The sequence below is a fragment of the Coturnix japonica genome, chromosome 15 (assembly GCF_001577835.2).
Source record: "Coturnix japonica isolate 7356 chromosome 15, Coturnix japonica 2.1, whole genome shotgun sequence".
Lineage (NCBI taxonomy): Eukaryota > Metazoa > Chordata > Aves > Galliformes > Phasianidae > Coturnix > Coturnix japonica.
Genome location: NC_029530.1, coordinates 10,301,741 through 10,590,098, shown reverse-complemented (window position 1 = coordinate 10,590,098; position 288,358 = coordinate 10,301,741). Strand labels below are relative to the sequence as shown.

General features: G+C 41.0%; 1 protein-coding gene and 1 long non-coding RNA gene across 4 annotated transcripts; both read right to left on the bottom strand.

Moving 5' to 3' along the window:
* Window positions 1-87,445: 87,445 nt before the first annotated feature.
* Window positions 87,446-251,708, bottom strand: MED13L (mediator complex subunit 13L). Of its 3 annotated transcripts, none has more exons than XR_001558545.2 (32): window positions 251,535-251,708; window positions 233,975-234,212; window positions 174,050-174,134; window positions 169,869-169,952; window positions 137,154-137,299; window positions 135,681-135,875; window positions 135,111-135,302; window positions 131,422-131,584; window positions 130,474-130,578; window positions 126,648-127,376; window positions 125,423-125,645; window positions 124,529-124,634; window positions 124,049-124,173; window positions 122,929-123,028; window positions 120,125-120,345; window positions 117,006-117,208; window positions 113,947-114,893; window positions 113,304-113,483; window positions 111,670-111,893; window positions 110,593-110,785; window positions 108,297-108,741; window positions 106,504-106,723; window positions 104,479-104,667; window positions 101,786-102,009; window positions 101,162-101,304; window positions 100,377-100,535; window positions 99,147-99,323; window positions 96,773-96,927; window positions 93,837-93,998; window positions 91,596-91,708; window positions 90,069-90,465; window positions 87,446-89,024 (listed from the first exon to the last, which is right to left on the bottom strand). XR_001558545.2 is itself a non-coding variant. In XM_015878156.2 (32 exons), coding segments are annotated over exons 3-32 (6,342 nt in total). In that variant the 5' UTR covers window positions 233,976-234,089; window positions 234,188-234,212; window positions 251,535-251,614; the 3' UTR covers window positions 87,446-90,332. The 3 variants fall into 3 exon arrangements, 2 of the variants coding, with proteins under 2 accessions (XP_015733642.1, XP_015733640.1); XM_015878156.2 differs by having other exon boundaries at window positions 87,446-90,465; window positions 233,975-234,089; window positions 234,188-234,212; window positions 251,535-251,614; XM_015878154.2 differs by having other exon boundaries at window positions 87,446-90,465.
* Window positions 251,709-264,693: 12,985 nt separating this feature from the next.
* Window positions 264,694-271,174, bottom strand: LOC107321207. The gene is made up of 2 exons (XR_001558494.1): window positions 271,092-271,174; window positions 264,694-265,251 (listed from the first exon to the last, which is right to left on the bottom strand). It is a non-coding gene; the product is annotated as an uncharacterized LOC107321207 (long non-coding RNA).
* Window positions 271,175-288,358: the final 17,184 nt, after the last annotated feature.

The following is a 288,358-nucleotide window of genomic DNA, read 5'->3' as shown; positions in this document are numbered from 1 at the left end:
TTATTTTATTGTACACTGACTCAGAACTGGAGCTGGGTTTTTCTGGGTCATAAAGTAGGATACAAAATGTATGATGTGATGTGAGGATGCATCACATATGTCAACATGGAGCTAGGCATCTAGAAACCTTTGAGACTCAGAGCCATTACTAGACCAAGAGAACAGGGTTCCATAATGTCATTTGGAGGCCCATCAGGTATCGTTTACCTGAGAAAATGTTCAAGGTTGAAGGCAAGCTGAAAAGATGCCACAGACTTCCTCAGAGAGGTAACAGAAGGCAGACAAAGTCATATGATTTTCACTCATTAGACATTAGAACTGGAGTTAGACTAGAACATGCTTCATGTGAGAACACTGAAGACTTACCACTCATGTTACTGACAACACTTCCACCACAAACACAACATTCCACCCAGAAATCACCTTATCCTTGTTCTGTGGTGTTTGCCTCAGTCTCCTCATGGGCCACCTCTAGTAATCTTTTCCTGCATTTCTGTTCATTCCTGCACTACACAAATATTTTTGATCATTATTCCACTGCATACAGGCATGTGTTTGATGCATACAGAAATCTTAAGCTATCATAGCAGGACAGTATTCACAAGTACCCAGAATAAGAAGTATCTCTCTGCCTCCTATTTTGGTAAATTCTTTGTAGCAATATCCACAAAAAGATCTCAAAGTACATGAGTAGACTTTCTGTTCCTCATTTAATTCTACCTGAGCTTCACTGAAAGCTTAACATTGAAAATGGTTATTGTTTTCAATAATCTTGTCCCTTCTGAAAGGATAATATGTCACCAGATCCTTGATCTATATTTCACCACTTGCATCATTTGGAATCCTGACTTGTTTTTCCCTACAAGGCATTCATTCCATGTATGACTTGTTTTGATATTTTGAGCTATGCTGTGATTACCCTGCAGGACAGAATTTGCAAGATCTTCCCTAATACATGCAGACATTCTTAGCCCAGGGATATTGCAAGAAGTTACTACCTACAGAGATGTCTGTGAAAAATCTGGTTGGTATATAATATATGGTTAATGCCTAATTAGCTCATTCATGGATAATTCATGATTAGTTATTAACAAAAGCAAGAACAAACAAGAGCTATATGTTAAAGCTCTTAAATCACAGAACTAGACATGTCATACAAAAAGGAGAATGAAGGATTTATTCAGGAAGGCAAATGTGGAGCCAGGCAACCACTGGGCAGCACAAAGCACCTCCACTCTAAGAAACTAAGCTTGTCAGTCACCCAAGATATGCAGTAGTAAATTCCTGATTAACAGAATAGCGTATATGGCAACTTCAGAAGATATAGGTTTGTGGCTTAGTTCTGTCTCTTCTGAATAGGTCTGCATAAAAGAGAACGGGATTCTAATGGGTAAACAAAGTGGCCCCCAGACATTTAACTTAGAAGCTGACACACCAGTACATCTTAATGGATCATTTAGGGACTCTGTTCTCAGAAGTAGTTCCGATATTTACTTTAGCCACCCCTAAAGATCTAGAAAGCTTTCACTAACAAGTTCAGGTAAAAATATTGCAGAACAGTTAACTTTCCTTAAAAAAAAATTAAAGCTTCAGGAAGTTAAAATGGCACAGTTCACACTACCAAACACAAACACACAAAGCCCCCAAGCAAACAACCAGAAAGAAACAAAAGAAATTTGCGCATGAGTCACCCTATAGGCAGAAGTATCTCTATATAAAGTGGCTGCTGAGCAATTTCAAACAATGAATACATTCCTAAAATATGTTTACTTGTGCATAATTCATTAACAGAAACAAGTACTAAATCCACTGGATAAATTGTGGACTATGAATCGTTTGCCCTGCTCTAATTATAACTCCATTTCAGTCTACTAATGGTACCATAAACAATTTGAGTTTCACTCTTGTGGTTTATTGCCTCATTAGCTCTCCTTTGAAGTAATTAATGCTTTGTCAGTTTACCTGAATAGAGCTCCCATGGTGGCTATGGGTCAGATCGAACCAATTTTGTGCACCCAACAGACCTAGAGCTTCTGCTCAAGTGAAGGACTTCAGACTCTTTGGGACAAAGGCTGTTTTCATACAACACCCACCATAACATGTTACATATACCTCACTGGTTACTATTTTTGAATGCTTCAGTAACATTTAAAACTAGATATTAATGACTGAATTTATAGGACAATGACTTCAGGATTAATTACCAAGGGGGCTTTCACAATTCAGCAAGCACTTTGCAATGATATAATTATCTCATTTGTGTAAACATTGGGCACTAGATCCAGGATTGGTTAGTCCAAAGTTAATACAATAAGCTCAACTCTACTGGAAAAAAACCCCAAACTTTCTCCATTCCTCATTTACTCATCTAGCCAGAAAGCTTGAGAGAGGAGAATCTTAGGCTTGGCACAAACTACTCTTTTGAAAACTTAGCAAGCCCCATCATTGGGTTCAAAAAACTGGACCACACATGCGAAATTCAATAAACATCATTTGTCAGAAGCCTTTGTTGGCTCACAGCTGTATTTATTTATAGGCTCCTTTGTTATTTATAGGCCCTTGCGCTCTATATAAAAGCTTTGCAAAGGAAAAGTGGTCGTGATGCAGGGGGAAGGGAAGGCCAACTGTTTTACTGCTTATACCAACACCAGAGTCTCCTTTCTAAGGAGAACAAACAGCTGAACGTCTACTTCATTTCCCATCCCCTTCATGTGGGCAGTGGAGCCAATAATTGTCAAAGCCGAGTCAACTACTTTCAATTGAGTTACAAAAACATTTTATGAACTACGCTTGTTTAAGAGTTTCCAAGCTTGGCATGCTGCAGACCCACGCAAAAGGTAAATAACCTCTGCACATGTTACCTACCATGGGATCTTCTCACTCAATATACAGGAACCTCTTTACTACAGCTATTTCTCCTGACACCTGGCTCCCCAAACCTTCAATCAGGCAATACTGAGAATATAAAGATCAGCTATCAGCTGAGTTTATCTTGTGAAGGATGAAGTAGCACAGTTCTATGATGTCTCCTGATTAACCTTTTTGAATCAGTTCTTTGGATTCAAGTTTTCAAACACACTTTCAACACATGTCCTCTAAATGTTGAGTCTCCATCACTCTTACTTCCAGATTTTGTTTTAAATGGCATCCTTGTGTTTATAACACCTACTAAGGATCAACATTACATGGCAATTCAAATCTATTGAATCTCCTGCATAGAATTGATGCTACTTAAATTAGTGCACTCTGAACTTCCAAATTAGATTACGACCCTACCTCGACTGGAGAATTTTATTCCCCCTGTTAAATCCAGATCCAAATGCTCAACTTTCAAGCCCATAGAATAATTCCAGTTTTAGAAGATGTTTTCATGAAGGACCAGAGTTTGTTTTTGTTGAGGAGGCTTTGTTTGTTTATTTTTTTAGTGGAGAAACTAGAGTAATTGTGACAGTAAACATGAGTGATGTTACACTTCTGTAAAACTACTGATTTCAAACAACACTTCAGGGCTCATAAATTCACAACTGAGAATAACAGCCAGTAAGGATGATAATGCAAAATAAGCGCTTATGCCTCCATAGTTTTGTTAAGCACATTTGCTTTCCTCACTGTCTCATATTAGCTGCAGTGAATCAGATCAACCTTGTACAATTAAAACAATAAACGACTTTCAATCAATTTTTCATATATATATATATATATATATATAAAAAAGTAGACAGTAGTGTTTAAGCAAAGCAGAATCTCAAATAAATAGATCATATTATGCCTGAATTCTTATGAGGACTCTACAGAACAGTCAAATTACACCTCCAAAGTGGACCTATGTTTCCCAATTAGGATTTTTTTGAAGTCCGTATTTATAAATAATAACAAGAATAAAAAGAAATGTTTATGATGTTCAAAGACTTACTAGTTGTCCAAAAAAGGTCCAAAATTCTACTGGAGTTTCAAATTTGCTCCAGTGGTGTTCTCACATTTCCCTGGTCTAGACAGAGATATCCCTGCCTATAGCAGGGGGGTTGGAACTAAGTGATCTTGAAGGTCCCTTCCAACCCAAACTATTCTACAATCCCGTGATTCTGTAAGTTGCAATCTCTTATTAGAACATAAAACAGATTATTATGAAGCAGCATTTTTATGTGTTGAGTTGCTAGCCTAATGAAAAGAATACAGGACAAACCGAAAAACAAGAAGGCAATCAGCCACAAATTCTTATAAAGAATTTCACACTGCTGGTTCTCTGTCAAGCTTTACAATCAGACCTTACTTCAGATCATCAGTAAAAGCTGCCAGCTACTCATGTCTCCTTGCAGGTCTACAGGCATTGCAGGCCAAATTACATCTGGAGATCGAGCAAGAAATTAAAATCTAGACTCACTTACTTAAAACTTCCATAGTGCAAATCAACACAGTCTTATCATAACTCCATCATAGATAACTCCATGATAGGGAACTGAAAATAATATATATACTCCTAATATAATAACTAATACAAACAAAAAATCCATTTAGGATTTCCACTAAAGATTATGAAGTTATTGCAGAAATGAAGATGATAAAATAAAATTACCACATTGTTGCCATACCCAATATTTTAAATTGTGGATGTCCTTGTCTTCCTGTTTGTTTACCAGGCACACTAGTTGTAGCAGAAAGAATACAGCTCTGGTTCAAAATACACTCCACAAGTTGTACCCTGAAGAATCAATGAGAAAGCGGTAACTGTATTGCATGATGACTCTATCGAGACATCTTGTTTGAACAGTGAAGGAAATTCAGTATCATAAGACAAGAAAATCATTTACATTCATATATTATTTCGAATAGGCTGTCAGCTTGCACTGTAACATGTATGCTCCTTGCCTACAAACTGTTCCCATTTGAAAGGTCAATGAGTACTCCTGAAGTGGCTGCTTATAGGGTTGGAAATACTCTAACATCAGAATCTAGCGTTGCTCTCAATGGGTAAAGTCAGATGAGCTACTCCTGTGAGCCAGATTCTGGTGTTAGTCCCACAAGGGTAAATCCACAGCAACTCTACTGAACTAGCCAATGATGCTCCAGGTGTATCCTAGTGGGACAAAAGTCACTGCTCCGCTTTCTTATCAGAAACTCTCTTGCCTTATTTTGTTTGTATTCCACTGAATTAGATTTACTTCTCCCTGCCTTTCCCTTCCCAACTATTTCCATAAAAACAGAATCTTTGTTCCTTAAGGACTGCGGGTCTCTTTGGCCAAAATACATGAAGGCTTGTTCTTCTAGAAACTTAGTGGCACTTCCTGCATTCCCCGTTGTTTGTATCTGTTGGTAGAAGTTGGCAGCAACACACAAACATTCTTTAGTTGGGATGTGGGAGAGTAGAAGCAACGTTTGAAGAAAGGTTGGCTGGTAAGCCTTCATGCTATTTCTGGCAGGTGTGCATTTTGCTGAAACAAAAGGCTTAATCAGGCTTTCCTGTAGCAGCATGGCCTGTGATGTTACATGGCAAGTGAAATATCAGAAGGCCTGGGCGTGTTTGCTCAGTAAGGAGGGACTCATTTTACAGCAGCTGATTCTGGGCTTGCAAACAGCATGACAGAGTTCTGTGTGAGGGGATACAAAGCAAATACATTATCTCAATGAATTATTGAATTCAGGGCATTTGTAACTATGTCCAAAAGAAAGGGAATACCTGTATTGAAGCTGCATTACAAACATGGCTATCCCAACTTCAACATCCTAATCTACATACATTGCTGAAAACACCATGTAAGAGCTCTCCATAGTACAAATTATGTGCCCAGACTGTCTATCTGATAATAACTGTGGCACTTCATCTCACCTTTTCCATCACAGCAGCTTCCCAGCATGATTCTTTATACAAATTTAAGCAGTCAGAGCCTGATTTAGATGGGCATACCTGCAAAACCAATGCATAAATTAACAGTTCTGCAAATTCGAAAGTCAGATTTTAAAGCCAAAGAGACAAACTTCAATCCATAACGAATTCTGGTAAGAATGAAAAGACACAGAATCACAGAATCACACAGAATCACAGAATTACCCGGGTTGGAAGGGACCTCAAGGATCATGTAGTTCCAACCCCCCTGCCTAGCAGGGCCACCAAACATACACATTTACTAGATCAGGTTGCCCAGGGCCCCGTCCAACCTGGTCTTGAACACCTCCAAGGACGGGGCATCCACAACCTCACTGGGCAGCCTGTTCCAGGACCTAACCACCCTTCTAGTAAAGAACTTTCCCCTAACATCCAACCTAAATCTTCCCTCCTTCAACTTAAAACCATTTCCCCTAGTCCTGCTATTATCAGCCCTTTCAAAGAGTTTACTCCCCTCCTGGGAGTAAGTTCCCTTCAGGTACTGAAAGGCTGCAATGAGGTCACCCCGCAACCTTCTCTTCTCCAGGCTGAACAAACCCAACTCCCTCAGCCTGTCCTCATAGGGGAGGTGCTCCAGCCCCCTGATCATCTTTGTGGCCCTCCTCTGGACCCTTAACAGGGGCCATTTCTATTTGTCTTCTGTTTTATCTGCCACTATCACACTCAAGGATCACACTTTCAAGTTATTCTCTAGAATCATGAAGACTAGAAATCTTACTCTTTAGTTTCATAAGGTTTTAATGAAACTCCAGGGTACAACACCCCAAACACTGAATACGTAACAGTGAGGCAGATGCAAATCTAACTTCACCTTCTCTTGTCAAGACAGTAGAGATGATAGGAGTTCATGTGGACTTAATTTTATTTGGTCTGTATACACTGCAGAGTAATCAAGTCATTCCAGATTCACATCTGGCATCAGATGGAAATTATAGACTGAGATCTGAATCTGGAGCATCAGCAGTAGCCTCGTTACCTAACTTTGTCTTCATTTTCTCACTTAAGGGAGAAGAAAGGTAGCAAGTAGAAGGGAGAAAACAAGAGAACAACAATGCAAGGGGAGCTGGAAATAAAGACAGTAAGGTGGATGGTATTAGTGTGCTACAGTTATTATTACTGCACCTACTAGTTCCTACAGCTATTGTCTGTACTCTGCCCCACCAGATGAATTAAACACCTTGTAAGGTGGAATGATACAAAGATGATACAAAGGTTATTTCTAAGGAAAAGCTCACCAATGTGGACACCTTTGCTGGGAAACACTGAAGCAATCTCCACCAGGGAGCAGTCTTCAAGAGATGCTGCCTTAGTGGTGGTCAGCCCTTAAATGAGGTCTAGAGGAGGTGGAGTCAAGCTCCACCCCTTCCTGGAGCTCAGCTAAATTACTTTCACCTGTGCTCCCACAGCTGACCCGACACTTGCCTCAGCTGATTAATCAGAGGTTCAGGCTGTGATTACCAATTTCCCATACACACCTTCATTAAGGAACTGAATTCTCCAGTAGAAGTTACAAGGGCAAAAGGCAGTACAATACTAGAGCAAGATCTTGAGCTGTAAATTTGAACCACTTGCAGCTGCCAATGGATTTTTAGAGACCCCTGAGGAAGTATCCATTGGAGGAGGTCTTCCTTTAATGATAGCAATGCCTAGTCATGTATCTGTCACAAGTTCACTTACTTGCCAAATGAACAACACTATTCTTTTCTCCTCCAGAGCTAGTAGATGGAGACCTGGAGGGTACTTAACATGGTTATTATCTAGAGCATCAGATGATATCAGAAATTACGCTCATGTGAATACTGGTTTCTCAGCCTCCATACCTTGTGCTAATCACATTCGGAATCCTCAACGCTCATTTGCCATCATGTGGCTCAATTTCAAGATTCATTTTTCATTGAAAAGTAACAATAAAAAGTCCATGTAATGAGGTGAAATAACTGAACAGGGAGAAATAATCAAAGAAATTGGGGGCAAGATAATCAGCAAAATCTTTTGTTTGGAAGTAAAACTTTTGTATCAGGAAACAAATTAATGCTGATGCTAAAAAAAAAGTAATGCTTTTTCTATTCAAATTATTTCTCTGAACCACAGGAAACTTGTCCTTTCTAAGCACACATTCTGCCCTTGCTTTTTCCAAATCACTAATTTTTGTGCTTTTCTCAAGCAGCTGGTGTGAAAAATTAGAGAAGCATAGCAACTTTGCAAACTATTGCTTCAACCTACCTTCACAAGAGCTTGCTTGCGATACTACATAGCATAACAAATATCTACCAATGCTACAAACTAAGCTGTATTCAAAGGAAGATGAAGTACACAATCAGATTCATTGCAACTACTTCTAAATTTTGAGATGCACACAAAGCATAAAAAGCCAAACCCAGTGAGAAAAAGGGCAAGCAGAGAAAGACTCACTGATGCTTTAGGGAAGAAGACACACCATAAGAATTTCTCCAACCATTTATGCATTCTCTAGCAGACTGCACAACATATTTTAAGATATTGTTGTGGCAGCCACTATTAGCATTTCTATTAAAAACCTCACACTGTCATTACACGTATTCCTTTTCAGAACGTTACTTCTAAGCTAGCACATGTTGCTGGAAGAGAGCAGATGAAAGAGTTCATTTACCATCATGTCAAGCCAGACTCACATAAGATTTCTGGCAAATGTTCCCTAACAAGAGTGTCCAATGAAGCTGATCCAACAACAAGATGAACTCACAAAGAGTATCATAACACCTCAAGTTGGAGTCAGAGACCTCTTTGTCTAAAAAGATGAAGTTCCTTTTGTTTGAAGAAAAGGCTTGTGCATACATATTCAAAAGTAGCAAAGCAATTACAACGCAAATTCCTTTGAATTAATCAATCCACACGATGCAAGCCATTTCTTCTTCATCTTTTCCCCAAAGCTAGCCACAGTGTTGCTTATTGTTAGCTAAGTGATGTCCTTTTAGACATACATTTGAACCAATCCTCCTCTTCTGGATTTGTTTATAAAGATCAAGCCCTTAGAAGAGAGCAAAGCATTTCTCTTGGAAAACTGAGAGGTGATTCTGTGAGCTGAGAGCTGCTAAAAGAAATGAGGGAGCAACAAGACAAAGAGCAAGTCTCTTGGCAGTCCTTGACTTTAACCTCTACTAGCATTTGCTCTGCCAGAGACAAGGTGGCAATCATACTATTTCCTCACCTTGCAGGGGCGTTGGGCTAGTTACCTAATGTCTTCATTGTACAAAGTAAGTGCTGACTATTATTTTTGGCAGATTATGTACTACCAAGTCCCTCTGCTCAGTAGGATAGGCAATTCTAGGTGGAAAATTGCAAAAGTAACAGCTAAAGTCTTATTCACTTTACAAGTTCCCTCACTGTTTTTGTTTTCAGCTGTCAAACTGCTTTATAAGAAGCAGTTCATCTAAGCAACCATTTACAATTTGGTTTTGTTTGCTTCTTAACCTGGAAACGGGTGTCTTTTGTCTTTATTTCATTTCCAAGTCAAGCCTGAAAAGAAAAATGCTTGCAGAAAATCCTATAATTACCGGATCTGATTTTCATTTGAACTTTGATTCTTTTGTATAGTACCAACAACCTTCCAAATTCAATGAAACTGATGTATTTACAATTTATATAGAAGAACAAGTGGGAAAGTTTTGGAAGGTTATATATGTGATAGACTCTATAAGATGTATGTATTTATAGGATAGCTACTCAGTCATTAGATCTGCAATATTTGAACCAGCTTTTCTGAGGAACCCAGACTCTATTTGGGCATTAAAGTAAGTGGCTAGCTATTCTAAATTCCCTGGCTTCCACCATGCTGAGCAATTTTGATTATCTGGCCATAAAAATGTCTCAGTGAGAACTGCTGGGTGCCAAGCACTTTTGCAAATCTGGGCTCAATTTTGGGCTCCGAGCATTTAGGAAACCACTAGCTCCAAATGTAAACAGCAGTTCTATGAAGCAATGGGTGAAGGTCAAACAAGAAGCATATACAGACTTCCAAGTACGTACATTTTTTCAGTTTCCCTTAAATGCTGTAATCTATACCCTCCTCCTGCACGTTACCATATAAATAGACATAATCATGTTGCAAATCTTTCTATTGAAATGAAAACAAACTTCACAATTAAGTTAAAACATGTTCTAAATATTTTCTACTTCAGTGCATAGTCTCTCAGGAAAAATATGTTGATGCTCCTTAAAAACGTTCCATCTTCTTCAAAATGATGCAGTGTTGGTGCCAGCAGAGGATAAACTGTATGTGACAGGAGGAACCATAAATTCAGTAGGAGTTGGAATGTGATGGACAGAATCCATCACACTTTTGAAAGTGACGCTATCCTTCCGATCCCACTGGAAAAAGAACAACGAACACAACACAAATCCACAGTATAGGAACTGTGTGATTGGAAATAGCGAACACTATTTCTCTAAATCATACCAGTAAGTGCATGTTTACAAGACGACACCAACACCTTCTGCATTTTTAGCAACTGCTTGAATTTGCTCTGCAGATGAAGTTCCAGGTTGGTTTAGGTATCTATTCACAACAACTCAAATTCTCTGAACAGCTCTGGTGATGCCACCTGGTTCAGTATTGACATTTATAGACTCTCTTGGCAACACTCACTCCCTCACTCCCTCCTGTGGGTCTCAGGACATGCGCTGCAAACTCCTGCTTCATGCTGCTGGGGAAGATTGTGTAAAACACTGCTTTTGTGGGGCCTGTTGATACAAGTACTCCAAAACTTCAGTGAGCGTAATCCTAGAATTACGCTTCCCAGTGCTTCTGACAAATATGCTGCACAGTTTGTAAGGCCACTCTGTGCTGCTTGGAGAATGCCAGTATATCCTGATCTCCAAGAAGAAGAAGCCACAAGGGAAGTTCAGCAGTATTTACTACCCTTTGGGAAGCACTCCTTGCAAAGATGTGTGCCAGAAATTCTTTGTAAGGAAAATGTTATAAGGAGTTGTGCTCCAGTACTCTGTACAATTCTATCAGAGTGCGGGTAGCATTGCTGATAAGGTTCTTCTAATGCTTGGAGCTCCTGTAATCAACAAATAGAAAATATATCATGTGACCTACAAACCAACTGGATGCAAAGTCCAGGAGAAACTTCTCAGAAAACCATTTGTAAGCAACCCGCAGGCCAAAATATAGTTCTCTTGTGAATATTTTCCAATGACATGTATAATTGTATAAATGCTTATGGAGCATTTACAGCCAAAGTTTGCCACCACGAGCATTTCATTTTTCTTGCAGATAAGTTTCTTCCACCTCAATTTTGCAGTTGCATTACAATAACATACCCAACTTCATCACCTTTAATCACTTACAAGCAAGTGAACAAATTCCAACCAATTCAGAACGCTGCAAGATAAACAGTCGCTGTGGCTTTCTGAAAAGTGCGGTTTCTGCTAATCCTACATGCCAGTTACTTTCATTTCGTAAAAAGAAAAGGGGTTGGAACTGTTGCACAGTGCCCCAAGGGACTCTGCAGCTTTGTGTAGATGCTGCTAATCTCAATAGTCGGGCCAGAATCACAAAAAGAAATCAAATGCCCCACACAGACATAGCTTCATTAAACATTAAATTAAACTGGCATCAATGAGAAAAAGCATTGGTTAGTAATTTAATGAGAAAGATGGACGCACAGAAAGCAAGGTAAAATAGGAAGACAAAGACATGAGTGGGGAAAGAAAAGAAGAGTGGCATAAAACATTTTCTTCAATTGCTTTCCATGCTCTTCAGAAGGGAATACACAATTCAATGAAGTAACATTTGAACAAAGAGGGTATTTTTGTTCCAATAAACGCTTCATTTCCTTCAAATCTGGATGGCAATGCTTCCTCTTTCAAAAGTGCCTCCTATTGATTCATAATAGTTAATCCCCTCATTTTTAGGTGACTCTTGTCTTTGCAAAGGAAAAAAGAAAAAAAATCAGGAAAAAGGGTTTTGTTTCTTATTTTGTTTCTCTCCCTGTTCTCTGAGAGCTTATGGAAAATGCATTTTTATCTGCAACAGCAACAGGATTCCTACCTACAATTTAAATGTGCTAATGGAAATACTGGGGTTGGTTGGCGGGGTGGGGGGGGGGGAGGTGGCGGAAATCACACAATTTTATACATGTAGAACTGTTCTAAATTAAAACAATGAAACTTCTGTTGTAAAAGCTTTGACTGATGTCTGTTTGCTTCCCTCTTCTCCACCCTCGTGCCTCCTCCCCTGCCTCTCTCTCCTTCTCCTCAGGTGCTTAAGAAATCAAGAGGCTGTTCTGTGCTTCCATGTAGCAGTTTGCAACACAAATGGATCACACAGTGCAGATTACACCCTTTAGGCCTTCACAGCTCAAAACATTTTTTCCCCCTTTTTTACTGTGTAAATCACACATTTCTTCCAAGTGCAACCATCACTAAGATACACCAAACCTGCATCAGTCAAAAAATAATGTTCATATGCAAGAACAGGACTGGAACGCTGCACTCAGCAGCTTTAATTAGGATGAGGAAACTGTCTGAAGTTCAAGTGTGCAAAGCGTTTGGAAGTTTTCTCTTCCTAACGCCATCAGCTGTTCACAGTAATGTCTGTCAGATAGAAAGGGCTCCTGGACAGCAATATGCAGAGAGACTCTGCAATGAATCCGAATGTGCTCTGTGATCAATTGCAAGCACACTCAGACAGATCGGGATGCAGGGAATGCATTTGGATCAACCACACGGCACAGTACAGCCTGCAGAACAGCACAGAGTGTCTGAGGTACCTGTGGGCATTCAGGAAAGACAGCAAATCTGGAACTGTTGAATGTCAGGAAATCCTGGGCAAACAGGCAAAAGCACGGAGTTCCTTTCTATTATAAACAAAATTTCTAGGCAAGTCACATTTGTAGGCCACACTTGCCTAGCAACAAGTCATAAATGATCACCACTTGTCAGAAGGAGCACTTTGTAAACCAGGACTTAATAGCCCTTGTGTACAACACTTTCTTTTGGGTCAAATACACTTGCATTTTGTACAAAGGGGTAGCTTTTCAGACATGGATAGCTGGTATTTAGGCTACAGAATTACAAGACACATTTTATGAATGAGCTAAACTCTTCCTGGGCGCAGAAAATGCATTGAATCCATCATTTATGTACTAAGGTGAGATGTGAACATCTGCTTTCCTAATGCTGGATTGCAGTCAGAAAGGTATTTTGGTTTGGTCTAAAGGAAAACAAATTATTTTGAAATAGGCCTGGCTAGAATGAGTTCATTTTCCAACTTCTCCTGGACCAAAATTTTTGAGATACATCATCAACATGAACTGATTTTATGAGCTCATTATTAGCAGAGATTATCTTTTCCCACTTCATTGTGTTACATCGCACTGCAAGTCCCATAAAAGTTAATAACTGGGAAATAGCTCTTCAAACTGCTGTGTATTCTTTCAGTGCAGCATGAACATCTTGGCTTTGCCATAGAAGAAGCTGAGTTTTAGAAGCAATTACTAGAAGGCACCCTATATAATCCCAGCCTATGCAGAGTGGCTGTGGTGCCTTCTTTCTATCACATGTCATATGCATATATGTACAGAATCTTTTTGCTTTTAAAACTTGGGAACACTAGCTGTTTGATTTCATTTAATTTTGTTTGATTATTACTCCAAGAGAACAAGAAATGCAATTTTCCTCCCTATGCACATTTTCATTCAAGATACACTAGGCCAGAGTCATAATCTTGAGAATGGTTCTAGATTTTTAAAATCTAGATTGTTATAAATGAATGATAATAACATAATGTAATAATTATAAATTATATTAAGACTCATTAATAATAAATGCTATGGAATTATAGGCAGTATTAATTAGAGGCTCATTGTGAGCACAAAAGAAACACATCCCATAAAGGATGTGCTATATTTATGTATGGACACTTCTGATGGGCAAAGCTGAAGGACAAGGCTATTTCAGCACCTACAGAAGATAAAGATGTTCATACATGAGCGTATGCGCCTGCATAAGACATATGGAAGCAATTAGTGCCGTTTGGGTGCCCATCAGCACAACTATTAAGAGACCTTTGAGGGCATCGTTTGAGCCCTTTACAGCAAAGGTTTCACTGTGGAAAAATATAGGCTATCCCAAACCACCAGTGGCCTTTCAGAAAATGCATTCATAAGGTTTCAGTGTGTGAGACTCCATTTCGCTTTTAATTTCAGTCCTGCAACATGGAGTACATTAGTCTGCTTATTTTTCATTAATCACGCAGTGTTAAATAGAGTTTAATCTCACCAACAAGAATTAAAATGTAAACAAATGCACCAAGATTGTAATTGCAGGAGAAAAAATAAATAGCATTTCTCAAACAGTTGCGCTTCTTTTGCAGTTCTTGTTGTTGTGAGAGGCTTCACTGCCTTTTATCATGCAGCGCTTCGAAACTTTGCAGAGCATTTGAAACGAAAGGGAAGACGAAGTGGGAGTTTGTTTTAAATGGGCCACGAGATATTTCAATATATCGCTGAAGCGTTTTGTTCCCTCACTCGCCCCAAAAGAGAGAAAAGCAGTTTAAACCTGCCCTAAATACCCATGAATATATGAGTATTCTTATGCACATCAGATCCTATTTGGTCTCGACTGCTTTTCAAAGGGAGCAACTTCATCTGCACTGAGTAATTAGCTGCCAGCAAACAACCACGATGGATTTGTAGTGTATATTTATTTCTGTCTCCTTTTGGACGCCACAAACATTGGAGGTACTTTTGCATTCGATTTCCTCTGTCACTTGCTTTTAACCTGAGAAAGGAATACGAGCCCTTCTCTGCTGCATACTTTGGTGATCTGAGATAGACAGACGGAGAGGGTCTGTTTAATAGGAAATTATTTCCCAGTATTTTCTGCCCTGCTTGGATTTCCTTTCATTCTAGTATTCTTAGATGCTGGCATTAAAAAAAAAAAAAAAAAAAAAAGTGAGAGAGAGAAAGAGAGAAAGAAAGAGGAAAAGAAAGGGAGAAAGAGAGAGAAAGAGAGAAAGAGAGAGAGAAAGAGAGAAAGAGAGAAAGAGAGAAAAAGAAGAAAAAGCGAGAAATAAGAAGAAAGAAAAGAAAGAAAGAAAGAAAGAAAGAAAGAAAAGAAACGAAAGAAAGAAAGAAAAGAAAGAAAGAAAGAAAGAAAGAAAGAAAATCCAGATCCCTTCCTGGGTACATCCTACCCCTGTTGAACTCACCATCTCTATATCCCCTCTTATGAAAATGAAAGCAAAGAACAAGAAAGAAAGATAAAGAAAAGAAAGATAAGGAAAGAAGAAAAATAAAGCACAAAAACAAAACATCATCACACAGTCTTGGTTTATTTGTATTGTAAGAACAATCCACCTAAATAAAGCACGATCACTGGGCAGGACTTCTCCCTTCAATGAAATCCATTGAACCTGGTTTCACTTTTAATTTTAATGATGGCTTCTTTCCCTCAGACAAGGGGAAAGCCACAGACATTTACAAAGACACAAAAGCCAACCCTGGGCTGTTTTATGTTAGTTTCTTTTCTTAAAACATTTGTTTTTAACTTGAAATGTTCTAGGCAGGACTTGCAGATACAAATCCTTCCCCTTATAGAAACAAAAGTGTTTATATAGCCCCATGGTAAACATAAACTCTAATAATTAAATGTATCCATCAACCCTAGTTCTTTTATTTCACTTATTACTTGTATTCAGAATCTAAGATGATGGTTGATGGAGACTGAAAATTAAAGTCTTTATCTCATGATTGTAGTACTTTCACATTATTTGACTATCATTACGAACCTACTAACACACCTATATCTTCTTTAGGAAGACACCGTCCTCCATTTATTGTGCAGACTTCTTTACGCACAACTCCAGGACAATTTTCTGCACACCTGTCTGTGGAAGTATTTTGGACGAGAAACATATTACTTCAATGTCCATCATTTTGCTGCCTGCCAGTTCAAGCCCAACTAAGTAATTAACTAGTATTGCTTCATCATAAGTATTATGTTCGCTCCCCTTTTCTTCCTCCCTCGACAAGAAAATGCAAACAGCATAACAAAAAACAAAACGAAAAAACAAAGTTGTGTGGGGGGGGGGGGGGGGGGGGGGGGGGGGGGGGGGGGGGGGGGGGAGGAGGAGAAGAAACAAGAAACACGCCATCTAATATAGAGCAGAATCCTTTTTATTGTTTTTACAGAGGTTTACAGGGAAAAGAAGAGGGGGGAAAAATCATATTTTGTTTTTCTCTGCGTGTCTTTGTAGTGGTTTGTGCTTGTTGTAGAAATAAAGTATTACAAATAGAAACCAGAGAGAGGTCGGGGGGAGGAGGAAGGGGGAGAAGAAAGCTCGTTTAGTTTCCCTTTTTCATTTCCTTTGCTGGAATAGTGAACATCTGAATAGAACATCTGAAGACAAAAAGGATTTTCAACTTGGGTTTGCTCGCGGCTCCACGAGCGCTCCACGCCGCACCGGGAGTCGGTGGGGTCACAGCGCCCCCTGGCGGCCTATGTGCGTCCCTGCATGCGGATCGCCGCTGCTCCGAGCAGGGACGGGGGAGTGCAGAACGAGCTGATTCCATAGGAAAAACACTCCTCTTCCCCTCAAACCCACGTCCGTCGGGCTCTGATTTTGCTCCTGCGGGTCTTGGCTGCTCTGAATGTCCTCGGAGTCGCTCAACATCTTCACGAACCGGTTCGTTCTCCTGATAGTTTCACCATTACTGCTAAAGGCTGCTCAAAAACTTTTAAACTCTTTCCTTCAGCGGCATCAATAAACTCAAGCAGGGAGAGAGTTCACCAAATACACAAACGTCTGTCATACGCCTATACAGTCATTCTAAAACTTGTGCTGGGTACAGAACTGATTGTCGTGCACTGATCTCACTCTATTAGTTTTTTCTATTAGTTCTATTAGTTTTGATTTGAAAGTGGTGAAATGTAGTTCCTTTTGTACAATGCAAACATCCAAAGTCTGGAAGACTGTAAAGATCCCATCTTTGCTTCATTAGGACATAATTCGCTACGTACGATATCTCAGGGGATGCAAGACAAAGCTGGTCATGGTACTCGGAGACATGAAGGTCCTTTGGTACAGTTTTTTGTTTATTTGATAGAAATTGAGATATAATGAAGAAAGACTTCATTATGTCTTTCATTAAACAACATTATCAATGTTTTAAGATTTTAAGATGTACCACCAGTCACAAATGAAGCCCAACATAATCTTCACTTATTGTTAGATAATTTCAGTGTTATTGTTTCCAGCGTTCTTAATACTGTGTAAACTCTTCCATTCCACATCACATTTTATTTCTCTAGTAATTATACAGTAGAAGATCACTGCAGCAGGAATTAGGACAACGTTAAGTGTTTTAGTATTATATTAACCACTGGCGCATACACAGAAATGCATTGTCAGTGGTAAAGAGAATACCAGGTTCAGCCCTAGAGTTGCACAGTCAGATATTTCCTGTGATTCTGATAATCCTGGCAGTTATTTGTTTGCTTTTTTTCCCTCTCTAACACATAATTGTGGTGGGTTTTGTTTGCTTGTTTGTTTTGTAGGTCTGATATTTTAAAGTTTGATATTTCAAAATGCCTGTGTAAAATTTAGCAGTGTAATAAGAATGAAGTCTCTGAATAGGAATATCAAGTATTGTACACCCTTAGTAGTGACAACCTACATAGTACAAGTCAGTGCAAAACATCCATCTGCACTTACAGTAATGCTCTTTCAGTAGCATGTAGGACTCTAAACAAGGTTTAATATATAATCAATGAATGTGTCTGCCTTGCGAGCAATTAGTTAAGTTCAAAATGTAGAAATACGAGCACATATGAAAGTGCTTCAAATTCTGCAGACAAAATTATGAAGTAGAAAGAAACCACTATACCAGATCAAAGCCAGTACAACCTGATGGTCGTTTAAGTACACACATACACAAATATTAACCACCCTGAGAATACTACCTGAATTCTTCCATGCTAAGCAAGAAACAAGCACTCTGTCTTCAGCTCTTGCACAACTGAAAACTCAATTTCTTGCATATATTTTCCAACTTACTGCAACAGCATCTGGCTCTGACTTAATCAGTGCACTGCGAAGGAGACATCAGATCTTGTTCTGATCAGATTCCTTCACTCCTACCATCTGAGTGCTCAGCTTTCAAGCAAGTTCCCCTGCTTCCTAAATCTGCTGTGAGGCAAAAAACTGACCCAGTGACACTAAATTGAGTAGAAGCAGAATGAAACACAGAACCGTAGGAATTGTTTGTACAAAAGGACTGAATGAAAAGACGGTGCTCCACCAGGAGGAGGAATTCTTAGACAATTTTTGGGAGATTAAAGACAATTTTTTTAAGATTATGACCCAAACAAATAAAAGCCAGGAAGTGCAGCCTTAGTTCTAATACCATGTTCTTACCTCTCTCCTCATCGTGCTTCTTCCCACAAAATCACCCTATGGTTGTGTGAGGCAAGTAGGAAATATCAGCCTTAACTTACATGTCTGGGACTCTTTCAGCTGTGTCTAAAACCTTATTGTTACCCAGGCACAGCTGAATCCTTTTCTATCTTGGGTCTGTGCTGTGCATGCATAAACACAATATACAACTAATTATGGAAGTAATGAAAAGACCCAACAAGTGACTTTTGTGCATGGTTTTAAGAAAGGAGAAATCATTCTTATTGCTGTGATAAGAACATGGAATGATAAGAACAGCAATAGCTAGCAAAGACAAACAGGTGATTTTCTGTCATTAATACTGCACAGTGCCTTGTACTATTTAACGTCAGTAGCATTTTGTATTGCATTATATACCAAGGGTCCCAGTTCCCTAAAGATTTTTGCATAGGAGTACAGTTCACAAAACATCCAGGTACTTCTGAAGCATTTTGTCCAGAAGAATAAATCAACCAAAACAAAAGAATAAGGGGAAAAAGATGAAAAACAAAGAGAAAATAAAAGAAAAAAAGGAACCGATAGCTTAAATCTACCGCTATGAGTTTAGTGCTTAATACTTCAATAACACTACGTGATGAAAGACTGAACACACAGTTTTTCTCTGTGTTGATTCTCTGCAAGTTCTTTTGCATATTTTCTCCAGCAAAATGTTTAAACTTTAACAGTATTTCAGCATTCAAAGCATGATATATGTGCATGTAAAACTTTGGAGCGTGTACATAGTTATTCATTAAAACAAGCTTAATGGCACTTGCAGTTTATTTCTCTATTTTTAAGGTGCATGAAAGAAAAAAAAAATAAATTAAAAAAAAATAAAAAAAGAAAGGATTTCAGTTGGATTTCATTGAATGTGTTGTATACCTTGACATTTTATGTACTTTAATGGGGTTTTTTTAGCTACAAAAAGAAGTTCTTGAAAGAGGTTTGCTGGGGGGGTGGTGGGTGGGGGGAACCCTTTTAGAAGAAGGCTTGGGGCCAGGGGGGTGCAATGGGTGAAAAGACTTTATTTTCTTCAGCTCAAATTCCAAAGGAGGAAGACGGGGAGAAATAGGAACTGAAACTAATTTACCTGCATTCCTTTGTCACTGCTTGGCCCTTGACTAGTAAATGATTCCTTTCACTAGCCAATAAAACCAAATCAAAAGCAGGCTTAGGGAGCAGAGGGGTAAAGGGGGGTGGTATGGGGGGGAATAAAGTAGAAGGGAGAATCAAACTCTGACACACACAAAAAAAGAAGAAAAAAAGGAAGAAAGCAAACTCACTGCTCGTACTTTCCAAAAGCTCTGAGGAGCCTGACTGTGTGCCTGACTCCTCCTGCCAACTTCTCAGCATCAGCACAGCACAAAGACGTCCTCTACCTGCTGTCTTGCAGCATTACCTAAGGTTATTCTATTGTTACGCAGGAAGGATTGAGTTGCTTTTGTCTCCTTGTAAAGCTGGCCTCGTAAGCCCAGACAATTTAGATCCAGTGGAAGGATTATACAACTCCTTCAGAGATGAAGTGTATCCAAGAATAGGTCTGCTCTGCACAAATGTGGTGCTCAGACAGTGTGCCCCTGAGATCTGGGGAACGTTCCATTCAGAAAAGTGCTGCGTACCACCATGTCAGAGGCATGGAAGAACCTGAAAAGATGTATGTCTGCTACTGATGGACAGTACAAAAACATATCCAGCAGTAGCTTCTGCTCCTTTACATTCTGGAGAAGACAAACATTCAGAGAGTGATGCAGGATGTGTTGACATAGTCAATATGCCCACACATTACAGGCACATAGAAGTCAACTAAAATATACTTAAATTTTTGAACTTAATTTTTGCCCTATTAATCACTTCTGACAAATCCAGAATCATAGCATGGTTTGGGTTGGAAGGGACAGATGAGCTGACTCCATCAAAAACAGACAAATGATGTCTTTCATTCTTGAAACAACTGTATCATCTTTTTAGCTTCAAAAAGGTTTTCTCAGTGCTGAATAGATTGTACTTTTCCAACTGGACTCTAGATTTTTCTTCTTCCATCCCTCCTCTAACTAGGAAGAATAACTGGGTAGCAGTCAGACAGACAAGCAGATCAGTAAAAACTATAATGGAGATTAAAAAAATCCAAATGCTGGTCTTTCAGCTGTGAATAAGTATCTGTAAGTGTTACTAACAAAGTCCAATAAAGGTCATGATATACAATCATAAGTGGAAATACAGATGATGTACTAGGATGGGTTATGGTTAGGCTTTCCATAAGCTTTCTCAAGGTCAGCTTATGCAAAAATGCACATTTTCATTTTCAAGTATTGTCTGTTTACAGAGAAAAAGGCCAGAGGGTATGACCTACTGTTGTCAGGCAGAAACAGAGAACATCACCAAAAGCTCTAGAACCCTACATGTACTCTACATAGCAGCAAAGCCCAAATCAGTGGCAGCATGAACCACATAAAGCCACGCAGTCAGGAGCAGAAGTGAAATTAGATCTAATTTTATTGATACAAGCCTTACACACTCTGCATTCAACCGAAATCTTTCTATAGCACAAAGAAAAGGACAGGAGCACAAACATTTATGCCTTTTTCCTCCTCTCTTTGAGAACTGTGAAAGAACACACCAGTCAGCCTCTTTTATCTGAATGTATTATTGAGCTGAACAAGAAGGACATGTTGCCATCTTCAACATAGGGCAATCAAGATTGATGTCAGCATAATTCTTTTATGGTATTATTTATTATTATTGTCAAATACAGAGTCCTGTGTCAGGGAATTGATGAACTTCCCTTCTACACAAGAGAGCTGCCTTAGGACAGCATGACACTTTTTCCAGCTCTAGTAACTTTCCTCCTTCGGGAAATGGTGGCTCAAGAAGTGGGTTCCGCATTCAAATAACAGGTTAAAAAAATGTTTCTTCCTTTTCTATTTTCAGTCCCAGGGAAAAGTCAAGATTCCCATCAAGCAGCTGTTGGGGTTTCACACTGAATACAGTAAATACATTTCAATTTAGTAGAGTAAGCAAGACAGAATTCCAAGTCTTCAAAACTTCCCTTTTTCTACTATGCATTCATGTATCTGTGTGTACATAAACACATATGAGCACCAGTTTTACAGCCTTTGTCTCCCAAATGCTTAAGCAGTACTATCACAAATATCACAGGTATGGTCTAGGTTGCCTTGCTGTGATTCTTAACAGGGGAAGAAGAGAACAGTTAGTACCACAGAAGATTTCAGGGGCTCCAAATAAAGTAAATCAAGAACACTGTATTGGTAAGGACCAATGATGTGTAAATATGGGGGTTGTTTATAGTTAAGAAATAAAACCAAAATAAATTAAATGTCCTGGTGCAGATGGCCTCTGTGCCCTTATAGCCCCATCCTGTTCCAAGAGGAATGTACCATTGAATGCTTCAGCTGGGGACCAAGAACTCAAATAGAAGATTATTACTTACACTTCAGAGCTTTCCAAACACCAGTAATATTCTACAATAAAATCTACTGTAAAATCCACTGTAAAAGTTTCCTTGTCTTTCAAAAAAGAATATTGGGAATTTAAACTTACAGGAATCTAACACACGAGATATCTATTGTTTCCTTTGGTATCTTACTTCAGAAGTATGTCATTCCCAGGCCTGAAGAGTGGAAAGTAGAAAGTGAAGCAAAAGGATTTGTCATTGCCATATGCAGAGCTAGAGGTTAGCCACTGTTCAATACTACAGCTCCTGAATCTCAAACATGCGCTCATTCCTTCAGATAAAGTTCCTCACTATTAGAAAAGGTTCTGTCAAAGAACTCTTGTCTCCAAGAGCCTCAAGGTCTGCAGAGTCTCAGCCACGCTCTTCATAGACAGAACTGAAATACTAGAATAAGGACTGAATGTCTATTTCACATGTAAATAATATTCAGAAAATGAGACTGAAATAATTTGCACAATAGATACAAGTGGATGATTAAACTGAACCTTTTAACATTCAACAGTCAGTGCAATAACATTCAATGAGCATCTCTCCTTCTTTATCTATCACTTTTTTCCTCCACTTACAGCTCCTAGAGCTAAAGCTAATCTAATCTACAGAGGGGAAGGAACTTCATAAAACAACTCTAATTTGAGGTATCACTCTTCCATCAGAGCTAGCAAGCTCTGATGACACAACTAGTCAAATATTAGTCAGGAGAAGTGAAGCGTTAGTCAAATAGATCATAATTACCCAAAGATGTAAGATCTAACAGTCACAAAATATCAGATATCAGTGATGTTTGTGTGCAGATTTATTTTGACAGTGGCTTCTACCAGATTTCACCTCTGCATTCAATAAGATTTCAAAACTCAGAAGTAGAAGCAGTGACATGGTGATAGCCTTGGTCGAACTGCAATGAAGAAAGGCTGCATTTCAGAAGTGCCATGTTGAGAATGGACTTAGTTTAGAGGGGGCATTTCAGTGGCTTTATTCCCTAGCCCTACCATCAACCTCAATCTTTTATCCAAACACTGCAGGTTGTATGAGGGTACTTAAAAGAGAACAACAAAACAGCAAAAGAAAGTTAAAGCAGAAGAAAACATGTAGAAGATAAATAGACCTCTTTCTGGTGGTGAAAAGATATGCATCACAGAAATCTGAGCTTTGTCAGTGTGGATGCTAATAAACTAACAAAGATTCTTCCTTTTGTCAGAAAACCCACATCAGACTTAACACACCACACATTCAGACACATCTGAAGAAATGAACAATGAGAAGCAACTTAAAAAATAAGTTTCATCAGTAGGAACATATGAAATATGTTGGTCTGCTGGAAAGGAGATGGTAGAAGCTGGGTATAAAGGAAAGGCACTAACCTTGTAGCACAGTCGTATATTGTGAGGGACTGGAAGCCATGCATGAAAATCCAGTGGAGACACTGGGAACATCTGAGACACTCCAGAAAAATAAATGGCAAGAGATGGATTACACAAGGAATGGGCAAAGCAGCCAAAAAACCTTCATGAGAAATAACCAGTTGCTGAATGCATAGAAACACATTGCCCAGGCAACAAATTCAGACCAGACTGAAATGCCACCATATGGAGTGTGGTAGGAACATACATTAGTCACTCTGAAAGTAATGCCTCCTATTTATGTCAATGGAAACTACGATACAAAGAATGTAATAACACATAGAACACATTCTCAGCTATAAAACATTTCATTTCAACACAGTCATCACTATTAGCTCTGCTTTTTCACCAACAATGAACAAGAGCTGTGTGCTGCACTTGGAACTATAATCTGCACCAGAGGAGGTGTATCCTTTGTACAAGAAGTCAAGGCCCCTGTCTTGAAGTATCTGTATTTACTGATATTAGGTATTCATGTACATTGAATCTGTAGGATTGTTCAATACTCTATTTTTTGTTGCTGTTTCTTTTTTTGTTTGTATTCCTGTATCTCTCAAACTGATCATTTATGAGTGTTTTTAATCCTATGGCTGTATAAAGATATACTGCTTTCTGTATCCTTGTTTACAAACTGGTAAGGCGGAGTCAAGTATACATCAGTTCTAGCAGTAGGAACTTCAGCATATTTAAGGTATACCATTTTTCCTCACTTAATTCTGCAAAGTCTGTAAGACTAGCAAATTACAATGATAAATTGTTGCATGGAATAATCTTCCTTGCTCTCCCTAATCTCTTTGTCTCCACAGAGTCTATAATTTAATGGAGCAGGATGCTTCAAGATGTTGCCAAAGCCATTATCTTTAGTTGTATTAATAAACTTGCCCTCAGGACACACCCATATTAACACTACCACATGCACAGAGTATAAGACCTGCTTGACACAGAAGGTACACAAAATGCTTTAGCCCCCACAGGCAACATCTCAAAGTACTGTGCAACAGAACTAGGCAGGGCATCACAAACACAGACATACACGCATGCAAAAAAACCTCTTTCTGATGCACAAGAAAGCAGGTTGTGCAACTTATTTGCCAAGCTGTAAGTTTCCTCAAGCAAACAAGTCAGCAGGAAACTCCTCAAACAAGCCAGAGCTGGCCACACAGAATATGTCTACTGCAAAGTAACCCCTCCCTTTGGTTGTTAACTTCCATAATGGGGCAAACCCTGGCCAGAGGGCTTGAGGAATAGGAAGGCAGTAACAGAAGATTTCAAGATCCAGCCCATGAAATATCATAGGGAAGACTGCCTACCAGAGCACAGAAACAAAACAAACAACAACAAAACAACAAAAAACAAGTATGTAACCAGTAGCAAACTCCTGCAGTAGATACTTGGATCTAAAAGCATAAAACAGTGCAGTGAGATGGTCTTCCCCCAAAAATATAGAACTTCTTTGTCAACTGTGACTTCTCTCAGGAATATGTAAATACAATGCAGATTGTCATACATACAATCATCTTAAAAGGGAACTGAAGTAAACACCATTTCTGGTACCTTGTATCCAGCCTGCTTGTCACCAACATACTTTCTGGGTACCATAGAAGGAAGAGATTATGTTGGTCGACTGTACCCAAACCTACAAGGGGAAAACACAGTTGATTTCTGCCATGCATTTTTGACCCATGTTGCAGTTTAAATTTTTATTCTCTGAAAACACTACAAAAACCATATTCTAACATCACAGTACCTTATCCTGCTAACTAAAGCAGGCTGATTTGCAAACACTCAACATCTTCTGGCTTCTTTCCTTGTCTTTCTGATGGTCATGTTGGTTCTCCTTGATGGCTATTAAACATACCTGCTAATTCACGTCAGGACACCTTACCTCTTTTTGATGCCTTACACAGTGCGTGGTCTGCTGAACCAGTGGAGGAGACAACTTCAACATGCTCCCTTCACGGAGCATCTTTTGCCACCTGAGTAGATTACAGTAACCCACTGCAATGGAAGCAAAAGTAAATAGCAGGCAGTTTTTAACATGCACACTACTGACTTAAGCAACGACAGTGACCTCTCTGCCATTTTATATTGCTGTGCTTCTTTCCTTTTGTCTCTGGCCATTTGGTCTCTGTATTCTTCAGCATCCAATCATCCATTCTACCCTTCGTTTCCAAGATGCGGTCCACTTAAGATCACCTACTAGCAATGATAGAAGAAATAGTGTCGTGAATCTCAAGTTAGACAAACAGAAAGACGTGCTTATGTCACCCTATCTCCTTGAGCTGTAAGACCTAGCCCGGTTAGGATTAATACATAGGTCCCATACGCATCATATGTCCCCCACTGCCTTCACTTTATCCTATAAGACAGAACTGCACATACATTCTTTTCCTCTCAGAAATCCATCACACTAGACACCAAAGAGTTGGGGCAAGGAAATGTATTAAAATAAATGAGTTTTGCTCTTTGTTTCTATCTGGCAAAGGAAGTACTCACCATACCATACCATACCATACCATACCATACCATACCATACCATACCATACCATACCATACCATACCAAGGCCTTTCTTTGAAAATCCTTCCTCTTCTTTAAATAACAAGGGGTAGCAGTCAAGGGAAAGCACGGGCTACTTGATCCATTGTTTGGCCCCCAGCCAGGTACTGCTGGTCCCGCTTTCCCTCTCTGCCACCCATTTTTCTATCGTTCCTGTAATTTGGGGAGATTAAGATGTATAGCCTGTAAATTGGCTAAACTTTTCCAGGCTGCTTTAATGAGACTTCATATAATAGAGTTGGCTTTTTTTCCTTTTTTTTTTTTTTTTTTTTTTTTTAATATTTTCCTTAACGTGACCCATATGGAAATAAAAAGATATATTTTTTAATGTATGCTAGATTATGGCCGACATTTTCCCCAAATTAAAATCCATGCTTCAGCAGCAGCATACATTTTCAATGATGTCAAATATATTTTTTCAGCCAACTGGCTGGGGTCACTGTTATAACTCAAAGTTTAAGTTTGCTGGATAATCAGTAGAACATGTGAGCCTCTGTGGGGCACTGTGGTTGCCTCGGCACAGCAGCACTCGCCTGCTAAGGAGCACACTGGGCCTATTCTACTCTCAGGCAATCTGAGAGGAAGCACAGGATAGTGCAAAGCTCTGCCTCCAATGGGCTGACAACCACATGGCTCACAACAGGAGCTCACAACATGGTGCACCATGTGGCACCAGACTATGTCAACATCAAGATCCCCCAAGCAGAGATCACCAGAATGCGAGCATCATGCTCAACAACAGACTAAGCTAATAATGCCAGGCATCTCCCTCTTGACAGATGAGATGCCCTTCACTTGGGGATGACATTCAAAGCCTTGTCAGCCAGTGGTGTTACCATCCAGTTGGGAATAATTCCCCATGGAAGCAGCCAGCAACTGTTCTTAGTGCTGTTACAGCATGCACAGTTCTAAGTACTGACTTCCCTGATGTTTCTTACCTTAAAAGTACAAATAAAGTTGGAAAACTGGTTACAGATAAGCAAATGCTTGGTCCCAACTAATAATGTTCTTTAAAAGAACTAGCGCAGCTTTCAATTATGCAAGAATCAGTATAAGTAAAATTCTTTTAGCATATCTAGGTAGTGTAAATTCAAACAAATTGGAAAAATATTTATCAAATATAAGAGCAAAAAAGGAAACTGTAATGATTTTGTTATGGATATTGATTTTTCTATTTAAACTGCCCTTTTCATTAAAAAAAGCATTTAATAACAATGTCTCGTTGATTTGGGAGCACAGATTAAACATCAGGCTTTCAGCGATTTTGCTTAAATATTTTCACATTACAGCTTGCCATCAAAGATTGCATTATCATCCTATCCAGTCAAAAATTCTGATTTCCAACAAAAGGACATTCATTCAGCTTTCCAAAACAATGTGTTCTGACTAATTTCAGAGCTCACACAAAAACACAGTGATGTTTTAGGATAGAAAACAAAGACCTTGTCCATACCAAAGAGTGCTGATGATGTTTCTATTGGCCAGGTGTAGAGACAGCTGCCGCAGTAACCCCAGAATGGATGCATTTCAAATAGGAAAAAAAACACCAATTTGCTTACAGTGTTTATTTTGAAGAGTGGAAAATTCTTATCAACTGTGGCAACAAATGCTTCTCTCATAATGGAAGTGACCCCACTCAGAAGATTAAGCCCATCAGCTCTGTTGGGTTATTTACAGTCACAAGCCCTCTGCAGTTAATGCATAAATACCCACCAAAACTTGTCCGACAGTTGAAGTGGCAGATAATTTAGGCATGAGGGATGATGTTACCTCAACCCGGATTTGAAGAGGTTATGTGATATGTGCTATAGGCTTTTCCTGACAATATATTTGTTGTCACACCTGCCTTGCCCAACCCCTCCAACTTCCCATCAGTGCTGTGTTTCTCTCACCCGACATCTGCTGAGTAACGTTTCATCATGTGAAATATTCATTTCTCACCTGTGTCTCACAGACAAGGAGCCCTCTGGAGCCCTGCTCTACTGTTGCACAGCCCCACCAAAAGTGAGCTACCACCAGGCAGCAGGAGGGTGCTGACAGAGCTGCGCATTCAATGGGGCTCAGCTAGGTATGGCACCTGCCAACTCTGCAGGCAGGGAGGTGCCATCAAGAGCTGTAGCCTGTTGATACAAGTGGGGGGAAGAAAAGATAGAGTAAGGAAGAGGACTTGGGGGTATTGGTGGATGGCAGCTGGACACAAGCCAGCACTGTACCCTCACAGCCAAGAGGGCCAACTGTATCCTGGGGCTGCATCCAAAGCAGCACAGCCAGCAGGGTGAGGGAGGGGATCTACCCCTCTGCTCTGTGCTGTGAGACCTCACCTAGAGTGCTGCATCCAGATGGGGAGTGCTCAGTGCAGGAGAGACATGGAGCTGTTGGAGCACAGCCAGAGAGGGGCCACAAAAACAAAACAAAACAAAAAAAAAAATAAAAAAAATGGAACCCCTCCCTATGAAGATAGTTTGAGAGCTGTGGCTGGAGAAGAGACCTGAGAGGGGCCTTCACTATCTAAAGGGGCTGTAGGAAGGAAGGGAACAGGTTTGCATTTGTTGTGAAATGACGGGGGGAAGTGGTTTCAGAGTAAAAGAAGGAAGATTTAGACTAGACAGAATGAAGAGGTATTTTTGTGGTATAGGTGGTGTGGCACAGGCATAGGCTACCCAGAGAGGTGATGGGTGTCCATCACTGCAGACACCCAAGGGCTGGCTCAATGGGGTTCTGAGCACCTGACCAGCTGCAGGTGCCCCCATTTGTTGCAGGCAGTTGGTTTAGATTAGCCTTTAAGGGTTCCTTCCAGCTTAAACAATCCTATGATTGCATGATTCTATGATTCCATGATTCTGAAGCAGTTCTGTACCACAACAATGAACACATGAAGGGAAACTAAGGAGCAAAACATTATCTCATGGGTGTCCAACCTCTTGGCATGCCTGGGCCGCACTGAGCGAAGAGGAATTTTCTTGGGCTGCATGGCTACTCGAAAAGTAATGCCTTCTATTTGTTTCCATGGAAACTACAACCACCAAAAGTAAACAATAACATATTTTGATAGGGCATGTTCTCAGCTACAAAACACTATTTTTCAACATATTCACCACCTTTACCTATGCATCTTTACCTATGCAATAAAAGCCTGAATACCATGCTTCCATGTCAGATGCCATTTTATCAGACTGCCCTTCTGCTGCCATCTGCCACATGGCAACAAAATACAGTGGGACTGGTAGAAAGGCTCAGCCTCTACTGACGTACCATCAATATTCACCTCTGATATCGTGAGCCAACATAATAACATAGGAGGCACTGCTTTCAGAGCAACCCTTGTAAAATATATAATATAGTTAATGCGTATAAGTAACAAAACTTATTTTAATAGTTAATATTTTTATAAAGAATAAAAAAAGAGAAAACAAAAACATAAAACCAGACAGATATTTCACCTTGCTTTTGTAAAATAACACTTCAGTGAGGTTCAGTAGAAGAGGCTGTGATTTTTGGTGAGTTCTCTAGGTGCTCATCACAGATTTCTGATGGAATTTCATTCGTCCTGTGTTTCATCCTTGACAATAATTGTTCATAAATGGATATATGCCAAAAAGCAATGACATGAATAAGACATGATTTTGCAGCGAATGATATTTTCTCTGGTAAGACAGATCTTATTAAAGTCTGGTAGAGAGACTATCAGATTTTTGAGTTGGATACCTGAATGCCAAGCTGCAGTGTTCCAACCACTTGCCTGGATAAGGTGATGTAGAAGAGTGAGAATGGCTGATATGAATAATGATACAAAAACATTGTTCTCAACATTATCAAACAAAAATACTTTGAAAGGCCCAGAATATTGCTGCTACTCAGCAGAATCACAATGCTACCTATCAGATGAAATATGTTTTTGCTATCCTAGCTATACAAGAGTAACCCTAGAACTCAATCTCCAGAAGACACAACTGCAAAGAACAAAATCCATTTTCAGATTTTGCAAAGAACACAATCCTTTTTTGTATTATAAAATCAAATTGTTGAACTTTGTTAAATGAAATCTACTATGCTACCACAAAGCAGAGAAGCAGATTTCTGAGACTTCTTCAGTTGTGAGTGGTTCTCTTATGGGCTGGACAGAGTTCTCTAACACATCCAACCACTGGATTTCAACTTATTTCACTATGTGTGATAATTGGAAGTGAGCTTCCTGAAGCAACATGGAGAAAGAGATGCTGTAAGTATGAGAATAGAGTACAGTTTTGTCAACACATCTGATTTTTGAGTTAACCATTCCTCTGCAGAAATATGTAACTCTTGCAGATATTCAGAGTCAACTGAAAATAATATTTGTATGGAAGAATTACCACTCCCAGTAGATAATTTCTTTCAGTGTATACAGTACTGCCTTCGTCACCACTGGGTATGTTACTCTGCACTGTTACAGATTGTTGCTGAATATTGAAATTGAACAGTTTTCAGTGATAGAGAATGGCTAATTCTGCAGAATTGGGTCCATAATGGCATTTAGCAATGGGCAGGATCAGCATTTATTCACAATTCAAATAGATTATTGATATGTATGTTATCCTGGTCATCAAAATGTTTTGCACTGTGTAATAGTAACAAAGACACTAATTTTTCAGCTAAATCCCCTCATTACATAAATAAAACAATAAATGCCTTCTGAACTTTATAAAAAGATTTCATACTGTTTTTCTCAAATCATATATAGCTGTTATCTCCAGGCTGCAACTCCCAGCTTTAATTGGGAAACGAAGGATGGAATAGAACTAAAAGCCAAAGAATGGTACTTCTGAATTGACAGAGACTGAGGTATACCAGAAATCTCATGAAAACAATGTGAGTTATGTGAGTTCCAGAGAGCGCTCTCAACCAAAGATGTCCAGAGAAATACCCAAAGTCATCCAAGTGGGATAGAGAAAACGTGAAGAGGAGTTAAGGGTTTTTTTTAAGAGGTTTGGAGATGTTGAGCAAGATTAAACTCCAATGGGTAATGGGGAAAAAAAAGAGAGAGAGATCAAAGTTACTGTTTTTGCCTTCAGCAATAGATATAACTCTGGTTTGGCTAAAGAAAAAGGTACAGAGGACTTCTGAATACTCAGACACGAGGACTGAGTCTCTGCTCTCTTTTAAGGATGCCCAGACAATAGAGTGAATCAAAATCTTATCTACTGCCTGACATAGTCGTATTCAGCAATACAGCCATGTTTAAGAAACATTCATCTAGTTGCCAGGGCATCCGTAGTGTGAAAGCAAGTAGCAAAGGCTCATGCCACCTACGAGCCCCATACTGGTGTAGAACAAGCGCTGCAGGGCCATTGCAGCACAATGTGCTCTTGTTTCCCATTTAGATGCTCTGCAGTGTTCCTGTAAAACTATTGCAAATGGTCATCCAACACTTGCTAGTGTTTTGTTTTTCAAAAAATTGATCTAACGTTCATTATGATACTTCAGAAATGAAAACAGCTGAAGCCAAGCTAGAAAAAAGGCTACATTAAGTGAACAAACATCAATTCTACTGAACAACTGTAATAACTTCTAGTTACAGGGTTGTGGAGAAACTGACAGCGTCATTTCTTTCAGATATGATGATGTCACAGGGCACAATTCCGGTCTGTTGACTGAAGGAGATTTTGTATTCCCATGTATCTTATCGTCAGCACTTTCCAATCAATTTTATCCTTTCGAGGAAGGGAAGTGAGAGTTGGAGGTTGAGTTTTTTATTAGATACAGCTGGTTGGAGGGACGTCATTTGTTCCTAAAGCAAGGGCTGTCTTTCATATGAAACCGTTAGCAATGGGTGCAGACGGTGGGCAGGGGGAATCACTAGAAGTAGTTTCAACAGCTGGGGGTCAAAGTATAGAAAAAAGTGTAGAGAAGTGAAATTTATAATCTATAATTTGAAACCAAAATAAGAATGAGACAAGCTTATTTGAAGGACTGAAAGGAAAAGGATGTGATATATGGCCTGATACTGCCAAGCAAAATGAACGCTGCCATTGCACTATTACTTTGCAGACAATCCAAAAAACCAAAAGGACCAATTAAGGCCGTCCCTGTGGAAATCTAATTAGGTCATACAAACAATTCCTGTTGTAATATGACCCTTAAACTGTACATGGACGCCTTAAGAAGTCTGTAGCAGATATACAAAAGATTTCGATCCATGAAGGGAAAAATAATTGAATTAGAGAGGAGTAACAGATTAGGAACTGCCTATAAAGAAAGGAACTAAAGAATTGGGAGTGGAACATGAGAGCCAAATTATTCCCCAGATATTACGTTTTCCTGTTACGGAAGGACTCTGAATCTTCTTTGCTTGCTTTAACTTAAGGGAGTGGAGAAGAGCAACTGTTAGGAAACAACACATGTTGAGGACAAAATGAAAGCAATTCCAGATATAACAATTTGGGAAATACCTTGTTAAAACTATGTGCTTGCCCGGACAGAGTACTGACATCAGTGATTGTACACAACATCCTAATGAAGGAGCTGTAAAGGAATGGGACCTGTCCATCCTCATACTGAAATCATAGTCCATCTTCACTCTCATTTGCTTCTTTTTATTCCAGATATCTTTCAAACCTAGTCTTCCTATTAAGTCATAAAAATGTTGTGGCTTCCTCCATGACAGAGAACTCCACACCTGCACTTACAAAAACTAAATGTTGAGCAAATCTTCTTTGAAACGTTCAAATAATTGTGGACTTAAACATAATGAGATACTGCCTAAGCCATCGATGTTCAAGTTACAAATCACTGTATCTACAGAAGGGGAATTTAATATAGGAGTAATTTCAGAAAGCATACACTGAATCATAGAATTGCTCTGGTTGGAAAAGACCTTGAAGATCATCAATGGTACAGTTTGTAACATATTTGGAATGCAATGCTTCATAACTAGTGAGGGTACAGTATTCATAATACCTGAGCCACGTAACTAACGCACTTTGGGTAAATTTACAGCTAGGATATTCACAAAAGGAGAGTTGTGAGCCATTCGTAATGAAGAATAATGCACCCCAACATTCACGAGAAATAATGCAGAATGTAATATTTCAGAATGGCACAATCACTTACAAATAGCTCACTACTATAAAGGACCTAATTCAGTACTTAAAGTCATACAGAGTCTTCCTATAGACTTCAAGTCTCTCTGATACAGATCCCCAAAGCGTCAAAACTTGAGAAATAAATACTTCAGGAACTTCAGTAGGCATATGGATTCTAATCGAGCAATGCAGAGGTACTACTGTCTTTATTGACAGTATTTGAACTATTTAATACTCATATGAGAGAGAGAGGAAATTTGTTTATGTGTTGAATAACATCTGGATGATTATGTATGAGAAACCTATAGTTCAGCCCACATAAAAACAGCATCACTCTCTGCCCAATTCCTTCACTCACCACCAATGATCACTCTAAGTCCAACTGTCCTTTGGAAGGAGGTGGATTAGAAGAACTGTTGGGATTATTTTCTACCTTGCTGTCTGTGATTCTCTCAACTTGTTACCTTGTATAGATTTCACCAATACCTGATGTCTTAGAACCAAAAGCCAAGCTTGAATGCTGCCATTCTCAGGAGGGGGCCGTGAATTTTAGAAGCAGCTCTGAAAACAGTCTCAGTAATTGTAGGTAAGTGAGGCAGAATTCCTTTAAACTTAAGTACTTCTGGGCAAGGTTTTATAGAAGAATGTCTTAATTATGGCGTATTTTCTTTATTCACAAATCTGTTATTTGTATATACAAAGGAAGGAAAGAGTTTTATGGGAGTTCAACTTGAGATAACTGAACTGCATTTCATTTTGGGTTGAGAAGGAACTTGTTTACAATAGATTTTTGCCTAGAAATTGCAAAAGTTTACTAGCAGGGGTTTATGGAAGGTCAACATCATAAGGACAAAAATTATTTTAAAGCATTTATTAAAATGAAGCAATTTATATGCCAATTATATCCAGACACTCTGTATATCAACAGGTGCCATCACACATAGGAAACTGTAGGCAATGATTTGGTAGCACACTAAATGAATTGATATGGTACTTTGCTGCCCCTATGACATCACCATTGCTGGATGGCTCTTTAGAATAAATAACCTCTTCCACATGTCCCTAAGCACATGGCTCCTGAAATAAATTTCAGTTGCTGTAAGGCTCAAGGACGTCCTAAATCACCTTGGGTTAATAAGTAGCAGAAACAGAGGAGGAAGGGATCCCGGTTTTGTTTTTGTTATTCCATCAGAAGTATTTCAGATGAAGTCATTGGTAAATGCACCAGATAGGACAATCTAGAAATAAAAAAATGAGGATGGGAGTGCTGCTCATATCAGATGTACACATGAAAAGCTCTTGGACACAGTGAGGCAATTCATGTATTCCAAAGCCTTTCTTGGAATTGTGGCAGCTTTCAAGACAGGCTGAGGTTCAATAACTGTTTAAAGTGCATCTCTGTTTGTCAGGCATCTCTGTGACATCTGTGCTAAGAGAAATTCTTCAAATTAGAGAGATAGTTGAATTATGTTGTTTGGACCTAATCCACAACTGTGGAATGTAAATGGTACTTCAATCTCATGCTATCTCTCTAAACAGATAAAACTGAGAAGGTCTGAATAGATGTGTTATGGTTAAATAATAAGAGCTGCCAATTTAATTAGAAGTATCAAGATTAGTTACTTGCTCTTCCAGAAACTAGCATGCAGATAAGTCCTTACTGAGTCTATGCTGATCTCATCTAAGAGAGTTCCACTGATCTACTCCAGAGCTGTCTTTGCTTACCAGCCTGTACAACAAAGGAAGCTGTCTCTTGAGATAACTCATGGAACACTTCCATATAGCATGATCTATCGTAGCAACAAAAGGCAGGCATTATCCAAGATACTCAGCTTGCTTTTCACCAAATTTCTGGAAGTTCTGGATGTGGTTTATAGCCATACACATGATGCACTATACAGAATAATAAGGTTGGATTCCTTAAAATTTTGTGAAGTTTGAATTTGAACGTAACTACTGATTGAAATTTTTTACTACTCCTCATAGCAGCACAAAATAGATCTCCCCTCACTTTTGGATGTTAAAAAGAATGGAAAACTCTTTGGTAGAGTTTTCAGAAACCTGCTGTTCTCTAGAAATTCGAGCAACTTATTGCTTATAGCATCATGTTCAGTTTAGGTATTGACTCTGAATTACTGAGCTCTATATGTTGGTTAGATTCTAGAAAGCTAAAAATCTCATTCTCTTCCCTTACTGCAGCACTCTTAGGTCCAGTCGAACTCTTCTATAATGCACAGATAGATGTACCTTCAGGCTGGAGGAACAGTCTCCTGAAATTGGCTTCATGCTTGGCCAGGGAACCCAAACATGTTAGGACAGAAGAGTGGGTAAATCCTTTTTAACCTGGAAAGAGTTGTTTTGATGATGATGGACCTCATTTTGCTAATAAGATTGATTTGGTGAAGTTCAAGGGTGATGAACACATCGTCAGGAGTCACTATTTATAACTGCGTAACCTGCTGCCACAATTGATCAAATTGACAGTGAACATTATGGCATTCATGTCAAAAGAGATGTACTGTTTTCCCAAAATTAGTTAAAACCCTGATGTACAAGGAGGGATGAAAATGCATTTATTTATATCCAGGCATGTACATCCTGACTGCATTTTAAATGTTATTTCATGCTACTGCAATGAAAGATATAGAATTAAAACTGTTGGATGGTACATGGCTGGATATTTACATTTAATTTGTTTGCTTCTATACCATATTTTCTCTGTCCCCCATATATAGTAGTTCTGGAAGTTTAACAGGACTCGCCAGAAGAGTAGGGGGATCTGCAGTAGCATTCATTTGTTTTGTGTATCTTTCTGCTGCCTTTCTAAAAAGTGATGATTTTCCTCACACAGGCAGTTGACCTCACACAGACATTCCACTTGATTCTGTGTCATAAGCTTCCTGAATGTCACCTCACCACCTGCAGAAGAGGTAACTTTACATAAAGACGGTGTTGGCTTTTCAACCCTTGCCCCACTGTCATTGAACGCCTATAGTGGAATACTACCATGTGACTTCAGTCTGTCCCGGAAAGCAGGTAGTTGCACAGGAGCAAAGACTCACAAACTGGTCAGTAGGCAAGAAGAAAGGGGTGAGTACAAGCACAGAGGTGTTGGTAAATCGTAGGTACACACAGAATGTACAAAGACAAAGGATTCTCTGAGTGTGTGGGAGGTAGAGGTTGGGACAGAGTAACGATGTTTTCCAAATGCAAGGTTTCCCTTGTCCTCCCATCCCACACTATGATTTTTTCCTCCTTAGACCAGATAACAAGTCATATAAACATAAGAACTTGACCTGAGTAGTATTTTCCTTTCAAGAGCTGCAAGAGGTCCATTTACAAGGAACTGCTACCTTCGTTTAACAGAATAAAAACAAGATAAGAAAAGCTGAAATGGAAACAGAGTATCTGCTTTCTATGAGAAAAAAAATAATCAGTTGAGCTTGCAGATACAGTGGAAGAAATGCCCAGCATCCAGAAACACCTTTTCCCTTGTGTGTTGTACAAAGCAATCCTTACACTGAGCTGAAACCAAGCTCCCCCTGAAAGTAATACATGCAATACTGCAATCCTCAGAACAGTTTGGAGAGTGAAGTTCCAAGTCCTTTCTCTGGCTCCAGTTAATATGCTGTTGAGCACAATGTCATTTTTTGTTCATTGTAGAAGATAAATAAAAAAAAACAAAACAAACCACTAAATATCAGTCAGTTCTTTGGTGTCAGTTGGCAGGTCAAGTGCTGTACAACTGAACTTCGAAGCTGTGACAAGCAATCTTTTAGTGAAGGAAATATAAAAGTCCAATTGGATTCATTTCTGTACATCCCTGCCATAGCAGACTGGTTCCCCACAGTACAATATTTTCTCTTGACCTACGTTCAGCACTGTCTTAAATGATCCAAACAGTGTGGTTTCACAAATTCTGTGCAATGTCCACTCATCATCTGACATTTCACCCCACCACACTTACTAAATTGTTCCAGAGGAGCTGAGGCAATGCCTTCCATGACTTGTTGGTTGGATGCTGGTGTGTTTCACTTACTCACCACAGCCAGGGCAGCTGTCAAAAGTGGGGGCAGTTGGAAAGCAGTGAAGGAGAAACTGGAGAAGAGCACCTGGCATGATGAGATCACACTAGTAAGAGCTGGTTTAAAATTTCTGTCAGTGATGGGCAGTTGAGAGACACTTGACAGTTTTATCACAGGATAGCAGAGCACATGGCAATTTCACTGTTAAATACTTGGTGGCATGTGCTTGCATTTTACTGGTGTTTTTCTATCTATTTGAGCACTTATCTGCCACATTTCCTTGAATGCAATGACTTGGTTCATGAAATTGTCTCTCAGCCTTAATACCACATTACAATAGTAATTCAGTAGGAAGGAATTCCATTTATATATCCCATCTCTAAGAATGTACCCTCAGAGACTGGATGTTTTAAAATATGTGAACAATATAGGAATTTGAGGAACAGCCAACTGAGTTGCCAACTCAGAGAAAAAATATATATATATATATTAGGTACTTAGGGCTTAGGTGAGCATTTCATCAACTATTTGCTATGTGGAAATGGTTCTCCCTGATCCTGAATCTAAATCCTCCCTCATACTCTGCTTCAACTCATTTAAAGGGCACCCTCGTATTCACGGAGCACAAAGTCACACTGTGCTGTTACTATGCCCGTCACAAAGTAGATATGCCTTACTGCAGCCTTTCAAGTTCATGTAGGAACAGCACCGCCTGAGAAAACTATGGTTGCCACTGCTTCTATCCGCATATATTCACAGTGTATACCTCACAGGCTATGTGATGGGACAACTACCAGTGACACAGCAGTGCTTTGGTTGCCCTCATCAGAGCAAGGCAGAGGTTTCTCCTTCGTATTTTAAAAGCTCCCAGCTTGGCTGGATCTGTATTATAAAGACTCCAAGCTTCATTCTACTGTCATAGTATGCTTGAAATGACACATGCAACACATGTAACATTGACATTAAACCTCATGAGGCAGAGGGACCTTAACAATCATTTCTCAGAAATGATGTTATGCATCATGTTATGCATAGTGCAATGCATTAACAATGCAAACAATAACAATGGAAATGTTATGATGCATGCATCAAGCCAGATTTTGGTAAGTCTTAACTTGTTCCACAACTAGTAAGGGTCTCATGCAGTAAATGTAAAGTATGCCCTTCAAGATTATTCTCAAGATTATTAGCATGTGAGAAAGCCCGCATGCATTTCCATGAATACTGCCTGACACACTGAAGCAACCAAGTTAACGAATGACCAGTATGTGCTCTCTGACCTCCCAAGAAGAGAACCCAAGTGAGTCTCTGACAAGCCATGTCCTTCACACCCTTGAGACCTTGCTATAAGCACTGTTCTGCAGAGCAGTCAGGGCAGCAAGAGGAAGGCTAGGACAGAGGACAGCAAGTCCAGGGAAGTTTAGTTTAGCAGGCTATAAATTCCCCCTCCCCTCCTCCCCTCTTTATTGCCTGTCTTTGGAAAACACAATCCGATATAAACCAGAGAGAGTGGAAGCAGGGCAATAAAACCGTACGGCAGGAGCACCGAGTGTCGCAGGGGTGTTATATTACTAGCATTCCAAGTGGCTGATGTCAGGCTGTGAGCACTAGGGCCCACAAGCCACCAAGGCAAAGAGATTTCCCCACCGTCCATTGCAGCCTTCTGACATCCCTTCTCATCTGATCTGTTTATGGCTGTTATGCCATTCATCTTTCCTGTCCTTTGCTACTTCTGTGTCCTTGAATTATGGCTTGAAGGGCTGGGCTCCAGTGTTTTGAGTCAAGATGATCTTGAAGCACATAGCATGATGTCTGGCCCATTTGCCACATGATCAGCAATGACAAACAGGCAAAGATTATTTCTTAAAACTCACAAGGCTGGCTTAAAGTATATTTACATATTTGATTTTTATTTGAAGAAAATAATTTGCATGAATCTAACTCCTTTTATATAGGGTCAAGGGTTTAAAAAACAATTTGCTGTTCTGAGTGCATTACAGAAGCTCTTTAAAGAGTGATAACTTTCACAGGACAGGCTACTTTCAGCTATCTTTAAGGTAGAAAAATTGGGCACTTAAAGAAGACGATGTTTCCAATTGTCTTTGTCAAAGTTTGCTGTGAAAAATTGAAGAAAGATGTTTAACCACAAGACATGAGGTACAAACATTGCTCAGAAACTCAGACCTATTTATATTCATAAGAACTTGCACCAGTCTGGTTTCTTGGGGTTAGGATTTCCTTTTCAATTGTCTGACAGTTAGGTCTTCGCTATAAACTAACAGGCAAAGCTCCCCGTATAACTGCTAGAATGTAAGAAATATCTCTAAAAAACAATTCATCCTGCCTTTTTTAAGAATACGGTTGCACAATTAAAATAAAGCCTTCCTAAGTCAGATGCAGAGATTCTTCTGTAACTAATCTTTTTCCATTACTTCTTGTTGTTATTGTTCAGATTTGGTTTTGGTTGGGCTGGTTTCTTGACACAATTTGTTACGGGGCTGTATGAATGCCTGCTGGCACAAGGGAGATGGCAAAGCACGCAGCTAGGGACAAGGGAATATGAGGTGAACTTCGTTGAGGACAGCTTGCTCTTGAGTTGACGTAAATCAATCATATAATGGCAGACTCAAAGATGCATACCAGAGTGGTTTTGTTACGATAGAGTCAGTAAAGTTGGAAAAGACTTCTAAGAGCATCTAGTCCAACCATCAACTCATCTTCTAGTGCTGCGTGTCTCTTTCCACTGACTAGGTCTAGTCTGCAAAGTTCAGCTAGAAACCTAACATTAGACAGCAGAGGGTAGTTGAAGTAAATCCCACAATTATTCATCATTTAAAGTATATCCCAGTTCAGAGGAGTGCTCAGCAGCACTAGTACTCCCATGAAAGCAGAAAACTTCAAATATATGTCCAGATCCCTTTTCTTTGCTCTAGGTTCTGAGCCATCTTATAAATATGGCCCACGCACTCTGGTAATTTATGAACATGTCAGGAAAATATTAAGCAAATTAACCTTTGAAGTGGACTAATTAAAATCCCTATGTAGACACTATTCCCTAGTATTGAAAAGGACTTAATTCAGGCCAGCCTAATTTATTGTGAATTGAAGTAAAACAAATCAAATAAAGGTTGTTTTAATCCTAAACGAGAGTGCCTGAGCAGGTGAGTGGAGGGGGCTTAACACTATTCAGAATTTAATAGTATTTGATAGCAATTACTTATAACAGAATAATCTATTTTATGAGTTTTTTGGACCCTCCTCTAGCATTCAGTCTTATTGTACAACTGTTTGTTAAATTACAGTGAATAAAGATTACACTGAGAATTAAGATCTAGATGGCTTTGTGTACACAAGATGTAGAGGCTCTACAATGGCCAAGGCAGCAGGAAAACAACGTTTTACTATCTCACCATTGTTGAATCTGTATTGGATTTTACATCATTTATTCCTATGCATTTCTGCAAGTCTGTGTGACACTAGTTATTTGTTCTGAGCATTTTGGTACAAATGAACACACCACTTTTCATTAAAAGCTTTTAGACTAATGACTGAGTTTCCCCAATATACAGATGAGGGGAAGTCCTCTTCCGTTCATTTCTCCACATCTATGTATATTTAATGAAGTGAATATAATCCTATTTTGTACTAATACATAACACTTAATCCTGTCATCTTCAAATGCCTTTTGAATGTCAATGAACAAAGCTTCACCACTGGTCCTGGGAAAATTAGGTAAGTGCCACTGTCCTGATTTTATGGATAGGAAATACAGGATCCTAAGAAGTGAACTGTGTTGCCTGTAGTCACACACAGGGAGAGAATGGCTGCATGGAATAAAACAAATGCATCTAAATCACTGCCTTGTGACTCAGTCACAAGACTGTCCTTTTCTATTGTTTTATAATAAGCTTGTATTCCTCTATCTCCCTTTCCAGAAATTCTGCTGTCAATAAAGACCTTCTTGTGGTGGCCACATTGTCTGGCGCTATGTGGTACGAAAGATGGAGAAGTTACTGGTCATATGGTTCAGGGCTGCCCTGGCCCTTCAGCGTGGTGGGCTCTTTCTGCTCCTAATCCATTGTATTAGCTTCTGGCAATTCAAGCACCGTCTACTGAATTGCTGGGGGTGAAAGGTCAATGCATTAAGCATAGCAGATTAATACACTGCAGTAAATCCCAGAACCAGCACTTTAAGGAGCCAGTAATATTTCACACGTGATTGTTCTACCAATTGATTGCACCATCTTGTGAGTGTGTGTGTGTGTGCATTTCTTTTACTCCGTTTACGAGCTTTCCCAAGCTCCCCTGTTTAGTGGAGATTGCTGTGTCCCACACTGGTTGCACTTTGATCAGGGAAATTCAATACCTGAGGTCTGGGCTTTATAGGAAAGCAAGGTCCAGATTAAGGGAATTAGCCACAGTATATCACAACTAATAAAAGAGTGATTGAGCCCCACCACAGTGCTGCCCCAGGGGACAGGAGGAAAAAAAGGGAGGGGAGTACAGTTAGCAGAGAAGGGGGAGGAAGCCTTGCAGATAAAACCATGTCTGTAATTAGAAATGAATAAACCTGCTATCGGATCACGCCTCTTACAGTTCTAGTAACCAAAGCAAAAATATGCAATAAAATCTTTCAGCTACAGCCATTGCTTTCCTTTTTTTTGTCCCTTTTCCTGATACTTGTACAAGTCTTTCATTTTTCTTCTGTTAACATTCTTCATTCCCAGTTTTACTGTACAGTGAAGTACTTTTTAGGAAATGCATAGAGAAATCACACATCGATTCCACATGTTTTTTGTCCACCTGACATGCTGATTAAATAACTTTTAGCTTCAAGAGATGCTGTTTCAGGACTAGGAGCTACCAACACTGAATGTTAGGGTTTCTCTCTAGAGGAACCTGAATGTATGTTTATGAAGACCTACTTGTTTTCATGATGAATTAGATGAGAATCATTAATCTTCTTCGTTATACTTGAAAAGTCAAATCAGATCTGTGTAGATAGTTTGCCCTATAGCTTTGGCTGGGCTAATTTTTTCTGAATGCTTTCCCAGTGATATGCCTAGACAGCCTAACATCTACATAACAAATACTATTATCTCTTGATTTAGCCATTTTATAGACAGTGATTGAGGAAAGGGATGAGCCTGCTATCATAGAGAATCAGATGGCTGTATTATCACCATTACACAGTAGCAAAATATTTTGTGTGAACTGTCTTTGCTAAGGACATGCGTATATTTTCTTCAGATGGGCATAAAATCCTATTTCCTTGCCCGTTTGTTTGTTTTTTCCTGAGTTCTTAATCCAAACGGATCTTCACTTTTCTTTTTTTTTTTTTTTTAATCATTTTTACACTCCTTACTCAAACAAGTCAGTAGAAAAACAACAACATATAATTACTGTGTCTGGCACGTCTGTTGTTCTAAATGTCTGTGACTTGGTATGCTGTTGTTGGTGTAGTGATACACTGGCAATCTCGATTCTTTTCCAAAGTCTGGGTACCTTTATCGATGATGCTTATTTTTCTATATTTGCTCTTAAAATAACTGATTTTATGGTATCAGTTTGCATTTAGACACCTGTTTTCAAAGTAGATATTTATATTTATTAATTTAAGTTTATTCCTGTGGAGCAAAAACATGTAAGCACATGCTTAATTGGATCGTAGCGTGCTTTAGGATCTTTCTTAAGAGTCAAATACAGGGTTAAGTTATTTGGAGAATTAGAACAACAGTAACAAACTATTGGCATTATGAAAGAAGTACTAATTATTCTTAATGTTTTACAGTGTTTTATGATTTCTGAGAATTGAATAAATATCAGTACCCTGTCCAGTGACAAATTCCTCTCTAGTAAAGCCCTTAATTTCTAAACTCTTTACCATTACAATATGAACAGTAGCAAATACTGAAGTCAACATAAGAGTGAGTTGAACTCTGTATTAGTTAGATTATTGTACAGAGCTTGATAAGCAATATATGAATAGCATAAAGGAAGAAGGTGTATGTGTAAATACATATTCTGTATAATTGGACTAGTTTGCCTGAAATCCCTATTCGTTTTCCAGATAATGCATTTTTCAGTCATATGGACAACAGTTTTGATTAAAGAAATTTTTGCTTTAATTAAAGAAAAGCACTGAATTATTATTATTTGAGAACTTCTGACCATGTACAGTACTTGAAAAGCATAATAAAATATTTTTTACCTCAAAGATGATCTAGTCTAAGCAGCAATACTTTACCACCATGGTCACATCATTCAGTGTTACCTCTACCCTTTTCTTGAAATCCTCTGGGGACAGTGATACTTCCCTGTGCAGTCTGCCCCAAACTTGTAGCAATGAAGGAGGTTGATGTGACTGAAGGGCAGAATGTTACACTTAATCTTGTTGAAGCTTATACAATTGGTCTTTGTTTTTCACAAACCCATGATGGATGGGCCTGCTCCCCCAGTTGTCCCACATATGCCATATGATCGTACCCAAGATGATCTCTCTGCTTCATAGCCTTCCCTGATACTGAAGTCAGGCTGACAGTCATGTAGTTCCCCTGATCCTCACTCCAACCCTTCCTGTAGGTTGGCACCACACTGACAAGTCTCCAGTCATCCAGAACCTACCCATTCATCAAGCTGCTTTCCAGCATTTCTCAGCAGTCCTGGTCATCTTTGTCAATACCCACATGTGGATCCCATTTGACCCAATGAACTTGTGACAGACCAGGTGGAGCAGCAGGTTACTACCTGTTTTCTCCTGTATTGAGGAGCTTTTATTCTGCTCCCCATTTCCATCTTCCAGCCCAATGAGCTATCTTGAAGATAACTCATCTAACTAATTAAGAGAGAAGTAAATAAGGCATTGAGTACCTTAGTCTTCTCCTCATTCTTGGTGGTAATGTTCCCCACTGCACCCAATAAAGGATAGAGATTCTCCTTGGCCCTTCCCAATCTGTTAACAGATTTGTAAAAACATTTTAAATTATCTTTAGCAAGTGGCTAAATTAAGCTCTTTCTGGGCTTTTGCCTTACTAATTTTCTCTCTGCAATCCTAGCAACTTTGTACTCTTCGCAATGTACTCTTTCCATGCTCCTGACCAAAGACTGTTCCAAAGACAGTAAAAATCTTCTTTTCCCAGAATGCCAGCACAATTCTCTTTTTAACCAAGCCAGCCTTCTCCCAGACCACCTCAGTCTTACTGCACAAGGAGACAGCTTGTTTCTGAACCTTTAGGATTTCCTTCCTTGAGGAACGTCCAGCCTTTCTGGACCCTTTCACCTTTCAGGGCTGGCTCACAAGGAATTCTCCCTACCAGCATCCTAAATAACAAAGTCCACCCTGCTGAAATTACAATTTTGCTAAGCCCCCTCCTGACTTCACCAAGAATAGAGAACTCTACCATTCTGTGGTCACTCTGCCCAAGACAGCTTCTGACCACCACATCTCCCACCAGTCCTCTGTTTGTAAAAAGCACATCTAATGGGGTGCTTTTCCTTGTAGGTTCTCTTACCAGCTGCGTGAGGAAGTTATTTTCTACATGCTCCTAGACCGCTTCCTCTCTGCAGGACTGTATTTCCAGCAATTGTCAGGTAAGCTGAAGTGCCCTATAAGCACAATTGCTAAAGATTGTGTGACTTCTGCCAGCTGGTCACAGAATGTTTTGTCTGCCTCTTCATCCTGGTTGGATGGTCTTTAACAGACTCCCACCAGGATGTCAGACTTGTTGGCCTTCCTTTTGATCCCACAAAGATTCAACTCTATCCTCTCTACAACATTAAAATACTCCCTGATAGAGAGAGCTACCCCATCACCCCTCCTTCCTTGCCCAACCCTTCTGAAGAGCTTGTAGCCATCCATTGCAGCATTCCAGTCACATGAGCAATCCCACCATGCTTTGGTGATGGCAAAAGAATCCAGAGTGATTCTATGATCATCAGGCCTGGTGCAGAATGAACTGTCCCATGATCAGATAAAAATAAAACTCCTCCATTGGTACCAGCCTCCTTGCCACATTTGTTGACCAAGTGGGTTTTCCTGTTCTCTCCATATTTTTCCCTGCTACTGCAGGGATACACCACCTGAGCTCCCTCTCTTTCCAGCTACTGCCTTAATGTCCCCTCTTTATGGTCCTTGGGCTTCTCCCCACAACTCCATTGCTGCCAAAAGCAACAACCAGAACTGGGTAATTATTGTCCCTAACCTGGGCCCCAGGGAGGCAGCAGACCTCCCTGTGAGTGGAATCCAGCTGGAATCCAACTGGAATCCAACCTCCTTTCTGTTCCCTTCAGAAAGGAGTCATCTATGACAACTACCATACTTTTATTCCTGGCAGAGGCAGCATTGAGGTGTGAAATTAAGTGGCCTATTCTACCTTTGCTTTCTATCACAGGAATCTTCATGACAAATATGATATCAGTGCTTATCATGCTTTCTTTCAGGCACAAATATGCTCTCAGCTTTGATATAACTTCAAGTGGTGATACAAAAAACAAAAGCAAGAGAAAGTAATGTTAAATTCAAATTTGTGTATGTTGTGAAAACTTGACAGTGATTCATGGACAAATGGTTGGTTGATGAAATAACCATATTTTGGTTAAATACCTGTTCCTAGAAGCATGATTTCCTGACACAGTTAAGCTACCTCCTTGAAGTGTCTGTACAAAGTAGACTAAAATTAAGTAAAAAAATTAGATATACCAGTTAAGAGAGAGAGTCAGACATAGCAGGCTTGCCTAGGTACAAGTGAACCTATATTAGTTTCAGACAGAAGTTAAAAAACTCACAAGAACAAAATTACTTTTAAATGACATTGGAAACAACAATGCAGATAAATTCACAGTTTCGCAGTCATCTGCTTTTGAGATTTTTAACCTAAATTTCATATGAGGAAATAACTTCTTAGGTGATTTTCTTACATAGACTGTCAGCTCCCAGTAGCTAGAGACCAATTCCAGTGACAGAAAGTCTATGGAAACATAGCTCCAGCCCTATTTCACAGAAGATGACCATTTTGGCAGTAATGATAAGCAGCTTTCTCTGTGCTAATCCTTACAATTCTGTTGTTAGCTAGTACATGCTGGTTTTGACTATCCACATTAATTTATTTACTATTTGCCAAGGAAAAAGAAAGAAAGAAAGAAAAAGAAAAAAAGAAACTGTAACACTATAACGGGATGATAATAGCAGGATGGCAGTCTTCAACTACAGCAAATGAGAATGCACCCAAATGCAGCAGCCACAGATATAGAAATAAATGAAAAGAACTGCTTACCTTTGTAAGGTCTCAGGCAGGCAGGGATTACCAACAATAAATGCCTTTACCTTCACTGCCAACCCTTAAATGAGGTCTGGGAAGAGGTGGATCCTGACTCCACCCCTTCTGGTCACTCAGGTGCATTGCATTGCATGCACCTGAGCTCCCCTGGGGTTGGTCCTGCCTTCCCACCACGTGCTCAATCACTGCTTCAGGCCATTACTTAGCATGGCCACTATAGAAACAAAAAAAAGAAATGCTGGAGTGCCACGTCTGTCTTGTCAGATGATACCTTTAAACACCTTGACCCACATGGGAACAGATCAAAAAACTGGATATCGATACAGAGTTGTCAAGGGAAATCATGTCAATAAACATATAGGGAAACTTGTTTAAGAAACTCATTTAAAGTTTTAGAAACCGGAGCAACTTAATGCATTTGTTTACTTACTTTCTTTCCATCTCTAGAGAAGTTTCTGATAATTCCTCAAGTTACTTCACAGTCCTGAGAGACTGAAAGCTGAATTAGGCAAAATTTTGTCCCAGCAAAGCTAAACTGTAGGACATCAGAGACGTATAGCTAAGAGACAAATACTGAAGAGCTTTATGTACCCATTAAGCCTTTTTTCACACAGTGCTAGCACAGAACTCATAAGTAGGTCTCTTTCAGAATGAAACAAGAAAGATTACACTCACTAGTTCCTAGTTAAATATTAAATGAAATAACTTAAATAGAATTATTTTTGTTTTAAATTCATTCTGACTGAATTCCTACTTCACTATTATTTTTTCCTTCTTGCTCCTATTCAAGTCAATGGTAAGATTTGGGTAGATTTGAACACTGTATGATCAAGGTATGAAGAGCTGATATAAACTCTGCTGAAGATTCTCATCAATATTATCAGTCTTTGAAGCAGGATCCCAGCTGAGTGTAAACGTGAAGCAGTTCAGTGGGATTATTTAGAATAACCCCAAACAAGTTTTTGACTGTGACTTAACCCCATTTTATAAAGCGGCAGGAAATGAAGACACCGTTGATGGTCAGAGCTCAGGAAATTGATTAAAGCACTCAATCTCTGCTTTTGAGATCCATCCCCAAAAGCACTACAATTGATGATAAAATACCAGTGAGCAAGGCCAGCCCACACCAACTGCCTGATAATGTTTTGCCAGATGAGCAGATTGGTTATCAGAGAAGCAGGATATAAATGATTTGCCAATAACCATATGTTAAAATGCTGGTAAGGCCAGTTCATTCCTCACATCCTAACACAGGAATTTTGACTTGTGATCCCTGCTGAGAATATGATACAATGCATATGAAATATAACTAATTGTAAGTAGTTCCATTGGTTAGTTGCTAGACAGTAAAATAGCTCTGTAAAGATAACCTGAGCTGTACATTGCTGTAGAAGAGCCATCCATACAAGACATTAAAATTATTCTTCTTTCATCTCTGTGTAGTCATGAAAGATACTTTAATGAGACTTATACATCCACTCAGCAGATATTCCCACTTCCACCTAGACTTTACATTCTAGCACACTAAGTCCATTCTCAATTATCCAATAAAACGCATCTTTCATTTGAACACTTTTTATCCATTTATGCCAACACCTCTTACAAAGGAAGCTCATTTGTCCTTATCACTGCTTAGAAAGGGAAGAAAGGGACAGTGATTTACTCATGGTCTCAAAACAGTTTATTGTCAGAGCCAGCAATAAATGCAGTCAGTTTCCTGACTCACTACACTGAACTACACTGCTAGTCTAATGTTCTGTAGCACCTACAATTGTGGACAACAGTCTAGTTGTCAAAACTGTAGTTATGTAGTATTTTGCATACCAGTAATGTAGTGTTTACAAAGCGTTCAGCTTTCCTAAGCAACTCTAACAGATATTAGGTATAATACCTACTGTACCCCAACTATAGAATATTGTAGTTGTCATACTGCCCTCCTTACTAATCATTCATTAAGACATTTTACTGAAGTACAGCTTAACTTTAATAGGGGAGAAAGGGAGATATTGCCCTCTTCAGTGCTAATGTTATTCTTCAATTTTATTTTCTTCAAAGTGCTTTATTAAAGTAGGAACACCACCAGTCTTTTTCCTTATATCAAGTTGTCGGTCTGAGCTACTCATTCCCCTTACAAGCACACTAAGCATAGTTCTTTTCTGTATTCACAGAAAACTGTGAACAGTTGTCACTGCTTCAACTCAGTGGAGTCCTTTTATGTGTATAATATGGAGTTCTTTTCATTCTGTACTTGAGCTGGCATCATTTTATCCTCCTACAGTTAACATCTACCACATCACAGGGGATACTAATCACAAGCCTGTTCTATATTAACAAATTAACAACCAAGCCATTAGGCCTCCTGTTTTTTTGAACTGAAAAAGAATAGAACATCCAGAACTGGGAATGACAGGAGGTGAACAAAATGCTTTCCTGGTCAGCTTGGAACAAGGGGTATTTTTGTATTCTTTTTTTCTGAGAACATCTCAGAAGATATTCAAAATTTTTTTCAACATTTCCTTACATAATAACAACAGTGTGCAAGGAGGTTCCTTGGCAATCACTGTGAAGTAATCTTTGGTTTGGATTCTACCATAGAGATGACTATCATTTTATCCTGGCAGCTTCTTGTTCTAGGCTGCCACATTTGGCATGGCTTCTGATTATGATTATGCACTAACAGACACTATGCATAACATTTTCTAGCCAGGTTGCTGTGATGAAAAGCCTTCTACATACATATTCTGGCTAATCTCCTTTTGCCCCAGGGTAATCCTAACAAATGAAGTGCTACAGTCAGGAGCAGATGTTGGTGTACACACATTCAGAAAGAGTAGGTGTATTACTAAAGATAACATGGAAATAATACAGTAAAGTGTGTATCTAAGCATCCCAGTGCCTTCAGTACTTATTCATTCTGCAACTGAGAAGCTATGTACATAAAACCTCTTCTAACCCTGTATTAATTAACTATTCTGTATTCTTCCTTTATTCTACTGTCCCAGTAAGAATGCATGTGAATATCCACAGTTTGCTTTAGGATCTCCTGGTTTTCCTATGCCCTTGAGGACAGATAGGATAGCAGATTTTAAGAGAGGACAGAAGACTCATCACAAAGGGATAAGAGTTACTTGTCCTAAGTACTTCTGGTCTCATGGAAGGAAGGATGGTTTAGACTGGAGGTTGAGGTGCCAGTGACTACAGTAGTATTAGTAGAGGGTGGGGTGGGGAATATCTGTCACGTGTGTTCTATGTACCTAAATTTGCTATGATATCAGCTGGAGAAATACAGGCTTCTGTTGCATTGTATAAATAAAGAGAATAATTATAGGGAAATCTGGCTTAGCTGTAGGCATGGAATGCCCTGAATCAGCAGTAGAAGTACAATAGGAAAGTACAGAGAAGACTGAAGGAGATGCCAAGCACCAGGTGTGGAACATCAGAGGATCTGAGCAAGCCTCAAAATTTGGTAAATTTGGGACAACTAGAACCTTACCTTTTTTTCCTCAGAAGGGGCTGTGAGGTCCATGCTTACTTTGCCACTGAGCTGGGCAGTTCCACAGTTCACACACCAAGGTCATTGCCAACAAGGAAGTTCTTTTCAATGAGTCCTCGAGGTCTAGCTGAGATAAAATGAGCGCTTATCCCTTTCTTATGATTCTCCTGTCTAATTCTCCAGTAGGCACTTAGGCACTCTAAAAAATATTCTCACCACCCTAGAGGCAAGTTCCTAATTTGCTTCCTGTTCTGCACCATGTCTCACTCTTTTTTTCTTTTTTTTTCTTTTTTTTTTGTATTTTTCACTTATTTTGAAGGTAGGGGACTGGGTTTTTATAGTGGCCATGTTAATCGTATCCCTGGTGGCCACAAAGGATTTTAATAAAAGGGGTGGGTGGCTGGTTGGTTTAATTATTTTTTCCATCTGCATTAGATGCAGAGTGTTTTAAAAAAATACAGCTTCTTGGAGCAGAGGGGTTGTGAGGGTAACGCGATTTCCCTTCTTTTTTTCACCTATCACCCTCCTTCCCCACCCCCTGGTTTATTTCCTGTTGTGGAGACAAGTGACTAACAAATAAATAAGGGTTTATTAAAAGATGTCTCTTCCCAGCGCTTTCTTTCTTGTGGGGGAGATGACTGTCAATAAAATATTTCCAAAGGTACCTACTTGACAGTTTAGTGAGTTTCCTCATAGCCTGCTGCAACAACTTTGAGCCTAAGTCTTTTCTGTACAGCACAAGCACGCTTCAAGCCAGCACTGAGGCTTATTTTGTTTAACAAGGCTCTGGTTTAGCTCAGGTTTCTACCACACAAATTTGCTAAGCAGGACTGAGACCTTAATTTTAAACAACTTCGTGGAACAGCTGCTGGGCAGGGAGGCTCACGGGTTAAGCACTGGGCTTGAAGGCCCTAGGCAACAGATCTTAATATCATATGGGCCAACCAAGAATTTTTAATATTTCAAGGCAAGAGTGGTTATTATTATTATTATTATCATTATCATTACTACTACTACATTAGTATCTCTGGAGGAGACTTTAAAAGAAATCAGGTTCTTGCTGCTCTGAATGGACTTTTTCCACCATTGATACATTCATTCCTTTTTATAAGAACTGGCATTAATTTCCCTTTCACGCTCAAAATGCTGAGTGCCAGTACAAGTTAGAAATTACTACTGTGCAACCTTCATTAAGGGAAGTTTACAATTCCACTTTAGGAACAATTAATTTAGCATCATGCCATTGGCTTTTTATAATATCACACTATCCCATCAATCTTAAAACCACAGATGAAACCCCAGCCTTTGGGTTCTATTCTTCCTTGGGAGAAATCATCAAGGTTGACAGATTAGAAGTGGAGGTTGAGAAGAACCAGAATTTGGTGTTTGCATGGAAGCTTCCTTCCAGAGTAATGCACACGGTCATAGGTTTATCAGACCTCCAGGGATCAGGCCCATCCAGTTCTACAGGACAACACGGTGCAACTATTAGACGAGAACTGCTACACCTGTAGCAGGTTTCAGAGCAAATTCTGTTTTTTCAACACTGTTGTTGAACCTGGCACAGTTGTTAAGCCTGAATCCTGTTTTTGCATATTTTGCATCTGACTTCCTGCTATTCCCATCTGAAGCAGAAGAGTACTCTGATACCCTTCCAAAAGGAAGAGCGCTTTGTGGTTCTCTGCTTCCCCCAGGTGGAGGCAGGTGGAGATATCTGTGCTAGCAATTGGATTTTAAGACTGGCACACCATTTGTGGTCAAGAGGGCACATAGGGTTAAGAGAAAAGCTCTTAGGGAGGGAGCAGTTTTACAGAAACAGGATAGGTACAACGTTGCTGATGATTTTCCTGGCCCAAACAAGGGAATAAAGCACTACAGGGAGTCACTGAGACAACATAAGGAAAATAAATTAGCCCCTGAGCAGAAGACAGGAGTAGACAGTACAGTAGAAGCAAGTATGTGGGAATTCTTAAGTTGTGTAAGAGGTAGAATAAGATTGGAATGACCAAGATATAGGATTGACACTATCTGTCTGCTGCCCTGTAAGAGCTGGAGACAGCCTGATCTCCATGGTCCAAAAATGCTACCATCTCATCACAGGATGAGTTTAGCATTACCTCAGTAAAGGTACATGTTATTTCTGAAAGAGTTTTAAGAATGTGTACACCACTTAGATGAACTCAGAGAGAGAGAAAAACTAATAGGACTGGTGGGAAGACCTGGAACATCACAGAAAGAGGCAGCAAAAGACCTTAGGTGATTGGCTTCTTTTCAATCTTTAAAGTTGGCTTATTTGTTTAAGCCTGAATTTACAGTGGCTCATACAACAAGTAGTGACGCTTTTCATCTCACACTGTAGAACAAGCCAGTTAGAGTACTTTGGCGCACAGACTTTCATGTCTGTAGTAGGGAGGTCACTCTATGTAGCTCGCCTTGCAGACTAGTTCATTCAACTTGTGAGAAGCGTTGAATCTCCACTGGACAAAAAATGAAAGAAAAAGCCTGGAAGAAGGTGAAAGATATTTCAGAAGTGTAACTGCTGAGAAGTGGCAGCAGTATCTGCTGGAGATGTGTAGAGAACAGTGCCACATAAAGACTGACCTTGTGATGAATTGAAAGAATGCAGAAAAGACTTGGGAAATATTCCTTTTTTTTTTTTTTTTTTTTTGCCAACTCAGTTGTCTAATCACAGGAAGTCACCAAACAGAGATGAATCGATGCATGATAAAAATCAAGAGAGCGGATGGTGGAGCTTGATTGTTTGCCAGCAGCAACAGGCAAATGTGTAAAACTTGGAGATAGATAATTGTAATTGAGATTCAGTCCCACAGCAACAGTTATGTGGATGCAAATTAGAGAACAGAGTTTGCTAACTTGAAAAACTAGAAAAATATATGAAGATACTTCCCATGAACTGTGAATGAAATAGTATATTACATAAAACTTTCAAGTTACACTGTTCAGTGTTATAGGTATGGGAGCTAATTGGGACCAAAGGATGATCCCAGTTTTGTCAGTCTGCTTTAAGAAAGCTGAATCACATGAGCATGACTGACTTCAGAAAAGAGAACTTGAACAGCAGTCCAAGAAACTATTAGCTCTTACTCATCCACAGCATTCCTCAAAATAAATCTAGCTGACACGTTTTGTTCAGCATGACAGCAGTGTTGAAGCTATGCCATGATCGAATTTGAGATACTGAAGAAATCATCTCAAGGCTTATGATAAAACTAAGTGGGAACTGGCGTATTCAAAGTAGCTGAAACGGTTCCAGTCCTTGCTTCCCTGTAGCTAAGGTGTGATACGGTTGGTTTAGGACACCAGCTTAGTGATAAATAGTAAATAGTGCTGCATGCTGGGACTTGGAAATCTAGGTATGTCTTTGATAAATATCTTGAGCATAGAGGTTGCCTATAGAGCTGGGAAGTGGTTAGCACTCAGATAGAAAATTACGCAGTCCAGTTCTGACTGTTATTTGTCATAGAAGCTAGATGGTGAGAAAAAACGGACACATTGCCCACTATATCCTAAGTTCAGACCATTTAAAAAGGCCTCAGCTGCAAAAAGAACTGCAAGGCTTTGTCTTCCAGCATCTTCTCAGGCAGCCTTTTCTACAGCGGCACCTTACAGTTTCTAGCTTCATCACTGACCCACATTGGGGGATTTTTGCTTACATAGATCTGTGAAAATAAAATCCTGGATCATAGATTCACCAGTGTGACATGGGTTATTCTGAAAATCCATCAGAATGGAATCTGAATTCAGCATCATCCCATACCATTAATGGCACCTTTCTTTCTCAGTGAAGCCTTCACTGGTTTCAAGGGCAGTCTTGACTGTAAAATAAGCACTTCGAGCTTTGGCCTATAGCAGTAGTCATAAATTTTTATTGCTCATTTTTGAAGAGACCGATCCTTCATCCACTGGTGTTAATAGAGAAATTCTTATTTGATGTCATTTGGGAGGAGCAGATCCCAAGGTGCTTGTTCTCAGAAATATCAAAGCAACTATTTTGTATTGAAAGTGAATTAAAATGTATTATCCTTATGTTTGCCAGGACTGTAAATCTCAGCATTGCAGATCAAATCCTATTTGCATTAAATATTCCAAGTGAGACCTGGGACAGTCAGACAAGAAGAACTGATCTCTTCAAACTTTTCAGAAGCAAGACTGCTCAAATTACCTAAAATTAATTTTTAGAGGCTGAAACACAAAGTGATTTAGATTTAAGCCTTAGTTACAACAGAGTTTCAGTTTGGAGTTTCTCTGTATTTTCTCAAGGATGCCTGAAGACAGAATGCCCCCTGAATGAGCTACTCCCTACACTATCCAGAAGGTGATGGGACAACTGACATGAGCATTCTTCTGCAGGGTAAAACTAGTGAATATTTTTAGTTAGAGATTCTTGCAGCAATGTTGTCATGGAAGGAAACAAACTCTTTATGAAGAATAAAGGAGAGAGAAGAGGAAACAAAAAATTAGAGGTTATTTCAGTTTTCAGTGGCAAAAATGCAAAATAATATTAAATTATCTCTCTTCACCACGGAATTTCAGAAAAAAAAAAAGCTAGGATATTCAGAATAATTTTTAATGCAATACTTTTAGAACATTTTCTTTCCATCCTAGCAGCACATATTCCCCTTTAATTTTGTTCAGTTAAAGGCTAGAACATTTCTGACCTTATACATTCAATAGAGTGTCTTATATCCTTATTTTAAGATGGGATGGTTTGTTGTTTTTTTGTTGTTGGTTTTTTTTTTTTTCCCCACTTGTCATACCATGTGTGATTTGGCTGTCTTGAGCAGCTTACATTATTTACTTGTTGTAGAAATCTTAGGGCATATGTATGTGCCATGTGTACACACATACATATTATAAGAGAAACAAATGATTTTTTTTTCTGTTTTTCTCCAAATTTTCTTTCCAGGGAAGGTAACTATTTCTAGGTTTTTATAAGCTGATGGAAGAGGCTTGTCAAATAGTCTTTATGAGAGAAGAAACAGGAAGATGGCTTGGTTTGCAGACAGAGGGTTATTGGGCAATTATGTTTTTTATAGAGCTGTTGTAGGACAAATCACGGGCCTGCTTTTGCCTTTGATGCTACAAGGCAGACGGCCCAATAAAGATCAGAACTAAGGAGGGCAAAGGGGGTCAGGGACAGAGCCTTCCCTTGGGGTCCCGCTTCTGCCTCTTAGCTCAGAAACCAGACACCTCTTCCAGATGCACTATGGCTGCTCATCATGAGGCTTCATTGTGACCCTGCTGATGGGCTGTGCTGTGAAAACCAGGGACTCCTTCAGAAAGTTTTCACCCTGTACAATCTCACATTCATGAGACCACAGCTCTCCACTGTGTTCTCTCAGATCCAAGTATATGGTTTGTTACTGTGTCAAAAAAGCCATTGCATAAACTCTGAGGAAACCTATTCCAACTGTACGAAAAACAACCACCTTACAAGTAGTTGTATGACTGGGATGATCTCTCCCTGCATACGCTTTTTTTTCTTTAATCAATTTCCTCTTGTGCTGCCTGAACTCATTTCCCAGCCATTCTTTAACTTTCTGCAGTCAGGAAGAATTTTCATCAGGGCTAGCTGGCCTCAGTTTTTAGTTTTGAGTTTATTTCCCCTTCATCTTCACATCTGGTACTAGTCCTCTCAGATAAAGAATCTTGGCTTAGGTAAACTAGAAATTAACTTCTCTGTGCCAATTCTTTTATATAAGAGCAGCATTTATTTTCACCTTGGGGATATATCATGTGCCCAAATGGAACACACAGGGAAAACAACATCTCTGAAGATGGTATTTCCCACTGCGCCCACTCACACAAACAACTATCATTTATAGGTATTCCAATAGGGCAGTTTGATAGACAACAGAGAATAAACTTGAGAAGAAGGAAGCAATTTTACATCTACTATCATACTCTCCTCATTATTTTTAGCAGTGCATGATATAAGCCTGAGACACTTCTGTTATGATTTAGTTTTCTCTGAGACACTTTGATGACATCAGTAACACAGAGGTTGTGTTCACATGAAGTCATGACTAGAGTTGTCACTGAGAATATTCTGCCCTTCTCTCAGACAAATAACTGGGAGTTGTCAGGTGCAAAGAAGGGATGCCTAAATCTTTGCTGTTTGACTGACCAAAGCAATACATATACAGAAAACACCTAGGAAATGCTTTGAGTAATAAATATGTTCAAATAAAATTGTTTCATAATGACTGTGGCTTAATTAAAAGACAGTTTCTGAACTGATGTTTGCTGCAGGTTCCTAAATGTTTTTTGACCCATTCCACCATTTTTTAAACTCATGAGGAAAATATGCTTAAGTACTGAGGATTGGTAGGGGTAGGACAGTGAGAGTTGTGTGACTATACACTGTATACATGACATTTAGGGAAAATGAAAATACTCAAAGTAGGGCATTTTGACCCCTGATTTTCTCCGCAGAGAATATTGATCTCACCACTCATGCTATCACTAAATGGTCAGTTCATTATGAACTGAACTCAGCCCTCACACACTGTCAGGCAGCTTTGTGTTAATAAATCATTTCAGCCACCCTCCCCCCACTATAGAATATAATTTGCCACTGTGTTAGTTGGGTACCAGTGGGAAGGGGAGAAAAATGCATCATCTACGCTGCTATCTGCTATGTAGTTTATTTGCTGATTGCTTGTACTCTTGAAGAGAAAATAAAATCATCATCATAGTTTTGAGATATCAGGCAGATTATTTAGGTAACACATAAATGGTGTATAAATCAATCAGATCATGATTAGTTTTCCTGCATGATAAACCTGTAATCTATCAATCTCCTTTCTCTGCCATCAGTCATGCTTAGGCTTTTCCTTACTAGTCTGTTGCTTCTCTGTGAGGTGTCCTTCAAATGATAGTTTGTCTATGGTCAATTCCACACTTAAACTACATAAAATTTACAAGACTGTCTGGTGTTTACTACTATTATTCAAAGCTCAGCATCAGAAACAAAATCTCATTCTGTGTCCTGACTATTTAAGAAAGCTTTGATTTGCAGCACTGACCTTACCTTCAGGTTCAGACAAAACCCTGTAGAGCACCGGGGCCCTACAGGATGCACAGGACTTATGTGTCCATAATCCTTCAAAGTGTGAGATGTGAAGAAAAAAAAAAAAAATAAGTTTCACATATGAGAAAGCAAAGAGTTTGGGCCCAGAATACCCTTCTTAATGTGACTATTGGAAGTCTGAAAGATGAATGAATATAGAGCTTAAATCTTTACTTCCTAGAGCTGAGAAATACCCATGTAACCTATTGCCTGAGTAGCAGTTCCCTGACAACCTGAAGAATTCCAGGAACTGTCCCTTAGGCCTCTTGCAACACAATCATGGGTGAGAGCCAGACAGAAGCACCAAGCACCATGTCTGAGACATCTTGAAGACATCAAGGAATTATAACTGCGTACTCCCTACCCTCAAAATCTGACTCTGCCCCCAAGTCACATTTGACTCTGTAATTCACCTGCCTTTGGAAATCTGCAAAATCTCACCTGTGACAGCTCTGCTGACAAACAGGGGAGATCAGAGTCTTTCATCTGGATGATGAACTGCCAGCCTGTCAGAACGGTGGAGGATCTGTACTGTGCTGAGACAGGTCAGAGCTGCCGTAGGGGGTCTCCGCATTATGACCTTGGAAGGGTTTGAGGAGGACTTTCAGCTATTCCTGTTCTCAACTCTCAGGGTCTACAGGACATTGAGTATGTGAGTTCTTGTGTGAGACAAGCACATACTGATAAGCAAAAAAGCTATATCTTCCAGTACACACTTGGGTTGGGGAATCTTAGATTGGGATGATCAACCTCCATTTCTCAAACAAGGGCCTCCCACAGTGGACAGTTAATTGGCAAATAAATTCTAGAAACTGAAAATGAGGTAATTACATGCAAAATTAGGTCTTTTAAGTGGCTAAGTATGAAGCCTAGAGCATGGTATTATTTACCTACAGTTCTTACTCATCCTAATTTGATCAATTTGTAGTTGTTTGCTTTAGAAAGATCAACAGTGGCATCTTGGATTCTTCAGCCTGGTTCTGCTTCCCTACGTGCAATAGTGATTCTAAAAGAAAATTTTCTGCTAGGTAGTGACCCATGATGAGGGGAAGTAACAGAAAGTTTTTGTATACTGTATCCTTGATTATCTAAGGCCAAGAATTAAAATTAAGAAATTGTTCTTGTTATACATGGCTGCAACTCAGTACCTTCTAAATAAGGAAGAAAAAAAAACACTCAAAACACTCACACTAAATGTTTTTAGTTGAAACAGAATGAAACAATTAGCTCCAGCAGATGCAGCCACAGAGAACAGTCATATACTTTTAATTGAGCTACTTCCAAGAGGTCTCTGGAATATGAGCTCTGAGACACCATACATATAAAAGCAGCGCATGGATACTTTAGGATATTCTCAGCATGTCCTCTTCCAGCTTCAGTAGCCTTTGGAAAAGGAAGAATCTCACCTGAACATTTTGCCTGTGAGGATGCACTCAGACTTGGGCTCTCTCTATGGTTATTATTGCTGGGATCAGATCACTGAATAAGCTCATTGCTGAGTATTAGGACAGAGACACAGTCAACCATCGAGTACTTCTTGGCTGGAAATGGTTAAACTACCAATTGAGAGGAGATTTTTGCACAGGATCTCCCACAATTACGCCCTTCAATAATTAATTTTATTTTTTTTTTTTTGGTCTGACAGCCAAACCCAAACAAACAAAAAAAAAAAAAAAAAAGCAGGTTTGGATTACACTGAGTAAATTATTCATTTTGCTACTTGTTTTAGTTCTACACAGTATTAAGAAACATTCGAACTCAAAATCAGATCTCTCAATTTCTTGAAGGAGAAAAAGTAGACATTTATAGGAGAAGCAAAGAAACCAGAGGTTGCATGCATAAAAATACTTGCTATTACTCCTTTATGTGTTTGCCTCTTACAGAAAACATCCATTAAGGATTTAGAAGGCCCACTTTCATTATGCCTTTCTATCTAGAGTAATCCGAACCCACATCTGATATCACCCAACTGAATGGTTTGAATGGTGGGCTAAGCAAGCCTTTCTTGTGCTTAGGTAGAATTTACATATATTTATGTGTATACACATACTATATTTAAAGAACAGAACTAGAATGATCAACTGCATCTCTATCCCCAACCATTCAATAGCTTTGTCTTGGTGCTTTCATAAGGAAGATAGAAAATACAGGCTCAAGAAGTGAATGAATGCCTTTAAGCCACATTACTGTCGTAAGGATGAAGTCTTCATAAAGTAGCCAACTCTATTTCAAACCCTCCCTTCAGCTGATGTTATCATCTCAATTACCTTTTGTCAACACATAGGAACTTTCTAGTGAAAGTAACCCAATTTTAATCCATTACAGATATGTTTTTCTGCACACATCTTGAATGTAATACTCTGGTATCAATCTAGAGACATGGTAAGTGGGAAAGGTGGCTTTCATTCAGCTAAAAGCCTGTGATAGGAGCTTTTGTCATCTATTTGTAATATCTGCAGTTCCCGAAGGGTCTGAACTGCGATGATATTCTTTTATGCTTGTCCTATTTCTTATAACTGTTCAATTTGTCATTATTTAAAAGGGTGTAAGCTACATTACACTTAAGGATGTTGCTGAGTGGTAGACTAGGCAGTGCTCGGCTAACAGTTGTACCCGATGATTTTAGAGGTCTTTTCCAACCTAAATGAGTCTATGGTTCTATCATAACCTGAGCTACGATTCTGTGATTAGCACCCTCTAATGACCATTGTAACAGACAGGTTGTTGAAACAGATGCAACTGTGACCTAGCTTGCTTGCTTCCATTTGTGTCCAAACCCCCATATCTCCAGTTAGAGGGTTTAAAATATTTAACAAATTTAAATAGCTTTTATCATTTTATCTGGTCTGGGTTGCATGAAAGCTCTCCACAGAAAGACAGTGAGTTTGTTCAACTACAGTGGAATCAGGAGGCCTCTCTCCCAACAAAACGTGAGTGCTACAGTTCTTTTTCTCTCTCACTCCCTAAATTCAAGACACTGAACTGTTAAGATCAGTTGCCTCAGGTTAGAATGTTTCTCAGTGATATAACAGGATACTCTTCTCCTGGGGAAAGTACCGTGTCTAACTAGTTAGTACCTCCTTGCTTTTGGTGATTTATTTATAATGGCAGATGCCGGAATTCCCCTTTCAAGCTTTCCACAGTAGGAAAGGAAAACGTCCCCCCCCCCCCTCCCCCCACTACTGTTAAACACTTTCTAAGTGTACATTTGCTTACTTGTAGCAATCTAGTATTAATAGCTATTTACATTTTCTCCCTTACCATTTCCACAAGCGTACAAAGAAGTTTCACAAGCTGTAACTTACTATGTGTATGTCAAGTTAGCTGGATCAACAGTAAAACTCCAAATACCGGACACAGCAAGATGCTTTGGCCAAGTGTTGATTGCAGAGATTTGTTATGATGGCAGAAGATAAGCCTGAAAAGGAGAAAAATCCCAGAGCTGCTTTTTTTGGGCAATGGACTAGGCTGCCATCTCTGGAGGTGTTCAAAAAGCATGGAGATAGGGCACTAAGGAATCTGATTTAGTGGTCATGGTGGTATTTGGACTTTGAGATCTTAGAAGTCCTTTCCAACCTTAATGGTTCCATGATTCTACAATTTTATACACGGTCCATGCCAGATGCCATTCTGTCAGAATACCTCTCTGCTGCCATCTGTCACACAACAAAAAAATGTAGCGGAATACTGGTGGGAAGGTTTAAACTCCAATGCCATACCACCAAAATATGCCTCTGAGGTCATGGGCCAATATAATAAAATGAGAGACATCACTTTTGGAGTAACCCTCGTAGAATCTCTGTTGCATTTTAAGCCATCTCTGCTGCTTTTCTGGTACTTGCAAAACTGACAGAAAGAGCCTAGAGAGAAAATGCTGCTTGAGAGGTCTTTTTCCTTATCATCCAGTCCCTAAACTTGAAATATAAGAGAGATGGAACATTAGCACAACATTAGAAAGGGCAATGTGAAAGTGCTGGGCTTGTTCTACACTGGTGCTGCAAAGCGGGCTTTAACAAGGGGGTATAGTTAAAATGGAATAATGTGAACGTTAGCATCAAGATCAGTATCTAGGGCAATGTGTAGTATTCCATATTCATCCCCTCCATTAGCAAAAGACCAAAAGTTTACCTAAGCTAATCTTAAAACTTTCCCTGTTATTTTCCTTTCTAATTGTCTCTTTAATTCAGATCTTGCAGATAACTCCCACAAATTCTGCAGAAAAGTGAAATTTTATACCTGCGGTGTTGTAGACTCAAGAGAAAAGTCAGAAGGGAACATACAGTTTAAACTGTTCAGTCTGCTGCTTTTCCTCTTATCTCCCTCACTCTACCTCTAGGAGGTATATACATTACACCACATTATACTCCCTGTTGCTCTGGGAGTAAAACTAAAGTGCACAAGGCAGAAAGTGGGAAGGAAGAAGGAAGGCAAAGAATATGATATTCTTGTCATTAAAAAGGAAGCAGGTTCAAAGCACTGCAGGTTTTACAAGCAAAGCACAATGTTCTGAGTCACTCATATCCTGCTAGCTGTGTACATGATACACAGCAATCTCCATGAATGCACTTTGTGGTCATTGTGTTGTGACTGAGCTCACTTATCTTATTTAAGTCAATCCAGCTCCTACATACTTTATTTCCTATCTCAAAGGCTTTTTAACAAGCATCCTTCCGTATGATTTGCAAATACCTTCCCCAGCCATACTCAGCTGCCAAACAAGTGGTGCTTGCTCAGGTTTGCTCCAGAAAACAGGAAGATCTGCTTTGCTGCCCTGTCATTTAGGGCTCTGTCACTAGAGCCAGGAGTTGATGGAAGTACAACCAACTAAGTCTGAAACTACAGCTTGTCTCACAAAAATTAAAATACATAGGTGGAAAAAATAAATAAATAAAAATGTCAGGAGGGCAGCCAGCCTTCCTTCCCACAAAGAAAAACATCAGAGAGGGGCTTTCCTGTTCTCTTTGTAGAAATAAAGAACTGAAATCCCATTTCACCCTCCTGATCAGGACTGCCTGCCTGTACCTGCTCCTCCTGTCTCTGCTGGTCTGGAGTGTGTGTGTTTGGAATGAAAGATTTTCCCTGCAAGCCACCCTGAACTTCTTCTCTGGCCTGTCTGTCAGACTCTCTTTTATCAGCACGGGTTTCTCAGTGGGCCACAGTGATTTACTGTCCAAATAGTTCTGTTCTTTGTCAAACACTGTGATTGAAAAGCCTTACTTTGCAGCTAATAAGAACCTCTTTCCCTTTCCCTCATTTTGCCTTTCTTCAAACATTGTTTTACGAGCCTGTTGCTTGCTACCTTCTTGACACAGAAGATGCACCTCAGGGCATCATTTTCTCTCTACCAAGCCAAAGGGTTGCTTCTTTGACGCTTGGTTTGAAAAGCTTGGAAAGACTCCACATAGGGTATTCTACCCTATAGCCCCTGGGCAATCTTCTCCTTTGAGGAAAGTGTCCTACCTGGCACTTTTGGCTGTTTTATTATTTTTTTGCAACTGAAACAATAGGACACACATCTTTCATTTTGGAACCAATCTATATGAAGACTCTGGACCTACCCAAAGCAAGGAAAGCAATGTTTCTGGAATGAACAGGAAAAACGCAGATTATCTAAGTCCCAAATGAATGCAGTTGAGAATTCACACAACCTGTTAAATTAAAAGAAGTTGTCCCCAAAGGGATGGTATGTCAAGTCTCAATTCTGTACTTAAAGTAAAACTAGAAGCTAAAGTCATAATCAGAATTCCCACCAACTTAAAGTAACTCCCAGGATTTCTGCTTCTGAGCTGTAAATTCAGGGTCTAGGTCCAGACTTGGATTGCAGTCTCTAAACTCAGCTGGAAGCATGTCAGTCTAGGTCTGGTTTAGATCTATTAACACAGATAGATGCTATTTGTAACAGTGGGACCTGTTTCTAAACTTCATTTCATTCCAAATCTAGAAAGCTGGAGAATTAGAGTAACCTTAAATAAATAAAACCATTATTTCTGAATCATCTGTTCAAGAGTTTATGTTAAAGTCTAGCACACACTTGAATTACGGCTCCAAAGACTTGTTTCATTTTTGCTCTAATTGAGTACTATCAGTACAGATAAATCCTTAACCTGGTTTGACACTTACTTTCACTGGTGGATGCAGTAGCTCTTTGCAGCATGAACACCACTAGGCTCTATTATTCTTCTCATAGAAACTTGGTTAACTGAAGGATTCTATGGGAAATACTTTTAGATTACCAAGTTAACTAAGAAAACATGGAAAACAATCAGGAATTTTCACTGGGTTTTTCAATCCATCTGTAAGTCTCAAAGTTCATTCTTTTATCTACCTCCTTAAGAGAGGCTGATGCTCCATACATGGGTGCATTCACAGTGCATTTGAATAATGCCCTTAATCACGTGCTTAACTTCTGGTTAGTCCTGAAGTGGTCAGGGCTAAATCCTGCTAACTAAAGTTCTCTATCCAGTATGTGGACTTCCATGCCATTTAGGGAACTGTATTGAATACCTTTTTTGTTTTGGAGCATACAGGCACACAACAAAGATTAAAGACTGAATTAAGAACTGAAGCAAATATCAAAACATTTTGTAAAGGGAGAGGACTTAACATTTATCAAATGCTAGGAAATGGCAACATCAATGGGAATAGGGAAATGCCTATAGCTCACTGCATGTATCTGAGGTTAAACTTCAAATAGTTGGGCACTTTGTTCTTCAGAGGTCAATACAGCAATCAGGGAAGGGGATTCTGGACTGCGGTATACTTAGAAAAAAAATAGAAAAAGACAGCGATCCTCTTACTAGCCCACAACTTGAATTACTACCTGTCAAAGTCCCACATGAATAAGAAAGGTGATGTTTTGACATTGATCACAAGGAAACCAGAAGGCTTAATAGTTTGTTTTCATTAAGCTTCTCACTCACTACACTGTTTGTAAAAAGATCCCCTTCTGTTTCTACCTAGAAAAATCACATACTGAAAATACAACCAAAACCCTTAAACAATATCTTGTCCTAAAATTCCTTCAGCTTTGTAGAAAGGTCTTTGTAACAACTGATAAATGGAAACTGTAAAGGCTTTACATCTTTAATTCATGCAGATCTGACACTTTCAGCTGATAGTTCAAGCACAAGGCAATGGAGATGTCTAGGCTACTCACAATTCCACTCTAAATGGATTCTTCCCTTTCCCCCTCCCCCTTATTCTACATTGGGGAATGCAAGTGTGCATTTCACCATTTATCTTCATACTGTAAAAATGTGTATTCTAACTTATCATTTTTCTCAAATGCATGTTATTATCTTGGTGTACACCTGAACAGCCATTTGACAGCCTATTATTTTCACATGTTAGAACCCATTTTAAAATGTCTATTAAAAGAGCCTGTTCTTAACACCAACTCCATTCACCCTTCAACAGGGCTGCTTATTAATCATCATTCACGTAAAAAGCTGTTTCCTTTGACTGTGCAACAACACACACACACAAAGCAAAGGGCAAAAGAGAAAAGTACATGGGTCCTTTGAAATTTAGTTAAGTGCAACAGTAGATTGCTTGCTATCTCAAGGTGCGATTTTGTCAAATTCCAAACACTTAAGCAGAATTATAGTGCATACAATGATATGAGTTTTAAGTAAATGTAGCAATGCAGTTAGTGACATAGATCACGCAATTCACTGTATGACAGGGCTACTAAACATCCTGTGGCACTCTTCACAAGGGTAGAGGTGCTAATCCTGACATTATGTCTAAATTCCTGCTGTAATTACATTCTCTTCCTTAATACGTCATTGAAATTTCAGCGAATACTAAACCATTGTGCAGCACCAGTCCATCACATTGAATGGCTGCCAATTTCTGCCCTGAAGGTGGCTTTATTTAAGTGGTGGATTAGTGACACTCCTTGTTTGACCAAAACCAAGCTTAGGTCCTTGCTGAAACAAACATGTTTCAAATATTCTATTGCACTGCTTAGTTCTTAGAAGGAAAACTAAACTTGGACTTCCCCAACTGGTTACAGTGGTATGGTACCAAGAAAATCAAGAGTATCTGTCTGTAGTATTTGCTCTTTGACTTAAAGACCATCATGCAATTTGAAATGGGCAAGAGCACGTTACTAAGGTGATGTAAAAACTTAACAAAACACATGAATAGCTCTTGATTTGTTTTCTCCCTAAAGTCAAAAAGCCTAAACTTGAAGTAATAATAAAAAAACCCTTAGACTGAACAAAAATTCTTTCAGTTACATTTAAGCCCTTAAAATTCTCTCCAGTTGATTTCAGTGACCTTTGTATCCCTTGCTTCCAGTACAAATTTGGTCTCATTCAGTTGTAACAACCTAGTTTACAGCTGATGTAAGAATGAGCACTCACCATTGTTGCATATAAGATCAACAAATGTCTAGCAGTACAAAGGAATACTATGCAATATGCTTATACCTAAAATGCTTTGACATGGATGACTGACTTAGTTTCCCAAGATACAAGGCCAGAAATGAAGACACTCTTTGTGAAATGATGTGCAGGGGAACAGTGTAAAATCAATGTTACTACTAGCCAAGCACAATGAAGGCTGTTGTAGCAGTTGAACAGATCACTACAATGGAAAAGGCATTATAGCAGAGGTGTGACAACAGAAGTACCAGTGTGATAGAAAGATTTTACAAAGAAAGGGAAGAAGATTGCTCACCTGTATCAGAAGTATCCAGGTTCAAAGGGAAAAGATCCTTCCCCAGTGGCAGTCAGCCCTAAAATGAGGTCTGAGAGGTGCAGCCAGGCTCCACCCCTTCCTATCACACAGCTGAACTGCCTTCACCTGTGCTCCCAGGGCTGACTGGGTCCTTTCCCCAGGTGCTCAATCAGTGGTTCAGGCCCTGACTCCACAGTTGCCATACACCTGTGTAACAAACTCACATTCAAACAAAAAGATTTAAACTTCCACAGCAAGACTACTGATATTCAAAAGAATGATCAAAGACTAGACTGACAGGGATTTTTTTGGTATGGCATTTGGATAGTGTGCTGATATTTATTATGAAGAGTTTTAATAAATTCTACTGTAAATCAAAAATACAGTTCTTTATTTGGTACTTGTAGTAAGGGAGGAAGAAATAAATAAAAAACAACCCTTAAATAAAACCAGAAGACAACAGTTTGCCAACTACTCAAATCTAATAGCTGTAGAGTTGAAAAGTCCTCAATCACGGACAGCCAGATTCAGGATGCAGCTGAGCTTCAGAAGTTGTCCCACTGTACTGTACGCTGCACAAAGAGATGGAGACATCATTTTTATGAGCAGTGTGACTTGTCATTTCTCTCAGTCAGAGAGTGATCACTGCATTCTGGCACTGAAGAGCCTGCTACTTTCCTTCTCAAAATCTGCACATCTATTTTGGAGAACGGACATTTCAAAACTGCACTGGAAGGACAATTATTATATGAAGAACTGACTCTTAAGTTCTTCATTTTGCTTCTCATTTGAGTAGGCAAGAACATTTATGGTATGTGCAGTTTCTGTCCTCCAAGCTAAATTTAAATTTGTTCTGTAAATGCTAAATATTTGTAGTCTACCTGGAAGTGTTCAGCATTAGTGACTGTGTTTGAGCGTACTGCTCTCAGATGCGATATTTCTCACCCTTTCCTAAATCTGAGCAGCATTTGTGAATGAAGCCATAATTAACAATGGCATCTCTCAGCCATGGTGGCTGGTGACTGCCATCTTGGTTCAAAACCAGCATCTCTGGTCCTGTGTGACAGCAGGGGAGAAGGAAAGAGAGAAGGCCCATGTTTACAAAACTGAAAACCCATGTTCCATTTTAAAACCTCTTTTATCTGTTAGAACTGAACTGTTTAAGCTTTAGGGCTGCTTAATTTTTTAGCCTCTTAATTGTTGAACCAGCACTTCAGCATTTTAGTCTCCTCTGCAGCTTTCACGTTGCCCATGTCAGAAATGATGTTGCTCACCAGCCAAGTGCCCACAGGCACAGGCACTAAAGTGTCCAGAATGCCAGCTGCAATTAGGCATTTCTGTTATGAAGTCCCACAGTTTGTGCGTGGTGAGAGCAACCTCCCTCAGTGCAATAGCCTTCCCTTCCCAGCAGTAAGAAAAACAGCAGTCTTTCCCTCCTTTTCCAAGGAGAGTTTTGCTTTCAGGTACTCATACTCTCTACAAACTTAAGTATGAAATACGGAGTTTTCACATGTAGATTTAAACAATGTATGACCCTGTTATGCAACCATTCACTGATTACTGGGAGCAGAGGTACAACTAATCTCATTTCTGTTCTCAGATTTCTCTCTAAAATAGTAATCCACTATGTCAGAGGAGTTTACTTCAGCACTGCTTCCCCTTTACCAGTCATAATCAGCTTCATAGACAAGGAGTCTGTTTTTACTGTGATCACCCAGCAGAGATAGTGTAGTCAAGAAACTGAACTGGATCTGAGTGCTTTCTGCTCACATCACAGAGCTGACATTAGCTTAGTTTTGTCCATTGCTACTGCATGTAGAGCAAATGCAACTGATGTAGATTGCCACAAGGTTTAGCCAATGAACTGCCTGAGCTGATAAGGAGCTGAAGGAACAGACCCTCCCATTTCAGTATAAACCACTGCTCAAACACTTTTTCCAACTTTGCAGAGCCAGCAGTGAAAAGTGAGATAATTGTACGTGCTCGATTGGATGTATTTTCTACATGATACAAGACAATATTTCCTTCAGTTTCTTCGAATATAGAACTGCCTTAGAGGTCCTTGTTCAAGTCCTCAGGTTTTATATGGAACTCGGTGTTACCACCTTGGGTGGCTTAATTTATCTGGTTGTAACATTCAGGTAATGCAATACTTCACCCTACACAAATGGGTTTTTCTTCTTGTTGAAGAGCAAGCAGGTTTAGATAATGTAGGTTTGCTTCCTTCAGGGTTGGAGGAAAAGGAATACTGGGGCTAAACAATCCATTATACCTGTATTTTTATATCTCCTTGTCATGAACTTCTAAGAAAAAGAAATAAGAGGATCACTACTGAGAAGAGCACTGTAATTGTAGCTCCTGAGCGCTGCATGTAGAAATTGCCAAGGCAACCGCTCATTCCACAGCAAGGGCAGAGGTAGTTGAGTTAAGATGAGGTTGTTACAAACCCCTGTTGTGCATAATCATATAGTAACCAATGTTTTTAAAAGGCTCTTGAATAAAATAGGACATGGGGAAAAGGAATGAGAGAAATTAATTTCCTCTATTTTTCTGCTTGCTCACTGATTGCAAGAGCAAATTATATGCATGTCCTGCACCTGAGGATATTGAGGGTTGGCAGGGAAATGCTAGATGCTTTCTTCACAAATATAATGCAGATGTTATGACAGGAAAGGCAATGGGCTAGTCTTGCGAAATGAGGAAATTTTGTTTGTAACGTTTTAAAATGCAAGGCCTGAAGAGAGGCATGCTCTGATGCTGAAGCTTAATTCTTTCCTATTTTTGTTATAAATTGCATTCCCAGAGGGATGTTTGAAGTCAAGAAGATCTTTTTGTACATAGGATTTACAATATGAAATTTGCAGATCAGAATCCTAAAGACAGGAAAGGACAGGTCTTTCCCTATCTCCCTCTGCTCCTAGTTGCTTATCTGAGCTGCTGGAAATGGTCTGTCAATGCAGTACGATGATTCACTGGGCTGGGTGATCAGCTGAAGCAGACAATTTTTTCTGGTCGAAAATAACCTTTACGGGGGGATGTTTCAGTGATGCAGTCTCTTCTGCTGCCCCAGAAACAGTTAATCAGCATAACTGCAAGGGGTGTCCACCCATGGCGTAGAATGCTGCTAAATCAGATTCACCACCAAAGACTGCACTGTGTTATTTCACTGAACAGAACATGCAACTCATCACCTTCCAGACCATTGGCTTTTTTTTTCTTCTTTAAAATAAAGAAATAATAGAGAATAATAATAAGGAATAATTACTGCTTCACAGATACCTGTTTCCTTTGGTCTCACCTCTTTCCTGTTTGGAGCCATGTTCAGTTTGTTGGCTGCTTAACTAAATTCTTTGCAAACCAAACTGGCAGCATTCTAGAAATGCTTTATGATGATTCCAATTTCTACAAGTTTAAATGACCCATATTTTCTGTAGCTAGATCCGCATCCATCAGATTTTCATTCTCACCATGAAAGAAAACACCCAAATAAATTTCAGCTCCTACTGATACAACACAAGTTACTCACTGTTACTTTTTGCCAATTTCCACTATGTAGGACATTGAACATCATCTGCACAGCCTAACGTAAAAAGACATTGCATTTTGGGGCACCAAGGAGAAAAGGATCAAAACGGAATTATGTTTCTTATCCTGTTGGTGAGTTGTGATCTCTTCTCCAGTCATCTGCTATTGAATCAGGGCTGGCAGTGATCACTAACCAATAACTGCACTGAGGTTAATTGTATATAATTAAGACCTGCAAGCCCCACAGGAACACTCCTATATTGAGGGGTTTGACATGCACGGAAAAATCCTTTGCTGTGTGTGTTCTTTACCAATAGCCAACTGTATTTTGCACAGAAGACCCATTTCCTTGGTGTACAGCCCTCGCCTGTTAATGTCAAGACAAAAATTATCCCCATGAAACCAAACACATGAGCATGGCAGATATCAGAAGTGAGATTGTCCTGCAGTGACACTGTGCTGACTACTAGTCTCAGTAGGGACTGATTTAAACAGAAACCAAAAACTGTTTCCAGGAATGGCATTTTCAGGCTGTGCCATCATACATGGACAGCAAGTCTACTTTTGGCATTTCATCAAGTGTTGCTCCCTATCACCTGAAGCGTGTCTCTTAGTATTATTTTATGGAATCTTGGAGTGTACTAGAACTGTAAGGACAAATAGGGCCTGCAAACTATTCTGTGTGTTTATGCTACTGTTGCCCAAAGAACACATTAATACATGAAGCACATCTGTATCAAGCATTGCTCACCCTGCCTCCATCAACACCTATGGCATAGTATTTGACAGATACTTTAGTAAAAGCCAGTAATTTGGTTCTCTGTGATTTTTATCCCAATTAGACATAATGGAGAAATTTTGTACTTTCTCCAAAGAAGCTTTAACAGATCTACCGCGTAAGATCCATCTTGGAGACATGATGGTTCTCTTTCCTCTTTACACTGTTTGCAGTTAAGGACACAGGTGAACGATATTTACCAGTATATTTTCCCTGAACAGAAATAATATTAGCTGATAGCATTTGTATAACAGCTTATTTTCACCATATGGAAGCCATATAAATAGAATTGCATGGGAATTGGTGCTGCTTGGACTCCCCTTAAACCATGCTGTGACTCAACTGGCTGTTTCCATCACACTTTTGCCTTAAAAGAGGCTGGGCCACCTCTATCCTACTCACTCAAATTCCAACCAAAAATGGTGCCTAAATAAGCAGAAGTGGGAAGTGCCTTGAACGAAGCTCTAAAAGTCTTGCCTCAATTTACAGGCTTTACAATCTCAACCATAGATACTTGTAAGCCTGGAAAGTGCCTATTAGTGGCTTAGGCTAAAAGGGCAAGACACTTCTGGTATTACGGCTTTGCTATTGCTCAGAAATCAGGAGCACTCCTCCTCTGAAGGAGAAACGCGGCATTTCCAACACAGGGAGCATGGAGTGAAAAGCAAACCAAGGTGTTCTGCACATCAGCACAATGTTCTTTAGCTAGCCTGCTGTGTGGGGGGTCTTGTTTATGACAGAGACATTTCCTGATGAAATGAGAACCTGTTTGCCTTCCCATCATTTTGAAAAAATACAGAAAGGGCTTCAGCTTATTGGGCCGAAGATATTACAGACTTGTCTCTCATGTCTCACCTGGAAACTACGTTCTGATGTCCCTCAAGTCAGTTTTTATCTCCCCAAATATGCTGTAGGAGGAAAAAAGTTATTAAACTCCAGGGAGAAACTGGTTTCTTTTCGGAGAGATTTTGTTCCCTTTCTCATTCCCCATGAATGTCACTGTATCTGCTGTTTGCTGAGCAGGAAATGCATTATTAAAGCAGTTTCTCCTCCATAAACTGCTTTGCATCTGACTGTTTCATTTTAAATCCATCACCACAAAGTCAGGCCACCTTGGGATAACCCAACATGAAACCTGACCTGATGAAAATGGCTCATGCCTCCCAGCCTGCATCGCAACCTGTGAGAAGGGTTTTTATTATTTATTCAAAACCTGTTTAAATCCTCCCCCTCCCCCTTTTATTTTTTTCCTGAAACAACCATTTTAAAAATATTAAAACGCCACAGTTAAGCTGGGAGATTAAACAAGTTTAAACCTTATCATCGCAGGTGGGATATTAGTTCCAATAAAATGAGGGGAGATGGCAGGCGGCATGGTAACTGGAGCCCCTTCTACTCAGTAACTAATCACTGAGAAAGCATTTGGTGAAGGAGGGGGAGAGTGGATGAGGGAGTGAGACAAACAATGCACCCAAGCTCCTGGCAACCCTAACTGTTTACCATGGTGATGCACAAAAGGAAGAACACCGTGTGGAGCAGCAGACCTGGAGCTGTCCCCACAGCGCTCGCCCTGGATTCAAGTGCTCTGAAAAGCTGAAAATGTGACCTTCAGAGAGTTCTGGTGTTGCAGGGTGAGGCTGCACCTGGTCAACCCTGGACCAAAGTGGACGGAACAGTGCAGAATATGTACCTGTATGTCTTCTTGTTACACATTTTTCACTTTTTCCACTTATGTTTCTCAAGTGGAACCAGAGTCTGCGGGTCATTTTAACACAGAACTATCGTTTCACTGCTAGTGAAGAAACTTTGGGTTCCAAAATATGCAAAGAGAGGGATGACTTTTTAGAAGATTTCTACCCCCATGGGAGTAATAAGATGTACTAATGGGCCTGTTGGAGGATGGCACAGCCTCAGCTTCCCAGCCAGGAGCAGCCTACCACAACAGCTCCAGCATCCCACAGCTGGGTCATTCTTCCCTTCTTTCTCCAGGGTTCCTCTGCAGATACAAGCTTGTATCCAGCCCTGTGGTGCAGAAGGACCATGAGTGGAAGCACAGGAGGTAGCATCAGTCCTAGCAGGCAGCTCTGTGAGGACACCTGTCCGAAGGAGAAGCAGAGCTCAGACAGCCTGGAGCTGGTTAATGTAGGCTGGATAGCTACCTTTGTGGAAAATACCTGGTGTCCATTAGTCTGTTTTAAACATAAACCTTCTCCTATCAGGAAAAAATAAATAAATAAAGTAAATCTGTGTTTTTACCATGTATAAAAGGTACTTAGCTCCTTAGGCAGACAGTGTGATTTGTATAAATTAAATAGCCCTTGGCCACTGCTTACAGTGAGGCAAGTACCTGCCTGAACTATGTACTTAAATTCTTAAGTGAGGAAACAAATGGGGGAGAGTTAATAGAATCCTCAGAGAGCTGAAATGCAAGAAAAACACCTAGAAGAACTTCTGAACGTTGCATCCAGAAAGAATTAGGAGAAAGGATCTAAAAATAGCATACAAGGATCTTTGCTGTCTCAGCAGGACTGCTGAGATACCAAGGCCTGAAGTGCACTGCTATATATTGGTGGGTAAATCATTTGTATTCTTGCAGGATTGCTCGAGACAAGAACAAGGAGTGACAATACAACAGTGCTGCACACCAGCAGCAGGTGTGGTGCAGGACCAGCCCCCCACCTGCATACAAGTACGGCTGCTTGTGCAGTTGCTGCTCATGTTGCCAATGGCTCAGCGATGCTGCAGTACCCCCCTTTCATTGGCATGTGTTTCCGCAGGAATTAAAGAGCTCTCCACCAAGGAGCAGGACAGGGTTTATTTCATTGGATTAAAGATTGCCATGAGATTCTCAAAGCACTTAAGAAGTAAACACACAGGGAAGACCCATGTGGAGCACCAAGCATCCCCATCTGCTCTCTGTTGGAGGACAGACTTTCTATTCAAGATGTGATAGTTTGCTACTGGCAGCTTCATAGGATTAGACTGATTACCACCCCCACTACCAACCCCCCCTTTTTTTGTTGTTTGCTTTGTTGCTTTTTCTACTTAATCTCCTTTCCTCCAAGTGCACCCTTTGCAGTCTAGGATGTTTCCTTTTTCTGAAAGTGACACAGTTCCTCCATATTCAGTATTTCTATACACAGTTTAACTTTAGGCAGGGGATAATCATCATTTCCCATCTCAGCTATATTTATCTTTTCCTATATATTTGTCTCTTCCTGTATGCCAGCAACCTATGATTACTCTTTGAGATTTAAAGCGTATTTAAGACTTGATGTTTAAATAATCATTGTCTGCTTTACCATTGTGATGCCAGCATCAAAGAGCTGTAAGGAAAACCTCTCACTATTATGTGCATGATTTTAAATCACCTCCACCCTTGGTTATTTGCTGTTGCCCAGATTGCACATGGAAAATGCCACCCAGCTCCAGGTGCTGCATTTCAAGTACAACAAAAGGAAGGCTCTGGTAGCAATTTGCTATTAAAGTGCAATGTCGCTCCCTACAACTCCCTGAAAGGAGGCTGTGGGAAGATGGGGGTTTAGATCTGCTCATAGGTAACAGCAATAGGATGAAAGGTGATGTCCTCAAGGTGTGCTGGGGAGGTTCAGGTTGGATATTATGAAGATTTCTTCTCCCAACGAGTGGAAATGCATTGGCAGAGGCTGCCCAGGGTGTAGTGGAGTCACTGTCCCTGGAGGTGTTTAAGGAAAGGGTAGATGTAGTACATAAAGACATGGTTTAGTGGGCAATATTGATGGCTGGACTAGATGATCTTAGAGGTCTTTTCCAACCCTAATGATTCTAAGATTCATTAAAATCCAGGAATTACAGAGATGGTCCACAAGATAAACGAGCGCCTTCCACTGTTATGGCGTGGTCCCATGATTCTAAGCCAGATGCGTTCTCAGTGAAAGAGTCCTTTAATTTTCTGTCTGATTCAATATAAATACCACAGACCTTTCTCAGATCTCATCCGTGCGCAAAATTATAATCCCTGTCAGAACGAATGCCCCGTCCATCCTTATCTGAAAGCTGGTTAGGCTTTAACGCAAGGGTTCCGCAGCAGCGTTCCCACCTCCAGCGCTGCGTATCCGCGGTCTGCGGTGCCACCTCCCGGCGGTGCGCGCTCTGTGCCGCCCCTCTGCTGCCACTGCCGCTCCTCCAGCCGCTTCTGATGATAACGTAGAGCACGAGAGCTTCGTTCCTGGTTAAAATTTGATTCATTCGGTTTTTAGAGAAGCAGAGTAGGCGAGATTTTGTTTCCCTAGCAGAACAGAAGAGCAGAGAATGATAGACTCGTAGGGGGTGGAGATCATCGAGTCCATCCCTACTGCTAAAGCAGGTTCTGTACTGCAGGTTGAACAGGAAAGCATCCGGATGGGTCTTGGATACCTCCAGAGGAGGAAAATCTGCCACCTCTGGGAAGCTTGTTCCAGGGCTGTGTCACCCTCAAAGTCTAGAAGCTCTTTGTCATATTCAAATGGAACTTCCTGTGTTCCAGTTTGTGTCCATTGCCCCTTGTCCTGTCACGTGGCACAACCAAAAAGAGCCCCGACTGTTTGGGGATCCTTTGAACATCCTCTGCCCATTCCCCCTCCCAGTTGCACTGTAACGGGGGGGGGGGGAGAGGGAGGGAACATTAGAGGCCCCTATCAAAGATGGATCCTTCCAAAGTCTGAGCAGCAAAGAAGAGCAGGAAGCATCCTTATCCTCTTTAGCAATTGTTTGGGCCTCACTTCATGAAAGTTAGTGCCTTCCGTAGCACTGAGTCACACTGGAATAAGTATTTTCTGTTCGGAGTCCACCAAGTGGAGCAGCCTGGTGACTACAGCAGCTCAGAGACCTCATGGTCTGTGTATCCTTCAGTCCATACTGACGCTGTGATATAGAATAATACCTAGTTATAGAGTAATATCTATACCCCCCCCCCCCCAAATTAAGTACTGCTAGATGCTTGTTTTTCAGTCTTACTCTTCTCTATAACATTCCTTCCTCCACCCCTCTTCCCCCCCACCCTTAATAGGACAGAACATGTGACTTAACAGAACAGCTTCTAAGGCCTCTTTGCAGTTCTACAGGCTTTTGACACATTCCTCAGGAAGCACAAGGCCTCATCTAGCAAATGATTCAGATAACTATCAGCCTGGCAGCTACAGATGGAGCAAGAGATGAATATAGAACTGGCTTGAGCTTTCTGGAACCTCTTCACAGTCTTCAGCCTCCTCCCCTGGTTCCCATCTTTGGAAAATAAACAGCTCTGATTGTTGCACACTTGAGATTATGAAAACATCAAGTCCATTAGTATTTGGCAAAGTGCTCTCTCATTTCCTTCTGATGTAATAATTGAGAGCGGGAGCAGAGACTGCAAAGATAGCACAAGGCACAAGTTAATGACCTTCTCGCATGTATGTGTGGGCTCTTTTATAGGGAGCCTTTTCCAATCCTCATCTCGCCTCCACTCACAGCGTTTCAGCTGAAACACTGCTTCAATGTGGCTTTTATTATTTGATCTGATGTCCCTTGGCCGGCCTTCAGAGGCAGCTAAAAGGCAGGCAGGTGTGGGGGTCTAAGAGACAGAAAGCAAATGGAGCTAGTGCTTCATCATGCCGCACAGTCATTGGAGCTTCACTCCAAACAGGAAAACATCACTGCAGCCAAATAATTCTTGCCTTCTTTGGTTTCTGTGATACATTTAAGTTAAGGTGCACTGAGGAGTCCTGTTTCCCTTTGTGAGAGGTTCTTTGAAAGACTGCAGGCTCAATAAGACCAGAACATAGATGGAATGACCAAGTGTAGAAAGGAATCAGCTGATGAGAGAAAATTAACAGAAGTCAGTCGTCGTCACTATGAAGCATTGGACTGGCCCTCTCTCTTATTTGGTTGCCAGAATTAGAGTTTTTCTGTAGGTACTTAGAGACAAATTAAGGTCAGATAAATTCCAAGGAAGGGTATAGTATTCCCTACTTGCTTTCAAAAGGCTTACTTTCATCTTTTGAATTGCCTCTAGAAGCTTCTACAGACGCACAGCTTTCTACTGTACTTTTACTGGAACCTATGCCAAAAATGCTATCTTGTTTTTACAAAATAAATCCTAAAACTTGAGCTGTCAAATTAAGAAAGTGAAGATTACCTCTGTCAGAAATGATCTTAAGTTTGAGTGTTCCACTTGGGAGTGGTAAGTTACAGGCCTTCCTGAGCCAAATAGTGGTAATGTAGCTATTCATTCCTAATCACACAAGTCCACAAACCAACTATATAGTTCCCTATTACAGTGGGCACTTTGGAAAGAGAAATCATTTGCAAGATCGCAATAAACTTCTGTGAAGCACTTGCTCCCATAGGTAGGAGATCCCTCAAAATCAGTAGTGCCAAAAAGGCAAGTTACATATTTCCTCAGTGCCTGGGGAAGCACTTCTTCCTCCTTCCTCAAAATAAGGGTGTGCACACACCTGCTCCATTTGTATCCAGGAATGTTTTAGTTATAGAAATAAGATGGTTTGTTTGATGTCTCAGCAGCTTTTGGACTGTCGGGTTTAATGGGTTTGTTTTTTATTTATTTTATTTTATTTTATAATTTTATTTTATTTTGCCAAAGGACTTACACATTCCTGGGAAGAGCACAGCACTTTTGCACAGCAGCATTAGAAGACATGGCAGGGGCTGAGTTATCACTTCTACTCTTCACCTCCAGTTCCTAAAAGAAACTGACAAATAGACTGTAGGATTGATCAGTCCCGAGAGATGCATGATTTTTGAAAAGCCTTTCAGAAAGGTCCCCTTCTAATTTCAGGACCACGTAATACAAATTCCTTGCCAGTATAAGATACCCTGAGTAGTCAATCCAGAAAGATTTTGTGTCATAGAAAAAATGGCCTTTTCACAAACCTAACTGCATGCAGTTATTTCCTTCTTCCCTGTAGATTTTCTCCCCCCATATTTTATACGCGCAGAGACATTCCTACCCCTTTCTGCCATAGTTATGTAGCTTCAGTTCTGATTTCATCGATTACACACACCCAACGTCTGCAAAGCTGCCTTAAGTAAGTTGACTCAGTTGGGAATTCAAGGTGATTACATTTTTCTCCTTCAGATACATTGTTTTAGTTAAAAGCCACTCTGGCTGCTCCATAACAAAACCAGACACAGTGGGCCCCATTGTCCAATTCTTGGCCAAGGTAGTGTGTATGGATTAAGTGATGAATTGCAAAAAGAGCCTAAAAGCCAAGCTGTAACTTCACAAAAAGGCCATTAAAGGTGAGCGCTGTCGGTAAAGTGCCCATTTAGAATTGCTTTTATGACCCTCGGTCTTCCCAAGATGTACACGAGCCACAAATTGTTCAGTCTCCCAGACTCTTGCTGCTGCAAAGTGACAGATTCTCATTTGAACTTGGCTGACAGACCTGCTTGCGGCTGGGATTGTGGTTCTCTGACTCTGATGTTCCACTCCCAGCTGGTGAGAAAATGCAAAACCTTGGTCCTGGTCAGAGACAAGTAGCAAGTTTAACGATGGTGAGAATTCAAGAAGGGAAAATTAAATATTAAGAAAATAAAACACCTATTTTCTGGCTTCTCTTCTCTTCTCCTTCCATCCCTCTTCAGTTCTACACGAGAACCATCACTCCTTTTATACATCCTGCTGTAGGTTTTTCAGTAAATCTCAGTAAATCCTCAGTCTTTTGTAGCTTCCCGGTGGTCAGAAAATCCATACTTAGCACTTGAAGGCAAAGTAGGACTACAGAAAAGGTGTCAAGAAGGAAAGAAAGCATCTTTTCATGGAATTTACAGCTGGTCTTCCTCAGTTCTGCGCCATTAAGAACATCCACAATTCCTTAGCAAGTAATTCTTCACAGCAAGCTTTTGGATTCTTTTTACTAGACTGAAGTATCAGTCTGTGGAAGACATAAAATAAATACTTACCCCTACATTGGTTTTGATATAGAGGAAGGTGAGAAAGGAGGCATAAGCCCTCTGTGATTCAGAAAGTTTAGACTGTCACCACTCATAGGTCTTCCAGAGTTCCTTAAGTGTAATGCTGTAATGGGATGGAAATGACCTTGATAGTAGCAGAGTGGCAAAGTACCTCTGATTTGGTTTTACATCGGAAGAATTGTAGGCAGGCTAAGATGTACGCAGTAGTTGCCCCAACTAAAACAGGCTCTTAACAAGGAAAACAACAAGCTATTAGCAATCTGATACAGTTTTACAATCCCCGTACAGGTCCCTGTGAGAGAGCAAGCCTGGTGCATCTTTGGCATATGGCCCACTGAGTAATGCCTCACTGCAGAACAGCAAAAAAGAATGCCAAGAGGACAGAAAAGTTTATCAGCATAGGAGAATTCCTCTTCCTTTACAGGCTATTGTGGCTGAAAATGAACTCCAAGGATCACAGTTCCTTACACAAGGGCTACTTAGAGACCCCAAACAGATTTTTTGCTTTATTTTTACATAAAACAACACCAACACACCCAACCACAACAGCCTCAACAAGAAGGTCTCATAGAAGGAATGTATAGATGATGTAGGTGTGTGCATGTATCTTGTTGTTCCAAAAAGTTTTATCAGTTGTTAGTTCAAAGGCACTTCATCTCTATCTGCTGGGTCCGCCTGGCTGAGAGTAATGGCTCTTTCTACAGCTGTTATCAATAATAAAAGCATTCTAGATGTAGCTTCCATAACAGTTTATCTTCTATTTGCTAAAAGGGAAACTGTTTTCACTTCACTTTTTGTTTTGGAATTGTCCTGAATTGTATGAATCTTATTTAGAGTTTAATCATGAAATTTTTTGTAATATCATATATATATATATATATATAAAATTATATGGCTTTTCCAGCTTAGGATTATTCTCTGAAATGTTTGTTCTGTAAGAAAAAATGGGATTATGTGAAGGCAGCAACAAAAATAATATGATTACAGCTTTTCCTGTTCAGCATAAATAAAGAACTGCTTGGTTTGGTTTCATTTTTTAAAGCTTGCATTGAATAAGGCATTGCAAATGCCCCCAGACAGTGTGCACAATGAGTGCTGAAAGTTTCCAGATAGGTCAGAGAAGGACACAAGTTTGTTGCCATTCCAAACAAACCTGAATTGCAACGCTCCTAATGTAACAGGGCTTCTGTCCCTTATATGGCTTTGTACAGAGCCCGCTTTATATGAGGTAAAGTATAGCTCCAAGTTGTGTCAAAACAACACCCTTCTTTTCAGCACCACCTTGAGCACTCACATTTGATTGTCCATTCTTCATCTGGAGAAGGATAAGGTGCAATACTGCACTGTACCACCAAACCAAACCCTTCGCCCAGCCCTTCTTGTATTCTGTGGAAAACTAAAGATATTGGTTTCAATAATCAGAGCACCTTCCAATTGTACATATTTCACTGGTAGCAATTGGAACTTGTGGGCTTGTTTTGTCACACCACTCTGTGCTATGGTCCATGTTTGGTTGTTTCATAGATCTACTGTAGATCTGAGGTAGATCTATGAGGCACCTTCAACCACATAGCACAGAATCTGAAAGCTGTCCTGGCAGTGTTTCAGGCCATAAATACAGGTGTTTGCCTGTAAACCAGCCTGTGCAGTGCACTCAAGAGGCTGAACTAGCAACATGCAATTACCTGGTGCATGTGCTCCTGAGCTGTAAGCTCACCTATGGATTGCAAAGTACATGTGCGTTGTATGGCAGACTGATACTCTCTATAAGCTGAAATGTGTGCCTGAGTTTCTTTACATATTGGATTAAGAACTGTGGAAGGTGAAGGAGATGGGAGCAAACCTAACCCCGACTGTTGCCATCACAATGCAGTGGGCACATAAAGCTTTAACAAATACAGTTTGCAGAGCAGCAGATGTACTATATGTATTTCAATTACTCCCTGAAAGAAGATTGTGCTTCTCTCCTCTTGTGTGAACTGAAAGGGAATGTTCACTGACTTCCATGTGATGCTTTGAGACCTATAATTTGGTGGGCTTGTGAAATGTTAGATGAAGGATTTGAAAAGAGGTCAGAAAAAGAGGGTTCTGCAGCCTCATTGCAGTGTGTCTACTGAGAAACCAGAACCCAGATAGTGGAAACAGTTCAAGGAAACAGTCACTCTCACTCTGGGATCAGCAGCTGGCAGCGCTGCTGAACATCTGCAATTTAACCTGAATTGTATTCTGTGCTTTCTCCAGCCATTAGCTGAATTCATTACTATAGTCATCAAGGAAGACAGCACTTCTGAAGGCATTTCTCCCTCCACAGCACCACATCCCTCAGTAGCACTGCCCTTCCACCCCAGCTGGATTTGCCACCATCCTTTAGCTTAGGCTGCGCTGGCACTTCTAACTGGGATTCCTGTTTCAGTCAGGGTGCAGTTTGTAGCCCTTGCCTGCACATCAGCTGAGAAGAAAAGCCAAATCCATGTGCTGAAACCAGCCAGAAGTCTTGTGAATTTGATTGCAGTCATTTGCTCTGATGCAATAATTTCTTCAGCAGCAAGTGCCTGCCCACCACCTCCCCGGACATCCATGCTCTGCTCAGCCCTAACAAAGCCTGCTCTTTTGGCACAGGGCCCGTGTTTGGGGCTTTGCTTTGACATGTCATAGCCTCACACATTGCTGCAAAGGTGTTGGAAAGGCACTGCAGCCTCTCTCAGAGCGGTGCTCTTTAAACTTTCCACTGATTAGGGGCCTTTTAGCACTCAGCTAGCTTTTCCTAATGGATTTTTCCTTTTCATTGTGACTTTTTTTTTTTTTTTTTCTTCTTCTTTTTTTTTTTTTTTTTTTTTTTTTTCCTTTATTTTATTGCAGGCATCGCCAAAGTAAGCAGTCCTGGAAGGCTGTTTGGAAGGCAGGGGAGAGAAGAAAGAGGCAGAGAACCAGAAGTGGTCCAAATGTATCCAGACAACTGCTATGCATCCATTGATATGTGTTGAGGGCCAAGAGCTGCCACAGCGAAAATCTGTGGGAAAAGGAGGCTTTTTGTCAAGACACAGCATGAGAGACAACTGCAAGGCCTTCCTTTGGACCAGAAATGCTTCACCTTTAGGCCTGCAGTGGGAGTGGGTGTGAGACTAGCATTAACCAGCCCCCCTCTGATTTATTTGCAAAGTCTTGAAGTCAGAGAGAGAGAGTGAGCAATTCTAACCCCAGAGGTTTCAGGCACATCATTCTTTCACTGCTCTGAAGTAGACAGTTTAAACTTCAGCCAGCTCGCTGTGTGGGAGCCCGTGAGGCACTTATCTTCAAAGAGACTCCCTTCCTTCTGTGCTGCCTGGGCAGAGGAAACCCCACGTCTCTTTTGGGAGAAGTTTAGAATTTGGTTCAGGCTGATAAGGAAAACTGTGCACAGCAGCTCTGATGTTCCCAGCTGGATAAGTCTGGATAGTCACTTTTGTGTAGGCCCTGAATGCACTGCAGATGTTCTATGGATGTAATATGGTCGTGGCCTGTGTTTTTTTTCAATCACTCAAGCAGGGCTTGGGGCTGCAAGGAAAATACCTTAGGTTTTACAGTTCCTATTCGGGTTCCTTGCTACAAAGGTAAGGGAAGAACACATCACACCTTTTGTGTATGAAAGCCTTCCTTCCCTACCCCATGTCTGTATGGCTTCTGTCTGGCCAGCTCCTGAATGCCCATTCTGCTTCCTCTTCAGATTAGCTGCCAGGGCTCAGATTTCCCCTCTCCAGCTCATACTTGCTCATTGTTGGAAGCTTCAGCTCTGAGCCATCATGCTATGCAATGAGGGTTTACCACTTTTGTTCTGGTCAGTGATGAGTAAGCTCCCATTGCAGTGGGGTTGTTCTGCTCCAAGTTCCTTCCGTCATCCAGCGCATGGCCTATGGGATGAGTTGGGCTACAGAGCACAAGACCTGGGTTATGGTTATGGTGATAGTTATGGTTAGGATTTGGTTACATCTCACAAGACCTGCCTGGAGTTCTCTGATGCTCATCATTAGCCCAGGACTGCTCTCCTCACAGCACAGCCTCCTGAATGGTTGGGTGACATTGATCCATGCCAGGGCTGGATTCCAGATGGACACCTCCCCACTGTTGGCCTACAGGCATGTTTCACACAGGATTGATGGGGTGTTAATGATGGTAAAATTTCAGCCAAGCTTCTTAGTCTGAATGGGGAATGTGGAGAGCTCATTTTTTAATCAGAACCCGATGTACAATAGACACTTCTACCTGCAGCACAGCCAGAGGAACGGCGGATCCACCTGAAAGGGGGAAGTGAAGGAGGACCACCTGCCCACTGTCACCCTATAAGCACAGCAGCAGCTCTCTGTATTTTACAAGACCTTTGCTTGGATTGCTCAAGATGAAGCTGTTTGGGCAGGAAGGCCTTCACCACCATGAATAGAAGAGGTTCTCATTTGGCACACTGTCCTGTGCTGCAGAGGAACCATGTAGCACCAGACCATGGCCTGCTCAGCTCCACAAGAAGCTGAATCTCACACCCCTATGGCCACTCCTCCTGTCCAAAGGCTGTGCATACCATCCCACCAGCCGAGCCCCCTGTCCTAATAGCCATGCTTCACATCCCATCCTACCAGCTGTGCCTGTGCAGGTCTCATAGGCACTGTGCTGCTTTATTCCCCCCATCAAATACCTGAGAACATTTGAATGTTTCCTCCCATTTTGTGTTATACGTTTGGTTACAGTGTAGTTTAGAGCATGCATTTGGCATTATTTCTGCTATTTTATTGACTGCTTGCTCAGCATTCTGGGATCTTTTAGTATGTCTCTTCAGGATGCTTTAGATTTCACTGTCCTGAATAATTTTGTATCAATTTACTATATGGACTGAAGCTTGCAGGCTAACACTCTGCATTCTTCTGCCTCAGAGTCCCTCACTTAAAATGAATCTGGGATGCAGACAGCTGTATCAATAGCAGTGTGACTTACGCAGACAAAGCGTAACTAAGCCAACAATTTGCCCGGTACCATGCGTCTGTTTTGGCAGGCTTGGAAATAGAGTTTAGATCTTTCCTCTCTGCCTTGCTTATTTGCTTATTAAGTCTAGAGCTGTCCTTCAGTCTCGCTGTGGACTTAATAACTGGAAACACATTGTTTAGGGGGCTGAAATGGTGGATCACAGTTGCACAGAAACTTGGAACAGCAGTTCCATTCCACAGTTGCTTGCCTCAGCCACACTGGGATTAAGCATTAATGCTTCATGCCCCTCATGTCCATCAATAGTGTGGTGCCTCATGCTTGTGCCTCACTGGCTGTGCTGATGGTAGCGCCCATGGAACTGAGATAGATAGCATCGTTTGCCCTGCCGCTTGCTAAATGTCAAAGAGAGAGGCAGGAGAGGGCAGAGATCTGCCTGGGACAGCAGGACAGAAGCAGGATGTGTTCTGCACAACATGAAAGAAAGATGGACATGTGGCCCAGTGCTCTGTTCAGGGCTTTACCTGATAACTGCAGTGAACAAGATGAAGATGTACTACTTGGTACAGCATCTTGACAGTCGAGCATTCATGTGCTGATCCACCATGTTCTCAATACATATAAAGAAGGGGGGAAAAAAAAAGTTTCTGAGCTTCTCAGTTGCACCAAAATCTTTCTTTCAGGTTTTCCTTTGCAAAGACATTGCCTAGAAATAGCGTATGTTCTTTATCTGGGCCTTCTACTTACACTGTGGTATTTAGAAAGAACGGTAATAATGCTGCATGTTTAGGTGAGAGTGCCAGAGGAAGAATGATTCTTTCAAGCAGAAGCAACCTCTCACAGCCTAAAATGTCCCACCATCAAAACACAAACCAAGGCAAAGTACCAGCAGAAGAGTGAAACCAGGCTGGATGGGGCTGTGAGCAACCTGGTGTGCTGGGACGTGTCCCTTCCTACAGCAGGGGGTTGGAAGCAGATGATCTCCAACCCAAACAATTCGGTGGTTCTAAGTGATGGGGAAACCTCCATTTCCACTGCTAGCAGTAGGAGAGATGTCCTGCCTGCCTCTGCCATAGCTCTGTGCTAGAGAATAACACCAGCCCTGGTGAGACAAGTCCACACCAAACTATGCATTGTTTTCCACCTGGGCTCCCTGTTACTTATGTCTAAAGTCAGCCTGCGAGCAGACCTAGCCCTGCTGCACCAGTGCTCCCCTGCATGTTCTTTTTCTGCCCACCACCCATTGCTGGACAATCCAGCTGTGCACCATTGTGTGTTGTTGCAGCAGAATGTCTTCTCCATGCACTCCCTGCTTTTGTAGCAGGAAAGAAACACAAGGGCAATTACTTCTGACTCCAAAGTGCTGCTTAACCCAGCAGCCAGGAGTGCCGCGCACTGCACCTTTCTTTTAGCACTTCCATGGGTCATTACCCCGCTGGGATTAACAGCCTCTCTCCCCACCAGATGTACCTCACCCCATCACCTGCTTCTCTCGCGCTTGTCTTTTCCCCGGGCACTAATGAAATTACCACTGAAACTGATTACAAGGAGGGGTGGAACGCTCTGACCACTGAACCTGTACCTGTTCGCGTGGTTGACCTTTAATGAGCAGCTCAGTAAGCGCCCGGCTTCATTTAGGATTGTTTGAGCCAGCTCTGTTAGCAATCTGGAGTTTCATTTGCCATCAAAACGTGACCCCTGCTGGAAGAAAGAGGACATGACTTTCGCTTTTTCATGCTGAGGACAACACTGCCTGGCGCAGAGAACATAACAGATGTGATGAATGGGACAGCCCAGGAAACCACAGGGAATAACCCCACATGACTGGCTTCCCAAGGCTGTGTAAAGTATTGCCCCAGCTATAAAGTTTATAAATACACGTTCTTTTTCTCGTTCTTCTTGAGTGTGTGTGTTGCTTTATAATTCTGGGGTCAGGAGGCTGGAACTCAATGGTGGGGAGTTCTCCAAAGGTGACTGCAGTGCATTTCCCAACAGTACTGGTGCTCAGAGCTGTACCACCATTTGACGTTGCCTTGATTGATTTATATTCAAATAAAAACAATGAGTAGGTAGGACTTGTAGGTTGGTAAGAGCTGGTAGGACTTCAATGCATGTCTTATCTGCTTTGTAAGGAAAATAGATTTCATTTGTGAAGGGTCTGGGCCTGCTATCACTGCCATGTTGGTTGGAGCAGCTTTCTGCTGGGGCACATTGTTTAAAAGGAGCCAGCTGGAATGAGCTTGCCAGGGTAGATGATGTGTAGTTGACAAATATCTCACAGAAGCAGGTATTTCTGAAACAAAGTGTCTGCTGAACTTGTATGTGTGCACAGAACAGCAGGGCTGTGTGCCCCCACTTCTGTGCTGGAGCCCAGCTGTGACAATCCTGGATGTAAGCCAGCCTCTGTGGTGCAAGCAAAAGTATCCTGTGAGTTAAAGCAGATATTTCCCCAGATTCTTGGTTACAGGACAGCGAGAAAGAAATTCTTGTTCAGTCTATGCAGTGAGCAGATAGTGCCATTCAGTTCTGAAGGGTCTGAACAACCAAAAAAAAAAAAAAGGCTAATACTTATACAGACATAAGAACATAATTTGTGTGCTTATCAAAGTGATACGATATGCTCTTACAGCTTGGTTAGCCCACACGTTGGTTGACTAGTGCCCATCCAGAAACACAGCTAAAGCCACGACCCCCAGTCAGTGAGGTACAGTGGAGGGCACTGATCTGCCTTCAGAGCCGCCCTGCCATGGAAGTGGATGTCTTCTTGCTTGTCTTTTCCCCAGGCACTAATGAAATTACCACTGAAACTGATTACAAGGAGGGGTGGAACGCTCTGACCACTGACCACACCATGGTTTGCGCCATGGTGTTGCAGGTTTTGTTAAACTAGCACTGAGGTTTATATGTCCTCTGGAAAACCCAATGGGGATTGCAGCTTTGATACCAGGTAGATAAGCACTAAAATGGGGTCTGCCCACATAAACATTTCTTACCATGTTAAGGTTCAGTTTCAAAACAGGGAAGTGGAAGCAGCATCATTTTATAAACACAGCTTTGTTGCTAAAGACCAAAGATTTCCTGTTTGGGCTGTTTCCATTTCCACTATAAATGCTGAGAGACGGAACACAAACCCAGTGTTTACTTCCATGACTTCTGATGCTTTCTACACGTGCTGAAAGCTGTCGTCAGGTGGCCACGATACTCACTAAAAATAGAAATGGAAAGAAAAACAAAAGGATTTCAGCCTTGTGTTTAGAAAGCTCTCCTTCATTGGTATCACAGAGTCTGTACCCACAGTAACATACCCATTTGTCAGTGCTTTTTATTCAGTTCTTCCCACAGTCCCCGTGGAACAGCACAGTGGGCTGATAGTTCTTTGTCATGGTACTTTTTATTTGTTAAAACCAATGACTTGGTCACAAAGCAGTCTCCATTCTAAAGGCCCTCACCTATTCACAGCAGTCCATGGAAGGTAGAAGCAGAGAGATTCCCATGTGAGTTCACTCCATGCAAATTTTCAATAGTGAACCAACACCAAAGTGACCTAAAGGAAACAAACTTCCAGAAGTTATAACTGAAAGTTATAAATCTGAAAAGTTATAAATCTGAAGAACTATCTTTGCACAGGACTTTAAATTTAGAAATGAGGTGCATCGACAATTAACGTAGACTGGAGATTAGAACTACTTACAAAATCCCAGTTGGTCACTACAACAGCTGTGAAACTCGGTGGTAATTCCTCAATACGGTCACAGAACTGTGAGCATGGCATCAATTTTCCCCGTGGAAAATGAACTTCTGAAGTATATTCACAAGAAAGAGCCACCAGGCCAGTTTTAAAGGCATTCTGGTCCTGCAGAAAATGGTCTCACCCGATTCTGACAATCATCGTACCCACCTGTGGTACAGGCTGCCCATGGGCAGTGGTGCAGGTAGAACTGGTGATGAGGTATGGGGCGGGTAGTAGACTGCTTTTGTTCTTTCATAAGAGCAAAGCAACGGCCATGGCACCTCAGAGGTACCTAAGAAGGTCACAGATTTGTAAAGTATGAAAAGTTATGGACTAACTGAAAATTCAAGTTTTTCCAGACATGCTCCTACAGGAAATGATGCAAAACAGACCTCTCCTTTTATATAAAGACTTGTTGAGGTGTAGCACAAGAGGGCTTGGGTTCTAGTTCTAAGCTGGTTAGATTTTGCACTTCTGAACCTGCTAAATACAGAATGTCTTGGGCTGGAAGGGACCTCCTGAAGGCTGTCCAACCACGTCCTGGGTATAACACAACCAGGCTGCCATATCCAGTGGAGACCTCAGCACCTCCAGGATGGAGATTCTCCCACTTCTCCGCACAGCCTGAAGTGGCAGATATGATCTGGTTTTGTATTCGCTCATCTGGGGCTGCCTGCTCGTCACTTACCTTATTTGCAATCCTATGACAGGGGGAGGAGGTTACACGACTGTGATGTGCCACTGCATTCTCCTATTTTGTCTGTAATTCCATCTAATTCCAAAGGCAACCCATTCCAGCTGGATGGACTTACATCTCTTCATCTCAACACTGACATCAGTGGCACCAGTTTTCTTTTACAACAGGCAAGATTTTCAACAGAAGCACCATTCTATTTGGCACGATATCAGTCTAAAAGCACTGTTGCACTGTGAATCTTTTACACCTCAGTGCACTGAAAGGGCAACTGATGAAGCCATGGCTGCATGGACACGCAGCCAACCTAGAAGGCATTGTACTGACCGATGCTCAAAAATAAACCAACACTAAGGAGTCTTTAAACGCATTTCAGTTCCATCGGTACCACGCAGAACCCACACCTGGTAACGCAAATCCTTCTGCACCAGCAATGCTTAAACTACAGAAAATACACATAGAAATGAAACTCCACAAGTAGTTTCAGTAATTCAATAATTTATTCATCTAAAAAAGTGTGTAAAAGTATATAGCTCTCATCCACAAGGTATATATGAATGACATTTAAAATGGAGGTCTTTATTATTATTGTTTCTTTTTATCAAAGTCTTTTTTTTCTTTTTTTTTTCTTTTTTTTTTTTTTTTTAGTGTATTGTACCAGCGATATACTGTAGATTTAAAATGAACTTCACTTGGTTTGTTTTGTTTTTTTTTTGTTGTTGTCATCGTTTGCTTTCAAATAGTCGGCTAGATAGAAAAGAAGCTCACTGCAAAATGCTCAGAGGAAAAAAAAAAAAAACCCAAGAAAAAAAAAAAACAAGAAAAAAAACAAAAAAAACCAAAACCCCCAAAGAAATTCAGAACTCCCCAGAAATGTACAGCTTTGACATTTAAAAAAAGTTCTGAAATATACATACAAGCATGCTGGACATTCCCCGCCCGTCCCTCCCCCCCTCCCTCTCCCTTTAGCTCAAACAACTGTAATAATAATTCTGATTTAGCCATGAATTTCCAAAGTTAGAAATAAAAAGAAAAAATAAAATAACTTTCTTCACTCTGTAGGAAAGCCAGGGCTTGGTACATTTCAGATTAATTCAGTAAAAAACTCACAAGTAAAATAATGCATATTTAAGGAAAATATTATACAGAACTTTTCACACTGAAGTACATAAGATTTTTCTTTAAAATCTATTGCCATTCATTTATTTTGCACAAAAACGTATAAATATGTCACCAGATTCTCTTAACTTAAAAAAATTAAATAAAAGACACCAGATGAAAACTAACTCCTCGCTGCCCTTTTGGATTTTCCATGTCTGCACAGAACCAGGTTTCTGGGGAAGAAATGCCCCTAGATAAAAAATGACCCATTTAAAAAGAACAAACTCAATCATAATCCAAAGTCCCGATGAATCTTGGGAACAAATAACCCCCAAATGGTAAAAGATTACAAATGGCTACTTTACATTTTTCCTCCCCAAGTTAATTTTTTTTTTTTATACAAGTTTACAATCTTCATCTTTGATGCTCTTCAAAAGGCCTTGAGAATTTTCTCTTCTGATTAAGAAAAAATAGTACTGCAATATTTTAAAGTCAATTTTACACTGTACACACATTAGATACAAATGGTTTGATATCAGATTTTTTTTTTTTTTAACCTATACATTGCAAAGAGGATAACCCACACGGGAGGTTCGGTGCAGAGAACGACATCATCCATTTACAGGTTACTTCTCTGACTTCACCCTTCCATGACACAAGCGATTCTTATATCATTTGCTTTAAATGTTTACATTATCTCAAGAAAAATACTTTTTAAAATCATAGAATTTCATTTTTTTTAATTATTATTATTATTATTATTATTTTTTCCCACCAGAACATGAAAGTCTTTTGGAAGAACTTTTACAACGTGTTGGTTTTTCCCCCGCCGATAGACAGCTATAGGTCACAGCGCCTGATCAAAGTGCCCGACCCCTCGCACACAGCAGCCCGTGCCTGCTGCACACTGCAACAGCAAACATCAGAAAAAAGGAGCTTAAATATAAACCCCTCGGAGCCTGGAATGAAGGAGTCATAAAAATACTTCAATTAGCCATTGACCTTTCAAATGGCGATCATTTTACTCAACAAAGTAACTTTTCCACCGCAGCGGCAGAACTTCAAGTACTAATTTAATGATATAATTTTCTTTTTAAAATTATTTCTTTGAAATAATATTCCTATAAGTCAGAAAAAATACACCAGATTTGTAACTGATTTCGTGTAAACAAAAAGCACATTTTTGGATATGTACACGGACGAGTCTGCCCAGAATTACAGGGCGACCTGGGTTTCAGTAAATAGTTTTCTAGTATCACTAAATTTACTGGAAATATATTTCAATCATAGCTCTACAATAGATTAATTTACCACTTTCCTTTCGCCCTTTAAAGAACTTTAAAGTATTTTTCCTCCCTACCTCTCAGTTACTCTTCTTCCATTAGGTAGTGTTATCCTTCATTAAACACTGGTCTTTCCTTACTTTAACCAGGCTAAATGCAGGTGAGAATTCCTTAAAACACAAGTGTATCCTTATCAGGACATGCTCCCCTTCCCACGTGGGACTCTGATTGTTATTAGCTTTTCGATTTCTAGGTCAGAAGAGCGAGAGGTATGTAGATAAATAACCCTAAGGTGGAACGGAGCTGGGTTTTTAAGATATCCTACTGTTCCTGGTCCTTTATAATTTAATCCCTCCCCTCCCCAAACCTAAAAATAAAATAAATATCTCCAGACCATTCATATCTACATGGACAGGTAACAAATGCATGCATTCATCCCAATCCACTCTGACAGGAACTCCAGGTAGACAGAAAATTGCAATATTCATACGAGACTATGATGGTGTGTAGGTTTTTTTCCTGCCAAGTCCCAGTTAATGATGACCAAAGAACAAAGAACTTCTGGACAGCCCAAAGCGGTCACTGCACGATGGTTTCATTTGTGGGGCTGAAACTGCTTACGGTTGTTCAGCAGAGTTCCTAATCCAAAAAGATACTGTAGTCTTCCTTAAAAAAATAAAATAATATTAAAAAATAAAAATAAAAATAAATCAGACTGACCAGTAGTTACTGGGCCACCAAACTAACGCCGACTTGAGGTTACTCTGTGTTCATTGTTCTCGGATGTTCCCAGAATTGGATTGAAGCTGCCAGAGATGTTAATGGGTGTTTTCAACACTGCAGAATTCACATGTGCTTTTGGAGGAACAGAAGCACAGCACAGGACTGGTCTGAAGAGAAGCAAAACTGTGATCTTTGCAGACTGTGGCACGTTTCTCACGTTGAGGGGAGAATAAGCCAGAAGAACAAGTGCTTTTCTATCTATTAAAGTATATTCATGATGGCATTGTACAATTGAGTGAGCACCACAAAGTGGACAGGAAGGCAGGAGCTGCGATCCTGAGTGGCAGGGTTACACGTAAGCCAAGACAGTGCATTATACTGCTCCAAAACGAACCTGTGAAAGAGAAATGCAAGGAAAATGAAACTGGAGTTTTTACTTCTCATTTTTTCTAGATTTACTTAAATTTATCTCCTTTTTTTCCCCTGATGATGCGATGTGGAAGGGACTATATTAATGCTGGTGGTGCACGCAAAGTAGGAAAGTGAGGACAAAGTGCGTGCAGGTAGAGGTGGGGGGAAATTTTTGTTCTTAGCTTATTTGTACTTGACATACAGTTTGAGTGTAGGCCTCTCCTGTTAAATAGCAAGGATTACATATTGGACTGAACCTCTGGAGGTTTAGTCTACTACTGTATTAAAAAACTTGATTCTTGGACATCTCTGAGGACAACTTAGAAAAAAAAGAAATTATTTTTCCTTATGCCTGACTAGAATTCTTTATGTTCTAATCTGAGTTTGTTGCACCTCATTCTTTCCTTGTGCACCTCCAAAAGCATCACCTTTTTATTCAAGAGGATGCAAATTCAGATCTAGAATACTGCATAGTATCATCTACTTGAGTTAAGTAGTAGTTCATATTTCCTATTGATATTCTCTGTGTGGTAGCAATGTACACATTTGTGCACTGGTGTGTTTGACCTCATATGCTGTCCCATAAAAGTTTTTTTTCAGTGCCCAACAGGTGACATGGAGGCAAATAGTCTTCTACTAATCTTCTGCACTGGGACAGATAACAGTGCTGTGTTGATTCAGGAAGTGTCTCATTTATACTACATCTCCTAAGATAGAGGGTATCAGGAGAGAACTTCTACCTCCTTTGATAACTCAGTTTGATTTGGTGACTAAAAATAATTATTTACACAGGCCAGCTCAGACTTTCAGCTAAAACAAATCATCTTTGGGAGGCAAACCAAGGCACTCTCTTTGTAAGGCACAAATTATTCCTCTTCATTGCTTTGCAGAGTAGGATAGAAAAGTGAAGAAGTAACCCTCAAAGCTCTGTTCTTTTGTTGTGATCATAGGATCTGTGGTATATGTAATATGTAATTTTGTTTATTAAAAAACACGTGTAGGATATAATAGAGGTGTAAACTGTTGATAAGCATAAAAAAAGGTCCCTCTGAAATTTCATTCCTGAGTCCCCATAAGTCAAGAGATGAAATGCAAAAAGTGAGAAGGCATTACCTCAAGACATCTGATGTAGTTTTAGAGTCAAGGGGGTGAGGAACTCGCTGAGAACTTCTGGCAGGTAGTAGTTCATCTGTCTGTGCTATGGAGATGTGATGATGCAACGAGGCCTGTGAAAGTAAAATCAAACGAAACAAAAAAGAACCATTTAACTCTTTGCATAGCAAGTATGAAGATTCACAGTGAACAAATACGCCCTGAATTGTCTCAGGACAGCTGGCAGTTCTCTGTGGAACCCACCAGGACCAAGTGCATTTTGAAGTTCCATAACGATTACACTTTTGAATAAAATGACTGCTTTTTCTGATTGGAATTAAGGACCTTTAAAAAGCATCCTGAATTCCACTCTTAATTTCAGTCAGGGAAGAAGTGATGAGGGAAAACACTTGGAGTATGTCAGTGTTTCTTTTTGCATTTCAGCAATATAGGATTTTAATTCTTCAAACTCTCCCATTTAGTAGACCCACCACGGAGAACCAGACCCACCACGGACTGAGATATCCAACCAGAACACAGCACAGCCTTCCTCTTGCTCTCTGCTACCGTGCCTTCTGAATAGCAATCAGTCTTTGTTTCTGGAGTGAGGTTTGTGCCTTGGTTTACACAGGAACAGAAAAGCGATTTCATATTGATCATGTGCCAGGGGTAGAGGCAACCATGTAAGCCTTTCAAGTGGGTAACTCAATAGACCACATGGCCTGCTGGGGCAAGACCTTGAGTTTGTGCTCTGCCAGTTGCAGCATGCACCTCAGAGGTGGAATGCTTCAGCTCAAAAAGACTTAATCCAAATCAGACAGAGATGACTTAAATCTTTACGTCTCACGTGTTGTGCAGGTTTCCTAACTGCAGCGCCATGCAGCACAAAGGAGACAGCACCAGCTGCTCTCTGAGCACTTACAAGTTACTGCACGAATTCAGCCCCTTGCTTTTATTAAAAATTGTCCAAACCGTAACAGTACATTCCAAGTCAAATTAAACATTTAATTCAGCTTGGATCTGAGAAAGCAATTGCGTTGGGTTAAGGGGGAAGGGTGGTGGCTCCTTCTCTCCAGTATAAATCTAGCATAGGCTTACAGAAGGAATTCATGGAGTTGCCTAGAGCTCTGCTGTGTTTTTAAAGCTGGAACTGAAACACAGCTTTTGTATTATTACTCATTCACAAAGAAAGGTAGTTTTAAGTTTAGGATAAAACTTCATCTCTAGGTCCAAAAATACAGTGCCTTATTTTTCACATTAGTTTGAGATCTCTATTCCACAGGTTTGGAGTGAAGCACATAATTCTGGGAAGCCTCTATGAAAACGTGGGGAACTTGGTAGGTGATCTCATTTAACTGAGTACTGCAGTACTTTGCCAACAGATGCTGAAATGAACATAAAGCCTGCCACACCAACTGCAACAATCATTCTCAAATTATCAGTCCTAAAATGGCTTTCTGGCATAAGAATTGAGAAATATTATACACCTTTACTCTGATGACTGCCTGATATACATGTTTGAGAGAATTTAGCTAAGAGACTTCACGAAATGCTTTGTATGTGTCAATTAAGCTGAGAATGGATAAATAAAATGTTACTATCTTAATTACTTTCTATTTTGCTTGCTCGAGTATCCACATGACTCTATCCAAGGCAGATTTTTCACCTTTTTTCCACGCTCACTAGCTGACAACATCCCAGTAAAAAACAGCATGTCACTCTACAGTGGTGAATGAATCTGTAGTATTTGATCCAGTTCAGCTATTGCAAGCAATATACCAGTACCTCTTGCAAGAAACAGCAGTCTTCTGCATTGGCAAATACCAGATAAACTCTGATACTACAGACAACGCCATGCAACTTTTTACATCTACAGGAATAGGAACACATAGCAAAAGCTCTGTGTGGGAGTGCTGCTCTCTAACCTTTTCATCTCTGTATTATGATATGATATGGCAGAATAGGAGGTAATGCGTCTCCTGTCGTGGGCTAACTGAAATTTAGGAAATTAAAATTGGGGAAGACTGGATACAGCATTGATGATTTTGTATTTAGAAGCTGCCAAACTATTCAATTTTCAGGTAATAGAGAGTAAATGCTAATAGCCAGCTGTCTTCAGTGAATTTATATCTGGAAATGTATTTCTTCATTATTTCCAACTGTCAGAAGAAGCAACACAAAGCTGTCATTTTCAAAGGAATTGTGTAGGATCTAAATACAATTCTTCCCCCCTTTCCACTGAGAAAGATCAGCAAGACAGACCTTCAGGAAGAGAGGACACTGGTTTTGTGCCTGAGGACAGGATGACCAGAACCACTGCGGAAGATTCTCAGCTTTGGCAGTCGACACGAAGTATCCGAGAGCAAGAGGCTGCTGCTTCAATTCTTCAGGGGCTTCTCTGGAAAGGAGACGTTCCCCTTGGCTCTGAAATAAGAATTGAAGGCACATTTGTCACTTTACGTCATTACATCTCCCTCCAATAACTTATGTTTTGCTTACTAATCAGTCTTGGATACAGTTCTGTCTTGCTATTAATGAGCTATCCTCCAGTCATCTGTGAATCTTTGTGCTTTCCTTTTTCCCTTACGCTTGGGCAACCAAACGGCAAGTTAAGATCCTACGCTGTGTTGAGCTTATGGGGAGGTGGCTGCTACAGGGTCTCTTAGAGGTAATGGACTCTGGCTATGAATCTGAACAGCTTCTGGTGGGCACACAGAGGAGAGCAGTACTGACTGTGGCGATACAGCCTCACCAAGTTTACATAGCCTGACAGAATTTTCCCATTCCTGGGAATACCAGTTTGAACTGACAAACATCCTGAAGGGAATGTTTGGGGAAGGATGTGTTATGCACCCAAGTATATAAGATACCCTTGGGTGCATATCCTTGATATAAGAATAACCTGGACAGAAGAAACTATGTTTTATATTTATACTACCAAGCAGATGAAGTATAGGAAAAAAAGAAACAGATGTCCCGCTTTCCTATTTGTATCATTTATTTATATACTGTATTTTGTAGTATTAGTTACTCATGTTCTTGCATAGTGACAAAACAGTTACTAAGAGACAGGAGTTAAGCAACTTTAAAAGGCTTTACTAGCAATTTCGTCAAACTTTGGGCTGCAGCCTGTCAGGATATACATCTGTGACTGTATTTCTGCAATCTAAATCCAAGTGAATCTTCCATACCTGAGGCTGATGGATAGGAACACCTGAGCGTGATCTTATTTACCATTATAGAAAAAGAGATAGATAAAGCCTTATGTATAATGAACTCCATTACCATATCTACAAGGGGTTCCTTGGGCATCAGAATAGGTGACTGCCATTACACACTAGAGTACATTCCTAAAATCAACCTTTATTGTTTTGCTTTCATTTTAATTTCAGAGTGGGGAAAACAAACAAACAAACAAACAAATCTGTTAAGTATTTTAGCTAGAAACTTATCCCAGAAGAACTGAGATGGCAGTCCATTTAATCCATACAGATTTTTTAAGCCAATAGATAAAGAAGATTTCACTGAACAGAAACTGGTTTAATCACAAAGCCTTCAATGGTAGCCCTTCAAGCAGGTCCTTCTCCACCAGCAGTATCTTGCTCAGTAATCAGAGGAAGTTAAACAGTCCATAAAGCCCAGAGAAGGTTGCAGCTCACCTGGCTGTGGGCGGCTGGAAAGCCTAAGTGCAGACCTTGAAACTGGCTGCTGAGCAGTCAGGACTTACACTGTTAAAGTGCAGCAATCAATTATGGTTTACATGGACGAAGGCTCGACCTTCCCTGCCCCACGAGGTAATGATCACACACTGCTGCTTTTTTAAAACCAAAAATTACACGTCAATTACTAGGCACTCGTTAATGGTTAAACTGAATTACTATGACGGGTTCATCTAGAAACGGCTCGTCCAGGTTTCTAAGCTCTTTGGTCATTAACCTTTCAGTGCTTTTCTTAAGGCACTTGGATGGAGTTCCACTGAGAATAAGTTTTTTAAATGCATTTTTTCTCCATGTGGCAGAGAATAGAGATTACTGAACAAGCTAAATAATGTAACGAGTGCTGAGTTGTGATTAACGGTTGGAGGGTTTGGTACTGGAATTTAAAACTTTTAATTTGCCCACATACCAGGTTGGAGTAACCAGAGACAGAAATTATTTAGCCTTTGATAAGTGGATTGGTGCATTAACAGAAACACGGTGGTTGCGTACAGTGATCACAAAATACAGCATTAGCATTTTTGTGGCTGATGCAAAAATGATCTTTCACTCACAGACCTCTATTAGGTGACCACTGAAGCACTCTGTCAGGGATCACAGGGAAAGCACAGGAAGGACTTTTCTCCTTCCAGGCAGTGAAAAACTGACATTTTGTAATCTTGAAAATCAGGCATCTTATTTACAACAAAAGTAACACACTGCTGTGAATGCATTGCTTCTAGAGTAAAACTGCTCTGCAGGAAATTATGAAGCACCTTACATTTCTCCATATTTTTAATGGAAAACTGAAGGACAACTAAGGCTCTTACACAACTAAATGGCATGAGTAAGAGCTCCATCGAACTAAGGCTGATTCAAAAAGTACCTTGATTTACCAAAAATGATTTGCATTTTAAGTAACCACTTATGTTGGAACCAACTTTATAAAAGCCACTTCAAACAAAAATAACTTACAAACACTTTGTGCTCTGGGCTAATTTTTACTAAGAAAACAACATTTGCATAAACATGCAGCACCTGTGAAGTTTAAATGGATAGGGTTTTATTAATAGGACAATTATCTCCCTTGTCCCTCCCCTGGAAATTCATGCGATCAGAGCCGTCATGTCATCTCTTTTCTCACAGACTTGTCACTTTGTGTCAGGGATATCCCATTCTCCAGAGAAAAATGGATGATTAGAGATTAATTTTATACAAGGTGACTAAATACAGCTCTGTCACAAGAAAGCAAAGCCTCCTCTCTTTCTCTCAGTTGTCTTGTATGTAACAATTAACTTTAAAGTTGGAGATGTAAATGGTCACGGCAGAGGCATCTTTTACAATAGTACTTAGCTAATATCTCCAATTCTAACATTAATTTCAGCTTGCTGTTGATCAAACAACATCTAAAAATCAACAGTGCAAATAAAAGGCTTTGTTGGAGAGTTTGGGTTTTTCTGTTTAATTTTAAGTAGCAAATCCACAGAAGTGCCTCGGCCTTACCCTACTGTGTTGGTAGTGAGATCCTACTCCAATGCCAGATGGGGATCCAGGGGAAGGAACAGGGGAAGAATTTGGTGAAGAGTGAAGGTTCCCTGTTATTAAAATTCGGATGTCATTGTCCATGTCATCTGGGAACGGGAGGTCAAACATATCATCTGGAAAGGAAAGAAAGAAAAAATCAATTTCAATCTGCTGTGTCCATTCCTATCACAATACTGTTGTAATTTATGGTCATTTTTTAATAGACACTTCAGACAGATGAAAGCAGTGATAAACATTTTACTATTTTACTGTTGAATCCTTCCTAGTACCTTTGATTGCAACCGCACAGACTTGGAAGCAGAGGCTGGCTTGCACCTATTAAAATCATGTATTTTACCAACAGTCAGAGAGCGAACAAAGCTCCCATTATGCCGATGCAACAACAATCCAAACTGAGCTTTGTAACAGACAAAATCACACCTCTTTGCAGTTGCTCAAAGAAATCCCATTAAAATATGTATTTGGAATAGGTTGAACAAACCTATGTGAGTTACCTTCAGCAGGTACTGCTCTTCAGACCTGTGCTACACAGCAGTGCCTCAGCATATTTGCCCCATATTTGCTGGGAGCAGTCTCAGCAATTTCAAGGAAGCTGCTCACATCATCAGGTAGCGCTCAGCAGAATAAGGCAGCAAGGCCTGCTCCATGCTCACATGCAATGTACTTTCATGATCATTTCAAATTTCCTACAATTCAGCTTTCAACATTTTACTTTCATCTCAGAAATTAAACGCAGTTTTATTATCATAGCTTGCTATTTTAATTTGCCTTATGTTAATTTGTGGGAAGGCAGTAAAGATACACATAAAATGTGTTTGCATTCTATGAGAAGTACATTCCTTCGCTCAGTCATTTGGAACACAATATTATGGTAATATGGGTGATTTACATGACGGAAAGCCAAGACATGTGGAACACACAGCAGAGAACTACAAACATCACAATACAGTTCAAACGTTTTTTACTCGTCCAGATTTTTCAGCAAAGATGTTTAAACAGTAATAATGACATCAGAAGTACCTTCTGGGGGAATAAAAAGGGACACTGGGAGCTGTCTGACTTAAGTGGATTAATTAGAATTGCAGCCAGATTTATAGTAAAATGCACATACCATAAGTACAAGTAGTACAATTCTACATAGTTTAAGAAGTGCTGTACAATAAATGTTTTCTCTTGAAAAACAATTTGCTTCATATGAAAATGGAAAGGAATGCGTGTCTTGAATTAATTTATTTCAACCTGAAGCCCTAGTGCTGGAATAGGCAGGTGATTGTTTTTCTTCATCTTCTGAATAGAAAGACTGGATTGCAAAAAGCAATGAATTAACTCAGTTTATTAACTTCTGTCCTACAGCCTCACTGAAGAAAACAGAACTAATGTCATGCTCTGCTTAGCCTCCAAAACATAAATGAGATGGCTAATAGCATAGGAAGCAGTTTAATCATTAAGTAGAACAGAGTTAAGAAAATTAAATTTAACACCATTTTGGAAAACGCCAGTTCTTGTACCTGATTCTAATTAGCATCTGAAGCACTAAAGGGCAGGTTAATGCAGGTTAAATATTCCTCAGCACAGCATTCAGTCAGGATTCTGGGGCCTTGAGAGGATAGCTGCTTAAGTATTAAGGGGGTAACTTCCCTTCTGTGAGGCCCACTGAAATTCCAGGAGGAAAAGATCAAAGCAGACTCTCATTAAAAATAGTGTGCCCTTCCACCTCCCTATACTGTAACTTACCTCAATGGAACGTTTCTATTCAAAATGACTACGTAGTTTAAATTATTTTACAACTATTTTAAAAAATTTATGGCAAAACAGTTAGAAAAATACTTATTATGAAGTATTAAACCTTGGAAATACAAAAGATAGAGGTAAATATGCTTAAAAACCCACACTGCTAATAATAGAGCTCTCACAGCTTGGTTGGTCTATTTTGCATACTTTTACAGGAAGATAAAAACTCTAAAACAAATGCCTTTCCTCCTCACAAGCCTTCCATGCTACAGACCATGAAGCACACACCCCTGCCATAGATCAGCTTGGCCTGACTGAGTCATGAGTTAATCACAATGACAAGAGGAAGCATTTTGTAGCCTGTGTCATTTTGTGTACTGATTAACCAATATCTCTTTTTAGAGTGGATCAGTAGGATTCTCTGAACACAAAGCTCATAAAAACATAGTGCACTATTCTTTATAAAGCAGGTATTGTTTGTTCTCTTTACATCAGAGTGGAATGGGGTCCATTGGAGAAGAAAGGTCCATTCAGTTCTTACTGCTAACAGGAACACCTCTGCTTGTGTTCCGAACAGGACACCAGACACATGCTGACTTACCATTAGTTGGACTGAACCCATCCTCATTGGGGTAATTTGCTGGTGCTACCTGGATAGTAGCAGAGGTTGGGAAAACAAGGATGTGTGTACAGGAGGCATCCTGCGGGGTATTCAGCTGAGATGACTGGAGGTTCAGTGCAGTACTTCGTCCAAACACTGATCCCATAGTGACAGCATCTTCCAGAAAGAAGCAAAGGCAGAGGCACTAATTTGCATCATCTTCAAAATATGCTTTCAATGTCCAATTAAATTTCTAAACATCTAATCTTGATTTGCATGCTAATAAAAATGTTTAAAGGTTCTTATCTTAAAAAGAATAAATTACCAGAAAAGCCTGAAATTAAGATCACAAGTCATACAGATAACATTTAACTATGTGAATTCCCATGCACTACCCCACCTTTCAATTGTGCTGCCCCTTAATCAAAGATTTGTTTGTTAAACGATCAAGGCAAATTCATTTTGGACACACACATCTGTAGAACTCCAAATTACGCAATACACCCCACTTTGGTTGGCAGTGAAAGAGAAACAACTTGCCACCTACTTTCTCACGTTACAGAACTTCTGTTTTGAAAGTTATTCAACTTGGTAATTTTCAAGCTCATTTACTTCCTGTTCCATGTAGTAAACTTTTCTATATAAACTAAAAACCGGGGTAGTTTGTAAGGATACCTCAACATATACACAAAAAGTATGTGCTTAAGGAGTACAAAAAACATGGAAAGGGGAAAAATGCAGCATGGAAAGGCCTCAAACTTCAAAACATTTCAATTGAAGCCTATAGACCAATGCTTACAAAAGAATTATCTAAAAACATTCTTAAGTATATGAAATGTCCAGCAGATTTACCCTTACCCTCACTTCCCTGGCCTCCAACTCTTTCATATGATAGACTGTAACAGCGTCTGCATTCCTCCCTGCATAATGGTTTCTACAACACCACATTTCAGCTGATGAGAACTGGGTGATTTGGAAACATGACCTCCTCAAAGAAAAGGTCATCAGATTGTCAGGGGCACAAAGTAATCTCTTCTCCTAGGAGTTGAGGCACCTGACAATGCAACCCTCCCTGAAATTGTTGGGAACTCTGCTGGCTCAGCTTATTTTCTACCACATTCAGCTGTGCTGGGCAAAGTCTTGGTTGGGATCAAAAGACTCCCAAAATCAACATGCTTCTTACATGCTAAGACCAAAGAAGAGAAGTTAAATCAGCTGGATAATATTCACCTGGCATGACAACAAATGACCCCTGTGGCTCCATGGCAACTAAGCAGGCACTGAGGATTGAAGGAGAGTCTGCTGATGAGATGCCGCACATGCGGCACACCTCCTTCAGCTGTTTGCTGATTGTCTGCAGGGAACATTCCCCAAGGAGGATACTCCAGTCTGAAACAAAGCAAATTTAGACAGAACAGATAATGAGGAGAATATGAGGGATAACAAATTCCCTTAACAGGGCAGGCAACATCCCTTCTTCCTTGCACATACTGCATGGGCATTTAATTGGTGCTTCTTGCCCCAGAGTAATTCTTTATGCTTTCAGACTGAACTGTTACTTACTGTGCACTGTTCTTCTAGTTTTTTACCACCTTATGAAATACAGAATCTCTTACGATAAGCTAACTAGAGGAATTCACATCACATTAATTTCTTATGATAAAAGGACATTCACTCATGAAATGTCTATGTACTCTTATCTAATTTCTCCTAACGTTTGAGCTAAGGAGATGAGTGAAGATGCAGAGCACCTTCTCAGAATCCCATTTTTTGGCCAATCAGCCAAGAGCTGACTAGTGGCCACAGCCATTAGAGAAGGAAGAGGAGTTGCCAAATGCATAAACTAGTAAGAAAAATCACTGCTGAAATGAAGCAAGGCAGTTCCTCCCCTTGCAGTGTTAAGGGATTATTAATCTAAATTTCTCAGCTTTAAAGGTTCCCGATCAACTCTGTAAATCATCCTGCTCTGCAAAACAACCAAAACCACTGACAGTGACAGTGCTGGCATCACACACCTTTTAATTCCCCATGGCCAAGGCGACCAAGCCGCCCTATGACAACTCTCCAAGGCAGTGATGTCATTTGTACAATACCAATACACCATTCCCACAGCTTCTGCAGACCGATTTTACGTGCAGACAACTTGCTCCTCCTGGACCTGTAGATTAACAGAGAAAAAAAAAACACAAGTTACAGAGAATCCAGGATAATACTCATATTTCTACTCTACACAATTATGTAATTGCTTAAGATCTATAGAAGCTCTTACAGTTCTTTAGAGTGCCTAGCTTACCTTCCTCATATGAAGCAGACAAGTATCTGTCTGCTTTCAGTACTGGCATTGCAATGGTAGTGAGAGGTGTCAATACACTGAATAACATCCAAGTTGTTCTCAAAGGTAAGATTTGTAGGTAGCATTTGTGAAACAAGTGTAATACAAGAATGTTTTTTGCCCTCTCTGGTTTTTAAGTTTACGACTATAAAATGCCAATTTAAACATTATCACTGCTAACATTATCATGATAACAACATGAAATAACACCAGAATGGGATGTGCAAGTAACAAATGCAGTGAGGGATGAGAGTGAGGTCTGACAACTACAGACCTAGATTTAGTGCAAAAAAATCAAGGTTTCTACCTGTTTGGTAAATCAATATTAACTATGCAGGTTTCCAGCAATTCACCATGAAGATCCGTGCAGGATGCCAGAAGCCAGCGCTGGTCATGAGACAAACAGTAGCCAACAAAAAGCACGTTGTATTTCTGACTGGCCTCTCCAAACGTTTCTCCCAGCTCTGTCTGTTTGTCCTTGATGGGTGCCAGTATGAAAGGAGGTGAGTATAGCTGAATCGGGCTGGGCCTCTGCAATAAAGTCAACATAATAATCAGCAGATATATCTATAACTATTTCACGCAAGAAACATACAACACAGATTGGCAGCAAGTACAGAAAAATATGAGTTTGAAACAATGGACAGATTGAAGACATTCACAGTCAAAAGAGATTCTGGAAAATGGGGTGATGTAGACAAATAATTCCTGCTAGTTAAAACTGGTGTAACTCAAAACTTATCTGAGGATTCCTTTATATATATAGGGAAACTAAGGAATGAAACAGTCTTTGCACAAGCTGCTATCCATCTCCAAGACAAGGAGGACCTGAAACCTGTACTTCTATATATTATTTGCTCAAATCAATGACATCTTCTCACTTTCATCCATTCACATACTAACTGCATGGATGAGGTCTGACGTAAAGTATCGGGAACTTAAAAACATTAAATTCAGAGCTCAAATTACTTCATTCTATCTGGGCATTAGGTATATCATACTTTCAGGAACGGTAGGCATGATGTCTGAAATTCACTAAGCCTTTTTTATCTCAGTTTCCTTTCAGAAATACTTTGGCCTTTGATACAGCTGAACTAATTAATCAGATCCTCTGTATGCATTATACTGCTTATCTTTAAGAAATAAGCTACCACTAGCCCCTCAGAAATCTAACATGTAGGAGTCTGTAAGAAATCAAGGCCATTTAATAATGTTTAATGATAAGAGGAGGCAAATCAGCATTGTAAGTAACTTCATGTACAGTTCTCCTACTGAGTCTGATAGAAGTAAATCATTAAATCTTTCCTTTTTTTCATCAAACACAGAAGGCTTAGACTAGAAGGGACCTCCTCCTCAAAGTAGGGACAATTAGATAATGTTACCCAGGACTTTGGCCAGGCAAACTGCCAGGGCAGCCTTTTCCAGTGTTGGATCACCAATGGCTGAGAGTTTTTATTTAAACTGAATTTCCTGTATTTCAGTACGTGCTGCCACTTCAGCTCTCTAGGCCTCTTTTCAGATGTCAGATGCTCCAGTCCTTTCATCATCTCTGTGGCCCTTTGCTGGATTCGCTTCAGACGCAGCACTACAGGTGTGGTCTCAGCAGTGCCGAGGAGTGGGGAATAACCACCTCCCTGGCTCAGCTGCCAGCACCCTTGCTAATGCAGCACAGGGTGCTGCTGGCTCACTTTGCTGTGAGGGCACATTGCTGGCTTACATTCAACTTAAACAACAGGGCCCCAGGTCATCTTCTGCACAGTTGCTTTCCAGATGCCAGGCCCCAAACCTGTCTTTGCTTTATAATGCCTCTCTGACAAGACATAATTAACAATTTAGAAATAAGGTATTTTCCTAAATTTTCAGGCAAAGTTTGGGAGTTTGCAGTGCAGACGGAGAGCAAGCGTATGGAGAGGAGGCATCTCACTAATGATGCTGAATGCAAACAGATGCTCATGAAAACATTTATCCTCCTATTCTTCTAACTTCTGTCTCTTCAGAAATGCAAAATACAAGTTAACAAACTCATAAAAACAAAGGTTGCAGTGTTTTCCTTGACACACTGTGAAGAACCATATTTCTGCTTATGTCATTTTCTAGAAGTATACCACCTTGGCAACAGTACAGTTACATTCATTAGATGGAGGAAGATACTTGCAGGGGTCTTGCAAGTTTATTGCTCTTCCCCTTACACCCAGCTATGCTGATGTCTGACTATTGCAACTTGCTGCTAAATACATTGTGTGGAACAGGCATCCTTTTGATGGAAGAATGAGGTCAGAGTGCAAAGAGGATATGCCTGGGGTGCTACTGCTTTCAGCCATCTCCATTGATTGCTTCTGGTTTCATATCAGTAATGAAACACACTCATATTTTGTTTTTCTGATTATTTTGAAACTAGGTTTTTAAACCCTAACAAGCACATCTTGACCCCAAGGTAAGTGTTTAAGTGTTGTGCTGGCTCATTAAATCAGATGGATTCGTCATTGTTATCTTTCGAAGAATGAGAAATATTCACAGAAAGCAGGATGGGTTATTATCCTTCTGAAATCCCGGATATTTCAGAATCAGCGCTTGAATATTTACAGTTTAAAAAAGCAGATGAAAGATAAGCCCACTGAAGTAGGGGGATTTCTCCATTACCTCAGAGAATTAGTGTAATACACATAATCATGCACAGCAAATTATTTCATATATATGCATACATATACAAATGACAGACATAAATACTTTCTTGTAGGTCTTAACACATACAAAAGCTACAAAACATCTCTGAATCCCAAAGAACATATATTTCTTCTTTCTTCATTCAAAGTGTAAAATCAACCTTTTACTTTAATTCAAAACCTTAAACTTGACATTTTTTAAAAGCAAGTAGCCTGGAATATTTCTTATTAGTTTCTATTTATTATCTTACCTTTTCCCTTTGAAAGAATATTTTCTTATTGAGACAAGTAGTTACAATTTATTAGCAAGCTTTTATTTCTTGACACTAATACTGACCTCTGGATTTTTGAGGGTCATCTCGATGCTGGCAGCTGGCCCAAAGCCTGTGAGAGACTTGATGTGAATCTGTGTGGGCAATGGCCTCCTGCATTGGCAGTACACTGAAAATGCCAAAGACTTCAAGTGCTGAATGTAGAAAACCTGTTCATCCTTCATTGTCTGCAGCATGTACTGGCAAGGCACAATCTATGTAATTCATATAAACAATAAAACATGATTAAACGTCTTCAAAGAGCTGTTCATTAATACCGACCCCACCCAGACTCACGCATCCATCAGCCCATGGCCTGTTGTATTCAATTATTTTCATTATTGTGCCTGTTGTTTCCCACCAGGGATGCCATATTTTGCATGAATGATGGCACCAGTTACTATCTATATTCCACTATACAGAAGTGCTGATTCCATTATGGTGATATATTTTAAGGTTGTGAAATTTTAGCTAAAACCCAAGATTCATTTGCTGTTCATATGTGAATTGGCACTACAGTATCATTCTTACTACTGTAGAGAGCAGAACTTAAATTACAAGGTTTTCTGTGGTTTGAGAGCCTTTCAGTAGCTGGGCTTTTCCAACACTGTGAATTGTAATACATATGTACAAGTAATTTGTTTTGGTATATTTTGAAAGAGCATTCAGCTTTTGTTCACTGCAGGTGAAAATGCAGAACTAGAGGCATTAACTGTGTTGAAAAAGAGTGTTCTGTAGCTGAGAATGTGCTCTATCAAATAGTATTATTGTGCTCTTTGCATCTTCCATAGTTTCCATGGAAATAAGTAGGAGGCATCACTTGTGGAGCGATCCAAGTATGTAGCACATACAGCTGTGAGAATATTGGGCTGAGATTACGTCCCTCAGTGAAAATTGCCTGTTTTGACACTGTTTTGACTTCAGATTTGTAAAACGCCACATGTTCTGAGAAACAAGTAGTAAGTGCCCAGGCAACAAACAGCACGTCTCAGAAGTCTGTAAGCACATTCATCAGTTGTCCTACACAGACTAAAATACAACTTCAGAACGCAGTTTATATGTTTTTGCTTTTTCAGATATCGCAGTGTCAAAAATTAGCAGTATTTTTAGCATCTTCATCTCTGTATCCATTAAATTGCCAAAAGACTGCCACAATTTGCAATTGGGACTGATATTCAGTTCATCCTCTACACACAAAGTGTTTTGGTGACAGTTTTCCATCAATCATAAAAAAATGACACATATTTGCTCAATATTATGCTCAACCTGAGATGCTACAATAGCTCCTGATTCATCCTTTAGTTAAAATGAAATATTTTTAAGGTAAGTTGAGCATAAGTGAATAAGGCACTCAAAAATTCTTCACGTGCTGCTTCTTGCATGTGCTGCACACATGCATGCACAGCTCATAATTTCTGGCTTTTCATTCTCCTCTGCAGTTATTTAGGCTGAACTGCCAGCCGTGAAAGAAGAGGCATGGCAAAATGTAGCCAGTCTGGGCAATAGGCCAAGCTCTGTTTCTGACTACACAAATTCAATTCTTCAGTAATTCCATAGTAAGTAATTATTATTATACGCCAAGTTACACGGTAAATTATTTTTAAGAAGCAGATAATAACAATACTACAGTTAAATTATGCATTAAATGTCTGGTTGCACATACCTCTTTTGGATTAAACAGTATAATTCAGAGAGAATATAAAGAGCAAACAATTTAACATGCAAAGAAATTGAAGGAGAAAATGAACTTTTTTCCCTTGGTGATGGCTACTCAAGTTGCAAGTTAAATGACAGACATCCCTCTTCAAAAAGCATCTAATGTGTTTGATTGCTAGAACCATGCAACACACTTGTTGAAGGATATGGTGTCTGCTCTAAATTAATCTCATCATCAAAACAAGTGCAAGTTTTGTGCTTCTAACTATGTAATTTGAAACTATTTCTGAGATTTGATATATTATCTTGCATTTTGTCTCTTTCAGTACAACAATAAAAATATGCTGTGATATAATGGCTCCCACATACAAAGGTGCAGAACGAGGTAGAATTACCTGGAGAATGAAAGAATTCCTCATATTCTCAGGCAAGTTATCCAGCATTTCTGTGTAGCATCTCATCAAACTCAACAGCCAAAAGTTGGTTGAGGCTGATTCCTCATCTGCAGTGTAGGTAAAAGGATCCACCATGTAGATGACAACTGCTGGAGGATAGGCATTGCTGTCCGCAGACTCTGGTTCAGTGGGAATCCCTATTCTCTCCCTCTCTGTAACACTAGAGATATGCATGTTGTTAAATTCAAATGTAAATTAGAGTTGTTAAGTATGGCTTTTGGAGTAAAAGAATATGAGGTCAAAGCAGGGGTGTAGTAAATGAGTCTTGTGTTCAGAAGCAAAACTAAAAACAATGGTAACTGAGGAAGGATGACTTTTACCCCCAGACACTTCATTCAAAGCACTCATTAGAAATTATGCACTCAAGACACCATGAATTCTAATACAAAAATCATTTAACGCAATTAGTATAGTTTAGGCCTGAGGAATATGGAAAAGGTGACTAAATATTAAGTCCACGAATTTTCTTATGTTTGTGCTTGCTCAGTTTTGGAGTTGCTTGGGGTTTTCTTTTGCAAGAGAAGGAATTGAGAACCAAAGTAATATTCATGGAGACTGAAGTGACTCTGATTAGTTACAGAAAAGGTTCCCTTGGTAATGGAGGGAGCAACTGAATGTTTTTAACTTTGTAAAATACTCCTCCATGCCTCAACCGTGACGGGGAGGCTCAACATCTGTAAGTGATAAAAGCAGCTCAGACTCACTTTGTCAGAAACCCCACTGCAATTGATAGAGGTATTTTGCATAGATGCAGCGAACAGATGTCTTAAGAATAACCCAAACCAGTACAGGATGTGGGCTTTTCACTTAAGATACAGGAACTCCACAACATACATCATAACTATTAGTAATATGCATTATTACAGGAGTAATGAAAAACATGTTCGTTCAGGAAGTCACTTACATAAGACATTTAAAACATTTTCCTAATTTTATGTTTGATGGATGACTACAATAAGGTCTTTATTTTCAAGTAACAGTAATACAACCCTTCTTTCATACCTCACAATGTATCTGCACAAAAAGCACTTGCAATACAAGATATTTAGGAAAAAAAACCAACACCATGGATCTTATTTTGTTTCTGTTAATATTATAGGCACAATAGAGTTGCCCACCTAAGAGGTGTAAGGTGCCATATGAGATACCCTGCAGAACCAGACAGTAGTGAGATGGAGCCAGTAGATATGGGCACTGAACTTAAGACACCTTGTGTTTTTCTTGAAGTGCAAACTCAGTCCAGGTGGCCATCTCAAACAGAACCATGTTCATGTAGTTGACTCAAGCTTAATTTCTTATAATGAAATAGGGAAGTTATTTTTTCCAACTTCTCTCATCAGCAATGAAGGTAGATTTAGGTTGGGTATAAGGAAAGAGCCTTTTGCAGCGAGTGTGGTAAGACACTGGCACAGGCTGCCCAGAGAGATGGGGGATGCCCTGTTCCTGCAAACACCCAAGGTCAGGCTGGACAGGGCTCCGAGCACTGGATCGATCTGTAGGTGTCACTGTTCAGTTCAGGGGAGCTGGACTAGAAGTCCCTTCCAACCTTAAAGATTCTATGATGCTATGACTAGAAATGAATTAAAAAAGACCCTGTTTCATTTACATCTGGACAGTGGTACTGCACACATCCAAGGCTCTTTCCATTTCAATGACTTAGAAAAAGATGATGAGCTGTATGAAAGCAGGAAAAGATTGGTTTTATTTGTATTTTGAGTAATTTGAGCACTTACCCTTCCTGTCCTTCTTGTTGCTGTTGTGATAGGTTTTGACCTGCATCTGTGTCTCCTCCAGGACCTGTGCTTCCTTGTGAGCGATCTGCCGCATTTCCCCCAGTGCTGGTGTTCTGCCCTGAACCAATGTTTCCACTAAACCCTGGAGTAGGGGTAGTGCTCATCTGGTTAACGCCGGGTGTTGCAGAAGATGCTGACAGCTGTGGCACAGAGGATCCAGAGGATGAACTACCTCCTGCAGGAAGGCTAGTGGTCCCACCGTTGGGTGTGGAGTTAAAAGAACTGCCTGTTGGTGGTGCCCCAGAAGTGGAAAGACATGATGAGTTTGAGGGTACAGGTCCAGTGCTCCCAGGTATTGTCTGCGTCTGGCTTGCTGGCGCTGGGGTTTGGTACTTCGGTGGTAGCAACAGGCTGCTGTCAAGCTGCAGAGTGGCTAAATAAGGTGCTGAAATGACATATAAAAAGGAAAGGAGATTAATGACAGTCTTAGATAAAAGTGAGCTGGATTAACCATAAAGTCATACATTTTTTTTCTATGCCTTTAGAGTATTCAAAGAATGTACAAAAGCTAAGTGAATATAATCTCCATTATAAATATTAAGCTTGGAGTCCACTCTTCAGTGTTTCAGTTCAACTGATGTGAATCAGATGGCTGTAGAAACAGGACTGACTCTGCAGAGCTTTGTGGATCAAAGTCAGTACTGACATGTTATTACCTCTGGTTTGACTATGTTAGGATAACACCCCTACTTGGTGTTTGGCTCTGCCATCTACTATAGGTTATCTTTGTCGGACTGAAAATCTAAAAGGCCTTTGTACTTGAGCTACAATAGCATCAAATCCTAATGTAGTTATTTCTGCTCCTGAGCATCAGAAAAAGATATCACAGCAATCACTTTCAAATGCCATGCATGTGCTATATATTTCTACATGTAAACCTAGAGTCCTTATGTTAAGGAATAACTTCTCCCTCTCAGTTTTGTGGTAAAATAAAACTAAAAGCAGAATGGATGTAAAAACTTGGTTATTCATATATATTTATCATTCAATAATAATATTTATAATATTATATTTATATAATATATTGATAATATTTATCATTCAAAATAAACAAGCACTATTATGCTCTGCCAAACTTTCCTCAAAGGATGGGATGAGGCATTCAGCAGTCTGTGGAACTGAGCAAATAATTCTCATCTCTGTATGCTTTCACAAACTTCCTTTCCCCAACAATAGGTCACCAGTGTTCTCAGTAAGCAGACTTAATCATAGCCAGTCCTTTCCCAGAATGAAGGGAGTAAGAGCTGTTCAAGAAACCATTCACAATTCCTCGTTTTTTTAAAACAAAAGTGGTTTGTGCACCTCAGTTCAAGTTTAGATGTATGTGACTGGTTCTCTGTGATCACTGCCTATCTTGCTAACCAGCACTGTCTCAGCAGAAGTATTGCCAGTGACACTTCAGATGGGTCCCTGTCTCAGGCTCAGATCTTATTTCTCAGTCAGGTATGCCATACATGTTACACTCCTTCTGGAATGAAACGAGACAAAACCTGGGAGCAATGCAGATCTCAGATGAGGCCAGAGACTTCTCAACCAGGACCTGTTTTTTGATAGCCCAGCAAACTTCTACACTCTTTCACTCTACAATCCATCATCCAACAAGCACATCTGATATTGTTACGAAACACAACCAGAGCAGGTAGCCAGAAAACACCTCCTTTTCTAGTCTTTTAGAATGTACCAGTATGTTTTGGGACGGAAATAAGCCCACATGAGGAGACAATGCCTTCCCACAAACTTTTTCAAATTATCTCACTCATCAAAGATACTGTTGCTCTTTTTTTTTCTTTTTTTTACCCCACCAGCATTAAATTCTTCTTCTTTCGCAGTTTTAGTGAACTCATCTTTAATTAAATAAATCTTATGTTTGAAGACACCATGCACATGCCTCTACGGTGATATATCCCATATGAATAGCATATAACTGAGATCAATGCAGTCGTGTGTGGAACGTATTTGACACATGATGTCTTACACCAAACTGACTTCTAGAAAAGGTAATAATTTGCTTTTGAATCTTTGGCATGGCTACCAGACTGATAAGAAAGAGCAAACTTTCTGAACAGGCGAATTTAACCAGGAAGCGGTTAAGAAAAGATATAACATGATCATACGCTATTTCTAAGCAGATCTTAATCCATATCTTAAGAGAAATTCCCCTACTTCCAACCGTTGCAAATACCCTCTCCTACCTACAGCCAACCAGAAGAGCCTTGCTAGCACCTGGCACACTTACCTAGGTGATGCCGGCAAACTTGCGCATAAAGTTTGAGTCTGGAATGATTGTCGCACTCCTCAGTGCCCCAGGGCTGGTTAAACCATTCGCTCACCAGCTCATCCGTCAGCTTTTGTGCCACAGTCTTTCCCACCCGCATAATCCCATCGCGTAGCACTTTGCAGATCGGTTTGTGCTGGCCAAGCCTACACATCTGGTGGAAAGAAGAAACACTTGTAAGTAGATGCTGAGCACCCAAAGGAGTTACGCAGAGTGGTTTGTAGCCTATGCTCTATATGAGCAGCACACTTATGGTGACTTCCTATTAAGCATAAAACCCAAAGATAATTCAACATAAGGTTGAACTGAAGGTTACAAAGCAATCCTGTAATTTAAAAGTACACAATGACCATGATTAAACAAAGAAAAAGAACACAACTTCTTTTATCTACCCCTTACTCTCTAGGTTTGGTTGGGTCTCAGTGTGCTAGGTTGCAACGGTATTAGTACTGGTACTGCACCCTCTGAAAATTTCAATCAAAGAAGGCATCTTCCCAAGCCATGCTCCCCATCCCATTCACTGCAATGGTACAGAGGCCAGTAAAGCACATGAGATTAATTCAGTGCACACTTCTACATTAAATAAAAAATATTTTTCTGCTGATTATAACAAGCTATTAGAATTGTGCTATTGCTGAACTGATATTCCAGCATCCTGTATTAAACAGTGGTTTTAGCTCTTTATAGTTTGTTCATCTCAATGATGTTTGATGAACGTCTTATGCAGCTTTTGCTTATCCAGACAAGCTATGAAAAAATATTCTGTTGATACTACTGAAACACCAACTATTACTGCATATGGCTGTATTACAGGATTAAATTTGCTTCTCATAACGAAATCAAAACCCTAACAGTATAACTCAATTAGGCACTCTTCTTGACGCTGGAAGTGCAGAAAGTCCTCAAAGAAAATAAATCTGTATACAAATAACTGTTTGAATAATAACAAATAAACTGTGGATATTTTGCAAAGAACATTCAGAAAAGCAGAAATGATGCATAAATAAGAAATAACAGAGCAATGTTTTAATTCCCAACCTCATATACAGCACTCAAGTCCCTGAAGAAAGTTTTGGCTCCATCGAGCAAGGCCTCATTTTCTGGACACACCACAATGTAGGCGACATCCCGATGGCCCCCGTATGGATCTAGCAACAGCCTCTCCCAGAATGGCAAGGAGAATGGAGAGATTGTCAGGAAGTCCTTGTCATATCCCACCAGTAAAGTTGGGATTGGAAGAGGCTCAGGAGATTCCTCGGAGCCTTAGGAACAAAAAGAGAGAAAGAGAAGATGGTGTTAAAATAACTAGCTTAACTACAGTGGGTTCTATGATGTAATAGGAGGTTGGCTCTTTTACTGAAATACTAGAAATCACTAAATCCTTGCTATATTTTATACCATACTGTAAAAATACATACTGCCCCTCCTGAGTCAATCTTGCTCACTTAGAAGAGTTTTCACTTTGTCATAACCATAACCACACCTCACCAGCACCTATTCAACCAGAAGCAGTAACATGAACACAATAAAATCTGATTTTATGGAGCAGCCTCCAGCTGGTGGTGCAAAATTACTGAATAAAATGGTTAGCAAAAAAATTATTCCCAGGGCAGACAGTAGTGAGCAAAGTTATCCTAATTCAAACAATTGTTTTCTGCTCCTCTCCATACTGAGGCACTTGCTGTCACAGCTCAGAGGACTACCACCAAGTTCAGCATGGTATCTTCCAGTCACTGCTCATTAGAAAAAACACTACTGAAAAAATCCAAACAAAAATAAGCTGATAGTTTCTGCAGAGTATAATCCAACTTTATTAGAAAATCGACATTCAATAAAAATTGCTGAATCTGCATCAAAGGCTCTGCTACTTACATAGCAATTCTAGTTTCATACTCTGGTAACAGCTGGCAGATCCAAACTAACTCTTAAATTTACAAATGCTGGATAAAACATTAGATTAGAAATTACTAATTAGAAATACTTCTCATGAAACAAAACAGCTTTAAGACAGGAACTGCAGTTACACAAGATTGTCCTAGCCTCGAAGGGAAGTTGCAATAAATCAAACACCAGCAGAGGGAACATAAGGTACTACGGAACAGTGAGAAAACAAACCACCTAAGCAAGACTGCATCAGTTAAAACTGAAATAAGCCTCAAGCAAGAAATAACCATCTAAAGGTCAGTCGTCATCATCTGAACGTGCACATACAAAACCCATTTTGTAAAACGTATTTTTGAGAAGAAAGAATTGCAACTTGGAAACACTTTAACTGAATTATCTTAGTAAATAGGAAACCTCAGAATGAGGATAACTCCGTGCAGTTTTAGTTAGGAGGGTTTGAGCATTGGCTCAGGAACCTCCCCTTCCTTTATTATTTGGTACAATTTTAACAGCTTCCTCTCTCTGTGTTATGTATATACAGTGCAAGCCAAAACACAGACTCAGCTTGATCTTTACCCAGCAGCCTGCATGATGTAAATATTTATTGTCTTGAAGGATAAAACCTCCATTGCAGTATTCAAGTAGCGTATTGCAGATGTCATTTAAGACCATGAAAATCTATCCAAATAGCCTGATTATCACGTTTTTTTCCAGAACAAAGAGTGCATACATTTCTAGAAAACTATACTTTCATTTTAACTGTTAAGCATATCACACAATATACATACCATAGGTTCCTCGCCCTGCCATCTTATGGAACTGCTGCCATGTGAGTGGTCCCTGCACATGCTGGATGTTTTCCCAGGTCCTTCCTGTTCGCTTCTTCTGGATGGCATCCTGGAGAAAGGGCTGCAGTGACAGCAGCATACGCACCACATCCTGGGAGGAGAGCATGCTGATGTCCAATACTGCAAAAGACAATGGAGCTCCCATCATTTCCAGCAAGGAAAAGGAATTTATTAATATATATATATATTGTTCTGTTGTACTGCTCCTCATAGTGCCCATAAAAGCTGAATAACTCTAATTAGCTTAACCGAATTCAGTGCGGTGCTTTATGAAGCCTTCACTGAAATAAACCTGTCGTATTAGACCTTTCACATACCTTTCAATGTTAATTACCACTGCCTGTCTCTGCTTTAGCTTTGTGAACCAACACAAATTCTGAGACAATTGATATCACTATGTCTAAATGCTAAGGACAACTGAACCACCATGGTTTTCTAAGTCATTTATAAAGCTTTCAAAAACCTACTTCAATTCTAGAATGTTTTAATACATTTCATTTCTCACATAAAGACTAAATTAAATCGCTATTGTCAAGTTTCAAAGATACTTCTATAGGTAAAAGAAACCTGTTTGGATCCATACCATTACTGTGAGGCCAAGAATGTACAGTGGCACTTCTCACTAGGGCTTCATCCACTTTCCCACCAGTGGGGTTATCAACATACTGCCTGCCTTGCTCAAGGGCATTGAAGCATTCTATCCAGGAATCGTTACTGTCTGCCTGCAGTCTGTCATAACTCCAGTTCATACATGGGAGCGTCTGACGGTTATTGGAGGACATGTAATCCAAGCAGCTCAGAGATGTGAAAGGCTGCGTGTGCTGATTCTGGAGGAGGAGGAGGAGGCTCATTGGAGGTTCCTGGGTCCTTCTAGCTCCTTCTCCCATCTGAGAGATCAAGTTACTTTGACATATCATCAGTCGTCTTTCTGCAGCTTGGCCAATGTCTGAGGTCTTGCCAAAAATATCCAACTCATCCTCAATGAAGAGCCCAGAGTTGTAACCTAGTTTACGGTTCATAATAGCACTAAAGCCACAGGTGCAACGGTACTGATCCTCATTAGATGAATCCGGGATGTATAATCCAACATCTGCACCTTTAATGTTCATATTACAGGCGCATATACAACAACTATCAAAGTTACGATCTTTGAAGATGTTCAGCACAGAGTCTGAAAGAATCAACGTAACGTAGAGGCTGTGGGCTTCTGGGATTGGCTGAACAGTGGCTGGTTCCACAGAATTAAGCGGTCGTGTTGTAGAAGGGGTAGAAGCAGGTGAACCTTGATCTGTGCTGTCATATTTTACAGATCCTTGCCCACTCGCAGTCCCCCCACCTCTGGGAGTCCTTGGGGTCCTGGGAGTGCGTGGGGTAGGGACAGAGAAGCGGGGAGTTGCTGGTGATGGCAGAACTCCTGCTCCACTGTTGCTGGCCGGAGCAGTGCTATTCAGTGTCACTGGTGTGTTCATCTGAGGAGTGTTCATCTGAAGATAGTCTTGGTCAGCCAAACTCCCAACACTAGGCACATTGCTACAAGAAATATATGAAAACCAGAGTCAGATGCAACAGTCTGGTTGGTTGTGAAGACTGATTTCATCAAAACTTATTTTTACATACAGAGAGTCTGTGAAAACCCAAAGGACTCACTGTAACTGCAGTAAAGGAACACCGTCAGACACCGTGCTCATAACCTTTTATATGTGCGTCTCTTTCAACTGAAACTGTAATCCTCGCATGAACACAGCTGTTTCTTATCAGTATGATAAAATGGGATCACCTCAGGCACTTAACCCTCTTAAAGATTATTCCCATGGGATAAAACTCAAATGCTCTTTAAAAGAATCTGCAGATAAATTGTTAAGCTTTGAGGATATCCCTTAACTCTTCTAGGGAAAAACAGAAAGAATATTACTTTTTGTTATTGTTTTAAGCACAATCATCTGTAAAAACATGTACATCAGTGGAAATTAAGAAAACACTTCAGAGTCATGGAGATGCTACCTTATTTTAGAAATTATGACTCGAAACAGCTTTCAGAAGTAATACAGCACGTGGCATTTATATAAGGTATTGCTTAGTATCAGTATGCAACTGATAATAACATCTCAGGTACTACAAATGCAAATACCCATTCAAAACTACACAGTTTACAGCACAAAATGACACATTCCATTACAAACCTTCAATGAAGTAAAGCTAAGAATCGTATTTTTGGGATACCTCTTGTCATCAATGATTTTTATTACTCTTGTCATTTGCTGCCAAACTTAAGTGACCAAAGCACAGTTTGTATATTCCCCTAACAGCCACCTTCTCTCTGCAGTGACTCTTTATATCAAGTAACAGGTAATGTGAAGCCAAGCAGAACAAAAATCTTTACTTAACTCTTCCCAAGTTCATTTTTCTTGTAATGCCTTCATTACATATTAGGGCAAGGAAAAATTCTGAAGATGCACTATGTCTCTTTATAAAAGAACGAAAACAGATCTTTTTTACATGTCTATTTCTACATGTGTATTTATGGGTTATTTAAAAGGAGTACCACTGTAATGTTCTCATGTCATTAGCAACTTGAAAAGGAAAACAGTAAAAACCAGATTTCTTATAATCATTTTATTACCTTGAACTGATGTATGTCCAACTCCAAGCAAGAGAAAAAAAGGAAGAACAAAGGTCTGAAAGAGCTCTGAATCTGAAGCATACTGATTGCCTCAGACTAACAAGAAAAGATGACCTAGAAACTTTGATTGGCAATCACCACTCTGTTGGAAGCCTGCAGTGAAAACTTTTGCTCTAATTGGATTATATTGAAAACGAAAGGTTTTTTTCCCTCAACAAATACCTGAAATTAATAACCAGCTCAGGCCTGGTGAATCAGTTACTATTACGAAAGAAAACCTGAGAATTGGATTGCTCCCCAGGCACTATCAAGGCTTTACAATTTCTTTTTTGCAATTCTTCTGAGAACACTGAAGGATCCTTTGGAGCTGGAAAAGGACTGATTTAAAGGGTTTATAGACTGATTTAAAGATACAGGCTACTTTCACCAGAAAGCAGCACAGCGCAAGCAAGGAGACCTTTGTACTACACCATGCCTTTTATAAGATTTTATAAACTTAATGGTGGAAATTCTCGATAGCTTTGAAGATCCCCAGCAAATAATTTCTTCCATAAACATTATTAATTTCTGAGAACTGAGTAAGGAACACATAATTTTATGTTAAATAACAGCGATTGCTTATAGGTCACAGCACCCTGGAAAGAGATGTGACATCTTTTCTTTTGGTATTTAGAAAGAGGAAGATAAACTGCATCTCATCATTTTATTTCCCAGTTTTGCATTGGATTACAGTATCTTCCTGTACCAGAATTGCAGTTAGTTCTTCTTCTTTTATAAGAGTGCAACAGATATATACTGCCCTAACAATTTCCAGAAGATGTTCTTAATACAAATGTTCATAAAATCGCAATTTTTTACCTGACATAATTGCAGATTTGAAAGGTTTAAAACATGGCTGCAGGCCATTTTATGGTTCTTGTGCTTAGCTAAAGACTCATTGGGATTCTCAAGAGATTTAATTACCAAACTATTTGAAACATGGGAATGACAAACACTGTAATTCCCTACAACACTCTACTTACTTGTAGCCATCTCTAATGAAAGTGGCCGGTGGCAAAGGAAGTTGTTCAATTTTAGGAGGAACAGCCCAAGAAGGCCTGAAAACACAGGCATCTGGTATCTTCAGAGGTAAGAGGCACTGGCTTGGCAGTATCTTCAGTGGAGCAAATACCGAGGAGCCCACAAAAGGTTGAAATGATGGAACTTTGTGCACGTACGAAAAATCCTGTAATATCCAAGTGACATTGTTTACAACACCACAGTAAGGCTGAACTTCACGTTTACACAACTATTTTTCATTAAAACTTGTTGTACTGTTTGAACCCTCTATAATTGTATTTTTTCCCATAATTAAGCACATTCATTCATTCTACAAAATGTTCAAGAGCTGATCCTTCAAGGAAATTCAGCTGAGGCTCCTTGGTACACTAAGATACTGTACAGCTTTAACTAATGCCAGCACATAGACTACACTCATTAAGGACAAGGTACATTTGAAAAGCAAATGGTGCACTGAAATATTCCCACTATCTAACTTAAAGTGTCTACTTTATGCACTTAAGAGGTTGATCTTTTCAAGACTTCCACACTCATAATGGAGAGGTTAAGTCATATCGTGAAGAAAATTTATTTGCCTTTAAGTCATCCTTTTAGAACAACCCCCACATTGGGAATTAATATAATCCGACAAGTAACAGTGCACACTTTACACTAGCACCACTCCTAGCACTGGACAGAAATAATCAACTAAACATAATATTAAATGTGAATATAAATGAAGTTCAGTCAAACTGGACTTCCAATGACTGTTATGTTCGCTTGCAGACAATGATGACAAGAACTTGAGCCAGACTTTCTAAAGCTATGCCATGTTTCTTACTGAAGAAAAGAACTAGTCCTTTTGACGCACTACTGCAAAGTAAAAATAATTATTAAAGTAACAACAGTCTCTCAGAATTCCAGCATTTAACAGCTCATTAGATATTTCCATTTTTCCCTTACGCCTTGTACAGCATTGAGAGATGAGAAATGTGTGAATTACTATCTCCAGCTGCTGAATACTCAGCACAGGAAATCTACTTACATGTTCTCAAAATGATCAGCAATGGGTTTAGGTGCTTGTCTGCCCCACTGGTGTATATGAGCAGGTGTGACACACTTAAAAGCAGAGTAAACTGTGCTTGTTGGAGATGTTATCAGGCAGAAATAAAAAGTATAGTTCAATACTCCTAAAAGTGTTGTGAGAGAGACGGAAGTACTTCCAACAGCAATGACACCCTAAAATCTGTTCCCACTTAAAAGCTTTCTGCTGACCAAATCACAATACAGATTTTATTTCCATGGGCAAATTATTCTAGTTCACTTGGAAAACAGAATAAAACAAAGCAAGGTCTATTACAAACCTTGTTATAAACTTCAAACATCTATACTTGTATACAAATCCATAGACACACAAACTATACAAAGAGAGTGGACAACAGTAAACTCTTAAGGAACAAGGTTTTTCTCATCGTGCCTTCAAGTTATCAAGTCAGGACAGAAGGAAGAAAAGGTCCTGCAAAAACAAAGCCAACTTTCCAGGTGGCTGCCCGTCTTCAGGAGGGGGACACTACACCTCACTTCCTCACACTTCTGACTAGTCAGAGTTTGTTTCTATGCAGGGACACAATCCTCAAACACAGCAATCTTACTTCCTCCCACAGACATACCTGAATGCAGAAAGTCACCCTGTGGTTCACCTGTGCTTTACTTTCAGTCTGCCTAAGATATTCCAGAGGTGCCATGCAATTTCTCATTCACAGCTGACTAAATCATATACACTTAGGCAAAATTACGTTTCGGTATTCTTATATTGAGTTATAGCCACTTCTAGTCCATGCAACTACAAGCTCTTTGTGTGTATACCTCACTCAACAATGCCAACAACTAAAGCAAGATCTCAGCTACTTCCAGCACTCGCAGGGGTGGGGGGACTGCTGTTGAGGGAAGAAATGGCTGCAGAAACAGAAGGAGATTTGGGACAGGGTGGGCCTGAAGGAATTAGGTTATAAAATCAAGGTTAGGGAATACCAGGAAGACAGTTCTTGTGTGTATCTCCCTACTGGATATGTGTGAACAAACAAGCTTGCACTGCTGCAGACCAAGGAAAAACACACTTCTAAATTAAAAAACTCTCATCTATATGCATGGAAATATGATAATTTCTGATAAAAAAATTGGTCAAAGAAGTTAAGAAATGCAGAATGCACACAATCAGGCAGAATGATTCTAACCTACCTGTTGACCTGTGCTAAGGATGGAACAATGAAATACATATCAATGTAGACCGGGTGCTTATGTTTAGTCTTTTTATGTGATGCTATGGAAAAATGGATACATCTGGATATGTAAAGCAGGGGAGGTGAGTACTAGTACCCCACAGCAGAGTCCCCATTTAAAAATACTTCTTTACTCAGTTATACTATAGGACTCAATAGAGGAGTAACTATGTGACATTACCTGACCTGTGTTATACAGAAAGTCAGATAAGAATGGTCCCATCTGGCCTTAAAACTTGTGAAGTAACATCAGCTGAAGAAGAAACAGAGCAAGTTCAACCCCTGGGCTTTCTCAGTGATTTTCAGCCCTAACCAAAAAAGGCAACATTTCAGAGAGAAAAAGGCAGCCTTTCTACATGCATGATTTTATCCTAGCTGCATCCCCAGAGACTGGCAGCAAGGAGTGGCTATACATAAAAGATACAGAAAAATTATTTGAAGAAACAAACCATTTAAAAGCTACGTAGTCACAAGTACCATGTTTTTCAAATACGTTCACTCTTTCTGTTAGGCATAGGGCTTGTTTCATATACAATACTGTTTGTTTCCTGACTGCACTCAAAAACATTACAAACATAAAATTACACCTATTACATGAGAAGAAAAGTACCTATAGTTAAAATCAGAGAAACAATTATAAGCTCTTTTAGTAGAGAAGTTTTTGGTTGTTTTTTTTTTCCCAACTAAAGACCAATACAAACTTTTACAAATGGGAATTAGAGCCATATAAATTAGCCTGCTAGACACACTACAGGTGACTTCTTTATAAAAATCCAAACATATGAAGGTGAGATTATGAAAACACCCCATGTGTGGTATGTTACCTTAATTTCTTCAGGTTTAGGGCTACCTAATCCATCTTCCACTTCCATTTTGAACTCAGCAAGCTGTGTTGGAACCATGCTGACCATGGGACTTTCCATCATACCCAAGGTGGTTACCGTCTCTGAACTTATTCCATCTTTATAACTCATTACTGGGGAGAAGGCAGGGTGTTGTTCTAAAGAAGGTGGTGTTGGGAACATCCTTTGGAGATCTGCCACAGCTAAATATAATGAAATAATGCACCGTTAATCTTTACAATATGGATTCTCAAGAAAACCCAATAAAACAGAAGGGGTTACTCATTACTAGCTCTTATTTTGTAGGTTAAAACCTTGTAAAGATTCTATAGACTTATTACAGCTCTGACACCTGTATAACCCAAGGCTTAGAAGTTCATTCCAAGGGATACATTCCAAAAATTCCATGGGATGCTTCGCAAACTTGATGCTCAGCAGAAACAGCAAATTGGTAGACACACAACTTTAAACATATAAGCCTTTTTTAACATAAATAAGTAAATAAATATGTATATAATCTTAAAAGAAAAGATTAAGTGACACGAATGGAAAGTACACCCCGTGAACTGCCAAGGAGACAGAATAGTTTCTTCTCCCTTTAGGCTTTTGGAATTAGCATGCACTTAGCTGTGTTTTTCCACTGAAATACAATCACTCAAGTCTAATTTTGTCCATAGCAACATGACTCCTGACAAAAAAAGATAGTTACTAGCACAAACATTTCTGACTGGAAAATACTACAATACAATATTGTATACAATATAATACAATACAATATTGTGGAAATCGAAACCAATGAAACATAGTCTCAAAAACTAACTGGAAATAATAAATTAAGTGATGGAATTAAAATTAGATAGAGAATATGAGTACACACACAAAGAGCTAACAGTGTGTTTTTGTAGGATGCGACAACCACGAGTCCTGTCTCCACTTCAACTTAACAGTGCAAAGAGATGAGACAGCCAAGCTCCTGTTTAATTCTTCAGACAAAGAGAAACAGTTGGAATGGGTGAAGTGCCCCCAGAAATAGACTTCTGGTGGAAACAGCACTGAATGCTGAACCTGGAGAAGCAGAGTAAATTAGTTGGCAATGGCTTATTCCTACTTGTTTTCTTCTTTCTTTCTCAGTTTTATTGTGAATTTAGACTTGAAAACAACTTAGTGTTGTCCTGATAAAGGATTAGTAAATGTTGAAAACAACTTCAATGAAATGGAAAAAAACATTTTCCATTTGGTGCTAGTATGAAGTATAATCTTAAAGATGCCACTTGGATTAAGTGTTGCCTCTGTTTCTCAAAGAGAAGTGTGCTTCAGGAGGCAGAGAAATGGGACAGGAAAAAAGGGTTAAAACACAGTGTATTCAGTAGGACTTTACTATGGTGTATAACGCATTTCATTTCCCTGCAGATACTGCTGTGACTGGACAGTTGGTATCAAGGGAAGAGAGCTACAGAACAGAAGTGGAGTGTATCTATTGAACTTATTTCACGCAGTTCTATAGTATATATTTCGCTCATATTCGAGCCCCAGTTAGCAAAATTCTGCAGTGCAGAGTCATAAAAGAAGTTTAATTACAAAAAATCCCCAAACCCTACAGCAACAGGCGAACTATCATCATTCACTTTCATATGTGTCATGCTTGAAAAAGCTTTGCATATTTTAAAAAGCTATGGATCAACTAAACCTGTCAAAATCCAATCTCTGTATACTCCAGACTTGTACATTTGAGTAAATCAGCACAGCTTTTATGGGTGCATAAAACTCTGACTCATCTCCTTCACACTGTTGTTTTTTTTTTTCCCTCAAAGATTAAGTTAATGAGAAAGCATTAAAGAATGATTTGCAGAGAGATTTGATTTCTGCTTGTAGAGGCCACAATAATCAAGCATTCTTCTTTCTGGCTGCTAAGTAATTCATAATTCATTATCTGACCAGCTAGTATCACACCAGAAATTCTCATCTTCCTCTTCCTGCCTATGCAAATACTTTATATATAGAAATCTCAGGAGAAATGCTATCTATGTAAATAATGCAAGAAAACCCAAACACCTCAAGAGAGTAAAATCTATAATTTTAAAAAGGCTTTGGCACAGTCCTCCCAGAAGAGCCCTATTGTTTTAATTTGTATAATACTTTTTAGTATACAGTCCTATTTCAGCATCCCCTGCACTCACCCTGGTTTGCTACATGTGCAGCACCTGCACAAGAATCATTTCTACCATAAACGTCCCCAAGAGGTTCACAATGTGCCATCAGTTAGGAGCCAGAACTTGTACTGTACTCTAGGTTCCTCCATACCTAAATTAAATCCTGAAGGTGATTTTAGTCTGAATTCATTCTACATCAAATGCATACCATATGCAAGTCACACCTTTACATTCTGAATAACTGTAAAAGGAATGATTTATGCTAAAAGGTGAGGTACTGCCGTAAACAAATAAATGTGATTAAACATTGGTTTGATAATAGAAGGGTAGTTTTTAAATGTAGATTTTTAACAGCTCCCTTCTGTGTCTGTATTATAAGACAACAGTGTTGGAAGCAGAGCGCCTGAAATCTTTGTAGGCACATTAAAAACGTATGTCTATAGTACAATCCAGAGTTCCCATTAGAATACTCTTACCCTATTTTACTATTAGCATCCAGCAATCACAGAACAAAAATAAGCACAATTGCTCTGAGTTCGGATTAAGTGACACATCAAACCTCCTACAAAAAAGGTAACGTAGCTAATCAGAAGATTTTAACTAGCAACAAAGTGGTAATCAGTTGCTGCTACTTACTTGGTGGGTAAGGTACTGCTGTTCTACCATCCTTCCCCACTGGGCGCTCCTCAGACCCCACTGCAGGCATTTTTGATGACCGAAGAGCTGGTGATACAGCCTAAAAGCAGAATAATTACATACCACACTAAGAAAACATACGAAATAGTAGAAATCAAAAGCTATTTAAAACTGAAAACTCTCTGAATGAGATTTAATAAAAAACATCTTAAGTGCAGTTTCTGTGAAACGACAGAGCAGGAAGAAGTGGTAAATAAGCTGATGTACTCAGAAAGTAATGCCAAGAACCAGACGTTGTAGACTTAAGCCTTGTTATCTATTATCTACTACCAGTCAATTTAGGATCCCGCTTTGTAACATTATGCCCGTATTAGATTAAGCTTATAAAGCATCCTTATTACTTTTTCTTCTGGTAATTGATTTAAACCTGCTTTTCCCTATATATTTCCTGATCTTCCTTTTGTATCTCCTTATTTCCTTCCTCTTTGCAAAGCATAAGCTGCTTACAGGCATAGAAAGGAACATGCTTCCAAGAGTTACTTCCATAAAGTTGAATTTATTTTGATTTGGGCAGATTCTCAAACAAGGTAAAGAACAAATCATCAGATAATGAAACTAGGATCTTTTCCACAGCTCTAAAAAACACAAAATACTGACAAAAATTGAAGATACTAAACTAGATTTAATGCAGTTAAGAGGCAACCACATGGCATTACCTCAGGAAGCAATCTTATAGCTTGTCTCTGCATGCCTATGACAGTAAGTTAGCTGTGTTTTCCTCAGAGTATACTGGTTACCCACTGGTTTCCAGTGACTGGAAAACCATAATATGAGACAAGCTTTGATATTACCTAAGAGATCTTCCAATACTTCCAAACTGTATACAACCATTTATCTTCTTTATAGAATCTCCTTAAAGGATTCCTCTGCTTGCTTTCAATTCTTCCTGGTTAAAAAAACAAGAAGCTTGCCTGCCTGGAAACAGTCTCTCCTATAATAGATATTACCTCTAATAGAGAGGTAACTGCTCCACACTAGGATTGCAGCATCCTTCTGCCTTTTTATTTTTCCTTTTGTCAGGATTTAAGTCTACAGAACACTCAATCAAACAAAGACTTACACCAAGCTCATCTTCATCTGAATTATCAAAGATATTATCTAGATCATGCAGTGATGGTGCGAGATCTGTCACCTGTGTGAGGCTACCAGAGCCTACTCGGCCTGCAGCATTGTCTTGTCGGGTATCTATCAGGAAGAAAGGAAATAATCAGTGAAAAACAAGAGCAAATTTTAAATCTCACTCTAAATAGAGAAGAACCAAGAACCACTGATGACCCTTTTCTATAACATAGCCTACAAATTGCTTTGCAGCGAGTTTTAAGCAATGACAAAGAATCAACTGGGAAGAGCTACAAGTGTAGCTACTGTTGAGCCTTATTGTTCAAAAAAATATTATATAACAATATAAAAAGGACAAGTAGAATCAAACTCCACATCAGAAACTGCTGGTAACTCTCATGTTACAGTGTATCATTTTTTCCTTTGAGATTTTACGGTGTACCTTTGAGTATTTTTTGCTTTACAGAGTGCTTTTACTTACCAGCCTTAGGAGCAGAACTGAAAATAGACATGGCATCTTTTCCATCAGGAACTGGTGTAGAATGACCTGTTGCGGGGATTTCCTTGGTTCCAATTCCATCTTCTGACTATACAAAAATGCCAAGATTTTTTTAATGGATGTTAATTTCATCTATGTAAGAGCAAATGTCCTACTGTTTTTCCTATATCAAGCTAAACTCAGAGCTCTCAGTTCAGTATTTTATGAAGCACAGGACATTTTAAGAAGGGAAAGGAACACACTGATCTGCTGTTTATATGCATATCAAGAAAAACATAATGTAGCATTTAGTATGATGTACAAAGGACTCCATACACATCACTTTAATTCAACAGGCAGTATAGGTATTTAGCCCCCCCAATTTCACTAGAAAAAACATCTTCTAGAATATTAAGCAGGAACAAATGAGTGCGTAGCCAGAGAATGAAACAGCTCCATAGTGGACAAGACATATAAGAAATATCATGTTTATGGGCCAGGTGATGGCCAGTGAATGGTGATGACATTGTTTTGGAAGATGACCTCTAAGGAAACATTCAAACCGCTATAAATCCCCATCACAAATCCTCTCAGTAAAAGGCTAAACTAATTTTGGACAAGGCAAGAAAGATGGATTTGGTTTGGGGAGATTTAAGCTTTACAGTGAAGTTATATATCAAGCTGAAGAAAGTAAGAAAAACACCTTTTTGCCTCTACAAGTGAATATAAGGCTTGAAGCATTTTACTTCTTGCCTTCAATCTAGAACACACTGCTGGTCAAGCTGAATATATACAAAGAGGATATGTCTTGCTGAGAGCTGCAGGACATATACTGCGCTATATTACTATTATCTCAACAAGAACATTAATGATAAAGACTCTGAATTTCCATGTTACCTTGTTCTTTTTCAGCAGATCTTTTTCAGCCACAAGTTTGCATTTTTTATTGCCAGTGAAGCTGTACTTTATATCACCATCTTCAAAAGTGTAAGGATCACTAGCATCTCCCAAACCTTCTCCTGGCTGTTGTATTAGAGGCAAGGGGTCAAGATAGCTCAGTGTCTGCACTGGTTTCTGTTCTCCCAAAATCTTAAACCGTTTATTAGGTTGTGCTAAGAGCCTGAAAGCAAAAATAAGCAAGTAAACAAATCCATCATGAAACAAAACACGTATATCTTTTATAGAAGAGAAAAATAACAACTCTTAAGACCTGTAGCTGTCACATACATATACAGCCTATGTCTCACTCCTCGATAGAGCAAGAATACATTCTTCCTCAAATAAGGGATGCATTTGCCTAAGTTCAGTATTAAATGTTGCACTGTATCAAGAACTTTTACTGATCAAAGGACAATGAGAAAATAGTAAAATCTGTCACTAAATCAAAATACACATAACCTTTTTAGCCTATGGAGCTCCACAGTAATTACCAAAATTAACACTGTCATAATCCAAAAAGATTACCTCAATCGATTTTAGCTTAATTTTTTTCATTAAATTCTCTTTGCTGCACTTTTTTTTTCTTTTTTTTCTTTTCCATTGTCAAAATACAGAAGTAATTTTAAGCCTGTAGAAAATCAATTCAAATTCTCAGCCTAAAGTTGACGTGAAATATCTTCACACACTGTGTCCAGGCCTGGGGCCCCCAGCACAAAAAAGATGCAGAGCTCTTGGAACGAGTCTAGAGGAGTGCCACTAAGATGATCAGAGGGCTGGAGCACCTCTCCTATGAAGAAAGGCTGAGGGAACTGCCCTGCTCAACTCTCTGTAGTGACCTGCTTAAGCAGCAGGGTTGGTCTTGATAATCTCCAGTGGTCCCTCCTTAACCTTGTGATTCTGTGCACAGTAAGGCTCCTACCCAGCTCAAAGACAAGGTACTGGCTTCACAACATTGGTGCCACTATAAAAATAAAAAAGTTAAGAAAAAAACAGTAGCACATTTCTACTTAGGTAGTGTTAAATCCTGCATACACCATCTTTGATGCTACAGGGATTTCTGTAGTAAGTTCTATCTCCTACACTCACATCATCCCTCAGGTTTTGACAGGACAAGTGAATTCGAAGCTCACAATTGAAACAAGAATTTAATAAAAACACCATTCAGGCCAATTTGCATTCTTACCTTTTCAGTGCAGTGCTGCCTGAGTTCACTTCTTTCTTGGTATCATCTCTTTCACATGGAAGACCTGGAGGCCTGAATTCTGGATCAGCACTTGACGGGACGCTATAGGTCCTCCACATATCTAGTGACTCATTGTTTTGAATTATCCCACAATATAATGCTGTCTCACTAACCTCTGCCATCAGAGGTAGCCTCTGTCCAACAAGAACTGTCCTCTCATCTAAGCTAGGCAATGGCTGAAGCTCCAGCCCACTGCCATAGAGTGCTGGGTTTACAGGTACAGAAGGTGGGTCCAGATTCTCTGCTTCCTGACCTCTTGGCTGGGGGCTAAGTGTGGGAGGCAGAGGGGAAGAAGGGGAATGGGGTGAATCCATAGGATTCATATTAATTTGCTTGCTTGGATTTCTAGCAGGTATAGATAGCGGCTTCTCATATTTTCTGGAATTAGCGACTTCTAAAGAGGGTTCCATTCCTGCTAATCCCAGTTTTTGCCCTGATGTGTCCTGCTCCACGCATAGCTCTTCAGTCACAGAGGGCCGATGGTGAAATGGCATCATAGGCCTTTTTTGCAGCTTCTCGCCCTTGTCCTGTCTTTCTGTTGCTTTGTGCTTTGAAGAGGCAGGAGGTGGCAATGATGAAGATGATGATGTTCCCACACTGAATCCTGGTTGATTTATCGTTGGGGGGCGACTGGAACCAGCAGCACAACGCTGTTTGAAAACCTTGTGCCTGAAAACAGAGGCAAAAGCAAGTCACTGCATGGTTTATACAATTGTCTGCTCTAATGGAAAGAAACCCAAAGAAGAGCACCAGTAAATCTTATGCTTATTTTCGGTCGTTTAAGAGATACTGGAAGCACCACATGATCTGCACCAGCCAGTGCCCAATGTTGCTGCTGTATATCTGACATATAAAATGGAGAATGGTAGTCCCTAGAAAACAGAATTCAAAGCAAACAAGATCTAATACTTATAAAAGCTTAATATTGCTTATATGGAAGGTAATGCGACAAAATAAAATAAATCAGGCTACTGCTGTTTTCATTACTCTAAAGAAATACAGCCTTTCAAGTAAAATGACTGAACCACTACTCTTTTATGCTCCGAAAACACAGATATGAATTGGTTTGGTTACATTCACCGAGGCAAAATACCACAAAATCCTTTAATTCCAGTTTCCTCCAGATAAGGGAAAAGGAAAGGAAAGGAAAAGGAAAAGGAAAAGGAAAAGGAAAAGGAAAAGGAAAAGGAAAAGGAAAAGGAAAGGAAAAGGAAAAGGAAAAGGAAAAGGAAAAGGAAAAGGAAAAGGAAAAGGAAAAGGAAAAGGAAAAGGAAAAGGAAAAGGAAAAGGAAAAGGAAAGGAAAGGAAAGGAAAAGAAAAGAAAAGAAGAAAAGAAAAGAAAAGAAAAGAAAAGAAAAGAAAAGAAAAGAAAAGAAAAGAAAAGAAAAGAAAAGAAAAGAAAAGAAAAGAAAAAAAGGCAAAACTAGTCAAAAAAATAAGCAACTAAGAATTGATGAAAAAGTATGAATAAATATTTGAAAGCATTCAAAACCAGAAATCCACTAACATGAAACCTTATTACAATGTTAAGATAAACTGTATTATCTCAAATGAAACGTACTGCTAGACTGAGAAAAACTAATTCTGCTTCTATGACTTAGTTAGGAAAACATCGAAGTTTTGAAGAGTGATTGTCAAATGGTACAAATACAACTATTTGTACTGCATCTTTTTCCTGTAACTATCTTACACTGCGTGGTGTTGTCCTGGCTTTATTTGTGTTTGCTTTATTGGTGTTACCAGGAAACATTAGAAGTTCTCTGCCACCATAGATCATCCTTAGCACAGCATCCATGTGGACCTAATGCACTAATAACTGCAGGTGTGCCTTAAGCATGTGCTTATTCTCCATCATTCACCATACCAACATGACTACAGAACTTGACACCAGACGGTCTGTTTTTCAAGACAGAAAGCTATAGAAGATTGAATTTGATGTTGAGTATCAAAGAATTCCATATATGAGATCCTATCTTCACATTTTTTTATTATTTTTTTAATAATAATTACACATTTACACAGTGCACACAACAGGCACAGTGATGACTAAGGCAGTTATACTGGTGTGACAGTGTCTGTCCAGCGTCTTCACCTACACAGAAATCACATGGCACACATTTACTGCTGTTTGAAACCACGTGAAATTGCAAATGCAGCTCAACCTGTCTTCAGACTCTGACCCCCATTTTCCACAATTGGTTCCCCAAGCTTTCCAGGCAAGGCTTGACTTCATTTTTCTATAGAGAACACTTGGCATCCTGACAAAACACTCATTTGTTCCACATTCCTGAGTATATACATATATATATTCAACAGTATGCATTCAACCAACAAATAATCAAAGTAAAAGTAAAGCTGCAGAAGAGCAACATTTTCACTTCAGGCAGCACAGGTCTTGCAGACTCAACACTCTGCCTTCCACGTGACACACAATCCCTTTGCATTCCTTTATCTCTTCTTCCACATACACAAATAAGAACCCGCTTTGTATGAAGTCAGTCACAAAGTACAGGGATGCAATCAGGCTTTCTCATTTTCTAAACAACAGCCTTCCAGTGATCAATGGAGTCCTATATTCCTAAATTTCTCTATGCAGATTTGTCTGCACATAATGCCCTGTACAGACTACTGTGACAGGTCAAACATTTAATAATTTGGTTAAACAACTGTTATGATTACCTAGAGCATTATTCTCAAGCTCGCCTCACTGTCAAAAGAAAAGGAAAAAGGAAAACCAGCTATGCCTCCATCAGCCAAAAGAGTGGCAAATCATTTCAGCCATATCATCAGCTGTTGACTATAATTCTGGCAAAGCCCCCTCTTGTAGTATTAAAATAAAACAAACAATCAAACAAGCACAATACCACAGGGGCTTGGTTAGCATGGCAGTGTTTCTATTTGAGCACAAGAATGTCATTACATCTTTGAATACTTAAATATAACTTCATTAGGTCACATCAACATTTTTACAAGTCTAATAAATAGATGGTGACCTCAGGAATTAACCATTTCAGTAGAAATTGTTTCACAGGAATGTTCCAGCAGAAGCCATTTTTTCTGGCCATCTCCAGCACCTCTGATAATTCTACAAATCAATTAGTAGAAGTGGTGCTGCTGGTTTGTCTCTTCTATGCGAGTAGCACAGAAACTTCCAGTGTTCAAAAATGACAGATAATTGAATAAACTTCTAAAGTGCTCCTTTACTGTGCTCTCTTTTCTTTTTCATCCTCTCACAGAGGTGACCATGCTGCAAAGCTGCTCTTTTGTCTCGGTGCCTTTTTGGTGTGATTGAAAATGATTTTTTTGCCTTTTTCCAAACGAATTCCTCAATCAGGATGCAGTGAAACTCAGGCAAGATGCAAACTCTTTCACTGATCTGTACCAGATGTTTATTAATTCTGAACCAACTCTGCATAAGTTGCCATTTGAGCTTCTGCTCCTCTTCATCATAATTTTAGCACTCCAAATCTTGGAGCTTTGAAGCTCACATCTCCAAAAAGCCTGAAGGATGGGCTGATTACAAATGAGAAATGTTTGAGTGATTCTAGACCTTGGCTCTTTAATCTGAGACCATTTTTCCACTTAAGTTGCCTGCGACAAGTAGACAATGATAAGAGATGCTTGTTAATCACCTGAATGTGATTGATTTGCACAGTTTTAGAGTTTCCTCTTTTCTCAGCTAAACTGCAACCGGCTTCTTAAAGGGCACCTCAATCTGAACTGAACTCTCTCAGCATGTGAAATGTTTCCTGTCTGTGAAGCTCACCTGGAACAAGAACAACTGACTCTTTGGGCTGGATCCACAAAATCCCAAGAAACAGTATTGTTAGGAACTTCCACTTCCAGATTTGCAGTTGTAATTTGATTCCTCCTAAGGAATAAACAATTGCTGTAGTGATTATTACACTGTGTAAAACAAAACTTTAAATAAACAAGCATGCATAAATTCACATATGTTGATCTCAAATAAAATTCTTATCTGCTACTTTACCTTTGAAATATAATTCTTTATTTAACAGTATTTCCCTCTAATACACCTAAAACTTATATGGGAGGACGGTACCAGCTCTGTGTCAGATAAATGTTTGTCTGGGGTTTGAGAACAGAAAATAAGATTCAAGCAATTTAGATTGAATCTGAAAATTCATCCGACATATTCAAATAGGAAACTGCATGGAAACAATAAAAAAAAAAAAAAAAAAAAAAAAAAAAAAAAAAAAAAAAAAAAGGATTTTTAGGCATTTTGTGCCACGAATATATTTTAAGCAATAAATAAAAATTTAAGCAATAAAGATCTGTGATGCTAAAAAGAATCCATATCCTTATCACAGGAATTGTAGTCCAGCTCTTTAAACATTATCGTTGGAGTTCTAAATATCAAACACACCCTCTAGTCACCCAACTTTCAGTCTAGTAGCTACAAGTGGAGCTAGAAACTGCGGACATTAGATCTGAAAGCACCTCACTAAAAGCACCTTGTATAAATTTTTAACCTCAAAGTCTGACACAACTACAATACATGTCTGCAAATGCAGTATGAACAGCGTTAAAGAGTTTTCAACTGAATATAGTAACAAATTTTCTTTGATAATGCTGCATTACAATATTAGCTTTGATCAGTGGCAAAAAAATTCTGTCAGGAATAACATCTAAGGAAAAATTATTAATATTTTAACTACATCTTATATGGTATTAATAAGGAGTACTGCCTTACTTGGACTGTGACCTGTTGAGAATGCATTCCTTCCAGACACGTTGAACCATATGATTGTGAAATTTTGGAGTAATCTTGCTTGATTTCTTTGGACTGTGTACAGTAACTGCCCCCTCCTGTACAGCTGAATGGCTGATACTGCTCTGAGAGCATCCACTTTCTCCTACAAGATAAAATAAGCATTATTCATTATTTGAAAGCAGAAATCATTATTTATACACAAAATAAAACCTCAACAAAGAAATGAATGGAACACCATGACACTACTTCTTTATATTAAGCCTGAACTGAAACACCAAAATCAAAACTTGCTTCAATGAGGTCTTACAGTTTAGATACAAACTATTACAGACCAGTTTATCAACTGATTGTTCATATATACAACTAAAATAACGTGAGGTTCTCAGCTGTACTGTGCAATTAGTATCATATTTCATAGAACTGAAAATATTATTCAACATGTTAATAACCCGAACATTCTTATTTACACTCTGCGCTTCATTTACTTCTGTCTGTGAGAACCTTATCAGCTGTTGTATAAGCAGATGTTTCTTTTTCTACTACACACTGCGGTTTTGTTTAGATTAGCTGAAATCCAAGAGTCGTCTTTAAAAGCAGAACCTGGAACAGCAGAGGGAGCTTTAGGCTCATTTGGTTCAGTCACTGTGCCCTGGATGGAAAACTAAGTGAGGACAGGCTGCATCTTAACAAGGTCAAATCAGTGTACAGAACACTTTGTCCTTCTGCATGACACAATTTAAAAAGCCTTAAGAAGGAAATGCTGGAAGTATTCACTGCCATACATCGCTACATCTAATAAGGCAGTTCTGCTGACTTCTATAAGGTGATGTTCAAAATCCAGCTTCTACAATTGCACACAAGCCCCCTAATCCCGTATCTTCTTCCATTCTTCATGCTTACAGTTACTTTCTCCACCCAGAACTTTCCTGCTTCTCTTTTCACATAGCGTTCTAACAAAAGAGAGGCAGTCAAAAGTATATTCCTACACATACTGAGGTTAGTGACTAATGATCTACATTGCTGGCTTTCAAATGCTCCACATCACTTGAGAATTCAATGTATTGGTAATAAAAAACATAAAAATCAGATCAAAACTTCAAGAATTAGCACATTTGCTCCTTTTCAGGGGGAAATGCATGTAAACGAGTAAACATAATGCACACACATATGTATTCCATAAGCTAATAGCAGGATGTATGTAACTGCCAGTGTGAAAGAAGTGATGGAGAGGGAAGAACTGGAGGTAAGGGAGGATAACCAAGGGCCTACAAGAGCTTTGAGACTGCATTTGTGTGCGCTAACAATTTTTTTTCCCCCAAAATTAATGTCCTTTATACTACACTCTTGTTCTACACCTGAAAGAAATCCCATTCTATAACTCCAGTGGAAAACTGTTTCTCTACATACATTAGAGACAACCACAGAAAGTGTGGTTGGAAGAGATCTGAAGAGATCATGAAGCCCATCCCCTCTTTTGCCCCTGATCAACTGCAACCTTGTTTCAGAAAACAACATTTGCCTAACCCACTCTGAAAGAGAGAAAGAGAGAAAAGAAGAAAAACCAACCCAACCCACCCACCTCTCTGCTCATGGCAGATTCCCACCAGCCAATTATTCTAACACTTCATTATCTTCCCTCAGAGAAAGTTTTTCCCAATGTTTAACCTAGATTTGCTTCGCTCTAGTTTAGATTCATTACATACTGGTTGCAGAGAAAAGATTATTATTTTTCCCCTTTTATGTCTCTGAAGACTGTTAGACTGTCTCTCCTTCAAATTTCTCCAGACTAAACAGCCTCAATTCTTTCCATCTTTCCCTGCGGGCCCTGTTTGCAAAAATCTATCATCATTTATACTGCGCTTTTCTGGACTCCATTCAATTTGTCCACATCTTTGCTTAATAATGGTGTTCAAAAGTAGACGTGGAACTACACCCACGTTTTTACCAGGATGGAGCAGAACTGAAGGATTATTCACATGCTTCAGATTAACCCACTTTATGTACCCATTTACCAGTTCTGCACAGCACGACATGTTTTTCTGATCCATTTCTCCAATTTGTCAAGATCTTTTAAAATGGTAAATGATACAATATAATGGAATCCTTTCATTATTCTCTGGGGAAACACCAGTTTCATATTGCTCTCTTAAACAACAGCAGAGATCAAACAGAAATGGTGGCTGCCAGATTGAACAATATTAACATTTTTTGAGACTTTAATAGTTACGAAAACTGTAAAGCAGAATTCCCTTGGGATATTATATAAGTTTAACAGGGATCTGAAAATTTAAAAAATACAATGGCAATTTTTCACATGCTTTCAAAATGTTATTTTGAACAAAATCCACTGAGTTCTTTTTGCTGTATCTGATAATTCACTCTTTTTTCCCCTTTTATCATCTTAGATACATGCAGACAAACATACATTTCTATACATATATTCTCTATGGCTAAGACTCCTCTGTTCCTACATTCTCACCTGAAACTGTGATACAGAGTTAGTTACAGCATAACCCCTCCAACAACTACTAATGCAAAGGGCTTATTCGTATTCCAGATAACAACAGACAGCATAAATACATTTAATTTCTGAGGTGCAACCTGATACACATATTTATTTCTAAAGAGGCAAGATATTGAGGTTCTCATCGTGACCTTCCAGTACTTGAAGGGAGCATATAAACAGGAGGGGGAACAGCTTTTTATGAGGGTGGGTAGTGACTTTTAAAACAAGACAGGAGAGGTTTAGGTTGGATCTTAGGAGGATCTTTTCACACAGAGGGTGGTGATGCACTGGAACAGGTTGTCCAAGGAGGCTCTGGATGCCCCATCCCTGCAGGCATTCATGGCCAGGCTGGATGTGGCTCTCAGCAGCCTGGTCTGGTGGTTGGCAACCCTGCACATAGCTCGGGGATTGATACTGGATGGTCCTTTTCAACACAGGCCATTCTATCATTCTATGATCTAGCATCCCATCTATCAAGCATGAAGATGACTTCTGAGATCAGAAGGTGCATTCTAAGCAGACAGAAGAGGCAGTGGAGTGGCAGGCATTGTGCAGCACCCTGTGTACTGAGCACAGAGCATGGAATCTCATGTCAGCCCTCATTTGAGAGGCCAGCTCTTCATCACCAGGCCTGTAGACTTATGAATTTCTTTTGAATTGCCCCTATCTAAAACCTAATGGTGGTAGGTGAAAAGAGTAGCTTATATTTGCATATTAATATTATACAAACATGACTCATTAGTTAAACACAGTATTTCTAGCTCTGTACAAAAAGAACTACATACTGATCATTACACCCTTGTATAACAATAAATCAACACTCTCATCTCGATGCAAAAAAAAAAAAACACCACTTCAGAAGCACACACAAAATCCACCTGTAACACTGGCATAATCTAGTCAGTCACGTATTTGCAATACAGCACAAAGATAATGGTGTTACAGAAAACAAAGCTGGAAAGAATTCACAAAGTTTCATTCAAAAGTGTGTCTTTTTCAGGAGTTTTTAAAAGATCAGTTTTCATTTATCACAGACCTATGGAAACAGCTGTCTCTTAAATCTCAGTCTATTTCCTGTCTTTTATCTGCTACTTTTCACACACTTATCTTCATATAAGCAGAGATGAAATAGCAACTCTAGGCTGTTAGGCTTATTGCTTACCCATAACAGCCTGCTCTGGAGAAGTGGGTGGAGTAAGAGGCATTCCACAGGTACTAGAAGGATCTTTCATGCTTCCAAGCCCCTGCTGACCCACATTTATATGGCCTCCAGTACTGGCAGTGTTTTGTGACATGGGGATGTCACTCTGGGAGATGAGAACAAAGGCTGAAGGATACACCATCCTTACACCACCTATAACGAAATGGAAAAACAAAAGTTTTAAACATAGCATACAATATTCAGCAGTTCTAGCAGCTTCCACTTGTTTTCAATGTCAATTAGGCAATACTTGTCTGAAATACAATGAAGTAAGGAATTTTACATACTAATAAACATTCAACCTTCTATAACCAGCACAGGGATGAAACAAGAAGCTTGATAATGTGAATAATAGCATGTGGGATACAGGGAGTAAAGAAGCTTTAGGCAAGATAACTAGTCAGATGTTCCAGCGTCAAGAGAGTTACAAGAGAAGATAGGAAAATTATAATAGCTGTTTCTGATTAATTAGATTTTTTTTTAAAAGCATGTGGAAGAAAATAATGCTTCAGGCAGAATACTGAAACTTACCAACAATGACTTCAACTGCCACGGGGAAATCATTGTCATATCCCAGCTCTTCTTCCTCTTTCATGCCTTCTTTTTTCTTCAGCACCATAGGATAAAAATACTGCCATTCCTCCATGAGCTTACGAGTTGCTGGGTCTGACATCTTATATGACTGACCCGTGAGTGTACCATTCAAACCATAAGGACTCACCAAAACTGCAAAATAAGAGTAAGAGTGCTTACAGTACGTACATTTCAACTACCTGTCAGCGCCCTCTGTCTAACTTGGCTCACTATTCCCTTTGTATGCTGATTTAAAGATCCATCTTCAAGGAAAAACCACTGGAAAATCAGTTAAGGTTGGGAATTTAAGGCTTCATAACACTGTTCTAGCATCTTGTATGGCTGTCCTTGCTGAGCTAAAAGACCTTTTTGCAGTTTAGGTTAATAATATCCATAACAAATTTATTTAAGTGTATTAGAACAACTCTCACTGGTAAAGGGATGACCATACATGGAAGTAATAGGAGATGGACATTTAACAGTAGCTTTTACCAGCAACGCATGGTACTAAGGCCTTCTCAGTGTTAAAACGGATAGAGAACCAAACCTGAAGAAGACCACAGTTATGACAAATAGGGATAAGAAGCTGCTCAACAGAAGTATTCCCATTTTAACTTCATTTTGCTTTTAGTTATATTTTATTTAAGACAGCAAGGAACTTAATTTGCTGAAATAAAATTTGAAGTGGTGTAAGAGTCTACTGTTCTGTCAAAACTTCACATCTTGTAAAGAAATATTTTTCAAACAAGTTTCTCCGAACACTCATTTTCTAGTCTGTGCATTTTGCTTCATTTCAATGTTTAATTTTATAAAGATCTCTTGCTTTAATTGCTTTGAAATTATAATTCCAGAGTGTAATGACTCAATGACTGAAATACTCTAAATTTTAGAGGTAGAGCACTGCACTGCAATTGCATCGTGAATTCAAGCAGCTTTAACTTAATTCTGTAAAACCCTGATTCTATGATTCTACGATTCTAATTGCTTACATGGGCAAATATATAGTCATAGTTGCATCAACACTTCATTCTTTCTGACGCATTTTCAACCCTGCTTAATATTTGTATACCTATGCTATTTAAGTTACAGGTTTGAAACCACTGATGGAAACACCACTCAAGAAAAAGTACGTTCATTTTTTAAAATAATAAGTAATTCACCTTTAAAAAACAAATTACTACACGTGTACTTTCTGAGACAATATTCATAAACAGAAAGCTCTAGAGAATCTGCACATCGTTTATGTCTAGCTATAGTTCTGAGGTGCTACCAACACTTTCCTTTATGTCCCCACCTTCCTGAATAGAAACCGAACTGTTTGAAGAGTTATTTATTTTAATTCATCTCTGAAGATAACACCACCGGGAGCAGGTTCCTCCCACACAGGAGTGAGGTTTAAATGGACCACATTCCCCAAACCACTTCCCTTACCTTGGAATGGTGATGGAGAGGACTGGGCCATCTGGATATGCTCTTCGTTGATCAGATAGATTGGCTGGTGCTGAGCAATCTCCACGCTGGTGCACACATTGCTTTCCCCATGAAGAAAGAATGTGAAGGCACATGACAAATGCTCACTGGAGATGGGGGGAGACAAAAGAGAAAGGAATTTATTAACACATTAGTGAACTCAAAGGAGCTAGTGATTTCATAGCCGTAAGAAGCTAAAATACACTCTTGTCACTTGTAGCCACTGAGTACAAGTTAATCAACTGTCCGATAACCAAGTACAACAGCAGCACCCATTGCTAAACAACTATTTAGCAGTGCTGGCATCTATCTGAAAGATTTGTTTCCCTGCTTGTTTCAATTAGTAAGATCTCTACAAACAAAAGGGACTTTATCTAGAGCTCAAGAGATAATGAGCATTCAGAAATAACAGCAGTTCTTCAGCATCAACTCTGCAGCTGATTCAAGCTGAAACAGAAACAGGAGAGAAACAGGAAAGGTGTCTGTTAAACACCTTCTGAGACCCTGTGTAGAGAAAATAAGAGCACATGAATATTACAAGAAGCTGACAATGGTCTAAGATGAACTGTGGTTTTGTCACTGACTATTAAACTTAATTGGAGGTGGATGGTATTTAAAACTTTCCCACTTTATTCTACCTATAAAATAACCTCCCAGCACTGCTGACTATTTGCTGGAAAATCCCTTGCCACAAAGACACAAAAAAAAAAAACCAACAACACATTTCATGCTTCTGATTTATCATTTTAACCACCTATAAATTGTTAAAGCTGAAGGGGCAGTTAATGCAGTGACTCTTCAGCCCAATACAGAGCTGCATACAGCATGAGCTGCTGCTGCCTTTGGCACCGGGCCGGCCATGATACAGCCTGCATTAACAACCTTCACCAGAAAGAAACACAGCCAACTGCAGCAATTCCACTTGAGTATTTAAGACAACCAAGTGCTCAACTACTGTCAGTTACGTTTAAACAAAGGCACTGATGGTGTAGAACAGGAAGACGTATTAATCTCAATAACCTCGGAATGATTCCATGCATCATGTAGAACAAGATACTGCCCTGTACTGTGAGCCTCCAACACTGGCGCAGGGAAACAGAAAATGGTCAGATGAGAAAATCCAGTGAGAAAGGGTTACTTATATTACAGACTGGCACTATCATTCTGTCCTCAGAAATACTTTGCAGCAATCAATTAACGCTACAAAATGAAAGGTTTTATTAGATTTTCATTTCCATGAGGGAAAGAAATGTCAGGTCATTGCGCTCTGTCATCAGTGTTGTAGAAATAAACTGCTCGTTAATTTACAAGGCAAGTGGCAGGTGAGGAACAGAACGGCTTCAGGTGTTTCTGTCCATCTACCTTCCTTGCCCCATGTAATATGTATAACCAAATGAGAACAGATTGTGTTCATCAATGACAAACACAAAAATCAACTATTTAATCACAACCCATTACTTCCTCGACATAGGACAAATATAAAGACGACTCAAATAAATAAAAAGAGGATCAGAAATCTGGTCTAAGATCAAACGGGGATAATCCCAGCAGAGAAATCCGTATGCAGCAGGTCAGCCTCTCTAAAGGAGAACAAAGCTGTTTGTTAAGTCGTCATTTTCAGCTCCTGTCTTTAGGATATTACACAGCAATCCCCCTTGATTCTGCGTGCTTCTTGCAGTGTTGGACTGCAAAAGTCCCACCTGTCTTCCATAGAACAGAAGGAAAAGACCACAAAGTAATAGTGATCAAGGCCTGGGGACTTCCTACATTCCTAATAAGCTTCCAGCAGCCTCTGAGCAAAACATTCACTTTAGTAACAAAGACAGATTTTATTTTAAGCAAACAGCATCATAGCACTGTGAGGTCCTCCAGTGAGGAATGCGTGCTCCGGCCAGCGACATTCCTGGCTTCAGTGCGTCTCACACAGCTCCCCAAACGCCAAGCTGCAGAATTCACTCCTGCTGCGGATGGGAGACGTCGCTGAGCAGGATTCACACAAAGCTCACTGAGCTACACACAGCCTTCGGGAACAGCGGCAGCTCTTCAGATGCATTACACATCAGAGCTGCGCGAGTGGCTCCGGAGCTCAGTGCGGCCCTATGTTACCCTACACAGGCTCTGTGGTCTCCCTGCAGAATCTCATCCCTCCTTTACAGCTCACTGACAGCCTCCACGGTTACGGCGTGCCATTCCCAAACGGAGTGTTTGATGTTATTTCCAGCTAGAACTGCATTTAGACCAAGTTCTAAAACTGCTGAGCGCTGCAGCCTTGAGCCAGCAAATTCTTGAGCACACACTTTAAGGACTATTTCCATTATATTTACTGAGGGAGAGACTTGCTAAAATTAAAAACATTAGTTAAATAGAAGGCTTCTATTAATAGAAATATAAGGAAAAAAATACCACACCTCAGTTCCACACTGACAGTTATTCCATGTCAGTTCACTTAATCGTACTTTCAATCTGTTCTCTGTTCTAATTTCTAACAAGGAAGGAAGGAAGTTGATAAGAAAAAGCCCCAAAGAGAAACAGCAATGCCATATAATCTGTTGTAACATAACACAACATACAAAGGAAAGAAGATGAATAACACATAAAATCCTTTCAATAAAGAGCATTTGCATGAAGCAGACCATCAATCTGGCACCTCATCGCCACAACTGACAACAACCGTCCTTCAGATTATTTTCTCTGGGCCTTCATTACCTTAAACAACCTTGGAGATAGCCAGAAAGGTAACCAAGTTGCTTGTTCATGTAATATTTAGGACCCCTTTCTGAGCACCAATCCCTAAGTGACTATAAAGAACTTAAAGGGAAATACATGAAGTTAAATTTATGTACATATAAAAATCAAACAAGAACTATGAAAACACAACCAGGTTTAAACTACACAACACTGGCAGAGAAAGAACATCTGACGGATTTACTGTCTTACTCTTCCTCTGTGTTGTAGGTTTATATAAATACCCAATGAAAGCTCAGCTGGTCTGCATTCAAACTTTAAAGAGCTTATTCCCACAATCTCAGTGAAGAAAATGCTAAAGAAATGCATTTCATAACAGAGTTCTGAACGCATGTACCAAATGGGAACATGTACAAGAGGAACAGATCAAGCACTCCGACAAATGTTATTATCTCTCACTCTAAATTAAGACTGTATGTATTACTTGTTGCAAAATCTTGTTGCCAGTGCAACTGCTCAGTTGTCACCAGCACCTCTCAACAAGGCTCACATCCCTCACTCTCCCCCCTCCCACAACACACAGGGGGGCAAATGGGATCTGCAGTTTGTACTCTGATTGACAACACCAATCTGCAGCATGGTGGAACTACTGCACATCCCATTAGCCAACACTTGGAGGAGTAATTATATTGTAGTCTTTTTAGTCTTTGCTGGAGGAAAGGTCATGTCCAACGCACATAACCTTTTCTATACACAACATAAACTGCTCTCCATACTGGCTGGTTATGAAGTCTGAGATTAAGACAGTCCTGTTCTTTTTTCTTTTTTTTTTTTGTAATGACCTTAATAAGGATGGACTGAGCTACACACAGAGCAGCGCTGCTGCAACACTACGAACACTGTACTGCAACACTACAGCAGCTGAGGAGGGAAGTTTTCACCCTCTCGGACAGAAAATCAGCAGGCTTTTGCCATACAAATCCTGCACGGAGGAACACGTTCTGCAATAACAGCCACAATAGTTCTCCCTTAATACTATACTTATATAGAAGTAGAAAAGTTATGTCTGGCACTATGGTGATGAGGCACTGGCACAGGCTGCCCAGAGAGGTGATGGATACTCCATCCTTGGAGACACCTAAGGTGGCTGGATGGGGCTCTAAGCACCTACTGAGCCATAGACATCCCTGTTCATTGCAGTGGGGGGGGGGTGTTGAACCATATGACCTTTAAGGGTCTCTTCCAACTCAGACAATTGTAAAACTCTGTGATGAGACCCAGGATTAAAGATATCCATGATGATGCTCATTTTCAATTGAAATTCTAAACTTCCTTAGGAAAAAATGAGCACGCCCTTAACAACATCAGGAATTCACTCTTAACTGTACCACTCTCTGCAGATGTGTTGAAAACAAATTTAAAATTTCTAACATCCCCTCACCTTCATCATGATTCAATGGATTTAGAGACAGCATGAAACAGATTCCACTGGAAAATTCATTTCCACAAAAGATCTAATTCTCTGTATAGTGGGACTGCAGCTGGATGAGCACATATATCCAACATGACACACTGTACTCATGGTACTACGTTACATGTTAGGTTACACGTAACTCAAAAAAGCAATCTATGCTGTGCTCTTGGCATTTCATCCAATAAAGGGGACATAAAATCACCTCTGAATTGTTATAAGCAGTTCTGCTCTGCAGACCAGGACTGAAAAACATCCTTCTGAGTATTAATAACCTAAAATCAAGAACAAGCCTGACTAATGCTGATGGAGACCGGCCAACCAACTGCTCCATTCTTTTTCAGCCTAAGGCATAAACTGACCTTTTCTCAGCAGCTCAGTACTGCAAAGCTTAAACCCCGGATCGCCCTAAATTACACTTCCTTGCTAATTTTATCACAGATCATGCAGCTCTCAATCACCTGGTCTCACCAAGCAAGGGACATGAGAATCACCAACCAGCATATTTGTAACAGGATTCATTGGGGTGTCCCAGAGCCACAGGGAAACTGAAACCTTGAGAAGAGGCGGCTGCCCTCCATTCCCCACAAAGGTGCTGCTAGCAGCCATACAGAAGTGATATCCTTCTGTACTAGGACTAGCAGTGGACCTCTGCTTCTAGGAAGAAAAGGCAAAGGAAGTGGGAAGAGTCTGAGACCTGGTACATGACAGGCACCAGCACATCATGAGCACATCTGTAGGGTCTGGATGATGGAAGTAAGAAGGCTCTCATTGAATTAGGTTAGCAGTTTTCAGTATTACACTCTAAATGCACTTAGGTGCATGCCAAGTCCAGTTAATGATCCAGTCATGTGCCACCTTGAAATGAAAAGAATATTTAACAAAGAAAGGGACATAAGAGTATCAAATCATGCTTACATTAGGAGCTTCACTTTCATACTACTAAGTGTATTAAGGAATATTTCTGCTACTCCGAGAGTAAAGCCCTGGGTTACTGTTTTTTGTTAAACATGCCCTTGTTGCACAGATTCAACCCACGGCACTCATACATATGCCACCACATTTTGCTCTTCGTTCCACAAGATTCACATTTCTGAAATACTTTTTATTATATGGGATAATACAGAATATTTTCCAAAGGAAAAAGTTATATATATATATATGTGTGTGTGTGTGTGTGTGTGTGTGTGTATAAAAATATGTGTGTATGTATACAAATATATATATATATATGTATGTATGTATGTATATCTATATGTACACACACCAAAAATCACTCAAATTATATCTTGATGGTTATGTCAAAGTTTGCTTTGAAAGCAACAAATTTCAGGTGTTCAACTTTTATATCAACAGCAATTAGTTACAAAATGATCACTCACAATGTCTCTATAATAGGAAACAATACCGTGATGCAGAAAAACACTAATGTATGTACTTTAGGAGGTGCTGTACAATTGTCATAGAATCACAGAATGGTTGGGGTTGGAAGGAACCTTTAAGATCACATGGCTCCAATCTCTTGCTATAGGCAGGGACACCTCCTACCAGACCAGGCTGCTCACGGCCCCATCCATCCTGGCCTTGAACATAAAGACTGAAATCCCACATTATCATCATTCCACCAGTACATGGCCTTCTTTATACAAGTAACAGTTCTCTGTACCCAAGACAACACTTCTCAGTGTGGGAACATCCAGCACAGTGCTGTTCAGACCTGGCTACGAAGACCAAAAAAGAACAAAAGCAGCCATCAACCACTCCAAAACAAACCTAAGTGAACACATGAGGTGTACAGGGCAATAACACCCAAACAGCAGGTGATGCTCAGCTTGCTGTCAGCACAAGGGCGATGTGAAGCAGAATGAAAGCACTGCCACTTGCAGCACACATTTAAAGAGACAGATGTGTCCAGCTGCAAATGTACTGTTTTCCATATCTTCTAAGATAAGATTGTTATACATAAATCCTAAAAGTGGGCCACAAAATAATGAAATCTGAGTTCTCATAAAAGAAGACAAATGTCTCCAATAATAATGGAGACTAATTTTCTATAAAGCATGTGCTCTTCTTTGTCATTGCTTTCGGACTAATTTAAGCAGCGCTGGCACAGTAATATCAGTCCCTAGTATTTTACAAGCTAATAGACACCACAATTAATTTGCTGTATCTCAATTTAAATTACTTTTTCAATCAGTCACAGATATGCTCTCCAGACTTGCATACAGGCTCTGCCCCCAGTGCAGACAGCAGAGCACAGAAATGCAGCACATCTTATTGTCTGAGTTACAACACAAGCACAGTATCACACACCGCTGCCCCTTGCAGCAACGCTCCTGAGCAGATGCTTCTTTCTGCTGCCTGCTAATGTAGGTTAATGCACCCTTCCTGCCTTCACCCCCATGAAAGCTGCATACTATTATCCAAAGTAGCATTATATTAGATTAAGGCCATTCAGAAAGGATATTCTTGAACAAATATGGCAAACTGGAAGGAAAAGAAGGGACATGAGCCTGTACTTGGTTGTCATTAAGGTCACCAAAGATGAAATTACATTTATCAGTCTCACCGACACAAAGTACATCAAAGAAGGCTAGTTGGTTCCCTTAACACTAATAATAATAATAATAATAATAATAATAAGGGAAAATGTTATTCTTAAAATCTAAAAACGATGGATGCGCTTCTTCAAATAGCTGCTTCCAGTATGAAGCGGAAGTAAATGAACAGCATCATCACTTTTGCGCCACATTCACACAAAAACACAACCAACAATGAAGTCATCTGCTATTAAATCCATGCACCCACTTCCCAAGCACCAGCTGCTGCTGCTCTTCCAGCAGGGGAATGCTGGCACTGAGCTCCCCACACACAGCCCAGCTCTTCCTGACCACCTCCAAGCAATTCAGCAGTGACAACTGGAAACAGGATTTGCAAACTTGGGAAGACGTGACTCCCCTCTGTGGTGGTTTCTCTCCCTAAACAAATCTGCTGATACCTTTACATAATTATAAAGCTACAACACTAAGCCTGCATTTAAATTACAGAGCATGAAGCAATACGAAACTTAGCAGAGAGCTTTAATATTCCTAGGACTTGCAGCTAACCTCTTTCAATTCTGCCTGAGGACAGCACTGTCATAGAATGAACGCCCTTTTTGTCCCCTAACAAGGATCAAAAAAATCCAACTATACCCCGACTGAACTGAACCAACAACAAAAAATCCCTAGCAAAGTACTTAAACCCCTCCACACTTCTTAGCACACCTCATCAAGGACTGAGAGCTCAGTGCTCTCTTGAAGGAGGATGTGATGCCCTTCATGCTGCTGCTGAAGATCACAAGGCTGAATGAGCTGCACGAAACAGGCCCAGAGTTTGGGGAGGACTGAACCCCACTCTCTTCCCAACACGGCTTCAGAGAAACTCATCATCCTTCATTGCATGATCTGCAAAAGTGGCTGCACGGGATGTAAACACCTACTGATAAACATGAAGCTCAGTGCTGTCAGTCTGCTACCAGCTGTCCTTCCAGAAGATGGTTATGCAGAATTATTTCATACGCAACCACTATGCAGTATGCTCACAATTCATGGAATGAATTTTATGATCCAAAACTGTATTAAACAACATGTAGGAAATACTAAAACCATGAAAAATGCATTAATTTGTTCATTGCCATGCGTCTGTGATCTTTCTACTTTCAGAGTACATTTTAATTGACTAGTTTAGAGACCAATTAATCTCTTTATATGTAAGTCAATCACTGAATCCTCTCCAAATAATTTAGCTTCTTCATGCTCTCTCCCACTTGACATCCCTGGGGAGTGAATGCAGTTAAAACAGGTGGCACACAAATCATGTTTAGCAATAGAGAAAGAACCATGTTAACAGGGATACAAAGCATTAAAACTAAAGCCTTACAGTTTAGTTGCCTGTATTCCCTGCCTGGTTTATACTTCTCCCACTCCCAACCAAATCCCTCATTTTTTTCTTGTGACAGTTTCATTAGTTCCAATATTTTTCTCCATGGCACCTGATCTTCCCCTCTTCTATATTTTGTGCATTTAAAGTACCACTACATTGGCTTGAATCTCCTCTAGAAGGTAACACCTTGCTTGCCATCTCATTTGTTAATTGTAAAGCCCCCCAGTTTCAAGTTCTTTAATAGCCACCTTCCTTCTAGGGTTGCCCTTCCATAATCAGAATTGCTTTTCTTCTTGCCAGGCACACACCTCTAGCTTAACAAAATCAGTCCTGCCACTTCACTTCATGGTGCTTCACAGCCACCACAACTACTTAGGAGATGCTTGAAAATCATTTGGTATTAAAGAGAAGAATAGTTGGATCTGTCACCCAAGAACATCATTATACAGGCAGGTAACAGAGTTAACAGACAGCACCCATATCCTGTAAGCTGGTTTTGGAGATGGTAAATATATACATATATACATACATATATGTAAAAACAAATAAATATATACATATAGTGTTTTTTGCCTATTAAAACAACTCAAAATCTCAATCATATTAGAACTGGGCAGGACACTGGCTTTCCCTGAATATAACACGTTAAAAGTACGTTTGAAAATGGGTCACACTGTTCACCACTGCTATCAGCTGCCCAGGCAGGCAAAGAATCTGAAAAGGAGAAATATTTCAAATAAACCACAGTTAAAAACACCTCCTAGAAGTTGGTGAGGCTCAAATGAGCAGAACTTAAACAGATGAAAGATATCCGTTCTGTACATCAGTACGAGATTTATAACGTTTGTAACAGTTACACAGACGGGTGACAAACAGATCATCTGAAAATTGTTCTAAGAACACAACCCAAGGAAATAATGCAAGAAAGAAAAATCGCTGTTCTGCTGTATTAACTGCAATGCTTGTTGCTCTCTCTTGCACCAGGTAATCTCATAACACCAATTACTTCCCCCTTAGTTTCTCCCTTGTATGAAGAACAGCTTTCTGTCTGAAAAAACAAGCAGCACAGACACACAAAAAATTTCTGTGGTGAGAGGTGTCTCACACACATGCCAGACATGGCAGCTATGAGCCCTACAAGGCAGAGCTGCAGAGCACTTAACCAAAGCAAAGCTCTGGTGGGCAGCACAGCAAAGCAGTGACCCCAGAGAAGCCTCATATCACTTACTGACCATCAGCTATGATAAAGGAGAAGCAAACTGCACGCAAACATGTTCTGAACCTCCCATTCTGAAATGCAAACCTCTGTGCAAGACCTTAGCAGGCTTCCTCATTGCCTCCACGCTGCTGGCTGAGGATGGCAGTACTGACTACAGTCCAAAAAGGGCTATGAAGGTAAAACACCAACTGGAAGAGCCAGCCTCACCCGCTATTCACCACGCAGGAAGCTCTGTTCTCGCACAGACAAAGGCACTGTGTGCAGACGCGCACACCTGCAGCTCCGAGATCCTCACAGAGCAGCGTGCACGGATAAAACACAGTTTGCCCTGATCTCCAAACCAGCCTCAGGTAGTGCCCTGAAAGGGAATGCAAATGGAATGACTGACCTCCACACACTGGATGTGCATGTTACTGGATGGAAAAGTAGCTCCACTGCCTCAGACCTATGAAGCACTAAGATTGCACAAAGTTCATGAAAGCTTTCTGAAAACCCCAAAGACTTCATTATTTCCAACAAGTGACTGAAATTTGGCAAGACTTTCTCAAGGTCAAAACATTCACCTCATGCATTCAATTAAATCCTGCTGAATTTTGACTGAATTACAGGGTGAAGAAAAAAGAAATAACCGCTTCCCAATTCCGATTCTTCTTTCCACCTTCCTGTCTCCCCATCCCCCAGGTGCAACTTGACAGCCAGCCAAAATCTCTGACCGTTTCAACTCAAGTCCCCACTGGAGCTATTACCATTGCCATCCTGTTCCGGAAGAATCCAAGCACAGAGAACACAGGTGTCACCAGTAAATGTGGGAGAAGGGAATTGAGTTAGACTGAAATCACATCCATACCCCTCTTTGCTCCTCAACCAGAATTCCTGCAGTGGTTTGGGGTGCAGAGCTGCTCCATGTCCTGCACACCCTACTGTAATCAGTCCAGCCCCACACTGCCCTCCGCACACGTGGAAGGAGCTGTCAGTAGAAAACAGAAATTTCTTGGTAACGTTCAGCTGCTCTTTTTCACTCCTCACATCTGCAGGCAGTCAATGCAATGCTGTGCTCACATGCCTTATAAAAGAGACAAGTCGCTTCCTTTTGAAAATATTCTGGTCAATGGCAGTCGTGTTCATGAATCTGATTTCTATTAGGAAAAACAAGACACACACAAAAGCTTTTTAAGATGTAAGCACAATACATCTGTTTCCACAGAGACCTCGTGCTTCCATCACACACTTACATACTTGCCTGCGCATACACCTTTATCAAGCTCTATTCTTCCAGCACAATCAACCACTGCATGAGATACACTCAGGTATTCCAGCAGTAAGGGCACACAAATACACATGGGCAGGAGAGAAAAGTCAGAAGAGGATAATGTGGGCGCTTTTGTGTGGAACAGGTTGGTACAATAGGATGGAAATGGAAAAAAAAAGGAATAGAAAATGTGTGCAATTTGTTCACTTCCCTCTCTAGCATTTAATTTTCCTTGATACGCAGCCTGCCCACCCAACAGAACCATCAGAAAGACGCAAGCTGATGGTTGGTTTTTGTCACCTATTAAAAAATTCCATTGAAAGACAAGATGGTCTTGAGATTCAGAAATACCATTATTGAAGGATGGCAATGGACACACTGCACCAAAAGTTCCTAATGCACTTCTTTGTTATGTCCTAATTTCTCTGACCTTATTGCTGTGGCAATGACAGAACCAGTTTGTGGAAGCATCCTTACCCACAGGAAGGCAGAAAGTCCTAATCGGCATTTCATATTTTAGATTTAAATTCTGGATTAAGAGGTAATGGATTGTCCAAAACCAGCAAAGAATGAAGTAATAAAGTGCTGCTTAACAATACTGCCAGTTCCCTCTGCTCTCCCACTGAGGGGTAACAGAGGGAGTCCTGCCCACTTGAATCTTTTATTCTTTCATTTCCTCAGGACAGATGAAAAGATTACCAAACATCCTGGTACAAAATTCCTAGGAGCATTTAGACCAGAAATGGAACCACCAGTGACTGGAAAATACACACTGAACTCTCCTCATCCAAAATCTATGGATTCACTCATGAAATTGCTCTGATGTTAAAATGAGATCTGTGTGTGTGCTTCATTTCACAGCTGTTGCAAGACGAAAATGTATTTGGGATGGGCCGCACAAAATACATTAGCAAGAAATTGTCATAATCTTCTGAGTGACTCAGTCAGATCTACAACCTACCTGAGCTGGAGCAGTGGGCATTCTACTGAGGGAATTGTTTGGGCTACAGGTATTTGTCACATGCACATAATTAACAGACTCCTCCCAATGGCTGATTGCTCTTTTTTTAATGTTTTTGTATTACCAATACGTAATGACAACATATACTCCATAAAGATTGGGCTTTACATTCTTCTAAAAAACAGCTGGAAAGCACGAGCTGATTTCACAGAAGAGCAATAACCTTCAGAACATCAGAAATTCAATAAAATGTTTTGGAGTGCTCTGAACATCTCTCTGAATTAAGAAAATATTTTCATTTATTTAAATTTTTCTCTTTCCTTTTTTTTTTTTTTTTCTTTCTGATTTTTCTTAATTAAGTGTACTAATCAGAAAGAGGAGGAAAATGATAAGTATTTAAAATACAACCCTAATTTCTCATTTTGTATAGTGGACAGTGGCTTCTGAGACCTTGACTTTAAGGTTAGCCTGGCAGGTCTCCATGGAGAATTACTGCTCAAAGCCCAGAAATTCTTTTCCTAACCTTACCCTGCTCCCAGTCAGAACAAATCCAACACAATTATCATCTGTGCTTAAGATTTCTCTTTGCATGTGAGATAAAAACAGAATTCACTTGCACAGAGAAGAAGGAAGACAATCATTCATCGGGACAAACATGGAACACAGCGCAGACTTCAGTTGTGCAGAGGCCCTTTGCTCTTTAATTCCACCCAAAACATTACCTTTTATTATTATTTTTAAAATGCATAAGCAGAGTATAAATAGACATCATCAGACTTATACAGCTTTAAATAGCTTTAATCTTTGGGTTGAACTGTAAGATATGTTATTCCTTCATTTTAATGCAAGGAGATCTTCATCGGAATTACCTACAAGCAGATTTTGAGAAGATCACCTTACTGCATTCCATCCTTATTCCCACCTTGATCAAACTGGAGCACAAAACAGAACATTGAACTTTGAATGTTGGATCTTCCCCTCTCTTGATGGAAAATGAAAGGGCTTTTGTATCTTCCCACCACATCCCCTTGCCTTCCAAGCACTCCCATGTTATTGAAGGAAAGGCTGGGGAGCGTGTGTGTGTGTGTGTGTGTGTGACGCTTTGTACAGATTGAAAATGCACTGTTTCACAGCAGGGTAATACTGGTAGGCATGCTGAAGGATAATATTTTGAGATATCAATATTATGAACACAGATTCCAAGTGGATTGACTGTTTATTGGTAATGTATTCCCAAAGAAAATCACACAGGTTCTTTATGTCCAAGAGCAGAAAACAGATGAGATGTCAGAAGTGATAAAAGATTTTCCTGCATTCCTGATGAGGACTCAGCTTGCTCGACACAGCATTCATACATTTATGTCTTATTTCATTAACTCTCTGATAATAGCAGACTGAGCTAAGCAATGTCCTGGTACTGCTCCTGTCCTCCTTGACAAGGGAGATGAAATAAACAATTCCAGTGCAACACCTCCCTGTGTCATTGAAGAGATTCTCCTTCTATACTTTAAGCTACACAGGAGTAAAAGAAATAGAATGCTATTTTAAGAGCAGTTCCCTATAACGCCCTATCACTCTAAATAAAACTTTCAGAATGCCCTATGTCAGCAGTTGGCAGGAAAATACATCTCACTCCAACATACCCCAACATTACCACACACACCTACATGGAACAGAGAATGGTTACTTACCCTTATTAGCACCTCACAACTTCCTACACTTTGTAATACATTGACAGAATGGAATAATGACGAAAAATAACACCACAGATTAAGAGAAGATGCTGAAGGTTGGTGAGTTTAAAGAAAGCGCCTGAGCAACTGGCTGAAGAAATGCTGGAGCTGTTAATCAGATTTCTACCCATCACAGAGAAAACTGTGAGTATATGAAAGAAATCAAAGCTTCTGCAAAGACAGAGGACTGATGATTCAATGGGTGAGACCTGAATGGTGTGCAGGATGACAGCACAGTCAAGAGCCTGGAGCGGGGCAGCAATCCTTCATATCACCACGTCACCTTTCAAAACCCCGTTACTTAAGTGCAAGGATCCAAAGGCTAACCGCACACTCCTATTTCCATAATAAAGATACTGTTAGTTAAGACAGGATTTCAGAGATACAAAAGAATACTTCTGTCCTAAAATTAGGTTTAAAATTAGTGCTCGAAGCATTAAGAATCTTTGTTGCATCGGCAAATATGACAGGAATTGTGAACATCTTGTATTTTGACACTCAGCAACTCATGATGAGTATCAGTAATGAGACAATTTGTTTTGTCCGTGTGCATGCATTATACAAAAAGGAGTAACATTATGCATAAAAGCTGCACATTTGTACTTCACCTAAGTACAGCTTTCAGAAAGTAGATTTGCGAATGTATCTATTTACATATTCATATGTGACAATTACTTTTGTTGCACACGTAATCCGTTTCAAAATGAGACCTGTATGGAAAATTCTGGACTGATCTACCGCATTATAGCAGTAGAAGTGCTGGGGAAACTGAGAGGTTGGTGGGTGAGTTATGGCTGGAAACAGGCAACTATAGGTGCTGCACACCCTTCAAGGAGGAGTTTCTGGATCCAGTGATGGGACAAGCTACTCTTATTTCAGGCTCAGAGGAGGACTATTCGTGTGATTAAGTAATAGCTGTTCTTTATGACACTTCTATGAACATCCTAAAAGGAATTAAGGATTGGAAACAGCTCATCCCATTCAGCACATCCAATCAACTCACCTGATCCATTTCACTGATTTCTTCTTTAGGAAAGGAAAAAAAAAAAAAAGAACCAAGAGAATAAGTGTGATTATTTATCTTAAGCTGAAGAGCGTGGAATGTTGTGATAGGATTTCAAGGTGTAAAAACACTCCAAAGCATCTGCTGGTACAAAGAGGGAAGCTCCAATCCCCCTCAGACCTGACCATGATGGCTAAAGCCCCACTGTACACGAATCTACATGAGCAAGGCATTACTCTTTACTAGCAGGAATTATTTCTCCTGAGAACTGCTTTACACTATTTTAATGAAATAATTCCTGCCCATTTCAGCTGTACTGGGATCAGCCAGACCTACTGGCTCATTTCTTCACACAGCGAGCAGAGAAAGATTTTTCCAGCAGTTTTTTTTTGAGTCACTACGGTGAACATTTAGTGCTGAGTATCCTGAGGGGCACACACTGAAAACCAATCTTTTTCATCACATATGAGTAGCAGCTGCTGGAAACAAGGCATCCATGCACATCTACTACAAAACGTCTGATATATATATTGTTATATATACATAGTTATCATACTATACATATTCACACACATGTACATGTGAACTGTAAACGTAAGGTTATCTCAGAGAAAAAACAGGTAACAGTATTTCACAACCAGTTACACTGATGTTTGGATCTGCAGAGGAGGAAAACACCCTCATGCAGGACAAAATTTCTGCTCTAAGATATGTAATGATTTAAAGAAAGGAGAGGCACTGGGAACACTAGCAGTGACAGTAAACACAGCACCTCACAGCAAGTTCTGTAGGTAATTACTGATGCCTATGCACGAACCAATACATAGCCCTGCTTGGGTACAGCATGCTCCAGTTGTTGCTGAAGAATTAAACCATATGAAACAGATTACAGATTGGATTCCTTATTGCTTTATCTTAAGCAAACAATGCTAAAACACATCTCACGAGGACTCTGCCATTGACCATGCATTGCCCTGCAGTTTGTGCTTCCATAACATAACAAAGGCCAATCCAAGCAAACCCTACAATTTCCACATATAAAATTCACTTCATAAAGCAGAAAGGATTTCAATTTTCCAGCAGCCACGGCAATTCAAATGTGCAGACAAATTTTATATATATATAAATAATCAAATATAATTTGATATATATATCTGTTTGGATAGATGCCAGATTTTAATACATGTGAAATTTGGAAAGAAATCTAAATCTAGGAAGATTACTTAGAATGGAGACACACAAGACAGCCTGTTTCTGTAAAAACGATGCCAATTTAATATCAAGGCAAGAGACTGCCATCAAATGGCTTTAGCAGGCTCTGCTTTCCTTGTGTTCGGATCAATTCATGAGCTGGAGTATGAGAGAAGACTTCCTTCAGGGTTGAAAGGGTAATTTAGTTTCTATGGTCCATTAATTCCCTGGCTTCTTTCCCCAGACTGCTCATTAGCGCGAAGTGCAGTGATGAGTTTCAGAACATGGAAATTAAAGCAGTATCTACAAAATTCCTTCATACAATGATTACAAAACATCCATCAGAATTAACAAAGCTTTGAAATTTTCTGACCTAGAATTCATAGCAGCGGCCTGCACCAATAACCACGTTTACCTTCAAAAATGACTCCAGTCAATTAATTGCATTATTCATGGCTTCTCACAGTTATCCGTCAGCATTTAAGCCAACAGCCTCCAAACAAACTAGTTTTACTTCTGCTATACTGGTAACAAATGGAGGTGACGCATTACTCTCAATCACGAGGTTAAACAGGTAATTACAAACAAGCCACAAGTCGTCAATATTATCTGATCCTATCAAACACTGCACACACAGAGGAACACACAGGTAAGTTCAGGAACAAAGAATTCCTTCAGTCAACAGCACAGATGCGTTAGGAGTGGTACGAAAAAGATTAAAGATTACACTTCATGCGTTCCCATCCTACACCTCAGGGCACGGTGCTTCATTTCTCAAACCAGGAGTACAAACCTGAGGAACGAGTAATTCTCTTGTTACGGTCCACGCTCAATTTCAAAACTCTTAAGCAGATTTCCAGCAGGAAAAAGAAATACCTAAGTAAAGACATACACTGACATTCAAAGAAACACTTCACAGGATTTGGCTTCATTGCCAAACACCTCAATTCTTGCAGCCTAGGATGACTGCAGCAGGCACGTGTTCTGTGACTGACTCCTCAACAGAGAAGAGGAAAATATCTTTAATGACAAGTACACCTTGCCAGTGCCCAGCAATAGGACCCTGAAGGACTGAAGCAGCTCCAGCCATTGCATATTGCTGCCTTGTGCTCAGTGAGCTACTGAAGTGCAGGAGAGAGAGCTCCCTACAAAGCAGGAGCAGAACAAATTCCACACCACTTTTCCCTGCCTACACTGTATTTCAGCTGTAACACATATGGGCAAAGTATGACACGGATGGTCCCAGCAAACATTACACTGCTGGGTTGCACCCAGCACAGAGATGCAGCCCTGCAGGTTTTCTATACGGCTTCAGTGTTTCTTCTTCTGTCATCTCAGAGACAGATGCTGAAGTGGTTGCTGCACTTCAATGGATAAGCTTAGCACAAGGGAACTGTAGCAGGTGAAGAAGTAATACTATGGTGTATCTGCTTTTGAAAATGCAGACAAAATATGAACTCCACAAGGGAATAACTTATCCCATTGGAAAGGAATCAGACCACCTGAATTCCTTTCTGAGTTGCAACAACAAACGCTCTCCCAGAATTAAAACAATGTGAGCAGAACAGCTCAGCTAACATTTTTCAGCCATTAGCAAATGTTTTCATAATGCTACTGTTGAAAGGCAAAATTGTATCAAGAAAGGTCTGTAAATGCATCTAAAAAAGCTGCTACTGCCTATCAAGATAAGACAGACTAAGTTGCAAACAAAAACATCTAAGTATTGGATTCAACTCTAAGTTACTCGGCCACAAACAACAGTGATGAGGAGATCGAGATGTTTTTACACAAAGATACAGCCATGCATTTATGGTACGTACACAATCTAAGGGCTCACAGGGGAGACAAAGCAGGGCCGGCACAGAGTGCGCTTCAGAACCTCATTTACGTTGGAGAAGTTTCAGGATTAGCTGGACTGCTCTGCACATGGAAGTCCAAAGCCAAAAGAGGCAGCTGATCTGCCAGTCAAAGCATTTTTTGGTGCATCACATAATTTTATAACTCCAAACCAAGCTAATAACTACGTCAGGAAATAGTCCAAAAAAGTTACTTGATTTAAAATGGAGATTTCAGTCCCACATTTAGATCAGAAAGTAGCCCTGGCAGCCTGCTTGGCTGGGGAAAGAATCTCTTTGAAGCTGTTCATGTGTTTGGAATGTAGAAATACAGATTGTACCCTAATTCAGCCAGACAAGGAAATAAGGACATTACAATCATGTGGTTGCAATGGCTCCAATGGAATGTGATACTCTGAAGTTATGCGCAGCTCCAGTGTGTTTTAATAAGAACTTGAGGGAATCAAACTGCCAATGAAGGAATCAGAGAGGTGTTAAACCCAGCACACATCATACCAATGTTTTACATGCTGGATGTAACTGAAATACTCCAAGTGCTTTTCTTATCTCACTATCTGCCTGAGTTCAGAATTAGTGTTACAGGACGCACTAATCCAAGGAGGCCCACACTGCTTTCCCAGCACTGACAGATGCAGACATAATTTCATTCTTCAAACTCACCTTTATTTTATGGGTAATCCCAGTTCACGTCAAAATGAACTAATTCTCAACTGGTCAACACAGCTTGATCTATAAGCAGTGCTTAGGAACTTTAAACTGACTGGATTGAGTTTGTGTTTTTTTTTTAATGAAGAACAGCACAAGCAGAACAAGTCTACCTACAGATATACACAAGGATGTGAGGAGTACACAATCTGTTGCAGTGATCCTACAAGCAGCGTCCAGCCATCATTTCTGAACCATTTCCACAGTTTAAAATAAACTAATAAACAAACAAAGCCGAAGACCAAGGGCTTATTAAGAAAGATGATCACACAGAGATTTGTCATCCTTATTCAGGCAGAAGTTCAATTTGACTAAGGCCATTCTCTGGTGCATCTGGTAGCTGAATACACCGTGATCCCAGGAAATCCCTTCTACTTCATTGGCAGCACAGATAAAAGCTGCTCACATAGGGTCAGCTTTGCACAGTCAGCAGAAAGAAAAGTAAAAACAGCTTTCCACTCCCACTTCTCCAGGGAAGGTTGAATATTAGGCTATTAGGCAGCCAGATACATTATTTTATAGCTAGCAATGCCCCTGGGTAATGAAGAATGAGTGCAACTGCCACAGGCAGCTTTACAGGAAATTGTGTGAAACAATGACAGATGCTCCAGAATTGTTTCAAAACAAAGGCAGCCCAAAGAGCACTGGATCAGCTGAGGGCTGGTTTCCCTTCCTCCCAGACTATATTCTCCACTATACCGACAGAAAACAAACACAAATTTTAGTTCAAAATTATACACACATACGCATGCAAAGTTAAAGGCTTCTGCCAATAAGTAACTAACAAATGTTTGTTTATATTCCTATTCTCAAGAACAGAAGAACTTTCCCTTTTTAATAGAAATTGTCTGTGCCATAGAAAGCAAACTAATAGGAATACAAGCTAATAGGAATAAGTGACAAAAGCCATGTTTTTCTATAAAGCTTTCCACAAAATGTCCAAGTCCCGTTTTCAATGGCACTGAGAATACTAAGCCTCCCCAAACATGGGTTGCATCAACAGCTTCCACTCACTGCTGGACTTAGAGCACCAACTCACTTTGGAACTGTGTTTTAAAAGCCTTTCAAAGTTGCTCTAAGACAGAAAGGAACAAGGGGCAGCACCTTGAAGAACCCATTTACACCTCAAGCCCATTGGAAGGAGCACAGAGAAGGTGTCCAAACACGTTTGGAAACCCTACAGGCAGCTACCTGCCTATTAAATCACGGAAATACCACAACTGCCCCCAAATCAAGTTTCTCAAGGTTTTTAACTACAAGGAAAAATGATTCTACAGATTTAGAGGCAGAAACGCTGAGCCTTTCTCACAGATCAGCCAGTGATCTGCTTACTCTTAGCAGCACAACGTTCAGCTCATCAGCATGCAGAGCCATCAGGCTGTTTAACAAACAGGGCTTGCTCTCTTCCAGTTGCTCCACGCATCTAATCTTTTCTTTCTTAATATACGTTTACATTTCCAGCATACTTTTTCCTATAACATGCTTTAACCTATTTGCTTTAATATGCTACCCATGCAGTACGTAACAATTAATTTGACTGGCATTTATAGAGGCTTGTATAATCAGCAATATTTAAAAGCTTAACAGTAAAGTTGCAAATAAAATTAACTTCATACTTGAGGAAACCAACTGCTGGTATTTCAGTACTATATGCATCTGCAAAGTGCAAAGACAGGTGGAACTGCTGGAGCGCTGCAAAGTGCTCAGGCACCCATGTCTAGCTGTGCTCCTATAGATGCTCAGTGGGGCTTTTAGCAAACTGCTACTTTAAGAAGAATTTGGTCAAATTACAGACTCCAGGGGGAAAGGAAGGCTTGGTTATCTAAAAGAAGCCTGAATTGTTTGAATACGTAACAACTATACCAAAACACTCTTTTAATGTGAGACAAATTGAGGAAAGATTGCTGACATGAGTTGACAGCAACAGGATAACGGGGAATGCTTTTAAACTGAGACTGGGGAGGTTTAGGTTGATATTAGGAGGAAGTTTTTCACCCAGAGGGTGGTGACGCACTGGAACAGGTTGCCCAAGGAGGCTGTGGATGCCCCATCCCTGGATGCACTCAAGGCCAGGCTGGATGTGGCTCTGGGCAGCCTGGTCTGCTGGTTGGCAACCCTGCACACAGCAGGGGGTTGAAACCAGATTATCATTGTGGTCCTTTTCAACCCAGGCCATCCTATGAATCTACAGTTAAGTACTGCTTCCCAAAAGACTTATAAAAGGAAAAAATGAGGTGGAAACCAAGTATTCTTCAGTTCAAGCTCCTCAGCTCTATATCAAGGGAAACGCATGCCCAGCTGGCAGGAGGAAGTAAAGCACATCAGGCAGCAGCAGGCACATCATGCTCTCAAGAAGCACCAGGGCAGCCTACTGTAAAGCAGTGCAACTTCTACACTGCTGTTTTTTGCACCATACCAGAAACAAATTCTAAACTAGTGCGAGGTTTGAGGAAGAGTTTTTGTTGACCCATCTGTTCTCCAGGAACACAGGATTTTTTTTCTGTAATGCTGCTCAAATGACATGACAACGCAGCACTGTATGAAGCTGCTCTTAAAAACAAATACATAAGTCAAGAGTACTTCCACAAATATGCACTACTCCACAAAGACAGTCCAGCCTCAAAACAGTGCTTTAGTTTTCAACTGAAAGATTAAATTAGCACTGTATGCACGACAAAGCTGTGAATGTTCACATGGGTTTATCTTTAGGAAGATGAAGCACAACAGAAAATTGCTGAACATATTAAGAAAGCACCCTCCATAACACGAGAAATGTAGTTCCATTAACTGTATCACTGTCATCTCTTGCAAAGAGAAGTGATGAACGGGGGTGGGGATAATTACACTCATTGGCTAGTACAATATCTTCTGTTTTACAACGTCAGCTGTTTTACAATACTTAACTCCTTAAATTAGAATTAACTTTTTCTGTCCTGACTTCCATCAGCAAGAAGATTATTTCTGTTTATTTTTATGATCACACCTTTAGTTCTTTCATTTACATACAGAGTAAATCTACATCAGTATCACTGCTGAGATGGCTTCTGTTGCTGGGACTGCTTTAAGTAGCGAGATAGCCCTACTCTTAATTTTGCATATAGAAAGAAATGACATAGTTGTTAGGGCTACATGGAGATGCTTCACTTCTGACAACTCCTAGAGATGATTTTTACACTAAGGATTGCTCAAGAAGAGCAGCTGGGTATATTTCTTTAAAAGAAACTAAAAGCATAATAATGGCAGGCAGCTCCCTGCAATACCCGAAGTGTCTGTATTACATTACTTGTTAACTCACTCTGTTGGATGTCACATCTATCTCGTGGCTGTGCCCAAAGTAAACAAGACCTGGAACACTTCAGACAGCATCTCTGCTCCCTCCTAAATTAAATCTGTTCCTAGGAATTGGGTGGGACAGTAAACTATTCAGCTACATCTCCCTGTGATAAAGAAACATTCTTAAAAGAAAAAGCAGATCAAAAATACAGTTTAGGCAGAACTGTGTGTGTTCCTGTGTACTATGAAGACTAATAAGATAATTCCATGCATTAGAAATCCAGTTCCACAAATTAGATTGTCAGATTCATTTTAAGATCTTTCTTCAGATCTTCTCTCTCACCTTCAGTGGGGATTTTCTCTCCAGTCAACAGATGGAAGCTGTATTATTAAATGCATTGATATCATCATCCAAAAATGCTTACAGCTCCTCTAGTCATGAACAGTTGGTAACAAAGAGATGAAAAAGGAACAAAAGAAAAAAAGACAGAAAATTCCCTTATCTGGTGTGAAATTCCATCTACTTTGCAATACCATCTTGTCCTTCCAAGATTCTTCTCCTAGGAGCTCTGCCATGAGTGCTGCTGGGACCATTAGCATTAAGCTCTTGACTTGCCCTTCCATGTCACAAACCCTGGGAGCATCTCCTGGCAGGAACTGCCATGTCCCATGGAACACTACCCACCAGCAGAGGAGGATGAAAGTCAAAAATCAACTGTCACAGTGACATTGAGACTGAACAAACAGAGGATTAAGGGAGTGCAAGTGTTCTCCATGCAAGTTTCAATGTATGCATAAATATCCTGGTATTGTTGGCTTGTTGGTCCACTAATGCACTGCAAAAGTTAAAGGTAGCAGTTGCTACAGAACACACCTCAAATTGCTTTTCAGTTCAAACCTGAGCCTGTTCTCTGAAATCCAATGAGAGCTTATGCCAGAAGTCAAGAAGAGATGGGGCAAAGAGGGGGAAATCTACTTCTGCAGGAAGAAAGTATCTTCAAAAGTCAGACACTGAAGAGGATCATACAGACATTACTAAACCCAACAGTGCATGTGGTTTTGTTCTTATAAATTACCACGGACCCAAAGGAGTTGTCACGTGAGTGTCTGAGATCACAGCATCTTCCATCTGCAGTTCCGTGCACAGATGAACCCTGACCAAAACATCAGCTGAAGTAATCCCACACAACTCTAATTTCAAGATTTAAAGCGACTCTTTCCAATCCAATGCAAACACTTTGTAACAGACATCAGCTCTTCCAAGAGCAGTACATTAAATCCTGAAAAACAGTACCCAGATCCAAGCATTGTACTGACACAGCTGCAGAGGTATAATCAAGACAAAGCAGTTTGGACTACACACTTCACCGCAGATGCGAGCCATGGTTGGATTCCTGCTGCAAGGACAAAATGGGATGTCAGTAGATGGCAGTATGAAGCACATTATGGATGAAGAGGATCAGTTTGCTGCACTCAGATCGCAGAGCTCTTTGCCACCTGGCAAAAAAACATTTTTCCTTCATGGCAACTCATTCTCAGCTTTATTATCAAAAGTAAAATCCAGCAAGACTAAATGCAGTCTGACTTACTGCAGCTATTCTTATGTTTACTGATTTTTAGGAAAGAAAACAACATAAACACAGTGTCTGCTGTGACTGACAGTAAAAAGAAGGACTGCCTACACTGTAAGTCAGAAGCAAGAATGCCACGCAGGTGGATTTATCCAACCCCAAAAGAGAGCTCTGCACACAGCCAGCAGCTCCTCTTTCTTTCTTCAAAGCTATCCACTGTTTGCTGACTTGTTCAGGGTTTCTCAACTCTGTAAATGAATGCTCTCAGAACATCCAAAGCTGCTTCATCAAAGTAAGAGCACTTGGAAACCACCCAGAATTTGTGCTTGAGAAACCACCAGCTCCACGCATTGCCTTCCTCTTACCTCAGGCTGGAAACCAGTATTGCTTCTCTGGAGTTCAGACGGACAGACAAACTTTAAGCAGGACAAAAGGAACGCTCTCCGTAGGAAAGAACAGACTGAAAGCCTCAAAGGGCAGAACTCATCAGCAGTGTACCCCCATATCTGTTTGAGGCAGGTACACAGGCAGCTCATTATATTGCCTGCAGAAACCTCACCTTCCCCACCCATGTGCACCACTCTACAGAAGGAAAAGCTAGACTTCTTCCACTTCGAGACTGATCAAAGTAAAAATCTACACCACCACAAGTCAATACCTGCTACAACGCACTCATAAAACGTCCGAAAATAACGACCAGTTGACTCTTAATACACTGACCAAATTCATCCTACCAAGCACAACTGCTCCAACTGCAGCTCTTCTCTTTCTAGACTGGTTTAAAAACTAAGTATTGAATCACAAGTTTGGAAAATACCTACAAGATCATCTAGTCCAACCGTCCTCCCATCACCACTGCTACCACAAGCTACTAAACCATACCTCGTAGCTCCTCATCCAGATGCCTTGAACACTGTCGGCTCATGGTCAGCTGAGCATCAGCCAACACCCCAGGTCCCTTTCCTCTTCACAGTCATCCAGCCTACCCACTCAGCCCCAAGCCTATAGTGCTGCATGGGGTTACTGCGGCCAAAATACAGGACTCAGCACTTGGCTTTGTTGAACCTCATCCCATTCACCTCAACTCAGCAATCCAGCTTATCCAGATCCCTCTGCAGGGCCTCCCTAACCTCAGGCAGACCAATAATACTTCTCAACATGGTGGCATCTGCAAACTTACTGAGGGTACACTCAATGCCCTCATCTAGGTCATCAATAAATATATTAAACAAGATGGGCCCCAGTGCAGATCCCTGGGGAACACCACCTGTAATGGGTCACCAGCTGGACTTAACTCCATTAACCACTACCTGTTGGGCATGGCCCTCCAGCCAGTTCCTTACCCAAAGAAGGGTATACATGTCCAGCAGCCAGCTTCCCCTGGAGAACACTGTGAAAGACCGTGTCAAAGGCTTTGCTGAAGTCTAAGGTAGACTACATCAACTGCCTTTCCCTCATCTACCAGTCTGGTCACCTAGTCATACAAGGAGATAAGGTTGGTCAAGCATGACCTGCCCTTCATGAACCCGTGCTGGCTGGGCCTGATCCCCTGGACACCACACATGTGCCATGTGATCTCACCCAAGATGATTTGCTCCATAACTTTCCCTGGTACCAAGGACAGGGTGTCAGGCCTGTAGTTCCCTGGATGCTCCTTACGGCCCCCCTCTTGTAGATGGGAGTCATATCACTGAGCTCAGAACAGAGTTCAGCTACAGTGATATGCAGGACAAAGAACAACCTTCAGAAGCAAACGGAAGGGAAGAGGTGAGGAGAGGTGACTCAAAACACCCAGCAGCATTATTTCTGTACTTACAGCAATGGACTGCCAACATACTCTAATTTTGCTTTACTCAGTTGCCAGGGAAGTGGAAGCTAACAAAGCTCATTAATGATGATATATTTTAAGAAGCATCCACTCTAATTACTGTACATCAGCAGATTGGTCCTGTGCAATGTTTGTTTCAGTCATGAAAAGGATGGCCTACAGCTCACCAGCTCATTATTAGAAGGAAGAACAGCTTTACTTAGATTACTACTTTTATGCAGAAGAATAATAGAGCCATACTTATATTACGATACTAGCCAGTGTTCATTCAACTTCCCCCATCTCCTAAACTAGCAGTAAATCAAAACTAAAGAGAAGCTACTTTAGAAGAGTGCCACTAACTTGAATCTGGAAGTTTAATAAGCCAAAACATTAAAGGGATTCCGAATAGTGTAATTCAGCTTTCTCTTTATAAATGGCTCCAGACAGTTACTCTTCAAAAAAAAAAAATAAGCATTTCCATAGCTTATTTGATGCAACATCAGTCACAGAATAGACCGTTCATATTGCATCGCCGCGTGATTTCCTAACCAAGCAACGTGACTGCACAATGTCAGCCTTGTAGCTTTCCTCTGCACTGCTTTCCCTTGTACTGAGCACAGATGACAACAACACTTTGCAGCATTTGGAATGCTTGCTGCACAGAGCACACAGCACAGTGCTGGCACTCTGCCTGCTGCCACTCCTGGTGGAGGGAACTCCTCGGAGCAAACAGGCAAACCTGAGAGGTTTGGGGAAAGGATTTAGGGAAAGAGGAAGAGAGACTGAAATTGTCATTTTGGCCAGCTGCTACGTGCTGATTGCAAGTGTCATCAATACCTGGAGGTTTGCTAACAGATTAACTAAGAACGAGATGCCTCCATAGTGGCAATAAGGGGGGGAAAAAACACAACAACAACAAAACTGACTTAATTTCACAAAGGTATAAAAACACCATGAAAATTGATGAAAAACAATACTGCTGGCTGAAATAATTCAATGGGATTTCTTCCTTTGAATCTCTCTTTCTAGTTTTTGGAGAAATATTGAAGATTTTTTGGCTTTAGTAATCAGCTCCATTTGGGAACACGAAGAAGTGCATTTCACTTCTGAGTTGGACTCAACACAAATCCTATACAGTGCCACTGTTTTCCCAGAACTCTAAAGGCCACCTGCTGCCTACCAGGATTTTAAATCAGTTTAAGCACAAAATGCAGCCTGATATTCAGACCTTCAAGAAAGCTGATGGCGCTTGTGCAAGTTTTTGGAATGCAGGAAGCAGAGCTATAGCGGTAACTGCGATTAGAGTGTTACAACAAAATAAGTATTCAAAGCTAAGGCCCTCTAAATATCTACAAAAGCCCTTAAGTCAATTCATTACTGATACAGTAAGTGACAACACTTGTGTTTGGCAGACAGTACAACTGGGAGCCCTGACAAATCTAATTAACAGCACATCAGGGGCACTTAGTTTATCCTTTATATACAGTGCCAATAGCAAACGCATAATGAGAAAAGGAGCTTAAACATTAGTAGGACTTTGCTAATTGGTCACCAAGTCCTGATTAAGCCAGGCTTCATATATAATTATTGAAGTTCCAAACAACTCATGTAGATACAAAGTCACTTCTAAAGTAGATAAATATAAATAGCTAAAAAGAAGCAGACAATAGAGGTATATAGCCATTCTTTCCTTTACCAACTTGCTGTTTGTATACCCCAGACACAAACATTGCAAATCTTCAAATAATTATTTTTGAGAAGTGTTCAAGTGTGAAAAATAACACAGAGTTTCAATTATATTACATTATGCAAATATTTGGGGTACACGTAGGCATGCCAATAGACTTACATGTGTAAGCATTTGAATATGAAATAAATGCTGCTTGCAAATAAGAAGCTCAAGACAAAGTGGTACAAAAGACCAGAACAAAAGATGAGAAGAGCAGCTTTCTACACGTCTGTTCATTTGCATTCACTACATCAGTAAAATGATCCTTATCTACAAAATCCTAGATGTAATTGATAATCATTACCAACTGCTGCGGGTTCCGGTTTATATCACCATATACCCAAAAACAGCAAAAGTGGTGACCTCAATAAATTTTGTTTGGCAAGCAAGCAGCAGCCTCATAATGCTGCATCCATACAAAGGTGCTGGTGCAATAGTATAACCCCTGCTATCAAGACAAGGGTAGGCTTGCAAAGGTGGAACAAACAGCACACCTACCAACAGCCTCCCCACTCTATCTTGGCTGTCTGGCTCAGCTCCAAGCCTTCAGCAAATAACTGTGTAAGACACCCTGCAGCATCAATTGAATTAGCTGAAGTGGATACACACAGCACACTAGAAGCACTGCTCCTGTGACATCTTCCAGTGACCCCACATAGGGAGTCTCTGATATTCCTGGGACTTTATCTTGATTGGCAAGGGTCAACAAATGTGGAAGAATCGGTGCCTGGGGTTGCTTTGTCACTGTCTTTTTTAATGCTTTTACCCCAGGAAAGGGAAATGAAAAGGTTGGGTCATTTCAGGAAGGAAGCAGCCCTCAGCAATACTTGCTACAAGCGCACCCATCAACGCTCTATTTTCATTTACTGCAGGACATTCATAAAACCTAACAGTTGTGGCTAAGTGCCACAGCATACGGCAACGCGGAGAGCACAAGCTGGGCAGGAGATTTCATACGCTCTATGAAAATTTTACAGCATGGTGACAGTCCTTTCCAGCTTTTTCAAAACATTGTTTTATTATTCTCATTACCAAATGAAAAAATACGAAGCCACTGAGCAGAGAATACCCCTACTTAATTTATAGCTCACCTAGGAATTTACCATGGTAATAAAGCACCTCAAGGCTTACGGTCCCCACTGCCTTTTTTCCTAAGCAGTGTGTGCTGACATCCTCAAGAGTTTTGCATGCAGGATTCCTGAATGTAGGCACCAACAGCCCAAGGTTATCAGTAGCATATAGCAGGTCATAAGAACTTAAACCGTTATGTCTGAATACTGTTTTTCCAAATTACCTTAATAACATCCTTAAGTACACCTAAATTATTAATGTTTTACTGTCTCTATAAAAGCATTTATTGTATTTACAAATTATATCACGTTAATGCTCTTTAGTGTAGTTTAATTATATTAAATTGCTCTAAAACATCAGAAGTTTAAGCACACTGATATCAGCAACATTATCTCTTGCAAAAAGAACAAGCATTAAAAACACTTAAGTTTACTGTATCTGTATTTTGTACCAACTCCTTTGGCTAAACATGAAGACATTCCCACGGTTGCATTATCCAATGCTGAAAGGTAAAATCAGCTTTAGTACACAAGGCTGCTGGTTTGGATGTAACAAACACACAGCACATAACACAGCAGCCTGGTGCAGAAACCGTAAGAGCGAGAAAAAACCTCAGAGATTAACATTACTTTTCAGAATTTAAACCTCAAAGGTATAAAAAACCCCTGGCAGGGAACTAAGCCTCTTCTCCAACTACAATAGAAAAGCCTGTTTTTTGTTGCTTTTTTTTTTTTTTTTTTTTTTTTTGAGTATGGGAATAATTTTTGAAAAATAGGCAGTATTTCTCACTACTCAGTATTTCTATTGTTTTTATTTGACAAGTCAGGAATAAATCACACCTGATTTAGAATTAAATCAGACTGTTTTCCTTGCAAGCCTTTCCTCGGTCGTGAGGCTGCTGGTTGGGTTCAATATGCCATACACACTATAAACTGCTGCAGTAACACAGCTTTCAAGAACACAACCACATCACTGCAATCTATTTTACACCACTAAAATACAAATGCACAAGTAAGATTTCTGAGAATAAGAATCAAAACTATGTTAATGGTTCTGTGGAATTTAAGACAGAAAAGTCCCTTTTTAATGGAACCCCTCTGACAGCACTGCATGTGCACCATCAATTAACTCGTTTTGCAATGCTTCTACTCATTGTTGCCATTATTTAATGAATCACCTTGAGAACATTTGCCAGGAGACGTTATCTGAGCAGCGCCACACAACACAGCCCAACCTCAGCAGTGGACACAGCATCAGTGCCACTCATTTCCAGGCTCTCCTGGCCCCTCACTGCAGCTTTCCCCAGGGCCCACTAAACCTGATGCTTTCAGATAAAGAACTGACTGACACGAATTCCTAGCATGGCAAAAAGAATGCAGCTTGCAGCGTTACCTGGAAACAATGCTCAATGCCAGCAGTGCTATCGCTGATCAGATGTATTCCTGGGCTAAGTCCTACAAACACTCCTAGGAAACCCAAGGCACCGATGATTTCCAAGCACTGCTTTGAGTTCTTGAAGCACCCGCAGCACTCAGCTCTCCATGGCACTCATCAGTGCCCCACTGTGGTGCTTGCAAAAAGCAGAGGTGCAGATGTACTGACTGAACTCTGCTAAACCAGGGAAATTCCAAGGGCTCAGACCTTGGGAGGGAGCTGACATGTGAAAGCATAGGATAGTTTATTTAGTGGGACACTGCGAGCTTGTAGTTAAGAGACTTCTACCAGTGCCATAGGAAGATCAACTGTCACATGGAACAGTAACCAACAAAAATGACTAGAAACTGAAATGACAGCACTGTATTATCTCACAGCAGCCTAACTGCACCTCGCTCTTCCACCTGCAGTGCTTCAAGTGCATGAAAGGCAATGTGGCTACTGAAACACTGACCTTTCAGCTCTCTCTCCTAGTAATGAGAAAAGGTACTTCTTGTAATGAGAGAAGTACTTCCAAGTACGTTACTGATGGAACATCTCTTGAAAAAAATAAAAGAAAAAGCAAGAACATTCAGACTTGGAAAAGAGGAGTGGATCCACCAGTTATGCGAGTCACTTAAAAAATAGCTTAATTTCTTTTAAGTTGCACATGCAATTCAATATAAATTATTTCCCAATTTTCTCCTACACACCAACAACACAGATGCTGAAATCACTAGTTCAGACCTTGAAATAAGATGGTGAGATTTTTTTTTCCCTCATAAGCAACATTCTTAAGATTTTGTAGCAGTGCAATCCAAAATCCCCATATAAAACTTGGGAAGTGACTGTGAACACAGCAGAAAGCATTATCAGTTCCTTCTATCAGTTGTGATGACGAATAAGCAAGGTTAGCATTCTCCAGCAGTCACTTGGGAACATATTTCAGATACACACTGATGTAGAACAGACCATAAACCATGTAGCGTAACGTAACAAGCGACACCTACTATTAACTAGTGCTACCAACAAAAAGGATGCTTGGGAAAGAAAACTCACAAGCACCGCGTTAAATCTCCTGTCAAAAGCATCTGGATCCCACTGCAAGCAAAACAATTGCATACGGATCTTAACTCCCTCTGCTGTTCCCTCCCGTCTCAGCAGAGCAGAAGAATTTATCTGGCACATTGTTCCTCACGCTGCCCAAGAAGGTCACCCATTGTTCCTAGGCCTCCTTTTCACATCTCAGGACTAAGTGGGTCAAGCCACTGCCACGCTCCACTTCATCTTTGACTTCATTCTCAACTCACATATCTCCCCACCCTTCTCCCTTAATGCCATTCACAAAAATCACAGGCTCTGAATGGATTTGCTCCGTGAACGCCAGCTGCATGAGCTCTCCTCTGGGTGCTCACACCCAGCCCACAACCCACTGATTACACTGATGAACTTGGTCATCCAGGATTTCTGAGATTGAAGATTAACTTTGGCTGAAGTGTAAATCCAGACTGCAGAACTGCCTGCATTCCTGTGTCCAAATGATATCTGATCAGTTTTTCATGTATTCAAAACAGGGAGAAAAAAAAAAAGTGTACGTACATACACCTTTTTCCAGCCAAGGACAACATTGCATACATTTTCCAACGTGATTACACGGTTCCAAACTCCAACCTAATCAGTGCACAGACCTCAACTGATTTCTGGTATTATATATATTTACATGGGTATTTTACAACATCACTTTTTGCAGCCACGAAAGCATTACCATCAGCAGTGCTAAAACACCTACCCCCTGCAGCTGCCCTGCTCATCTTACAACTGCTCCTGACTGTGCCATCTACAAGCTGCTGCTTAAAGCAGGAGTCTCGCAATGACTTTATGTGGAATAAATGTTAATACATTTATGTAAAGACAGTTTACTGTGCTGTACTGAGACAGAAATGAAAAAAGCACCAGAGATTAAATTAACAGTCAGGACAAATTAGTCCCCGAAGCCTCCTGCTGTTATTGCCACTGTCTGATACAGACCCTTCTGCCATCCTCTGTAGCCTGTACCCCACCTCTCAGGAAGATCAGACAATTCTAATGACATGGTTACAACAGAAAAATCACCAACCTCAAAAACACAAAAGCTATCTCAAACCAGGCCATAAATGCTCTTAGAAATAAATAAAAATACTCTATACATCCATAGGACCTATAATGACAATTAATTTCATTAATTAAAACCCAATAACAATTATTGTCTTCTTGAAATCAAGAGTTCACTCATTAAGCCTAAAACTCCCTATAAAAAGGCCATTTTATATATAGTAATAATTTAAATATCACTTCAGTATTCAATGTTAATTTCTGCAATGTTATCTCCTCTAAAATGTGTTATGTGTATATTGTACATACATGACAAACCAACATAAAGATCCCCTGCAGATCAGCGCACTGTACGAGTGACTTGGTATCACATACGTGTAAATAAACAGAACCTGCTGGCTTCCCAGAATTCTAAAGCAACGTTCCCCTCTGTGTCAGCGCTGCTGCTGTTTGACAGACGTTGTCTACTGCATCAGATGCTTCAGTTCCCAGACTGTCGCACACCAGGAATAAACACAAGAATCACAAATGCATTTCGTTTGTGTTTTAAGGCTCCAGTGAAGTTGATAAACAAACAGCTTTTGCTGAAAGGAGCTGTCTCACTTTTCCAGTAATACCAAACCAAGTACCCAGCACCAATCCAGTGCCACTTCTGGGAGCTCATCTTCCAGAAAATCAGATATTGCTGTGATGAGAAAAGGAGCAGAGAAAATGCAAGGGGGCAGTGGGTTACATCCATCTAGGACATAGGAAGACGTGGACAAAACTGGCTACTTCAACAGCTTCTTGTTGTTAGCTCAGAGTGAAGTCACAGAAGTTACTGCACAACTCTGCCTAGCTACGAAGAGTCTAAGCAGCACAAAAGAGAGATCCTCACATTAAATTGAAGCTTTCAGTTTTTACAGATATAATGCACTCACATCTAATTACTACACAGTATCTTAAGAACAACTTCTGTTTGCATGGCCATGGTTAACACAATCTGTCACAGAATGCAGGCAATGCTTTGTAATATTTCATTGTACCAATAGCAAGACAGCGAGATGAGGCACAGGGTTTGAGCTACAGACTGATTTCCACCTGTACCTCCAGCTGCCCTCAGTCACGCTGCAGTGATTAGATACGCTGTAAGAAGAAGTTGCCACCCCATCTCCTCTCCACTTGCTCATTACCTTCAAATCTCCCAGCATAACTGCATGTTTAGTCACTTCCTAACCCAGTTCTGTCAAAATGATTCCCGTTAGAAAATCTGTGTTTCAGCTTAACTCAGATTATTCTTGACAGAAGTTGTTTAGCCGACGACTATAAATGCAAGTACCAGAAGATCTGAGAACATCGTAACCTTTAACGCTGGGAGAGGAAACAGCAGTGAGTGAGTGCAGACAGTTACCCCTTTCCATGCTTCTCCTGCTGCGAGAGAATCATACCCATCAGCCAAAGTCAGCCTGCCCCATCACTGAAAGCTGTACATCAAGGCTGGCAACTTTCAGTGAAACCAGAAGTCAAACACTGCGCTCACCTTATCATCTCAAAGTGTCATCACCAACAGTTCTGAAATTACTTAATTGCTTCCCATGTATTACTGATGTGAACAGTGTCTATGTTTTTACTTGTTATATGATAAATAAGGTGGAAAACAATCCACAAAAGGCAGCACCAACTTATTGGCACGTGAAATATAACACTGACAAGAACAGTACTAGTTATAACGATCATCTCACCTTTTGTTAACAGGCTTCTCATCCTTGTCATAGGGTCTTAGGAACCATTTTCCAATTCTCACGAAGTTTTTATCCATCAAGCACCTAGAAAATAATTACATCAACAATTACTAGTTACATCCTAAGATGTAATTAAAAGCAGTCTTGGAAGACAGTAAACAGAAGGAGATAAAACAGTTGGTCTTCCCTCATTCCAAAACCAATTCAGCAGCTCTGGGTTCAGAGCTCCACGTAAATTCCCCACACTGGTCACAGTCACTGTGCAGTTCCATGACACAGGCACTAATGCAGATATCCACGCACACATTCTGCCCTTCTCTTTGACTGAATCTCTTCTCTTCCACACCATCCTTTTTTTGCTGAATGATGCATTGCCTTATTTTTAAACCCCCCCTTCTTGAATAAAGACCATTAGCAGAACGTGTTCTTTTCTATACTGCATTTCTCTGCAACTCCATGACAAAGAGCACACATTCCTGTATGTGTCACATGAAAATGACAGTATAAACTAGCAACGGAATATGAATGACAGGAAATTATGTTAACCCAAAATTAACAATGAACCATTTTCTATTCACATGACCCACAGCATTATTTCAGGCCTTGTAACTATGATAGTGTTTCCTCTCTCAGAAAACCCCTCTGCAGCAAAACATACTGCCAGGAATGGTGGGCTCTGTGGCTTTGAAAAAAGTAGGGAGAATCCAAAGTGATGAATAATCAGTTTAGGCTGATGAGCTGAAGATGCGCTTGATGACCTTCTACATCCACCTGTACCTATAAATCCCACATGCAATACACCAAAACACTTTAAGCACACTGTGCATTAATCACGACAAGTTTTGAAAACAAGAAACTGGTTGGTTGTTGCTAGCAGTTCATATTACAACATGATTACAAATTACAGGCAATATATAAGCTTTCTCTTTGTGTTTCACACCCAAATACCATTCCATTCCCTGGATAGAAGAAGGACACCTCTCCATTCCTCAGAGTTCTCCAACCATTTATTTCTCTTGCAATTGTAACAGATGAACCAAAAGGAATCACACCATGTGATCCAAGAAAGCACATTCTTCCAAACTTAGAAAAACTGTGTTGTATATTTTAAAAGCACATCTAAACCAGATAGGAAATGGAACAACATAGTTTCCAGCCTGTTCCTAATTCTTTTGTATAAACTTTTCAGAAATTAAAACCGGGCCGAAGAATATTCTAAATACACCATTTCTCTATTCGAGTAAAAATAATCCACTCCAATTGAGTATTTCAATATCCTAAACTGAATTTGGAAGCTAAACCACCAAAGATCTGAAGACACTGCTCTTTTGCTGGCAGGAAAGAAGAAATTCTTCAGTGTTTCCCTAGGAAAGAGCTGCTGTCTGAAAGCCTTTCGCTGTCAGCACACTTCATAAAAACAAAGGAAGTAGGGTTTATATCAGATGCCTAAAGAAAAGAATCTGTACTAGCAAGAAGTATAATTTTAAGCCCCCCACCCCCCCATACACTTTTCATGCCACATCATCATGTCTCAGGACAGCGGGCTTAACTGCCTCAAGCGAATGCTAATTTCCCAGAAGACAATCTTCATGGGCAAAGTTGGCCTTAAAAATGAGCCATCCCTCACACACGCTGAGATGAACCTCAGCTTGTTCAAGGCATAATCCGATATGAAACGCAAAGCGTGATTGCAGAGACACAGATTTCAAAGATTTGGCCGAGTGAACAATTAATGACAGCATTGAATTAGGTTTTGCTCCATAAGCACTCAGCAGTAACTGGAGCCCTTAGCACTAAGCCATAACAATGAACTTGAGTTAAAAAAAAAAATGCTGGTCATAAACCCAGATAAGTATACACTTAAAAGCAGTTATTTAATCACATGGAAACATAAAATACTCTGAACTCTCTGGCTTGTTCCTCTCGTTAAGACTGAGTGCTATTTTCTTCTCAAGTAGCACAGCTATTAAAACATTGCACTGCCACTTGACCTCCTGTATTTCTGACTTTACTTTTCTAAAATAAAATGATCTGATGAGGGCATACAAACGATTATAAAATAGCACTGAATACTAGTATGTAATACTACTATTATTTCCTCAGATCTTCTCAACATTTTCTGAGCAGGAAGGCAGCAAGCTGCTGGGGACAGCAGGCAGCACCGCTATGCCGCCCCAGGGCTATGGAGCTTCAGGGCAGGCTGACAGCAGCCTGCAGTGTTTCTGCACACTCTATCATAGCCAACAGAGGTTCAGCTCTGGGGATCTTTATTTGTATTTCCTGCCGATCAATGGGAGCTTCTGATCGATGATTTGGGTACTTAGGAAACAAAAATAAAGCCTCCTCCCCTTCCCAGTCTCAGCCTTCTCCCAGCCCTGCACAGCCCCAATAACCACACCTTCACCTGGGCATAAGGCTCAGAAATCTGTGCCTTGATTTATTTATTCAGGCTGGAAGTAAGATAGCTAACAGATAGATATTTGGTCATCCACCTCTGCAGTCACCTTGACAACATGTGCATTATAAAACTTACAACTAACGGCCTCTGGCCCAGACCAGAGCAGGCTGCACAAGGAGCAGGTCACCACAGAGAGAGGCACATGACAGCCTCAGCCATTGGGCAAGAGGGTAAGTCTGGGGCTCCAGGGCACCCATAGATGCTCCAAGAAGCACCCAAGGGTGTGTGTTGACCAACAGAATGCCAACAACCACTGCTGAAAGAAAGGATGCCCAGGGATGTTCTCTCAGCTGAAACAGAAATGATATTACGAGATAGAAATATAAATGATACTACTCTGCCAACCCCTCTCAGTACAGCCTGTTGCTGCTGCTGATGTTTTCTTCACACATTCTACTCCACGAGGTTCAAGTGTTGCAAGAAATAAGAACATCCATTAAGAGCCCAACTTTAAAGACTGCAGGATGGAAACCAGAGATCAACAAGCATGTGCAAAATGCATTTTTCACTCCACAAAGTGACAACAGAACTTGCGACCATTCGAAACTGAGAATGGAATTCTTGTGATTTTATTCACTGGTTTTTATTTGCTTTAAGCAGTCTGCTACTTATATTAAAATCCCCCAAAAGAGCAATGAAACAGGAAATAAGAAGTACAACGTCTGGTCCTGTACCTGTGTATGCTCATAGGAGTTAATGTGCTATGGGCACAAACAGGTACTGATCTCCAAGGGGACACTGTTACTATGCTCATGGAAACACAGCCTCAGGAACATAATGCAAATCTGATTACTAGTAAGCAGATCAAAGCAAACAGGATGCTAAATGAGACAAGATGAAAGTGTTTTCAATTAGCTTACTTTCCGAGAAAAACATGTCTTGCTACATCCTGCAAATAAACTATAACACAGTGGTACAAGAAAGATGCGTTCTATTTTATTATTCAAAAAGTGGGGGGGAAAGTTTAATGACACTTAAACCTGAGATCTAAAAATACATAAAAAGAACTGAAATGTAACATAGGAAGATGGTGAAGACCTGAGGAACTGCAACATCAGAGAAGGAATGAAATGCACAAGTCTAGCTGCAGTGTCAAACACTGAAGGACGAACAAAGAAGCTTGTCTTCAGCATAAGAGCTGCTAGCTGGCTTAAGGGAAAAAAAGCTTCAAGTATCCTAACTAATCACAGAATAACTGTAGCCAAACTATATACATATAATGAAGACAAAAGAAAGCAATGTTAGATCACACTAGGGCAGCCAGAACTGTGAAACCACCCCCTGAATATTGTGTACAAATTGAGCCAAGTGGTAACATGCCTGTCATTAGGATGATTGGAGGAACGGAGTTAAGGTCTTTTAGTAACAGCTGTTAAGATGTGCATTATTTAATCTCAAAGGGGTCAGGGATCAGATATAATTATACTCTGTAAACACTCCTCTCTAAAAACTTTTTAACCTTTTGAAACAGCTCCCCGGCATGAACACAAGCAGACAAACGTATTGATGTTACTTGTACGAGTATTTAGTCTGCACAGCCCTTTATGATGCATTACCAGGCTAATTGACTTCAGAAATCCATTTCTCTCTCATTTCTGTAGTGAACTTCTACTTCTAAAAAAAATCCATGTTAAGATCGATAATAATATAAATGGTACATAAACATCTTGAATTTTGGTCAATGCAAAAATGAAACATTCGAGTGCAATAAAGTGTTTCTTACCTTTCCAGAAGGTTATGAATCGCTTTGAAGAGCAGGGTCCTACACTCATAGGAAAGACCATTCTCCCACAGTCCTTCTTCCACCACTACAAAACAAACAAACATCAACATGCTCAGAACAGAGAACAGACATTTGCACTAAACATAACTCCAACAGCTTTAATTCCCCATAGCAGCATGTTTTGTGAAGTTATTTCAACCGCTGAACGCTTTGCCAAAGGACATGTAAATGTTACTAGCTAAAGACAACAACTTTGAATTTCAATGGTGGGGGGAAAATAAAACAACAAAGGCAACAAAACTCCATAAAAGCAAACATTTGTTGGTAGGAAAGGATTCAATATTAAAAGCAGGGGGTGAAGAACTCATGATCATACTGTGCCACAACTGCTGACAGACCCTTTGGAATTTCTATGCTGATGGAGACAAGAAGAAACAAAGTGAATCATTAAAGGTTTTAAAATCTATTTACACAACTTAAAAGCATTGAAGAACTCTACTGAACTTTCACAGTCACGCTCAAGTGAGGTTCCTCCACTCCAGTGACTGATAATATTACAGTGAAAATGTACAGCAGTTTTTTCTTCCAAACTAAAATCTGAAAACTTGATCTCACAACTGCAGAGATTTATGGGAGTAGAAAACACTACTGATATCTCACAGCCGAGTGCAGCATAAACTGCTCACTGGAGTGAGGACATGAAGGATGCACAAACCTCAGTGATACTTGCTGTCCTTATGGCACTGATGCTGAATTCCAGAACTACCATGAGTAAAAGGCAATCTGTACCAGGATCTGCACCTCCTGGCTGCAAAAAGATTTAACCTCTGCCAGAGTAAATGCAAACTGTGAAATAACCTTGTCAAAGAAAGTGGATTTGTTATTTGAGTTCTGTCATCTCAACTGATTAGGAATACCCTGTCCATTGTTTGAAATGCAGAGAAAATTTGGCAACATGATACAGACTGAATCCTTAATGGCCCTCCTTGGCCAACTGAAAGGATGGAACTGTCCAACAACACATCTACCATGCAGAGATTATCATCTACCTACAGCTTACTCTAAACTTTTTCCTCTATAAAAAATGTTAGCATTGCCAACAGTCTCCAAACTGCAGCTTCCAAGCCCCCAAAACACATCAACATTTGGTATTCTGCTTCTCGCAGTAACCTTAAGGTACACAGCTGTGAACACAGGATGTTATGATACACGCATGTTGGTAACGGTATCTCTCTCCTTGTACAGACTGAACACCTTAGCACCCATGTCACCCTACTGAATACTGCACCCCAAAACTGAACCACTCTAAAGTACACCAGCTAAGAAGTTACATGCTAAGGCATGAGGGATACCACAATCCGATTTCATTTCTGTGAAGATCCATGTTTCAATAAAGTTCAGTTTTTCAGACATTATCAGGAAATGGGTAGAACTTCTAATATCAGGCAAAACAAACTTATTACACAGCACTGGGCAGTGCTCAAGTTTCAACTAATCCCATCAGAGCATCAGGTGCCAGAAACAAGTACTGTATCTGCCTTAAGAACCTCATGCAAAATGAGAGACAAGAATGTACTCCATACTTTCCTAGGGAACTTCTTGCAGCCAGTTCTGACGTTCCCAATCACAGATCACTATCCCTCTTTTTTTTTTTTTCCAGTCCGAGGTACACACAACAGAATGAATGGGACTCAAAGAAGAGCTCTTTCCACCTCTCAAAACTGCTTGAATTTTGCCATTATCTCCAGAAGAAATAAGATCAGATTGTACTGCTTTGTGCTTTACAAGATAAAACCAACACAACCCTACAGAACATTGCTATCAATTCGCAAGGTGCTTGACATTACCGGTGTTCTCTTTGCCCCATGAGCTGTGCCTGCTACAGATTTTCTGCAGCCCTGCTCCTCTGCCATCACCTCTCTCCACACAGTGACCCAGCCGTGTTCCTGTTACACTATGCTCAGGAGAAGGTCTGGCTGTGCAGGGCGGCACACGTCATAGTTTTTCACTCATAAGGTGGTGACGCACTGGAACAGGTTGCCCAAGGAGGCTGTGGATGCCCCATCCCTGCAGGCATTCAAGGCCAGGCTGGATGTGGCTCTGGGCAGCCTGGGCTGCTGGTTGTCGACCCTGCACACAGCAGGGGGTTGAAACTGGATGATCTTTGAGGTCCTTTTCAACCCAGGACATTCTATGATGTCGTTATAGACGCTTTCCTATACAATAAATGGTGGCCAGGGGGATCAGATCTGCAGCATGGCACTTTCCTGCACTCCAGCTTCCTGATTCACTCTTCATCACACAAAGCCTTAAATAACTGCAACAGATCACAACTCCAAATTGCAAACGGAGAGCGGTGATAAGCTTGGCAAAGTGCTATGGCTTACACGATCTGCACCATTTGCAAGGTTTCTCACACTGTAACAATATATTTAGATTTTAGCAGTGGAATATTTTAAATTCCTTACACAGATTGAAGACTAGGAAATAATTGTTGCTGTCTGTCTGTCTACACAATGGTTTGTAAGGCTCTCAAGACTGCTTTCAACCTGAGCCCCCAGGAGTCTTTCAGCACTGCCTGGCAATGTTCTCAGGCCCACAGCTACAGAAAGCAGGTGCTGTACGGTTCAGAAACATATCTGCACCAAGTACCCATATCCTGTCCTAAATATACGTCCTGTTATCAGAGAAGAAAAATTTCTCTTCAGAGGCAGCCAATATGACATTAGAAATTAGGGCAGGAGCCAAGCAAAGACTGGGTAAAAGAAAAAGCACAAGAGAGCAGGTGCCTACTGCCCTGCTGCTTCTGCCATGGAAATGAGAGTGTGCAGAAGCAGCAAATCCAGTGGGACAAAACTGCCCAATAGTTGCTTTAGAAGGCAGTGCCAGGCAAGTGGAACCAAGCAGTCTCTAATGGCTCTGTGTTGCTCCTTCCAGCTCCAATAACTAACGTGGTCACCACCTTAAACATTCCATTTCTTCAATAGCTTTAAAAATACCAGAGCATCAGAACAATAGACAGTGTCCAGTCCTCACAATAGCATAAAATTACCTCCTTAGTAGAGCATTAAATATCTATACTGTTCTTAGAGTCTACACTACCTGGGTAGATAAAGCCATTGCTGAACTATCTGTTACACAGATAAGCAACTGCAGCATGTGTTTGTTTGAAGTGAAATAAGTTCCCAAAATAAACAACTAAATCTATAACTAAATCTATTATTACTCAGTCTCTAAAAATCTGGATTCTGAGGGGAAAAAAAAGGAAGATACTACGATGCTATCTCTGCCATTTACTTGATGCCTATAAACTGCCCCTACTACATCGTTCTCACCATACACTCTTAGAATTCAGCAAGGATAAAAAAGCTGAAGAAGCATATGGATCCTAAGAGAAGTGTGAATTTTTCAGCTTCTTAAAGTGTTTTGAGATAGCCTGTTTCCTACGAGAACATTCTGTTCATATCCAGAGAGGCCTCATTGCTGCAATCCACAAAAGCAAAGAAAGTGAAAAGGTAAACAGCCATTAGAACTCACGTAGGAAAGCTGAATCTTTTGTGATGCTTTATTAACTGTTACAATGGCAAAAAATAATTCTGTGCAAACTGACAGGGCGCTGTGAAGGAAGAAGAAAAGCTCCAGCAGGGCACCTGCTGATCCCCATCCTCCAAGGCACAAGTGCTTACAGGAAGGTCAGAAACCTCCTTCATATACCCGAAAGAAAATAGAACGCACTGCTTCCCAAACACAGAGTCCCATAGAGAACAAACTTCTCATTACCGAGACATTAATAACAAAACCCAAAAAGCAACAAGGCACGTTTGACATTCACTGGAAGCGATGATGATTGAGCTGCTCAATATCTGCCACTCAGTGCAGAATGGCAATTCATCAGCAATCTTCACGTAATGCTCTTAAATATGTTTGTTATCATTTTTTAATCACTTTGTTTCTATTAGCTCCAAAAATGAACAGGACATTTGTTCTGATGTTCATATATCAAATTAAAAGCAAGCACGGTGATTTAGACTCACATTGTCAATATATAATTTAAGCATATATTAACGAGCAACTTAGCGCGTTTGGAGCCTTTTATTTTCAGACTCCAGACATTAACGTCTTCAAAGCATCCAGCGACTTTTCTGAAGCCAGCCACGCTCTCAGAAAAGAGCCATTATAAAAATTTCAAGGAGAAAAGTCACAGCAAAATATCAAAGCAAATACTTCAATAATTTTAGGTCTCCCAGCAGAGACACTGCAAAGATAATAAGATCTCTGTTCTGCTTCAGTGACCAAACTGACATATTTTACTTAAAAGAAACAGAGGAAGGAAGGAGAAAAAGCAAGTTGAGGCTGCACTGGCACGGCACAGATAGTTATACCTTTAAGAAACTCAGCCACCCACATTTTAATAATTCAGGTCACACCGCCTTATGCAGTTTAAAAGTAGAATTAGTTTCAAAGAACACATATTTCCTCAGAGCTATGTTACATATTTCCTTTTAATGTATCGTATTGCAGCAACAGCTGAAACGAACGTCTAGACATCAAAAACAGTCTTTATTCCCACCTACTGCTTTTTTACCTCAGGCATCAAAACTAATGAAACCTATTATCCAGAACACTGAGCTCAGTAACCACATTGGCCACTGCAAATATGAAAAAACACTCTGGGACGGGGCCAGTTATTCAGCCATTAAAATTACTGAAAATCAATTTCTTGCTGCACGCTGCAGAAATACTGATAGATTAAAGCAGGACGCATGGGACAAGGAGATTACTTGGAGGGAAGATTACAGTGTCAAACTGCTGAGGACAGGGAGTTACTCGGCTACTTGGGATTCCTATTCAGAGCAGTGCCCGTTCCCTGGGACTCTCTGGTATTTTATCTGAGCATCATGAAGTATGAAGAGCGTGGCTCTCCTCCCACACGTGGACGTAGTTGCCAAACAATTCAAACAAAATCAGAAATTCAATTACTAAAACCAAGCATTTCATTTTTCAATTCTTATTAACTGTGGTCTTCAAACAGTATTTCAAAGAGCAACCAGCATTTCTTCTAAAGAATTGAGTTGAAAGAGTAACAGAGTGATGCAATTGTACATTAATTCTGAAAAACTATATTACTCCCATAAAAATCCAATTAAATGCAATGCTATTGATTGATCATTGTTATACTGCCATTGATCACCTTGTAAAATCTGTGTCTGAAGTCATTAGAGATTAAATTGACTTATTGCTAAATCAGATTCAACCCACTTAGAGATCTAATTTCCTTGCGCTGCTTATGATCGTAGGGAAATTGTACTGCTTACTCTGACAGAACGGGGAATCCATCTTGGCACAGCCTGAAGTCAATTCATCAGCCAAAGAGAACCAACACAGATGAAACGCTCGCTGCAATGATCCATTTGTCTTAATCTATTTACATACAGAACTTATCAGGAGGTCCATCTACACGCGGGGTCCATCCAAGGAGTGCTCAAGACTGGAGATGCCAGCTCAGCATCCATTACCACGTGAGCACCACCCTGCAGCCCCAAGAAGGGAACACCAGTGGGGGCTGCTGCTCACACACAGCCCAACTCTGCATTGTTACAGCCAACAAGTTGCTGTGTAAAAATGAGCATTTTCTAGCAGAGCCAAAGACCACAAAAAGAAAATCAGTGCAACAGTTGCTGGATATGACAGGAATACTACAGCGTTTTAGGTGTTGCACACTGAAACAGGAATTAGCATAATAACTATCTATTAAAAAAAAAAACAGATGGTAGGTAAGTATCTGCACTTAGTGTTAGCACTAATTCAAAGCAGCACTTTCTTCATTTCCCCACCTTTTTTTTTTTTTTTTAAACAAGCTATTGATTAAATCTTAAATAATCCCCTCTTCCTCTCCCACACTTACATGTTCCTCCACACTTGCATGGTCTTCTCTGTTTTTGTTTGTTTGGTCAGACATCACAGACCAGATATTTAGGGGATGCTGAGCATCATGGTTATCAACGTGCTGTTCCACAGCCCCAGGAGCAAACTGCACCCCTAGGATGCCCAGTACCTCCTTGTCCTACAGATGGTCATTTCTAAGTACTCTAAAATAAAGGCCAATATCCAGCTCCTCCAAAACCAAAGTTACAATCCATGAAGTCAGTATAAACATTTCAGCTTTCCATGTAGGAGTGAAGAACAAGTTGTGCAGCTCACTTCAGAGACGTGCTTCCAAACAGAATGGTTCCGTTTGCTGTGTGGTTTTGCTTTGGATGCCTTTTACAGTCACTAGTGCTATCCCAAGAAAGACCACAAGGAACATAAAGAGGGCACAATTTTTAAGCTGTTTACACTGTCCTGTGTAAAACCTGCTCTCACACTCTATAAAACCCCACCAAATCCCTAATCTAAAAGGTTTTGTTTACTCCCTCCCCCTTTTTTATTTTGGGTAGTTTAACTTTAAAACTACCTCATATTTGTCATAAAGGCTCTTTTCTAGAGACAAAAAGCCAAAACCCAATTCCCAACATGACCATAGTGAAGATGACCTACAAGGATGGAGGGATGTCCGGCGCCTTGGCTGTGGGTGTCATACACACTAATAGAATCACCGAGGTTGGAAAGAACTTCTAAGATCAACCAGTTTAACCATCCACCTAGCACCAATATGTCCCACTACACTACATCTCAGTACAACATCTAAACACTTCTCAAACACCTCCAGGGACAGTGACTCCACCACCTCCCTGGGCAGCCCATTCCATTCCCTGACCACTTCTGGGCAGATTCCCACATTTCCTCCCATATCTCTGAACTTTTCACTTTCCATTACATCTAACTTCCCTCCGCAGTATTTTGTCACAAGATAAATAAAAAGTAGTTTTCTCAGAGAATCCTAGAAGCAAGCCAAAGGAACCTCCCAGAGAGCCATCTCTACACCCTCCAAATTTCTCATTTTTTCCTTCCTTTGCTCCCATTTTCCTCTTCCTTTGCTCCCATTTTCAGTGACTTCCAGCAGCCCTCATTTCCCAAACAGGCTGCAGCTCCCCCACGTCTGCCTTTTGATCTGTTCAGGTTCAAAGAAAATAAAACTACCAAATTATATCTGCATCAGTGAACCCTTCCTCCCTGCACTGTTCAAACAGAATGGGGGGCTCTCTTTCTTCTCAAGATATTTTTATGCTACCCATACACCTGGCAGAGGGGCTCCGCTGGATGCAAGGGGAGCACAAGGATAGGGGAGCTGGCATCTGCACAAGAATGCCAAGGTGTTCCTAGAAAAAAACAGCTCATGTTAATCTCTGCCCGGAAAGGGAAAGGAACCACAAGTCTGCCCAGACACACAAAGTCAATGCACAGCTCAAGCCACAGGATCCCATTTGGAACCACAGCCCTGACCTGGTTGGACTGAGTGATCCTGTGGGTCTTTTCCAACCCTTCCATTCTATGAAACACAGACCTTCCCCCTCCCCCCATCCAGCTCTCCTAGGCACAACCCCATCAGTGTTCCCAGGCACCCCACAGCCAGTGCCACCCACGGGGTCCATCCAGGGCTGCCCCTGGCTGAGGCCACTGCACTCACAGCCACAAGGACACAGAAGTATGAGATGCCAGGAAAAGATGGAGAGAGAACACAGCAACTTCATGCAGCCTTTCAGTTCTTACACATCACTGGGGCTCAGGCATTCCTGCTGTACAACTACTGCATGTGCAGACAGGAAAAATATCATCGCCCTTAAGGAAGTCAGCTTGCTGCTGAAGTTTATTTTCAGCTTTACAACATGCTTATAGGCTGCCACAGTCTTTAACTGATAATTTACAGTTAAGGAAAGAAAAACAGGGAAGTTGTTTGAATGAAACCAGCAGTGCTGGGTGCTCCTCCTGCTGTCTGTACCACTGTGACATTCCCATCCTGGCAGCGTGCTTTTATATTTAACCAGTATGAGGATTTCAATTATCCAAAATCTGAGTTCATTCTTTTGCATAATAATTGAAGTTGTGCCCATTTTCTTCCTATTTCACACTTCCTGCAATAGCTGAACTACTTACAGCCTGTATTACTATTTCCTTTCTCTTCCTTTATGCTTTTAATCTGATGCTAATAGAAAAGACTTCCCAATGGAAGTTGTAACACCACTACATTTTGATTTAATTAAGGAATACAGGAGACTATTATAAGGTATCTTCCCATTCTAATGGCAAATCAAGTCATGTAGACACATAACGGATGGCTGCAGGAGCAAACCGCAGCACGAATCCCATAACACACAGAACATCCATGCTAAGCCTTCCTCCTATTTTCAAAACGAGTTGCTCAAACATCTGCTTCTTGCTTACACACCACTTGAAAACAGTGTTTTGAAGCTTATTTTGCTGTTTTTCCTACCTAGCTTCTGGAGCTCACTATAATACTCCACACAGCGAAGTATGAAATTGGCTTTCAAATTTGTTTACTGAAAAACTTGAAGGAGAAGTTAAAGCAATTTCACTTGAAAAAACAACACAGCCAAGCAAAGCAAGAGAAGCACATCTCCAGAACGCTGCCCACCCCCCCAAGTACACCAGGAGAAAGTAATTGAAAATAAGTGAGAATAAATTTATCCCTGCTGGCACCGTTGTTGTTTTGTTCATTTGTTTGAAGAAGCAAAGCCAAGTGATAGGTTTAGCTATAATCTCTGTGCATACTTGAGGAGCAGAAGTCTAATTCAGCCACATATAGCCCAGCAGCACTGCGAGGATGCACTGCTCAGATACAATGCTGTCCTGTGGTGCACCTCCAGAACCAACTGTAAGGGGTACGTGTGCCCTGGTGGTGCAGTGGTAGGAATGCCGCTTGCAACACTGGAGGCCCAGGTTCGAATCCCCCTGTGGCGCAAGTGGTAGAAGTGCCGCTCTGCTACACAAGAGGCTCGAAGCCCAGCGGTTGGACTCGATGATCTCTAAGGTCCCTTCCAACCCGCACGAGACTATGATACTATGATACTATGATATTTCTGTTCTGAAATAAAAAGGATTACAGGAAAACAAAACCAAAGTGGCATAACTTAGTTCCAATGCAGTACAAAGCACTGTAGATAGGAAAAAAACCCCACAACTGGAACTACTGTAGTTTGAATTCATTGTGGAAACACACGGATCCTTAGAAATATGCACAATTACAAACTAAGCATCAAGTTATTTTCCATGTTTCCATTGGAGCTCACTGCTGATTCTGCAATGCAAATGTAAGATGCTGTTCACTTTACAGTCTGTTGCCATGGATATTAATGTGATGTCATAAATTGTTAAATCTTCATTGCAGAAACAAGACGAACTCGTCGAAGAAAGCCAACTTAAGAACAAGCAACTCCCATACAAATCTCAAACAGAACATGTATGCCTCAATTGAGAACTGAGGAATGCTTCTCTACATTAAAGACCACTACTTCATTAAAGCCTACACCCATTTTGTTTTACTGGACTGCTACCTGCACAGAGGAACCTCCCAGCACCAAATACAACAGGATTTGAGCTCACCTTGTTGTCATGGCTGAGAATACCTCAGATGTTTCCGAGTTCATACCTTACTGTCAGGTACTGAGCACCCACCCAGCAATGCCTATTGAACTCCTTCCTCCTTCTCCTCTTATTTAAGCTATTTTTTGACTTGCTGATTACACTTACTGTATTAAAATGAGGCACAACAGAAGCATGGAAATTGCAAGGACTTCACGTCTGCAAAATCAGGTTTGCACATTGCCCTTGCATTACTGCATACATGCTTCTAAATTTTTGCTCTTCAAGGACTCCAGGAACAGAGAGAAAATTTGTCTTTGTTTTATTAAGGTAGCAGTTAAGATTAGAAGTTAATCTACTTTATCTGTATATACGTGCAAAGACGGAAGGAACGAGTAATTTAGCTCAGATAGAAATACAGTGCAGTACAAAGCACACCCAGACTTCACAAGCAGTTTACATCTTTTAGGATGAAGAGAAATCGGGATTTTACTCATTTTCAATTAGTCAAACCCTCGTTTAATCTTTTTCCCAAACAGTTTAGCTTTTCTCCAAGTGGTTTTGATTAAGCCAAGACAGCCCACAGCAACTGGGGAACAAGCATGCACTTCTGCCCATGGACACCTGCCAGCAATACTCTACATGGGATGTAGGCCTCTCACATGGCTCAGGATGCAGCCCCCAGCCCTTCTGGTGCCACCTCAGCCCCCAGGACAGAGAAGAGCCACCCAGAGATGCAGCTGGCACTTCTGCACATTGAGCTGTTGTGCTGCCAGCCCAAGCCTACACACAGTGTTCCATGCCCAGTGGGGAAACCCAGGGCCTCTCAGTGCCCCTCAGTTCAGTCAAGAGAAGCCTCAGAACTGTCCTACTTCTCTCTGGTCTTAGGGAATATTCTATTATCCAAGCCCATGAATTCAGTGATGAGAAACTTAATGTTGTAAAATGTTAAAGTGTTCCCACCCTCTTCAAACTTACTTGAATTCCACATGAAAATCCATACCCTTCCATTCAGATTGGCCATCCAATATTTATACTGGTTCAGAAAACAGGACAGATCTGATCCTTCATGATTTAAGATTATTTTCCCTAGTCTTATCTGTAGCTCCTGCTTTCCTGTTCAATCTAATGAGGAGACAACCTTTTCCCTGCAGTATCTCTGCACTTTGCTCTCCATCATCGTTCATTAAATACTTTTTTGTTCCTATGCCCCCAGCACTTATGGGGAAAGGAGAACACACAAAGAGGGGTAATATATAAAGAAGCACTTGCTATTCAAATCTCTCTAAACCTCAAATGGCTACTTAGTAGCTGAATAAAAGTAGTAACAAATCTTTTTTTTTCCTGACATCTTAGAACTGAGAAAGTTATTCCACAGCTATGACTTTCCTGGTCTCTGGGAGATACTCTAACACCTCATCATACCTGACCACCTCACTTGCTACATACAAAGAACAGCAACTCCTCAGATCCAACAGGGAGCACAGCCCACACAGCAAGGTGTGCCTCAAGGATCTCCCACTGGCATCAATGCTGAGTGCATCAGGTGTGCTGCAGTGCTCTGATTGGGGCAGCTGCATGCTGTGCTCCTGCTCCTGGTTTTAATTCATTAGCTCGAGGGCAGCTCCATAACAGCCATCTCTGTGGCAGATGGAATAGTTCTCTGGATACTGCAAACAACGGATGGAAGAAAAGTGTCCCATAGAAAAATACAACTGAGGAAAAGAGGGTCAGCCTTGGAGCCCTGCCTTCCACCCACCAGCCTCACAACCACATACTGAAATCAAGGGTGCAGACCCATGTTAATTTCTTGCTTTCAAGCCACTGTTCACTGGGACATCAAGCCTGTTTACTTAGATTCCTAGGTGCTGTATGTGGTTACTTAAGTAGTGCCACAACACCAGGATGAACTCAGCCACACTGGCAAGCTCCAAACAGCTCAGCAACAGGGAATAATATGAGAATGGATCCTCCCTCAAGGAAAAGCCTATCCCTCCTGTAACGCCACATACTTAGAGTCCAAGGTCCAAGGGTAATAAAAAGCAGGTGGGCTTACATGGTAGCCTCCAAGCTCATGGGAACACAGTGAAGACAATGCTGAAACACCAGAAACAAATGGAACTGAATAAGATGTGTGTGACCATCTGAGGGACAGGGGGCAAAGTGATCCTTGCTCACAGCAGTACCCCATGCTCAGCCATGGCCTGCAGCTCCTGTGCTCAGAGCGCTGCCAGGCATCCAGCCCAGGGTCTCACTGGACACATGAGACTTTGCTGCCATCAGAGCTGACGTGGTGGTCCCAGCAGTCCCCTCGTGCCCCACTCAGGCTGGCCACACAGACCATGTCACTGCTCATCAGCTCACACTGCAGCCGGGGGGGTTGCGACCTTCTGTGCTCGCTGTGGGCTGCAGCCTCTTTTCAAGGGCATCAGCCCAAACCTGCTCCAGGAATTTCACAAGCAATTCAGACAGGGATCATTTCCAAATGCAGGACAAAAATAAATAAATAAATAGAATAATCTGCTGTCAGAATGTCAGAATCAAGATACTGTAATGGATGTAATTTTCCTTTTCTGTCATGGATCTTAATGACAAAGAAATAAGTACATCTTCAGCTACATACCCAATAGACTGCCTGTGTGAACCGTACCTGCTCTTCACATAGGCAAAACTCAGCTGAATTTACATTAAAAAAGAATAAGTTATTCACTCAGTACATGCCTACAGCCAAACTGAAATTCTCACCTACTAATTTCAGAAGCAAAAAAGCCACCCCCGAACTGGCATCACCATGTTATGGACATAACAAGCAACTCCTACTATCACTGCTAAATAACTCTCACAAAGCTCTGTTTAACTGTAAATTAACAATGAGAAGTCCCCATCTGAAACCCAATGTCAGGCTGGCATCCCCGCTCCGCTGGATCTGCCTTGGCCAATGCACTGCACTGCCCTGTAACATTTAAACGATCTGACAGCAAAGGAGGCTGCCAGCCAAAAAGCGCCAGGAGGCCGAGCTCTGCTTCTTTTTCCCCCCAAGGAGAATCTAAAGGAACCAGAAACATATCCTGTTTGGAAATCTGCTACAGTACATGCACTCTAATCTGGTCCAAAGCAATTATCAAACATAACCAACAGATCAATCAGTGATTAACACCACTGATAATTACGCTTATTCTGTTACTCCTTCTTCCTCGAATGTTGGAGATTTACACAACCTGTAAGGCCTTTGTCTTTAAGCAGAGAACCTTACAGTTATTCCAAATAGCTGCAGTAACTTTTTACCACAAACTCAATTCTGCAAATGAAGACTTCACTAACATTTTGCAGAAAGGATATCGAGAAGCAGAATGATCTTAACTTTACACATAAGCAATACTTAAGATATTTAATCGTTATTATCATCATTGCATAGAAGCATTAGCACATTCAAATGGTCAATATGCAGCTTGTTCCTAAAATTATAGAGGATCTCTATAGAGCAAATATCTAAAATAACTGAACCACTTCTACCCTGAGTTAAGAAAGCAAACCAAGTCATTACTGCCAGCATTAACCCTGCATTTCCTAAACTGATTCTCAGCGACAGTAGTGGTGAGCTTCATCAATGACTTTAGAAAGGAGTTCAGATCAGATTAGCGGGGATAATGCTGGACAGTTATGTACATTTATGCAATATTTAAGTCACCCAAATTACTGACCTTACCAGAACTGTGCTACAAAATGCATGAAGTTCCTACCTTTAAGCCTGAGAAATAATTTCATCCAAATCTGGTACCATAAGAGACAGACAAATTACTTAACAAGTACTTAACTTCCACTTGAATATCTTTCAGCAGAAAGTAAAACTCACGCTGTGATAGGAAAACAAGTTTGATAAAGCAGCATTTTATACCTAAAATTCTCCCAATCCCTGACAAATTTGCAATGAATTCTCAGCAAATCTGTAAGGCAATGTATACATGATGTTCTCACTGCTGTCATCTTTTGCATTTCACAAGAACTGCTTTGAACGTCTTTTCTTTTGACAAGGTGTCATAGGAATGATATATTTATTCTGTATTTAAGAAAAATCTCCCCCACTCATCTCACTCTTGGTCTCTATATATTTTAAAATGCCTTCTAACACACCATCAGTTACAAATTAGCCCCAAAGACTTAAAAGTTGCTGCGCTGTTCCACTGCACGCTGCCAGCATTAGCTCAAGATATCTCTGGCAGATGCACTTGGCATCTACACTTGTGCAGAAACCATCCTCACAGACTTTACTACATTGGAAATGCTAAGGCCCTAATTGCAGAATTAGGATAGCAGCTCCTTACCCCAGCCATTCCAGAGGCACAAGGCCATGCTCTCTCCTGACCCACATTCCCAGCCGAGGACAACTTACATCAGCACTAACACAGAGTTGTTCATTCACACCAGAGATATTTAGGGGAAAAAGCATAGTTGTATGCATAGTAATACTTGGAAGATAATTGAGGAGGCAGATGCTTATGAAATACAAATGGCTTAAATCCCCACTTTGGCCTTTAAAGGTGCCTCCACACACCTCATTTCTGTTTCAGGATTCTAGGTTGGTGCTTTCCAGCATGAGTTCCATTGAGGACAGCACTCAGTGCCCATGTCTGTTAGCAGGAGACACTGCCCTGACACCAAATGGATGACAGGACAGGATGCCAAAAGCAAAGCCCTGACAAGATTAATCAAAGTTTCTTTGAACTTACAGTTTACTTAATTCTCAGCAACTCTTACAAGTCATCAACTCAAAACAGCAGCGATGCATTTCTGTAACAAGCTCAGCCAAACACCATCTGCCCTGCAACATGGGTATTTGAGATGACCAACCCCATTACAAGTCATTATGAAATGAGAAAGGGATTAAGTCTGAGTTTAAGTGATGTGCTACAGCAAAGAATTATTCACCTACTTTGCTAAATGCTTCAAGAGGAACGCTTTGAAAGCAGAGGTACCTGAGATGCTGGTGTATAAGGAGAGGTGTACTAAACAAGCTCACTTACAAACAAGTTGGAGAAACAGCTTTACACAAGGAACTTAACTAAGCTTAACTAAGAGGAAAAATTAACTACTGTTTATTTTTACCCTTCAAATCAAGAAAGAAGTGGAAGTGACAGACATCATCCAATAGCTCTTTATTAAATGCCATGCTGCAAAGGAAGGTGTATGCATGTCTGTTTACACACACATCTAAACAAAAAAAGATCTTTTACTCTCCACCACTATTAAATATATTGAATTGATTTTCAAATAGATTCAAGAAAATATTACACAATGCTCTATAAGCACTTAAATTCTAAAAACATACTTTATGTACTCATACTGCTTAGGAAAGATACCTTCAAAACTCAGATATTCACATCAAACTTGTCTGCTGGAACCTTGCAACGCACAAAGGCTTTTCAATGGAAGCTGTTAATTTAGTACTGGCAGCCTGCCCAGTGGATACCAGAATACATTTTAATCCAAACAACAGAACGGGAGGGAGGAAGCTCAAAAGCAATTTCAAATCTATCAAGATTGAAATATTACCTCAATACAATAACAACATTTTCACTTTGGGAGTTCTGCCAAAAAAGAATAGTTGCCCTACAGCAACTATTGCTCTTTGCTATGTTATTTTTAACATACCTTATGGATGCTAGCTGTCTTTTGAGCAGCTCAAGATGGAAGTTAGAACAGGGGGATTCAGCATCTACAAGAGCCACAGGCAAACGTGTCTGGAAGATCCCACCTGCAGATCCCTGACAAGAAGCATCCCTCCACCAGCCAAAAAGCTGCTGCCACCCCATCCTCAAGACTGACTCGGGAACTACAGAGTAAGAATACAGTCCCACTTACTGGCACACCTGCCTTGAAACAAGTGGAGTCAATTTTACAGCCACTAGTCGTACAAACACAGCACCTGAAGCTAAGCAGTAAATTGAAGATACTCAATCCAGAGAATTGAATATCAATATCTGCTCTCCATGCAGAACATGGCAGAGTATGTTGTAAGCCACCCCAATGGGCACGAGCATCACTCAAAGTGCCAACAGCAAAATACACTGCAAAGACAAGGTTTTTTTAACAATAAAACTAAATGCTGCTGCAACTGTATTTACAAGCAACAGTTCTTATTTTTAACTCCCAGTTTGATTAAATTTAACTAATTATCTTTTTTCTTTCTTTTTTTTTGATAGCTAAATTAGCAGGAAAAAGTCCAACAGAACTAAGAGAAAAGGTTTCAGATAAGTGTGCTGTTGTAGCAGTGTGCATTTATCTTTCCTTGAGCATTAGAGAGGTTTTGCTGTTCACGGATCAGTTATTTATAGCTCATCTGGGCAGCATCCACATCTTTAATTCCATAACAGCTTTCCTTGCCTTTTGAATTAAAAATTGAACTTTACTCCAACTAATTTTCAAGGGGAAAGCATTAAATGTGCCACATCCTGTTCTTTGTTTCAAGGCAGCAGTGTGAAATAATGTAAAGAGCTGGCACAGCCCTGATGATTACTGCATATTTCATTAAGACTCCAACACTCTTTGTCCCACTTAAAGGCTGACTGCATGCTTTCAGCCATATGGAGTTAGTTAAGTAGGCCCTGGGATTAAATACTTTGAGAAATCTACAACATATACCAACTGCAGACAATTCTCAGTACTGTGATTATTAAAGTTGCTTTTTCTTTCTTTTTTTAATGCCTTTAGAAGTAATCAACCATATCTTGAATGTCAAAAGGCCTTGACTTTTCAAAAGGTGTTAAAGAGATGCAACTGATTATAAGCAGGGCTCACAACAAGCAACCAGAACTATAACAGGCTGTATGTAATTTTGAACATCTTTTTAACTAATTAATTTAAAATCAGAAATCAGTTGTCTTTACTAAAGTCAAAACACGTAGCTATGAGGTGATTCACTCACTCCCAGCCGCTTGTCTTAACAATAAGCTCCTGCAAACCTAGTTATTCTTTGCTGTGCATCTCCTTAGTAAAGCTTCCCAGCAATTTAAATGTGCTGAGTCCCATTCTGGCTCTGCAACACGGACAAATGTTCCGCCCCAGATGGGTTTGTGGCCAAAACCATTTCACTTGGGGCCCATGGGAGACCACCTTACAAACACAGGCTGTAAGGAACGCAGCACCCTGCCCATAGTCAGCCACCATCCTGTCCTCCTCTCCAGGCACTACAGGACTGTTTAGTTACACAGTTCCAAACAGACAAAATAATCATATAATTTGTGTACCACATTTAGTAAAGGAAGACATGATAACATAACCATCCAACCTGGCTTTGATCACCTGCATAGAGGGTGGTATTCTACACTGTTCTGGGCAACCCATTCTACAATGCCCCCATCCTCCTCACCCTGCCCATCCCTTCAAAAATGCTCACAGCCTTCAACTGTACTACTCCAGTTGTGCAGAGCATCACACTATGCTTCCGTGATAGCAACCAGGTTGCAGATTTCCATATTCACAACAGTCTCCACCTCTTCCCACTGATTTCTCATGCTGCATGCATTTGTGTAGAAGGTCTTCACCCAAGCTATCAGTTGGATTACCTTCTTGGTGGAGCCACTAAAATTCCTTTCAGACAAATCTGAGGGTTTTTTTCCTGCTGTTTCCAGTCTTTTTTTTTTTCCCCCTTCCTCCTGCTTCCCTGGCTCTTCTGTTAATCAGAACTACGGCTCCTTCCCCCACCACATCTAGCTTAAACCTTTAGTGATCATCCCAGCCAGCTCGCTGCCCAGAACATCTTTGCCCTTCTGGTCAGTTGCATTCATTTCATGACCCTATGTTCAGTCTGTTAAAGGTGCACAGTAAACCACAGTAAACAAAACCCTGAGCCTGACACCATCCCTGCAGCCATTCATTCAACTGCTTCATTCTCTTCTTCCTTCCCAGGTCCCCGTCCCCAACCAGGAGGACTGAAGAGAACACTACTGACTCCTCCAACATCTTTCCAAGGGACATAAAATCTTCTTCAGTACGTTGTGATTTTCTACAGCAGGAGGGGATAGTAGTCCTCCAGATTCATCATACCCAGTAGCCTCTTCCTGCTGTCCTGAGTGAGTGCATGGCCCCAGCAGGCAGCAAACTTCCCCAGAGAAATTAATTGGGCACAAGTGAGAAGGGAGAGGACAAGGAAAAAACCTCTGACTCCAAAAAAAACGGTGCAAGGAAAACCCCAGAACAGAACAACATCTAACAGAAGAAAAACACCATCTATAATTGCCTGAATCCACGTAGTTGAAAGAAATGTTTTCCTTCTTCTCATTAATTTCAATGTAAATTGCAGCACTTTTGAAAAATTAACATTATAACATCCCAGTAGAGTAGTGCTGCATACATTCATCAGCATACACAACACAACATCATAATCGAGTAACTCTGATTTAGAAGCAGCCCATTTTCAACAGCTGAAATGAGAATCTGATTATTTAACCACAGAGGATTTCTGCCTTGTTCTCACTCTGGCAGGTTGTTGGTAATACTAATAGAGGATAATTAAAACTCTTCAGTTTAGAGTTAAACATCTTTATATTCAGCAAATCTTGCACCTCTTCCATCTTGTTCATCCAGAACATTCAGAAGATGCATAAAATCCAAGAAACCTGAACACATTTCATTTTAAAAGTTGGGTTTCTTTTTAGACTTAGAAAATACAACGTCCAGTGAAATGGATTTTGTGCCAGCAACAAGAAGGTGTCGTCTTTAGGATGTGTTAAAACTAAGAGAAGTTACATGTACCTAAATGCAGTTCAACTGAGCTTGTTTTCAGAGAAGTGGGTGGAGATTTTCTTCCTCCACGTTATTCATCCTATTCAAAATGGCCAGAGAGGAGAAACTTCTCCGAAATTATTCCATAACAATCAAAATACTCAGGAATGATGCTGACAAGTGTCAGGTGTTCCAATACCGTGCAATTCAGATCAGCATATACGCTACGTTAAATAATTCCACCAAAGGGAGTTCAGTGCTGTTATCTTACTTGGTGGCTAATTATAGATAGTCCCAGTATCATAATGGATATTTAAAAGCAAAAGTAAAGAATTTTATGCAGAAAAACAACACTTACAGCATATGCAAAAGCCAGTTTGAGAGCAAGCACAGAATTAGCAATACAGATATTTTTTCAAGTTTGACAGTTAAGCCTTCTGTGCTTGTCATGCATATGCCACATTAGAAAAAATAATATTCTTATGTAGTAGTGAACACATGTTTATTTAATGGCATCTGCCCAGAGGGATGATGTATTTTCTAGTTAGCATTCCCAGAACTGCTTCTATCAAACCAAATCAAGTATGAAATATCTGGGTTAAAAATTATCTGGAATGGTTTGATTTTCAAAAAACAAAAGACCTTTTGTTGGCTTTTTAGAATTCAAAACCACTTTCTTTCTTTGCTGCCATTTCCTATGCAGCACAATAACCAGACCTGAAGAGACGCAGAGTAGCTTATTATAAAAGTATTTTTTAAATACTGTAGCATTCATGATCAGAAAATAAGGTTTCAAGCAATATACTGTAGTTTTATTCTGTCATTCCCTCAAGTCGCACTAAATATCCTGTTTTATCCACATCCTTAAGCCAGAGTTGCAAGGAAATAGAAACTCGAATAGAAATGAAAACATTTTTGCTTGCCTTTGTCTTGCACTTAGAGTGAGTTTTTCTGCATTTGTTTTGGATGCTTTGTTTAGTTTGGGGGCAGGGTGGCGGTTTTGTTTTTACTAAGCATTTTTGTTCTGTTTTTCCACAAAGCAATGGAATATTTTCTGCTCTGAGTATTTGTTCAAGCAAATAAACACAGCTCAGAAGAAGCTTGTGGTTCCAGACTTATTCCCCTGGCAGATCTCTTAAACTCGTAGGAAGCATTGGGCAGGGCTCTGTAAGTAAATAAAAATGAGAAATCCTTTATTTCATTTGTTTCCCTCTTGTTTGTTGAGCTCACAACTTTATAAACACTCAAGCTTCCAAAGTCAGCACCACTGCCTACAAACACCACGCAGAACCATTTCATTCACCTTAACAACAAACCAGCAAGACTGGCACACAGCATGTCTAAGAGACCAGGAATTAAAGATGCGATGGAACAACTTAAAACATAATGGAGTCTGGGGCTTTAAATAACAGATTCAAATCTGACTGAAACAAGTGACAGAGCCCAAAGAACTATGAAACCCTGCACTGCACTGTTCCATCAGCAACAGCACACCATACAGCACCCATCCAAGTGAGCTGCCAGGCTGGACAGCTATTGAGAGCTTCATATTTCTGCAATTCATTACAGCCAGCTCCAAACCAGGTAAACATCCATAGCTACCATTTGTCCACTTAGCAAATTCAGAGTCCTCATTTAATGAAATGAAAATTTATCTGAATTCTGATCCATAATATTTTGGCATAGAACATCACCAATTACTTCCATATTTGGACAGAAGTTAAAGTCAGCAGGCAAAGTGATTGATGTTTACTGCATGAGATTCCTCACGGGAATTCAGGCACACCCTGAGCCTAACTACATTCGAGCTGCAACATCAGACCAAAGGGAAAGCCGACATTCAGCTGTATGGCCACAGGCTCCAGTGCTGGCAATTCCTGCTTGCACTCTTTGAGGAGCAGTAAGAAGCAGCAACTACACAAACTCACGGAACCAAATCAATAGAAAACCCCTAGTGAGCTGAAGTCATCTACAAATGCAGGTGTGCACACACTATGAGATAACGGCTGCTCTGAATGCCATTCTGCAGGAGCAGGAGGAATTGCATACCTTGCTTTGCAAGTGCACGCTGCAATTTGCTTTGACTTAATGTGCATGCAGGACTGCTGAAGTTCTGACTACAGCTCCCCATAACATGCTGCTTAAAAACAGAAGAAACGTACACTTCTGTGATCCCATCACACTCTGTTACTAAACCAGTAGGGTGGTAGGAGAACACTGGTGGAACCCACCACATCAACACTGGAACAAAGGGGAGAAAAACATGACTGCCATTCTGTGTAAAGACAAGGCAGAATTTAAGATGGTATCAATGCCTGAACAGACAGGCAGTGCTTAATCTACTGCAGGCAAGAGCATAAACATGCTTGTATCACCTCCCCCTCTGCATAACAGCGACTTAGTAAAGGCTGTACACATATCGCTGTATCTACGCCTCATTATTTGAGGTGGTGGTGAGGTCTCTATTGAAAGTCCTAATCATTAATCAGAGATGTTATTACCTACTTGTAGATGCACCATTCTGATGTGGTACAGATTTAAATGGTTATCAAAAAATAAATCAACTATTTTTTACCACCGTGATGTTCTAATATTTTACATTAAAATCACTAAGAATCCTTCCTCCAATGGCATCATTTCAGCTTCCATACAAAAGCAAACAAGTCACACGCCACAGAAGCAATAACTGAAAGAAAACAAGCTGTTACACAATTTTTATCTGTAACTGCACTCAAAGCTGCAGTTTGGGCTTTGGAAGGTATTTGTTTTATAAGCTCTTGTCCCTTAGTTAATTTTTAACCAGACACATTATTCTTCCTAGACCACAAACACAAGGTGTTCATCATGTTTATATAGAGGAAAGGCAGAGGAAGTAAACCACAACAGCGAAAGAAAAATTGAGAACTCTGCTTCTAACAGACGTAAAATAAAACAAATTGCTCGGATAAATTCCCCAGGCTTCTGCCATCTTCTTCCCTTTCCATCTAAGCATCCCTTCCTTCCAGGCACTGTCTGCAGGAGAAAGCAGCTGTGACTCTAATCTGATTTAACTACATCAGTGCAGATACTTCCATGAAGACAGTTTCCAAGAATACTTCCAGGCCAGATCCCAGGTGTGTTCAGACAGCTGCCAGCAGCCACAGGGGCAGCCCAGAGGTGTGCCTGCAGCACAGCCCCATGCAGTAGGTACCAGGGGCCAGCCATCACACTGAGCTCAGACCCTATGAACCCCAAATGCAGACAGCTTCAGGACTGTCCAGTATTTTACAAAATATGTTTCTTACAGTTTGTGTTTGAGACAGCTTTCCTCAGACAGCACACAAACCTTTGATCCAGCAGCCCTATAGGTACAGAGATGTACCTATGGCTCAGCACCAGGCACACACAGTGACAAGGTTCTGTATGAGTGCTGCACGAATGATGCTCCACTCCCTTCAGTTCAGAGGCAGCAGCAGTGCAGGCCCTCAGGGCTGCAGCCACGTGCCACACCACAGCACAGGCCCACACGTGTTCCCCACACCATCCTACATTCATGCTTTGCCTCAAGCTGCATGACCCCATTCCACACCATTTTCCTCCCTCTATTTCTCCTCCATTCTGCTACTCCTGTTCTCTCTCAGCTTCTGTCAGAGTCCACGAGTACATGCACACCTTGTGACTGGCAGCTGCTGATGGGGACAGATGGGACAGAAAAGCATACCGGGACAACAGGAGATTAACTGCCTCCTGGCAGGAGGTGAGATCCCACAGAGAGCTGGAAGCACAACCTGCAGGAGCCAAGCTCCTGTCCTGTGGGAGCCGAGCACCTCCAGGGCCACCTGAGGAAACACAGACTTCAGGGAAATCATTGTATGGAAACAACACATTGCATGATCAATTATGGTTAAAACAATCCCAGAAATGCTCATGGTGGTACATAAGGGTTCACACAACAGAAACAGCAGGGCCCTGTCTAAAGTCTCAAGTAGCTACATATGTAACACATGATAATTACAAACACAGCATCCTGCTCCACTGTTGCCCAAGACTTAAAATCAACTGCACTAATATCCATAAGAGCACATAAGAACAGGAGCTTTAAGCCAGAAGAGGGTAGATTTCAACAAGATATTAGAAAGAAATTCTTTACTGTGAGGGTGGTGAGACACTGGAACAGGTTGCCCAGCAAGGCTGTGGATGCTGCCACCCTGGAAGCTCTCAAACCCAGGCTGGATGGGGCTGTGAGCAACCTGGGCTAGCATCCCCAGGGACCTGAAGAAGCCATTTTATGTTACAGTGTTTTGTAGATCTTTGAGAGGATGCCCCCATCTCACCGACAGAAGGAGGCTGGCACTCAGCAGTGCCCATGTTTGCTCCCCAGCAGCAGGGCACCACGAACAGATACTGCTAGAACAGCAGCAACCAGCAGCTACATGGTCTGGACTGGCAAAGCAGCATTGCAACTTCATAACAGTCCTTTGTTCCTTTATTCAGTTTACACTGGAGAAACAGAGGTTTCATATTATTTCACATTTTCATGCTGCTAATATAATAATAAATTCCTTATGAGCTATAACATACACTACTTATTTCTGATACATACTGAAGCTGAGCTGTTTGTTATCCATTAATTAATCTTTCTGAGGTTTCAGTGATGAAACAGAAACAAGAAGCTTCTAAATGGAAGCTTAATGCCCTGACCCTTTCCCATGACTTGGGGAACACTCTTTATGAGACAACCCCTCTGCCCTTGTGCTCTTACCATACCCCTCCTAACCACTATTACTGCTCCTTTTAGAAAACGTAAACATCCTACTTCATGGTTTCACCTCTGTAACCATGCTGTTTGGCTTCTGAGCCCTAACAGAATACTAATCACTGAAAGGAGTGCAGCGTAGCACTTCCAACGTGCATGCAAACATGACAAGCTATGTAATCTACAGTTGTAACTGAATATGGTGTCAACTGAGAGGTTGTTTTGCTTTAACAGTTGTTACAAAATACTTAATCTAATAAAGAGAAAGATTTGTTATTATTATTATTTCAATTTACCTCATTTGTGTTTTAGCCTTATCAAGTGCCTCTCTCGCTGGCAAACAAAGCATCACATCTACTGACTTATTCTGTTTCTGTAACAGCCTTCCATTCAGAGGGCTAACCAGCATTTGCTACTACAAGATCATCCAGAATCACTCCCAAATCCAAAGAGCTTAAGAGCTGACAGCTCTTAGCTGCTATGTACCCTTTCACAGAGAAAAGAACATAAATTCTCGTTTAATTGTTGATTGCTTCCTTTCTATAGGAATAACTACATTATTATTAAGCCCTGATACACTACTTAAGTTAATTAGATGGACACTCAGAGCAAAAAGGCTGTTCAATTCTTGCAGCTAAGTGCATACCCGGCTCCTATTGCTATTCAGCTTCAAGAAAGCTTCAGGTGATGTTAAATTTGAATAAAAATACCTCAAACCTAATCTTCCCCCAACTCTACTGCCACTACTCAAACCCAGAATTTGTGTAGGCATGTGCTCTTCAAATTAGCTTAAAGTTACAGGGTATTACTTCAAAGTTTTGTTATCTTATTACTCTGGTGCTGTCGACTTGCTCTTAACACTCAGTTTTTACAGCCTCTTCTGTAATCCAAGGAAGAGAAACTTGGATAGTACCCAAGATTCATAAAACCAAGTGCAACAAGTGTTCGGTTCCTAAAAGCAACACTGCTGAGATAGCTCACCTAAAGCTGACCTCCAGAAAGGACAAAGCCAATCACCACAAGACCTGATGTGTATGTTCAGAATTCCTTGAAGCATAAGACTGAGAAACATTATTACCCCAACTTCCACATCCAGCTTAGCCCTACCTAAGGTACTGAAAATCAGGCCTGCTGCTCCACATTGACTGTTTCCCAGTATTTTAGTGTTAAATTACAGCTCTTGTGAGAAACTGATTCTAAGAAACAGAACAGGTGAGAAAAGCTGAAACCAAGGAAGAACAAAATTGCCTAAGTCCTACTGCAAGAAGTGTGTGTGCTTCCCATGTTCTGTACTTAGGGAATGGAAACCACCTTAAGCACTACCTACAGCATCTCCTGAGAGTGTCATTCGCAGGACAATACACCTTGAGAAATGTAAATGAAAAGGGACTTCCCTCCCTCCCTAAACAGCTTGCAATTATTTTGAACATATGCATATATAAAACATTACCATCTTTTTGCCATCCCTTTCCTGCAGTACACACGTTAGTAATTGCAATATTTTCAATCACATCATCCTTTGAATGGCATTAGAAGGACAGGAAAAATGTGAACCTTAACCTTCCTGTAAGGGAGGGAGCATGTAAGTACTTATTTTTAATTTCTACTTGCTAATAGTAACATAAATGAGAAAAGGAACATGGCAGGCGACAGATCATACTGGAAGCAGACAACAAAGCCCAACAGCTCTCTGCTTTTAACCTTATCCAATATACCAATGTAGGGTCCTCCAAGGCACAACAGGATGTACACGTAATCACAGATCTTAAAAGCTTTAAGATATTTTTATCTATTCGTGGACACAGATCCAGACTTGAATCCAGTTTCGTCTGCACATTTTGCACTTTGAAAGCTTTTCTGCCTAATTAAATCAATCCTAGGCACACCACCTTCAGGAAGGTTTAATTACTGGAAGAGAGGATGGCAGCATCTTCAGATTCTTCCCCATTCTCTGAACAGAGTTGAAATCAAGCGACAAGAAATTGCACTTCTGGTCACAGCTACAAGATTCGTTCTACTTAAGAAATGAACCCAAACTGTTTGAGGTTTTCTTATAGCTCCATTCCAAAAACGTTCCCTCTTCATGGCTCCAATTCTCCTGATCCAGCTTCTCCATTATTTTTTCCTGCCTCTCTAAAATAAGCACAGAGCTCAGTAATCAGTGCTCTTGTTTTTGCAATTGCCACATTACTTCACAAGAAACCTTTCACCTCGCCTGGTGCAGCTTTTGTTCAGTCTTTCCCAAATGTTTGTGTTTTCAGTAGCTATAGATACAGTTTACACATAAAAATGGACTTAATTTCATCTTCGCTCAGACCCAGTGGTTGCTATTACATTGACCTAACCCCACTCTTATTTCCAACATTTCATCGAGCTCAAAAGAAGACATTTAGCAGCCACTCACGTTTGAAGCATTTTGGTTTTTTAAACTTACTGTTCAAAACTACTTTCATGTAAAACAAGTGATTTGGAATATTACATGCTTCACCACATGACTTCAAAATCAAAGAGCCATCTCGAGCTGCTGTTTTCCATTCAAGCAACCTCAAGATGCTGTCACTGCCTGCAGGCTGCCTGCTCACTGCTCCCTCCTTCAGCCCATGCCCTTGAGCAAGCTGTAAACGCACACCTCTGGCTGAGGCTACGGGGACTTCACAAACCTCAGAGAATGCACTGGGACATCACCTGTATCCCCTAAGCCCCAGTGAGCTTCTCAGAACGGAGAATCTTTTCAATTCTACTTCAGTCAACCCACAACACTAATACAGAGCTTAAAATGCTTGGGACTGCTTGCTATTTGAAGCCAAACTCACTCCGGAGCCACAGCAGCCACCGTGCAGTATCTGAGAGGCAACATCTCCCTCACCCCCTTCTGAAATGCAGATGCTGCCATACACCAACTTCATGATCAGTAGAGGAGTATGTAGAAAACCGTATTGCTGGGACAAAGGACTACAAGGCAAGGGAAAAAGGCTGAAGATGCATTAGAGGCTTTTCGCATTACAAGACCAGAAGCATTCTGAGATAATTATGTACATTGGCAGATAGTTTGCATCATCATTTCATTAGCTTTCAGTGCAAACCTTCATATCAAGTGATCTTACAGTAACGAGCACACGATTCCTCCTCAGATACTCCAAGAGCTGTCTGGTAACAGGCAACCAATTCTGGCTCGCACAAATTAGCAAAAATGTTGTCATTCAGCACAACAAAGACAGGGTTTGACTTCGTGCATTAACACATGCTACTCTTGTGCTTCAACATCTGAACATAAATATGACAGGATGAACTGGCCACCTGAGATAAGGCAGGTTAAATCCCATTTGTGTCTAATTAGCCACTTCCCCATGCAACTGGCTTTGGTTTCAGAACACAAAATTGCATGATGGACCTTTATATGATGATAGTTTGGAGGAAATGTTTTCTAAGAGAGGAAGTAGATAACACACTAAAAAATAGCTTGATTGTATCTAACAAAGTATTCACTCCCTCTTACCAACTTCCTCTCATTTTCTAAATCAGAATATATCTAGGTGGAAAACTGATTGCTCAGCATGTCAGCCACCCTGTATCTCACACAGGAACACCCCACAGAAACCAGAGCCCACCTGCTTTCCCATAAGGACTAGACCCCTTCAAGTACACACCTCCTTTACCCAAAGGCTTGCCTAGTCAGTCCTATCACAATGAAGAGCTGGGAGCTGAAACCAACAGCAGCAGGCATTCTTATAGAAGAAAAGAAAATGACACTGAGCTCCAACAAAGAAGATGTGCACCTGTGAGGCAAACAACCAGATAAAATCCATGGAATAGTAGTTCAATGCTTGAGTGATTCTGTAAGGAAGATTGTCGGTGCTCTGGAGTCTTCATTCAGATGTCAGTTGTACAACTTGACATAAAATGCTTTTCGTTCATCTTGCAGCATCTCGAGCCTTGACTGCCATATTTCAAGAAATGCGCAATTGAAATAGAACGTAATTTTGACCCATAAAAAAGAAAGAGAGGAATAAAGGATTCCATTTATGGAAAACACTCTTTTGAGGATGTATTATGGAATGGTAACTAAATATTCTTCAGGATAGGAAAAAACGGTCATAGTGTAATGCATCACCAACAGTGGCAGAAGGCTCTAATCTAAATAACAAAACATATTTCATTCAGAGAATTTCTATTTCTTTAAGACTGAAATACAACAGAAAATATATATATACATTTCTACCTCCCAAAACAAATCAAGATGGGGAAAAAACAGGGCTGAATTTTCCACTGCAAGGCAAGAAGCACTAACTTGAAAAATTAGATTCCTAATACTCATTCATTTATTATGGCTAATCTCTCTAGATGAACTCTGTATTAAAAACGAAAACAGGAACCTACTTTACGTAAACAAGAGCTGTATCTACATCCATACTGGGACACAAGTCCTCAAGAAGGACAAGGGCTTCAAATAGTATCTTTAAGCAAAGGAGTCCCAGAATAGTTTAGGCTGCATTGCTCAGGAGGCCACCTGTATCTCCGGTCACACAAGAGCCACACCTGAGGTCAGGCTGATCTGCCCCAGGAAAGCACAGAGCATCTCCAGTGCTGGAAATGTGCCCAGCCTGCAGACAACCTGTGCTGGGGTCTGACCACCCCTGTTGGAAAATACACAGCTCTGACACCTCATTGAAATTTCCCTATTTGTGGCAACTTGTTTGCTGCCCTTGCTGATAATTTGCCTTTAGGAAACCAACCAAACTATTTTACAACTAATAAAAGCAGAGAACACTGGTGCATTATTCCACATTTCTTCTGTTCCACAGGAAATTTTGGGGTACTCCTTTGAGACAGCGTGACCTGATTCAGCAGTAGATGGCCAGGTGAGCTCAAGGATCACTGTAAATCTATAAAACATAACTAAACAAACCAACCAACCAAAACAGTAAGGCCAAACAAGCTCCAGGAAGTCATCTTAGCCCTTGTAAAACCCATGAATCAACACACAGACAACTTTGCTAAGAGTTGTTTTGTCTCCTAACTGCAAAAGATGGAGATGGACTATAAAACACAGTGAAACAATATACCCTGTATGCATAGAAATACACACAAACAGCTCAGTAGTCTTACCCTCAGAGCTGGAAACCTATTTCAAGAGGGAAAGGAATGCTCCAAAATATTAATCAAAAGCAGCTTTCCACGTAAATACACAGCACCTTCACACAGCCAAATGTACCACAGCACAGTGCAATTGAAAATGGCCTCAATAGAAAACTGAACGAAGTGCATCCATCTGTCCCCAGCAGAGGGAGAAGATGGCTGGGCAGCACAAGGCTCTGAGCGCCTGATGGAGCTGTGGGTATCCCTGCTCAGTGAAGGGGAGTTGGACCAGACGACCTTTAGGGGTTCTATCCAACTCCAACAATGCTAAGATGATGCACCACTATTAGTGGTGAAAATACAAAACCAGCACTTAGAATTTTATGGAGTTTTCACTATACCTTCATTAAGAAGAAGCAGCTAGAAATTATGCCACATTACAAGCAGCAAAGTGCTTATTATATCAGTGCAGATTCTACTTAGAAAGGAAGCCATCAATATAAAATCCATATGAGATCCCCCTCCATAAACATTTTGTGCTCAAAGAAATGCAGAGAACATGCTAACATAATATGACCTACATCACTATGTGTGTGTGTGCATATGAGGACAAAATCTCGTGTGCATGCAGACGCACAAACAAAATGAAGAGCAAGTCAAAATGCTGGGAATTCATTTGAATCACAGAGGTTGTGAAGAAATGACTGTCTGTCATATAAAATCTGGAATCTGTTACCAATCCAACTGTTCCACTTAATCAAAAGCACAGAAACTCGTAAGAGCTCTCTTGCTACTTCTGACAGCCAATTTCCAAAAGAAAGAGCAACTGGCTGCTAACAGATCTCAATAACTCATGGGGCCCAAAGAGCTTTGGATGAAGGAAAGGGAAGCTGGGAGGGAGGCTTTTCTTTGACAAAAAGAACAGCAAACAGCCTCTTGAAAGCAGCAAGGACATGACCAGGCTGCACAAAGCCCTGTGGGGCTGGGGGTGCTGACTCCAGCCCCTGCTCCCCCACAAACTTAATGCTCCTGGTGCCCATTGCTGCTGTGGGCTACTCAGCCTGCACGAGTCTGCTGAGGGCTCCTGGAGGTGTCCATGATCCATGTGTGACTGTGCTGGAAGTCACCAATGCAGCAATTGTCTCAAATTGTGTGAAGGGAAGGAAAAAATAACTGATTTTCTCTGATGCTTTAAGTTGCTGTAGTTATGGTGGAAAAAAACATCCAGTAAATAACCTTTGGTTAATTTTTCCAAGAATAACCAATAAAAATAGCTCTAATAGAAAGTGACAGGCTGTCAAATAAGCTTTTGGGCCCTGATTATATAGAAATTGTAGAGGAAGTTACAGAGTGAAATAGCTTCCTAAAGAACAAGAGAAAATATCTTAAGATATTTGTAATAGAGTATAGCCCTAAAGAAGTACTCAACTTCTTTCTTCGTATTAAAAACATATGCTTCTGAAGAGGAAAGGAAAGCCTAACTTGGAAGCAAAAAACCCTGTGAGATCCATTAAGACAATCAGGTATGAAGCTGTTGTTTAACACTGACAGTAACACAGATGTTCAAAGCAATCTAAAAATCCTCCAAGCAACGTGAGATGCTCACTGGAAAGCCCTACTTCTGCATGCAGCCATCAGCAGCAGCCCAGCTGCCCACTGCCTACGGTAGATACACAACTGCTACCAAATGGAAACAGGAAGGCAAGGTCCGTGCCCCTTCCCAGCACTGTCGCTGCCTCCTAGACAGAGTCAGGCCTGCACATGGGTGAATCCTGCTGTGGGCTGAGCCAGCCCAGCCTCCACTTCCTGCCATGAACCCCCAGCCCTGTGAGCAGAGCCCCAGGGAAGCACGCAGGGAGCAGTGGGGCACAGGGCAGAGGGGGGGCCTGCTCTGCGCAGGGAAGAATCCCCTGCTGGAACTCTTCAAACTATAACATTTTTATTTTTCTTAAGCACCGCCTGAAGAAAACAAAGCACAAAGAGGCCTGGAAATGCTGGCATGCAGCAATCACATAACAAGCCAGACTGCAACCAGACCAACAACAGTTGGAAAAAGTCTCACTTGCTTTCTTGTAAACAGTAATTCAAGTTTTGGAAGCAAAGAAATCAAAAAACAACACAAAAAAAAACAGGGTAAAAAGCTTCATCAGGAATCTACATACGCGATAAGGAATAATCAGAGCATAATAACAACAGCGTAATAAATTAGGAATCTGAGAACGGCTGAAACTCCATTTCAGATCAGTACGGAATGTTTTCTTGATCTGTAACTTGATTTAAAACCAGAAATATGCTACTGTTTATTTTTTGGCACTTCAGCTCATTTTGCTTTCCTTCACTTCTGGGGAAAGATAAGACCTTTGTTTCCAACCCCACAAATCATGAATGACTTAAAAGAATGCCTGCAGGGTTTCATATTGTTTTTATGGCACTCTGAGCATCTCCTTTGTCATCCTGTCTGAGGACACAGCAGAAGGAAGGCAAAGAAAGGCAAGGCCAGAGGAGGCCACCACTGCAGGCTGACAGGTGGCATCACCTTCACTCCTACTGGAAGTCTACATTTATTAACAAGTTACATCATATTATTTGAGCTACATCATAGAAATCATTCAGAAATCACTTTCAAGATTACAACTGAGGCAAATTAATGTCAGTATTAGAAATTCCTCAGTTAAGCTCAAAAATCTGGACAAGTCAACGGAGTGACAGAACTGACAGAGGATCTCTCAATCAACATAGGAAAGCCCATCGCTTCCCAAGTTTCATTAGATCCACTGTGGGAGAAACAGAAGGAAAGGGGTTGTGCTCAGAAGCACACATGGCCAGTCAAGACCAGCCAGGACAACGAGCGCATGTTGTACAACTCAAGAACTATTTGCTTTATCTTCCACCTCCTACATCATGGAGAGGAACCACATGCAGACCAGCACTGGTAGGAAACACAGAGTTTCAAATACTACTTAGTTTTCCCTGCAAAGGTAAAACACATTCAGTACTTCCACATCTGTTAACAGACCACTTCCCTATTTTTGAAACAGAAAATTCAAGCGTGCTTTCTCACATCTTAATTATCTTGTTGGGGGAGGAAAAGAGCAGTTCTCAAACCACAAAACTATGAGACAAAGCTGAAGCAAAATAGTGCAAACCTCCAAGGAAGCACTGCTGGGAGATGGCAGCTCACACAGGGTGACTGAGCAGCACCTCCACCCTCCCACTGGCCCCCCAGGCAGTAAGTGCTGCTCGATCCACAATCCAAATGGGTACAATCCAGGATCAGCTTTTGGGTGATGCACCTACCAACACCAAAGGCTATTCATCAGAATGTTACAGCTTGAGAAGATTATTATTAAGGAGCAATTAATCTGGCACCCTAAGCAACACCTGCTACACAGAATTTAAATACAAAAATTAAACAATTATATTGTACATTAATATTATTATGTTATTACAGGCTCAAAGACATTTTCAGGTTAATTTTTCAAATGATTCAGAGAACGATGACACTGTTTGTGTTACGCTGCAAATTGCAGGCGATTCCTTGAACCCAGACACTGTTAACACTGATTTTATCCTATTCCTCAATCATTTCACCGTTGTTATATTCAGCATGACAAAGACACACCACTTTCAGAGCACTGACGTCCCCTTGGATCAGCACTATAGCAAACATTTCAGTTTACTGCTCAGTACAACGCACAGGATTTCATGAGTACCTGAACATCAAGCTTAGAATTACAGTTCACCAGGGCACTGTCTTATTTTTCTTGTCCAATTGATGATGTTATTTCTACAACTGCTAAAGCAATAGCTTTTATTTATCGTTTCATCTTATTTCCCTCTTCTAAAGCACCAAGCACAACTCACACAAAACCAAAAATTCAGTTTAAAAAGCACCACCTGCCATATAGCAACACTAATAATGAAAGTCTGTCTCATAAACTACCTAATGCTTTACCTTAGAAGCCCCACATTTTGAGTTTGAGAGGGCAGGAGCAAGTTAGGCCATAAAATGGCTTTATTGCAGAAGACAAACCCCATCTGGCTGCACTTGGCTTTCCTAAGTGCAGGACCAAGAAGCACAATACCTGGGTTTTCATAAAGATAATCAGAACACTAAACTGGTTCCCTCTCAAGTTTTTGTTTGTATGTTGATTTTTATCTCCAGTGTAAAAACAGAGTGGGTTTACACACAGATCCCATCTTTCAACTGAGCTGTATTACAGCTATGACAGTACAGGTGTACAGTATTAAAAGTCAAGGGAGGGAGAATTTGAGAAGTAGTTACTACGTTTTTATTTGAGTATCAAAAGCTATCCACAAAAAAAAGGAATTTTTGTTTCTTCTGCTTCCCAGTTCTCTCCCTGCATTGTTTGACTGCAAGCACACCCAGCAGCCCTTACACACATTCTGCTTTTAACAGCTCACTCATTTACATTTTAAAGAGTCCACCTACACACGACCAGGACCTGCTAATGCTAAAAGATGATCTAACTGTTGGAATCAAGTGCATGCCTGTTCTAACTGGTCTTTTCTATTTTAATACCAAGAAGCACTTAAATTCCTACTAAGTTATATCACTGTATTTACCAAAGGTAACCCATCCCACTTTTTCCACAAGCATTACTCAATTAGCAGATCTGGACTATATACACACATGTAAGACAAAAGGCACCTCTACAAACACTTTCTTCTCATGAATCCTAAATTCACACAAGATCATATTGATCTCTAGTATTCCAAAGGATGGCAAAAAATTGAAATAGTGTAATTGATGCATAAAATAATTCGTTTCTACTCTGAATCCCCTACAGTACAGAAGGTAAAGAGGGTATTTTACTGAGCTACATATTGCATTTTCTGAGGAAAAGCCATGCATTTCTTGGAGGGCTTTCCCAAAAGGATAGGATCCACTCCTCCCTGACACTGACGTTAGCTGAGATCTTGCATTACTCTGAGACCAGGCTGGACTTGGGAACTCTGATGGCCTTCAACCCAAGAGACTGTTTTACAAGAGTATGTCTGCCTAGATTCCCTTGACTTCAAAGGGCTTGAACGCCAAGTCCTCCTGGCACTGATGCCAAATGCACATCACTGCCCAAGCCAACCCAAACACAAGTTAATACGAAGCTCAGCATCAGCAATATCACCAATGTTGATCTACAAAATGGTCCATTACAAATAAGTAGGATTTCAGTTGCAATGGATTGCAGGAAAATGGCAAACTTACAAACAGTGCTGCTCGAGCTAGAACAGACAATGTCTGGTATGAAGATGCTGCAGAGTCTGAAAGGCTTTTGTGAGCAGAAGACAGCCAGGAGCTCTGATTATTAGATGGTAACAACCCTAATTGTGACTGTAGATCTTGAAATTGTTTAAGCATTAACAAATTCTTGGGGAAAAAAAAAAAAAACAAGTAGAAAGGTGACTTCAGGAAGGAAAAGAACCTGCAATGATCTTCTGTTTCCACTGTCAAATCAAACATTTAGCTCAGGAAATCAAAAATGATCTCAGAGATAACAACCTTGTGTATTTGGAACAAAGAAATCTATCATCTTGGGGTTTCTGGATTGTTAATCTACCCCATTAAAAGAAAAACCTCTTTCCCCAGCACATACCATCTCCAAAGAGGAGATCTTCCCCCCTCAGCAAAACCACTTGACTAATGTTAGCGTCTGGAAATGCCTCTCCTCACAAACAAAAATATCACGAGGCTCTGCCTTCCCTCTAAGATGGAGAGCACTTTTGTAATCAATTTAAAAATAAATAATCCCACTGTTTTAATGCACCTTCCTAAGCCACACACAGCTCCAGAAACCAGAGCATCACGTGTAACGCTGAGCCTTAGGCCAGCATGGAAATACGTGCAACAGCTTTAAGCAGTAAGAAAAGCACCGTGCTTCAAGGGATCAGAGCCAGCATTATGGCCTCTCCGTCATCTAAAAATACGCCTTGCAACTTTGACAGACATCCTCATCCACACCGGGACAGAATAAAAGATGAAAAGCAAAATAAAAATTTAAAAAAAAACCAAAACACAACAACAAAAAAAGCAGCCAAAGTAAAGTCGCAGCATTGGTTACATTGTAAGCAATTCCAAAGCTACACACAGCTCATTACGTATACAAATAAAGCTGGCACTGACTGTCAAGGGAATAACTTCCATATGTTTGCACTTACTGTTCACTCTACTAAACAGATCCCATTAAATCGAACAATTGCTTACTGTCTGCAAGATACATCCCTGAACAGGTGCTGTGATCAAATCTAGCTTTCACCTTTATCGCCCTTGGCTTAGAACACTCTAAACTTCAGTAATTCCATTTAAAATTATGAGCCAAATTCAGTCAAAGTAAGTCTGTATTACTGAGTCTGAGCTAATGAAGATTCCTTGGAGGTATTTAAGCTGCTACTTTTACTGTGTCTTAATTCTGTAAGAGTTTGAACTCACTCAGAACACCTCCTGAAAGGCAGGTAATAAATAAATACGTACTCAATAAACACAGACACAATAGGGAAAATAAACCCTTCCTGTCTGGGTCTTCCTCTGACTGGAACTTGAAACAAGTGTGTTTCTGTCACAAAATGGCTGTGATTAGGACTTCACCATTTACAACACAGATGAGTAGAAACCTCTACCTGCTGGCATTTCACAGCCAAGCCCTCTCAGCCCGCAGCTCCATCATGCCATGTGAGCAGGGACAGCTGAAGCTGAACGCGTGCACGTTGGCTCACTGGAAATCAATAGGTGAGCTCCAGCAGCCCCACGAGACCAGCAAGAGGCAACGGCAAGGAAAAATCTAGGAAAATGGATGCTACAAAGAGAATCAGTTGTCTTCCATCTCTCCCTTAAAGTGGGAAATGGAATGCAGATAAGGGAGATAAGGAATTCCTACTACCTTGCAGATTCGAGGCTTTAATTACTTAGAAATCACACAAATATTGAACGCTGAGCACATTCAATACAAATACAGTGACTGCATAGCCCAGAGATTATTACAAATTACTTAAATCTGTAAAGAATAATGGCAGCACTTCTGCTTCCGTTCCAAAGGAATGTAGGTGCCTCCCTGGAAGGCACTGCAGAGGCAAGCACCAACCCCCAGCTGCCTCCCCACCCCCGGTACAGGACCCACTGTACAGGCCCCACGCTGCTTCACTGCAGCTGGTTGGCAGAACCTCTGTACATTAAGACAAAACAGATCCTTCAGAAGGCAGCCAAACCTGTGCTCTAGAAGCACACCATGGCCCCTCACGAAGCACAAGAACTCCTATCTGCAAACACAAACTTGAGAACACTGCTGCCTGTCCCAAAGGGTTCAGCAGAAATAGACAGTGCAGGAGCACAGCCTGTATTGCACAGGAAAGAAGAGAGCACAGCGAAACCCACAGGCTTGTTCTTCCTTATTTCTTGCTCTTAAAAAAGAAACAAACCCCAGCCTCTATGCTACAGATGTTATCCCTCTGTTGAACAAATTCAAACTAGATGGTTATTTCAGTGTATTTACCTTATTATCAGCACTGACATGTTTTTTAAACACAGTTTTTGTAACACTATCTACAAGCTCTGTAAACTAGGCAGCTTACAACGCTGGCACGAGAAGCCCCTGACAGGACACAACACAGCCATGTATCACTTACACTCATCGTTTTCCACTCCATTTTTTCTTTTTTTTTTCTTTTTTTTTTCCAAGCAACAGTATTTCTTTGTTAAAACATATAAACATGTTCCCAAGGTATAGTCAATATTTTCACAGCTGATAGAGCACTTCTCTTCTCACCATGAGAAACGAAACTAAATACCATACAGGACTATAACCTCATAAAGAAAAAAGCCAGTAGGGAACAACAGATTGACAAAACCCAGATTTGCTTTAGGAAACTCCAAGCAGTAAAATGACCAGGAAGGCTTTTTCTAAAGAAGCTTAAGAGGATTGATCAAGTTTATGGGGGGAAAAAAAACAAAACAAACAGAAATGCTTCAGCATTTCTGCCAGCACAATCTGGGAGAGCAGAGCACAGCCAACAGCACTGCTGGGTTATTTAGTGTACATCCACTGGCAACGCGCTGCACAGCCCCAGCCCCTGCAGTGCTGCTCTCACACCACCACACCCACCTACCAGCTCTGTGGGTCAGCTGGAAAACCCATTTACTTACCAGTGTTTTATCATCAGAGTGGTCAATATTTAGGCTGTGTTAGGAATGCCTTTTAATTTCAGGAGTGTCAAAAAAGCTGAACAATGTTGAAGCACGCAAACACAAATAAAAAAGGACCAGTGGGAATGCATGGGGGTATTAAGTGCTCCCAGCTTCCCAACTGTAAATAATCGCCTGCCAGACTCAGCACTTGAAAGCAGCATCTCAAACACCAACCAGCCCTCATCTCTCTTCTGGTGTGGGCTGAGGACACATCCATCAGTCTGCTTGGAGAAGTGGGAATATTTCATGGTGCCCGTCTGGCTGGTGACTGAAGCTGCCCGTGAGCTCCAAAGCAGGCACTCTGCAGGGCAGCAGCTTCACTGTGCAAAGCAAGTTCCATCATTGGACACCTCCTCCTCTGCAAGAGGAGCAAAAAGCACAGCTCACCCATAGCACATGCAATGCCGGAGCACACAGTAGCACAGATGGAAAATCTGGGCTGCTGCAAGAACTTTCAGCCACCAGAACCAAACATTACCACTTGTTACAGCCTCCTAACAAATCCACTGCTATTATACTTCAGTGGCATTTTCAACGTTTTATCCTCCATCTTTATAGAAAGCAGTTACTTGTACTGCTGCAGGCACTGAGATCTTCAGCAGCAAACTCGCTAGAGATGGAGCTGCGAAGTATGTTCTGAAAAACTAATGATATTTTGGCCATTTTGAGTTTTAAGCAGCTCAATCTGTACTTTAAGTTTCCTAATGCTTCGTATACATTGTCATTATAGAGAGTAAAAGTTAAAACAAAACCAAGTTAAAATTAGCATAGCTGCGTTTGGCTTTGGTAATTTCCTAGAACTGTTCAGCTCTACTTGTTCAAGTGCATTCTGCAGCAACAGCAAAATAATTAGATGAAGACATCAAACGAACCTGAAGGACATTAACAGAAAGCTGAAACACAACAGAAATCCAAAGGGATGGCTTATGGCCGTGATTCTAAAGAGCAGCATATGTTACATCCAACACAAAAAGCAGTAAATGCAGGGGCACTAAGGAGGGAAAGGCCCAGGTTCAGCAGGGGGGGAAGCAGAGTCATTTTGCTGGAGTCCAGCTGCGCTTCCTGCAAACTTTACTCAGAAATCCAAAGCTCAGTGTACTTCCAGCTGCACGTGTTACACATGTTTTCTACAAAGGCTGGTGTTACCATGTTAAAAACAGAACTTCTGAACGTTTGTAGGCAACAAAACCGAACACTTCATTGTTGTTTTATGTGTCCAAAAAGTTATGCTTCAGAATTCTGACCACAGAGTACAGAAGAGAACCCTACAGATTTGGCTTGTATTTCTGATATCCCAGTGATTTTCTAGTCCCTATTGGAAAAGCATAAAAATTCAAGTAGTGCCTAGTAGTTTTATTTGAAATGGTTTCATATAATGAATAAGTAAGAAATCCAGATTATTCCATTTCCCCCCAACCACCCACCCCGCCCCCCAAGAAATATCTGAAAATTACAGAATACCAACATACTGAGCATCACAATCCCTGAATAAACTACAGAATTCTTCCAAAATCATGACCGTTTAAAGACAGGGGAGGTTTAGGTTGGATCTTAGGAGGAAGTTTTTCACCCAGAGGGTAGTGACGCACTGGAACAGGTTGCCCAAGGAGGCTGTGGATGTCCCATCCCTGCAGGCATTCAAGGCCAGGCTGGATGTGGCTCTGGGCAGCCTGGGCTGGTGGCTGGCAACCCTGCATATAGCAGGGGGTTGGAATTGGATGATTATTGTGGTCCTTTTGAACCCAGGCCATTCTGTGATTCTCTGAGATAGGTAAGCAAAACAGCTTTTGAAGTGTTTTCTTTTTAACATCACGAACCTTTACAGAGCCAGGAGCAGAAATCAACATCACTGTGCAGACACTGCTTGTTGTAATGTCAAATGTAAACAACAGCAGCAGGTGCAAGGAATAACCAGGTAGCCAAGGCAATTCTTCCTCCAGCAAGTTATCCCCCTATCAGAACTTATCTATTGTTATCACTTATTATAAAGTTCTGCATACAATACAGTGCCCTGCAGTCACTCCCTTGTGTTTATGAACTGCATCTCCCAGATTTTTACCAAAACACCTACGATACCTTTTAAGAGATCAGGATGTTTAAGGTTCAGACTTCCCCACCACAAAACTAAATAGAACAGAGCTGGAATGTCAAAAGATCTCAAACTTCTTAACACTGGCACCCAGAATGAAAAACATTATTTGAGGGCCTTTGTTTTTCACGAATCTAGTTACACCTATTACCTTCATCTCCTTGCACAGTGAAAGCTGACAGCAGAAATCCAAAGCAAGATGACCCAGCAACAGTTCAGCTGCTCAATCTGGCTCCTGGTGAAGCTTTACTTGAGCCCAGCACTGCTAGTTGCCTAAGCAAAGTAAACAAATGTGATGCATTTCTGTACATTAGATCAGCGTACAGACCCAAGCCATGAGTCAGCAAGTCTCCCAACTCACGTAGAACATGGCACAGCCACACCAGTCATCCCCACGTCCACCCTGCCGCATAAACCAGACATCTCCAAAATAAGAGAACCAGTTCTGAATGCCATCAACACACATTTCTTTCTAAACAAACATCTGTTGCTAAAGCTGAATTATTGAGGCTTATTATTCTAAAGCCGTATCATAAATCTTCATCAGGAATAAAGCATTGTATTATTCTGCTGTATCAACAGGCTTCTCAACAAGGTTCCAATGTTCTTTGATAGTTACAGTGGGTGAACCCTCCTGATACCTGTTTCTACAGGAACACGTAGTTGCAGATAAATTCAGCAACAATCTGTTTGCCTACAGACAAAACCTACTTTTTTTAAACAGATTGAAGTTACTTCCATATCACCTGGTTTAGATAAGCTGCTGAAGTTTTGCCCGTTCCAATTTGAACAGCTGCTCCTTGAAGATGAAGGGATGGTGCCAGAAATGCTTAATAAATTTCTTAAATGGAAACACTGTTGAATCATTCATTTTTCCTAGCAACAGATTGCGCAAAGCCTTCTCTGTCTAACCAGCCCTTTAACCAGAAATAGGAATTCTTGTCAAGATTTTCCCATCCCAGCATTAGTTTCTCCTACAATCATCCACCTGGCTCATATCCAGAGCTGCAAAAGGCCTTTATTAAAACCAAACTATGAGGGATGAGAAGGCAGGGGCAGAATTCAAGACAACAACCAGAGTCTGCAGCTTTTTACCTACAATGCACCACCAGGATTTTTTCTCTCCCTAGCTCAGAAACCTTCATTTGGTCCTCATCTTGTTTCTTGTGGTAGAATCAATCAATCACAAGTAATCACTTGTAGTTTCCCCATATTTACTACTCTAAGCCATAGTTCCTCCTTGACTTGCTACTCCAGCATTGGCACAAAAAGCTTAAGCTGAATTTTATCCAGCCTTAACAAAACCAAAAGCTAGTATCTGTAACTGAAAATAGCTGGATTGTTTGCTCCTCCTCAGCTCTGCTGCCATTTCAAATGATGGAAACAGAAATGCAGCCAGTACGAGCCCCTCACAAACATCAGCGCTACAACACAATACAGAGGAACACGAAGATTGTGTGCATGCTTCAGATTCACAGGCTCACACATACACCATGTGTGCATCTTAATAAAATCATCATTAGAAGTGAACAGTCCTGTATATGTTTATGAAGAAAGACACTAATTTTATTCCATTGCAATGCAGTTTTTATTTTGATACAGAACATAAACACATACTGTTTAATTACCAAAAATATCTGAATAAAGATCAGCTTAAGGTTTCCTGGCTCCCCAGATATAAGCATGCAGCCAGAAACTAGAAGTCTCAGTAATTCCATAGAGGAAATGCATTTCACTGGTCCCATAGTAAGCATCATTTCTGACTAAAGCACCTGAATTTATAATGGAAGCTTTACATGAAGTTGAACAATGTTCTCTGAGCAGGGCTCAAAGGGCCCCTTCCTGAACGCCCACCAGCTACTACAGGGCCACATGGAGTTCCAAGTCTTACAGCACATTTCATCCTGCACATTTTTGCAAGCATATCTACAGGAACCCTAAAACATTCAAAAATCTTTGGAAGATGATACATTTTTAGGCTCCTATCAGTTACCTGGCTGGATTGGCATAGGCATTCCCTGCCTTCTTGTCTACTACTTGCTATCATTATCAACATCTTTTCTGGATTCAACAACTTCCAGACCTGCTATCAGCAGCCACTGATGTGACTTATTGTAACTCTTCCATGATCCCTCACCATGAACAAGAATGACAATGTGCTGCTTAAAATGCTCTCAACAGCCCGCATTCAGATCTGAACATATTTGCATTCTTACCAACAAGCCGTATAAACCAACAAAAAACACTGTACAATTCAGGCCTAAAAATAAAAAACAACACTGATTTGATGACAGCTTAGAAAAGAATATTGTCAGGCTGGCTGACAGTTCTGCAACTCCATCCAGTGACTCAGTTTTTCCTCCTGATCAACAGAGATGAGATGCAGGAGCTCCTGCAGTGAGAGCTGGTGTGCATGCAGCCAGCAGCTCATACAGCACAGGGCCACCCCACCCTGCCTACCTCTGTGCCTCACGCCAATCCCTCACTGCCCTCCAATTACACTCAATAACAAATGAAACAGAACAAAGCACGTCTGCATCCAACACCAGCCATACACACAGTCCCCCTCAGGGTGCTTCTGCTGATGCTTCCCTGAGAATATGTTTTTCATTGAACAAATGACAACCTCACATAGCAAGCAAGCAAAGTTACTTTCACTGCAAAGCTTATGTATTGCAAAGTTTGTTTGGTGTGTGTGCTTTGGTGGGTCTTCTTTGATTGGGGGAGATGATATTTCTAATTTCTATTTGCCCACCAGCCTGTTGCTGAATAATTTTCCTAATGAACTCACTAAGTGACAGGAGTTTATTTTGGGATCTGCTTCATCTACATCCAACTAGCAAGCAGCTGTGACATGGTACTGGGGGAGCACGGAGCAGAAACATCTGACATCAGAAGAATCCACCTCCAAGGAGACAGTTCCGCTTTATGCAGTTTGCAAAGAGCTTTCAGGTTAAGCCACTGTGACATCAACTTCAAAACATTTTCCGCAAGGCAGACATCTGCTTAATGATGTAACAACCAATTAACAGAATCCCTTTCACATTTTGGAATGTCTATTTTATCATAGATGTTTCATGTATAACATCTACCTAAATCATCCACCATATGACCACAGACAGACAAACAGATACTGCAGATTCATAAAAATATCATCTAATTGCTTCCTCTGCAGCTCTAATTCTGATCAGATCCACGCCAGGACCTCAGCTCAGTCCCACGAGCTTTGCTGCTGGTGTAGGCCAGGCACACAAACCTACTGTGAGTTACAGCTGCCTTCTGTCCAATGGGCCCAGCTCATGGAAGAACAGCACGGCCACAGCGTAACAAAATGACCTGTGCTGTTCAAAAGGCTGAAAGGCAGTTATGAGTAAACCATAGCGGCAATAAAACCGTTAGCGTAAGGATGTGCCTTAAAAGCCTCAGAGATGGTACTTCTGCTTTTATAGGTAGGGCAGATCAAACGAATATGAAATTAGTTGGTGCTCCAACACATTTATGAAAGCCTCTCATGAACGTGAGGTAAGCTGGCAGAAATTAGAAAATACCTTCAGCCAAGTAAAAGTGTGCCCTCAATTCACTGAAGCTATAGTAACCATCTGCTTTTTGTTGCCTCCCTACTTATGCAATACTATTCAGAACCACGATGTTCAGAGAAAGCAAGCACAGGGGTGGGGGGTGGGGGGGGGAAGATTATTTACAGCACTTCTACAGTCCCCCTTTTAGTCAGATGTTCTATTTAAATATCTGGCTGCTTCAGATGCTGAGTTAAACTGGATTTTGTAGGCAGAACACAAAAAGCAAATGGGAGAAAAATTCCACGTTTCTCCCCCTTAATCCAGAACATACCGAAAAGAATGCTGTGTTTAAGCAAAGGCAGAGTGAGCTGATTATCAAGTACACAGCTGCTCATACCTGGCATAAAGCAAAGGAAAGACTACTATGAGTCATCAGATGCAGCTCCTAAATCTGGGAAACTCTTACAAAAATAAACTTCCACAAATAAAGGATCAGCGATGGGGAAACATGCAGTGCAGATAAAAAGATCATTATTTCAAAATAAGAAACTGATTATACAGCTTGTAAATAAAGGGTTTTACACAATACAGCAACTAAAGGAGTCATTCACTTTAGACAGTTTCCCCTTGTGATTTGCAGTGGCAGAGTGTGAGGGTGAACAGATACTCTGCAGCCTGCTTTTTATATACCAAACCCCAAAGGGAGTGGAGGGAAATCACTCCTACCCCAATTAAGACTGTCCTTATTCATCCCCAGCTCTCAGCACACACACAGCACTCCAGGTACTTGGGCAAGAACTGAGCAGCTACTCAAGCCCACATGGCAGCTCTGTGCACTCACTGTGCCACCTGCACTCTCCCAATTGATATTTTTATCCCAATGTCAAGCTCTGAGGTTAAAACCACATCTAAGGAGAAATGCAATGACTAAAACTTAATCCCACGCAGCATTATCATCATAAGCTGCAAAGTATCATCAAAATGCACTAGAAGTGCCAGTGGAAAGCCACCATTATGCCCAGATCCCCTTACAACTATTCTATACTTGACTTAGTTTACGATCCTGCATCTTTCTCTTTCTTATAAGTGTTTTTGCTTAAGGTTCATTTTAAAAGTAAGCGACTACATTCAACACAATCAGCATCTCCCAAGTTCTCCCTGCTTAACATTCTCCCATTGCTAAATGCTTACCCAGTGACAAACCAAGCTCAGGTATTCTAAAAACATCTGAACCTACTACACAAGGTGAGGATGCAAGGAAAACAAAGCAATGAGGGGAGCAGATCGATGCTTTCAGAACTTAACACATGAGGAGAAAAGCCCAAGTTTTGTAGGAGTTTCCATCTTCCTCTCAGACTGAGCTTGTGAGGTTTGGAAATACATCTCCAACCAAAACCTATTCAACTCAAGAAAGCCACTTTTGAATATTGTCTTTCCCTGACATCTGGAAAGGTTATCAGCAAGAAACCAGTTCCTTCTTCCCTTACTCTTGAGCCTGCTGGTTGTACAGCAAGCCCTCCATCAGAATTCCCAGAACAGACAGCAAGAGACTGACATTCAATGAACAAGGGGAAAAAATAGCACGCAAACAAAGTACGTACACCACCAGTGAGCACTAAGGACACCTAAGACTGATAAAACTAATTATATATGCTCAATCTCAGTGCAGTTCTTACTTCATCTCTGTGACATTTCACAATGTTTTTTTAGTAGGCTTAATCTAATTTTCTAGAATCTCATTAGATACTTAAATAATGACATGCACGCTTAATTTGTTAAAAAGAAACAGACTGGATTAAGGTTCGCTTTGACTCATTTGTTAAGCATTAAGCAATTAGATTTTTCTTGTTGTTAGGGATGGGATAAACAGGTTGCTCATTTGTGATCTGAAGCCAGATCCCAACAAACACATCTTTTACCTACCAAAACATTTGCTCTGGACACCAGGAGAGCCTACATTCTCACAAATGCTTGGCAATGGTACAAGTAGATGCTCCTCCAGCACTGCTGACTGAAGAGGGCCTTTCCCCACTACTGTACTCTTAATGAATTACACAACAGACCTAAATCACACTGAAGGAAAAAGGACAGCAAATACATAATCCATAGCAGAAATGCTAAGGCTCAGCCTGAAGCAGTAGTTGAGCACCCGGTGGGAAGGCAGGACCACCAACCCAAAGTAGCTCAGGTGTATGCAATGCAACTGAATGACCAGGAGGGGTGGATCATGGTTCCACCTTCTCCCACACCTCATTTAAGGGCTGTCAGTGGAGGCAAGGGAATCTTGCTGGAGACCCCTGTCTACACAAGGCCTTCTGAAGGTGAGCAGCTTTTTTTCTCGGTTTCTACATCCACTGCTACACTTGAGCTTATCCTCACTTGCTACAGCCTGGGACTTTGCTACCCTGCTGCTACTGTCGTGTTTTCCATCACATCATAGCATTACTTCATCCAGCAGGTTCCCAGTCATCACAGAAACCTACAGCATTCAGTGTTGTTCTTCTTCTTTCTTGATTATTTCATGTGACACTGCAGTTTCTGTGGGTTATTGTCTTACATGCATATATACACACATTGCTCCAGAAGTAACGACACCGATTTATATCCCCAGAAACTGTAACAGCCACAAGGAGCACAATAGCACCATTTGATACAGCAAACTCACAGCTACAAAACAGTATTTTTTTCCAACACAGACACAACCATTAGCTATACAGTTTCACCAGTGATGAACAAGAGCTGCATGCTGTGCTCCTAAAAACCTGCCCAAATAGAGGTGACTCACAGTTGCACAGGGCTATGATGGCACCACACAAGGAAGACACTGCCTGCACATCCCAACATTTGTGAGCCAGAACAGATGGAAGTCAGAAGGCACTGAAACCAGTCTGTACTGTGAGTGTGGTAGAACAGTCCAGCCAAGACTGGCAATGTTCTCCATGGCCTTCAAACTGCTATGGGGCCTGATAAAGAGAATGGCAGATGTCTTCTCTGGTCTAATGCTGAAGTTCAGGCCTTCAGCTTAGTCAGCACTGTGATGTAGCAGTCAGAGTTGATGGTTTGTCTGGGTTCCAGGAAATCCAGAAGGATCATCCCTTTCCTATCCCAAAAGACAGAGCACATCGCTTTGTTTGCTGAGGGATGAATCTTGAACTTTCTCTTTGAGGGGGAATTTGCATGTCACCACTCCACACGCTGCTGTTTTGACTCCGGTTCATAGCAGAAACCTCTTCCAATAATCAAAGCTTCAGGTGTCAGGGTAGGAACATCCCAGGTATTCTGAAAGCAATTCTACATTCATCTTCTTTGTGACCTTCAAGGCAAGCCCTTCAGTATTGCATTAGACTTAAAAGATGAGTTGCTGCATAAGAAGCAGATTTTTAAAGGTATTGAGATGCTTTAAGGTGTAGGCAGGCCTCTAGAGAAATGTCCTGGACATCCAGCTTCAGTCAAAGATGGGATGACTATAATCCCATGCTCAAAAACACTGCTGTACCAACAAAGGTATCCAAATGCTTTATAAGAAACCTATAATATAACCTGTAAAATAACTTATAAACAAAACAACTTCACTGCCCAAAGGCCCCGGAATACAACTATGACATCACATGCAGCAAACATCAGTAAGATTAAGTTCAGCTGTCTACAGCCCTACAAGAAAAGTTTTGGCATAATCGTGACGATGTATGAAAAGCCAAATAAACGAAAATAAACTTAAATGATCAAGCAATATTTTGTTCCTGTTTTAAGAATAGGACAAAAGTTTGCATACAGCTCAAATTATCGTTCTTGAATGCAAACTGCTGTTACAATTAACAAAAAGCAATTTATCTCAAAAAAATAGCAGTTTTCCCCCTCTGTTCTTGGTACGGACTACAGCAAATATTAAGATGCATCATCCCCTCCCTCCATTCCACCTAAGTTCACAGCGACTGCAGGAGAAAAGGAAATACAAGTATGGGATGAACTAAGGAATGGTCACAAAGCCTGAGGGTCAGCAAATACAAATCACACCACTTAATAAAGAGGGCAACTGATCCTGGTTATAAGTCAACAAAGCCCAGATTAATAACAAGATAGAGCATCTAGATAATTTACATGCTCTATGTTCTAGGCACTCAGACTTAAAAGGCTGAAGAAATTCAGAAATTGAAAGGGGTAGAATTGCATAGAACATTTTTAACAAGTTTTAGCTTGGAAAGACTTACATGTTCACAGTGCATTGTGCTTCTTGAGAGTGTTTACTCAAGTTGGTATTTTCCATTACAGTTGTGACTCCTGTCACTCCCAGCATTCAGAAAGCAACATGCTGCAGTCCCAGCACACACAGAAAGAAACAAGACTAAGCTTTCATAGGACACAGCTGATTTGAAAACAACAAAAGATTTGTATAAACTTTAGTTTTAATTTGTTCAAGGGAAGAATAAGCTCCCAGATATGTAACTTTAGCTGAAACAGTCTCAATAAAACAAACAAGTTCACGTGCACTTATACTGCATAATAGAACGGACTAGTTTGTTATCTGCAACTTTTCCTAAGAAAACATTCACCAGAAGACAAATATTTAATATTACTCAAAAGCAAGTCACTGCTTAAACTGTTCTGTAAGACCAACAGCTCTGCTAGCCAAGCAGTGTTTACAACAAAAACGTGCTTTTTATATCAGACAGTTTGTGCTAACTCTGCAATATTTACAGTTCAGTACACTCTGTACCGCTGGCACTTGCCAGAAACTCAGTACTCCCAAAAGCTTTTTCCTATTTACTTCTTTCAAAATAAAAGAACTAATGACAGTATTTCGAAATTCTCTTCACAAATATTTAACCAGAAATTATTTCGCTGAACAAAAATACAAGGAAGAAGTAATGTAAATACAACAATAGTAAAAGAGCTTAAGTTACGTAAATCAAACACTCTTGTGTTCTAGCTTTAACCCAGAACAGCATGAAGCTGACCACTGCTACATTAACTACGAGGCCAAATTCAAGAGCTGCTGACATGGAGATTGGAAAGGCTTCTCACATCATTCCCCACCCCCAGCTGACCACAGAAACCCGCTCCACATTTCAGTTCGGCAGTAGTACACATTTTCTTGCAATATTCAGTAGATATTGAGTACATGTTACTTTAAAAAAGAAGGGAAACAGATCCTAGGGTGTGTTTGCTCTGTACTGCCAGGAACACAGGCACTGCCCCACACACCAGCACAACCTTGGCCTTCAGAGCCCTCTATGCTTATACAAGGCACCACTAAGGCCATGACATCCACAGTAACACTCTGCCAACCCCTAGCCTGCTCGTCATACCCAGGAACTGTGCCTGAAACATAAGGGCTCCCAGCACTGGACTGCAGTCATCAGTGACTCCCATAGGCCAGCACTGCAAAGCAGCCACAGGGCAGTGGCCATCAGGAGCTAACACCATCCACACAGCACACCTGCCATAGACAGAGTAAATTATCACAGCAGCACTTAATAGATATAAGAACTGGGCAACAATTGCTCTGCCCATTGTGGTATATGTAAAATGGACTCCTTGTGGCAACAAAGCCAAGCTCTGTCCATCTGTCTTATCCACTAAGCTGCCTTTACTCTGCTGAGTTACAACATCTCTTACAGACTGAGCATTCAAAGAATCAGAGCACGAGGCTGCTGAAGATGCCTGTACCTCACACAGATTCTGCCTTCACCTCTCAGACACAGCACAGGGCAGCCAAATTCCTTTTGAAATATCCATTAAATTATCATTACATAAGCACAATTACATTTTCACAGTACATACGTTTGTGGAAATTCCCTTTATACAATGGCCAGCTCAAACACTGAACAGAAGCAATTCCACAGCAGCACTCCCCACCCCAGTTTGCCCTGCTACTAGAACAGAAAGAGACAGAGCCAAGTGCCAACTGAGCACACCCTAGAATTCATCCAACACAGGCAGTGCCCTCTTGCTTCGCAGCATGTAAAGCAGCCATAGACCACAACCTCCTCCTGCTCTTTAGTACCACATCCTGGATAACTCCTCAAGTTTCAGTCCTGAAGAAACTTAGGTTGGGCATAAAGGAGACAGGAGGGAATAATAACTTGATTTAAATGGCTATTCCTGGTTAAATAGTGGCAGTTCTACAAACCATGAGCAATACAAGTCTTGGGACACAACTAGCACCTGACAATCACAGTATCAAGCTAGTGCTAGCACTACTTGGGGCACTACTGAAGGTCATAACACCTGCAGGATGGGTTTCCAAAGCTATAGTTAAAATCTGTTTCAACTACTAGTTACATAGCAGAAGTACAAATGCCCATACTAAACACAATTGATAAGAGCAGAAAATTATCCTATTGTTTGGGAGAGCAGCTGAATAGCATTTATGCCACTGCATTAGGAGACACATCCATTACTCCCCACTTAAAGTCCTGGGGATTGCTATTTCAGAAATTCCTGCTGCAGGCTGAGCTCTGCTTTGCCCTCATCACAGTCCCAAGGGGAGACTCTCAGCCCATTAGTTACATAAACTACTTCTGTAGTCTTACTCACCTCAGTAGGTCATCTAAATATATGCACCAAGATTTAAAAACTGCACTGCAATCAAAGCACTTTTTCTAGAACAGAAGAGCTGACGATTTATAGGCTGTTCAGTTTTGCATGCTTTTATCAAGCTAGTTAGTCAAAAGAAAATGCACACATAATTACTTAATCCCATTAAAACAAAGACAAACGACAGTACAAAACTACACAGCTCAGCAGTTTGAGCAGCAAAAGATTCCGAACTAACATAATAATGAATCATGCAGCCTTATCAGCGTGCAGCTCCTTCCCTGTTCCTGTTATTTCAGCTAAATCAGCACCGTGTTTCTTGTATATACCATTCAGCCACACGAAGTGATATCTTTAATAACAAAAAGCTACCAGAGATTTTCTAATGCACGGGTAATCCAAGGTTTCTACTTTCTCAGTATGATCACACCAGTTAAACCAAGCACTGAATTCAGATGAAAATACTGAAAAGTCATTTGCTTTTTCTGAGACTAAGGGAGGGCAGCACACACAGGGGGGGCCTTTCTTCCCCTCCCCCTTCTCCTCCCTTCCTTTCCTGATTTACCATTGCCCTCCTACGGATCTTTTGTTTGGGTCAGTTTTCAGTTCAGGAACTTATTTTAAACTTCAATTCAGTGTATTATGGTAACAGATAAAATAAATTGCACCCAGTTACTGAAGACAGAAAGAAAACAAACATTTTTGGGAGGATGCACAACACAGGTTTGCGTAATTAACCTTACTAATGGGAACTAATGGGAATAAATAGATTAAAAACACTTGTAAAAACAAAAAAAAACCTGAAAGCTGAACCCACAGAGATTCCCATTCAGCTCAAAAATTACCTCCTGAAGCATGCCTTTTTTTTTTTTTTAAATCATTTATTTTCATGTAGGTAATATATAAAATCATTAAGATCTTTTCTTATGTAATATAAAATAACCTGAGCCTTTCTGTTCAGAAGGTACTAAAACACAGCGTCAGCCAGAGAGCAGCCCCACACCCCGACAGGACCTGCACGCAAACTCCCTGCAGGGAATGGTGCACATTCTGAGGGCTGAGATTCTTTCAGAGACCGAGCAGGAGCTGCAGGGAGGGAGGAGCTAGAAGGCTGAGTACTACACTGCTTTCCTTCTGAAACTAAGCAGCAACACTTTCACAGGCAAGACATTTTCTTCCTCTTTCCATGCTAAAACTGCAGCTTCCTACAAAAGTAACAGACTGGAGCACTTGGTACAGACTGCTTTAGTTTCAGGAGGGTGCAGGGAGGGGCAAAGATCAGTCTTTCCAAACTACCTGGGAACTGGGCAGCAACTGCACAGCAACTGCACAGACATGGGACAGCAGGCAGCTGCCTACAAATTGTGTGTTTCAATGGATTGCTTACACCCAGGAACCAAATCCCTGCAGTGCTGTGTGATGCGCTGCTGCTTTGTGCTCCCGGCATTACCTCATCTGTTTATCAGCTTCCAAAACAAATTGTTTCCCAAGGAATGGGAAGAAAGCAGATGACTGTGAACTCCCCTGTTCAGACAGAGCTCTGTTGGGCACAACCAGGCAAGGCAGACCCAAAGGCTGGGAGCTCACACATGCAGTGGAGCGAGGATGCTGAGATGCTTCAGCAAGGTATCACTCTCTGTTTGGAGCATCTCCTGTTACATAACTTCACATTTCACTTACCCAAATCTTTTTTTTTTTTTAGCATTATATGATTATAATACTCATTCCTCAAATATACAGTTTCTGCAAATGCAATACTGCCATCTCCATAAAGAAATACAGCTCCCCATGTGAAGCCAATGGTGCCATTCAATGCAATAAAAAGGTCAAGCCACCAAGAGAATCAACACCTGAGGAATTCTGCACAGCTCCCTCGTTCACTCCAACAGCACTGCTACCTCTGGGCTGATAACAGACAAAGTTCAGCATCCTGAAAGCCAGCAAGTATCCTTGGGAGAATTAATCTAATCTAATTAATCTAATGCCACTCCTCTTCAGGGAACCTGAAGGATAGACTTTGGAAATGAAATTGTAATTACTAGTTAAAAAATAAACAAAAAAAAAAAACAACTAGAAATGATTGAGATGGAAGTTAGACCAGAACACAAAAGATACAAGTACTAAAACCTGACAGCCTTCAATGCCTGTTAGACTTGAACAAGCCAACAGTATAATCCTCTTCATGTAAAGAAGGAGCCACGAGCCCCACCTCTGTAAAATGTAAAATGAAATCACATCTAGCAAGTAATGAAAACATGGTATTTCTGTATGCACTCTGGCAAGGGGTCCAAGCAAACATACATAACCCCTGTCAAGGAAATATTCCTTTTGACAGGCAGTCTTTTAAGGCAGCACAGTTCTCGGGTCCACTCATAGAAGTAGAATAGCTTTTCATTATTTACTCCAACCCAACACAGGCTAACATGGTATCATCTGCTTACCCGCAGCAGAGACTTCCAATCAAATACAAAAGCAGCACTTGCTTTACAATTACACTACTTATTAGCACAAGATTATCCATCATTTTCATAGAGGACAGAAAAAACAATGGGAAAAAATACACACCAGCCCCTCATTTTGCCTTATGAAGGAGATTCCAGTAAATGTTGTTGATGCTCAGCTACATCTCAGACTCACAAAGCGACAGCTCTGTTCAGACTGCAACACTCAAAATCCCACATCTGCAACTGCAGCTACCAGGACTGCATGCAGTAACCCAGGTAAACTTCTAATAACCTACAGCTCCAGTCACAAAAGCCTCTACATTGGCCCAGAACACCTTTTTAATTCTCTAAGAGATGACATCAGCCTTATTCCACAAAGGCACTACCCCAACATTCCTATCAGGACACTGAAACAACTTTTAATTCCTTTCCAATGCTCTACACCTTTCAGCAGTATTTTCAAGTATATAAATGTACTTGTATTTCTATTTCCAGCAATAAAATGCAGCATAGTCACATTAAGGATGACTGCAGCCATGGAACCATGCATTGCAGAGCAGTAAGTCAGCACCACGGGCAGTAGAGAACAAGCTGAAGCACACTAAGCTGGATGAGGGCTGTGATGCCCCAAACCTTGTTGTGAGCTACAACAAAATTGGATCCACTGCCTTGTTCTCATCAGCCAGTCTTTGTACTCTGCTCAGCTAACAGCACTGCACGGCAGAAAAGTACACAACAGTCACTGTTCTGTGAGCAAACTGAGCACAGATACCTTCATTCAGAGTTATCCTTGCAACGCTTAGCTAAAAGAGAGGGAGGAAGGAGAAAGAGGGGAACAGTAAGAACACAGCTTAGACTAACATGAATGGAGGAACATTTCAGCAGTGTGACTTCCCTCTATCGCACACCTTTCCTTCAAATTATTTAAGGTTAAACATTGAAAAAACAATGTAACATTGTTTCACTGGAAGTCCACGTTCTAATTGCCATCACATGAATGAGCACACCACAGTTTTATTTTCTGTTTTTGTTGTTCAACAGGAAGCAAATACTTAATTAGTAACACAACTCCACCCATTTCTCATCCTATTGAAACCCACAACTCTGGTGGGCAAGGAACAAAGAATTCAGCCTCATTCTTTAACTACTCTATGTACTGAACTCAACTGCTTTGCATTTGCTCCTCTCTCTACTTCTACGTAAGTGTATTTTTGCTTTGTATATTTATGGCTTGCTGTTTCTGAAGTGATGTATAATATACAGCCATACCGTGCCCCGTAGTTTCAAATAAACTTCTGGAAACAAACCACATGTTCCAAAACCTCCCCCCAGTGCACCACACCACTTCTCACATTTCACGGCTGATTGCTGACACACTGAACTGTGCAACAAATCTTCCTTTAAAGTTGCTGTATGTACACGCTAAGCTATCCAATGCACTTTAATACAGATTACCATCAAATCCACAGGTAAGTGAGTGCACATGTATAATTAAGTTCACTTAAAATGAAACAAGTCTCGCCAGTTTGAGGATAAGAATTTTGCATCAAGATTTATAACCTTTAGTGGGAGTGTTAAAGTAAGTAACTTATGTAATGGAAACCATACTTCCCTCAAGAGAAAGTAAGGGTTAACTTCAGAAGAGTTGTGTTCCTACGCTATCTGCTATGCAGTAGCACGCATAAGTCTCTAAAAGTTCATTAATTATTATTGCATTACCATAATGGAATTGTATGATTACATGTTTTTCGGTTGGTGTCTTTTTTCCCCTTTTTAAAGGCAGCAATTCACCTATTTTTAAAGATGACTTTTTTCCAGTAAAGTTTACCCAGTGTTCTCAGGATTACTCAGTATAGGAAAACACAGCCATCAGTAATGAGCTCTGTTCATGTAGATTTCTCTCCAAGTTAACTTAGATTTACTTCACATAGTTAAGTGACTTCATTTCACTGGAGAAAAAAAAAAGATTCCCTGAAGCAAAAAACAACAACATCAACTACAGTGGATGATATTGCCCAACACACTGCTGAAAAATAAATCCTACTGATTGGATTTTCCCATTTCCCCCCTCAGGCAGCATTTTTAAAAATACAATCTTTTAATGATTGTTTAATTTTCATCTAACTAGAATATAAATCCTTTACATACTGCTTTGCTGCAGCTGCAGTATAATGTCTCATTTTTCATGGAAAAAAACTAATTACGTGGTTCACTGAGTTGCCTGTGGTAACACATCAATTTTATTTACATTCAGAAGTTGGACTTCAGTTCGGTCCCAACACTCTTGTTAATTCCAAGTACATTTTACACAACAGCTCTCTCCAGCTCCATAGTAATACCTCACACCAGCTTTTATGAAAGGGGTTTGGAGCTATTATGATCTTGCATTGGATTGCCAACGCTTACTGTGCACTAACAAATATGAAGCACCAACTCAGCTCCAACCTTAGAAGCACACCTTCCCCTATGAACTCCAGTCTTAGTGAGATAGAACTGCAACAGAATTACAGCTGGTCAGTACAGAATGCAGCCAGTCGTGTTCCACAGGAAATGCTAAAACGTTTTTCCACAAAATACACAAAAAAAGTTATTGACTGCATAACAGTGAGTGAAACTTAAGGATTAGTTTCTCAGTTTCAACTATTTCAGTTGAACTAAGGTTATATTTCGAAAGTCAGAGCACTAAGGAAAGTGTGGTATCCAGTAGAGAACTCACTGGTTTTACCTTCCATCATCAGTATCCATCCTTTAAACTATTTTCAGAAGGTATTTGCTGCAATTAACAGTAAAAGCTCCAAATTCTTAAACATAGGAAAGATCTAAGAAGTTAATTCTTGGGAAAGCAGGCAGTGTTAGGCTAACTCACTCACGGCCCCAAGGTAATATCATTATTATGATATTATTTTATTAATTTTAGACTTAGATATTGCAGACTGTAAAAAGGAAAAAATGAGGAATGCTTATGTGGTGTGCTAGAATTGATAATGAAATCATGGCTGCCATATGCATTTATTTGGTACTACATTACACTGCAATTCACTGGTAATATTGAGAGAGGAAATGCTGCAGTAGAACACTGAAGAAGGATGAAGCACAATCTGACACCTAGGTGAAGAGAGATCTGACTCCTTCATAGAACTCATACGCTGTAATCACAAACACAATCACAAGTTGAAAACAGAAAGAGGGAAGGAGATAGGGTGCTAGAAAGAATAGTTATTTTAAAAATAAAACAGAATGAAGACATTTTGCTTAGACACAATAAGGCTCTTGTCAGCTTCTTGTATATAAAAGAAGTTGGCACTTTCCCATGAAGCAATTCCTTAATCCCAAATGATGGCATAATAACCTCACTTGAAATGCTTCCTTTTAGGAAAAAGCTTATTTTGTCTAAGCTAAATTTCAACTGGCAATCACCAAACACCAATTAACAGTGTCAAATACAGGGGTCAAAGAACAATCCTGCAACCTGAGAAAGGATTTAGAAGTGAATTTGTACTATCTTCTTCTATAAAACATTGTTTTCAAGATTAACTTTATTTTCATGCCTCTAGAAATAGTCTATGCTGGGCAATTAAGAAAATGCAAATGGTTTATCATATTGAAAATCATCAGCCCAGAAACAGACTTGTCAGTAACTTAATATTCCAAAGTCCTCTGTCATATGAACCTACTTGTTAATTCCACTCTCAACTCAAGAACTGGCAATTAACCATTTTCAGATTTAATTTCAAATTATTAATAAGTGGTACTCAGCTGCTTGATATTCATAACCGCTTTTCAAACTGAAATCCTTCAAAAATATTTCCAAGCCAGCTCCTGTGAGATTCCTTTTATTCTCTCTTAGTAAACTGCTTTTCCACTTATTAGCTGTTCTCATTCCAAATAATACTCTGTGTGACAATAGTTATGAGGTTTATGTATTCTAACATACAGAAAACAAGTCGCTGTAAAACACAATTCATATCCGTATGTTATTCAGCTAAGCCCACCAAAGCAGCAAATGACTCCTCATAACCTCTTGGTACCTCAGGAAAGTATCAAAGTCAGCCATAATGCAATTCCAGCAGCCAACACTCCCTTCTTTCCCACTTTCAGTTATTATAAGCTAATAAAACAGTGGAAGATTGAAGAGCACTTTCATTAAAAGCGATATTATTAATTCGTATACCCATTCCACAGGAAGTAGAGCTTATTCTTGGTTTTACCCATTACTTCATATGTTCAGACAGACAGGAACATCTTATTCAATAATTAACATTTATCACTACACAGCCATGAAGAACATATTTCGTATCTCCCTGAAGAGTCCTCCCAGTTCCTTACAACTGCAGTAAACCACAGCACCTTGAAAGAACTCTAAGCATATGACACCAGATTGAGACAGAAAGTAAAGGAGACACATTACTGCTTCTAGATCCTCCTTTTGTTTTGCAGAAGCAAAAATACAGGATTAAAGTTCTCCCTTTCTCCTTTTCTTTTTTTAAATCCCTAGTAAATGCGGGAAAATACCATCTACTCAAATCCTCTAAATTAGGGAAATCTTTTACCAGTACCTGCTTTCTGATAAAATCAACTTTAAAGCCTGGGAATGAATGTCTCATAAATCATCCTCCTACAGCTGGTGGTTTTGGTCTCAGCACTGATCAGCACACAGGACTACACATGGCAGCCCAACAGAGCAAGGATCCCAAACAGGAATAAGACATCTGAGTAAGGTGTAAATGAGAACAAGCCAAGAGTGCACTACAACTTTGCCAGAACTTCACAAAGTTGCTTTTACAGAAATACCACTATGGCAGCAAAGTGCTATCATTGTATTTGTTTTCTCTGAATGGGAGAGCCTGCTCTGAAGGCAAGTACAGCAGCACTAACAGCCCAGCTCAGTGCTGTGCTTACAGGAACTGCCCAAAGGCTCCTCCCAGTGCCCCCAGATCCTCTCACCACTTTGTGTAACACTACAATGGGATGGAAAGTACTATGACAATAGCAGGGTAGCAAATTCTTCAGTTACTGCAAATGAGAATAAACCCAAAACCAGCAGACACAGACACAAAAATGAAGGAAAAGAGCTGCTTACCTTTGGAAGGCCTACGATACATGGGGATCTCCAACAAGATATCCTTGCCTCTACTGTCAACCCTTAAATGAGGTCTGAGAAGAGATGGATCCTGGATCCACCCCTTCCAGTCACTCAGGTACATTGCATGCACCTGAACTCCTTTAGGTTGGCTATGCCTTCCCACCAAGTGCTCCATCACTGCTCCAGGCCCTAACTTAGCACTACCACTACAGTCTGTCACAGAGGAACTAGTGATGGCAATCCCAAATACCTGCAGGAACCAATATTTTAGGCAACCAAGCTATTAACTGGAAAGTTCTTTAAAGGAAGCTGCACCCTACCAAATGCCTAACAGCTTCACTATTCATTTTCATCATGATGCCTAACATTCCAACAGGATTCCAGAGTCCATCCCCAGGGGTCATGTTTACAGCCACTAGAACTGTACTCTCAATAGTGAAGCACACCCTAATCTCTGCCTGATCCCTCACAGCTCAAGCATTCTGTGCCACAGATGGAACAGACAAAGCCGAGTGTATCCGTAAACTCCAAGTGCACATGATGACAAATGTACTGACTAAACTGTCAGACAAAAAAAGAGTTCAAAACACAAGTACTCTCAACAGAAAGAAAGCAAGCAACTAACAAAGAAATACTTATCGCCTGCTTACAATTCAAGTGCAGCATAAAAAAAATAAATCAACAGAAGGCACACCCACAAAAACTACCCGGTTCTCAGCTGTGTGGCCAATCCAGCTGCTTCACTCATCCATAGCTCTTCTACTAATCATTGCTTTTAGTTAATTCCCCAGGACAGTATTTAATTACCTACACAGTTTTGGAAAGCTGCTGCATAAACAACTGCTCACATTAGCTCCTGTTTCTAACTTCTAAGGTTGCTTTCCCTATGACTACGTCAAATTCTTTTTATTAAAAGCAGGCTGTTACCAAAATTATCCATCTTGAACACTACAAAGATAAGGCAACCCACGTGGCTCAGATGCAAAACTAAAATGTGTCTCTGAAAGAAAAATCATGGTCTAGACAACTCGCTTGTTTAACTTAAGCACTAAATGCAATATATTATAGTTAAGCACATGAGTGCCTTTTCCAGATAACCAATTCTGAGTTAGACCTGAATGAATAAATACAGAATTCAAATTGCTGCTGTATTTTTATTCATCTAACAAAAAATTCACTTTCAAAACACATCCCCAAGGCAAAAAAAGAACAAATCCAGAACTGCGAGAAGCTTCATACTCAGCAAGAATTCATGACCTTATTAACAGCCATTGTATCCTAGAGATCATATATAATAAAGGCAGGATTTGTAAAGCTGAAGTGTTTGGGGTATATTCTTCCAGTTGTATTTGCAATTTCACATTTCTGGCTCCTAAATGTTTGAGGACAATCACAAAACAAAGCTCTGCACACTGAACTAACAAGTTACTGCCACAGTGATAACCCAGCCCGTAGGAATGGGACTTGAAGCTACTGCTGGTTACTTTATCTCTAGGCTACAGTTTGGTTTGTTATCATGATTTAACTGACAGGCACATAAATCAATGTGCTACAGCAACTCATTTTCTGCTTGCGTGCCCATATGCAAAAGTCCTTTTTATTTTCAAGAGCTGAGGAAACTAAACTATATTTTCAAACTAAGTAATTTTAGCTTTCAAATACTTCAGTACTGTTGTCTCCTTACACAATAGAAGACAAAATAACTTTGCTTTTTATGCCTTACTGCTGCAGGAAACATTAAACAGTGTCCTTTGTCATATTTCAGGGAATCAATGTATATAAACATCTCGTTCTGGCAGTATCTGATGTTCAATGATTTGTCAATACAGATGTTTGAACAATAAGGAGTCACTGAAGCAAGACAGCCCTATCAGTAGCACTATTGATAACATTTCTTACAATTCACATCACTTTGAACTATTACCTGGTAAGTGGGCACAAAAATTTCAACAAATAAAAAGTGAAGCGATTATATGACTTAAACACAATATTAAGAATTCCAAAGCCTGCAGGGGAAGGAAGCACAAAGAAAATTGCTTCCCAGATTCTCTTAGGTCACAACAGTTAGTGGGATCATGCGTCTTTTTTCCAATTATAATGAATTTTCCATTCCCCTAAATGAGTTATGACTAACGTTCCTTTCTCCATCTCTAAACTTAACTTTGCACCTTTTCATATCCCACTACATTACCTCTGAGACATTACTTCACTTTAATTTGTGAGAACATTACAAATAAATATCAATGAGAATGCTACTGTGCAAGGGCAGACGTACCTTTCTGTACATACAGACAGCTGCGGTGTTTGTGAAATACCCTGAGCTCTCTCATCTACATGGTGCTACTGCTGTTAATACTTACTGAACAGTGCTCCTGCAGCCCATGTGCAGATTTAATTGCACTTGGAAGTTATTGCACTGAAGGCTCCGACCTGGATGGTCCATATATTTTGGGCCAGATCAAAACACAAAGTGACACTACCTACTACTTGCTATACTTCATTTCCTCCTGCTCTGATAGAGGTTCAGTTCCTCACCCATCTCAATGTTTCACCATGCTGTTATCACTGTATGCAGCTTTACACTGTTGTAACCAAAATGTTAGACATAAACAAGCTATATCACTTTACAACGGAAACGTAAGCTACAGCCAAACTCCCCTTTAATAAAAAGGCACTTACATCCCATATACTGCATTTGAAATATTAAGTAAATTGTATTTCACAAAGAGAAAAACATATTATTAAAGCTTTGCTGGGTACAGAGAAATATTATCTATGCATTCATTCAGAACAGGAGCCTCATAAAAAATTCACATCAGTGAAAAGGCTTAGTGCAGCACTTCAGAGCCACCTCTTTAATTATACATGATCACGTGGCTACCTGCACGAAACACACCTAAAGATACTTAGAAAGCATTTCATACCTGATTTCACAGGCTGTACTACTGAACAAACAACCTGCTACTCGTGGAAATATAAAGTCTGAAACTGTCCAAAGATAGGTGGTTATAAAAGAATATGAACATACTATCTAACTCAGAACCAAAGCAGCGTGGGGCAGAGCTGGGCAGATAACAATCAACTGAAGCACATTTGACAAACACGGTACAGTATATAATTGAACTGGTATACAAGTTTTACCACCAGACAGTATTATAGGCTATAATAATGAAAGTTCATTGCATAACTTAAGGAACTGACCCTTGAACTGTTTTACCATTATTATTACTCCGGGGTCACTCAATTTCCCTCATTTTCATCTCAAACAAGAACAAGGAAAAGAGTTTATGGAGTCCAGTAAAATATATTTTCGAAGTGAAGAATTTTCAGGCAACCCACATCTACTCACAGCAACAACACACTAATGAAAAGATAGAGATGGATCGATCGAGTGAGTAGAGTCAAAACCACAACGCATTACATCAGGTGAGTTTCATTTTGTACAATCATTTTATGGCTAGACATTCTGGAGACAATAAGGACAATCCAGAATGAAACTCAGAGTCACATAAACTCATCACTGTCACTTATCCTACCTTCCTCTTCCTCCTATTTACTACATATGATTATTGCAGCTTGACTCTGTTTATGCTCAGCTCTTTTAACACAGTCTGTATCAAGTTTGAGCCTTGTAGAACCTCACTGATGTACCCACACATGGTGTCACTGAATCTGCCTGATGACTCTGCAGGAGAGGTGTTTCACTCTATTGACTATTGCCCTATATCAAAATGTTGTTGTTGTTGTTAAATTCCCATTCAAAGAATATTCTTAATTTTAAACATACCTGAGATTTCAGGAAAAGTCATTTCACAACGTTAGGTATTGTTCTATTATTCCCCTAAGTTCAAGTGCTGTTTTGCACTTCAGCTGCAGATCAGCTGCACTGGAAAAGTCAAATGTACCCATTGTTGTTTTCTTTCTCTTTAGGTCTCAAAACACAAGTTGTGACAAAACGGTAGCAAGTTAAAGACTTTAACAACAGTATTCATTTTTCATTGCTAGGTGTATAAAGAAAAATCAAAAACCAAAGAGATCAACTTACTGTGCAGCTCACGATGTATCACATCTACCAGGTTTGGTTCGTCCCCCCACCAGAAAATCCACAGTTCCTTACAATCCGGTTTGACGTCTCGGCGCCACACACAGAGCAAGTTGGCCTGCAAGCAGCGGATGAAGCTGAGCAGAATTGGATCATCCTGCGCTGGGGCTGAGATGATAGGGCCACAGTCCCCATGACCTTCAAAATTGTACCTACGCCATTTGATGCCTGTGAGTTCAGCCTGGGGAAAGGAGAAAAAAAAAAAGCTATTAAATCACCTCATTTCAGAACTCGGTTTTATTTATAATATTGTTTCATTTTTGTTGTTAATTCCTAGAATTTAGCTCTAAGCAGCCAGAGCTAAAAACTCCTATTTTCCACTTTCTCTGCCAAGAAAAAAGCAAAATGATTTTAGAGAAACAGTGCTGAATAGAAACCTGGCTTATCCCTGCATTTAAGTTTCTACCGCAGCAGACTCATTTCCAGTTTCTAACCCTACTGTCATCTTACTGTAATGCAACAGGTTAGAAACAAAATTAAAGCCAAGGATGGGGAATGAGGCCCATTCCCCTCTTGCCAGTTGGCAGTGAAGTGGCTCCAGCATCAGCCCAGAAACTGGAAGAATCAAAGACATAAGCAGAAAGTACTATGAGATGTGAGAAAACAAGAGACTTAGCAGGAAATAGCAAAGAAATTAGTTTCATTTGGAGATGCTGTTAAGTGTAATATGTATACCTTTTATTTTGCTCAGGTGGCCAGATGTGAAGCAAGAACAGTTGCCATTTACTGTTCCTCCACCCGATAACATTGTATTAACCATAAAAGAAGAACAGGAAGATGGCTGCCCAGGCTTCTGGGGAAGTTGTTCTGCAGAAGGCAAACATCTGAAGCAGGTATTGCGCTGCACAGCAAAGTGAATAAACAGCTGCCAGAGAGAAAGAAGCTGAAGTACTCAAATCGTGGAAGAGCTGGTAGCTGGAACCAGGATAGCAGTGCTACAGTCCGCTTCCCACCCCACCCCCACCCCCCTTTATTTATTTGTTTATTTTTCTTTAAAAAGGAGAGACTCCAAGCTGTCATACATCTTGTTTCTGAAATCATCAGGTGCTACATGTTTGTCTCCTGCCCTGCCCATTGCACTCCTCCCCCCTACCCCAGCCTAGCTCCCCCTGCCTGCCCCAAGACCACATGCCCTGAGTCTGTCCAAAGCACAAGCAGGACTCTCACCTCCCCCAGAGCCATCCCAGTATGAGCACACTACCAAGGTGTAGATCAGTACATACACACTCCGTGTTCACAGTGGGCTTGTATTCTAGTTCTTAACCACGTTACCACATTCTCACTGCTGTTATTACCTTTACTGCTTCATTGAAAGCACTCACACCCTTCGCTCTGCTGCTCAGAAATAGCCGGTGTGCTCAGCTCTCAAGTGGTCTTACAAGAAAAGCCAGCTGGCCTACACAGTGAGCTGCAGGAGCTCCAAGCCTGCCACTGCTCCTCCAACAAGACATGTTGCTGCCAGGCAGAAGAGGAAAGGCACAGCAGTGGAAGCACTGCCTGCAGGAGCTGGGTGTTCCCCAAACTGAGCTACACCTACACAGTGAGCATTCCTCTCCTCTCTTTTGGCAGTACCTACGAAGAATACGAATAGAATTCACAGAATCACCAAGGTTGGAAAAGACTTTTAAGATCATCCAGTCCAACCATCCACCTATCAGCAATATTTCCCAATAAACCACATCCCTTGCTGCAACATCTAAACGTTTCTTGAAGACAACGAAGAGGGGACAAGATTTACTCCTAAATCTTTACTCCTGGACTTTGACACTGTCTCCCACAACACTCTTGTGGAGAAGCTGGCTGCCCATGGTTTGGATGGGCATATGCTCTGCTGGGTGAAACACTGGCTGGATGGCTGGGCCCAAAGAGTTGTGGTCAATGGAGTTGAATCCAGTTGGTGGCTGGTCCTGTACTTGGCATTGGTGAGGCCTCACCTCGAGTGCTGTGTTCAGTTTTGGGCACCTCAGTACAAAAATGACATGGAGGTACTGGAGCAGGTCCAGAGAAGGGCACGGGGCTTGTGAAGGGCTTGGAATATCAGCCCTATGAGGAGAGGCTGAGGGAGCTGGGGCTGTTTAGTCTGGGAAAAAGGTGGCTGAGGGGAGACCTTATTGCTCTATTCCAGTATCTGAAAGGTGCTTACAGTGAGAGCAGGGCAAGTCTCTTCTCACTGATGACAGGATGAGGGGAAATGGTCTCAAGTTGCGCCAAGGCAAGTTTAGGTTGGTTGGATATTAGGAAACACTTCTCTACAGGAAGGGCAGTTAAACACTGGAATAGGCTCCCCAAGGAAGTGGCTGAGTCACCATCCCTGGATGTGTTTAAGAGTCGTTTAAATGTGGTGCTCGGAGATATGATTTAGCAGAGGGTTGTTAGAGTTAGGGTACTATGGTTAGGCTGTGGTTGGACTTGATGATCTTTCAGGTCTTTTCCAACCTGAGTAATTCTGTAATTCTATGATTCTAAAGAACACAAAAAGGCTGCAAATCACACAGTGCTCCTCCTTCCACACTCTGCAGGTGGAGGTTCAGGCTACTACCTCCAGCACTCCAACAAAAGCCACGCTACATTTCCCATACAGAAGGCTCTCCGTTTTCAAGTCCATGCAATTACTTCATTGGCCATTCTCAAAGTGCTGGTGAGTAAAGGCAGAGCAGATGAGAAGATACAAACAGCGCGCACCATGTTACTGGCACTAATAAAGTGAACAGGAGAGCAGGAAGACAAGGAAAAGGAAAGGGCAAAAATCTATTTTTTCCACAGTAGGATGCAGTGTAGCGCTGGAATACCTCACACATGACATAATACTCTAAAAGAAAGTACTTACACATGCTTCTCAAAAACATCTACATCTGTTCTACATGGATATCTATCCTTTACATAGGAAAGGAACATGTGGGGTTTCTGAAACAGTACATCAAATATTATCACAGATCACAAAGCCTCAGAGATCAGTGCCAGCACAGGGAAGCCAAGGAAAAACCATGTTAAGTGTAGAAACCGGCCATCCACCAGGAACATACCATAGGAGGATGACAAAAACAAACAACAAACAAACCCCAAAACAAGTTGCCAACAGCAACACACACTTGGTCAGCAGAGCAATAACCAGAGATCAGCTGCAGAAGCCGTGGGCACATTCCTACATACACAGCTTCTGGGAGCCCAGAACACTCCATCCATATGAGAGATGGAATATCCCTAGAAAGAAAAGTGCACAGAAGCCACCAGAGCCACAACTGATCTAACATCACAGTAACACGTGTTGGGAGCAATTCTATAGGCTGAGAGGTATGGCCAATGACCCCAAGCTGAGCTGGGCTGGCAGTGAGTGCCCACATGAGCAATGAGTCCTAAAAAAAAGGGGGAGAAGTCTGGGGAGTGCTGAGGTTGGCAACATAAAGTAATATCTCAAGACATCTCACATCCTGGCCAAAGCAGGAAAGCCTGTTTGGTGTATTTATTCGTATGTGTGTCTTTCTGTTTGTATTAGGTGAACATCAATACTGACACTTCACAACTTCCAGAGTTTGCTCCATGTTAATTACAACTGAATTCAAGACAAGATCTAAATACAGAAGTAGTACACAAGAGAAGCTGGCAGCAGGCAGTGTATATCTTGTGCCTCTATAGGCAGCTTTCTATTAACACTAACATCACTGAGGTACCTGCACCCTCATTGAGGCTCTTCATATTCACTTACTTAAATCAGCATTACTCCCTAGTTCTAAGTCCTCCATCTGAAGCTGGGCATTACAACCCAGACAGCCCGTGGCTCTGGAGACTAAATGGAAAAACATCCACGGTCAGCAGTGCAGATGGGGCAGGAGGGAAAGGCACAGCTGAGTGCAGCAGGGGGTCCCCTTAGGGACAGCCCTCATCACACAGAACAGGAATTACACTGTGTGCAGAAGCTGCTGATCGCTGTAGGGCAGCACACGCGAGCAGTGCTGCCAAAAGCAGATCTGGCCTTCCCATCAGCCTGCGCCTGGCTTCACCCCATCCTGCTTTACGGCAGTGCTGCTATCTGCATGCACTCATAACCAGGGGAGCCGACTAAAAATCAGAAGTATCTATTGAACGTTTATTTCCCCTCCACTCAGATCAGTCCTCAAGCCAGGTTCATTACATAGCCAGGGAATTGCCTATAGCACTAAGACAGGACAGCAGAGCGGGTCAGGGAGGGCAGCACTGCTGCAGGTTTCATGCAGCCCCAAGGCAGACACTGATACCAGCAGCCTTGGTTTCTGTCTGAGCACAGAACTGTGAACATACAGCTTTTTGCTCACAACTGTTCAGAAATGAATGCAGGCTAAAGCAAAAGTCATTCCAGGTGATGAAATCTGTTGTGTTTCTTGCACCTTCTCCCACATGCACAGTTTCAGCTTATTACAGATGTTGCAATTTTCTTAATGCTAAAAATCATGACAAAGAAAGAACTTAGAAACACTTACAATTAACCAACATTGTTAGTAAATCACGTGTTATGCAAAAGACTGTATGCTTTGTAAGGGAACATATGTTCTGGAGGGCTGTGCTGCAAAGGGTCCAACTCAACCAACTTAATAAAATGAAACTCTTATCTGTGAACAGCAGTTGGTCACAGAATGAAGAGTTTGGGAGAAGGCTGTTCTGTATATGCCAGGCCAAGCCCATGAGGAAACAAAGAAATCAGACCTCTGTCTAACAACATCCAAATCTCTAACATTCAGCTTGCAACAGCAGAATTCCTAAGACACTGGAGATCTGGTTCTGATACAACCCAAGGCAGCTATTGGGGTAAAAGGGTCAGCATTCAAACCCAAAATGCAAGGGAGGCAGCTGAACACATTCAAACCATAACCAAGAAATAGCTAATGATGAAAACACAGCCATGTCAATGCTTTCATTCACTGACATGGCCAGAGAGCACCACACATGGCTCTCAGCAAAGCGGGAGAACAGAAGCTTCCCTCCTTATGGGTGACTGTCTTAATCACTGCACTCTGCAGGGCAAAACAGCTTCAAACACAACAAAACAAAAATAACAGAAAAAAAAAGAGCTAAGATTATTCAACCCTCTGATACCCCCTGTGTACAGAAGGGAGTAGAGACAGAGAAAGCAAATTTGCACCTTCTCTTGCAGCCATTACTCTGCAGCCTTAAATACAGACAACACCGCCACACGATCTGCAGCAGCCGAGGGCTGGAGCCATTTTAACTCCAAGACAGCATTCAGCTCCGTAAATCCCCAGTAGAGATAAAACCGAAGCTCCAATTCCTTCCCCTCCCCTCAGGCTTAAATCAGAACAGGCAGGCAGGGTCTTCTGCTGATCTCATAGTGCTCCATTCAGATTGGCAGAGTTTCGGCTGCTAAAAAATCACAATTCCCCAGCAACATTTCACACAGCACAACTTGATTCTGGCACAATCCCAGCAACCCTGAGGATTTAATTAGTGCTGTGTAGCCACTGTGACTATTTTCCTCTTCTGCGGTCCTTGCAGATGGAACACAAACAAAACAGATCCTCTGCCACCTCTTTCTTGTGCTCATCACCATCTAATGCTTTTCCCCCACAAGACGTACATAGTCCAAACCATAGACCATTTCTAAATTAACTTCCCAGAAGACTTAAGAAAGTCCACCTGTTTTATCACAGAGCTTGGACAGATCACACCAGAACACAGCAGGAGCAGCAGAAGGCTGGCAAAACCTTGTGTTTGGGCACACTAAGCATACAGCAGAGTTTTCAGATGAAGTTATTTAACCACACAGCTTTTTTTCCTGCTTCATATAGCACAAATGAATGTGAAAATCTAAGGCAGACTCAGGCCATAGAGTGTGGGAGATCAGCACTCCAGAGCATCCAAAGCAGGAGAGACATACAGAAATGGAGATGAAGATCTACAGAACAGGCATGGAAGAGGTCTGAAAGCTGAGCTGTGTCTGGTTCTCTTAGAGTAAGTGCCCAGACCACCTCAAAGGCTGTCAGTGCGACACTGCTCAGGTTGTTGTCATCTCTCTCAATTCCGTGACCCAAAGAGGAAAAAAAGGGTCATTAAAATACTTCCCAGCTACCTGTCCAAATGGCAATTCTACAGACCAGTTAATGTCAGCCTGAAGGGGTACAAAAAAGAAAATGGCTTTTTTGTAAGAAAGATGCTAAGGTGTTCAGGTTTGCTTACAATCCCTATTTATTTCCTAGTTTTCTCGAGGTTGCTGAAATCTAAACCATTTCTCTAGTCTCCATTTTTGCTTATTTCTGTATCAAACCATACTTGACAAGTGTCTTTAATCTACAATTTACGCTTTGAATTGGAACACAGAAAATGTAAATGTCACAAATATATTTGCCAATTTTATTAGTCGCATCTTAGAGAGCTCCATTCCAGTAAGTAGCTGCGCTGAAGCCACTGGAGACTCATACTGAGGACTACTCACAGGAGGAGAAATCTGCATAAGAAAGCCCTTAGTTCATAGTCCAGGAATTTAAACTGTAGTTAAAGGTGCCATGGGAATTGCACCACCATTTTAATTAAATGCTATAAGATCTTGCAGACAGATTCAAGATTAGCACCATCTGTTTTGGTTCTGAGTGTTCCATTTCACTACATCATCCACGCACAGCAACAAAATACCATTTCACACTCTACTCAGCCATTCAAACACCAGATTACATTTAAGTCAGCCCCACTATGAAGAGACTTAACAATGCCGTAGCAACCTGTGCTTATGGAAGGGATGGGAGGGGGGGTTAACAGCACATGTTGACAACAACTCCTATCCCCCATTCCCACTGAAATAAAATATTTAGTAACATCTGCCTAAGTCCCTGTCAAGTGAATAGGAAGAACAAAGGCAAGGAAAATACACGTACACCCCAAGGAACAGAGGAGACTGATTCACTAAAGGAAACAATTGGGGCAGTACCATCTCCTCCAGCAAGGAGCCAAGCAGCAACACACAGCCCTCCCATCTTTTTTGCTTCTGGCTTTTTAACTCATCCGGTTTAAAAATAAAAAAAGAAGTAATAATAAAACAAACATCCTCAACCCCATGCAGTCTCTCAAAATCAGACCATTTACAAAGCTGTGTATTACCATTGCCCTGCTTACCCTGCCCATTTAGGAAGAGGGGACAGGTTTGTGCCTCCTTCCTTCAGGGCTCCTTCCTGCTGCCCATTCCCAAGGGGAAGTGCACTGCGCTCAATGGGTTGTATTGCATCCAGAATGGCATCTGCTGGACACTGACTGACAGACCAGCATGAAAAGAACCACATAAACAATGATCTGTACCAAACCTAGTCATGCTTTGAATTCAAGAAAGGAAAAACACCAACAGATTATAAATAAATAAATAGTCTAATACTGAAATAGCATCCACATGGCCAACACGAATACTACATTATGCTCAGTGCTCTGAAGAGCAGAACTCAGCTGAGTGCCATTCCCTTCTACATGCACCCGCTCAGCAGCAGAACAACACATCTGATGCCTGCTCTGCACCAAGAGCACAGTCCAGCGGCTGAAGAAGGGAAACAGGACAGCCACCAACAATCCCAGAGAAACAAAGATGAATACGACAGCCCCTCTGCTGATCTGTTCTTAAAGTCAGCATGCACCTGAGTGCTCCCTCATGCAGCACCAGAGGCCAGCAAAGCATGTTGGCCCCACAGCACACAGCCCTCCTCTCTGTACTCCAACACACACTGTCTGCACACCACTGCCCCAGAGCTGTGTGTGACACGCCAGCCCAGCAGTACGTGTGTGCCAGCTCTTATCTCCTCCAGTTAACCAAGATCCTATTATCAGAAATTCTCCTGATGAAGTTTATATGTGCCATCATTTGAGATAGTGCATCCTAGTTCCAAAGACCAGAAAAACTCCTAAAAACATCCGCACATACCATTATTAAGAGCAACAAACCAACAGCGTGAGCTATCATGCCTAAGATGTAAACACTAGTGACAGAAAGGAGGTTTTTTTCTGTCTCCCAGCTGTCAGCACAATCCCATGTATGAGGGAGAAGAGGCAGCTAGGAAGATTAAGGGATTGTTGCAGAAAACAGAAGTCAGAGCAGTCTCAAAAGGAATTTGAGGTGGAAAATATAAAAGGACCCCAGTAAGAATGCTCAGGTTTCAGCAGTTCTGGCAGATATAGGAGCTACCAAAGAAGTTTTGAGTGGCAAGCATAAAAGAAAGAATAATGCGATACAAAGGCCCAAATTGCTGATATGTATCCCAAGAGCCATACAATTTCTGGGTTAAGTACCAAAATAAAAGTCTAAAATAGAAGCCAGCAGAAGGAAGATGAACAGGCACACACTGACACAGGAAGAGCAACAGCACCTTCCTGGAGTCTAATCTCTCAGACAGCTCCAGCCCAGCATCGCCTGAACTTGAGCTGCAGTGCAAAAATGGGTGAACAAGGGAAGACTAATAAAGCATATACTGATTGCTAATAAACATTTAAGAAGAGTTTTACAAGTCAAATAGCTACAGGTCAAGAGAGAAGAGCACTGCTGTGTATTAACAGACACCCAAGAGGGAAAAGGAGAGGAAAATACGTTTGCTATTGTAAAAGGGGACACCTGGAATCAATGTAGAGAAAAGTGTTTCACAAGATTTTCCACAGATACTAAAATGAAGGAGGAGGAGACCAGCAAAATGACAGAATCTGCTTACAAAATTGAGATGGAAGGATAAGAGCCCACTGCAATTGGGCTTAAAATTGCACACCACGTAAGAAATCAAACCAGGTAAACATGACATAAATTGAGGGTGTAGGCACACAAACAAGAAAAACAGAACAAAAGGAATTTGTGCAAGACAACCTTCAGGCTCCATCAAGATGTCCTCAGTGCAGTGAATGGCTTTGGTTAACAAAGCTCCAGCAGCACCCAGCTCTCAGTATGGCTCCCCAGCTCCTCTATGCAGGAAGGGCTACACCAAGTTCACCTGACAGACCTGAGACGATAACGTGGAAGCCCAGCTGGTGGCCAAAGGGCAGAAATTCAGCTGCTACCTGAAAAGATGCTCTCAAGTCAGAAATACTAAAGATATGACAGCAAGATCTTCTCAAGTAAACGTGCTACTGAAGCCCAGGGGGACACACAGCTGCACACACTTGTTCCTTCTGCTCCTTGGGCTGTTACAAATCCATGATATTGTTAGCTACCATGCTAGAGTCAACACCAGCATAAGAAAAACTGCGGAAAGCCGAAAAGCCAATTCCAAGAACAAAACAGGTGCTGAATGCATAGGAATATAGCTCTCATTGGATGCTACTGGACAAGATCTACCTGTGTCCATGGAGAACTTACTGACCCATGTAAAACAAAAGCAGACTAAAGTACTCAAAAGCCAGATGCGGTGGGTCTTGCTTCCATTTTGGGTGTTTTTATGCAATAGAGAGGAAGAAGTAGAACAATTACATACACCAGAACTGAACAGGGAGGATAAATAAAGATATGCCACTGTATGCTGCAGAATGTCTGCAAGCAAAATGTCTCCTCTGAGGAGAGAAGGAAGGAATTGAATACCCTATTTCAACCTGAACAAGCCCTAGGGTTAGGTAATTAATAACATATAATCCAGCTCCTCTACCAGCTTGTAAAATTCTCCTTTAGTGGTTCACATCCTTCAACAAGAACTTGTGGTAACTTCTTCCTAATATGATGTTCCCTAAGTTCTGCAGGTCGCGCTATGACCACAATTACACCGAGCAGGCTAAAGGTACAACAGAGCTCCACAAAGCCCCAGCCAGCTCCTTCACAAAGGGAATCAATTGTATTTTAACTTGTGACTAGATAGCTGAGAGCAGAGAAAATGAAAACCACCACTGTGCTTTTTCATCACTTCTAATAGCACAGAAAAGAAATCAAACCCACGTGCAATAGACTGCCAAAGAATCCTTTCCCTCACTCTGAATGCTCAGGTCTGCAGTCCCCTTCAAAAAGGCATTGCTGGCACTAAGGAACTGCCCATTTTCCAAATTAAAAAGTAAATCCTCTCTTACAGAGAAGTTATCCAGTGTATTCAGAAAAGAAAGCAAAACACACGTCAATAGCCACAAGAGAGCCAAATTACACACAAATACGAAAGTGAAGGATTCTTCTCTCTTCCTTCAACTTTTTATTTTTAACCGAAGGAAGGAAATATCAAACATCAGTCTTACAATGGACTATCAGATGTTTCCCAAACAAAGTAATCTAACACATGAGCAGTAAAAGGCAAAAAAAAAAAAAAAAAAAAAGAGAAGGGGGAGGAGGAGAGGAAATAACAAGCAAAGTAGAGTAAACTTTGACCCACTGAGTTCAGGAATGCAGCTCTTTTCCTTTATGTAAAAAAAAAAAAAAGAGAGAGAGAATGAAAAAGAAGAATCTGCACTGGGAGCTCAGAACACTGTCACACCCCACCACCAAGCAGTACGGCTGCAAGAGCAGCAGCTCAGGGATTGCTCCATGCACAGAGAGCAACCACAGCCTGACCCACAGTGTGTCCTGACAGCCCTGCAAGGCACCAACACCAGCAGGGGCACCAAGCGAAGCCCCACTAGTCAGGCAGGCTGCCAAAACCCCTTCAAAAAGGAAAAACAGGAGCATAGATTTGTATAAAGGAGTTCTCTCAAGAACTCTTCCTTAACATACAAAGTGCAAATAAATCTACTATATAACTGGTCATGCAGGTTCCTTTTGCCAGTTTTCTTCCTGTCACTCCTGCACACACGTGAACCCAGAACCCCCTACCCCCTACTCCCCAGAAGGGAATTCTGGAAATTCACAGAACTCAAAATGTTATTTAAAGACAAAATTTAATAATCAGAAACATTGGACAAACTCAGAAGCAATTAGCCGACTCTGCCAGCAAACAAATTGTTTGCTGTATAAAGGTGTTGGCATGGTTACTACAAGACATTCCTGGAATGGATTTTATGGCTTCCCCAGAATCAGCTACAAGTTGTGGAACACAGCAGACATGCAGAATGAGACATACAAGAACCCAGCAGCAAGAGGCTGCAGCTGTACAGAACAGGCTCAGGGCTTCCTAGCAAACCAGAGGTTCCAATGAGGTAAAAAGCAGGGTTTTATACTGTCACAAAGCAACATATTACCAAAAAGCAGGAGAATTCAATGTCTGGATCACTAGTACAGAAGAGTTTTCCTATAAATTTCCTTTTCAATCCACTATTTTGTCAAAATACTGTATTTTGTGAGCAAACATGGAGCTGTAAGAACAGTCAACATGGCAACGACTGCAACACAACTCTCTTCAAAGTAAAGGATGAATTAAATAAAGTTGTACTGAATGAGCGTTCAATCTCTTCTCCCACACAGCCATTGCACCCAGCTTCAACCCACACCACTGTCTGAACACGGGGTGGGGGGAGACAATACAGGAGATGGAGGGGTGCAGTGCTGCGGGGGGTGAGAGGGGACAGGAGTTCTCTGATGCAGGCACACATAGGAGCTGAGTCTTGCCATGGGCACATGGCACAGAAAGGAACACAGAGAGGGAAAAAACTCCTTCTTCCTGTATTGTTTTTGTCTTGTCATAGAAAGCTAAGAGCAGTACACAGCACTGCCATGGGGGCTGATGAAAGAAAGCAAAGTTCCTTGTGAAAAGTGACATAGAACTTCTCTTATTTTAAATAAAAACCTCAACTGGTGAGGACTGTCCATTTTTCTCCAGTTTTGTAAGATGATTAAGTCCATTCCTTCGCACTGGAACAAGGTGTTTGCATATGTTTGACCTCGTTGATGTAAATATTGCCTAGAGGCACATAATGCAGCAGCAGCACCATAAAACTTCCTGTTTCAAAGAAACAAAGGAGAGAATGCCACCAAACACTCAAATCACATTTCCATACACACTAGTGCGATTCTGCTCAGGAAAGTGAATGAAGCCACAAATTAGCAGTGACTACAGAAGAAGCACACAACTGACACAGACACAGAGCAGCAGAGGAATATAAAGATTTGAAGGAGTATAATGCTACACTGGTCAGCCCCAAAGACAACCCCCTACTCGTATTACTGGGCTGCCTGCAGGCAGCGTGCTCACAAGATTAAGAAAACTGCTATTGCAGTTCTACAGACCCCTGAGCGTGCAGGCATAAAGTGGGAACATTCCTGCATTAGGAAGGAACAACTAGAGAAAACAAATAAAACAATAAGAAGTTACTCGTTAGTATCTGATGGCACCGGCCTCTGCAGGAGGTAGCACTCAGTGCGAAGGCAGAGAAGAAGCAGGACCAAAGGCTCTGGAAGCAAAATCACAGTAACCAGAGGAGATGGAGCAGCAGTGGAAGAATGCAGAGAAGCAGAATGATCCCAGCCACAGGACAAGAGAAAACTGCAGCAGCACTCCTGGTATGAGCAGGGAAGTGTTCAGGAGAAGGATGCTGTCCTGACCAAGCAGGTACATATGAGGTGGGGGGGTTCCCTGCAGTGAGCAAGGGAGATGGGAGACAAGGTCGAGAGTTCTCAGCCCATAACCAGAAAGCTTATCAAACAGGCCTAAGTGTTTAACTTCTTTCAAGCATGCCATTCTGCTCACACTGATACCTCCTAGCACTTACAGAAGGGCTATCTACACCCTACACCCCCCACCCCACAAATTCTCTTCATCCAGTGACCAAATCCAATTGTGTTAGTACAGTCAGCAGACACAGATCACAAAAGTTTCTCCGATAAAATTCAAATATTTCAGTTTCTATAGATTTCTTCAAGACAATTACATTTCAAAGAAGGAAAATGATAGCAAAAAGGCTCATATACAGCATGGACAAGTTCTTCCTTTTAACTCTTTCACATGAGGAAGTGCTCTCAGAAGCAACGAATGGAAAAACAAAGACTTAAGATCAAAATGTTTTTGGTAACAAGGGTTGTGATGTCAGTACTGCACAATTACGTAGAACATCCTAGAAATATTGCATCTTTTCAGCCAGGATAAGTGAAATTTACAACTCCTGATCAGCAGCTTGTTTGTTTTATAACACATCAGCCTAATACTGAGTATTTTCTCATGTTCACATTCACGGTGGCCCCTCCCTGAGGGCCTGTGCTGTCACCAGCAGCACTGAGAAGACTGACAGCTGCAGGAGACGAGTACGTTCAGAAGCTAAGCAGGATTTCATAGAGCCTCGCTCAGACACTTCCCACCAGCCAGCCTGGGCTTTTGGCATATTTGGTCCCAACCTGGAAATGTAACTCCTACACACTCAGTTTCCTTGTGCAGCGCTCAGAAAAGGTTACTTACCTAACTCAGTCATTAATTCCACTCCCAAAGGTGAGCAAGCTGGATGTGACATGCTTTGAATGCAGCTCTGTCCTAATCTCTTTAGATACCTGCATTCATTTTGTTTAAACTCACACCTGAATAGACTCCATGGAACTCCTGAATGCCCTCTGACTGCTTTCCAAACAGGTTTTGAAGGGAGCTTTTCTACTTCCATCCCATTACCCAATTAAATTCAGGATAAAAGGTAACCAAAGAATCAAATATTGATGGAAAATTTGACAGGTTAAATCCATTCCTTGAATATATCTGTGTAAAGTCACACCTACTTAAAGCCTGAAAGAAGCAATATACTGACCGGGCTGTGACACAACCACCTGCATGCTGCAGTAACAGCCTGCTGCTCAGATAATCCCACAAGCAAGGCCTGGTTAATTTACTACTGCTTATGGATTTGACTGTGCAATCAATTGTTTACTATGAAGTCTTTTACTGACAATTATGCAAGGTACCAAGACTGCCTCTACAGCAGTCTCTTCACTCCTGATCTTCACTTCACCATGAAAACCCTTAAAGAAGATATTTCAAATGCCATTTCAGACTCCTTTGGCTCCTTTCAGTTTCACTAAAACAGCAGCAAGACTCACCGATGGAAGACAACAACTTCTGTGTAAGTTTGGGAGCCAAACACAGAACCCCAGTGACCCTTATAGTTTATAAATCTGCACTGGAAGGTGATGTGGAGCAGAGACAAACTCCGGCCAGTCAGGCCTCTCCTGCAGCAAGCTCCTGTGAGAATGCATTTAAACACCTGCTCACAACCTCTTTGACAGCAGATTCTATGAAGCATTACATAAATACCTATCACTTCCCAAGCACACAATCAAGTCCTTTCCAGGCTGAAGGCTCCTACAACATCCAGTCTTTCATCACACGAAAGCTACTCCAAACTCACAGTTGCTCCTGACACCCTTGGCTTCATTCTTCCTCCTGGCCCAGCAGGCGTTATGCAACCTCAGCCCAGTTTTGCAGAGCTGTCTCGTGCCTCTTGACCCACCACTGCAGCTCAGGCAGGCAGAAGAAGAGCCACACACTCCCTTGCACACCTTCACCTTCATACCATCAACCCTTACAGGAAAAAAATAAAATCAAATTTATTTCAATAAAACTACTTTTATGATATAGGATTATTCACAGGAAGACGGTCTGCCAGCTGGGCTGAAGTTTCAGTACAAAGGGCATTACTTCAGAACATGTGGTTTCTAAGTTGTTATTAGCCAACACTCTGTATTTAAATAAACTGCCCCTTAACAATCGCTTGCTAAGCAATGTTGACAAACAGGCACTCTTTTCCAGCTGCAGACATTCTGACTACTGCTGCAAAAACAGAGTTAGGATAAATACAACTCCTACAGTGATTTCAGACTCTTAATGAGCACAGCCGTCAACCTGCTGGGCACCACAGGATGGACACGTTGCCATCTGAAGCATGTTCTGTGACCCTCGTATCGCCTTACTAAGAAACGCTTATGTTTAGGGCAGACATTGAGGTTTCCATGTGCAGGCTGCCTGCCCAACCACTCACATTAACCCACTTCCCACAATGGCTCAGCTTTCTTTGCCAACACAGCACACCATGGAGAGCAGCCCCTCACACCTGCTTGAACACCACTGCTGGTGCCGGACATCACTTCTGATATGTGCACGATCAGAGCTCATTTTATAACCTTAAGACTATGCCTTCCCCTCAGGTGGCATATTTTAAACTAAGAGCCTCTACACATTCCGGGCACCACTGACAAAACGTAAACAGTTACTAGAAAGCTTTAGAAAATATTTTTCATGACAGTAAGATACTTCCAGGAATATTTCCCCATGAAGACTCAAACAAACAGCAGTGCCACCATCTCTCTAAAGTCCATCTACAGCTGACAGACAAACAAGCTGGAAATGATGGGGTGACAAACACCCCAAAGCCAACCTCAGTCGTACAGCACAGCCCAGCTCCTCCGACACAGGAGCTGCTGTTCCTCCTTAGACAAAGGGAATGTTTGTGGGGAAAAACATTGCTTCAACACGAACAAACAGAAGTACTATTTCTGAACTGTAATTCTCCAGGCAAGAACATTTCTTTTTGACTCAGGCCCAAAACGAAGCTGGAGATTTACAATGAACTGTAATACTCAGTGTCTAATGGCAGAATGGGTTTCATACAGCTCAGTAATTCACCTCACTCCTACAAAGTGAATGAGTTCCCATCAACAGCTGATTCATTTGTGCATGTTTCTGTTCTGTTGCACTGAAAGAGTAAGTGATGAGCAAAACTTTCTCCCATTAGTAACCCCAACTACTGCACCTTTAACACTTCATAAGTTTTTAAATGAGTAGGACAATTTGAGGCTGTAAGGTCAGTTCTGCTGGCCACGCACTCCCAGTCCCTATTTCCTTCTTCAGTATCCTTCACTGATACATAAACCATAACAAATATCAATTTACCTGAAAACAAATCACACCAATAGTTAGCACATTTGTATATATATATGTATATGTATATATACATATATGTGTGTATACATACATACACACACATACATACAAGTATATACATAATGGATATTCTTCTGTTTGCAAGTAGACCCTGAAAATAATAAAATCATTACAGCTGGATGCACAGTACCACATTACAGGTATGGATGCCTCCCACAAAATTACCTGAGAAACAAAGAGATCACAAATTAAAATCATAATTACTATGAAGCCCACCTGCATTTTGACGGGATCACAGCCCTATTTGAAAAGCTCCCATTTCCCCAGCACAGCAGGGTGAAACACAAAGCAGACAGACCACGCTGCAGTCACTATGTAGTAACTTCAGATCATGACGGATGCCAATTGCATGCCAACCATTATTTCTATTAACCAAAGGCAGACCTGCAGTTTGCAAGTATGTAAAGTTACACACCTCAAAAATAATCACTTTTCCATGAATAAATGGGGACCTCACGGCTCCGTACACAAAGCAGAGAGCACTCCGTTCCTCTGTCCATCCATACAGCCGTCTCCCTCATGCTCACCATTCTTCCTTCACATGTATGAGCAGTACATTCAAAGTCCCCACAACAGCTCCCACAGCTCTGCACACACAGCACTGCTTCCTACATGCAGTTACGGCTCAGAGAGCACCGCCAAGGGAAAGCCCATGCACAAGGCCAGGTGATGGAACAAGTTCATGAAAAAGCCAAAATTAGACTTGCATTCATTCCCACAGAAGGAGGCCGGGACTCCTTTCCCAGTAGCTGAGCGCTGAGGGCTCCTGCTCCACATTCTCCATAGGTATGAACAAAGTAACAAATAAGAGCAACAAAATAACAGAGAAGCCAGCAGACGGAGGCATAACAATGACACACAGCAATGAAAAGAAAAACGTTCAACAAAAACATCATTCACATTTCCAGTCCATTTTCTTCTTTCCCTTCCTTCTTGCAAGACAACCAACAGCACTCCCCTCCTTTCTGCTGGAAATGAGACCCCACCACCACCAGCCACATCCAGCGCTCACAGAGGGGAAGGGCCCAACGCCCCCCCCTCCATCCCCACCCCGCACCGTGCATTCCCACACACACATCAAGCCCCCAACCCCACCTGGCTGCCAGCCCCCCCAGCACGGCCATGCCCAGCCAGAAACAGGGGCTGTGGGCAGCAGGTGCACAGCCTGCTGGTAAACCGGCTTCCAAGGGACGCTGCTTCTGCGTGGAAACAGCCAATAACATAATTCCTGCACCATTAAACCAAACAATCAATCCAAGTACAAAGTTGTCCATTACCAACGACGGAGAAATACAGCATCAGTGCTACCCGGCAGACAACATCTTCGGTTGTTTCACCCCAGGGATGGAATAAATGATTATTTCTGCACCCATGGTGTCCCGGGGCAGGCACTGTGCCAGGCGGGGCCGTACCAGGATCTGACAGCGGCCCGAGACCCGCGCAGCGCCCCGTGCCCGCCCGCTGCCGCCCTAATGCTGCTGTCACAGCGACAATAGAGCAACCCCGGCCCGGGGGCACCGAGCGGAGACACGGGGAGACACGGAGAGACACGGAGAGACACGGCCGAGGGCGCCGCGCCGGGGGAGGGGCCAGCGGAGGAGCAGCCCCACGGCCCGGGCTATAAAGCCCCCGGCAGCCGCACCCGGCGCCAAACCCGCAGCGCCCGGTGCGAGCCGCCGTGCCGGCCCGCCCTCCCCACAACCCCCACTTCCCAACCCCTCACCTCCTCGGGCACTCACCAGCGAGAAGAGATTGGAGTGGCAATCCTCCAGGCTGGCCCCGTTCGCCACCCAGTTGGCCGCTGCAGTCATGATCCTCGGCGAGCCCCAGCGCGGGGCATGTCTGAGGAGCGGGGCCCGGCGGCGGGGGGAGGCTGCGGGCGCTGCCGGGCGCTGCCCGCTGCCCCGGGAGCGCTGCTGTGCCGGCGGGCGGGGGGGCGGCGCTCAGGCGGCTCCGGCGGGGGCCCGCTCCGGCGGGGGCCCGCTCCGGCGGGGGCCGCTCAGCAGGCGGCGGCGGCGGCGGGCAGCCCTCCCGCGGGCCTCCAGGCCGCCTCAGCACCGCGGAGGAGGTAGAGGAGGAGGAGGAGGAGGAGGAGAGGGGTGGGGGGGCCCGGGGCCCTTCTTCCGCGTCCAGCGCCGGCCCCCCCGGCCGCGGCGGGGCTCGGGGCTCCTCCCGCGGTCCGGCGGCGGCCCCTGCGGGGCGGGGGAGGGCGGCGGGCAGTGGCGGCGACGGCGGGCGGGGGGCGCTGTGCGGAGCCCGTGTCCCTCCCCGCCCCGCCCGGCCGCCCCTCGCTGCTGCCGCCGCTGGCGGTGGGTGGATGGTGTTTTCCTCCTCCTCCTCCTGCTGCCGCCGCCGCCGCCTTGTTTACGCTCCGTGCGGGTCTCCCGGTGCTGCGGGAGGCGGGCGGCGGCCCGGGCCCGGAGTGGGAGCGCTGTCCGTGCCCGTCCTCGCCCCCCTCCGCCTGGCGCTGCCCGCACGGCGGCCCCGCTCACCCGCTCCTCCTCACACACTCGCCTCTGCCTCTCTCCACTCTGACAGCAATGGCGGCCGCCAGCCGCAGCTCGCTTCGCCATTGGTCGGCGCCTCCCCACGTGACTCGCGGCGGAGGGCGGGGGCACGGCGCTGGGGCTCCCCCCGGCCCCTCCCTCCTCCGCCGCAAAGATCCTCCGCGCCGCTGGGGGCGCTGCGCTGGGGGCGCTGTGCCGGGAGCTGGGAGCTGCGGCCGGCAGCGGAGCGGGGCCATCGACCCCGGGCGGGGGAAAGTTGCTGGGCGCCGCCCTGAGGGCTCCGGGCGGGAGGAGCGCGCTGCGGGCGGGGGGCGGCCTCGGGGCGGCCGCTGTGCGGTCGCTGTGCCGCCCCTTCCAGCCGGCGGTGTCTCGCAGCACCTGCCAAGTCCGCGAACTGGATCCGAGAGCGGGAACGCACGGACTGCCCCGCAGGGTCCCGCTCACAGCGAGAGCTTGGCCCGGCTCGTAGGGCCTCCAAGTGTCCGGAGGAGCTTCGCACACCGATGTGGTGGGACTGGTGTAAAGGGACCTGGGAGATACCCGACGTGTGGAACTCGGCTATGAAATCACGGAATCACAGCATCGTAGGGGTTGGAAGGGACCTCCAGAGAACATCGAGTCCAACCCCTGCCAAAGCAGGTTCCCTACAGCAGGTCACTCAGCTCAGCGTCCAGGTGAACCTTGAATATCTTCAGAGAAGGAGACTCCACCACCCCCCTGTGCAGCCTGTCCCAGTGCTCCCTCACCCTCACTGTAAGGAAGTTCTTGCTCACATTCATGCAGAACTTCCTATGCTCCAGTTTCTGTCCATTTCCTGCCTCCACACACTGCTGAAAAGAGTCTGGCCTCGCCACTTTTCCCCGCACACCTCAGATATTTATAGACCTGGATCAGGTCCCCTCTCAGTTGTCTTTTCTCAAGGCTAAACAGACTCAGTTCACTCAGCCTTTCTTCACATGGGAGATGCTCCAGGCCCTTCACCATCTTTGTAGCCCTCCATCGGACTCTTTCCAAGAGATCTCTGTCTTTTTTGTAAAGCCCAGAACTGGACACAATATTCCAGATGAGGCCTCACCAGGGCAGAGTAGAGGGGGAGGATCACCTCCTTCGACCTGCTGGACACGCTCTTTTTAATACACCCCAGAATTCCATTGGCCTTGTTGGCCACGAGGGCACACTGCTGGCTCATGGTCAATCGTCGTCACCAGAACCCCCAGGTCCCTCTCAGCAGAGCTCCTCTCCAGCAGCTCATCCCCCAACCTGTAACGGTGCATGCAATTATTCCTCCCTAGGGGCAAGACTCTGAGCTTGCTTTTGTTAAACCTCATCTGGCTTCTTACTGCCCACCACTCCAAGCCTGTCCAGGTCTCAGTGAATGGTCTGGAGAAGAAGGAAGGATGTTTGCAAGCCAATTAAAAATAAATATGAAGAACTGTCTTTCTAACAAACTAATTTCATGCCAACACACTTCTTCACTTTATTCAAGGTTCATCCAGGTCCTTTGGGTACAGCTGCCTCCCTGTGCACCTGGGAGCTCATGGCCTACATGGGTCACCATCACTGCTCTGGAATTGGCCAGCGCTCTTAGCCTGGGACAGGAGCAGCACATGTACGGCGATCTGATTCATTGGCAATAGCTCTCTTTGCTTCATTGCAGCTTTCCTTATCATGGTTTCAATCTTACTTGGGCATCTTTTTTTTTTTTTTTTTTTTTTTCCAATTTACTTTGCTTTGCAATAAATTAAGATTAGCATCTATTCTAATGATGGAATGGAGTTTGTTTGGATTTACCTCACAGTAACAGATCTCTGACACAAACATCACTGCCATTTACCTAAATTGCGCATGTAGTGTGAGAGAGTTTAAGCCCAAAGAAAGTTCCCATCCAGCCCTGGACAAGTGCAATTCATCATACCCTGTTCATGTCACTGCTGCAGCAAGCAGGGCTCTGTCCCACAGACTGCCACTGCATCAGTGTTTCTAAAGACCATTTCAATATTCATGTTCAATTACACATGAAAATTGTGTATTTCTTCAAACTGACCAGATGGTGACCCAGACTCTGGACTCGTGGAGAGATTTTTACCTTCCTTTGTTTCATTTAGGAGAATCAACGTGATACGAAAGTGTTGGGAAAGACCCAAGCTGGTAGGCAGCAAAGCTGACAAAGTACTCAAACTGCTGTATTAAAGTGCCTGCTGCTGCATGCTGCAATCCAGAACCAGGAAAGTAGAGTACTTGGGGCCGTATTACCTCTATTACTTTTGGGAACAACTCTCATAAACAGAGAACACAATGTGACACTCATCAATACATTAAGCAACATGTATTAACCAAGAAAGGCTGAAAAACCAAAGTTACAGTTTCAGTTATCCATCCCATTGTTAAATAATAACAAGGGTACAATAATCATTTTCATGATGTTTGTGATATGTTTCAGAAATAAAATAAAATCCTTTATAATAATTTGTCTAAAACTCTTATAAAAATACCTTGAAAATGAGGATCCCATTATTGCTTATGCCAACAATCTAACCACAGTGTGCAGAGTTAGGCACTGCAGAAGAGTGCATTTGTATTTCTCCATGTTCTGCTTACCCTCCAAATAAAAGATAACATCTCTCTTACTATTTTACCAGTTACTTGATTTCATATTATGTTCAATTGTCACAGACAAGAAATATTTATGGCCCAATCATTCCCAGCTCCCAGCCAGGAAAGCTCCCTTGCTGTCTTCAGACAATAGTGTTATTTAAAACAGAAATTGTTCCACTTGCAAATAGCATATTCAGGTACAAGTGACACTTGCTCATGCGTCATTATCCTGGATGGTATGTGGTGGAACGTGTTTCCCAGCTCAGGGTATTCAAGTTTTATTCCCTCTTTCCTTTTAGTGCCTTTTAAAAGCCTATCAAAGAGCATAAACTCTAGCAACTGGTTTTCTGCTTTAACCAAGTAACTGTTTATCAGTAGCAGCAAGATATTGAAACTTTGTAATTCATTCTGCTGGTGCAATCATTTACAAGCTGCAGGACTAAACCCTGGACTAGAAAGAAGTTTGCAGGCTCCCAGGTCTTAGCTGTGTCATGCTCGGCTTTCACCATACTAACTTCATAAGCACTCGAAAAATGGAACCAGTTACCTGCCCTTACAGACACCTTCCAAAATCACTATGGTACGCTGGAGTATTTCATTCTAAAGCAGCTTACCCAGGCCTGCAGTAATGATCAAACCAGTTCTTCCAGGAAGACAGCTCAGCAGATTCCCAGACTTTGGTTTCACCAGCAGGTGCTGCTTCTGCTTCAAACTAAACATGGGGGAAGAGAACGGTGTCAGGAGTCCAAAGCAAAGCTAAAATCTGTCAAGCAATTGCTTGGTTTTATTTTGTCTTAAAGCACGTCAACTTTGCTATGTTTTTAAGCACCTCCGGTTTATGACAAGAACGTTTACTTGAGGAACACAGCTGCCCTGAGTGCTGCATTGAGGCAGGGTTCTCCTGACGGGCTGTCGGGGGTTGGCACTTCTTACACCAGAAGCAGAACTGGAGGTCAGCCAAGTGTTGTCAGTGTCAAAAAGAAGTGTTTGACATTTCAGTTCAAATAGAACTTACTTCTAGGTAAAACAAAGGCTTAGAAAACCAAGTTGTAAAAGAACTCACCTCTCAGTTGCTGTTTTCTTTATGATCATTATTGCCAAGAGGCAGGAACACATTTCTATAGGAGAGTGTGCTCCAGACCAAACTGAAATACAACAATGGTGACTATGCTCATGACTCTGTGTGATTCTACATCTTGTACTTCTCCAGTTTTCTTAGAAATTAGCTTCTTCCCTGACATCCAGGTACTATAAAGGCACAATCAATACAAATTACTTCAGAAAGCAAGGCAATGAAAATCAATAAGAGAAAGATAATCTTGTATTTCTCTGCTCAAATTCTATTTTTTTAGTCTTACACTGTAATAAAGATAAATCTGTAAGGACTTCGCTTATCTAAGGGACTTAAAAAGCTAAGGGTTGCAAACTTTTCATATGGGTAATTTAAATTTTATTTTAATGTTGTATATACTTGTATTTGTATCTTAACCTCCACAATATAAAGTCAGCTTTTGCAGTGTAAGTAATGACTGTCTCATATTTAATTTAACCAATTGTTTTCACATCTTCTCACATTTTCCTCCCTAGACACCCATAATACTCATTAATGAAAAGGATAGGATGGAAGAGAATGATGAGACCCAAATTATGAACATAATACAAGCAAATATACCCTATCCTGCCAAGAGATTCTCTTAAATAAACTCTACTCAAGTTAGTAATTTCATTGAGGAATACTGAAACTCAAAGAATCATAGAAGTTTGTTGTCCATGATTCATGCAGTTTGTTATTGCATAGTTTTGCAATACAGGGCAGCCACACAGCTCATTTTGGACATGTTTCCAGCAGGCTCATTGTCTACTTTTTATGAGCTTCGTGCATCTTTTGAGCGTTATTCAATTCATCCAATAATTACATTTTTTGTTCAAGTGGTTATGAATAAGAACATCTAATTGCTTTGTTTTTAAACCAAAAGTCATTGTGTCTACAAACTGAAGTCTTAAAAGAGAAGAAAAATAGTTAATTGGCATAAAGAAATTAAAAGTATTTTGTTATAACATAACACACACATATATTATATATATATACATATATATATAATCTATATGAAATACTTCTTTTGGATATTTAAAAAACATTCATCATCTATAGATTGCCTGTTAACTAACTTTTTAATGTCATTAATATACAGAGCTCGCTACATCAATAACTCCTTGTGAAGACAAGAAATTACCTAGTTTTACAAGATATTGTGCCTCTGTAGGAATGCCTACTTCTCCCTGTAAGGAAAACAAATACATCAGGGAAAGAAGTGTTTGTGGAGAAGTAGTTCACAAATCCCATAGTTTAAGAAATTAGTGATTAGACTGCAGACTTTGAATTAGTCATCTCTGTTCTCCATCATTATCAGTAAACACTGCAGGATAAATCTAGGCAGTCTGCTTACAGCCACCTCTAACAACAGTGATAGCTATAGAAACTAAGTATATTTTTAGTCAAAATGAGTAACAGATCATTTTATCACACACAGAAGCAAGACAACTGCATCCCACATGACTCCAAACCTCCCCAGCTGACGCTGTCTGAGATTTTTATGGTATTACAGCTCCCCAGTATTTACTCATTGTCCTTTGGCAATCAACAGAAGCAAGGAGGAGCAGCTGGGACTTCATGGGGTTTCTGTTCCTTTTCCCCTCTCTGGATAAAGAAAAGACCAAAGGCTGGCTCCTCTTGATGTGATGCCAGGCCCTGTGGTAGCTACACTACAGGAATAGCAAAATTCCTTCACACAGGTACAGCTTGACTTGATTCAATCTGTTGATGCTACCAGGACTACCTACATGACTAAACATCCCACACAACTGTGTCAGCGTTAGGGTTTGGGGGGGGTGGGGGGGTTGAAAAGCATGCACATGGGAATAGGCCAATGTTTTGACATATCACTGTTATGCACATGGGAGTTCCCTGGAATGTACTTCTTTGTGTGAATACTACAGAAAATATACCTATCAAGGAGCAGTTTGAGGGAGGATTAATCACCTGGAAAGCCAGTTTGGGGAATTTTTTTGCATCTATAAGATAATATTTAAAGAAATCTTCCAGTTGCTGTGGAGAACTCAGATTAACAGGAGGAGATGTCATTCACAAAGAGAAAAGAGAAATAATCTGGATTAATAGGGTAGTTATATTGGCAGGAATAAGACATCACACTTACTCAGAAGGCAGAAGGAAATCTGTACATGGAGTTAAAAGAAAGTGCTTATATATTTTTGTCATGAACCAGAGGAATTTTCTTAGCAGCTCCTTGTTTTCTGGGCTGTAAGAGCTGGAAGAGAAGCAGAAAAGGAAGCAGGGCAGGCAGGAGAAGGCCAGATAAGGTCTTTCACTACTGAAAAGGGGAAGAGGCCATCTCTTACTGCTATGGATGAAACAGTATCAGAAGCAGAGCAAGAGTACTGACCGATGTATGAGCAGAAGAATGAATGGAGAAAGAAAGGATGGCACCAAAGGTGCCTGATTAGTTATAATGAGCAATCCTAATGGCATGGTGCTTTTACCAGAAACAGAAGTGAGGGAGAAGGAACAAAAAATTGCTTAACTTGGTCATGTGAAGTTTAAATTGCCAGCAAACAGCTCAAGAACATACAAGGAAGTTCTTTAAAATGTGGCTTTGAGTGGAAGGGGAAAACCAGTTCAGGAGCAGAGCTGTAAACTGACTTCTTTTCCATGTAATGGCGGTATTCAGATGACATTTCAGGTATAACTGGAAGGGGTGAATGAAGCCACAGCCAAACGTAAACCGTTACTCTCAAGAAAATGCAATGCTCAAAATAAAAGTTGTTTAAAACGGTAATAAGTAAGATTAATAATTAAAGATTTAGGCAGCCCTATACATGCCATCCTGTTTGAGTTAAGATACTACTGATGTGGCAGCAAGTTTTCATAAGAACACTTTATATGTCATAAAAGCCTCTGAGAACCCGACATGAGTGAGTGGTAGAAATCACCACAGAAAGTGAATTGGCGAAGAGGATCTTAGCCAAACAGCTATAAAGAAAGACAAAGGAGTGTGTTTATTTTTAGTTGGTGGTAAAGGAGGGTTTTGTGCACCAGCATGTCCTGCTGAGACACAGCTGAAAAGTCTCGTTCAAATATTCTGTAGCATTGAAGCAAATGAGCAATACAGAAAGACAGAAAGGAGAAAATGACAACTGAAACTATTCTGGAATAGAGAAAATAGCAAATATTTTTAATTGTAAATTACGTTTGAACACCAAAGAGGAAGGAATTGTGATGTCTGCTAGATACCTTGCATTATGAATAAGTATACCTGAGTCTCTAAAGGATTGAATAATATAACACAAATCTTCTACAAGCCCTCCAGGCAAAGAGTAGGCCTGTTGGGTCATGGTTTTCTACCATCAAAGAAATAGATTTCATCTTCAGATGTTGTTGTGCTTGCTTGGTAAGAATTCAGCTTATTAAGAGGTGTGAAATAAGATACAGGATAAAAATACTCCTAGAGAATTTTTATTTTTTTTTTAAAGATTTAAGGCTAAAAGGCAAAGTAAATATGGAAATAACATTTGGCAAACGCATTCTGAGAACAAAACTCCAAGTTTATTTACTGGAATAGATTGCAGAGTAACTGGGTGGGTGCTCAGTTCTCTGACCCTGGAAGCAGCCAGTCAGGCAACACCCCGTGCTGCACATGTGGAATGCACAGCTTTTGGCATGGGAGCTCAAACATTAGGTCTGGCCCATAAATCTAAGTACAGTTTTCAGTGTTAAAGAATCTTATTTTATCTGGATTAAAGTCCTCTTCCCTTTTGGCATTAGAAGATACTTAGGGCTGTTAAAAGAAAAATTGCAAAATACTGCCCTGAAATCCATATGGACTTGTCCTGCCAAGCATACATGTTTTATCCCACAGCTTAGAAATTCAGGAAAAAAAAAGAAGAAGGGAATGGGGGAGGGAAAAGGGGGGGGGAAAGAGGGAAAAGGAGTGAAAAGGAGGAAGTTAAAAATTATCTCAGAGGCAATACAGCCTTTCAAGGAACAGGAAAAATATAAGCAAATGATATTTGCTTCTTTATTCACTTAATTATTTAATTTAATTTTAATTCTAAAAATCATTTTGCTTTATAGAAAAAGATAACATAAAGATATTATATTTTGAGCTCCAAGAAACCTTATTTCTTTCAGTCATGTTCAAATTCTGCTACAATAAAAAGGAATGAAAAATGTATCTTGTGGTTGGTGACCACTGATCACACAGTGCCTGAACCAGTGCAGCTCTTGTGGGTTTCTACTGTTTGGCTCCAGTTACCTTCTAACTCTTCTCCCCTCAAGTATACATTCCTCCTTTTCTAGAAACATCATCTCTCTTGTTGCAATTGGTGTAACTGTGAATAAAACAATCTGTGAGCTTGACTTCAACACATCCTTGCAATTGGCTATTTTTGATCGTACTCTGGTGTAAACACATCCACACAGAGGCAAAAAAAAAGAACCAAGATCCTTTAGAAGACCGAAAAAACAGAGTATGCACTCATTGGAAGTATTTCATAACCCTTTTATCTGGGGAGATATGGAAACAGTCACCACAAACTGAAAACGTACCACAGACTCCTCTAGAGAGCAGCTTCCAGCCTTCAGCAGAGCCCAGACTATAAGATTATTTGTAAGGAAAGAATGTGCTTAGGATTTCATTATACATCACTCATACTCAAGTCATTTCTTCATCTGAATTGCAATTTTTCCTCTTTTCTTCCCTCTAGATTTGTTTTGTTGTTGTTGTTGTTTTGTTTTTTTGTTTTGTTTTGTTTTGTTTTCTCACTTTTAGAAGTATATCTTCTGACAGCACTCCAGCTTTTGTACTTGCAGGCCTCTCAGGCTAAAAGGTTATGTTGCAAACTGATGTAAGAAGAAAGCAAGAAAGAAGTTTTGAATCTGCATAGTGGTAAGCAGTTGTTCCTGAACAAAAGGAAGTGACTGAGAATGTCTGACATGAATGGAAACCAGTTTGAAGTAGGTATCATGGTCATGGACTTCACCATTTAAAGAGAGATTAAGGTTTTAATTTATATCCCCAAACGTCAGCTCATCTCAACAACGACAAAGTCAATCCATCGCAAAACCTATGTCCACACACTTCTCTTTGCAGACACACATATTGCAGCATTTATAATAACCTCTGTATTATTATTATGCCTATTCTCCCTTTTGTCCATCCTTGTCTCCCTCTTGACCCAAAACAACTGGGCAGGACCCACTGGAGGCCCATTAGTTACACTGAGAGAATAAGAAATGTTCTGTTTTGTGCTCTCTTACATCTCTCACCTCACTGAACCTGAGTCTCAGGATGTTCTTTTGGTCACAAAGCTGTCACGTTCACTTACAGCTCAGCTGTCAGGCATACAAACCAGGGCCCATAGAAATGTATAGCTAAATTCTGTCTTCAAACCATACATAGACTGTATTTTTTAAATAGAAAACAAAACTTATAAAAAGTGAGACTTGCTCTGTGAAAAACCCAACTACCAAAATAATTAACTGGATATCTCTAATGTTCATTTCCTTTGATTATAAGCATTCAGTGATCCATCATCTGCAGATTAACGCTGTGCTGAAAGCTTTTGCTGAAATTAGGAGTATGAATAAAAGAACTAGAGGAACACAACCTGCACAGATGTGTTGTGCTGACTTCCCTATTTCTAAGCCCTTCCAAATGAAACAATTCATTTCTCCCTGATTGTACAATTTCACAAACTCTATGCTTGAAAAGGAATCCCAAAGAAAATCTTATTTTACTACCACTCCTACTACCAACAGCTTACAAGATGATTCTTAGATGAAACTGCACTCATTGGTGATAAAATATTTCAACTGCTTTTGATTTAATTGCTCAGGAAACCAGCCGTGGCTTGCAGTGATGGTTTAATGGGAACCCATCTTTCAGTCTGTGAGTCAGGCTTCAAGATATCTGTTCACCCTGCTTCTCTGCAGGCCACCAAATACTGCTTTTATGGATTTTTCTGATGAAAGCCACTTATCTCAGGAAGGAATTGAAATGGTTGTCTTTATTTGACATGTGATGAAATGAATTTTATAGTAATATTTATTGTTTCCCTATATGAAGACTGAAGCCCTTTGGCCTCATTTAAGACATATAATAAAACTAATACCTACATATCAGCTCCACTGCTAATTTTTTTTGAAAATTCTTAGAGATTTTACACAGAAAAGGGTTCAAATGTGAATGGATTTGCAAAGCCAGATGGAAAGAGTTACAAAGACCTGGTTACAACAGCATTTGCTTTTGGGCCCCCTCCATCTTGTGCTTTACTATCCCCTTATTCATGTTGACTAAGAGCAGTAGTTCGCATTAGAAACTGAATTTTCTAAAGGCTGTAGGTGATTTTGTTCTCATCTAATCCGGGACTACCTTTGGCTTCCTGGCACATGGACACAACCTGAGCAAAGACCACCTCTGCTGATTCAAACAAACCTCTCAACTCATGTTAGAAAGTGCTTTGTGTTTGTACTTCCTTTATTTGGGCTTTCTGGATACAGCTTTATTCGGAGACTTTTTTTTTTTTTTTTTCAGTTAGAGGTACCTCAAGTGCTACCAATACAGATTGTTTTAAATGACTGACAAAGCTAGAAGTCTGCTCTAGCACTCCAACTAATACAGTACTTGACAAAACACATTTTGTATTCCAAATACGTATTTGGAAGAAATAGTTTTGCATGAAATCTAAACTAAAATCACAGCTTGAGGAAAATGAAAAACTTAGGTATAAAAACGTCACTGAATCTCTAATTCATCTTTCAATATTAGCCCACAGTGATGGACTGTATGAGTGCATGCAAATTACTCTGTCCATCCTGCTAACAATTTGAATACAGTATCTCTTTAGTAAAGTTCAACAAGATTCAGACTTCTGAATTGTAGGCTGAGAAGTTCCCAGCATTACCATCACTCTTCAGTGTATCAAGAGCATGGAAGACAGGGCCACAAAATGGTCAGAAGGATGCAGCACATAGCCTGTGAGGAAAGGCTGAGGGAATAGGGCTTGTTCAGCCTAGAGAAGTGTTTGGGGAGACCATACTGTGACCTTCAAGTACTTCAGGAAGGGGATTGATTTTTACATGGTCTGATGGTGATAGGACAAGGGGGAATGACTTTAAAAGAGGGGAGATTGTGGTTAGCTGTCAGTAAGAAATTCTACACTCAGAAGGTGGTGAAGCACAGGAACAGGTTGTCCACAGGGGTTCTGGATGTCTCATCCCTTGAGGCATTCAAGGCCAGATTAGATGGGCACTTGGCAGCCTGGTCTGGTAGTCGGCAATACTGCCCATGGCACGGGAGTTGGAACTAGATGATCTTTAAGGTCCCCTCAAAGCTAAGCTACTCTGTGTTTCTACATTTCAATCATAAGAGCAAAATTGAAGAAAGTAATCGGGAGCATAAAATCTGGAGAGCATTTGTAGCATTATTCTCAAGTCTCTTCATGGCTTTAGGGAAGTCAGCTGGCTTCTGGATGTCTGTCTGCACTACGGGCCAAATATTTTTGGTAATACTTGCAGATTTCAAGTGAAGAATTACACTAGTGCTGTAAAAATTTATTCCAGAATTCTATTTTTGAAGCCACGATTCTGTTTGTGTGCCAAAATGCAATTTGTAACTGAGGAGCCAGGAGCCCTCATCTATCAGTTTCCAGAGGCTGTGCCTACACTGCCATGCTTGCTTTTGCCACAGTCTCATCCCTCAGGTCCAGTTCTCCAATGAGGCACCTGCTGTGTGCTCAGGCTGTAATCTGCTCAGACAACCAGCTTCCTGCCAGGGGCATCCTGGCATCAGGTGGGCATCAATACTCAGACTCTGCTCCTCAGGCAACCAGGGCACAAGTCACTCGAAGCACCAGCTGTGAGTGTTCAAGCCTGCATTCAGGAGGTATTGAAGTCAATAGGATTCCTTTAAGTTCAGCTTTCAATTGTATTATGAGTTGTGCCACTTATGTATATGTATATACATATACAATATGTATTCAAACTTCATGTCTGAACAGCTGGAAAATCACTTTTGCATTACAGAATCACAGAATGACCAAGGTTGGAAGAGACCTCAAGGATCATGAAGCTCCAACGCCCCTGCCTGTCAGGGCCACCAAACTTCCATGTTTACTAGATCAGGATTATGTGTGTCAAAAATCTGCAACAACAACAACAAATAGAAGTATTCTGTACCGATTCTGATGTTCCACCTTACTTGAGAACCCACTGTCAACAATGTACTTGAACATCACTGCAAAGTCAAATAAAAGCACAACAGTGGAACCAGAAGCACTGCACATATCAAACCTGGTGTGTGGTCAACAGCATTTCTTCAGACAGGCACTAGAAGTAGCAGGCAGTGGGAGGTGGGCAGAAAAACATCCCAGACTGTGCTATCAGATCAGCTCCTGTCTCTGATAATTACCTCTACATGGAAATGTCTGCCAAATCCTTCCCAGTGGACATATGGGCTCTGCAGGTAGGAACTGGTTGAAAGTGCTGACGTCAGTGGGGGAAGCATGACTGAACCCAGCTCCCACAAAATTAAACGCTACCTGAAGGCTGCTTCTTTTTCAGCCTGGTCCAGCTCCCTCCACAGCTTCCTGAGAAATCCTCACGCTTTTTCTTCCAAATAGGAAGAGCCTTTACAGTTAATTAGAAGATAACACCAGTCAGCTTCTGCTAATTATTTGTATTTTTGCTTAACGCTTATAAATCGACTTGTTCAGGTATTATTACAAGCTAATATTTGCTTGTAAGATGCATTAGTCATTACAATTAGGAAGTAGAAATAGATTAGTCATGCGCAAACAATCTCATAAATGAAGTCTTTATACCCCCCTTGGGGATGGAAAGGAAGGGAATTTGAGCCCTTTATGATTACCAAGGGAAACCTGAGTTGTCTCTCCTATTCACATCTTTGTTTCAGGACTTTTTGTGGGGTGAGTAGACTGGATGCAGGCTTCCTTCAAAGTCCAGTAATGCTGCCGGAAGCTGTGATGGGGATTTAATGAAAGCCCCCAGGTGACACCTTTTACCAGTATTGCTACTCAGTGTTTCTGAAATAAATATCTTTCCTTTCAGGAGCTTCCAGAAGTACCTCCAGAGGCAATGAACTGACTGGAAGCATTGGTCCCCACATCTATGTACATGCAGCACAGGAGTGAGTCTGTAGAAGCTGTTGCTTTTTGCTCCATTCTGCACTGGCTTTTTGTTACACCACTGCTTCCCATTCTTTTCTGATTCAATTAGGTGCTCCCAAGAGCTCTCCTGCTTCTGTGTATGCAACATCCCCTAAAAAGTCATTTAAAAATAAGATTAAGTCAATGCATAAGGCCATTTATAAATTAAAAAGCGGAGTCATTCCACTCAAGTAAATTTAACAGCAGCATTAATATAATACTTTGTTTGCTGCTCACATCACTCTCCTGCATGCAGCACAGGTCACTGAGCTCTCCTGACAGTGAAACTTGGCAATCCTCTCCCACCCATGATTTTGCTCTTTGCTATCCTTCATTTGCTTTAATATTTGCAATAGAAAATTTAAAAAAAAAATAATGAAAACAACAAACCACCAAAAACCAACAAGCAACTCACAGCTCCTTCCTCAAGGAAATGTTTTGTAAAGAATTTGCCAAGCTTCCCAAAAAGGTATTGGGAGCAGAGAGAAAAGGAATGTGTGTTGCTGTGTTGAGGGTGATTACAGAAATAGGTCACATCTTGTATCTGAAAGAAATGGATCACCAGAATCCAGCCCCACCCCCAACGCATCCTGGTCTCCCTCTCGCCACCCCCATACGCAGTGCTTGAAGCATTCCAACATCCTTGCCAAATTCCCTCACAAATACTTTAATTCTTTACGTGCATGTCTCATTCCATCTGTTCCACATGCTCTTTATGCCATTTACATTCATTGGCAGAGGCTGTGAGATGACACCACACATTAAAAATTTGCTGTGTTTTCAAGCAGCTTGGGTAGACCAAGAGGGAAATGCAGAGCAGCCTGAGGTGTGCAGTTTCTCCTGGAGCCCTGGGTGAACACAGCCCCCGGGCAAAGTGCAGTGAGCGTCACCAGCAGGTTTTCACATCAGAGGGGCTGTACCTGCCAAATGTGCTCTATTCTTCCTTTACACTCAGGAAGGGAAAAAAAACAGGCTGTCCTCTGCAGGATTTATGGGGTGACTGTGGGTATGGAGGACTCGGTGCCCAAACAAGCAACAGAGAAAGGCAAACGCCACGTGAGGGAGGAATAAAGGAAAGCAGTGCTCAGTAGGAAAGGCAGCACTGAGCCATGTGTATTACTTGTGAAGCTAACGCTGTTGGTCTGATCCCTCACCACAGGAGCACACCACAAAAAGGGGCCCACAGTCCTCAGTCTTTGCCTTTGGGAAATACACAGTGGGTCCCGGGCTTTGGAGTTATGGCCAGTGCAGCTTCCAGCAGCTGTAACCTGTCACTGAAATGGGGGCCGTTGCAGATGGCTGTCGGACACATTTAGGAGCAATTTCCAGGATAAGAATAGTAAAAATAATAATAATAATCTCTTCAGGTTATAACACAGGGACATTTGCAGAACCTAAACCCAGTCCTCAGCCTGTAACATTTCCATTCTGTTCTAAGTGCTAGACCCAAATTTTTTCTCTCACCTTAATAAGAGCAGCTCAGACAAAGACAAAAGGAATTCAGCTAAGAGGAACCAGGAAGGCTGGAGCTCAGGCATGTGCTGCCCCATGGAACTGAGCTGCATGGCATCATCACCCCACACACCTGAACACTGCTGCATCCCAGTGCACACAGCTGCCCCTGCAGCAGGCTGGGCTGCAGGAAATGAGTGTAACAAGCACCCATTTCTCAGACCATTCTGTAATCCAATTACTTTATCACTATTACCGAGACAGTGTGAAAATACATGTTATATTTCATCTCAGGTCAGTCAAAAGTTCTAACCTTCCCTTTTCCCCAGGTGAGGCATTGCAGCTTTCTCACCTGGCAGGACAGATTTCTGAGTCTCTCCCCATTTTTTCACATTCCTTTCTTCATCTAATTTTTCCCATTTAGCTTATGCGCTTTACCCAGCACCTTGTTATCTCCCACCCCATCTCTCTCTTTCTTCCCCATCTGTTTTTACTGCATTGGCTTTAATGTTTTCCCTCTCCCATTTGTTGCCAAGCTATAGTTCTCAGCTGCTGTGAAAACATTTGATTCATACAGTTCATTGTTTCTTCTGCAAAGGAATCATCATCTAAAATAACCTGCATATGCTGGAGTAAATGCAGTAAAGACTGACATTCCATGCTCGCTCTCACAGTTTGAAGCCTCGTAGGCTAATGAGAAATCAGAAAGATAAATGAGTGTCACTGTCTGGAATGGGAAAGGAGCTCAAGATACTCTTCTCAGCATGGCGTTGGATTTTTGGTGCAACTATTTTCCTGCTGAGGAAGTATAAGTGCTACGCTGTGCCAAGTCAGCACAGAATAGCATGGCTTGGATTCAGGACCACCTCACACCTTTCTGTTAATTAGCAAAGAAGAATCAAGAGCATGAGGGGCGCTGGCATCACAGCTAGTTGGTCTCAACTAAACCTGAGAGCTATCAGAGTAGCTCATCTGACTGAAAATAACCAAGGGATATATTTACCATGAACCTGGGCTGTTGTAAGGCTCCATTCTAAGAGGAGATGCTTCTTACAGGAGGGTACCCACAGCCACATGCACATTCACAACATGCTCTCATGGAGCACGGCAGTCACTAAGGACAACACGCTGCTTAATGGGCTCCCAGCCCTGCAGTGGTAACACAGAGGAGAACCATGGGTATGAAGTTCTCCCTTCAGCAAGGCTGTGAACCTCAGACACTGAATGAAGGCCTTTGTGGCCACCCTTGCTTTTGAACATTCTTCTCAAGTTTAAGGAATCTAAGGTTTTTCCTCAAGAGAATAATTTCTTAAGATGTTGGGGTAACGTCCCCTTTTAACCCAGCAACAAGGAAGTGGGAGACATCTGCCTGAAGAGATTCAAACCCACATCTCCTATGAAAATGACCCAGCCGCTAAATTACAGGGTGTTCCAGGTGAAGTGGTTCCCCACCCATCCTTTGATGACAGTCCAGCATGCAGTGCAGTGAAAGACACATTGAGCAGAAGAGAAGGAACATTATTAAAACCACAATTGAGGCACTTAGTTCACCTTGTTTTACCACTTACTGCAGTTCCTAATGACACCGTGGTCAGCCCTTTGGAAAAGAATACCGTTTGAACCACAGAATCCCTACTCAGTCCTTCAGTGAATTTCATCATTTTATGTATTCAATTCACCTACAAGTTAATTTCCCTTTTAACTTTGTCAGTGCACCTTCTAGATTTTCTTCCCTTTTTTAGGTGCCAATTCTCTTTGCTGCATTATCTCTACATGAGAACATTTCATCTTCTGCAAGTGCTGTTTGTGTAACAGTGGAGAAAAAGTAATCGCATCATAAGTTCATGGGGGTGTTCAAGGCCAGTTTGGATGGTGACCTGGGCAGACTGGTCTAGTATTTGATATGGGGGTTGGCAGCCCTGCCTGCAGCAGGGGGTTGGAGCTTGATGATTCTTGAGGTCATTTTCAGCCCATGCCATTCAGTGTACTCTCAGAAGGAAGAAAACTGGGAGGATAAGACACAATAAATGACTGAACTCAGAAAAACCATCCAGATAAGTCAGTCCTACTAGAGCCACCCCACTAGATTTAAGCTGTTCTACATTACAAGAGATTCATTCATTTTACATTTTGCCTACTTTCAGGTAGATCTGAAATTTCACTTCTTCACATCATTAAGTATCACAGAACCACAGCATATAGGGTATGTGTGTATCATTCCATGCTTTTTTATATTATTTTGTGACCATATATTTGGGGGTGAGAACTGCAAGAGATTGAAAATATGAGCAGTACCTCATGTTCTCTGGCGAAGTTGCCAAGCATGTGTATGGACAAACAGAAAAATAAGCAGGGAAAGTTCCTAACACAAGTGTGTCTGCAAAATCACAGTCAATAAAGAACACACTGCTGTGTAATAAAGACAGCACTGTGCACTGCCTTCATTGCAAACGTGGCCATATGGAAACAAAGTGTGTGCTTTTGTTCAAGCGTCCAAAGCCTTTTAAAGGAGAAAGAAAACCATCCTTTAAAAGCTGCGCTCTCAAAATAATTCTGAGGAAAAAGTAACTGTGGAATAAAATCACCACCCAAACAGCTTACGGGCTCATTAGCACTTCTGTTTCACAAGTCAAATGCCACAAGCAAAGACATGGGAAACAACAAGAGCCGTTATCTCCATCAGTTTAGGGGAGAATCCAGTGTCTGCTCTGGTTTAGAAGCCTCCTAAGTATAGGGGAAGTTGGTGATATGCACAGCACACAGAGTAGAAACAGCAGTGCTTGGTTACTGCAGGGGGGAGAAGCTACAGCAGGGGGAAAGAATGGTGGGTGTTCTCAGGAAGCACCCGGTGTACGGTGGATTGAATAAAATAATTCAGGGTAGCAATCCCAGTGGGATTCAGGCCAAAAGGGTGAAAGGAAAGGAGCAGGAGGGTGGCTGCACACCCCAGTCGTGATTCAGGAAGTCCTGGAATCTTTCCTGACCCTCGAGGTCGGAATTTCTGACTGCTTCAACTCAGAATGGGAAACTGTATCCTGACTGCCTGCTTCTTTTTATAGAGTAAACTTTATTGCCAACTTCCTTTGGAGCACAAGATTATTCCTTACAGTCCTTGAGCAGCAAGCCAGTCATAGGACACAAGTGCAAGTTCTCTGTTCCCCAAACACAACACAGGCTTTATCCAAAACGAAAACAATAGAACCAAAGCTTGTCTTTATTACCCATCTCAGTAAACACAGTGTGCACTGATGGGTTTTAAAAGCAGCTGGCTAATCTTTCTCCTCCTCCTTCTTCCCCTTTAAACTTGGCCAACATGAAAGGATAGCGATATGGTCCAAGAAATGCTTGCCAGGATTAGAGGCTAAATGGGAGATTTCTGTGTAATGCAGTAACAGGCTGCGGATAGGAAACGTGCACAGCAGAGACACTGATCCCAGAGATCTCCACTGATCTCACTGCAGAGGAGATGGGATGACCCAAGGAACTTGGCAACTGAAAGCTGACCAAGGGCACTGGAACCAATGACTTTGCTAACAACAGACTATATCCTCTGTGATGTGTTCTAGCTTTTGTGTCAATTATGCCTTCAAAAAGGTGAAGCACAGAACACTTGTTTCCCCTTTTCTATCATTTTATAAATGAAAAGGGTAATTTGATTCCTTCCACATTTTCACTGAACAGAGGAAACCAACAATACATCAGTACAACAACATGTAACATAACAACATGACAACGTAACATCAGTTATGTAAGCAAAAGAATACCCACAAACTTCCCTAAGGCTGACCCAGCCCCTCTTCGAAAGAGCTACACTTCCTATACTGAATCAACCTTGATCATTCAATCCCATTGCACCTTACATACAATCTTTTGGAGCAAATGAATGATGCCAGAAGAAGTTATGCTAATTAATTTTTCCTTTTCCTCCTTATTGAGGCTCCTCTTTAAGCCAATGAGAGGGGCAAGGTCAGTGCATAGGTTCCAGCTGTTGGCACCCAGTCTGGGCTTGAACAAGGCAGAGCTATTAAGTGGCTTGCCCAGGGTTATGAAAAATTGACAGAGAAACAAACAAACAAAAACTGTAGAGCCAAGACAAGCACTTGCACAGAAAGGCCTCATCCAGAAAACATAAAAACAGCATCTCTTCAAGGAACAGAATTCCACATGAAGGTGTATGTGATACTGCATTTCAAACTGTCTGTTCTGTGAGGAGGTGAACTTCAGGCAGTAAGCGAGTCATTTCAGTATTAAGCCAGCACTGACACACTACACCTGTACTCCTATTCTTCTTGTGTAATAGAAATTGTATGGGTTTGTTATGCCTGTTTTCCAGAAAGATGTTTATTCTCCTTAATCCCACCAGTGTTACTGCCATAGGAAACTGCCTGTCTGTTTGAAATTAGGTAAAAGAATCTTCTGCTGCATCAAGAAAACCAAAGTGAAGTTATTAATGTGGATTATTTTCTTTATCACTAAGATCACTACATCTAGTAAAAGCACCTGCAAAGATCCATGTTCACGTGCACGGCCTCATTGCACCCAAAGGAGGCTGAAGGTTCTCTGAGCTGACTTCTGTCCCTGCAAGAGGAGAAATAACGTTTCATGTACCATTCCCCAGAATGCCCGATTTTTCCAAGGCCTGCTGCTTTTCAGGACTGCTGGGTGCTCAGCACCCAATAGTTTTCCAATTTTCACCCTACATCTTTACTTACTCACTACATTTTTCACAGAAATATGAACTGGGTGCTTTGTCTGCCCAGTACCTTTCCTCAAATACCATGCTTTAGGGAGGAAACAGATTCAGATACGGCTGAATAAATAATTCTGCTTCTGGTTACTATCAAAATACATAAACACCAGGGTCTGTGGTTTTTAATTTCTGTTTCATACTAAGGCATGGACACACAGACATACATGCATACATACACACATGCATTTGTATGACACACATGCATTTGTATGACTCCTCAGGCAGAAAAAAAGAACACTCAAGAACCATCTGAGTGAGATGGAGGGTATTTCAATTAATATTCAATGCTGCTATTTCACCGGATGTATTCATACTAATTAGCTGTGATGTAAAGAGAAAATCCTGCTTGCATTGCCTCAAGGCACATAGAAACAGCAATTGGCATTGGCTTTAGCATATTCTTCCTACATGAGGGGAGAAGTTCCCTTCCCCTGTACCAGGGCTGACAGAATTCATAGCCTCCTCATCCCGAGGCTCTCCTCCCTGTAGAATAATTTGCACGTGTTCTCACATGTGTGACAGGATGGGTTGGAGGGACAGTGGCAGATCCAACTGATCCAGGCTGGCTACTAGTGGGAAGAGACACAGTCACCTATAAGGCAGCACTATAGGAAATTAGGGTAACAGCCCTGTACAGAGGGACCAGAAGATAGCCATAGGAGCACACAAACTATTGCCAAACCTCCAGCTTCTCCAATAGGCATTTCCTCCTCATGTAAGAATCATCTTAAAAGAGCTACCAACAGCCTGACTTCCTCCTCATCTCAATTCTGGGCCTGAGCATTCAAGGTAAATCAGGGGAATACTCTTTCCTGCGGCCCATTCTGCACTGTCTGAGCAGAGCCTATGCACGGATCTTCCATAGACAACCGTGGAAGTTTTTTGCACAGAATGAATGCAGAAAGGCAGCTGAAATCCACTCTGCAGCAAAGGCATCTGCATTGCAGATTGGAGAGAATTTTGCCCTGAGTGCCAAATCTCATCTTTTAAGAGCAAAACTATTTTTGTTTTATACAAGTGCAAAAAACGATCACTTGGGTATTACAGAACTGAGGAGCTGAAAAGCTAAAAGAAAAAGTGACCTTCCAGTCATTTGGGGAAGTATTTAAAAAGGAAAAATACTTACAATTATTTATCAAAACATTTCTGTTTCCACATATTTGTAAGACTGATTGTATATATTTATCTGCTTGCTAATTTTCAAGACGATTTGAAAACTTCAGCTAACATGCACGGCTGATGATTCTCTATTGATGTGGTGAAAGACACATGTGAAGGAACGAGCCATAACCCTAATAGCCAGCAGAGGTTTTGCTTTGATAGCAGCAGTGGGCAGCCATAGCTGTATAGCAATGTCTCATGGCAGTTTGGAAGTCAAAGAGAAGAATGCCATGCACAACGGAGATGCTGAAATCATAGTCAAGAAGTTAGATGTGAGTAAGCACTTGTTTCAGTTTGGGGACAGATTTCATTTTTGGCCCATTTGGTCACAAGTGCCATGAGACATTTCTATTACATCATTTTCACAGTCTCAGATGCTTGAATAAGGAGCGGTGGGGAAACACAAAGCTTCCTTGCTCTTCTATTCATACACCAGACGCTTTTTCTTTCTCTCCTTCTCTTTGCCCCCCCTCAAGTAATGATAGATCCAACATGCAGTTTTCTGCCATTTCATAGTCCAGCTTAAGTATAGGTTTAAAGAACACTTACAAAGAGTAGATACATTGGCTGATACACCCAGTGATCTGAAAAATAGTTACTCATACTCATAAAGTAAGTGTAGCAGAAGCTTTGTGTGGAGTTCCCCAGGTGAAAATGGGTTTCCTGTAGCAATGGCTTAGAGTGAAGAGTGTGGCGATGGAGCAGTAAAACAGAAGGTTCATCAGTGACTGCAGGACACAAAAGGAACTCATTCAGGAGACCAAAAAAACACCTTTTTAAGGCAAAATACAGCCATTCCATTGGAGAAGCTTCAGCCTCATCTCCCATATCAAACAGTCTCTGGGAACAGTGATAAAGGGCGCCCTGATTTGCACACTCATAGCAATGCTTCAGGCAGCCTTGCTGCTCATCTTTAGCTTGAATATGGCAGTGAACTGCAGCTCACTATAGGCTCAATTCAGCAAAGCGGTGTATCCAGCAAAGAACCCGGACCACAGACCTGAGGAATTCTGCTTCATGTTAATGCCCAATGCCACCACTTTCTGTAATTCAGCCTTCCTTGCTCTACACACTGTAAGGAAATACACCTCTCAACAATCCTTGCATTAATCCAGGCCATCTCTGTTAGCTTGGATAAAATAGATAATGACTTAATCTGAGATTTGATGCAACAGTAAATGAAAATTGGCCCTGACATCAAAAGCATTTTTGGAGAGGGACATGGTCTTAATTATTGCCCATAAACAATCCAACCATTCCCTGAAAAAGAAAGGTTTTTAAAAGGGCTTCAGAAGATGGGATCCTGTAATGCTTTCTGCTTGAGCACTTCGTATTCTTACAGCCTTTGTCCCTCTTACTTATACCACAAACCGGCAACTGATGAGAAAATGAATACAAGATTCACCTACTGGCCAGGCACCAGTTATACATCTTTATCCAGGGAAACAATTACCTCACTCTCTGCCTCAGAAATCAAAACTAAATAACAAAAGAAATCTCACTGCCATACTTGTTTTGAACGCCGTGTGCATTTTCTTGCCCTCTGTATCAATACTGTTAGATCATGTTCTTTTTTCACATCAGGTTACAGTACATTTCACTCTGTCAGCATGACATAATTTGCAACAGAGGTGCTATATCTCCCTCACTGAAATAAAAGATCTTTTCATGCTGCTTAACAAAGCGCCGATTCTAATCACGTTCATCCCTGTTTGGTTCTGAAATGTGCTGGAATATTTACATTAAAGAAAACAAAGTGATCTGAGCAGACACTCTGAAAGGGTGAAAACAAGCTTTAAAGATTAAGAACTTAGCTATAATCAAACCCCTGGGAGGAGAACCTGGTGGAACTTTAAAAGCTGCCATTAAAACTCTTTACTCACAGTAATCTCTCTTTCAAAGATTGAGCAAGGAAGAAAAGGTTTGAATGAGACAAATCAAAATTTAATTACAGTTAAATTACTTAAGAAATACTTACATAGGATTTTGCATTACCCTTTCACTCAGCCCAGGAATGATGGATGCATTATACGTGTTGTGATTCATGATGGAGGCAATGAGTAAGGAGGTGTGGGGGACATTTCTTTCAGCTAATAGCAATTAATGCTTTGAATGGGCTCACTGTCTACCTTTCCAACACAGCAATATTCAAGATAATTTTAGGAGTCCTTTCTAGTAAATAACAGCCACACTGGCAAAAACTGATGTCTGTAATTGATTTTTGTGCTTTGTATGAAAAGCAACTTGTGAACAAGAATGACCAAATTTATACTCATGTCACCTGCACGCGTACCAGTGGACTAATTTATATGCAGCATTCTGAACATTATGGCACTTTCTTTATATAATGTTCATTAAGACCTTTATAAGCACCAATTACCTTGTGGCTTAGGGAGCACTATCCTTGTCTCACACACGTTTCACATGCAAGGACTCCAAAGCAGTGACAAAAACTGTATTAAGCAGTTATCTACAGAGAGATAATGAAAAGAGATGCAAATCCTGAGCGTGATGGCTGAAGGGGATGAAATATTCACATGTATCATTCCTCACATTTATGAGAGTTGGGAAAATGTGAAAAATTAGTTGTAAGACAAAACAAAGATATACCTTGAGATGTTTCATGACTGAAACTGCGGAATTTATCAGTGCAGGATGAAATAGGATTTGAAAGGGCTTAAAATATTTTATGGAGGACTGATCCACTAGTAGATATTACAAATGATGACTTCAGTTTGTCACTCATAGAAAGACATGCTGTAAACTACCTGTTGCGAGGAAGCAATGAGTATTACCTTGTATATCGCCTACAAGCAGCTTTGGTTTCCCCAGTGCAACTGTTACTGCTTTTGTATTACATTGGAGCCATAAGTACTCAGAAGACATTCTCAGAGCTTTCAGAGTTTTGACTAGAAGTGTGGGGATAGGCAGGGATATGTTTAACCAAAGCTCAGAGAGAAGTCTGGATTCTAAATGAAGTCCTCAGGATGGCTTTGGATTCTGTGTCCCAGGGCAGGAGCAGCCAAAATAACACAGCAATATGCAATCTGAAATTACAAGGTGATACAACCACTTCAAGACAAGTATAGGGAGCTTCTAGCCCAGAATTCATCTTAAGTCACCTTAAAGTTCTATATTCTTTGCATAGGAATAAAGAATCATCACAGAGCTGTCCAGAAACTTCGACAAGCTTCTGGTTTGTAGAGCTCGCATCTCAGGACTGCAAGTTTTCCCTCCCTACTCTCTGCTCTTCAGAGGGGAAGGAAGACACCAGGTTCTTGGGGAGAGACCATCCAGACCAGTCGGTGTTTGTCATCTAACCCAGCTGATGGCTGCGTCCCCTGCAGGGAAACCCTTCCCACAGTGCCATGCCCAGCACTCAGGCAGAAGAAGCCCTATGACTGCATTCCCCAGCTCAGCCTGAACTTTCGACCCCATTGTATACTCTGATGACTGGAACCATCGGGATTATTTCCACGACCTACTTTCTTGTATGTTTTCCTGCTGCACAGTTTTTGCATGGTTCCTCAAGCTCACCAACCCTGAAATCAGAAAAACAGAAAGATAAAGCCATAGGGAATTTTCCTAATGGCTTTATTAATTAACCAGATGTTCCTGAGGGATTACTACGTGTATGCCCTCCTCCAGAAACAAACATGTGTTCTGCCTGTGATCTACAACAAGGTACTGCCTACACTGCATCCAGCTTCCAGAACCATGGCTGCCTCTATATGGCAATGTATCTCCTGTCCCTGTGACCTCCAGTCCTTCCCACCATCTGCTGATATTCATTTTTACATTACAGTTGTCCTCAGATTGCCCTGGCCTTAGAAGTTCATTTCTAACACATCAAACACTCCAGAAAGCAGTGCTGCTCTCTGTGGTCCCACCTTTGGCAATGCAAAGGTACAAAATTGATTTGCTTTGTCACTGTAAGACTTGCCTGTAAGATACCCTCTAAGAAAGACAATGTTTCCACCCATCTGGACTGCTTTATTTCTGCTGGCCTCAACTCCTGAATTCCTTTCACAAACCAGACTGTAAATAATGGACTGTGTCAAGATCCCCAGTGAAAGATTACACATTCTGATTCAGCAAGAGCCTGTAGACACTTTACCACACAACTCATTGCCACTCATGCTGTAGGCTACGAAGCACAGCACGCACATTACTGCACTGCTGTTTACGCAAAGAATCATCAAATGGTTTGGGTTAGAAGGGTCCTTCCAGCCCCCAGCCCCAATCCCTGCTCTGGGTTGGTTGCCCCCACCAGCTCAGGCTGCCCAGGGCCCATCCATGGCCTGGAGCACCGCTGGGGATGGGGCACCTACAGATCTGGGCAGCCTGGGCCAGCACCTCACTGCCCTCTGAGTAATGAATTTCCACCTCATATGTAACCTAAATCTCCCTTCTTTTATTTTAAAACCAGTCTTCCTTATCTCATCACTATCTTCACATGTAAAAAGTCACTCTCCCTCCTTTTTATACACTCCCCTCAAGTACTGGAAGTTTGCAGGGAGGTCTCCCAGGATCCTTATCTTCTCTAGGCTGAATACCCCCAGCTCCAACAGCATTTCTTCATATTGAAGTGCTTCAACTTCTGAGCATCCTCCTGGCCTTTTTCTGGACAGCTCCTATAACTCTGCATCATTCTTGTGCTGGGACACCACGCCTAGATGCAGTACTCCAAAGGAGGCCTCACAAGGGCAGAATACAAGAGAACCACCCCTTCCCTGACTGCTGCCACCCCTCTGTCAATGCAGCCCAGGATATTTTTTGCCTTCTGGGCTACAAGGGCACACTGCTGCCTCACATCCAGTTTTTCCTCCACCAGAGCCCCCAAGTCCTTTTATGCTCTCAAGAAGTTCTCCTGGACAGTACCCATAATGGAGATCACCCCAACCCTGGTGCAACATCCTGCACGTAGCTCAATCCTCTCTTCACCTCCCTGCAGGTGTTTAGGGACATAGAGGGTGTCCCTGGAGCACCCAGCTCTCAGCCTCTCTTCACAAAGAGATGCTCCACGATCTCCAGCATCTCAGTGCCCCCCAGTGCACCAGCAGTTTATGGGGAGTTTCCCCATAAAATTCTAATAAGATGACTCAGACTTTATGCCCCTATGGGAGCACACTCCCAAAAGCCCTGTAAAACCTTCACAGGTACCCATTCCAATCTCCAAAATGAGTCAGCCTTGCAGAAGTAGATGATATCAGTTGGCCTTCCTTTGTCCGCCAGTGTTGTCTCTGTTACAGAAGGCCACCAGACTGGACAGGCATGATCTGCCTTTGGTGAAGCCACACTGTCTTGGACCACCTCCTCATCCCACATGTGCCCTTGACATAGTTTCCAGGAAGACCCACTACGTGATATTCCCAGGCACAGAGGTGAAGAACACCAGCCTGTAGTTTTCCAGGTCTTCCTTTCTGTTCCTTCAAAATGGGAGTGATGTTTCCCTTTTTCCAATCACTGGGGACTCCACTGGGCAACCACATCAAAGTATGATGCTCGAGCTCTGCTAAAATCACAGGACACACAACAGTAGAAATAAAAAGTATTTGAGGCACCCACTGTTTTATAGGGGGACTTGCTTTGATGCCATTATGCAGAGAGTGGATGCTCCTTGAAAGCTGTATCCTTATATTGTTATAGCACTGTCTAAACCTCTAAGTCAGGCAGTTGCTACCTCAGCAGAGCTAAGCATTGCTTTCTGTCTTAAAATGACACCTATTTCAAGTCTCTTTTCAATACCAGGATAGCTGAGTTTTTGCTTGTAATTTTGAGTATAGTTTTAATTACTGCCTGAACTGCCACTGCCCAGCAGCTTATCTACGTTAGTGCTGCTTGACAGGGCTGTAAAAGGAGAGATAAAACCCCAAAGGAACTCCACTGCCTTAATTAACAACAGGGAAAAGAAAAACAAATACTGAGCACCAAGCCAGTGGTCCTGGCCTCAGAGGAATCCCTGGTGTGAAGGGGTCTACTCACTGGGTGCACCATGCAGTCACAGTGTTTGCATCCTTTTACATGATGACTGTTACTTCCCCGGTCATCTCTCTGGTTCCTAACAGCAGATTGGCTGGTGACACTGAGACTGAGTCCCACATTTCTCTGCACTTCCTCTCATTCTCATTCCTCTCATTCCTCTCAGCTGAACCCTTGCTTTCTTCTGCCGAAGTTCCTGCACTCATACAGTCCCACTAATTCCTGTTCTTCTACTGACACAACCGCTGTCCCCTAGGAACCAAAATAGTTGTAAGTTGTTCTTTGCATGAGAGTAAACCATCTTAGTATCTTTAAAGATTGCAAACATCATGTGGAGAGGCCTGAAGGAATAATTACATGTACATTTAAAATAATACTATACATCTATAAAATATGTGGTTTCATTCATGGTCAGTAATGTTTTGTGCCTTTGTGTTTTAAGTTGAAAGACTGCTTGAGGCACTACACAGTTACATAAAAGTTGAAAAAGTGGCGAGAAATATTCCTCGAGAGAAGCAAAGAACAAAGTATACACGGAATCTCTGAATAAGGCAAACATCTTGGGATTATGATAAAGCAAACAACAAAATAAAGATACTAACTACTCTATTAAGTGAAAATTATCCCTCTCATTTACCTCAAGTTCCCTGTACCACTCAAGCACAAGATATTAGGGAGAAATTCATTACCCAGATGGCAGTGAGGCTCTGGTCAAGGATGCCCAGACAGCTGTGGGTGTTCCACCCCCAGTGCTGCTCATGGACATAGATGGGCCCCAGGCAGCCTGAGATGGAGAGGGCAACCAGCCCAGGGCTTTAAAGCCACTTCCAACCCAAGCCATTCTGTGACTCTATGACTCCACACAACCCTGCTGTACATCCTGGCCCTTAGCAAAGATTGGTCTGTGGGGCTTTGCAGGATTAATGGGGGCACTGGGGACCGGGAGGGGGGGGGGGGAGAGGGGAAGGGGCAGATGAGTTAGTTCAGTTTGTATCCACACAAACTCTAGCACAGGGCAGGATTAGAAAAACACCCAGAAAGTGAAATAAATCCAGACGCTATTAAGCAATGCTGTAAACAGCTTAAAGCATTTCTATAAAGCACAAGGAAATACAGTAGTGGGATCTGTTTGTTCCTCTGTGGTAAATATCTCTGCTGCAGAAATGAGTAATAGAGTAACTCTCTAAAGAGCTACAGCCCTGTGTAATCCCAGTGGCAGCCAGCCAATGCCACTTGTCCTGTAGGAGGCCCAGCACAGACATCTTTGGAGATTGTCTTGACTGACTGACTCTCATCCTTCTTCCCCTGCTACAAAAAGTAGGGATACATTTGTGCTTTGTTTCTTATTGAGGCATTTTTTGGTAGTGTTACAGATGAAGACTGAATGTGCCCATTATTAATAAGCCATTGAAAATAAGGTTGTATATCCTGAGCATCTACTTTTCACACTTCCTATAACCCTAAGGGAAATCCTTTTATTGCCATGTAGTAAACACAAGAATGAGCTTCCAGCTCTTGACTTGGGCTCTTCTTCCTCAGAAAGTTCAGAAACAAGTATTCTACAGGTGTCTGCTGGAAGTAGAGAGCGATCTGAGCACAGGCCCTGGGCCCAAGGTGCATACAATTAACATGCACTCTAACTTCATTGCCTGCTTCAATAAATACATGGCTTCTCATTGCTAGCCAGTTGATTTCTCTCAGAGCATTGTATCTGTGAGCTGGAGAGCTGTTCCCAGGGCTGGGAAAATTGAGAGTGAGGTGTGCGGGACAAGGAAGGCCAGGGATAGACAACTACACACATCCCTCATCATCCAGAGCAACTATCAGAGAACTTCCTAATAAGCTCTCAGATGGGTCTGGTTTTCTATGTATGTAACTACTCCTCAGCCTGAAAACATTACTTTAGTAATAACTCTTAGAGTCAGGCCTGCAAAGAGTGGGAGGTTTGAGGACATCTGAGCCAAATCCTTGTCCAAGACTCAAACATCATCATTCTGGGGAAAACATATGGATACGTTGGCATAGTTTTCCTTTTTCTTCTTCCATTTTGCTGTGATCAAGAAAGCCTTCCTGAAGTTATCTTCTCTGAGCTACTGACATCAGACTTTTTCTCCCCTTACTTGATCCCATTGACATGGCCATCAGTCAAGAAAAGTTAATTTATCAACCTTGAATTTACTTTCTTTCAGAGACAGTAATTTCAGCAGGCATAGCCAAGAAGCAGGTCCTGCTGCCAGCACTGCTATTGGTCTGCTGTGACCTCAGGCAAGTTACTTAACCTCTGAAGTCTCAGTTCACTCATCTGATGAACGGCGATGAAAACTATTTCACAATAATACACTTTGTTTTAAGAAGTTATTAAATACCCTGCAATTACTGAGTAATGATTATTTTTAGCCCTTCAACACAATTCCATCTCTTACCAGACATTCAAAGTACCTACTGTCCCAGCCTGGTACCCAGCCACTTCTGGAATGACAAGTTAATTTTCTCGGCAGAACATCACCTTATGCACGTGTCCTTTCCCAGACACACAGCCCATCCTGAATTTATTTCTTGATCCCACTGAAATACATGCTTCTGGCTGCTAAGGCAGACACAGCTTGTTTCTGGGTCAATTCACCATTACTACTGATCTGAATTAGGAATAAAAGACTGGCATGTTTAATTTTTTAATGTAAGTGTTCCATTCATCCCTTCTTTCTAATCATTCCCCTTCAAGAGTCATCTTTGATTCTGCTTGCTCTTGTGTAATGTTCAAATTACCAACAGCTGATCAAATAGCACAGTTTCTAAGCAGTGACCCCAAATTCTTGGAGAACTACAGAAGACACAGAAACGTGACCTGACCTGCTTAACCCTGTCTGACCTTCCCTGCCATGCAGACTGACCTGACCTCACTCCTTTTATTCTTCCCAACACTCTTTAATAGAATCCACCCAGGGAAAGCAGTGGGGGGAGAAGTAGTCAGCAAGACTCAACGTCTTACTTCAGAGAAGTGTTTCCTTAGCTAAACATTATAACTCTCAACAGTGATTTTCAAATTGCTGGAACATTACCTCCCACCTCGCCACTGTAATCAGCCCTTCACATGGTACATCTCTGAGACTATTCTTGAGCTGCCGTGCTTCTGCAGCTGCAACTCAGAGCAAACAGAACACATTCCTGTGTAAGAATTTCTTGATATCACAGAAAACTTCCTTATTCTGTAGATAAGAGCGTTTGGGAATTTTATCCATCAGTTTGATGGTCTCTGCCACTCTGCTTAGATCCCTTGGGAGAGGGCTTTGGGGGTTACAGCCTGTCCTTCCATTTTGCTGCTATATAATCCTTATCATGATACAATAATAAACAATGACAGAGAGTCGCAGGAGCAAACCACCCCTTGTAAAAAAGAGCCAGGATTAGCACTAACCACGCTGCTGGATTTTAGCCAGTGACTCCTCATCACTTACTCCCCTCGCTGCTGCAAAAGCATAGAGATACTTCTGTCTTTCCAGGAGGCCTGTATTTGCAGGCAAGCCTGAAAACTCAGAGACATAACAGATGTCTCCGTTCCCTTTCAATTTTTGCTTCTCTCTTCGCTTACATAATGCTAATTAATTTGGGCTGAAGATAGCTGAAATATTCCTTGCTTCCACAGCATACATTCCAGACTGGCTGCTCTCATAAGCAGTCTGATCAGCATTACGCTATACATTCCTGCCAAATGCAGTGCACTCTTTTAACTAAACCCCACATCTCTGCTTGCCCCTGTAGCATGAAATATCACTCCTTTTGAATGGATATAGTGTAAGATAATCATTTACATTATAAAGAGGTACAAGTTGGTCTCCAGCATATACATTCAAAAGCATTTCCTAATTACTATAAAGAAAGTCTTCTGTCTTCTCAAAGAGAATGGTATTTTAAAAAGCTAAGTAGACACAGACAAGAAATAAAGCCACTGAAATGGAAAGCACCCATGCCAAGGAGATTGTATACATGGAAAGCCTGTTGCATGATGAGGCTCTACCAAAGGATGGGAAGAACCAAAGGAAATATCAAAGGCCGCATCCAAAAAACAATATCCAAAACTGAGTTACCTTGTGTAACAAACAGAAAGATCAACACAGCAGAATGGTCATACAGGAGGTGTCAAGACGAAGGGATGAGCACAATGAAAAGATATCACAAACAAAAAGGAATAGCACTCACCTGCCTCTGAAGATCTAAGCTCACAGGGAAAACTACACAAGAGAGGAATCTCCAACCAGAGAACCTCCCACAGTAGCAGTCAGCCCTTGAATGAGATCTAAGAGAGGTGCAGCCAGACTCCAGCCCTTCCTATTACACAGCTGAACTACCTTCACCTGTGCTCTCAGGGCTGACCTGGACCTTTCCCCAGGTGCTCAATCAGTGGTTCAGGCCCTGACTCAACAGTTCTCATATATCTTGTGTCACTATGTTGATCTGGAAATCAGAACGATTCTGAAATTCTGGCATCACATGATGTGTGGGATGAGTTTACATCATGAACCTCCAGCACTATCCAAGCTCAGCTACCATAGGAAGACCACACCTGCTGGGCAAAGTGAGTGCTAGAAAAACCAAGTACAGCCTAACCGAAGACAATTTCTCGTTCTGCATTCAGAAGAACAAAGCTGGACTGAAAGAATCTGACAATAGAACTTTTAGTCCCTTCCAACCTAAGCCATTCTTCAACACCAAAACCTGAAGTTGGTACTGTAAGAAGCCACATTCATTTTTTCCCATCATGCAGAGAGCCCATCGTGGTGAAGGACTGAATCTTGCTCAAGACAAAAACTGAACAGGAAACCAGAATCTGGAAGGGGAGCTGTAACAAATCAAATGTGGTATGTGTCAACATAAACTCTTGAGGAAACCTCACAGTAAATTCTTCCTTGATGGTTGCCAACAGCCAGTGACATCCATCCTTCATTTTACAGCAGGAGCCCACAAAGTAATTACTCTTAATATTATTTATTTGTATTAAAGACTACCCTGAATCAGACATCCACTAATGAAAGAGTCCCTGATTTTCTTCTTAACACTCATGTTTTCTCTGCCTCTACTGAGATATCAGTTAATAAGCCTAGGAACGTACAAGCATGATTGAGGATAGGCAGGGAAAGAGTTCTTTGCAATGAATTACCTCCAGCAAAGGCCTGATCCTGATGCTTTCAGCATGCTTTTGGTAACCCAGTGCTCAAGACAAGTAAATTTGGAGATGAGCACACACATATGTCACCATGTTAGCATACCAATTAGACAGATCAATTTGATAGGAGGACTAACACACTAGACAGGTGCTATAAGGGAAGAAGATTGCTTGCCTGCATCAGAAGATTCCAGGTCCACAGGGGAATACTCCACCAGAGAGAAATCACCAAGAAAAAGACCCTTCCCCAGTGGGGATCATCCCTTTAATAGGTCTAAGAGAGGTGCAGCCAGGCTCCACCCCTTCCTATCACACAGCTGAATTGCCTTCACCTGTGCTCCCAGGGCTGACCGGGTCCTTTCCCCAGGTGCTCCATCAGTGCTTCAGGCTGAGACTCAACAGTTCCCAAACAGCAAAAATCCCCTGTTAGACCAGATGAGAAAATGGAGAAAATGTGTTCTTTCTGATGATTAAATAAAATTAACCAGTTAGCAGTATGCATCTTAACCACCAGTGCAGAAGAAAAGTGTTAGTCAGGTAGAGAAACTGCAGAGTGGTAGAAAAGGGACAGAAATGTATATGCAGCAATGAATACAGTATTTTCTATATTTGATAGAGGTTTTGTGCTGTGCTGTTTGGTCATTCTTCACACCCAGGTTTTACCAGTGTTTACACCACAGGCTCATTTCATACTTGTTCCTGCCTTCCTTTCCTGTTTATTGCCTTTTTCTACCTCTGATCCACTTCCAGAGACTCCTATCCAAACAAAAAAAAAAAAAAACGAAAAAAAAAAAACCATGAACAAGCATGATTTTTGCTGCCCTTACCTTTCTTGTTCCTTTTTATTTTTAACCATTTGACTTCTTATCTTTTCTGAAAAGAGATTTTGATGTCCCTCAGTGGGCTCAGCCTTGGACTGCCCAGTGCCTTTACACTGTAATGAGTGTGCTTGATTAATTAAATACTTCAGCACTTCAAATGTTAACAACACAGGAAAATCCTGTTGAAATTTCAGGAAAAGATCTTGGCCATCCTTGACTACAGATCTGCCTGGTTTGATCGCTCTTATACCCACTTCCATGTTTTTATACTTTTGCAGATATTTCCTGAAGATATTTGCTTTTTCTGCTTCAGTGTCTTCTTTGGTAATTTATTACCTCCCACGTAAAATAGTTTTTTCCTATTTACTCTTTGTTTCCAAAACTATAAAAAACTTCCCTCTGTTTCTCAGAAGTCAGCTCATATCCCGAAGTCTCAGCTTTACAGGATGGGATTCATTTATCCTTGCCCAGGCACCCAAGTCAGAATGATCCAAAGAAAATCTCTGTGTTAGATTAAATGACTTTTCCTCTAGAACTGCCCTCCAGCCTTCCCAGTCTGCAGATGGAGCCCAGGCTTATTGCTTTGGATGGATGCTAAAGCTCTGAGCTATCCAAGAAATCTCCTGCCTGATGCCAATCAGGAGCAATCAGTGAAGACAACAGATCTTCCCTTTTCTAATACTCATGGCCCAGATTCAGACTGAGAGCCAAAGAAAGGCATGTCCAGGATCTGTAACCTGGCAAGGCCTCATCTGGATGCTGTATTCTTTTAGAATCATGGAGTCACAGAATGGTTTGGGCTAAAAGGAACATTAAAACTCATCTTGGTCCAACTCCTGCCCTAGGCTGGCTGCCCAGGGTACATGCATGGCCTGGAGCAGTGTTGGGGACAGAGCACCCACAGCTCTGGGCAGCCCGAGTCTCACCCCCTCTGAGCAAAGAGTTTCTTCCTAACATCTCACCTAAATCTCCACTCTTTTAGATTTGCATTTCTTCCTCTGATGAGGTGGAGCTGACTTTCACTTCACAACAGTGCTCTGAAGCTCTGACAGGCAGTACTCACCTTTACTCACCTTTACTCACCTTTACTCACCTTTACTCACCTTTACTCACCTTCCACACTGCTGCTGGCCCGTGCTGCTCTTCTGTGCAGAAACCATTTGAGATTTGTTTGTCTAGAGAGAGCTGATCTGCTTGTGCATCCTGGTCATTATGGCACACATCTGGAAGGAGCCCTGGGCTCCCATCCCTGCTCTCAGCGTTGCTCTCCAAGTTCACAGCACTCAGTGAATAGTTCATTAAAATCTCCCACCATAGGCAGTCCCAAGGAATGAATTCACACACCCTACTAAAGGAGGATGAATTTTCCCTCTCCATCAACTCCAGTATTCCATCCATTGTTTCCATACTCATAAAACTAACGATGCTTTTACCACTGGAGTGCAGTCCTTTCTGGAGTGGAAAATGGTAGTTATGCAAAGTTCCAGTATAGTGCTAAAAAACAACAAAACTGTTTGGGATAATCAGAGCAGTGCTGGTCACAGAGCACCCAGTGCAGAAGGCCTTGCTCAGAGCTGAAATTTCCTCCTTACCAAAGCTTATAGATCACCTTTTAAATGCTAAGCAAATAAACTGGCCATTTTTCTCATCATTCAGAACAAGTTTTTCTTAGAGTAAAGCTATAGTGACTAAATTCATGCAAAAATGCTGGGTTTGTACTGCTCTGATTCACAGGGTGTCAGCAGGGACAGAGAAGGAGAGCACACAACTTTTCATATCAGCACACATGTGCCTCTCAAACTGTGCCTGTGCTTATGCTGGCACTGCAAGACATGCACTTACTGTACGCTCATAAAATAAAATAATTAAAAAGCAAAACATATCTCAGAGTTTAGTAGCTGTAAAAAGGAATGTTCAGCCACAAAAGGTATATTTTTAATAATTAATTGCTGCTTTATTTAGCACAGAAGCAATTGCCTTAAATCAAAATTAATGTTTAGTGTCTATTTCTGAGCGCTGCGCCTTTCTGGTTTCTCAGACCTCTGGCTGGGATGGAAGAATAATAACTTGTTGTTTCAAGGACGGCTGCAGACTAAGGGAGAAGACACATACCTGGTGCTCTCATATGGAGGTGCAGTGCTTATGCACCACAGCTCGTACAGAACTAACATGTGAAGATATATTCTGCAAATAGTGTATTATTTGAGCTCCACAGAAATGTAGAAAGAAAGACCAAAGATGTAAATATATACCTCCAGAGTTACCCAGGATAAATTATCTCATTTTCAAGCTTGAAAATCACTGCTGGCTTTCAAGCTGAAGGATGTTAAGGAGTGGACTCATAAAGTGGGATTTACAGCCTAGAGAGGAATGTCCTTCTCAAAGCACAATTTAACCTGAGCGTTCATTGAAATGGTTTTATGGTACTTTTGAGTAATTTTATTTGCTTAACCGATCTCCAGGATCTAATTTGGAGTCACACTGTCCGCTACTTTTGCAGTTATTTTATAACCATTAATACCTTTTTGCTGCACTCTGAAAACCAATTCAGATGCCCACATAGAAGACAGCAAGGGTGAAAAAACATTGAAAAAAAAAAGAAATCACAGAATCATAAAATCATTTGAGTTGGAAGGAACCCTTAAAGGCCATCTAATCCAACACTCCTGCACTGCACAGGGATCTCCACAGCTCCATCAGTGCTCAGAGCTTCACTCAGCCTGACCCTGGGTGTCTGCAGGGATGGAGCACCATCACTTCTCTGGGCAGCCTGTGTCAGCACCTCACCACCATTATTGTAATAAACTTCTTATATCTAATCCATATCTCCCCTCTTCAAGCTGGAAACCGTTTCCCCTTTCCCTATCACAGCGCATCCTGCTGCCTGTCCCCTTCCTTCTTATAACCTCCTTCTAGATACTGAAAGATGCCCCTTCACATAGGGAAGCTGAAGGTCTGTAGCTCCACTGACCTAAAAAAACAAAAAAAAACAAAAAACAAAAAATAAAAAAATAAAAATACAAAAAGATTGGCTGCTCCCTCCATATGCAGTTCTTTCTCAAGAGGAGCTCAGCAGCTGATAGAAAAGGCACATTGCAAATCAAGCTCAAGGTGCACATGACAGACGTGGGACTGGAATAATAAGGATGTCACAGCCCAAGATTCGGGTACAAAGCACAAGCTGTACAAGAGCCATCATCCAGGATTAAAAGGAGTGAAATATGTCTGCAGAACTGCAGTGAAAGCAGAAATAGTGCTGGAAAGAGAGAGCTGCGGAGTAATCAGCAGAATTATGTGGGGACCATCCTGTGCCCCAGTCATTCTGTGCCACAGGTAACAGTATGAGAACTGCAGTCTTGACCCAAGACTGGCCATATCGTTTGTGGATGTCTGCAAGAGGAGGCATGGCTGGTTGCAGTGGGGAGGATCTTTGCATATGAGATAATTCTGCTCATGAGAAATAAATTAGAAACATTTGGAAAATAGGGTGTGTAAGTTATTACTGCCTGAGGGCAGCAGGAAATTATGAGAATAATAGTGCATGCATGTCTTCTGCCATTATTTACCTTGGCATTCAATAGGCCATGTGTAGTTGCCTAAGCAACTTCCACATCCCAGGGCACAAACACTAAATGGAGATGATTTCTCCCTCAAACACCCTCACACCCCAAAACTTGAAGAAGCAAGGCAGCTTCTTTGGTAAGGCAACCAAAGGGATGAAGGCAAACTCACATATCAGTTCATTTTTCACAAACCTATGTAGAAAAATTACGGACAAGAAAAGAATCACAGTGTAGACGTGAGACCCCTCACAAATTCAGGTGACACTCACACGACATCACAAGTTTACTTTGCAGCTGCAGACCTGAGGGTGCACCAGCAAATTCATTGG

Coding starts and splice junctions, on each gene's coding strand:
- MED13L (XM_015878154.2), bottom strand. CDS start 251,606: ATGACTGCAGCGGCCAACTGGGTGGCGAACGGGGCCAGCCTGGAGGAT. Junction 99,324..100,376: donor GTCATTTGTTGTCATGCCAG/GTGAATATTATC, acceptor TCTTTCTGGAAG/ATGCTGTCACTATGGGATCA. Junction 96,928..99,146: donor TGGGTTCAGTCCAACTAATG/GTAAGTCAGCAT, acceptor TTTCCTTTCCAG/ATGATATGTTTGACCTCCCG.